General features: G+C 46.8%; 1 protein-coding gene, 2 long non-coding RNA genes and 1 pseudogene across 8 annotated transcripts; 2 read left to right on the top strand and 2 right to left on the bottom strand.

Annotated features, from left to right (window-relative positions):
• The first annotated feature begins 4,208 nt into the window (after nt 1-4,208).
• LOC113603557 (uncharacterized) lies at nt 4,209-8,796 on the top strand. The gene is made up of 3 exons (XR_003425153.2): nt 4,209-4,649; nt 4,749-4,917; nt 7,889-8,796. It is a non-coding gene; the product is annotated as an uncharacterized LOC113603557 (long non-coding RNA).
• A 33,170-nt stretch (nt 8,797-41,966) lies between these two features.
• Nucleotides 41,967-133,718, top strand: LARP4B (La ribonucleoprotein 4B). 3 transcript variants are annotated; one of them, XM_053225187.1, is made up of 18 exons: nt 41,967-42,150; nt 66,446-66,580; nt 67,226-67,285; nt 83,240-83,390; nt 83,632-83,772; nt 96,470-96,548; nt 98,146-98,282; nt 104,024-104,127; nt 107,877-107,987; nt 109,450-109,503; nt 109,586-109,795; nt 112,293-112,399; nt 112,927-113,178; nt 117,295-117,340; nt 124,959-125,123; nt 127,252-127,376; nt 127,469-127,577; nt 130,058-133,718. In XM_053225187.1, the coding sequence occupies exons 2-18, from the start codon at nt 66,500-66,502 to the stop codon at nt 130,328-130,330; spliced, it is 2,205 nt and encodes a 734-aa protein (XP_053081162.1). In that variant the 5' UTR covers nt 41,967-42,150; nt 66,446-66,499; the 3' UTR covers nt 130,331-133,718. The 3 variants fall into 3 exon arrangements, with proteins under 3 accessions (XP_053081162.1, XP_026929102.1, XP_014930751.2); XM_027073301.2 differs by lacking the exon at nt 41,967-42,150 and adding an exon at nt 42,743-43,021; XM_015075265.3 differs by lacking the exon at nt 41,967-42,150 and adding an exon at nt 77,739-79,410 and having other exon boundaries at nt 66,501-66,580.
• LOC106977725 (deoxyuridine 5'-triphosphate nucleotidohydrolase-like) lies at nt 128,712-130,061 on the bottom strand (annotated as a pseudogene).
• A 13,262-nt stretch (nt 133,719-146,980) lies between the features above and the next one.
• On the bottom strand, nt 146,981-150,845 carry LOC106977726 (uncharacterized). 4 transcript variants are annotated; one of them, XR_008299849.1, is made up of 3 exons: nt 150,692-150,845; nt 150,126-150,321; nt 146,981-149,750 (listed from the first exon to the last, which is right to left on the bottom strand). It is a non-coding gene; the product is annotated as an uncharacterized LOC106977726 (long non-coding RNA). The 4 variants fall into 4 exon arrangements; XR_008299850.1 differs by lacking the exon at nt 150,692-150,845 and having other exon boundaries at nt 146,981-148,151; nt 148,293-149,750; nt 150,126-150,650; XR_008299852.1 differs by lacking the exon at nt 150,692-150,845 and having other exon boundaries at nt 146,981-148,151; nt 148,639-149,750; nt 150,126-150,650.
• Nucleotides 150,846-238,723: the final 87,878 nt, after the last annotated feature.

Below are 238,723 nucleotides of genomic sequence, written 5' to 3'. Positions count from 1 at the left end.
CAGCCAACACGCAACTGCACACTCTCTTCCAGCACCTTCTCCGGAGTGTCAATTGGAGCGGCCCCCCGTGAAGCTCTCCTCCGTGGCTGCCTCGCTTCTGAGAGAAGCCGTCTCCGTCCCTTCGGTTTGTCGGCCACGCTCCTCGGATCCCAAGGAGTTTCAGCATTTCGGAAATCACCAAAAGCGGGTGGAGCTGTCAGACGCCGGGCTTTGAGGGGGCTCGTCCACTCCACCTTCCGTGACTTGTCTCTGTGTTTGTTGGATTGGAAGCAACTCGGTAAAACCTTCTCTCTGCGTCCACAGTTGAGATGCCCACGTGGGGCTAAACCCTATCAGTTTGGGGCTAATTGGGGGAAAGGCTGATGGAATTAGCGGGAAATCGAGTACCTTAACCAAAATTTGCTAATAGAGGGTTGCCAAGGAGAACAAAATTCTTTGGAAACTTTCTAAGAACTATTTTAATTAGCATACAAATTGTTCATTTGGAATCGCTATAATGTTTGGCCTCAATCTGCTCTCAAGTAACATGACTTGCTTTAGAAAGCCTTTTTATCAGCTTGAAGGTACACTACGGCTGGAGCCCGTATGATTACTACAAATTACCAGGTTCCACATTAATGAAGTGTTCATGCCTGAGGATTATAGGGTCTTGGAGACAGAGAAGATCTCCATGGATATTGAATCTAAATTTCTCCCCGTTGCTAAAAGCCTCTGCTTGAATATTTTTCCTGAGCGCTATGAGCATATATTACACGATATATGGAAGGAAGGGGGGAGAGAGAGGAAGAGGGAGAAATGTTTTTATTTTTGATTGAGTCCAAATCCTTCTCGGGTTGATTTCCACCTCCCTGCTTCAGCCCTGCACTGGGAAACACCGCACAAGAAGACGCAGCCTGCTCTTCTGAGGACTTTTCACCACAGGCTCGGCAGAGCCGGGTACCTGGGCCAGTGAGCGTAGCCACCGCCCTCTCGCTAACCACCGCGGCCTCTGTCCTTCCTGGGAGGCACCCCCCACCCCCAGTGCTCGGGGGCCAGGGTGCCCCTGTGGAGAGCAACGGACCAGTGTCTGCACATCCCCACGTGACTTCCATGGGGAGTACTGTGTGCAGCTCACCCCACGCAGGGCTCGGACCATGCAGGTGACCAGTAACTACCTCATTATCTCTGCCCCTTCCCTTCCCAATCAACACGGGGACGGGGTGCCTCCATAGAACACCCAGACATTCTTTCTCCCCGAGAAGGGGTGTCGCGGAGAAGCACAGGCTGCCGAGAGACGCCCATGGGCTAGGGGGGTTCTTCTCTGCCTCCCTGGCCCACAGGAAATCTCTGCCCTCAACCAGGTTCTTAATCTCGGCGGCACATAGAATCACTCAGGGGCTTTAAACACGGTGATGTCTAGGCCACGCCGGGACCAGTGAGGCTGATTCACCCAATTTGGCCCTGAAAAAGCACTTATCGTGCTACCTCTCGCTTCCTTTGTTTCAGGCATTATCCACTGACTTTCATTTTGTGTGCTGGGATTTTGGCTGTTCATTGCATGTGCACACGCATGCACACACACAGGCGCACACACATGAGCACACATGCACACACACACAGGCACCAGCACACATGTGCACCTAGGAGCACACACAGGCACACACGCACACACAAGTGCACACACGAGCACACACAGGCACGCACACAGGCACACACAGGCATGCACACAGGCACACACAGACACGCACATGTGCACACACAGGTGCATGCACAAGCACACACAGGTGCACACACATGCACACAAGCGCTCACACAGGTGCACACGAGCACACACACACACACACATGCACACACGAGCACACACGCATATGAGCACACATGCCCCAGCCATGAGTTCTCAACGTGCTCCCTCCTAAATATTTGGTTCTTTGCCTTCTCTCTGTGTAAACACTATCCACATGGAAAACTACGACTCCATTTCCTTTCTCGCACATTTTTTCTCCCCGAAGCGAGTAACTGTCTTGGTCTTTCAGTTGTTCAACCTTCCGCGCACTCGTCGTGAACTCACTGCACGCTCCACCGTGAGCACAGCCGTCTCCCTCACGCGCACAGACACACCTGGCCTTCGCTCTCTCACCTTCTCTGTGCTGAGGTCTCGCAGGCCTCGGTCCTCCTGCCCCTGTCTGCATGACTGTGCCCAGGGTCCACCCAGGAGTCGCGGCGTGGCTTCTTGTCAACTGCGTCACGTTCCTCGTTCCAGATCCCGGGTGCTGTGCTTCCTGTTTACTCCCATCCCTCCACTGGCTTCCCGAGGGAGTGCGTGCGAGGTCAGGGCGTGGAGACCCTCCACATCTGCAGATCTCGATAGTGACAGGTCTGGATGCAAAGTGCCCTCAGAGTGCTGGGGCCTCGTGCATGACCTCCTGACGCCCAGGGCTGTAGTGGGTGGCATCACGTCGCAGCAGGCACTCGGGCCCCAGCCGGAGTTCCCCAACGCCTGCAGGTGCCCCTCACCCCTCCAGATGGACCTGTTCCCCGTTTTGGCCGGGACTCCTTTTCCTGAGAAGTCTCGCCGGTCCCCACAGCACGAGTGTGTCTTGTTACCTCTCTCTTTCTCACCCCTTTCCTCTTCGGATTTTGAGAATTTAAAAAAATTCACCTTCCAACAATTCTGCTGCCGAGATCGGCATTTATGCTATTGGAGGTTCTTTGTTTTGTTTTGTTTTGTTTTGTTTTGTTTTACAAAAGCTTTCCCCCCTTTTCATGCCTTTCCGGGTGCTCCTTTTTAAGGCATTCTGTTCTTGTTTCATGAGTGCGATATCTACCCTCCTCTCTCTAAGGATGCGAATTCGAGCATTTTCATTTCTTCCCCCTGCATTGTGTCTATTTTCTCTGGATGTTTGTGTCTTTCTCCTCCTTGTTCTGGTGTCTGAATTCGATGTTGGGTGCTCTCCTCCAGAGTCTGATAGTTCTGGGCTGTCCACTCATAAGAGCAGGGCTGGTGGGCTGTTGGTAGCTCCGTGTGTGTGGTCACCATCGGATGGACCGCTGAGGAGGTGCCACAGGCCCTCACTTAGAAACTGTGGACATTTCTCACATCTTGTGAGGATGACACAGTCCTGAGGCCGCTCACTTAACCCACTCCGGGAGAGACCTTCTCTGTGACCCCAACCAGGCAGCAAGCCTTCTCCAGGCCTCAGCTGCCTTCCTGCGACAGGTGGAGGGAAGGGACTTCAAGTTTCCCAGGAGCCTTTTGCTTTGAGGCCGACCTGGTCCCTGCCGCCGTCCGCTTCTGTGCCATTCCGGTGCTGTGGTATGAGTGCTTGCCTGCTGGCCTCCCTCGCGGTGTCAGCTGTTCTGGGCCTGAGGAACCCGTCACCACTCCTCAGTCTGTTTCCCGGCCCCCACAGTCTCCTTGCTCTGGCTTCCTGTCCCCTTTCTCTGTAGGGACCTGCACCACATTCTTCTCTCCCCTTTTCCTCCCCCTCCACCTTCTCTCCCTCTCTGCCTCTTGTCATCTGAAGAGTCAGACAGGAGCACAGGAAAAACCTAGCCTTCACGTCAAGGAAGCCCCTGGGCTCCTTTCCACTCTTCAAACAACGCTATGCTCCAAGCTCGGGGTGAGTCACGAAGCGCGCAGATCCACCCCGAGGCCTGACAGTTGTTGCCCAGTGCACACCCCCTCCTCACCACCAGGGCCAAGAGCCTAGCAGCCCCCGCACAAGCACGTGCTGAACACCCGGCTGAATCAACAGCAGCCTCATCCGTGGTCTCCTCCCCGGCAGCTGCTTAGCGGAGAAATGGCCCCAAATGGCATAGTTTTAACTTGTTCTTCTTTAGTTTTCTTTTGCTTACACACGAGTGTCTGTAATTTGCTAATTCCCTCATATCTTCTGCTGCATTTTTGGTCTCTTGGATTAGATTATAAGCTGTTTGAGAATGTGAGCTGTCTTAGAATTACAGAATCGGGGTGCCTGGGTGGCTCAGTCAGTTAAACGTCTGACTTCGGCTCAGGTCATGATCTCATGGCTCATGAGTTCGAGCCCCGCATCGGTATCTGTGCTGACAGCTCCAAGCCTGGAGCCTGCTTCAGATACTGTGTCTCCCTCTCTCTCTGCCCCTCCCCTGCTCACACTCTGTGTGTGTCTCTGTCCATCCCCTGCTTGTGCTCCCCCCCCCGAAATAATAAATAAATTTTATTAAAAAAAAAACCTAATGAAATCCAGGCTTGTGGACAAGTTTATAAATATGGGCATCTACATTTTATTTTCTGTAGAGCTTCAATGAGACTTAGCACCATTGTCCCCCATGCTATCATTCTGCCCATCTTTTCTTCTTTGTTAGGTGAATTCGTGAACTCCTGGAGGATGGGGACGATGACACATTCATTTTTAAATTTCCTAAGTTTCTTTCCAGATGCCAGAGGAATTATGAAATTTTCATACATCCAAGAGTCACCTGGAGAGCCCATCACACGTGCAAACCCCAGAGCCCTTTGCAGGTGATTCTGATTCTGTGTGTCTGAGGCAGGGCCTAGTGATGTGCATTTTATCCAGCTCCCCAGGAATCCAGGACGGGTGGTCCTCAGAGCACACAGGCATGCTGAGAAATGCAAACCCGGGGAATAAAGGGCGTGTGGCGAAAATGAATGAAGAAGGAGAAGGGGGCAGGTGAGAGAGGCAGACTCACTTCTGATTCCAGATCTCTCAGAACTCAGCCGCCTTCCCATCCCTGCCCCACTCACAACGTTTGTGTTCATTTCCCTTCAGGAGATGAAAAGGACACCTAAAGCCCTCTGGAGGTGCAAAGCTCAGATCTGCCAGGTTGGAAGGGGAAGGCTTTTCCCAGGAGACTCGGAATTAAACTGACAAAAAACAGATTAGCAAAAGAAGAAAAGAGTTTCTTTAGGCCTGCAACGTGCACACCTGGGGAGGTTTGGTGAGGAGGAGCTCACGGAGGGGGGGTGCTTGTGTGCCCGACTTAGTAAGAAAGGGAGGAGAGGAAGGCCTCCAGTGGGAAGAGCAAACAGGTTTCTTTAGGAAAGACAAATCACTTTTAGGAAAACAAACAGGAGATAAGAAGTCTGAGATAATGTTCATCTATGCAGGTGTGAGTGGTCTTTCTGTCTTCTTCATGGCCATGCCACGAGACTCTCCCAGACAGGATTTTCCGTAGGTTTACCCCTGATCTCTCTGCTGGGATTAGTAGTCCACCCCCCGCCCCGGGGGGAAGTCATTTTCCCAGAAGTTGCTGCTTTTTGTCAGGTAAGGCAAGCTTTGAGGTGGCTTCTTTCTATATCCATTAGATCAAATGTCTTGAGTTTAAAATAATCTTCATACTGGGGGAGCCTGGGTGCTCAGGTCGTAATCTCACGGTTTGTGAGTTCAAGCCCCGCATGGGACTCTGTGCTGACAGCTCAGAGCCTGGAGCGTGCTTCAGATTCTGTCTCCCTCTCTCTGTCCCTCCCCTGCTCACACGCGGTCTTTCTGTATCTCAAAAATAAACATTAAAAAAAATTTTAAGTCATCTTCAGACTAATTCCGGGGTTCTGAGTGGTTCCCCAACAGTCTCAAGCTCCTTCCTGTTTTTTTTTTTTTAATGTTTATTTATTTTTGAGAGAGACACAGAGTGTGAGCTGAGAAGGAGCAGAGAGAGAGAGGGAGACACAGAATGAGAAGCAGGCTCCAGGCTCTGAGCTGTCAGCACAGAGCCCGACGTGGGGCTCGAACCCACGAACCGTGAGATCATGACCTGAGCCGAAGTCCGGCGCCCAACCGACCGAGCCACCCAGGCACCCCAAGCTCCTTCCTGGTTTAAAAAAATTTTTTTTTAACGCTTATTTATTTTTGAGACAGAGAGAGACGGAGCATGAACGGGGGAGGTTCAGAGAGAGAGGGAGACACAGAATCCGAAACAGCTCCAGGCTCTGAGCCGTCAGCCCAGAGCCCGATGCGGGGCTCGAACTCACGGACCGTGAGATCCTGACCTGAGCTGAAGTCGGCCGCTTAACCGACCGAGCCACCCAGGCGCCCCATCCTTCCTGGTTTTAAAAAGAAGGTAAAAAAGTGGATACCTGTCGAGAGTAGAATTGTCTTCCGACGGCAGCTCAGTGGCTAGCAGTAAATGTAGTCCAACCCATACTCCCCAGAAAAGATGTTCATTTGTTACCAGTCAGCTCTAAAGCTACCAGAGCACCGGGTTTCACTGCAGGGGTGATGGTTGGCAAAAGTGAACTGAGTTGTCCTGAAGAGTAAAGCTGTAATATAACAACGAAAGTGCGTGAGAAAATGAGCTCACCCAGGTGAGCAAGGACACTGCTTTCTTGGTGGGGAAATTGTTATGCCTTGTCAGAGGATAATTAGTTACTTAAAAGCCAGTTTTCTGCCTTAAAGAGAGGAAGTTTCTGTATGATTATCCCTGGGCAGGGTCGGTTTCCCACCTACCTTATCTTTAGTATCTTCCTTTTTTTTATTAAAATTTTTTTTACTGTTTATTTTTGAGACAGAGAGAGACAGAGACAGAGAGACAGAGTGACAGTGGGGGAGGGGCAGAGAGGGAGACACAGAATCCTAAGCAGCTCCAGGCTCCACGCTGTCAGCACAGAGCCCGACGTGGGGCTTGAATCCATGAACCGTGAGATCATGACCCGAACCAAAGTCGGACGCTTAACCACTGAGCCGCCCAGGCACCATCTTTTAATCCCTTCCTAAGTTCCCTCCGTGCAGAAATACAACACAAGGCTTTCAGACACGTAAGTATCAATTCAGCCTAGAGACACCCTGTTGGGCGGGTACAACTGATCTCCATTTGCAGAGGAGCCTGGAAAAACGGAGGCTAAACTTCCTTTTATTTTCAGTGAAGAAAAGGCCCTGATCCGGTGCAAGCTTTGACTCTATCTGTGGTTCTCGAAGTTCTGTTACTTTGGGGCCGCGTCCTTGGTCAGCATCGGCCAAGACTCTCACAGGACCGCTGCTGCCAGAGGGCCGGGCCTTTAAGGATGAAATGAGAGGCCTCGCCAAGGCCCAGGGTACCAGGAAAGGGCGGCAGCGAGAGCCGGACAGGAAGAGCTGAGGATGGTTCGTGCATCACACGTCCGTCCGGACAGACCCGAAGGAGCCCCTGGACGGTAGACGGGCTACAGAGGGAAAGCCAGCGCGTCAGGATGGGGGCACGCGCTCTGCGCTCTGTGAAGCCGGCCTTCGTCCCCTCGGGTCTCAGATCTCCCCTCAGGCTGCAGGGTTACATGTGGCCTCGAGGAGGATGGGGTCTCAGGGAGCCACTTGCCGGACAGGTATTTCCAGAGGCGCAGGGAACAAATCACCACACGCTCGCTCTCCGTTGTGGAACGGTAAGAAAAATCAGGGAAGGGAAGAATGAGAAGAAGTGCTGAGCGGACACATTCGGAAGTTGAGAAAATAAATGTTTTCAAAGAGGATAATTTAGGGGCCCCCCCGGGCGGTTGAACATCTGACTTCGGCTCAGGTCATAATCTCACAGTTCATGAGTTTGAGCCCCGCCTCGGGCTCTGTGCTGTCAGCGCGGAGTCTGCTTAGGATTCTCTTTCCTTCTCTCTCTGCCCCTCCCCCACTCACACTTGCTCTCTCTCACAAAATAAATAAACATTAAATAAATAAATAAATAAATAAGGATAATTTGGCTCGTGAAGAACATTATTATCCGTGCCCCACAAATAAAGAAATCAACTGCAGATGAGAAGCAAATGCTTTCCCAATCCTCCTAAGTATGCACGTTTTACCCCTTCAGAACTTGGTTTTCTAGGCTTTGATCTTATCATGGTTTTGATGCTTTGATTCCTTTCTCTCTTGTCTACTTATGATCAAACCTTTAAAAAGTTGTTCGACATAAACACTCCGCTTTTTCTGTTCTGTTTTTTTTTTTCACTTTGAAGCATAACATACATATGAATGTGAGCAATTATGAACATCCGCGTAACAGCCTCTTGGAACAAGAAGCACATTAGCAACAAGTCCTGGGTACCTCCTGTTGAATCGACACTGTGCTGGGGACGCAGGACCTCCGCCTGACACCACAGAGGGAGTGGCTGTTGACCCCGGTCCACGGGGCTGGTAGAGATCAGACTGCGATTCGGTGACTCACCAGCTGTGGAACTTCGGTCACTTTCCCTGCCTCGGAGCCTCGGTCTCCTCACACACGCCGTGTTGGAGGGACACCTATCTCATAAGCTTGTTTGCGGATTGAGCACGTGAGCCCTGCCTCTGTGCCGCCCCAGCGGGCCTGAAGTCACGGTGTTTCAGCACGCTCAGCTGCCACCCTGGGCAGGTGTCTCTTCTCCATCCCCTCACCCACCATCAAGACCGAAAGTACACTGTTACAGCCGATAGCCCAGTGACTTTCAGTGACGTTTGGTCAAAGGGAAAGGGGGATTTTGTGGTCACGATAGCTGGGAAGCAGTGCTGACTTCAATGGGAGGGACAGGGCCACGAAACACCGTGGAACGTGGAAAGCATGGCCTCCCCAAGAATGTCGTCAGCATCCCCTTTGAGAAACAAAGCCACGTCTGAGAGTCCAGAAGGAAATAAAAAAGGATTGAACAAGCCTTTGAACAGGTCTATCAATGCTTATATTCTATAACTACATAGTTGTCTCAGTGTCTAAATTCTATCATCTTTGTTACACTTTAAGACCATAATTTTCGGGGCGCCTGGGTGGCTCGGTTGAGCGTCCGACTTTGGCTCAGGTCATGATCTCGCAGTCTGTGAGTTTGAGCCCCACGTCCGGCTCTGTGTTGACAGCTCAGAGCCTGGAACCTGCTTCGGATTCTGTGTCTCCCTCTCTCTCTGCCCCTCCCCTGCTCACGCTCTGACTCTCTATCAAAAAATGAATAAATGTTAAAAAAATTTTTTAAAAAAAGACCATAGTTTTCTATCCTGTTTGGAGAAGGAGACAGAAGAGCTGATCGTCTGTTTTTGTGTTTGTGGAAAAATACAAATAGAAAATAAGTTTGCTTAATGAAAACTTAAAGTGGAAAAGGCCCAAATATGGAGAGTGGGCTTAAAAAATTGGGGCACTCATTCATAAGTAATGTATTCTACAGCCATATAAAATCATAGCAAAGAAGACTCTTTACTGACAGGAAAATATTAAAGTTATGTTGCTACATGAAAAAATAAGGCAGGAAAAAACCCAGACAAATAGACATTGCAATTAAAACACATGCAAAGGAAAATATGAACCAGACACCAAAAAAAGGGAAGAAGAAAGAAAAGGAAAGAAAGAAAAGGAAAAAGAAAGAAAAGAAGAGAAAACCAAGTGACAGAAATTGCCTGTGAGAGTGATGAGACCAGGCGCTAACCAAATCTCAAAGTGGCCATTATAAATGTGTTCACAGAGCTAAAGGAAACTATAATTTACAAAGTAAAGGAAGGTATGATGACAATGCCATGAAAGAGAAAATACCAATAAAGAGCTAGAAATAATTTAAAAAATGGAAATTTTGAGGGGTTCCTGGGTGGCTCAGTCAGTTAAGTGTCCGACTTCGATTCAGGTCATGATCTCACGATTCGTGAGTTCGAGCCCCATGTTGGGCTCTGTGCTGACAGCTAAGAGCCTAGAGCCTACTTCAGCTCCTGTGTCTCCCTCTCTCTCCCCCTCCCCTGCTCACTCTGTCTCTCCAGAATGAATAAATGCTAAAAAAATTAAAAATTATTTTCAATAAATAAATAAATAAATAATAGGAATTCTGAAGTTGACAACTGCAACAACTAAAATGAAACATTCACTAGAGGGTAAATTAGAACCGGCAGAAAAAGCACACTTCAAGGCAGACCAATACTGATTATGCAATCTAAAGAACAGGGAAATAATTATTAAGAAATAGGAATACAGCCTTGGAAAATGGGTAGGACAATATTCAGGGCACCAGCATACATGTAATGGAAATAGAAGGACAAAAGAGAAAGAAGCAGAAAGAATATTCAAAGAAGTAACGGCTGAAACCTCCCAAACGGGAATTCAATAAACTCTAAGTGGGATAAATACAGAGTCCCACAATAGACACATCATACTAAAAGTGCTGAAAGCTAAGGACAAGGAGGAAATCTTGAAAGCACAAAAAAACTCGTCACTTACAAGTGAACCCCAGTAAGATTGACAGCTGACATCTTCCAGAAGCAGAAGCAGTGGAAGTCAGAAGGAGTATACTTTACAAGTGGCTCAAAGAGAAAAATGCTAACAGGATTCCTTTATCTTTAGATGAAGGTGAAAGAAAGAATTTCCCAAATGAACAAAAGCTGAGAGAATGTGTTGCCAGTGTATCGCCTTATAAGAGACACTAAAGGAAGTCTTGAAAACAAGTAATGATAATTAAAATCTGCATACACACCAGAACAAAAAGCATAGTAAAGACAATCACATAATTATGATCATATGAATGCATATTTACTTTCTTTTCTTAACTAATTTAAAAAGCGAGTATATAAACATAGGTGTATGATGTATCGTTAACACGACAACATACAGAAATGTAATATAAATTTGCAACAACAGCACAAAAGGGAAGAGTCACAGCAAAGCCGTGTTGCGGTCAGGACACGTTTCCATAGAATAGAACATGTTTCATTCAGAATAGAATGAAGATAATCAGAGATGAAATAAAAAGCCTAATATAACAAAATGTATGATCACTCTTTCTCTCTTTTTTTAGGGAGAAAGAGTGAGCAGAGGGGAGGACAGAGGGACGACAGAGAGAATCTTAAGCAGACTTCATGCTCAACGTGAAGCCCGAGGCCGGGCTCATTCCCCAACCGTGGGATCATGACCTGAGCCAAAATTGAGTCAGATGCTCAACTGACTGAGCCACTCAGGCACGCTGATCACTCTCTCTTCTTACTTAGGCCTTAATATACACAACATTTTATAAGGCGATAATAATAACAACAAAATGTTGTTGGCTCTGTGAGGTTTACAGAAATAACACGTATTTAACTTATACCACAGGAAGATGGGATAGGGAATAGAGCTATACAGGAGGAACATTTCTTTATCTCACTGGAATTATTATAAATCTGAAGTCGGGGGTGCCTGGGTGGCTCAGTCGGGTGAGCGTCCGACTTCAGCTCGGGTCATGATCTTGCGGTCTGTGAGTTCAGGCCCCACGTCGGCTTTGTGCTGACAGCTCAGAGCCTGGAGCCTGCTTCGGATTCTGTGTCTCCCTCTCTTTCTGCCCCTCCCCCGCTCATGCTCTGTCTCTCTCTGTCTCAAAAATAAAATAAAAACAATAAATCCGAAGTCGATTCTGACTAGATGCATATGGTAAGCCCCAGAGCAACCATTAAGGAAATAACTCAAAACTGTACAATGAACATCAGTAAAGAAATTAACTGTTACATTAGAAACATTTACTCAACACAAAAGAAAACACTGAAGGAGTAATAGTGGAACAAAGAAGACGTGAGACATGTATGAAGCAAAAAGTAAGATGTTAGACATAAATCCAACCATGCCAATAACATTAAATGCGAATGGGTTAAACAATCCAGTAAATAAAGGCAATAAAGATCTTGTCAAGTTAGATGTTAAAAAGCAAGGTCCAATATTATGCTGTCACAAGAGACTCCCTTTAGCTTCAAAGATAGACATAGATTGAAAGTAAAATAATGGAAAAAGATGTATCTTGCATATAGTAACCACAGAAAGCTGGAGTGGCTATTGTAACATTAGACAAAATGGGCTTCATTTTTTTAAAGTTCTTATTTTAATTCTAGTTAGTTAACGAACAATGTTATCTTAGTTTCAGGTGTACAATGTAGTGATTCAACACTTCCCTACGTCACCCGGTGCATCATAACGACAGGGGCATCCTGAGTCCCCATCACCTAGTTCACCCATCCCCCACCCGCCTCCCCTCTGGTGACCAGCAGTTTGTTCTCTATAGTTAACTCTGTTTCTTGGTTTGCCTCTCTCTCTTTCCCTTTTTTTCCTCTTTGCTCATTTGTTTCTTAAATTCCACATATGAGTAAGATCCTATGGTATCTGTCTTTCTCTGGCTGACTTATTTCAATTAGCATAATACTCTCTAGCTCCATTCATGTCATTGCAAATGGCAAGATTTCATTCATTTTTATGCCTGAGTAATATTCCATCATATATATATATACCACATCTTGTTTACCCATTCATCAATCAATGGACACTTGGGCTGTTTCCATAATTTGGCTATTGTATATAATGTTGCTGAAACATTGGGGTGCTAGGCCATGATACTTCTAGGGTTAAAAAAACACATTGGGGTGTATGTATCCCTTTGAATTAGTAGTTTTATATTCTTTGAGTAAATTCCTGGTAGTGCAATTGCTGGATCAAAAAGTAGTTCTATTTTTTTTAATGTTTATTTTTGAGAGAGAGAAAGTGGGGTGGGGGCAGAGACAGAGTGGGACAGAGGATCTGAAGCAGGCTCTGTGCTGACGGCAGTGAACCATGAGATCATGACCTGAGCTGAAGTTGGACGCTTAGCCAACTGAGCCACTCAGGCACCCAGGATAGTTCTATTTTTTTTAAGTTTATTAACTTATTTTGAGAGAGAGAGAAAGAGAGAACATGTGGGAGGAGCAGAGAGAGAGAGGGAGAGAGAGAGAATCCCAAGCAGGCTCCATACTGTCAGCATGGACCCTGATGCGAGGCACGAATTCACAAACCTGATCATGGCCTGAGCCAAAGTCAGATGCTTAACCAACTGAGCCACCCAGATGCCCCCCAGGTAGTTCTATTTTTAACTTTTTGAGGAACCTCCACACTGTTCTCCAGAGCAGCTGCACCAGTTTGCATTCCCACCAACAGAGCACAAGTGTTCCCCTTTCTCCACATCCTTGCCAGCACCTGTTGTTTCTACATTGTTGATGTTAGCCATTCTGACTGATGTGAGGTGGAATCTCACTGTGGTTTGGATTTGCATTTTCCTGATGATGAATGATGTTGAGCATCTTTTCATGTGTCTGTTTGCCATCTGGATGGCTTCTTTGGAGAAGTGTCTATTCGTGTCTCCTGCCCATTTTTAAATGACATTATTCATTTTTGGGGTGTTGAGTTTTAGAAATTATTATTTTTTTAGAAGTGATGATTTCTTTTTTTTTATGGATAGACTTGGGGTTTTTTTAAGTTTATTTTTTCATTTTGAGAGAGGAGAGAGAGCAGAGGAAGGGCAGAATGACAGGGAGAGAATGAATCTTAAGCAGGGTTCACACCATCAGCGCAGAGCCCAACGCATGCCTCAAACCCATGAACCATGAGATCATGACCTGAGCTGAAATCAAGAGTTTGAGACATAACTGACTGAGCCACCCAGGTGCCCCTATAAATTCTTTGTATATTTTGGATACTAACCCTTCATCAGATATGTCATTTGCAAATATCTTCCCTCACTCTGTAGGTTGTCTTTTAGTTTTGTTCATTGTCTCCTTCACTGTGCAGAAGGGTTTTGTTTTGTTTTGTTTTGTTTTGTTTGATGTAGTTGCAATAGTTTCTTTTTCTTTTGTTTCTCTTGCCCCAGGAGACATATCTGGAAAGAAGTTGATATGAGCAAAGTCAAAGAAGTTACTGCCTGTTTTCTCTTCTAGCATTTTTATGGTTTCAGGTCTAACCTTTAGGTATTTCATCCATTTTGGATTTATTTATTTTTTTAATGTTTATTCATTTTTGACAGAGAGAGAGAGCATGAGACAGAGCATGATGCTTAACCAACTGAGCCACCCAGGAGCCCCCATTTTGGATTTATTTTTGTGTATGATGTAAGAAAGTGGCCCAGTTTCCTTCTTTCACATGTTGCTGTCCAGTTCTCCCAACACTATTGTTGAGAAGACTGTCTGTTTCCCATCGGATAGTCTCTCCTGTGTAGTCGAAGATTAATTGACCATATAGTCGTGGGTTCATTTCTGGGTTTCCTATTCTGTCCTATTGATCTATTTGCCTATTGTTGTGCCAGTATCATACTGTTTTGATCACAACAGCTTTGTAATATAACTGAAGTCCAGAATTATGATGCCTTCAGCTTTGCTTTTCTTTTTCAAGGTTGCTTTGGCTATTCAAGGTCTTCTGTGGTGTCACACAAATTTTAGGATTGTTTGTTCTAGCTCTGTGAAAAATACTCTTGGTATTTCCATAGGGATTGAATTAAATGGGTAGGCCACTTTGGGTAGTATAGATATTTTAACAATTTGTTCTTCCAATCCATGAACATGGAATGTCTGACAAAATAGATTCCAAAACAAAAATGTTACTAGAGACAGAGACATTTAAAATGACAAAAGAGCCAATCCATTAGGAAGAAACAATTATAAACATATATACATCTGATGACAGAACACCAAAATGTATGAAGAAAAAATTAACAGAAATGGAGAAATACACAATTTGACAGTACGTGGAGACTTCAATACCCATTTCCAACTATGAATAGAAAAACTAGGCAAAGAATAACAAGGAAATAGAAGACTTGAACAATAGGATATACCAGGGAGACCTAACAGACATCTTCTAAAACACCTGACCCCACACTAGTAGACCATACATTCTTCTCAAGTGCACAGAAAACATTCTCCAGGATAGACCATAGGTTAAACCATAAAACAAACATCAATATATTTGAAAGATGAAAACAATACAAAGTATGTTCTCCTGCCACAATGGGATGAAATTATAAATCAATAACAGAAAGAAACTTATAAAGTCATAAGTATGTGAAAATTAAACAACACACTCCTAAATAACCAATGAGCCAAAGAAGAAATTCAGAGGGAAATCTGAAAATACTTTGAGATAAATGAAAATGAAGATGAGACACACCAAAACTTGAAGGATGCAGCTAAATCAATATTTGGAGGGAAATTTATAGCTGTAAATGTTTGTATTAAAAAAAGAAGAAATATCTCAAGTATGTAAACTACCTCTCACCTTACACACCAGAAAAAGAGGAGCAAACTGAATCTAAAGGAGAAAGAAAGAAATGAAGATTAGAGTGAAAATGAATGAAATAGAAAAATAGAAAAAAAATCAAGAAAATCAATGGAAACAAAAGCTGTTTCTTTAAAAACATTTATAAACTTGACAAGTCTTTGTCTAGATTTACCAAGAAAAAAAGAACTAGTCCTATTACTACATCCATATGTGAAAGATGGAAATATTATGACTGACTTTACAGAAATAAAAAGGTTGTAAAGGAATACTATGAACGATTTTATGCCAGTAAATTAGAGAATTCAATTGAAATGGGAAAATTCCTGAAAGATACACACTACCAAAACAGACTCAAGAGGAAATAGACGATGTGACTATATCTGTAACAAGTAAGGAGGCTGAATCAGTATTCACAAACTATGCACAAAGCAAAGCCCAGGTCCAAATAGCGTTGCTGGTGAATTTTACTCAATATTTAAGGAAGAATCAATACCAGTTCTTCAAAAATTCTTCCGAAAGTAGAAGATGAAGGAATACTTCTCAACTCAATCTGTGAAGGCAATATTACTCTGATACCAAAACCAAAGACATCACCAGAAAACTATAGCTCAATATCTCTTATGAGTATAAAAATTCTCAACAAGGTAGTACTTTTTAGTAAGTGGAACACAAAACACATAAAAAGAATTCTACACTATGATCAAGTGGGATTTATTACAAAAACATAAGGCTGGTTTAACATTGGAATATCAATTAATGTAATAAACCATATCAATAGAATAAAAAAAAACCCCTCAAACCACAGAATCATCTCAAAAGATACAGAAAAATCATTTGAGAAGATTCAACAACTTTTCTTAATAAAAACAGTGAACAAACCATAAATAGAAAAGAAATTCTTCAACCCAGTAAAGAATACTAAAAATAAACAAAACCCACAATCAACATCATACTTACTGGTGAAAGACTAGATGTTTTCATGCCAAAATCAGACACAAAACAAGGATGTCACTGTCACCTATGTATTCAACTTTGCACCCGAGGTCCTAGACAGGGCAATTGGGAAAGAAAAAGAAGTAAGAGGAAGAAGTAAAACTATTCAGAGATGACATGATATCGTATAAAGAAAGTCATAAAGTATCCACTAAAAAACTACTAGAACTGATCAACGTATTCAGCAAGGCTGCAGAATATAAGGTCAAATACACAAAACTCAATTTTATTTCTATTCACTTGCATGAAACAGCAAAAACGTGAAGTTAAAATTCCATTCACAATAGCATCAAAAATACCTAGGAATAACATGAAGTTTAAAACTTTATACTCTGAGAATTGTAAAATGTTATTGACAGAAATTAAATAGATCTAAGTGGAAATACATCCCATGTTCATGAATTGGAAAACTTACTATTGTTAAAGTGGCAATACTCTCCAAATGGGTTTATAGACTCACGCAATCCTTATCAGAATCTCAGCTGGCTTCTTTGTAGAAATTGTGAAATTCATATGGAATTGCAAAGGACTCAGAATGACCCAAACAATCCTCACAAAGAACAAAGTAAGAGAATGCACATTTCCCAGTTTTAAAACTTACTAAAGCAACGGTAATCAAGATAGTGTGGTACTGGCATGAGGGTGGACATATAGGTCAATGGAATAAAAATGAGAGTCCAGAAATAAACCCACATAACTATGGTCAACTGATTTTACACTAGCGTGCCAGGATATCTGATGGGGAAAGGATGGTCTCTGTAACAAATGTGCTTGAACACCTGGACAGCCATATGCAAGAAAGTACAATCGCACCCTTCTCTGCCACCTCATACAAAAGTTAACTCAAAATGGACCCAAGATATACATATAAGAGCTAAAACTACAAAACTCTTAGAAGAAAACAGAGGACTAAGTCTTCGTGGCTTTGAATAAAAAAGACAGAGGAGGACAAGTGCTGGCAAGGATGTAGAGGAATCGAAACCCTCATGCACTGCTGATGAGAATGGAAAATGGTGCATTTGTTCTGGAAGACAGTGTGCAGCTCCTCAAATGATCAGACATAGAGTCACCCTATGGCCCAGCAATTCCATTCGTGGTACACAGCCAGAAGTGGAAATATACGTCCACATAAAATCTTCCACATGAAAAGTTCACGGAAGCAGTATTTGTAGTAGCAAGAAAGTCAAAGCAACTTAAATGTTCATCAACTAGCAAATGGGTAGACAAAATGTGGCATATTCATACAATGAGATTTTATTTCACCATAAAAAGGAATGAAGTACTGACACATCTCAAAATGGATGAACTTGAAAAACATGCTCAGTGAAAGAAGCCAGTTACAACAGACCTGATATTGTATGATTCCATTCATGTGGAATGTCCACAAATCTAGATGGAAAGTAGATTGGTGGTTGCTTGGGGCTGGGGGAGGAGGAGTTCAGGGTGATAGCTAAATGGTGAGGGTTTTCTTCTTGAGGTGGCGAAAATGTCCAGCTCACTGTGCAGACACTTGAGCGCATCTGTGAATGTGCTCAAAACCACTGAATTTTACATTTTAAATGGGTGAATTGTATTGATATATGAATTATATCTCGATAAAGCTATTGTTTTAAACAGTATAAACATGTGACACGATGCTGCTTAAAATCATAACTATGTGTAACTAGAAGTCTGGAAGGACGTATGACAAAATGTCTACAGGCCTCTTGTCCCTCTCTTGGCAGTGCAATTATAGATTACTTTCATTGATTACTTCTACAAGCGTTTTGTTTTTCAAATTTTATCGTTTTGCAATAAGAACAAAAATACTTTGAACATAAAAGCAAATAAACAGGGGCACCTGGGTGGCTCAGTAGGTGAAGCGTCCAACTTCGGCTCAGGTCATGATCTCACGGTTCATGAGTTCGAGCCCCACGTCGGGCTCTGTGCTGACAGCTCGGAGCCTGGAGCCTGCTTCTGATTCTGTGTCTCCCTCTCTCTCTGCCCCTCCCCCACTTGCATGCATGTTCTCTTTCTGTCTCTCAAAAATTAATTTAGAAATTTTTTTACAAAGCAAATAAATATATATATATATATCATAGAACAGCTTCTAAATCAGTTTTCTCCTATCAGGCTAAATAACCCCAAATTCTTCAACACATCACAAAAAGAATTTTCCCATCGTGAACTTTTTCTCCTCACTTATTTTATCTGCCATCAGGCCACAAGTCAATCAGCAGGCACATCGAGAACTTCCTGGTTGCCAAACGCAGAGGACATTTGCAGCCCCATCTTCCGTGTTGTCACACTGACCACAGCTGACCGTTCCCTCCCCACGAGCCTCACCAGGCAGTGTTGGACGCCTTGCGCATGCCCCAAAAGTACTTGTTGAATAACTGAAGTTTGAGCACCTGCTGGTTTGGGGATTTAAAACGAAGGCATAAAAAATAAATGAATAAACAAACAAACAAACAAACAAATGAAACGAAGGCATAAGGAAGAACCAGAGAACAAAGTACGTAATTTAGTGCCGTGTTTCCTGGTTTGGAGCACAAGTGCTCTTTCATACGTGGGAAAGATGAATGTGGAGAAAAGCCATCAGTATCATTTATGCCAAATGCCCTTCATAGATAAGAGATGCCGTGGAAGCAGGTTCAAGAGGAAGGAGGACCTTCTTGCCAGACACCTTTCAGTACTTCCTGGAAAGAGTCTGTGTCTAGCCCGAGTGGTCCAGCAGGATCATCGGTGTGGTTTCTGCTTCCCGTCACTCATGCCAACCCCTCCTCTTTAAGTCACCGCTGATGAATGAAATGCCTTTCTTTCTACATCCACCAGTCAAGACCCAATTCTTAGCATTGGCGGCCTTGTCTGACCTGTCCCATGACGTTGTTCTTGCTCTTCTCTGAGCAGGTGTCTTCCTTCCCTGAGGACCTTGGCTCTGACCCTGCCTCTGCCTTTCCTCTCCACCCTGCCCACCGATTGGCCCTTGTTGGCTCTGCTCTGCACCCCAGGTAGAGAAAGCACTGTTGGTGAAGGAACAGCATTTGTGTGAGTCTGAAGTTGAGCTATGGCGTGACCACGCGAGAAGTGGGAAGGGTCCGCTGCGAGCAGAGCAGGAAGTGGGAAGAGGTGAGTGTGAAGAGGGAAGAGGAGCCAGGTGAGGAAGGGCTCTGGGTGCCCTGGGAAGGAGCTTGGAAGCGAGGGTGGGGCCCACTCTGACAGCACAGGTGTCCTTACAGGAAGAGGAGGAGACGCCAGAGAGCTCTCTCTTCATGCACACACAGGAAGCACCGTGTGAGGACACAGAGAGAAGGTGCCTCTCCAGAAACCAACCCCGCGACCTTATCACGGACTTCCACCTTCCAGAACTGTGAGAAAACAAATTCCCATTGTTCAAGCTGTCCGTCCAAGGCATGCTGTTAAGGCAGCCCAGCAGACCTGCACAAATGCCAAGCTCATGAACCTCACCACCTCCCCGGGACCCTGCCAGATACCTCACACCTGACCCCAACCTCACACCTGACCCTAGATACTTCACACCTGACCCAAACAGTGCGCACTCTTGACTCCCACTTGAAGTCCATTTTCCACCCACTTCTCTGCCTTTCAATAAGTGCTGTGACCAGCCAATCAGTTCTTCCGGCCCAAATTCCAAGATTCACCCTCAATTCTTCTCTTTCCTCACTAGCTGTGGCCAGCTTATCAGCAAGTTCAGTGGCCTCTCTCTTCAGGACACATCCTGAACCTTCTCATTGCCCCAGATCTCACGGCACCACCCTAATCAATTTTCTTTAACCCATTACTGCAACCCCCTCCCAATGGTTCGCTCTTATTTTTTTTTAATTTTTTTTAATGTTTATGTTTTTGACAGATCAGAGAGAGAGAGATGGAGCATGAGTGGGGGAGGGGCACAGAGCAAGGGAGACAGAATCCAAAGAAGGCTCCAGGCCCTGAGTTGTCAGCACAGAGCCCGGCGTGAGGCTTGAACTCATGAAGCATGAGATCAGGACCTGAGCCAAAGTCAGATGCTCAACTGGCTGAGCCACCCAGACGCCCTGGTTTTTATTTTCAACATGCAGCAGTCTACCATGGTTTGTGAAGTGAGAGAAGGAAAATTTATGAAGCAAGCTGAACGGTCCAAGTAAGAGCTTTTTATCTTTTTTTTTTTTTTGAGAGAGAGAGAGCACAAGCAGGGGAGGGGCAGAGAGAGAGGGAGACAGAATCCAAAGCGGGCTCCAGGCTCTGAGCTGTCAGCACAGAGCCCCACGCGGGCCTCGAACTCACCGACTGCAAGATTATGACCTGAGCCGAAGTCAGATGCTCAACAGACCGAGCCCCCGAGGCACTCCTGGTTCGGTCTTATTTATTCTGTAGCCCCCTACAAGCCTCGTCTACACAGCGGCAAAGTGATCTTCATAGTGCACGGTACGTGACCTCACCTTGCTGTTCAAAACCTCTGATTGGTTCCATTCTCCATCCAAGCCCCCCAGGGCTCCTGTGCCCCTACCACCTCACGTTGGATGCTTCTTCCCTGCCCCCCAGGTTCCATCCTGTCCCTCCAGGCAGCAGGGTCTCGCTGCAGCCTCAGAGCATCTGTCATTTCTGTTCCCTATACCTAGCAAAACTCTGGAAGGCCTGCTCTTGTCAATGTGTGTGGCTCCTGGCGGGGGCCTCCGGTCACCACACTGCCTGACGGACACACGTGTGCCCAGGTCCCTTCAGCACACACCCCACAGCAGGCAGCATAATGCCCACAAAGGTATCTTCCGCCGGATTCCTGGAACCCTAGGTATGTCACTGTGGGCGGCAAGGCTTGATTTCAGCAGCAGGTGGATTAAGGCTGCTAATCAGCTGACCTTAAAATGGGGAGGCTCTTCAGGATTACCTGGGTGGGGCCCACGCAGCCTCAGGCTCCTTGGCGGTGGATGGCAGAGGCGGGATCGTCAGGGTCGGAGGGATGGGACGTCAGAAAGACTGCATCCACCACTCTTGGCCGTGAAGGAGGAGGAAGGGGCCACAAGCCAACCCACTTGTGTGCGCGGCCTACCTCACATGGGAGAGACAAGGACACGTCCTCCCTTAGGGCCTCCTAATGAACCCTCCTGATTTTAGCCCAGGGAGATCCATCATAGACTTCTGGCCTTCAGAACTGTAAGGTGATAAATTTTTAGTGTGATAATTTGTTACAGCAGAAAAGGAAGATAACACGCACCCCAGTTTGGTTACATCACAGACTTACCACCACCCAGAATGATCTCAAAGACTCACTTTTGCAGCGTCCCCTGCTCAGCAGTGTAACTCCACACAGACCAGGACCTCGACTGCCTTGCTCACGACAGTTGCCCTGGGCCCTGGCCAGCAGCGAACAGAAGTGCGTGCGAATGAGGATGTGTGCACAAGTAAAAGAAGAGGCTAACGGCAACTTGAGGGGCCAAGGCAGGTATTTCCGTGTGTTCGGCAGGCAAGTATAGCAGAGTAACAGTTAGGAGCAGGTTGGAAGTGAGCGAGAAACGCAGAACGAGAGCGGCCTGAACCACGTAGGGCATTTCCTCTCCTGGAGAAGCAGGGATGTGGGGAGTCCAGGCCTGATGGTGCCACCGCTCCAGGAAATCCTCAGGAGCCCAGGTACCCGGACGTCCCTCCATCCTTAAGGGGTGGCATCATTGTCCTGGTCCCAAGTGGACTTCTGAGGAAAGCTTCCAGAAACTACCACACATCCAGTCCCACTTATAAAGCAGTGGGTACGGGCTCCTGCGTGGCTCAATCGGTTGAGCATCTGCCTTCGGCTCAGGTCATGATCTCGTGGTTCATGGGTTCGAGCCCCGCATTGGGCTCTGTGCTGACAGCTCGGAGCCTGGAGCCTGCTTCGAATTCTGTGTCTCTCTCCCTCTCTGCCCCTCCCCCACTCACACTCTGTCTCAAAAACAAACATTAAAAAATTATAAAAAATAAATAAATAGAGCAGTAGGTATCACAGACCGTGGAAAGGCCACTTTGCAAGCATTAAACACCCAGGACAACAAACACGCCTGCAATTATATCAACAACTAAAGAATGTTTATTCCTTAGCGGTAGATATAGGAAGTTTTTATTTTTTGCTTTGGGCTTTTCTGTGTTTTCCACATGAATGGCGGTGAGGATGTGCTGCTTTGTAATCAGGAAAATCCATTAAAAAGCATCTCAGGGTAAGGAAGGAAGTGTCGCAGTGACGGGTCTGCTGTGCTGATTGACACAGGAGATCAGGTGCGCTGATTTGCGGTGGAGGAGGGGAGAGACAGAGAGAGAGAGAGGAACGGTAGGTAACGGGAGGAGGGCGATTTCCAGACTCACCAGGAAGACCAGCTTTCACTCTCCTGTTGTCAGGAATGTTTACAAACTGTCTGGAGGCTTGGGGGTTTAGGCTTGCTTGTGTTTTGATTTGCAGTTTATTCTCTTCACAAAATGACGGAGTCTAAAGGACAATGTGTGCATACAGCTCGGGGTACAGATGAGGCCAGAGATGTAAACTCTGGGATCGTGAAGACACCTGAGGCCCGCAGCCCGGCATCAACAGGGAAGCAGGTCCAGTTGGAACCTGCTTAGATCTTGTCATTTCAGGCTGAATGAAATTATAACTTAGAGATTCTTTTGCATTAGACCATGCCGCCTAGTGCCTCGGGCATGTAGACGGGAGCTCTGTAAGCACTCTGGTAACATAAGTACAGACTTTGTATTTTGTGGTGCAAACCAGGCTCCAAGCTGCCATTACACGGAGCAGCCGGGGTTGCTGTGTGTATAATTTGATTCAGTCCATCAGGGTTCATGGGGTCAGCAGTTTGGAAGCAGAACTGTGGTCTGAGTCAGCTCCCAGGGCAGTTGCACAAAGGAGGGCCTGGCATGGTGGGCAGGCCAGAAACCTGGCTCGGAGCCTCCTCCCCTGCAGAGCCGTGTGTGAGCCCCTCCCTGCAGGGCTGCCGGGTAGGCATGGCGAGGATGTGAAGTGGGAGAGGCATGCTGTGGGGCCTGAGTCGAGGGGTGGGGGGAGGTTTCTTGGCCAGCCAGGAACACTCTGCGCCAGGCAGGATTAAGAGAGAGAAATTAAGATCTGAGGTTGCAAACACCCTCACACATTTTTCCTTCTTGCCAGGATTTCAAAGGATTATATTTTTAAAAAATTATTAACAGTGCAGTTTCAAGTTATTTGAGTTGTTCCATAGTGTTTACTTTGCTTATTTCCTGCTCTGGCTTCAGGCAGGAGGATTAAGCTCCTCAGATTTTACAGCAAGTTGGGCAGGTTAGCAAAGCTCTTTTAAACCGAAGGAGTAAGAAACACATCCTGGGCAACAGGTAAAGAAACATGTTGCCTAGGCGGTGAAATATGCTACTAAGAAAGGCATGACCTGGGTCAAAGCTCTCATTTAATCACAAAGAGTGACAACAGCATCAGATGAGGAAAGCTTGAGAGGTTTATGAAGCGCCAGGCGGCTCAGCATTTAAGCGTCTGACTTCGGCTCAGGTCGTGATGTCAGGGTTTGCTGAATTTGAGCCCCGCATCGGGCTCTGCGCTGACAGCTCACAGCCTGCTTCAGATCCTCTGTCCCCCGCTTTCTCTCCCCCTCCCCTGCTTGTGCTCTCTCTCTCTCTGTCTCTCAAAAATAAATACGTAAACATTAAAAAAACTTTTAGAGGCTTATCAATTACTGGTATTGTTCAATCAGCATCAACACCAAAGAAAAGGAAGTAATTTCAGGAAAGACACAAGTGATAGAAAAACGTTTCTCATTTCATGAGGTCCTAGGGCCGGGGAGAAAGACTCTGGCAGTGCATTTAGGTGCCTAGCCGGTGCCTGTGGTGTGGGGCTCCCCCAAGTGCTACAGTCCCTGCAGGTTATGTGAGAGGGGTGCAGGTGATGACAGCAAGATGGCAGAATAGGAGGTCACAGCCCTCGTCCCCCACCCCAGAACAACGTAACAACTATCCTTGGATGATAACACCTCTGTGGGAGCTCTGGAGCACAGCTCCCTCTCTCTCTGACCCTCCTCCACTCTCTCTCTCTCTCTCTCTCAAAAATAAATAAACATTAAAAATATTTTTTAAAAAAAGAAGCTCAGTGAGCTTTAAGAGAACACAGACAACTCAAAAAAAAATTAGGGCAACAAGACACGAACAAAATGAGAAGTTCAGCACACAAAGAGAAAAATTATTTAAAAACAAACTGTGGAGCTGCAGAATACAATGGCAGAACTGAAGAATTCAACAGAGAGCTTCAACAGTTGACTTGAGCAAGCTAGAGAAAGAACCAGTGAACTCGAAGACAAGCCACTTGAAATTATCTGCTCGGAGTTGCAAAGACAAAATAGAATGAAGAAGAGTGAAGAAAGCTCAGGGGATTTATGGAACACTGTGAAAGTCACTAGTCCAGTAGCACCCCCCTTATCCAGCTTCCATTTCCTGTGGTCAACTGCAGCCTGGAAGCAGATGATCTTTCTTCTGAAGTATCACCAGGAGGGCAGTAGCAGCCTCATGCTATGTCAGAGCGCCGACATCATTCACCTCCCTTCATCTCATTGCGTAAGCATCTTCTCATCTCATGTCATCATGAGGAGAGGGGTGGGTACGGTACGATAAAATTTGGAGAGGGTACCTTCACACGACATTTTTATAGCATATTGTTATAATTGTTCTATTTAATTATTAGTTATTGTCATTAATATTTTACTGTCCCTAATCTATAAATCAAACTTTATCATAGGTATGTACATATAGGAAAAAACATAGCATTCATAGGATTTGGTACTATCTGTGATTTCCGGAATCCACTGAGAGTCTTGGAATGTGTCCCTTGTGGATAAGGGGAGACCACTGTATACACATTTTGAGAGTCTCATAAGGAGGAGAGAGAGAGAAAGGAGTAGAAAGTTTACTTAAAGAAATAATGCCCCATGTTCCCAAATCTGGGGAAGAAAATGGACAAATAGACACCCAGATTCATGAAGCCCAAAGGATCCCAAATAGATTGAAGATAAAGAGGTCTACACCAAGACACATTATTATTAAACTGTCAAAAGTTAAAGACAGAGGATTTTGGAATCAGCAAGAAAAAAATGACATGTTGCACTTAAAGAACACCCCAGGAGACTACAGGCAAATTTCTCAGCAGAAACCTCCCAGGCCAGGAAAGGTAGGATAATAGACATTAAAGTGTGGAAAGGAAAGCTTAGCAATGAAGGACGATGAAGGACGTTGATGAAGGACAGATCAATGAAGGACAGATCAAGTCTCTGCTAGAGAAGCAGAAAACCGAGGGATTTCATTACCATGAGATCTGCTTTACAGAAAACGCTCAAAGGAGTTACTCAAATTGAAATGGAAACACTCTAAACAGCATAACACGAAAGCACAGCAGAGCAAAACTCCCACCAGTAGAGGTAAGTATACGGACAGAACAATGGAACACCGCATCGTCATGTGTAAGTTATTTTCAACCCTAATATAAAAGTTAAAAGACAACATATTAAGAGTAACTGTAGCCACAGAAGTCTGATTTGCTCCTGGCTTACCGTGACGGCAGGCCTGGACCCCTCGCTCCGGGTCAAAGCCAGCCCCTTCTTCTCGGCCACCTCTTCCACAGTGGCAAGTACATGCAGAGCTGGGGCAAATTCCCATCCTTCCCCACATCTTGTTTAGTCTCCAGATGTTTTCCAGAAGATTTTAATTTGCTGCCTTTTCAGGTGTCTGGGGGAGGATCGATCAGAATCAGCCAGCCCAGCATCACCGGAAGCAGAAAACTTGTCTTTGTGTGTGTGTGTGTGTGTGTGTGTGTGTGTGTGTGTGTGTGTGTTTAATGTTTATTATTTGAGAGAGAGACAGAGACAGAGACAGAGAGCAAGCAGGGGAGGGGCAGAGAGAGAGGGAGACACAGAATCGGAAGCAGGCTCCAGGCTCTGAGCTGCCAGCACAGAGCCTGACGTGGGCTCAAACACACAGACCGAGAGATCATGACCTGAGCTGAAGTCGGCCACCCAACCGACTGAGCCACCCAGGCGCCCCTGTCTCTATGTTTTTAGTGTATGTTTTCTTGCTGGAGATTTACACAAACGCATCCTGGAGGTTTTACATTTGAGTCCATCCTGTTACTCAGTTGTTTCTTGGATGTTATAATTACGTCTCTCAAAAATTGTGTTTAAGTTCCTTGTAACTCTCGCTTGTACTGGCGTTCCCACTGGCAGTCTATTTTTGCTTTATAGATGCAATATTGTCCTGAGTGTTTCTGAAGGATCTATTAGGTTAACATTCTTTCAAGCTTTTGCCTAGTTCTGAATTAGCGCCATTCCACCCGCGGCTGACGATCTAGTCCTGGGGTCGGTGCTTGTGTGCATCTGAGATGCCTCGGAGGCAGCTGGAGGTCCATCCAGGTGTGTAGACAGACAGTGAGGTCTCTTTCTCTCTGGCTGACACGGGTTTCCGTGCAGCTGAGTGGTCTGCCGACTCTGCTGTCTTCTTTTGTCCTCCCTGCAGTCTACAGGGCAGTCCGAGCTTCGGTTCTGAGGATCACTCTCTATTGGTCCTGTGTATCAACTATGGGCAAAGATGAAACTCTGAACAGAAGACAAAAGCCCAACGACAAAATGAGAGTTCAGTGTATTAATGGGCAAAGTAGTTCAGGGGTGCCTGAGGGCTCAGTTGGTCAAGCGGCTGATGCTTGATTTCGGCTTAGGTCATGATCTCACGGTTCGTGAGACTGAGCCCCGAGTCAGGCTCTCTGCGCTGACAATGTTGGGCCTACTTGGGATTCCCTTTTTCTGTCTCTCTCTGCCCCCCTCGCACTTGTGCTCGCTTGCTCTCTCTCTCTCTCTCTCTCTCTCTCTTAAATAAGTAATAAATAAACTTAAAAAAAAAAAAACACACCAAGAGATGCCTGGGTGGCTCAGTTGGTTAAGTATCCAACTTCAGCTCAGGTCAGGATCTCATAGTTCGTGAGTTCAAGCCCCACGTCAACAGAGACCCTGTGTCAGCGGAGACCCCACTTCAGATCCTCTGTCCGCCCCCCCGCCCCACCCGTCCTCCACTTGCGTGGATATAAACTTTAAAATAAATAGATAGGATATATATATGTTTATTATATATAATATATCAATTAATAAAGATATAAAGATATAAACTTAAAGCAAAGCACACCAAATATCTAACAAATGGTAATGATGGATTTTGACTGCTGATACAACAGTGGCTTGTTTGGGTGCCTGGGCGGCTGGCTGAGGCAGATGTTAGGATCCCCATTTTGCAGATGAGCAAAGTCAGGTGCAGAAAGGGTAAGCGACTTGGTCGAGCTCACCGTCATGGCAGGCAGCTAGGGCAGGGCGGTGTGTCCCCCACTGGGCCCGTCACGCCTGGCCGCCAGGCTGCATGAGGTGGCCTGCAGCCGTTCCTGGCTGGCAGCTGGGTCCTCTCAGAGGAGGGGCCGTGGGAGAGAGGGTCCTTCATGTCCCTCACGCAGAGCGGGGTGCGGGACAGTGTTCTGACCCAACCCTTCCTGTGGCACATCACAGCCACGCTGCCACGCTTGTCCCCGCCTCCAAGTGCTCTGTTTCCCTGTCCTTCCCCAACACCTGCTGTCTCGACAGGGCTGGACTGAGCCGTCTTAGAAGTGTGGCCGCATGCGACCCGGGCATCCGTGAAGCCTTGCGGCCACTGGAGGTCCACCCAGCTGAGCTGCACAGGTGCCTGTGGTGGGGGACGTGTGGGACAGAGAGCTCTCCAGAGGTGTTCTGTGCGGGCTTTCATTTGGGCCTACAGATGTCCCACACCTGCCCGCCACCGCGGCCTGGCCTGAGGCACCAGGGTTGGCCCAAAGCCAGCCTGCCTTTGATTGACGGTGCTGCCTGTCAATCATCGGGACAGAAACTGGCCCCTGCCTGGTCCCTGAGCCTGGCCTGACAGGCCACCTCAGAAGAGACACAGGCTCCTTTCAAAGTCCAGTGAGGTGTTTTGCGCTTGAGACCCTGGTCCGCAGATCAGGTTGTATCACATTGTTCTGGAGGCTTCTAACTGCAGCAAATGTCCCCACGTCCTACCGATCCGGCCTCGGGCCTTCTCTGGCATGGCCAGGCCCTGGCTCCATTGGCAGCCCAAGTTCTTCACGGTGTCTGTGCCCGTTTCTTTGGACGCTGCCTACCTTTCCGTAGGTAAGCCTTGCTTGCTTTGTGGCTGGGAGACCCTGAACTTCTTAGTCAAAAGTAAATCCACGTCACAAACCCTTCAGTCGTTCTAAGATCATGCGACCACAGCTACTCCTTCTGTACTCATGCCGGCGAACCCTATCCACCAATTCAGGAAACCCACAAACACCTCTCATGAGTGGGATGCTATGGGTGATTTAAAGCACATAAGACACACTCTATGCCACCTGGAGGCTCGAGTCTGGCAAGGGAAATAAGATATTTTGGGGTAACCGCCACGGAGGAGACAGAGAGACAGCTGCGTTCGTGATGTTTACGGCCGCTGGGAGGAATTCCTGCCCTGTTCAAACCCCTGCCGGTTCAGTTCAAAGCACATGGGGCCACAGCCACGGGCCCTGCATAGCTGAGGACGAGGGGAAACCAGGGTCTGGGAGGAGGGTGCGACCCAGCGTCCAGTGAGCAGTGCTCAGATCTGACCTAGGCGGACACCCCCCGGGAAAGGGCCACAAGAATATGGGTCAGGGCAGCAAAAACAGACAGCATGTGGTCCTTGAAACTGCAGGGAGGCGCTGTCACAAGTTCCGGGAAAGGAGGGCGGGGGAGGGGAGGAAGACTGGCAGAGGGTGTCGCGGCAGGAGCCAAATAGGCCAGGTTTGTGGGCAAGACTGACTTCAGCAGGAAGTGGAGAGAGAGGCTGGGCCGAGGCCACGGCCACGCGGGGCTCAGATGAGCACGGGTCCCCGCACTCCACCCGCCTTGGCGCCAGGCCTGGGCCCGGCCCCAGAATTTCTCACACACGGACTTCCATTTGAGCTGCTTTAGTGGAAAAGGAATCACGCACATGAGGGGAAGTGAGTAGAAACCACTGAGAACGGTATAGAATAAACACAGTTGAACATGGGTGGTGGCACATGTGGCCGTGTACTTGAAGATGTTCATACAAAGTGGTGGGAGGGAATCCGTCCGGTAGCCCCCAGACCCCAGCTCACTTTCCACCCTCCATCCTGCCAGGGCCAGTCGTTGCTCAAACACAACGGATCCTTTCTCCCTGACATCACTTTGCGCTGGTTAGGAATCAGTTCTAAATATGAAGGGGTCCAGCTCAGGCTGCTGAGAGGGGCTGCGGAGGGGTGGCTGGGCGTGACCAGGGCCTGGCGAGTAGGCCACCTGGCCTGACCTTGGCCTGTGAAACTTCTGCGTTCAACACACGGCGCTGCGCAGCGAATGAACTCGTGAAGGATCAGATCCCCAAAGCCCAGCGCTAACCGTCAAAGCAGCACGTGCAACACGTTAACGATGGCGGTCAGAGGCAGGTAAGGTGTGAGCGCCACTTTGAAGGATGGGTGAGATTTGGGAAATCTGAAGAGGTAAAGTAGGGCTGAGCGTCCGCGTGCGGTGGGGGGCAAGGTGGAGTAATGCAGTACTTCCGGCGGGTGTGGGGTGGGGCGACGGGCGGGGGTGGGGGGGGGGTTAAGGTAGTACTTCCGGGCGGGTTTGGTGGGGGGCAAGGTGGTGTAAGGTGGTACTTCCGGGAGTGTGGTGGCGGGAGAGGTGGGGTAAGGTAGTACTTCCGGGTTTCTCTCGTTTCGCTGAGCGTAGCTGGACCTGCGGACATCCTGCTCATCTGCCTAACTCGTCATCTCAGGTCCCTGTCAAGGGCGGCAGACGTGGGGCGAGGGTGGGCTGTGTGTGGACAGAGTGAGTGCTCGCCTCCTGCCCGCCTCCAGCGACCCTCTCTGCTTAATAGACGAGGTGAGATGCCGCCTTGTTTACAGGGGGAGTTAACCGAAGGGGAAACGTCTTGGGGAGTAGATGAGGCCAGACCTTTTGTCACATACAAGTGAGATGTGAGCAAAATTTTAACGACCACGGGGCAAACCAGGGTCTCTAGGAGTGCTTCTGCTACTGGGCTTACACATCCGGCAGAATGCCCCTGTGTTATCGCTAAGAGCCTTGAGAAGTTGCTTCTTCTAGTGACAGCTCAGGGAGGTCACCCACCATGAAACAAAATGCCCTTCCTCCTTCCTGCCTTATTAAGTGAGCACGGATGAGTCATTCAACCTTTGAGCCCGTTTCTTGAACTGAAATACAGTTAACGGGTGAGGATAATCCCGCCCTGTTGATTTCACAACATTGATATGATGGGCAAAGGAAATATGTGTGCGCGAACACTACCTACCTACCTCACTGCAGGAACTTCAAAGAATAGTCAAAGCTTCAGCAAGTTAGTCCGTACCAATTTCAAGTGATGCGGTCCTGGAGTGTCCCTCACTGCCACGCCATCAAGCCTCATGGGGAAAGCAAGCACTTTGCAGCAAATAGTAGCGCCTCCAGCCCAGACATTTCCACTGCCACACCCTACCAAACATTTCAAGTTAACTCCAATTCTACATAATCTCTTCCAGGAGACAGAAAAGGAGGGGACATCTCTCAATTCATTTCGTGAAACAAGTATTTCATGGGCTAGTATCCTCCCGATATCAAAATCAGACAAAGACAGTACAAACAAAACAAAACACAGCAAAACCCCCAAAGCCCTCTAGACCTCGTACATATAAATGCCAAACTTCGTAACAAAATGCCATATAGAATTCAGCATTTGTAAAAAGAATTCTATACCGGGACCAGGTTTATTTCTAACCCTCCGTCTACCCCTATTATTGATGGCACTTATTTTTGGCACATTTTGTCTTCTGATTATTTACCATTTTGTTACACGTTGTCTGGTTCATAAATGTCTCCTCTTCCCCCAAACACTGCAATATCTTTGAGAACATAGCCTGTGTCATATGTAGTATTTCTTTTGCTTACCTACAAAAATAGAAGCATTTTGTTGTGCACCCTTTAACAAATAACATCATACTCAAGATCAAAATAGGGACTTGACAGGTGTTCGTCGAATGGTCCCGATTTTTGGGGAGGAAGGGGGAGCATATCAAGAAAAGCCACATCCACCTGCATTTAAGCAAATACACTAGGATATGGTGATCTTGAGACAAAGAATTCTAATTTTTTTTAATTAAAAAACCTTTAAGTTTATGTATTTAATTTGAAAGAGACAGAGACAGTGCAAGTGGTGCACTCTCTCATAGGGAGAGAGAATCACAAGCACAGGGCAAGCCTGACTCGGGACTCAAAGTCACAAACCATGAGATCATGACCTGAGCTGAAATCAAGACTCGGATGCTTAACTGGCTGAGCCACCCAGGTGCTCAACGGAATTCTGATTTCAAGCAGATCTAAAATAACCTGTATCTGGGAAGCCTGGGTGGCTCAGCAGGTGGAGCGTCTCTCTCTCTCAAGGTAAGTAAATAAACTTAAAATAAAATAACCTGTATCTTCATCAGGACAGGTTGTATAACCAGAGTTGTACTGACAGAACACATTAGCGTCCTTGGGGAGAAGTGAAGCTATTGTTCTCTGAGTGCAGGTATTACAGCCAAGTGAATTTTAGCAGAGAGCAATATGTCAAGCCCGCTTAAGTTTTGAAAATGTTTACTTATTTATTTTGAGAGCGAGAGAGAAAGGAGCATGTGTGCATACGCAGGGGAGGGGCAGAGAGAGGCAGAGAGAGGCAGAGAGAGAATCCCAAGCAGGCGCTGAGCTGTCAGTGCAAAGCCCAACACAGGGCTCGAACCCAGGAACCATGAGGTCATGACCTGAGCTGATGTCAAGAGTCAGACATTTCACCTACTGAGCCCCGCAGGTGCCTACGTCTGGTTGATTCTTTATGCAGAAAACTACGTGTCTTCCACTTTGCTATGCTAAGGAAGGTACAGCGAATAAGTTTCCACGGAGTGAAATATGAAATTTCCACGATGGGATTTGCACACCCTGGCGCTGTGGAAAATGCGCAGATGCTGGAATTCTAGTCTGCAGTCTACTCACTGGCATGGGAATGTTGGGGATATGATTTTGCATCTCTGGGGTTCACCTCTAATAGATGGGGTAACTTACACTCCAGTGTCATTGTGGGGATAGGAGATCCTGCGTGTGAGAAACACCTGACACATTCAAAGCGGCAAAGAAATGCTATTTATAATTATTAATATGATGGCATAAAAGCACTTTGGATGGCTGGACAGAAGTCTGTCATGTGGACAGAAATGACAGAGGACAGCCGTAGAGCAGGCTTGCCCAACGTGCACAGGGCTCCCCACTCTCTCATGGTGCTTGCTCAGTCCTCCCCATTGAGGAAACCTCTCTTTCTCCCTGCCCTCACTCCCTCATACTGCCATTTCTTTTCCCTTCGTGATGTCACAGCCAAACGTCTTGAAACAATGGTGTGTGGCAGAGACCTCCAGCTCAGGCCGTGGACACAGCAGTTGAGTGTTTGTCTCTACAGAGTAAATCCACCCGGTTCACACACTTACGGTAACTGTCTGCACTACAGATGAAACCAGTAACCGACAGAATCATATACTTATAAATTTCAAATCGAGGAAGGAAAGATTTGCAAATTAAGATATAATTTGCAGCTATGCAATTAAGTCATATTTTTCCAAATATGGTTCCAAACTCAGCCTTTACACATAGTGAATTATACATGCGTGTATGGGGAGTTATTAGTTTGTGTTATTCACTTTTTTAAATTATGCTGTTTCAGATGCTTTGGAAAAGCAAAGAGCCCCAGGAGCAGTGCGAAAGCCAAGGAACAAGCTTCCGTTCCCTCACCCTCACTCAGTTCACCTGTGCACCAGTCAATGGCAGTTGTGACCACGGTGAGTCATAAATTGATTTCAATATTGCAACTAGAATGAACAAAAGTAAAGCATGATAGAGGACATCAGAGAACACTGCACAAAGTAGGATAAATAGTACTTCGTGAAACTTTAAAAAATTGTGGCAAGATATATATAAAATGTGCCATCTTAACCATTTTGAAGTGACGTTAACCACATTGACAGTGTCGTGCTACCATCACCAATATTTCATGGACTTGCTGCGTGTGTGTGTGTGTGTGTGTGTGTGTAGTGGGCTGTGATATAAAATGTATTTCTTTTTTTTTTAGAGGCCTGAGCTTGGGTGGCTCAGTCGGTTAAGTGTCTGACTTCGACTCAGGTCATGATATCACAGCTCATGAGTTTGAGTCCCGCATCAGGCTCTGTGCTGACAGCTCGGGGCCTGGAGCCTGCTTCAGATTCTGTGTCTCCCTCTCTCTCTGCCCCTCCCACGCTCTTGCTCTGTTTCTCTTTCTAAAATAAATAAATATTAAAAAAATAAAATGTATTTCTTTTTTTTAAATAGACTTTATTTTTTTAAGTGTATTTATTTATGTTTAAGGAGGGAGAGGCAGAGAGAGAGGATCCCAAGGTGGCTCTGTGCTGTCAGTGTAGAGCCTGACTCGGGGCTCAGTCCTGCCAACCGAGACTGTGACCTGAGCTGAAATCAAGAATTGGATGGTCAACCGACTGAGCCACCCAGGCGCCTCTAAAATGTATTTCTTACTGTGCGTCATGGTGTTTGTAAAAAGCATGAAAACTCTGCATTAGCTCACTTTTCATGTATGTAAAATAATGGGAAGGGCATTAACTGTGAGACTTCAGTGGAACCCGAGTGGTAGAGAAACCCTCTACACCTAAAGATGAGAAGATTCTAAACAAAAGTGTAAATTCAGATATTTGACCTAATGAAAGATTTGAAATGCGTATTTGTGTCTGTGTGTGTGTGTCCCACATTTGTTCACCCGATGGGTACGTAGGGTGTTGTGCTCTGAGAGTAACACCCCCAGAGTTGGGCGGGGGGAAGGTCACAAAGTGTCATCCTTTGAAACCGAAGGTGAGAACGATGGACAGAAAGTGCCTGGTAGGTGGCAGCTCCAACTGCAGTGACTGTCCCTGTCACCAAGGAGACCCAAGTGTTTCACTGAGTGGATTAAGGAAACAGTGTTTCCTACATCTAATCAGAGTGACTAAAATATATCCAGAGGAAAACACCATTGTGATAATGCCAATGTATGGAAAAGTATAATTCACCCAACTCTGGCATGTGGTATCTAAGGTTATAAAGTTGTCAAAACAGACAAAGAAACAAAAATAGCTGTCACCATGGAATCCAGAAAAAAAAAAAAGGTACAAGTGATAAGAATTCCATGTCTGCTGCATTTGCTGTATGTAGTGAATGGTGTTAGAAATAAAGGCAGCTCTAGGGCGCCTGGGGGGCTCAGTCCGTTAAGTGCCCAACTTCAGCTCAGGTCATGATCTCCCGGTTCGTGGGTTCGATCCCCATATGGGGCTCTGTGCTGGCAGTGCGGAGACTGCCTGGGATTCTCTCTCTCTTTCCCTCTCTCTCTGCCCCTCCCCCCCTTTCTGTCTCTCTCTCTCTCTCTCTCTCTCAAAATAAATAAATGAACTTAAAAAATAAATAAAGGTAGCTCACTAAGAATTGACAGAAGCTTATAGGAGGCTGGTGAGTGAGTTAGCAAAGTTGGGATGATCTCTGTTCAGCAAGCATTCACTAATACCAGTCACTGTGACAAATGGTGAAGATGCAAATTCCAAGATCAAGCTCCTGCCTTTGCAAAGTTTATAATAAGCCAAAGATAAAGTGCACCCATAAGTGGGGTTTCTGTGCCTCACAGTGAGAGCTGTGTTACAGGTTCACCCCGCATGGGGCGGGAGCATGAATGATGACCTGATCAGCTGGCAGTGGGTTGGAGGCGGGTATTCCGGGAAGTCTTCCTGGAGGAGGTCAAAGCGTCCAAGTTACGTCTTGGAAAGAATGGATGAGTACTGGCCAGAGGAAGAAGGGAGAGACAGAAGGGGAAACACACAGAGGTGCGGGTGGCTTAGTGTGCTCAGGGAAACTCTGGCTGGTTCCACCACCGGGGAGGGGAAATTTCAAGCCCCATCAGGTGGTTGTGGTTACTGTTTAAAAATGGAGCCTGTTGTTACCTGGGGGCTCCCCTCTTCACAACAGGGGGGGCATCTTTGAGGACTGGGTGGGGGGTCTATTTCACAAAACAATGAGGCAGAGAGTCCTCATTAGAGAAATTTGCGAGGGGAGACGCCCACTTGTCTGCAGACTTGTGTGCGCAACCCCGGGCACCTGGCGCCACCTGTGCTCAGCCTTCGTGGAGGGGCGGGGCCCCCAGCTCCAGGCGGGATGAGGTTCACCGAGGCAGGGGAATGACCGCCTGGAACACAGGCAGCACTGTCTAGACAGTGGCTCTCTCTCCCCTTGGAGGGATGCCTCTCATTTCTTCAGAAGTTGAGTGTTCAGGAATATCGGGTTAAAAAGAACATCTACTTTGCCAGGTCTGCGAGATTAAAATATTCCCGTTAATAATAAAAAACAAATGCTTATTAAGTCTAGTTCTCTGCCTGAAACATCCAAGCTGGGAAGTGTCTTCAGAATGTCTGTGTCTCGTCAAGTCCTTCCTTGTATGAAGCCACAGGCAGACAGTCATGGTGAAGTGCAGTCTTTTCCCAGGCTTGGACTGATACTTGGGCCTTTCGGCACTGGGTGGGGCCGCTGTCCCAGAAGGGAATAGCGTGAGTCTAGGCTGTGGGTCCAGGCGGCACCCTCCGCCACCTGGGCTTACTTCCAAGGGATACCTAAATCCAACCGCAGAGGCCTTGAAGGGCCAGCCTAGGTCATCGTTGCATGTCTTCACGCGGGAGCCAGCCTGAGGATGTCACAGAGCACGCTGCCTAACCTTCTCGAGAGAGAGTCCCTCTTTCCAGAATTCTGTACTCAGGTAACCTGCACCTCCCTTGCGGCCCCTCAGGGGTATGATTCTCCCTTCCCCTCACTCCTTGCCCTGAGGCCTCCCCCACCTAGGCTGGCACCTGCTGGCATGCCCACCCACTCTCCCAGCCTTCCCAGCTTGGAGACCCAGGGGTCTCGCCCAGGACCCTCTTCTCTAGCCAGAAGGCTGTGGCATGCCCCGGGAGGCAGTCCTTGGCTTTCACTGCATTTGACCAGTACCTGTTCATGGAATATGCAAGATCTCTTCACCATGTTTTTATTATCATGGGGAATTTAAAACACATACAGAAGAGGGGGGGGGTTTCAAGAACCCTCATCGTTGGAGCAGCTGGGTGGCTCAGTCAGTTAAGTGGCCGACTTCGGCTCAGATCATGATCTTGTGGTCTGTGGGTTCAAGCTCCACGTCAGGCTCTTTGCTAGCAGCTCAGAGCCTGGAGCCTTCTTTGGATTCTGCGTCTCCCTCTCTCTCTGCCCCTCCCCTGCTTGCTCTTTGTCCCTCTCTCTCTCTCTCTCTCAAATAATAAACATTAAAAAAAAATTTTTTTTTTTTTAAAAAGAGCCCCAATCGTGAGACGTCCATTACGGAGCTTCAACAATTTTCAACTCACCAGCCTGTCCCATTATTTCTTATATACTCCTACTGACCACTTTAGATGGTTTTGAAGCAAATCCTGGACATAATATTATATCATTCACCAATGCATCTGTATCTCTAAAGGAAAAATCTCCATTTGAAGAGTTTCAAACTCACAGACAAGTTGTGACCGCTTACATATTCTACACCTAGATTTACCAGGTGTATTTCTGTGTATGTGTGTGTGTGCATCTCACTAAAGCATCTGAGAGAAACTTGCAGAGACCTTCACCTGTCACCCCTAAATACTTCAGTTTATATCTCCTATGACCAAAGAGATTCTCTTACACAGCCGTGAAACAAGTTAATAAATCATTCCAATTCAGGACACGTAACCTTGCTGATAAGACTGGGATAGAGGCCATACTGGAGTTCTGTGTCCATCATAGCAAATGTCACTGTGATCGAGCACCTGGCCTAGAGTTACACACTGCATTCACTTGCATATCTCCTCTGTTGCCTTTAGTTTGGAAAATCCCTCAACCTCTCGCTGTCATTCCTGAGCTTGATATTTTTGAAGATAATGGACATCTTAACTTTTGAGTTTGTAGGCCACCATTACTGGGAAAGCCAACTTTCAACTTGAGTCAGATGGGGTCCGCCTTATGTATCCAGCATAAGAACATCCTTTCCCCCTTTGAAATTACTTAAGTGTAAGCAATTAATAAGCTGTGAAATGGCAACATAACCTGTTCCTCAACAACCTTCCCCCAATGTTTTTAGCCTTTACCGATGATTCCTGCCAGAATATACCCCATGACAGCTCCAACATGGTCATGTTTCACTTTATTAGTCAGAATTCTACCATAAAGGAAAGCTTTCCCTTTACCCTCCTCATTGCTGGTATATTTTTTACTTACCCATTATTTGGTATTTCTTAGTACAAACTCATGCATTCTTTATTTCCCCCAATGTATTCTAATGTATTACCGGTATTTTTCATTGTGATAGTTCCACCTAATTTGACTAAGCTAGTTCCTTATTGTATTTTTATTTTGGTGGCTTTTGGGGGCCAGAGAGCCACCAAAGCTTAAAACCTTTTTTGAATCCTCTCTTACCTCAGAATAAAATCTCCACTCACTGTGAAATCCTAAGTGAACCACAAAGACCCCTGAGGTTCTTCCTTGTTTGCCCCTCCAGGCTCTTGTGCCTTCCACCCACCTTATCAACTAGGCTTTTTGCTTTGTCAGGTCAAATACTTCTGTTCTGATCTGGACTGGCCTTCCGCTCCCTGCTGGGATGCTTATCAGCAGCTTCTCTACTCTGGTCTCTTTGGCCTTGGCTTACTTACCACTTTCTCTGATTCCTCCTCCAAGCTGTCTCTGGCCCCTTCTGTGCTTGCTCTCTGGGTACATAGTAACCTTCTCCCTCTTTATCCTTTCATGTCTGTTCACCTGCTTCCTGTGCTGTGCTGCTCTGTGCTGTCTCCCCAGCACTTAGCACAGCCCCTGATGGGGAGCAGGTACCTGGTGAGTTCTTGTTTACTTAAGAATAAGTGAATAGTTCTAAATTATTTGGAATAAAGTTTGAGCAGTGTGCTTAAGCCACAAATGAGCTTGCTAACATATACGTAATTTTCAGTGATGATATACACAATGAAGAAAAAGTGTTTATTTTTCCACAGGAGATGTTGGGAGAATAAAAGAAAAAAATGTTCTCAGATACTCACTGAGATTCAGGCCTTTAATAAGAGAGAAGTATCTTGTTTTTTTTTTCTGTTGGTTAATTCAACAGACATTTATTAAGGAGGTACAATGCCACCCCACACACATGGGGCTAGGTATCACACATGGTTTCTGCCCTTGTGCAACTGACTGCTGTTGGGGTTGGCTGGCGTGTAAATGGCAAGTTCTAGCAGCTTTGATAGAGCTATGAGTAAGAGTGCTATGAGGACCCAGAAAGGAAGCCAACTGTCTCAGAGGAAAAGATTTAAATGGTTGACATTTGAGCTGTACCTTGAAAATGAAGCTAGATTTTACCAGAAGTGGAAGAGACAAGGGACACCCCAGGCAGAGGAAAATGCATACAGATGGAGGGCGCGGAAGAAGCCATGTGCCCAGAAGTGAAATGAGGCTCCAGGCTCAGCTCTGCAGGCAGCAGACGCCTGGGAGCCAGGCTCCTCCTCCTCCATTGTTTAACAGGATTGTCAGTAAAGTGTGTCCTACAGTGTATAAAGCCTGTGCTGTATTCAGGACTACAGCCGGTGACATCCCAGTGTCTTAAGAAATGCTTGTCATGTGGATGTGATGAAGGTCAGGTGTCTAACTCTGGGGCAGGAAGAGATGTATGGGGACCAATTTGTGAAGGCTAGTCCATAAAACACAACTTGGACTTCCCCTCAAGGGCCGACAATCAGGGGAGGAGGATGAGGAGGCTCTTTAAGGAGATGTGTGTCGGCACGATGGGTGGTAGGGTGAGTATATAGGAAAAAGATTGGCCACTGTGCTGTTGAAACAAGTCAGGAGAGAGGGAATAGCAAGCAAAACCTTCCTAAGGGGGAGGAATTATTTCTTAGGTAAGATAGGTAGAACTTGTAATGGTGTGACATGGGAAGTGAGAGGGTACACGGGCTGAGATATTCATGCTAACATGTTTTTTAAAAGTGATTTTTTCTAAGCAGAAATGCCATAGAAATGTGTTTTAGGTTATAACCTCACATTCCAGGGTGAAAATGGATGTTTCTTTTGAAACACAGGCCAAAAAAAATCATAGGGGAACAAAAAAACAGTTTTTCTTTTATTTCGTAAATTTCATTTTGTTTGTTTTTAATTCCAACACAGTTCACACAGTGTTATATCAGTTTCAGGTGTACAACATAATAATTCAACAGTTCTTCTTGATAAGTGTACTCTTAATCGTCATCACTTATTTCCCCCATCCCCCACCCACTCTCCTCTGGTGACCATCAGTGTGTCCTCCACAGTTAAGCGTCTGTTCCTTGGTTTGTCTATGCCTCTTTTTTTCCTTTGCTTATTTGGTTTCTTAAATTCCACACGTGAGTGAAATCCTGTGGTATCTTTCTCTTATTTCACTTACCATTATACTGTCTAGCTCCATCCACGTTGTTGCAAATGGCAAGATTTCATTCATTTTTATGCCTGAGTAATATTCCATTGTGTATATACACCGCATCTTCTTTATCCATTCATCATCAGTTGATGGACATTTGGGTTCTCTCCATAGTTTGGCTATTGTTGATAACACCGCTACAAACATCAGGGTGCACATCTCCCTTTGAATTAGTGTTCTCATATTCTTTGGGTAAATACCTAGGAGTGCGATTGCTGGATTGTAGGGTAAATTCTATTTTTAACTTTTGGAGGCAACTCCATACTGTTTTTCACAGCGGCTGCACGAGTTTGCATTCCCACCAACAACAGTGCATGAGGGTTCCCTTTTCTGCGTCCTCACCAGCACCTGTTGTTTCTTGTGTTGTTGATTTTAATCATTCTTTTTTTCAAGTTTATTTATTTATTTTGAGAGAGAGAGAGCGGGGGAGGGGCAGAGAGAGGGAGAGAGAGAATCCCAAGCAGGCTCCATGCTGTCGGGAACCATGAAATGATGGCCTGAGCTGAGATCAAGGGTCCTGTGCTGAACCAGCAGAGCCACACAGGCACCCCGATTTTAGCCATTCTGACAGGGGTGAGGTGGTATCTACAAAAAGCATTTTGATCGAGGAAGGATCACACAATGTGAGTACGAAATAAGAGATGTCATTTCAACATAAAGTATTCCCATATCAGTTAGGTTACTGGTTTTTTCTGTAATTTAGGAACTTATCTGTGTACCATAATGTCTGCCTGAATGTAGACATAAGCAAGATGGTGAAAGCTTAATTTACCATCTTTAGGGAATTCCTGATTGGTCCAAGGAGGTCCACGTCACTGGGCCTAGGGGTGAGTTCAGCAGCAGAGAGGAGGGGCCTGAGTCCAGAACATTACAGGAGTGGTTATGCACATAGAGCCCACCTGAGAAAGGCTCCCCGCCTGCCCCACCGGTGCTCTTGGGAAGTGTGTTTTTTGTTTTTTGTTTTTTAAGTTTATTCTGAGAGGGAGAGAGTGTGAGTGAGCAGGGCAGGGGCAGAGGGACAGAGAAAATCCCAAGCTGGTTGTCACACCCCACACAGAGCTCAAACCCCGGACCTGAGCTGAAATCAAGAGTTGGGTGCTGGAGACTGAGCCCCCCGGGCTTTAAACGCTACACTTAGTGCTTTCAGTGTTGGAGGGAATTTCAGTCCTCGGAGGTTTTTATTTTTAAAGTCTTGCTATGAAGGGGCATCTGGGTGGCTCAGTCGGTTAAGCGTCGGACTTTGGCTCAAGTCATGATCTCACAGCTTGTAAGTTCGAGCCCCGCATGGGGCTCTGTGCTGACAGCTCAGAGCCTGGAGCCTGCCTCGGATTCTGTGTCTCCCTCGCTCTCTGCCCTTCCTTTGCTACTTCTCTCTCTCTCTCTCTCTCTCTCTCAAAAATAAACATTAAAAAAAAAAAAAGTCTTGCCGTGAATATCACTATGTAGTGTGCAAGCTCCTTAGAGCCGGGAGGTGACATGGTCACACAGCAAAGTGCACCCAACACCGGGGCCTGAGGACGCGCCGGGCCCTGAGGACGCGGAAGTCCAAGCGCACACCTGCATGCACACGTCCCTCCGCAGCACGAATGGGAAGCACAGGTGCAGGGACAAGGCTGGGCAGTGACCAGAAAACACCTTCAGTACGTGTGAACTCCTGCAATGGGACTAATTCAAATGTCCACGTCCATACGTCCATACGATCAGTGCTCAGTAGGGAGCCGGCTTCAAGGAGGTGAACACACTTGTCTTCCGTCCCCGCACCACGGGTGTGGGTGGGTGACACAATGTGACTCGAGACCCGGGAGAGCCTGCAGCACGGAGCTGACGCCCGGCGCCCCGGGGCTCTCCGGGGCCCAACCTGCGCCTGGGCGGACCGGGCGGGAGCCGGGGGAGAAGTGGTGTGTGGGTGTGTCTGTTCAGGCACTGAGGAGCAGGGGTCTGCGGGCGGGGTCGCCATCCCAGAGTGAGGGGGAGACCGGGTCGCGGTCCTAGGGTGAAGGGGGGACGGGGTCGCGGTCTCGGGGTGAGGGGGGGACGGGGTCGCGGTCTCGGGTGAGGGGGTCGGGGGTCGTGGTCTTGGGAGGCGGGGTCCGGGGTGCCGGGAGACGGCCATCTGCTAGCAAGGCGGAGGTCGCAGGACTACGCTACGGCGCCGCCTCCTCAAGTCGCAGCGGGGGCGGCGGGGACCGAGGGGACGGCGGGGCGGGGCGGGGTTGCGTGCGCGCCCGCGCCAATCACAAGCGCAGCCGGGAGGGGCGCGCGCACGGAAAGGCCGGGAAGCAGAGGGGAGGGCCGGGCGCCGCACGCAGCCAATCGGGACGCCGCGCTGCCATGACGAGAGGCTCTCCCGTGCGTAGAGCGCCAGTCGGCGGGCCCGGCCGCTGAGTCCGAGGGCGCGCGGGTGCGCGGGCGCGCGAGGCGGGACTTCCGCCGAGCCCCGGAAGTGGGAGCTGTGTGTTCTCATGCGAACGGGAAGGAGCGTTGGGGCGCCGGAGTCGCGAGGTTGAGACATTTTCGGGCCCGAAACGGGAAGGAGCCGCCGCCGCCCGCCGCCAGCCCGCGCCGCGCCGCCCCCGCCGCTCGTCCGGGCCGGCCGCGCCCTCCCCGCCCCTCCCTCTCGGCCCCGTCCGCGTGTGGCGCGGTCGCCGGGCACCGGGGCTGCGGCGGTCGGCGGCCGGGCGGCGGCGGCGCTGCTGACAGGTGAGCGCGGCAGGCGGCGAGCGGGCCGCTCCGTCCTCTCCGCTTCCCGCTTGGAGCCGGGCCGCCGCCTCGGACCCGCGCCGCGCCCGCCTGTCACGGGCCGCCATCTTCCCGGAGGACGCGGCGGCGGGCGGCGGGCGGGCCGGACGGGGCCGGGCGGCGGGCAGGGCCGCGGTGGCGGGGCCCCGCCGGGCTGCGGGGCCCGGGTGCAAGGCCGGGGGTCGGGGCCGGGGCGCGGGGGTCGGGGGTGGGAGTCGGGGGCGTGGGGGTCGGGGCCGGGAGTCGGGGCCGGGGGCGTGGGGGTCGGGGCCGGGCCAGCGCCGCCGTCCGGCCCGCACTGCAGAGGCCTCGCCCTGCCCTCCGCCCCGGGCCCAGGCCCCGGCGGCCGGCCGAACGGGGAGGGGACGGGGTCATTCGGACCAGGAAGTGGGGATCCTGTTGCTCCGGGTGTGTCTGGGGAGCTCCCGTTCTCCTCTCGATGGGCTTGAGCAGAGGCGGGTTCTGCTCAAGGAATTAGAGAGAAATCAAATCCAAGGATGCCCTGCGTTCGAACTAGGACCACGGTACACTGTGGTGAAAAGGACAGGTCAGCAGTCTCTTACCACCTGCGTCTCAGTCGTGTCCAATCCGAACGTAAACTTAAGATTTCGGCGCAGTTTTGTGTTGCATGTTCGTTTCTTATTTTTATGTAAAACGGCCTTTAATTTTGGATGAGATGCAACTAGAAAATTATCCGTAGGGTAACTCCTAAGCGTTCGACACCGTCTTCCTGGCTGCACTGTAATTTGTCCTAATCTTAAACGGAAGTTTGAAGTTTTGGATAACTGAGGAAACCGAACGATTTCGCTGCACTGTGCAGGGAAATTACTTGGTAAGTGTGAGGGTTTTAAAAAAGGATAATGCCAACTCGAAGACGAATGTTGTAAGTATACAAATTACTTTCCCTTTCGAAAGTTTTTTTTTTCTTAATGCTATTTAGTTGGTCTCTTAAGTTGTGTTAAGAATTTAAAATGCACTCGAAATAAGTGCTAAGTTGTCCTTTGCAAAAGGGGGGGAGGGAGATGTTCCCTGGTGCACTGTGTGAGCAATGTGCAATTTCCATACTTCCCCACCTGCCCGGCTCCCTCTAATTTACAGTCAGGGTAATTTACAGAAGTTGAAATGGTTGTGGCTTTTTCGCTTTCCTCTGTATTTAGTAGAGGGACAGGCAGTTTGATGAAACAAGCTATGAGAGAGATCTCTTGACTGGAGTTTGCTTGGGTTGCTAAAGTGAAGCATCAGATTAGCAAATTTATTATTCAACCATAAAGTTGATTTGTGTATTTCCCTTTGAAGCTTGCCTGTGGTTGGAGATAAATTTCATCCTGTATTTTGAAACATTAATTTGACTTGACTTATTTACATGGAAGAATGGCATGGTGTCTTACTGGTTGGAAATGACTTACCCTCTTGGTGCTTCACTGGCCATCTCTAGAAGGGGTAATAATGTCAGCCTCTTAGGGTTGTTGTGACAAGTTGGGTGTTTTACTATTCATTAACCTATTAATAGAAATTAATAATAAGTTCTTATTAAAACTTGAAAATGTTTACCTTATTACTATTTTCAATATTCAGTGATTGTCAATTTTAATAAAAAATTAAAAAATGCTTTGGAGAGTTTTTGTTTTGGTGTGTTTTGGTTGTTTGTTTTTGCTTGATCACATGTATCTGGGCAGAGAAAGCAGATTCTGAGGATAAAATGTGTATTTTGAGAAAGCAGTTACACTATGTTTGAGTAGAAGCCAGAGAGAAAATAGATGATAATGCAAGTGCTAGCATTCATTTTAATGTGTTTTCGTGGAAGAGTGGATGAAATTAAATGGCAGCATATTCAGGGAGATAGTGATTTTATTTAGGGTTCCCAGGGATTGTGCTTTAAAGGAAGTTGAGAGTTGGAGAATTTATTGAACTTAATATGATTTCCACAAATAAGCATAAGTTTTGACAAATACATACTTAAAACCTCTGTGGACACATTTTAGTGACTTGTTTGTATGAAGCAGTCTTCATATATAAAACGTAAGTCTAAAATATGAAAAGTGCAAGTTGGGAGCACCAGGTTGTTAACAGTAATACAATAAACAGTACCTTCAGGTAGTTTAACTCCTGTTAAGTAGATTTGCAGCAGTATTTACAAGTTTTTGTAGTGCTAGACCTGTGGTCCCATTTACCAAGTGCCAGGTGCCTGACAGACTCCTTCCACTCTTATTTCAAAGTGTAGTGCTGGATTCATACTTTCCATAGTGATAAGTGGGATCATAATTTTGGTCTTCTAATTTTAGTAACATGTGGTCTCTTTATGATGGTCCCTGGAGATTGTTAAAAGCAGTATGGATCTATGTTACTTTAAGTTGTGTTTGTTATTGCCCTCCCCTTAAAGGCACAAGTTTTAAATATGCTTGCATAACCTCATGGTTGTGCTCTTAGAATTCTCTCGTACTGGGGCCCCTGGGTGGCTCAGTCAGTTAATGGCCGACTTCAGCTCAGGTCATGATCTCGCGGTCCGTGAGTTCAAGCCCTGCGTCGGGCTCTGTGCTGACAGCTCAGAGCCTGGAGCCTGTTTCAGATTCTGTATCTCCCTCTCTCTGACCCTCCCCCGTTCATGCTCTGTCTCTCTCTGTCTCAAAAATAAATAAACATTAAAAAAAATTAAAAAAAATTAAAAAAAAGAATTCTCTCGTACTTAAGTATTTTTTTCAGTTTGGTAAATGCCAGAAAATCTCCGTGTGTTCTTGTAATTCTTCCTAAAAGGCCATTGACTGAGCCTTTTCCTTATGGACAGAAGAAAACAAACACTGAAGTAGTTTTTATGGAAAATACATAGTTAGTTAAAAACTTGCTGAGCTTTGTTGCTTTTGCTCTTTTGTAAAACTTTATTCCTTTAAAGAGTTCTCTTTTTTTGTCAGAGCTAATTTTAGAGTACACAGTAAATGAGGCACTGCCTTCTGAGAGAGAGAAAACTCACCAGATCTGATTGTAGTTTAGTTCAGCTCAGACTGTTTGCTAATTGTTGTACTTGCTAATACCTTTGGAGCTACTCTACTTCTCCTGGAGTTACCTTGACTAGAAAATGAATTCCTTTATTAGAATATGGAATTGTAAAGTGAAAAACCATTAGGTTCTCTTATTAGAAGGAAGATAATTCCAATGTGGAAATTTTTTTTGTTGTTGTTTTTTTTGCTAACGATCTAACACTTTGTTTTTCCTGTATGTAAATAAATGTCTTTAACCTTAGGAACAGGTAAGAAAAGTATTAACTCCGCTCATGTCTCCTTCCCTTCTTACCTTCCTCCACCCCCAAAGGTCCTCTTGTCCCTTTAATGCTTTCATAAACTGACTTTTCACCATTTTCCTAGTAAGCTGCCTTCACTTAGTTAATAAGGGCTGCAGGTGAGTGATGCCACCACTTTTGCATCTCCTGTCGCAGTTTGATTTTGTCTTTAGTGTCCGTCCTACTTCCCTGGTAGTGAGACCTGGGTCACAGAGTGAATTGTATAACGTGAAGGACGTTTCATAATTTGACTCAAATTTAAAAGCATGCTACTTGATTTTTAGGGAGACTTTGATAATCCTTAAGATGAGACTTAGTCTTCACTGAAAATGTTCTTTATGAAGTCTAATATGCAAATTTTTTGGCTTAAAAACTTATAAATTAGGATAGTATTTGTGTGACAGAAATAACATGTCTCTTTTTTACAGCACACCGTTTTAGTCACACTATGGCTAGAGGCTGCTTTAAAAGCATATCCTGTTTGTTGGGCCCTTTTTAAAAACTCCTCTGTGACTGTCCCCTGCCTAAATAAGAAACGCCCAGGGGCCTGGCTCCAGGGGCCTTGGCATTTCTGCATCCTCCTTGCTGGCCAGGCCACCTTTGCTTGGCCTGAACTGACCACTGCCTCTACCTCAGGACCGTGATGTTGGAGATGGTGCTGCCTCTGCTCCCCATAGTTTCTTTGCTTGAAATTGAATGTCTTTTTTTAAATTTATTTTTTCTTAACTTTGCTCTTTAATCCATCCTTATAAGGGTATTTCAGGAGTCCTTCAAGAATCTTTGCCTTAATTTCTAAAGTCGTGCTTAGTGCCTCTCTGTTTCTGTATCACCTTAGGCACAGCCCCTAATTAAGTAGAGCTCCTTGTGGGTGAGATGCTTTTTTTGTAACCTCTTTGCCAAGCTCAGGTCCAGGCCCCCCATACAGATCTTTCTCAACTTAGGATGGGCTTATGTCCTGGTAGACCTCTTGTAAGTTGAAAATGTTGTTAAATCAAAAATGTATTTAATACACCTAACCTTGAACCTCACAGCTTAGCCTTATTTACTGTAAACATGTTCAGAACACTTACATTAGCCCGCGGTTGGGCAAAATGCTCTAACACAAAGCCTGTTTGATTATGAAGTGGTGACTGTCTCTTGTGTCATTCATCGAATACTGAAAGTGACGAACAGAATGGCGGTGTGGGTACAGTTGTTACTCTCACGATCATGGGGCTGTCTGGGAGCCTGCTGGCTGGGAACAAGGTGGAAATTCAAAATTTGAGGTACAGCTTCTACTGAATGTGTATCACTTCTGCACCATTGTGAAGTTGAAAACTTGTATGTTGAAACATAAATTGGGGGCCCTCTGTAGATGTTTAGTAAACTTTAACTGGATGGAAAAAGGCGTGTCTGAAGACACCTCTCACTTGGTTGTAGGGAAATGACTTGCGGATAGTAGTTGCATGCCTGTATAATAGACACGAGAATCTTCACTTGAAACGAATGCAGTGGAAAGTGCGTGGTTATATTTACAAAATGTTAGTGGTTTGATAGCTCTATCTAGTGCCTGCCGTGTTTTAGATGGACTCATTTAATTACGTGACCTAGATTGTACTCTTTCTCAGTCTTTAGAAATGTGCCCCCTTTTTAATAACAAATGTTTCTTCTTTATTTGGCTTTAAAATGAAAACAAATTGTATTAGCCCAAACAAAGCAATTTACAATAGTGAAAATGTATTTTTAAACTTAAGTGGATTTTTCCATTTTTCATTCCCCGTGGAGAGTCATTGCTGCAGGGTCGGGTAGGGATGTAAGACAAGGGCTCATGCCTTCTTTGAGGAGGTGTTTTGATCGGTGGGACGTGCGCGGTACAAAGGCAAATGATACCAGAGCTTTACAGCTTTTCTCTAGGGCTTGTGGTCTAGAAGGATCTAGAAGGGAAAGTGTGTTGTTTTATTTAGAGGAAAGCAGGCAGGCATTTGGATTCTTGAAGCTTCCATCCACAAAACTTGTTGATGGCTCTCAGCACACACTCCCTCGAGTAGTCTAGCTGTTACTGTTATATTACTACAGCAGGTCCTATGGCCGGCCCCCTGATCTCCGTTCCCTTATTTCTCTTTGTAGCTCTTATTATACTGTAATGTTCCAAGTAATTTCCATGTATTTTTTTTTTTTTTAATGTTTGTTTATTTTTGAGAGAGATAAGAGGGCAAGCAGGGGAAAGGCAGAGAGAGACAGACACAGGGAGAGACAGGATCCTTGAGCAGGCTCCACGCTGTCAGCACAGAGCCAGATGCAGGGCTCAAACTCATGAACCGTGAGATCATGATGTGAGCTGAAACCAGGAGTCGGACTGAGCCGACATTAACCGACTGAGCCACCTAGGCGCCCCTGTAACTTCCATATTTTATGTATGGTGCTTGAAAGTTAACTTTCTGAGGTTGAGGGTTTCTGTTTTCTTCAGTGACATGCACCTAGACCTTTGAACAGTACAGAGTATTCACTGAAGAATTTATGAATAAATCTTAGGGTTATAATGGTGAGCAGAAGGGATGGATTGCTCTCCTTTCTGGAGCTTACTGTCCACTGAGGGACGTAGATAACCAATGAGCACGTATGAGAGCCATACATTGTGTTGGCCTTGTAGGCCTTGAGGGGCCAGGAGGCTCCCTTAGGGAGAGTGCAGTAGGGCGGGGGGTGGGGGGGGTAGCTGGCCATGGAAACAAGATGGGTGCACAGCAATACTGAGCACAGCGTTTGGAGGAATAATTTGAATGAGGCTGAGTAAAGAAGGTCAGACGAGGTAGCAGCTGGATCACATGGGATCTGAGAGATCTCCTCCTAGGTGAGAATTTTGCTCTGTGTCCTAAGAACAATAGAAAGCAGTTGGAGGGTTTTCAGCAGGAGAATCCCGTGACTATTGCCTTTTTAAGCAATCTTATTCCGATTTATGGAGAGTGGCATGGGGAGAAAGGAAAGGGCACACACAGATGGGTGTTACTTGGCCCTGAGGTGGAGGGCCCTCGTGTTTATGTTGTGTTTATCACGGTGCAAAGGTCAAGCCCCGGCCTAAATGAAGAACAGCTTGTTTAGGAACTTTTTCATTTATATTAAACATAATGTTTAAAACGGTATTTTAAAAATTTGACTTAAGTTTGCTTGTGTTTATCAGTTGTAAAGTATATTTGTTATTTCAGCTTTTATTAAGACAGAATAATTAAGAGATTCCTTTTTTAGAAACTTCTGAAGAATGAGAACATTCTGTTTTCAGATTTCGAAAAGTTTTGTTTTATTGTCAAAGTTCAAAATACAAGGATAAAAACATAGTGACTGGTTTGATACAGATTTACAAGTTGCCTGAGTTTACAAGTTGATTATATCTCTCTGAACATGTTAAAAAACCCCTTTTCAAATATTTTATTCTGAAAATATCGTGTCCTTTAAAACCAGTTCTTTAAAGATTACTTTCTGAACGTTTTTCTTTGTTAATTACGTTATTTCTCTGTATTTCATTGTTAAGTTTTACCATCTGTGTAATTTCTGCCTTACCATATATAACGTATGTATTCTCAGAGAGCTTGTAGTACTGTATAGCTGCCAGGCTCTTTCCAACTCTGCAGAGTCACAGAATCACAGAATAGCAGGAACATTTATTTATTTATTTATTTATTTATTTATTTATTATTTTGAAAGAGAGACCGCACAAGTGGGGGAGGGGAGAGAGAGGAGCAGAGAGAGCGTGAGTGAGAGAGGGAGGGAGAATCCTAACAGGCTCTGCGCTGTCAGCACAGAGCCTGACACAGGGCTCGAGCCCACGAATCCTGACCTGAGCTTACACTGAGAGTCAGATGCTTAACTGACTAAGCCACCCAGGCGCCCCAGCAGGAATTTTTAAAAGTAGACTTGAGGGACTTTGGACTTCCGCTCCAGTCGCGATCGGTTCGTGAGTTCAAGCCCCACATTGGGCTCCCTGCTGTTGTTAGCACGTAATCCCGCTTTGGATCCTCTGTCCCCCTACCTCTCTCTGCCCCTACCCTGAGCGCGCCCTCCGTCCCCCCCCCCGCCCACAAATAAATAAACATTAAAAAAAAAAAAGTAGAAATGCCTGTGGAAAGTTACCTTTTAAAAATCTAGACATGTAGAACGTAAACCATTTTCTCTTGTGTTTTTAGGAGGTAAAAACATTCAAATGATAGTATGCTAGTTGTCTTTTGGTGCAGAAGTTTATTGTAATAACTTTTTTGGATGAAACTTTCCCTGGGATTGGAAGTTTTCATGTTCCTTTTTGATTAATATCTGAATCTTCAGTGATTCTTGTTTTCAGAATATAAAGTTGTTTCCGGTGTCTCTTCAGCAGGTCACTTGAGTACAGACCATTGTACAGAATGAGTAACTGATGAGTCAGCGGTATTTTCTTCTTGACACATTACACAGTAGGGGCGGGGGGCAGTCCGTGAGGACCAAAGGTCGAAATGAGTACAGTAGTTCACAGCAGTCTGTTTGTGCTTGCAGCTCTTCACACTTTTTTGTGTATGTTGATGTGTTTTCATTTCTTTTGCTGAAATGATTACCTTTCAGGCCACCTCTGTGGGAGAGTTAACCCTAAGGGTGAATGGACCAGGAGGAGAAAATAGAATCGCCACAAAAAACTGCAGATTTTAAGTCTTTTGTGACCCTGTGAACTTCCACTTACGAGTGAAGTGTGTCCCTGCACACAGTGCCTTGAGGTCATAAATGACCGTAAGTTTTAGTAGTTTCAGTCAAGACCAGGGACATTCTTGGCACTTTTCCTTTGAAGTTCAGGATATTGAGAGCGTGCTTGTCACTGTGGAGGTTTTTGATCTGTCAGCTCACTAAGTTTTGGGAAAATGCAAGGTGACAGTTCAAGAGAAAAAGCTGCAGGTCAGGTATTGTCCCAGGATCATTAATGGCCCCTAATTGTATTACTAGGTGATTTTGTGAGCAGGGCTGGATCACTAACTTCCAGTTTACAATTTGGTGTGTCGGGGCAGTTAGGGAAGTATATTGAAAATTTGTAAACCATATATTTACCAAGTGTTTAATAATATAGTACATCTGATCAGCCTAAATTCCGTTGCATGGAGAGTTTTGTTTTCAGCACCGTTGTTCACTGTGGAGGTGGATGATGGGGAGGGAAGCCTCTGACAGTGTTCGCATGGTGTCTGCGTGTGAGCGGTGTAACACTTGGAAATAGGACGTTCCCCGAGACTCTTCTGTTATTAACTGAGATTTGATAAGTAGTTTCTGATAAGCAGGTGTAGTCCTCGGGTTTTGGAGCTCCAAAGACTCAGCCTGAAGCCCACGGGAGTGCAAAGTGAGTGTGCAGGGCAGCCGGTCAGCAGGTGGCAGAGGGTGTGGTGCCTTTGCTGTCCTCCCTGAGCTCAGTCCTGCCTTGCGCTCCAGTTACAGAACTCCCGGAAGGTGGTCTCGAGGTACTCCCTTGATGGGGGGGTTTCACAAAAGAACTAAAGTTGGTGGGAGTGTTCGTTAACCTTTCGAATGCTACAGAACTTTAAGTTGGCGTTTTACGGGGTTTTTTTCTAAAGCAGAATCTTACAGCAGCTATTAAACTCTATTTTTTGAAACAAAAAAAAGCATTCATTTCAAGAAAATTAAGGGTATTGTTCATCATTTTAGAAAATTTAAACAACTTAGGAAGGCACTGACAGATCTTCCAATTTGTATCATATATTCAGACTGCAGTTAACATGTTGTCTTTGAGAAATTCATATAAATTCAGTGGTTTCCTTCCTGAACTGGCAGACAGTTGTAAACCTTGCTATCCAGGCTGCTGGTGCCGGGCTCCATATTCAGGCTTTGAAATTGTCACCACCTCTGTTCATCCTCATCACCTTTTTGTAAAGAGGGCTCAGACTTGAGAGGGGGTGACTTAGGTGAGCACTGCCACCTCTCTTGGCCTTTAGTTTACCATGCTCAACAACTGTTATTGCTTGCTTCCTGCTGTGTGCATAATGACTTCAGGTTGGAACCGCCTGCAGCGTTCCTACAGGATGTGGGAAATGAATGCACACTGCCACAGTTCCTCACCCTCAGCAACACGCATTTGGCTTGGGACTCGGAGTATCTAAAATCCTTGTTGTTTCTTTTTTTTTTTTTTAATTTGTTTTTCAGAACACCTGTTTCACTGTTTGGAAAACTGAGGCCTGGAGACAGTTTGTTTTATATCACACGATGAAGAGCAGAAAATGGGGCCAATCTAGTTTCTTGCTTCCAAGTCCATTGCAAACAGGACCCAACTCTTGGAAATGTTAGGTGTCCTATGTACGCGTTAGGTCCAAGTAACCTGATACATTTGCAGCCTATGCCACACAGCATAGTTAAGCTTCAGAAGTGCTGGTTTGAAACAGAAAGTTTTAATAGTGCTCTGTACAGTGAGTATTACTAGGGTGAGGGGTACCTCATACCCCAAGACTGAGAGAAGTTCATTTATTTCACTGGACAGTAATTCAGAATTACTGGAGCTGATGCTGACTGATAGTTCGCTTGGAACTTTTACGGTGTTACGGTTACGGTGTTCATGTGTTGAATTATAATCCTAACTGGCCTTGGAGTCGTGATCCAGTTATTTATAAAATGGAGATCGTATTGTGCTAGGATACATATCCTTTGGAATATCAAACTGAAAGATTATCTAGAGTAGTAGATATTTTTGAAGTCACAACTGTAGAACTTAAATTCTCTTTTAAGTGTGGTATCCCTTTTGCAGGGAACACTTTGTGTTAGGTGTTATTCACTGTATTTTAATATCATCTGATTAGCATTGTCATGTTGGGAAATGTGAAAGCGTGTTCAGTTGCCATACCTGGCATTTGAGCCCTGGTCTTAGACTCTGGCTGCTCCTTTGTGAGTCAGCGTGGCGCCCCTGGCTCCCCGGGTCCGGCCTCTGGCTCCCTAGTGATTAGTAATGACTGCGTTGGTTTAATCACACGCTGTGATGCACCTGCCCTAAACATGCTCACAGTAGGTAAGATGGGAGTGTCCAGCGTCACTACCTGGTCAGTGGGGACTTGGGGCGCTGGGCGGGCCTCGAGCCTCTGCTCTTGACTCCTCCTCAGATGCCCAACCTGTTGTTCATCGGTGGACTGGAGGTGGTGGTGGGGGGGAGGTTCCCTTAAACTTCTGTGTCTGTGTTTAACATTTCTGGTATGTGTCTGTTTTTGCAGTGAAAGGACTTGGCTTACAGATTTTCAAAAAGATCTTTGGCCTCCATATTCAATACAAAAAAATTTTAGCATATGTTTGCCACTTAGGAACTTCTTCCTAAGAATAAAATAACTTGTTATTTTAATAATTAAATGTAATTTTTTATTGTCAGCATCACTTTGTATTTGGCTCTTCTGGATGTTTAGATTGCACGTATACACATATGCACACATACATCCAGAATCTGGAGAGCATCTGAGATGAAATGAAACCGAACCCACGATAATTTTGCCCCGACCTAAAAATACTACTATTTCCCACGTTAACACATCATTTGTAGTCTGCAGCAACAGAGGCTTTTACTTGGAAACAAAACTTTTACTTGTTTTAAAGACCAAAAATTTCTTCCTGCGTGTTTATTGCATGAAAGGCACAGTGTGATTAAAACACGTATTTCCTGAGGTTTTACTCTGATAGGTACTGTGTCAGGAATATAGTGGCCGAGAAGATAGACACGTTCCTGCCCTCCCAGCACGGGAGAGACGGCGTGCTCTTGACACGCTGTGCCGCTGGGCATAATGGGTTTGCAACCCAGGCAGTGGGAAGACGGAGAATGCCAAGCGCAGGCCTTCGAGGTGTGAACTGCAGGGTAGTAGATAGTTTCCTGTTTCAGGAAGGTCATTTCTGTGAGGAATTGGTGGGGTTGGAGGTGCGTAAGAAGTCAGGTAGTGATTTGGTTCCGAGATGGTGGTTATCGGTAATAGAGATGGGAAGATACAGGCTAATTTGAGAAGAAGAGGTTGAAAATGCATTGGTAGGTTTCTGGTTTGGGCAGCTGGGTAGATGATATGCTGTGTTTCGTTGAGATGGAGGGGTTGTCAGATTTGCTTTATTTGTCTTCAGGAGAAGGGTGGTGGGAATGGATTTTTGTAGATGATGGATTTTGGGGAGCTGATCACTTGCACTGACCTTCAGCCTGCAGTACTCACAGAGGTGGAAGAACACCCCCGGGCGTGGGGTGCGGGAGGAGCCCCTGGAGTCATTTGTGGGCCTTGCGGGGCTGGCGTGGGCTGCCCACTTCCTCTCCCCACCAGCTGGGTGGTGTGCTTTCAGGAGTCAGCTCGGGGTGTTCCCACGCGGGCTTGGGGCACTCCGCTCCTTCCTGCAGTTGTAGGACGTAACTAGTATGGGCTGGTACAGTAGTGTGGAAACACAGGCGCACGACTTTGAAAACTTTGGAGTGTCTCAATAAAAACAAATCACAAGGAAAACTGTTAGGTACATGGGTAAGACACTATAAAAATTGGAGAATATTCTAGAAGGACTGTGCTTTTCACACTTTGTAACTAAGTTGTACTTTAAAGAAACAAAGGGAAAGTCTTGGTGATGCGTTATGGATGTGGTTTAGGTGAGAGAGAAAGAAAAGAGGGTCTGGTGGACTGAATCAGTCTAAGGAGAAAGCCCAAGCCATGGAGCATACACGAGTTAAAGTGGTGAAGGGTTCACGTGTTGGTGTTTAGAATCGCCTGCTTGAATTCACGGCTACTTCCGGTCACACAGGGCCAGAGCTTGTGTTGCACTTAGTGCAGAGGAAGAGCATCCGTGGGGGTAAGAAGGGAGGGGGAAAAAAGGCTGAGAGTGGCAAGTATGATCCAGCTGCCTGGGAGGCTGAGGAGGGAGAGTGCCCAGCACAGGCAGACCTCAGCAGCAAGCAGGTGATGGGCCATCTTCGCAGAGCTTGGAGAGCTTAGAGAGCTTCGCAAAGCTTGGACAGGCCCCCGGCCCCCTGTCTTTATCCTTCCCTGTCCCTGCTTCTCTGACCTTTCGGCTTTTCCTCCCTTGCGCGCGCTCTGTCTTTGGAGACCACCTAGGCCAGGCGTGTTTGAACAGTGCTGGAGGAAGAAGGGAGGATGCAGGAAGAGAGGAGGGTGTAGGGTCCCGAGCACAGATAAAGGACCAGCGCTCCCTTAGTTAGTATGTTTCTTCTCCAGATCTTCTTTGGGTGGAAACTGCTGACAAAAAGTCAGTTGTTCTCGTGAAGATTTTTTAAGTTGTGTTATGTTCAGGCTGTATTTGGGGTCCCTTGCTTTGACTTGTGAGGTCCGAATTCCTTTTTTTTTTTTTTTTTTTCAGTTTATTGATTGATTGATTGATTTAGCATATGCAAACAGGGGTGGGGCAGAGAGAGAGGGAGATCCAGAATCCCAAGCAGGCTCCGTGATGTCATCGCAGAGCCTGATGCAGGGCCGGATCCTGCTAACTGTGAGATCATGACCTGAGCTGGAATCAAGAGATGACCCTTAACCGACTGAGCCACTGAGGCACCCCTGATTTTCAAGAGCTTGTGTAGGATTATAATTGTTGCAGGATATTTCACTCTGTGTCACCAAAGTGCTAAGAAATCTAGATCTGTTAGGAATACTAAATTCGAGAAAGGAGGGATGCACATTAATATAGGTCTTGAAATAACGTGTATTTTATCACCACTTATAAAGCTGTTAAATGGCTTTTAATTTTTAAGGAAGCTGGCTTGCCTATTCACGTAACAAGATTTTAGAGAATGTCTATAGGGCTGTAGTGAGGACTTGGGGAAGGTAAGTTGCCATCTTTATCACTACCATCTGTTGGATCAAACAGCTCTTTACTAATTTCGAGTCCTACAGACCCTTTGGAATGTTTTCATGATGTGCTGAATTTCATTCTTCGTTTGTAGAAACACTACACATTCAGGATGTTCTTGCTTTGTTTTTATTTATTGGTTAGCTGATTGACACAGATCAGAAGTACCTTTTCCCAAGACGAAGCTTTTCTTTTAATTTAATGCCCTTGAAAGCTACGTGTCTGTTACAGAATGAAGATATTCTGTCCGTGTCGGGTGTACAGGTTTTTGTTGTGTTGGTTGTTTTGTTTTTAATGTTTATTTTTTTAACGTTTATTTATTTATTTTGAGATAGCACGCGTGCACAAGTGAGCAGAGGACAAATAGGGAGAGAGAGAATCCCAAGCAGGCTCTGTGCTAACATCCGGGATCTATCTCACAAACTGTGAAATCATGACGTGAGCTGAAATCAAGAGTCCGAAGCTTAACCAGCTGAGCCACCCAGGTGCCTCAGTTGTTTTTTTTTTTTTTTTAACTAATTAAATTATTTATTTATTACTTAATCGCTTTATATATATAAATAGTTCTGGACTTCGGACAATTTTATCACCTCTAGTTCTGATTCTTTGGCGCCCTCCTAGGAATAATAAGCATACTGCAGTCTGAGCAGCACAGGATTAAGTCAGCTCGGAGCCGCTTTCCAGCTCTGAATTCTGTTATTTGCTGAAATGCTGAGTTCTAAGGTTGCTCACCAACCCCCCCCCCCCATCTCACGTAACTAGCATCTGCTGTCGGTTGAAAAGCTGTAGTTATGGGACTATAAATTGGAAAGTAATAAAATGTGATCAGCAGTCTTTAAAGAAATGAAAGATTGATAAGGTTGAGGTGAAATAGAGACTTTTTCCTTTGAAAAGATTTGAAGCAATGTACTATCCAGAGTTCGTTTATGAAGAGGACTTCTGGGTCTCTTGAAAGACTTTTTTATGATACTGAGTCTGACTTTTCTTTGGTGCAGGTATACGCTGGTACTGCATTTGATCGTCGGCGCTTTTTATGTTCAGCTGTAAATGAGAGAAAGTGAAGATTTTTATGGAGAGTGTGGGTAATCCCAAGAAAAGGATCCTATGTTCAAAATGAAGTTAACAAAACTGTGTCCTAAAGAAAGGGAGAACCACATATATGCCGTTTCCTAGGGTAAAAATAAATTCTGAAAGATATTGAATGAAGCAGTTCTGCTGTTTGTCCATAAGGTGATCATAGAATGAACTGCCAGCAGTAAGCTGTTTTTTCCTCCTCTGGACTCCAGATACGTTTTACTTGCTACCAGGAGGTTCATGTGTGGCTAAGAAAAGAGATGGCGTTCGGAGAGGTGCACCCCACCCAGCAGGTGGGTGCACCCCACCCAGCAGGTGGGCATACCGATTCAAGGAGTGAGGGGCCCGAACGAGTCAGGAAGAGGGTGGACTGGCCGCCTGGCCAGCTACTGCGGCAGCCCTGGCTGGCCGCGGCTTGTGGTTTGCAACGTGGGAAACAGCTCCTACCTGAGAAAATGTTGATAACAGACAAGCGGAGGTCAGAATACATTCTAAACAGGCTGCACTCAGAACAACTTGCTTTTCAACTCTGGAATGGAGTATCTTTGTGAAAAATATTTCTTATATTTCGCTCCTTCCATTTTAGGTTACATGAAATAGGTTGCATCCTGTCTTGTGGAGGCAGCGGCTTTGGTGTGGAGGTTTCTGGTAGCGTTTAGGCAGGTGTGTGGATTAGTTGAGCTTGCGCCCTGGAGGGATATGCCCCATGTGGTGGGCACCCTTCCCATCTCATCTCAGATGGGGGGGGGGGCATGTAACTGCCTGAGGAGATGTTCCTCCACCGGAAGAGGAGTGACTCCTGGTCCGAGGAAGAGGTCACACTTTGAGGGCAGCTGGGCCCTGCCTCTAAGGGTATGACTGCCTGCCTGGGCTTTGCACCCTCCTTTGTAAAATGACCGTTCCAGTCACGAGCAGAGTGAGAAGGTGCGATCTTTAAATCTTCATACTGTTTCACTTGTTTCAAATAGTATTTAGGCTTCCTTGTCACCAAGTGTTGGACTGCTTGGAGTTTGCAGAGATTTAATGTTTTAACCAGAGGGTTAATGAGATGACCTAAACTCTCTCTTTGTTTTGTATTGTATTTTAATGAAAATTTTAGCTAAAACGATCTTTTCAAATAATTGCCCTCTCCAGGGCGAGAGAACATTCCATGAACCAATTTTAAGTCTTAAAGCTGGAAGGGACCTTTTTCATTGTGTGTGTGGAATTACTAAATAAGTTCTAAGTTAAAAGCAGTTAGTGGGAAAAAATTTAAATGTAACTTCTGGGGTATACTTCTTACGTAGATGCTTTTCCGATCCTGTCTGGGTAAGAAATAAGTGTGCCTTGTGTCTGATTTTCTGCCCCTTGAGCAGAATCAGATGGAAGTGTAAAAAAATGAGTCACCTTCCCCATTGCTGTCTCTCTCAGTAGAAGCGCAGGTGTGCACGTGCAAAAGGAAATTTAAAAAATTGATCTTGAAGCTTACTGGCAGCATCTGTTTAGGACTGTTTCCCTACTGGGTGCCAGTTTAAATGTGTAATTAAGCAACTACTCTACTAAAGCTAGATTCCTTTCTTTCATTTGTTCGTGTCTTTGAGTGCCACAGTTACTGTGGGAAAACTATCTTGTAGATACTGAATCTGGAAAAAACAAAGAGTAACTGCTCTCCTGGAAGCAGGGTTCTGCTGCTCTATAAATGTTCCCACCTTCAAGCCTAAGGTTCAGTCGAGTATATGATCTCTGGAGATCTATGCTGTGGTAGGTACGTAGACTAATGTGCTCTGAGCTGCTCACAAATTATTCTTCCCTGAGACAGGAACATATAGTTTAAATATTACGTACAGAGCGATGCTGACAGCTGTGAGATAAACACAGTAATGCAGCCTGCAGCACAAGCCGAGTGAATGAGGAACTGTAATTCCTATCATGGTATTTCATTTTCTTACACCTCTATTTAGAGGTGTGCATACTGAGTCCCTAAAATAAAGTTACTATTATTAACAAATGTCCTTCCAAATCCCAAAACACTGTGATGGTGCTTTAATGATTTGATTTAGCTTCTTTGACCATTTCTGTTTTTTTCCACTGAGTTTATTTAGTTTCAGAGGTCTGATAGGTAAACTGTCTTTCAACATAGTATGTCTAGACATTGAAAGTAACAAATTCTGGCTTTTCTAATTGATTCTCAAAGGGATCATATAGTACTTAATTAGGGCAGTCTCTAAGGTTGTCAACAGCCCATTTTCCATATTTGGATAAAACTGTGTTTACTTATCCAGTTGAATATTCAGTCACTGTTTTTTGAAAAATAATCCAAACAGTTACGCGGGAGTTCTCAGAACACGTCTGTGTCGTAGCGTCTTGTACTGTCCCTGGACTGCTTGCTCTCAGCCACAGACCAGAGGAGTTAGAAGAAAACTTAGCAAACTTGACTCCTCATTTTGTGGATGCAAATATAGAAATAGAGTGTTGACACAACACTGCAGCCAAACCATCTGTACTTGAGTGTTACTGACAATAGGAAGCTCTTGGAGGTAAATTGTAAGCCCTTGGGGGTAAAATTGGAACGTTATCACTGGTGGGATATATATGAAAAATGTGGATTCCTAAAAGAGACTCAGGATGGTAGGAGAGAACCACAGGTGTGGTGAATGCTGTAAAGAACATAAGGCTGTGGGCACATGAAGAAGGAATGAGAGAGGAAAGAGAAGGAGGCCTTCAATGAGGGAGGAGGATCCCAGGCGAGGAGAAGAGAAATGGTGCAAAGAAAGACAGGGAAGTATTGAATGGCTGGGTGAATATGGAGAATGGAGAGTGGTTTGTAGAACTGGAGACTTCCTTATTTCAGAACAATGTTTTTAGATTGAAAAAAGCTGTCTCCTCTGTGGCCCCCATATAGGAGAATCTCCTCTCCTATGAAATGTGTACATTTCAAGGCCAACTCATAAAGCAAAACAAAACAAAACAAAAAAAAAACCCAAAACTATATGCTTGAAAATTCCCCAGTAAGATGCAACATATCATCTCTCAACACGGCCAGTTTTGTTTTCTTTTGTTTTTTCTTGGTGTTGGATCACTGGTTTTATTGTATAAAAAGATGAAGTTAAATTTGGCTTATATTTGGGCACCATGTTGATTTATTAAAAAGTGCTTATTTTAAATATTAAAATCATTATGTGTGCGCTGGGCAATATGAAGGTCACCATAGAAGGGGGGGAGAAGGAATGAAGACCAATGAAGGAAGCTGCAGGTACTTTGAGGCCCTGTCACAGTGGGGGCGCCCATTGGCATGGATTGACAGGGCAAGCTGTCTGCACCGCAGAATTTCCGTACGAGCATGTAGATTTGAATAGCAGAAATTATGTGTGTGTGTATGGACTAGCTCACTGGACTCAACTAGCTTGGTGACCTTGACTGAGTCATGTCTGAGCGCATTTTCCCAGGCTGCTAAGTGGGCATGAGAGCTAAGAAAATTGAGGTTGATTGAGTGACTTTGTGAAGCATTTAGACTAACCGTTGCATGACACAGATCCAAATACTAATTCATTCCCTTTTTGGATTTCTGATCCACAGACAAATCATCTATGTTTACACACTACCCTTTTGTAACCAAGAAAAAAAATGTTCATGTTGTTCTGGAGTCAGGAAGTCTCCAGGTCTCTATCTTTATTTTGATTGTTGTAGAAATTATCAAATTCTCAAACTATGATTGTGTCATTGTTATTTGCAAATCCACTGAGGTATGCCAAGCACATGTATGAAAATAAAGTTCTTAACCTCTTCCAGTTTATTCCTTGGGTTATTTCCACTTTTTGGCTATTCCACTATTTGAATATTCACGTACAAGTTTTGGGGGTGATAAATGCTTTCAGTTCTCTTGGGGGTATACCTAGGTGTGGGAATGCTGGCTTATGTGATGTCCTTGTGTTCAACATCCAAATGTTTGCCAAAGTGGCTGTGCCATTTTACATTCCCGCCAGCATTGTATTAAGATTCCAGTTCTCCACATCCTTGCCAACACTTGTTACTTGTCTTCTTGATTATAGCCATTCCAATGAGTTTGAAGTGGTATTTTGTATTTTGATTTGCATTTCCTAATGACTAATGATGTCGAGCATCTTTTCATGTACTTATCGGCCATTTGTATGTCTTTGGGAAAATGTCAATTCATACTCTGCCCATTTTTTACTTATTTGTCTCTTATAATTGAGTTTTAGGAACACATTCTTCTCTTTCTTTTTCTGTGTATATACACATATCCCTTATGAGATATAATTTGCAAATATTTTCAACTATTCTGTGGGCTGTCTTTTCAATTTGGTAGTGGTGTGCTTTGAAGCACAAAAGTTTTTAATTTTGATGAAGACCAATTTATTTTTAATTCTTTTGCTTGTGCTTTGGTGTCCTATGTAAGCAGGCATTGCCTGATCCAGGCTTAAGATGATTTACTCCTGTGGTTTCTTCCGAGTTTTATAATTCTAGCTCTTACATTTAGTTTAGTTGAGTGTAGTTTTGTTTTTTATTTTAGAGAGTACGTGAGCAGGGAAGGGGCAAAGAGAGAGAGACTCTTTTTTTTTTCTTTTTTTCTTTTTTGAGACAAAAAAAAAGGGCAGAAGAGGGGCAGAGAAAGTGGGGAGGACAGAGGATCCAAAGCAGGCTCTGTGCTGAAAGCAGAAAGCCCAATGTGGGTCTCAAACTCATGAACCACGAGATCATGACCTGAGCCGAAGTTGGACACTTAACTGATTGAGCCACCTGGGCACCCCATAGAGCAAGAGTGCGGCTCTGAAGCAGGCTCCATATTCAGCACGGGGCCCGACAGAGGACTCGATCCCATGACTCTGTGATCATGACCTCAGCCAAAATCAAGAGTGAGATACTCATCCAACTAAGCCCCCCGGGTGCACCTAGGTTTTGTTTTTGTTTTAATTTATTTTTAAGGAATATCTATGCGTAATGTGGGGCTCAAGCTCATAACCCTGAGATCAACAGTGGCCTGCTCCTCCAACTGAGCCAGCCAGGTGCCCCATATTTAGGTGTTTGATTCATTTGGAATTAGTTTCTATAGAGAGAGTGAGATAAGGGCCCCACTCCATTCTTTTGCGTGTGAATATCCAGTTGTCCCAGCACCACGTGTTGAAAAGGATTTTCTTTCCCCCATTGAATGGTCTTGGCACCCTTGTGAAAATTCACTGGCCATAAATGTGAGAGTTTATTTCTGGACTCTTTAAGTTCTTTTGTTCTGTATGTCTCTCCTTATGTCAATACCACACCGTCTTAACTGCTGTAGTTTTGTGGTAAGTTTTGAAATCAGCTTGTTCTTTTCAAGATGATTTGGCTACTCTGGGTCCCTTGTATTTCCATAGGAATTTTAGGATCATCTCATCAATTTTTGCAAAAAAGGCAGGTGGGATTTTGATAGGGATTGCATGGATTCTGTAGATGTGCAGTGTTGCCATCCTAGGAATACCATGGCTTCTGGTCCGTGAACACAGGCTGTCTCCTGTCCATGGAAGCCAGGCATCTGTACATAGCGCTTCTTTTGCCTTATATCAGTGGTTCTCAAACATTTTGGTCTTGGGACCTTTTTACACTTCTAAATATTATTGAAGACCTTGAAGAACTTTTGTTTACGGGGCTTATCTGTATATTTGCATTAAAAATTACGACTCAGATTTAAAAAGTTTTTCTTTAACAATAATAGCAAAGCCATTACATGTAAAATAAATATCATTGCTTATGAAAAGGTAGCAATCTTTTCCAAAACAAAAAAATAATTTAATGAGGAGGATGGCATTGTTTTGTATTTTTATAAATCTCTTCAGTGTCTAATTTAATAGAATCTCAGGTTGCTTCTTCTGTGTTTCTGCATTTGATCTGTCAGTGATCTGTTATTTTGGTTGAAGGATGAGAAGGAAATCTGACCTCACACGGATGAATAGCTGGAACAGTGAGGAGTGTGTTAACAGTCCCTTCACATAACCTTGACTCTTCTCCTTTGTAACCATACCAGAACTCCACGGCAGTTTGCGAGCAGACAAAGGCAAACAGCCTTTGTGGTTGTTGTGACAATTGGTATGATCTGAGGGCCCCTGGGAAGGTCTCTGGGACCCCTGACAGGCACAGGCCACCCTCTGAGACCCCCTGTCTTAGAGAACAAGACTGAGTTGTGAATTTTCACAAAAAAATGGTGTGACAGCTGATTGGCATTTTTATTAATCTGTATTGACAACCCACTGGGAAGGGTCCTGGTTGCTTTTCCTGCCGATCAGTACTTCTGTTGTTAGAAAGGTACCGCACGGGGGACTCTGAACTGTTCGATGCTTGCTTGGTAAACACAGCACCAGCAAGCTGGATGAGTTTCATTAAGCATGTGTGGTTATAAAACAATAAGGTATTTGGAAAATTGAGACTACAGAAATGAAGCAACGTAAGACACTATCCTGGTGTTTTAACTCTTGGTCATACATTGTTAGTCATCTAGTGTATTACTTTTAAATATTCACAAAGTCAGCTGTGTGAATTTTTAAAATATACTTGTAATTATACTGTCCACAGTCTCCTATCCTGCTTATTTAACCTAAGGTAATCTCTGAATCTTAAATAGTTGAAATATATTGTGTTAGTTTCTGCTTTTCTGTATTTTTCTTTATTTTTTTATTTTTATTTTTTTTGCTAAAGCTAAACATTGTTCATGAGATAGTTTACATATTTTTGTATTAGTGCAGATTTTAAACAACAGTAAGTGTGTGAAGTTTCAGATGGATATTGGTAACTGTGTCCTAATTAGATTTTTCTTTTTACTTTTCATTACAGAATACTTTAACCATGGAAGTAGAGAGGGCAGGCGGTATAGCAGTCCTTAGTGCACCCGTCATCCAGTTCTAGCTGTTAGTCACTTGCTACATTCTTGCATTTTTGTTTTGTGTTGTCTCTTAAATTTACCAAAACAGTTTTTAGCATATTTTAAAGCAAATTCCGGATATATAATTGTACCCATAGTCTTTTAGTTTGTATATCTCACAGATAAGACTTTTCCACAGCCACACCACCTGGATTGCACTCAACAAAATTAATAATCATTCTATAATATCCTTTATTACCTAGGCAACATTCAATTTTTCCTGTCAAAAATGTCATTCTAGAGTTAATTTATTTCAGTCTCGTTACAGTTCTCACATAAGGTTATTTTGGTTAAAGCTTTTGTATTTTGTAGCAATAAAAATCTCTTCCATTTTTTCATGTCTTAGATTTCGTGCAGAAATGAGGTCATCTGTCTTCTAGAATGCCCCACATTTTAGATTTAGCTAATGGCTTTGTGTTGGTGTTATTTAACGTGTATTGCCCCAGAATTTCCTTTAAATTGGGAGTCAGATCTAGAGGTTTGATTAACTAAAGGTTCTTTTTTTGGCAAGAATACTTCATAAACGGTGCTCTTTGCTCACACCAAGAAGAGTGTAACAGCTGGTTGTTACACTTTCAGTCATGAGATTGAAAAGTGGCTTCAGTGTCCATCCGATCTAGCCATTATAAAGTTTTCTGTCAGCTCTCTGCCCGATTTCAGCAGACGTCGATGGTAATTGCCTTCGTTATTTCATTAGATGTTGCATTATTGTGATTTTCTACTTCAGTCATCCCTGCTTATTAGTGGTGCTTCCTGCGTAGAGAGCAGCTCGCCCCGCTCAGCTCTTTGGTTATGCCGCTGCCGTCCTCCAAGGAAGGCGGGCTGACGGTTGTTTGCCTTTAGGAATCTTCAGAAGAATGAGTTGGAATCCTGACAGTCTCCGCAGGTGACCAGCGTGGTGGTATTGTGAACTGTCGTGGATCCTAACGTGTTTGTTACTCGTTCATTCTTTCTGCTCCGCACGTTGTCCGTGTGTGGCCGTGAGAGCCCTTCACACTTGGAAAGTGAAGAGGAAAGATGAGGAGAGGCTGAGGAGTTGTCACAGTGTGGAGGAGATGAGAAGTCACACCTAAATGCGATATGGGGTCCTGGATGGGACCCTGGAGCCCTTAACAAATGTTTAATTATGAAACAGACATTTCTGGTATATGGGAAAAGGATTCTTTAGAAATAGATCTGAGAGGACCGTACCGTCCCAAGTGTTTAATAAGATTGATAAAATTTCCAGGTGTAGCCTTGACAGATGAAATGTAAAATGTCCGGCTGGCATAGAGACCACGAGATAGGAGGAAGGGCTCTTTGGTGTCGTCTTTCTGCTTTTCCACGGCGACGGGTGAAATCGAACCAAGGAAATCACTCCTTTTGTTTGGCTCTGGAAGGCCGTTGTGAAGGCTGCCTCTGGACACTGTCACCACTTCAGACCGCTAGGTCTGGGGCCAGCACAGGCTTTGCTTTGGTGGCACCTTCCCCCACCCTATCCCCAGCCTTCTAGTCCAGCCCCGAGACCTGCATTCTGGCCATTTCTGGAGGCAGTCGTTGAGGCCTCAGGACGGCTGTGGTCTCACAATGGGTGCCTGGGAGGCTTGTTCTCTGCTGGAGCTGTCATCAGTGCTGCCCTGCCAAACCGTCTTCTGGATTGAAACATTTGACCGAGTCTGGTTGTAATGCTGTGTGCCTTCTGTGCTGCCCACACAGGAACCCCTGTTTCCGGGTGTAGGGCCTGAGGAAAGCCGTGTGTGCTGGCTGGGTCGGTAATGAAGAGGTGGACTGGTGTGGCATCAGGATCACTGGTTCGTGGCTGGGGCGCCTGGGACAGACTGGGCCTGCCGTGCTGTCGACCCAGGACACTGCCACGACTTCCCTTCTTTCTTTTTGTGGTGGAGCGTTGCCAGCATGCATGGGCACACTGGACCGGGAGGCACATATTTCTGACTGGAAAAAAAAATGGAGGTAGTAGATATAATAAAGGATTCTTTGTAATTGAATTCCCCCCCCCCCCCGCCATTTATCTATCTTACCTTGTTTTTAACCAAACATTTTTTCTTTAAGAATCTTAGAAATCCAGCAGTTAATATGGTAAAGCATCTACAGTACTTTCTATGACTTGTCAGTCTGGTTACCGTTCTGTGTCTTTATTTTTTGGATTTGATGTTTCGTGAGAGTTGATGTAGTTTCTATTACAGTTTCACAAGTATTACAAACTATTACACTTCAACGTTTGTCATTCATCCTGTATTTTGGAAAATACTGACCTTTCTGAAATGGATTTGTCCCAAGCATTTCTTCTTCTCTTTGAGTAGTTGGTACTGCCAAACCTGCCTAATAGCACGGAAGTGATTTTGTGCTTCTGATGATAGAGTTGACCAGTGCATGAGATCGCCTTTGATCATCAGATTGTTTCATTATAACAAGCGTTTTGGGAAGTTCATAAGCTGGTTATTGAGAGAAGGGAGCGCCATCGCCATCATGGAAACCAAAAACCTGCATGGTCACCTCGTGAGACCGATGGCTAGCTTTTAAGTCTCTGTATCTGACATGTGGATGCTGTGTTTTCAGAAGTGCCTGAGAGATACGGGGATTAAATCCAGTCCTTGGGGTGCTGTGAGGCGGTGGAGGTCAGGCCTGGCTGTCTGGGAACCCTGGTTCTCAGACTGATCTGATGAAATCATGGGTATTGTGGTCCCGCCTCATGGACCAGAGTTACTGTGTACGCTGTTCGGGAACATCAAAGGAGATACGTTGTTTGAAGTTCAGGGTCTAGCTGTTGAGCTGAGCCGGAAAGGCTGCTAGCTTCACAACTCTGGTCCTGCTGTCTGGAGGTGCGTTTCCGTTGGTGTGGGATTCCTTTTCAACTACTTACTGTTCAGTTCTTGATAACTGTTGTCCTGGAAGAAAATGAAATTGATGGTGCTAGTCAAAAATGATACGTACATACAAATTTGGGATTCATCAGATCACAAATGGGAGTTCTGTTAGTTTTGTAATTTTCCGTTTTTAAAAAAATGGTTTTGTGGGCGTCAGTGGGTTTGTATGTGTTAGCACATGATTTCTAGTCTTGGTATATTCTTGGCTTAGTACAAAGGTGTAAATCGCCGGCAGATTTCTTTGAACTGCTGAGGCTCCAGAGGGATAAGCACATGAAAACCTGAGGGTTTGCAGACTTCCTAGTCACTTAATTGTAAGAGCCCCTGGTGTTCCGTACTTCCAGTTACTGATGTGCTGTCTTTGTCGTTCCACAGCATCCTTCGCTGGCCACTCAGCTTCTCCCAGTGCGGCCACCAAGTAAACAGCTCATGACTTCTGATCAGGACACTAAGGTCGTGGCTGAACCGCAGGGCCAGCGAGTCCAGGAAGGGAAAGACAGTGCTCATCTGGTGAGTGCGGGTCGAGGCCAGAATTGGCCTGATGCCTTCCTCTCCTCCTCTTCTGCTAACAGATGCTCCTTTGGATTTCAGAAGTAAATCAAAGTAGTAACTCTGGCATATCTTATAAGCTAAATATAGGAGTTATATTCTGAATCAGTTTATGGGTAGCTTAGTAGAGGAAGCTGTAAGTACTTAGGTGATAGAGAAAACAAATAGCTTTAGACGCTTAGAGCTTTTGGATTTTAAATTCCTAAGAAAAATGCAGTGATTTATAAATACTTCAATAACATTGTACGTGTTGTACTGGTGTGTATGTAAAGAATTAATTTAAATAATGTATTTAAAGAATTAATTATAAATTTTTTATTTTGATTGCTTTTGTTTATTTTAAGATTTTATCATGTCAAGCAAAAAACAGATTTTTCTTAGTTTTCCCCACTGAAGTTATAAGGAATTTTAATTACGGTGGTCAGGCAGAATTTTAAGATATTTTAAGTTTCAAGGCTCCTACCTCTTTCTGAATATCTCACTGAATTTCTTTGTCATGTAAAAATGTGTTTTCCTCAGTGGGTTTTGTTTTTGCTAAATCATTGTGGTTTGAAAATGCTGCTTTATATCGTAATGATGGTGTGTTTGCTGTTTTCAATTTTACAGATGAATGGTCCCATATCTCAAACCACTTCTCAGACCAGCTCCATCCCAGCTTTGAGTCAGGTAATTCAGTTCTGAGATCAGTCACTGTGGAGGCCCACAGATACTGCCTCACAACAAATATTTACTGTAACAGAATTAGAAAACATTGATGTTTCCCAAGAAAGGGGGATGAAGTGGGGGAGAGACCCACATGGGTTGGAATTGTTCAGTACCGTACATCCTCATCTGGCTTGTGTGTGTGTGTGTGTGCTGTGTGTATAGTTCTAGACGCAGTGTGCCCTGTGTTCATTGAGTGTCAGAGACTCATCACATTGTTTTTAGTGTTCACTGATAATCTGCTGAATGTATATGATTAGCTCTACATTTTGAAACCTGTGTTTTTTAAAGTACACAAGTTACAGTAAGCTTTTACTAAGAAAATTGGTTTCACATTTTAGTTGTGGTTAATGAAAGAATAAGGAAATGGAGATCCATTGGTTTTTAAATCTTGCTTTAACCTCCTGTGCCTGTGTCAGGTGTGTTTGGAGCCATGCTACACTTAGCTTGGCAGTCTTCCAAGTGATCTTATAAACCAGGCACAATTTAAAAAAGAAAAGGAAAACTTTTAAAGTAATGTTATAAACTTTATAGTAAACTTCATTTATTTCCCCAAACTGTAAGCAGTTCATGTAGAAATTGAAGGAGACTGGATTGCTGATCTACTTTTAATAAGGTAGAATTTTTAAAAATGAAAGGTACCCTCCAAAATATTATTTCATTGTTATGAAATAGAGTTTTTTCGTATATTGTATTGATGTTTTAAATGAATTCTATGATGTTTTAAGTAATTCTAAATTTAAGACCTTTAGTTGTCTAAGGGAAATTATACAGAAATCATTTAAAAAAAATTTTTTTTAGAACTAATCTCCCTCCTTCCCATGGTTGATTTACAGTCCAACATAATATTCAGATAGATACCTTTTTAAAACGTATTGCAGGGCTAAAAATTAGATTTTGGCTTCTGAGGTTTTTTTGCCTGTTTTTTCACTTGGTTGGTAAGTATTGAGACAAGACCTATCTAGAAGAGAATGGAAACACTTGAGCCAGAACTCAGCATTTCATTTCTGTGCAGAAATAATTTGCAACTAGTACTGCCTCACTTATGTTCTTTGTCATTTTTAAGAGTTAACGCCTTATAAAGACATGTGGCAAGTTCTTGGTCCAGCCCTGATTAGTATTCAGGACCCCTGGTGTCCCTTGGGCAGATCCCATCTCTGATCTGAGGCTTTGTAAAGTGGATATGTTGTTTACCAGTGTTAACAGGGTGTTGCACACTTAGGTTTTCACAGTGTTGCAGGATTTTTTACCACAATACCTGGGATTCATTGTCTCGCCACTTTGAAGAATGAAGAGGTGGACGCAAAATGAGCAGCAGGCCCAAGTTTATTAGAGTAGAAGATCAGAAAGGAAGAATAGTAGGAAAGCTCTCTTTACGGAGAGGGGGCTTTTCCAAATGCCTGTGACTCTAGGCAAGGGTCCTTGTTTTAGAAGGTTCTGGTCTCCCTTCCCTTCCCCCTTGTTCCTTCTCAGGTCCCATCCTTATTGGCTTGGCAGCTCTAGGTGGTGGGTTGTCCCTTCCGATGGTCTCGATGCAGTTGAGTGAGGAGTCAGACGGGTCATGCTTCCCCTATATAAGTTTTATGACCCATTTTTTTGAGTTAGGCATTTTGATTGTCAAATTCCTGAGGGGACCCTGAGGTGGTGGTGGTGGTGTCTGTTACACTCTGAAGAGGGACCTTTTGCCTGACAGGGTTGGCCCTAGTCAGACACTCCCAGCATTGTTCCAAGAAAGGTGTGTCCCCATCCAGGGACCTCAGGTCCTCATCTTTCCCTGTCTGCCTACTTATCCTATCTTTTTCGTGTCATAACAGAATCCTTAAATACTGGAGCCAGAAGGTGCCGTAAGGGACATCTGGGCTTACAGCATGTGTGTCCTTTAATAAAGCTTTATTTATAACAAGCTTGAGCGTCTTTACAGAAAATCAAAGAGTGCACACATTTTTATGTAGCTGTAATCAGCATACATCAATTTCACCCATTTTCCCACAGGGCATGATTTCATCTGTGTGTCTCCTTGTACCCGGTGTTGTATGTTTTCTTTACGTTACGGTGCCATTCTTCCTGTAGCCATTTGGTTTCTGCGGCATTTGCACGGTTACTTCTTTCCCGTTACTCTAGATGGCATTGCTCTGAAAGCTTTCTGGCTGCCATTCTTCACGGTGCACCTGAGTGTGTGCATGCGGTGGCGGGTTTAGTGGCTGCAGATGTTGATGCTCAGCAGTCTGCAGTCATTTCGATTGCTGAGTGAGCATGTGTCACAGTCTCTGGAAGGTTCAGTCTTTCCCCTGAGTTGGTGTGAGTAGGAGAATTGCCGTAGTGATGCCCAAATAAATGTCTGAACAATTCAGGGGCAGCTTTGCGTTTGGCCGGTGGTAATACTAATCGTATTTATTATACAGCTCCTTCCTCCTCCTCCCCCCCAAAATAAAACCTTACTGAGAAGTAACTGTTTACTACAGCCCTAGCTAATCAGCGAGCATCAGAAATTGATCTTTGACAAAAGGAAGCTGAGACCCAAAGAGGCTTAAGTCATTTCCTCAAGATTTCTCAACTGCAGTGTGGCAGAACCATGATTTGAACCCAGGCAACTGGCTTCAGAGTCCACATCCAAAGATACTTCCTCTTTGGCATCTGTTACCTCATTGAAAAAGAGAAACAAATGGAAAATAATACCCCAGACAAAATCCATCTCTTTGCCATGTGGCACAATTTGCATTGTTTCTGAGTGGATGAAATTACTTGGAATAAAAATGGAGGATTTTAGGTGGGGAATAGTGTGATTTACCTTTTAGGAAGATTATTTTGGCCTCATTACATTTTTATATATTATGGGTTGCAGTGAGTCAAGCATGGAAGCAAAGAAAGCAAATAAACTAGTAAGGAATGAAAGCTTATAAGTGATGGTGGTGGGTCAGACTAGGAACGAGTGGATTTCAAATTTATTTTGGAAGTGGGTTCAAGTTATGATTGGATGTAGAGGTTGGGGTGAGGAAAAGATAAACCAGGGGTCGTTGAGCAACTTGATGGATGGCATTTTCATTTTTTTTTGAGATGGAAAAAACTGGAGACGTAAAGGTTTGTGGAGAGCAAATCCTCTTGTTAGAAATTAAAGCAAGCAGTGAAGTGGGCAGGTGGGGCCAGGTGGACCTCAGCAGAGAGGTTAGAGCCTGAGATGTAATTTGAAGTAGACAAATAGATGTTTTATTTTATAAGTTTATTATATAGAAAAGACTGTTAAAACTATTGTAAATATGGGGAGGCTCAGGTGGCTCAGTTGGTTGAGTGTCCAACTCTTGATTTCAGCTCAGGTCATGATCTCATGGTTTATGAGATCGAGCCCCAAGTTGGACTGTGCACTGAGCATGGAGTCCGCTTCATGGGGATTCTCTCTCCCCCTCTCATGATCCTCCCCTATTCTCAAAAATAAATGAATAAACTTAAAAAGTAGTGTAAATATGGATTAAGGGTATATAGTTGAAAAGTAACCAAATTATTGTTTGTAATAGAGTCAAATCCAGTCCTCCCTCCCCCCCCCCCCCCATAATTTTTGCCTATCCTGATGGTTTTTATGTCCTACAAGGGCATTCTTGGCTATAACTTTTCTCTTCATTGATTCGTCCTTTTCTAATCATCTGTATTACTTATGTATTTGATTATATTTTAAGAAGTTATTCTTCATGTTATTAAAAAAATTTTTTTAATGTGTTTTCTCTTGGGAGTTTTAAGACACATAAGGACATGAACTGTGTGACGTACTTCATTGATACTTTGCAAGGCATACTTAAATTGAAAAGTTTCATTAGCATCAACATGGCATAATTGACAGTTTAGTCATTTATTCTACAAACTTACCTTTATATGTATCATCTGTATATCTTTCTGCTTACCATAGGGATTACATATAACATCAAAAGTTACAACTGTCTAGTTTAAATTGATTTCTCCTTAACCTCAATAGCACACAGAAACTACTTCTGTCAAGTTCTCTCCCTCCCTTATGTTACTGGTATCACACATTTCATCTTTGTCACTATGCCCAACAATATCGATTGATAGTTTTAATCCTGAAGAAAATAAAAAGTGAAGCTGTAAGGCAGAATGGCAGTGATCCTGGCTCTTGTGCCTGTTCTTGTTTCTCCTTCACCAGAGAGCTCTGCGTCTTCTAGAATCTCCAGTTCCTGTGTCCTGTGTTTTCACTGCAGCCTGAAGGACTCCTTTACCTTTTCCTCCAGGGCAGACCTGCTGTGAACAAATTACTTCAACTTTTGTTCATCTGGGAATGTCTTAATTTCTTCTTCGGTTTTGAGGAGTTTTGCTGGATAAGGACTTCTCAATGGACAGTGTTTTCTGTCTGCACTTGATCACCCACTGCCTTTCTTCCTGCAAGGTTTCTCGTGCTAAATTGGCTAACGTTCTTATTGAGGACCTCTTGTACTTGACAAGGAGTTTTTTCTTGCTGCTTTAAAGATTCTTTGTTTTTTGACAGTGTGATTGTAATGTGTCTTGGTACGGGTCTCTTTGGGTTTATTCTGCTTTATGTTTGTTGAGATTTGGGATTTGTAAATTCCTGTACTTCATCAAATTTGGGAAGTTTTGGCCACTGTTCCTTCAAATGCTCTCTTGCCCTTCCTCTCCTGCCCCCACCATGGGGCCCCCACAGTACGTGTGTTGGACCTCTGGTTGGTGTCTCATAAATCCTTTAGGCTCCACTCATTTCCTCTTTTTTCTTTTGCTCCTTTAGATAATTCCGTTTGTCCCTTGTTCACATTTGTTGATTCTTCTGCCAAGTCTGCTGTTGAACCCCTCTAGTGAATTTTTCAGTTCAGTGATTGTACCGTTCAGCTCCAGAATATTTCTGTTTGCTTTTTTTTTTTTTTTTTAATAAATCTCTCTCTGTTGATACTCCTGTTTTGTTCCTATATTGTTTTATTGATTAACTTTAGTTCCTTGTCCGTGTTTTTCCTCAGCTCTTTGAGCATATTTAAGGTGATTATGTTTTTATTTGCTTGCTTTAAATATTTAGAGAGTGGGAGAGCATGCTCGTGTGTGTGAGTGGGTGAGGTGCAGAGAGAGATGAAAGAAAGAATCTTCAGCAGGCTTCATGAGCAGTGTGGAGCCCAACATGGGGCTTGATCTTAGGACCCTGGGATCATGGCCTGAGCCGAAATCAAGAATCAGATGCTCAACTGACTGAGCCACCCAGGAGCCCTTAAGATGATTGTTGTTTTTTTTGAAAAAAAATGTTTTAATGTTTGTTATTTTTGAGAAAGAGAGAGAGGGAGGCACAGAATACAAAGCAGGCTCCAGGCTCTGAGCTGTCAGCCACAGCGCCCGACGTGGGGCTTGAACTCACTGACTGTGAGATCATGACCTGAGCTGAAGTCCAACACTTAACCAACTGAGCCACCCAGGCACCCCAAGATGATTGTTTTAAAGTCTTTGTGGAATAAATCCCATGTCTGAGCTTTCTCAGGGACAGTGAATTCTGTTCCTTTGAATGAGCCATGTTTTCCTGTTTCTTTGCATGCCTTGTGATTTTTTGTTGTTCTTGCTGAGAATTGGGTGTTTGATTTTATTTATTTATTTTTAAATGTTTATTTTTGAGAGACAGAGACAGCACAAGCAGGTGAGACACACACACACACACACACACACACACACACACACAGAGAGAGAGAGAGAGAGAGAGAGAGAGAGAGAGACAGACAGACAGACAGACAGACATAGATTCCAAAGCAGATTCTAGGCTCTGAGCGTCAGCACAGAGCCTGATGTGGGGCCCAGACCAACAAACTGGGAGATCATGACCTGAGCTGAAGCCGAACGCCTAACTGACTGAGCCACCCAGGCACTCCTGATTTTATTTATAACGTGTATGACGTCTCATTGTTTTGAGACTTTTCCAAGCTAATTTGGAGAGATTATTCCCTTTCGTATGTGTTCGCTGAAGTCTCTGTTGCTTTGACTTGTGTTCAGCTAATATTTTGACAGATTTCCTTTAATACCATGAACTGAAACAGACCAGACACCTTCTTCCCCCTCCAAAACAAGAGAGAGTACAGTTACCCTTCCCAGTCTTCATACTGCCTCTGTTCTGAGACAGTTCATCACTGAGTAGTTCAGCTTGGTTGGAGACTAGGGATCAACCTGAGGTGAAAACCTAAGGTCTTCTCAGGACTTTTTTTGAGCGTATGTCTTGACTGGATGTGGCTTTCAGAATTTCCCATATACATGGCTGCTTTTGATTGCCCTGATTTCCCAAAGAGTTGCACCCTATTCTTTTTGAGCTTCACGTGGTTTCTGGTTGTGTCTCCACCGGTAACCCCTTGCCCCAGGGGGGTGTGATTTTGAAGCTGCCTTACAGCTTTTATGAGCATTGCCTGCCACTTCCCATTTGTGTTCTGAGTTATGTGAGACAGGGAAAACTCCAGCTAGGATTGAACACATGTACACACTAATTTGCAGATAAGGTTTTACTCTGTTCCCTCTGCAGAGTTCCGGCGGGGTGGGGTCTGGGAGCCCCCTAGACCAAGACCACACCATGCCACAGAAATGCCTACCATGTGGAGGAGAGCATTCTCTCTCTCTCTCTCTCTCTCTCTCTTTTTTTCTCCTTCCTTCCTTTTTTCCTTCCTCCCTCCCTTCCTTCCTTCCTTTCCTTCTTTCCTTCTTTCCTTCCTTGTTCAGTGCAGGGCTTGAACTCATGACCCTGAGATCCGGAGTAGGACGTTTAACCAACTGAGCACCCAGACGCCCCATGGAGAGTTTTTTCTTGCTGTGTGTTTGCTTAGTTGCCATAAACCTGTGATTCTTTTTCAGAGCTCCCTATAGAGTTGGTTTAGAAGCTTCTGGTTGTTTTCTTGATATTTCTGTAGGGGAGTTTAGAAGCTTTGAGCTTCTTAGTTCACCATTTTGCGTGACTTTTTGTAACCTTTTAAATGAGAATTTTTTCTAGGTTGTTGTTAAATTGTTTTTCTAATAATATATAGAACTACTGATAAACTCTTAATGCATGTAATTTTTACCAAATATAAAACTTGATTGCCCAAACCAGTAAAATGCAAATTTATGATGTTCATTTAGTGTGGCAAGTGATGTTTTGCTGGAACTAAAGCTGCTTCACCAGGTACTTGTGGTCTGCTTACCCAGGGTTCCTTTGAATTTACCACAGCCTGAGCTGCTGAATGCCGTGTGAACGACTTTCCCATAGCTTTTGCCAATTTGTGTCTGAGGCATACTTGGAGATACTTGGCTCTTACCAGGCATGAATGAATTTGTAACATTTTAAATCCAACTCTCTTTCTGGTAGAGTAGGTCAATTTAAGTATTGTCACACAGTGCCACTGTGCTACTAACCTTATGTGCACACGTGAGCATATCTTTAAAATTTTGTGTTTGTAATATTAAAAAATAAGAAGAATGTATTAGGGGGCACCTGGCAGGCTCAGTTGGTAGAACATGCGACACTTAATCTCAGGGTTGTGAGTTCGAGCTCCACATTGAAGGTAGAGATTACTTTAAAAAAAAAAATAATAAAATTTTGTGGTTGCATCAGCCACCACAGATCCTGGTTTGAAGTAGCTGATGTTACAGGCACCAAGACTTCTGTTAGAATGCTTTCCTAGAGGCATAAAGAGCAGCCAGCGTGTGGGGATGGGAAGCGGTCATCTTGCGTAGTTGGGAGGGCTGGCCTTAGGAAGGATGGTGGGAGTGGGAGACATGATGGATGGTTCGAGGAAAGATGGGCCATGCTGGGGTTGGTTGGGTGAGTTCTCTGGAAGAGAGAGAGAAGGTAAGGAGGATGGCATCGTAGAGAAAGAGGAGATTGTAGAAGTGGGCTGGGCCAGAATTTGTTAGGGTTCCGTTCTGAGTATTTTACTTACTGTCTTCACGGCAGCTCTGTAAAATAGGTGTTGCTTTTGGTCCCATTTTACAAGTGGGAAAACAGGCCGAGATCAGATTACTTGCCAAAGCTTACATGTGTAGTGACACAAACAGCTTCACACCTGGGCAGATACCTCCATCAGGAGTGGGAACTTTTGAGGGACTTCCTGGTCCTGGTCCTGGCCTGGTGGGTGTTGGTTTTCTTTTTTTCCTCTTTTTCTCTTGCTCTTTCCTTTCTCCCTCTCTCTTTTTTAAATGTTTAGTCTTGAGAGAGAGCGAGCGTGTGTGAAGGGGACAGACAGAGGATCTGAAGCAGGCTCTGCGCTAGCAGCAGAGAGCCTGATGCGAGGCTCAAACTCGTGAATTGGGAGATCAAGACCTGAACCGGAGTCAGACGCTTAATCGAGCCACCCAGGTGCCTCGCTCTTTCCTTTCTCTTAAGGAGAATGTTTAGAGCTCTGTGCAAGTAAGAATAATTAAGTGAACCATGTGTGCCCATTGTGAACTTGAACAGTTTCCCCCTCTCATTTTGCTACCTCTTCCTTTCGTCCACACACACATGCACACGCACACACACGCACATGCTTTATAAAAATTGTAGGTATGTGTTTCTTTACTTGCTGGGGTGTTTTAAAGCAAATCCGAGACAATGTGTCTTTCACCGTGCATCCCTAAGGACACCGCTCCGGCTCCAACCTTGTGCCTCTCTTGTGCGAATCTCCTCCACGCCCACAGACCTCAGGCTCAGAGGCAGAGAATGAGGTGCAATTCTACTGCCTGTACACCCTAAAGAGCACTCTTTGGGGAGCATGCATGCCAGCCTCTGTGGCTGCCACATCCCCTGATACAGAATTCAGAGAATGTGGAAACACTGGAAAAGGCAGGAGTCTGAAGTGTCTTGTTCTGGCTCGTATAACAATTATAGCATTTTTCTAATTGAGTTTATGAGAATGGGAAAAATAATGTGAAAATTATTTGTCGCTTTTCTGAGTCTGAATCTTTGGAATCCATGTGTTGTTTGGGTTTTAGTGTGTGGAGGAGGCTGGCTGCTGGGCAGGGCCTGTGGCACTTAGGATTTTGGATTTGAGTGGCAGGGGCATGTGACTGTCGTGCAAGGGGCTATTTTGGGATCTGGGTGTTGGCCTCCGGCGGAAACCAGAGCAGGTTCCCCGAGACGTGCCTGTGGAGGCTGCGAGAAGGCCGGGCGTGTTATGCGAGCGTGCGAGCTTTCAGACATGGGTTGTTGCTTCAGCAGGGAACTCGGTGGCGACAATGACGGGGAAAAAGCCGGCCTGTTGCAGAAATCTGTGGAGGAGGCGGAGCCGGAGAGCCAGAGGAGCACAGCTCTGTCCTCATTATTTGATGCCCTTGAAGGGGAGAAGCCCCACGGGCCCGGTCTGCAGGGTCTGCGGGGTCTGCGGGGTCGCTCGGCGGGCTCTGCTTTCTCCCTGGGGTCCCCACCCCGCACTCGGTGCGGACGCTCACGCGGGAGTGACAAGAATTCGGAAACTGTTGCTGTCGAGCAGGGTCGGGACGGTGTCTCGGATGCCCGCCGTGCGGGCGCTGTCAGTGACCCGGGCTTCTCTGAAGGTGTTTGCTCCAAAGGGGATGAGTGTCCTTTTGGTGCCCTGCTGCCCTCCTACCGGAGCCGTCTGGGCCCTTCCCCGGCCACCCAGCCCGACCCGGTGCCAGAGGGGAGACGAGTGGTGGCCGTTGAAATCGGCAGTGGTGCCGCCCGTCCACGCTGGGCAGGTAGGGAGATGAAGGGCGAAGACCGTGTGCGTGTCGGTCACAAGGCACACAGGGATTGGAGAGGGAGCGAGTTTTACAGCATTTGTGTCGTAGATCCCGCCTGCCTGGACGCTGCCGCTGAGCCAGGGGCCCCCGCATGTGGAGCAGCTGCGGTAGAAGACGGTTGGTCAGCTGTCCCCGCAGAGGGGACTCGCGGGGGGTCCCGGCCTCCAGAGAAAGCTGTGCGGGGCCCAGGGCGGTTAGATGCACCGCGGGGAGAGCTGGCCCCATGGGGCCTGCCGGGTCCGGGGGGAATGAAGGAAGCCTTTAAGGGAAGTACTCGCCCTGGTCGTGAACTTCTGACCGTGTCTTTAAGGGCACATGCTTGCCCCGGGTTCCCTAACGATTACACCGAGAGCAGCGCCTCATGTCAAGTGGGCGTGCTCACTGAGTTTAGTAGTGACACACACACTGGCTCGCTAGGACGCGTGCACGCCATCCCCGAAGAGAGCGAGGAGTGGAGTCAGGAACTGGTGAGTCCGACGCGAGGTTCACATGCTGATTTGCTTGCAGGAAGTGGGGGATCTGGGGCTGTAGCAGCCCGTGGAGGTCGGGGTGTAAACTCTGAAAAGGAAAGAGAAAATAATTCTGTCAGACTGCTAAAAGGCAACGATTACTTCAGCTCCGATGCTGGCAGACCAGACAGTCTCTTCATACGTCTAGGTAGGGTTGACCTAAGTTCACACAGGTGTTTTCCTCCCCTGAGCTTCGGAAATGAGTGTCTTCCCGTTCATGCCAGTTTCCAGGAAGTAGCCCCTGAGAGACCTGGTGATCCTGGACCAGAACACTCCCCGGGTCCAGCGATGGTCGAGAGGCAGCGATGGGCTGGCTGCAGCCTGAAACGTGGGAGCATGCAGCTTGCAGATAAAGAATTGTCTTTGCAGATTGAGAATTGTTCATCTTCTCGGGATAAGGATAAAATGAGCATTTTTGCAGATGAGGGTCGTGGACAGAGGGCTTTTGAACGGAGATCTTCACATCCGGTAGACCCGCGTGTGGATCCCGGGCCTGGCAAGGCTGAAGCACGTATCTGTGATTTAACTGGTGCACCGCCCGACACAAACACGGAGCGAGTATTCCAAAGAATGGGTGCCCCGGCCCTCAGAAGCTCGCGGGAAGTGCCCCCGGATGGGAAGGCTCTTGATGGCTCCAGATGTCTTAAGAGTAACTCTGTCTCTTCCACGTTTGTTTTCGCCTGCACTGAAGAAGAAAGTGAAACTGGCCGGAATTTTAAAACAGAAGATGAAATGTGTGTGAAGAGTGCAGAGAGTGACCAGCAAAGATTAGCAGGTGCCGGCAGAGAGTCCCTGAAAGCCAGTCTCAGAGAGACCAGTGAGAACGTCGGAGGAAAGGCAAAGTCAGACTGGAAAGCCACCTTTAACTGGGACACCAGTACAGCAGCACGCAGGGCAGCAGCCAGTCAGGACACACGGGCTCATAGTAGGTCCGACAGAACAGAGCGCCCTGGTGCTAGAACCAGCCACGGAGAAGCAAGTGATGAAGCCTGTGGAGTGAAGGACCACAGACATGAAGTTCTTGATCCTGTGCCACGTCTACACCAGAGTTCAAGTTCAGGTGAGCAGAGGTCACAAGTACTTGAAGAGAAGGACTCTGCTAACAGCGGTGAAAATGCGGGACCAGGACCGGAGCAGCGTTTCTCAGAGTTGGCGGAGGAAGGTTCTGACACCTCGGGTGGCAGCACGTCGGGGACAAGCAGGCCAGCACTAGCAGGTAAGGGAGGGGAGATGGGCAGCCTCGACAGGCGTGGGACAAGCATGCGCGCTCCCTGTCTGCAGCTAAGAGGTGCCGAGCCCACGTTTGATGGCCTTGCATTTAGCAGCGGAGTGGCTTTTGTGGGAAGCCCTCAGGTGACTTTTGGAGAAATGGAGTTAGGTGAGACTCTTGAGGGATATTCCTGTGTGATCGGTGTTGATCCTGCCCACGTGGACAGATCCACAGACCCTCCTCGCCAGGCGCTACAGGTCGTTCCCGCCATCCCAGGTGGCGGTGCAGAAATGCTGGCACCACACTGTGGGGACCACGTTCTGTCACTCACAGAAGACGCCGTGACAATACCTGGAAGTCTCGCAAGAGGAGGGTTGCAGGGCTTCCCAGAGGGATGGTACTCCCAGTTTTCGAGTGGACTCACCTGTTACCCAGTGGGAGGGTTTGCGAGTCAGACATTTTCCGGAGGACTGGCTGACGGCTGCACCAGCTATCCAGAGGGCTGTCCGTGGGCTCGTGCAGTTGGGAAAGACGCTTTAGAAGAGGAACAGATGCCTGATGAGTGTCTGCACAGGAAGCCGCCAGACTTAGAGGTCGCTTTGTTCTGGATGGAGAAGCCCCCATATCAGCTACCAGTGGCAGAAGACGCTGCAATTTGGGGATGGCAGAATAGAGGCGGACATTTAGTAAGTATGTTTTAGCAGTTTTTATTATGGTGCTGGGAAATGCTAGCGTTTTGTTTTGATTGCTTTTAACTGTCACTGAGTTTGTTGTTTTTTTTTTAAGCAATGAGCAGTCATTTGAATGTTCCTATGAGGATATGAGTTACTGTAGCATCAGCTTAACCATTTTCAAACTGGAGAGCGTGACTCAGTTTACTGTTCAGTGTATTTAAGCCCGAGTTTGTGCGTCAGCTCTTGTCAGCACTGAACCCAGCACTGCTGGCCATCAGTCGCAGCTTGGTGCAGCCCCCCTTCTGTGTGTGGATGTTTTGTGTGTGCACCTGAGCCTGTGCGGCCTCTGTCCTTCCTCACACCGCCTGACTGGTGCAGGGTAGACATCTGCCCGTTGAATTTTAACGTCATTTCTGAAAGGCCGCACTTGGACAGTATAGAAGACTCAAAACCTATGCTTTCTCTTACTTTTGTGTGGGACCTGCACGAGGCAGGTCAAATTTGCTGCTTTACCTGGCTCTGAAATCTGTCTCCTGTCAGTTGGAAGCACCTGCAAGGGCTTTCCGACCACGGTGCCCAGGCAGGCCCTGCTCAATTGGAAGAAGCTTCATAGAAGCTGCTGTAATGGGCAGCTAATTTGAGTGTCTTTGCAGACAGTCTGTACTAAGTGCAAACATTGAACAAACATGAAGTTACTCTTGCCCTTAAGGCAGTCTTTTTGGACATGCATAATTGAGAGGCGTATTTCTAACAGCAAATCTCATTTATATTTATTTATAAATATATATATTATTATTTATAAAATACTTATAATTTATAATATTTGTAGAATTATTTATAAAATAAATAAGTATATATTACGTATATTTATTTATAGATTCAGCTTGTTTAAACTGAGACAAAAAACAGTTCACCCATTTTCCCAACCCCCATCCCCACCTCTGGCAGCCACCAATTTGTTCTGTGAGCTCGGTCTCTTTGTTTGTTCTTAGATTCCACATATGAGTGAGGTCATATGGTATTTATCTTTGTCTGACTTACATCACTTAGCATAATGCTCCCTGTGTGCATCCATGTTGTCACAGATGGCAGGGTGTTAGAGTCCCTTTACGCTGTGTATGTACACAACACACACACACACACACACACACACACACACACAACCTCTTCATCTGTTCATCTATCAGGAGACACTTAGGTTGCTTCCGTATCTTGGCCACTGTAAATAATACTGCAGTGAACACGGGTGCCTATATTTTCTTCAAATTAGTATTTCTGTTTTCCTCAGGGTAAATCTCCAGAAGTGGGATTGCTAGATCATTTGGTGTTTCTATTTTCAGTTGTTTGAGGAACCTCCAGACTGTTCTCCAGGGCGGCTGCACGGTTTACATTCCCTCCGACAGTGCACGAGGTTCCCCTTTCTCCACATCCTCGCCAACATTTGTTACTTGTCTTCTTGATACTAGTTTATTATTAGTGATTTTTGTTGCATTAGGCAAAAAAAATGATTGATGATAGTAAGGAGATAGATGTGGTTCAAATGTTAATGCCAATGATGTGAAAATAAGAATAAATTTAACCCTACTACTTAGGGAATTAACCATTAACCCTCTCTTTTTCCTTTCCATTCCCACATTTGGGAGTTTTGCCAGAAAGAGTTACATGCAACTTATTGCTCACTTCTTGAATTGTGGAGGCAAAACACTAGAAAATTCGGCCTTTGAGTGATACACACATGATTGTGTACGAAAGCGGGTGTGCTTGCCGGTCAGCTGCTGGGGTCCACGTGCCGGGGTCCAGTGTGGTGCCCACGCAGACCCTGGGGCCGCCTGCCCTTCCTGTGAGGTCTGTGTGTCCTGCTCCGAAGTGGCTCTTCAGCTGTGACGTGTGTCTGGGTGGGCTCCTAGTTCGAGTACATTTAACGTGGGGCTTTCTCTTCGGACCTTCTTGTCTCTGTGCCCAGGTGCACGTCTTTCTCATCCGGGTCCAGTTTGCAGGTGGAAGAACCAGAGGGGCAGACACTTCAGAAGCCAGTGGGCTGCTCCGAGTGATGGTTCGGCGGCCGATCGAAGAGCGGGCGGTGCTAATTTGAGATGAAGGGTTGGCCGCTTTCCTTCCCCACCGTGTCACCTACTTTATACTTTATCCCCAATCCTTTTCCCTTCTCTGATCCTAGTTACCCTCACTCCCTACTCCGGAGGCCATTGGTGGGGCCGTGCTTTCTCCTGTCCAGGACACACAGGTGTGTGAATCAGTAGGTTTGCTTTATGGAGCCTAGCGTTGGGGGGTTGAGTTTCTTTAGAGCGTCAGGATTTGTGGATGCTGTACTCGGAAAGAGTGGTGTTGGTCATTTATGTGAAGTCGCCTCAGGACGCAGCTGTTAAGGTCAGCTCACGTTTGGTTTTAATAACCACTGCTTGGCCCTGAATTTTCAGTGGAGAAGCAAGACAGGTAGCCAGGCAGGTGAAGCGTGAGTTGTCGACAGGCACTGAGAGTCCCACGTGACCGCAGGAGAAGCCCCACGCCTCACATACGATGGGGGCAAGCTGTTCTTCATGTGAATTACAAGACGGTAATGAACACTTGACAGTGTTCCGTTTTTGCCGGGGTTAGGACGGTCTTCTGCTTACTCTCTTTGTGAGCAGGTTGCTTCACCTCTGTTTGCCTTGGTCTCCTACTTGTGAGACTGTCAGGGTTGTCGCGATGAAGCCCAGGAAGGTGCATAGAGTGCACCTGGCATCTAGCAGACTCAGAGGTAGTCTTCCTGTCATCTGCTCCTGATCACACGTCTCCATTCTTTCGTCCCTTGTCACTCAAGAGGATCGCTTGAATACTGGTTAACTGCTTAAAGTTGTGTTAAGTTCCTAACACTTGATTTGGATTTGAGCATCTACTGCTTAAGGAGTAGTAAATTACATAAGGATAGGTTTCCCCTCAGTTGTGGCCTAAGACTTTGCACAATTCCTTGGATAGTGGAACATGCAAGTTTTGTGTTGCGTATGACACATTCGTTCCTCAGCGTATTTCTCGGGCACGTCTGTCCTGAGGTCAGGGCTGCCAGATATGAGCGATACAGTGGCCAGCCAAAGGGACATACAGGAGTTTATGTGGGCTCGTGGGCCAGACAGACGTGTTGTATGTAGCAAGAGGAGCACCGCAGTGGCTGCGAGTGTGTTGCCTCCGGGCGCCGCGCTCCTAGGACCACGTGGGTCTGTGTTGGGAATGCTCGGGGCAGTTAGCTGCATGGGTGCCACCGGCGGGGGAGACCCAGGTTAGTGGTAAGACCTTAGAGAGCATGCAGTGTGTACACGAGCTCAGGGGGCCAGTTTGGTGGCTTGAATACAGTAATGTGGGAAAGCTGGATGTGTGTGGTTGCACGGTGGAGAGTCTGCTCGGCACCCAGGCTGTACAGCGGCATTGGACTAGGAGAGAGACGGGCAGGGGTTAAGACAAAAGAAAAAACAGACCGAAAACATGTAAATGCCGAGGGACGGTAGTGAGGTCTGTGACGTATGAACTTTATCCATCTACATTCTGTTCGTCTCTGTAAATCTGTGAATTGTGTTGGGTTGTCTAGAACAGAGATGACAGTTGGATCCCCAGTTATTTATTGAATCTTCATGAAGTTGGGGACCTCGTCTTTCATTTGTAGTTTCTCGAGAGCCTGCACTTAGTAGGAAATGAGGAACCTGATGGTGAATGAGGCCCAGCTCAGTGCATCAACTTGGTTACTTTGCACGTGTAATTCTCTCATGTAGAGGCGTTTCAGGTCTAAATTAATGAGTAAAATTGTGTTTGTTTAGAATTGGGATACAAATGTATACGTTGTATTTTCCCCTAGGTACCGACAGCCAAGGTTTCAGAGCTAAACCCTAATGCTAAAGTGTGGGGGACCCCCGTGCTGCGTTTGGAAGCGGGCAGTGCGGCGGATGGCGGTGTGAGTGCAAACTGGGAGGAGCCGGCTGGGCCTTGCACAGCCTGCGGCCAGGAGGGTGAGTCTGGAGCCTGCTGGTGCTGAGGAGGGCCTTTGCCCTCAAGGCTTGGTCTTTAAGAAATTACCAATTAAGATTTGTGTCCTGGTTTGTTACTGTATTTAAGAGCCAAGAGATCTGTCACAATCAAGTTAAAAAAACTCAAGTAACTGCAACTGTTAAGCCTGTGTTTTGCTTGTTTTGTTTTAAGAGAAATTTATTCTTCTAATCCTGCCCTTTGGGGTAATATTCCTAATTCCAGGATTGGATGCCAATGGTGATGGTGACAAAGGTCATGAGAGTGTGGCGCTGTCGGATTTGCAGGAGCCGGACCGACCAGCTGTGAGCACGTCGGCTCTGGACCGCTCAGAGTATGAATCTCCGCCGGAAAACAGCGAGACTGGTAAAGCTCTTTCGTGAATTCATTTTTATATACACTGAGGACTGTTTTATGTTGCTTTTTAAAATTGAGCTTCTTAAATCTTCCTCTAAACGTTGTTGCCTTTCACTGCTTCCTTTGATTCTACTTTGAACTCCCTCTTTTCTGGATACAGAGATGAGTTCTGGTTGGCAAGGTGCCACAAGGCATTTAAGATCTGAGCAGTTCCTGAAAGGTGGGTCTGGTTTAATCAGGAGAAGCAGAAGATGAGCCATAGGTCCAGGTGTTGGTAGAAGTACAGAAAAGGAACGTGAGTATTGAAATAGAGAGTCAGCCCCAAAGGAAGTTGGTTTTCCGCGGAAGGGAGTATTGAAGGCTGTTTTCAGAAGAAGGAACAGAGCAGTTCTCTTTGGGGCCAGGATGTGGCCAGCGTAGAAGTACCCAGGGGTGATGGGGCATGGATGGCTCACCTCCAATTTTGATTCCACTGTCATCTAAGAGACGACTCACAGTTCAGAGCGCCAGCAGACTGTGGGGCAGGCCACTCTCTCCTCACTAACCATTGGATGGGGCCACCAGAGTGAGAGAAATAACTCCCCTAGATTATCTACTGGGAATCTGGTAGAGCGGAGCAGACGCACCGCACCATGAGTGCATCTGGTGTCCCGGGTGACTGTCTGGAGCTACACCTGAGCTAGAGAAGGGCCCCCTTCCCTCGGCGCCGCTGCCGCATTCTTACCGGGAGGCGATCTGTGAACACAACTCATTGCACGTCTTGCTTATCAGACTTCCGTAGTCCAGCAGCGTGTGTGCGTGCGTGTGTGTGTGTGTGTGTGTGTGTGTGTGTGTGTGTGTGTTTTTCCGGGGGAGGGTGAGCCCCGGGCACATCGCGCCTGCACTGTGGCTGCTGGCACTTGTTGCTGGTGGCCCCCGCTGTGATCTGGCTCCGCCTGCAGCACCCAGAGCGTCTCCTCGGTTACTTCCTTGCGTCAGCTCTCTACCTGCCACGTGCTGACCCCTGAGCAGGTGGGCGCAGGTGGCTGAACAAAATGGGTAGCACGTGGAATGCTCTCATCGTCAGTTCGGGGTCACAGACTCCCAGCTAGCCCTTGGCGTGGCCAAGGCTACGGTGCGGTTGAACCCCTGGATAGCTATTTTACACCTTCTGTTCTCCATGGACCCCAGCCCTTTCCTCCTCTTTGCTTTTGGGGGCGTAGGGCATTAATGAAGCATAATTGATGTACGATAAACATCACATGTTTAGAGTGCATCCCAGCTTGTCTGTAAGTTTTATTTTCCCTAGTTTGGAGCACGGTGTTGGGTGCACTGTCGAGTTGATTTGCTGACTCTTCCACTCCACACTGATTTCTCTACCAGATTCGGTAAGATGTGTATACACCTGTAAAACCATCAAGATCATGAACATATCCGTCACCACTGAAAGCTTCCTGTGTCCTCTCTTTGCCCCAGGCAACCACTGATCTGCTTTCTGTCACTCTTGGCACTTTCTAGAACTTTATGTAAATAGAGTTTTACGTCATGTGTTCTTTTTGTCAGGCTTCTTTTACTTGGCTTACTAATTTTGAGATTCAACCACGTTGTAACATTCATCGGTCATTTCCTTTTATTGCGGAGCAGTATTTATTCCGTTCCATTGTATGCCACCATTTGTTTTTCCATTCACCTGGTGGTGAATATTTGGGTTGTTTCCAGTTTTTGGCTATTACCAATAAAGCTCCTATGAACGTTTATAACACAAGACTTTGTATGGACAGATGTTTTCATTTCTCTTGGGTAGATACGTAAGAATGGAACAGATGGGTCATCTGGTAGGTTTATCTTCTGAAAAGGTGGTAGAGCTGTGGTTCATAGTGGACCTCTGTGTGCTTGTCCACAGTCGTGCTCACAGCAGATCAAAGCTGCTCCACATGCTCACCGATGCTGCGTGTGGTCAGTCTTGTTAATTTTAGTCATTCAGAAGGTAGGTAGTTGAATCTTATTTTAGTTTTAGTTTGTATTTCCTGATGACTAATGGTGTCAAACATCTTCTACATATGCCTGTTTTGGTGAAGGGTTTGTTCAAGTTGTCTGCTCATTATTCGGTTTTACTATTGCCTTTTGGGAGTTCTTTATACATTTTGGATACAAGTCCTTATCGGGTGTATAATTTGCAAATACATTCTCTCAGTCTGTGGCTTGTCTTTTGTTCTCCTAACAGTGTCTTTTGAAGAGCAGAAGTTTTAAATTTGGTCTATAGTGTAGTTTATCAGGTCTTTTTTCTTTTATGGTCTTGCTCTTGGTTTTGTATCTAAGAAATCTAAGCTGAATCCGAAGTCACAAAGGTGTCTCCCCAGGAGTTGTGTAGTTTTAAGTTTCACATTTTTGGGGTCTGTGGCTCATTTTAAGTCAGTTGTTGTATATGGTGTGAGGTAGACAGCAGAGTTGTTTCTTTCCCCCATGTGTGGGTGTGCAGCTATTAGAGCACTGTTTGCTGGAAAGACCCTCTTCTCCCCTGGGCTGTCTGTGGCTGTTGTCAGGATCATTTGTCCCTACGTGTGGGTTCATCTCTGGGCACTCTTCTGTTCCATCTGTTAAGTCTGTTTTCAAAATAGTGCCCCCTGTTTTGATTACTGTAAATAATTCTTACAAACAGGTGGTGTTAGCTTTCTTTTTCAGAATTATTTTAACTATTCTAGTTCCTTTTTATGTCCATACCGGTTAGGCTGAGCTGGTCAATGTCTTCAGAATGCTGAGATGCTCATTGGGATTGCACTGAATCCGTAGGTCACTTGCAGAAACTTGACGTCTCAGTGCAGTGCACATGAGCTGTTACACTTCCCCACTTGGTTAGGTCTTCTGTAATTTTTCTTGGCTACATTTTTACTTTTCAGTGTACTGGTCTTTCCTATCTTTCGTCCAGTTTATCCGTAAGTATTTCATTTTTTTGGGGGACGGGGGTGCTATCGTAAGAGATTTTTAAAAAAAATTTAATTTGGAATTTTTATACCAGTTAGAAATATAATTAATTTTTGTGAATTGATACACTCTGGAAATGTGTTAAGCTCACTTCCTAGTTGTAGGAACTTTTTGTGGATTCCATTGTATATTCTACATGGACAGTCGTGTTATTTGTTGAAAACATTCAGTTTTATTTCCTATCCAATCTGGTGCCTTATATTTCTTTATCTTGCCTGGTTGCCCTGGCTACAGCCTTCATTACAAAGGTGAACAGTGAACCGATCATGAGCGCAAACCTCTGACTGATCGTAGGGGTGAAACGTGCCATTTCACCAGTAAGTGTAATGTTAGTGTGGTTTTGCGTATATAACCTTTATCAGGTTCGTGAGGTGCCCTTCTGTTAGGATTTGCTGAGAGTTTTTATCGGGAGTGGTTTTTGGCATTTATCATGCCTTTTTTCTCCATCTGTGGCGATAATCATACTTTTTTTCTTTTAGTGTGTTCGATGAATTACATTGATTGTATATAATCCACCTTATATTGCTGGGATAAGCTTCACTGGGTCATGATGTAATACACTTTTGATTAGTTGTTGGATTAGATTGGCCAGAATTTTGTTTAAAGTATTCATATCTGTGTTCATGAGGGATGTTGGTCTATAGTTTTCAGTGTATTTCCTCTGTTAATTTTTTTTGAAGAGGCCATCGTTTCTTTTTTAGATGAAGAAATGAAGGAAGTGAAGCCCTTCAGGCCTAAGAGTTTTGTTTGAAGGAAAGTTTTCAGCTACCTTTTTTTTTTTTTTTTTTTTTGAGAGAGAGTGAGAGCATGAGCGGGGGAGGAGCGGAGAGAGGGAGAGGGAGAATCCCAAGCAGGCTCCATGCTGTCAGTATGGGGCCCAATGTGGGGCTCAAAACTTACAAACCACAAGATCATGACCTGAGCTGAAATCAAGAGTTGGTGCTTAACCAACTGAGCCGCCCTGGCGCCCTCCCCAGTTTGATTTTTAATGTAGGCCTACTCAGGTTGTCCATTTCTTCTTGAGATAGTTTTGGTTACATGTGTCTCACAAAGAGAGATTTGGTCCACTTCATTTGAAGTGTCAACTCTATCGTGTAGAATTGCTCATAAAACTCTGTTTATTCTTTTATCATCTGTAGGATCTGTAGCTATGCCGCATCATTCTTACTATTACTGGTAATTCATAGCTTTTTTCCCCCCTCTCATGAATCTGTGTAGAGGTTTGTCAATTTTGTTGATCTTCTGAAAGAAGTGGTAGTTGGTTTCATCGATTTTTCTGCATCATTTTTCTCCTTCCTGTTTCATTGTTTTTTTTCTGATATTTATAATCTACTTTCTCTTCATTACTTGGGTTTAATTTTTATTTCTAGCGTCTTATAATGGAAGCTGAGCTCATTGATGGGAGGCATTTCTTTTCTGAGGTGGCCATTTATTTCTATAAATCTCCTCCTAAATACTCGTTTATTAGCACAATCTCTGTGTATTCTGGTATATTGTGTGTGTGTGTGTGTGTGTGTGTGTGTGTGTGTGTAAATTCAGTTCAGGGGCGCCAGGGTGGCTCAGTTCGTTAAGCGTCCAACTTTGGCTCAGGTCACAATCTCGTGGTTTGTGGGTTCGAGCACCGTGTCGGGCTCAGTGCTGACAGCTTGCTCAGAGCCTGGTGCCTGCTCTGGATTCTGTCTCCCTTTCTCTCTGCCCCTGCCCTGCCCACACTGTGTCTCTCTCAAAAATAAAGAAACGTCAAAAAAAATTTTTTTTACAAAAAAATAAATAAATTCAGTTAAATGATTTCTGATTTCTTTCTTTCTTTTTTTTGTTTTAATTCATGGGTAATGTAGAAGTCTGATATTTAGTTTCTAAATATTTGGGGATTTCCCAGGGAACTTTATTTTATTGGCTTCTAATTTACTCTCCTTATAGTTGTGGGACATAAATGACTTGAATCCCTTTAAATTTATTAAGATTTGTACCATGGCCCATAATATGGGCCATCTTAGTACGCATTCCCTTTTCTCTTGAGAAGAATGTGTATTTTGCTGTTGTTAATGGGGCTGTTCTGTAGTTGCCACTTCTGGTGGTCTTCCTTCCTTTGTGTGAACCCAGGCTTCCTTTTGCTTATGCTCCTGCTTCCACCTCAAGGACTCCAGTGCTTCTCTCGTAGTGCAAATCTGGCTGTGATGGGTTGTTGCAGCTTTGGTGTCTCTGAAACCATCTCTGTTTTACATTTGTTTTTGCTTCGTGTAGAATTCTCTGTCAGATTTATTTGTCAGCGCTTCACACAGACTTCTCTTTCAAGCTGTTTTTCTCTCTCTTTTTTTTTTTAACGTTTATTCATTTTTTGAGAGAGTGAGAGAGCATGAGTGGGAGAGGGGCACAGAGAGGGGGAGACAGAATCCGAAGCAGACTCCAGGCTCTGAGCTGTCAGCACAGAGCCCAACATGGGCTCGAACCCATGAACTGTGAGATCATGATCTGAGCCGACATCAGATGCTTAACTGACTGAGCCACCCAGGCACCCCTCAAGCTGTTTTTCTCTATCAGTGGTTTTGGGGATTTAATTATGATGTATCTTAAAAGCAGCCTTTATGTTTCTTATGGTAGGTGTTCATTGAGTTTCTTGAATCTGTTTATAAATGTTTTCATCCAAGTTGGAAAAATTTTGGCCGTAATTTCTTCAAATGATGCTCCTCTATCTGTGACTCCCCCGCCCCCCGCCATCCCGGTCTTTTCTTTTACGATCTCTGGTTTTTCCTGTATAAGACTCTTGAAGTTGTCCCAGAACTCACCAGTCCTGGGTCCTTTTTAAAAACTCTTATTTCTCAGTTTCATTTTGGAAAGTTTCCATTATATCTAATATCAGACATTGTCGTTTTCACTTGTAGAAGTCTTAGGTGCGTCTTTTAAATATTTTCACATTTCTACCTAACTTTTTATGCACGTGGAGGCTAGCCATTATAATGTCTTTGTCAATTCATGTTAACATCTGTGTTAGTTCTGGACAGGTTGCTGTTAATAACGAGTCCTATTTTCCTGCTTCACATTTGTGGTAAGTTTTGGTTGGATTGAATTTGTCTTGGTTGGGCGCTTAATGGTTTTGTATTTCTTTAAGTATTTTGGTTATCGTTCCAACGTACATCTAAGTTACTTGGAAATGGTTTGATGCTTTTACAGCTTGCTCGAAGATTTGTTAGGCCTGAGGGGAGTGGAGCTTAGTCGGGCCGGTTCCTTCCCACCCCTGAGGCAGGACCCCATGCTCTGTGAGCGGGAGGCACCCTGGTCCAGCGGGGGCGGCAGGCACGTCTCCAGCCCCCTGGGGAGAGAGGTCTGCGTGCTGCTACTCGACCTTCCAGGGGGCTCGTCCCGGTCTCAGGGACTCCCATCACACTGCTGCCGTGACACGGCTGCCTACTTGAGCGGGCCCCTCCCTGTGCCCCCTGTCCTGGCGCCCTCTTCTGTGCCCCTTAACGCAGCATGCCCACTGAGTTCTGTCTGGCTTCTCACTTCCTGAGCCTGGGCCTCGGAAAGTCGTACGTCTCCTTTCTCTTAGGGGCCGATGTTCCTGCACGTGGAAAACTTGTTTACTGTTTTCGTTTTCCATTCGGAAAGTATTTATTCAGAACTTACCATGTGCCACATTTACTTGGGATCCATCAGTGATGTGACTAGTGAGAGCCCTGGCTTTACTTGAGCTTATATCTGTTTGACAGAGACAGACAACTAACCCACATAATAAGTAAGTTCGTGATAGGGCATGTGGGAGGATGGTAACCACAATAGAAAAGAGAAGTGTAAGGAAACAATGTAAGGAAATGGCGGGGTGAGGTTACGGTTTTTCTAGGTTTATTGAGGTTTAATTGACAAGTAAAAATTGAATATGTTTAAAATATACCACATTGGTCATTTGATATTACGTATTCACTGTGAAATGATTAGTACAGTCAAGCTAATTAATTAACATACCTATTACCTCACGTAGTTGTTTTGTTCTGGTGTGTTCACACTTAAGGTCTACCCTCTTAGCCAGTTTCAGGTGTACAGTACAGGATTGTCGACTGTAGTCACCGTGCTGTCCCTTAGATCCACAGAACTTGAATTCATCTGATAATGAAAGTCTGCATCCTGTGACCAGCATCTCCCCATTTCCCCCACTCTCCAGCCCGTGGTAACCGTGGGTCTACCCTCAGATAGATTCCACATACAAGTGACGTCATGTAGTTTTTTTCCTTTCTGTACCTGACTGTATCACTTAGCATAGCGCCTCAATGTTCATGTTGTCGCGGATAGCAGGATGCCTCCTTTTTTATGGCTGAGTAATATCCCAGTGTTTGTATACGTCCCATCTTTATTTATTCATTTGTCGACAGGCCCTTGGGTTGTTTCCTTGTCTTGGCCACTGTGAGTAACGTGGCACGAACATGAGAGTGTAGCTGTTTCTACCAGATACTGATTTCATTTCCTTTGGATATGCATCCAGCAGTGGCATTACTGGATCATATGGTACTTACTTCTATTTTTAATTTGGTGAGGAGCCTCCACACTGTCTTCCCCAGTGGCCGTGCCAGTTTACATTCCCACCAGCAGCGCACAGGAGTTCCTTTTCTCCACGTTTTTGCCAACACTTGTTATCTTGGTTTGTTGATACTAGCCATCCCGGTGGGTGTGAGATGTTGTCTCATGGTGGTTTTGATCCGCGTTTCCCTAATGGTTAGTGATGTTGAGCATCTTTTAATGGACTGTTGGCCATCTGTACGTCTTCTTTGGAAAAATGTCTATTTAGGTCCTTTGCCCACTGTTAATGAAATTTTTGTTTTGTTTTGCTATTGTGAATGAATTTCTTACATGTTGTGGATATTAACCCCTTATCAAAGAGGTCTAGATCCCATAAATATCTTCTCCCATTCTGTAGGCTGCCTTTTCATTGTGTGGATGGTGTCCTTTGCTGAGCAGAAGCTTTTAGTGTGATGTGGTCCCATTTGCATGGTTTTGCAAGACCAAAAAAATTATTGCCCAGCCTCATCTCAAGGGGCTTTTTCCTTACGTTTTTTTGTAGGAGTTCTATAGTTTTAGGTCTTGCATTTAAGTCTGCAGTCTGTGTTGAGTTGATTTTTGTACGTATTATAAGATCAAGGTTCGGTTTCATTCTTTTGCATGTGGCTGCCGCATTTTCCCAGCACTGTTCAGTGAAGACACACCTTTTCCCCACTAAGTATTCTTGTCAGTCTTGTTGAAAATCAGTTGAATTTTATATGTGTGGGTTTATTTCTAGACTCTATTCTGTTCACTGATCTGTGTGTCTTTTTATTTCAATACCAATCTGTTTTGATCACTTGGCTTTGTAATATAATTTGAAATCAGGGAGCATTTATGCCCCCTTTGTTCTTGCTTGAGATTGCTTTGGCTGTGCAGGGTCTCTTGGTTTCATATGAGTTTTAGGATTGTTTGTTCTAGCTCTGAAAAATGCTGTTGGAATTTTGGTCGGGGCTGCATGGAATCTGTAGATTGCTTTGGGTGGTGTGGACATTCTAACCATATTCTTGCAATCCACAGGCATGGAGTATCTTTCCATGTATTTGTGTCTTGCTCGGTTTCTTTATCAGTGTCTTAAAGTTTTCAGGGTACAGGTCTGTCACCCCTTGGTTGAGTTTATTCCTAGGTATTTTATTCTTTTCGATGCAGTTATGAATGGGTTTGTTTTCTTGTTTTTTTCAGACAGTTTATGCTAGTGCACAGAATCCCAGCAGATGGTGTCCCAGTACTCACATAGACTTCCTCACTGTTTTTCTTTTCTTTTTTTTTCTTTTTGCTCCTCTAACTGGCTAATGTCACATGACCCATCTCACATCTGCCGAGTCTCTCTGCATGTCTGACTCTGTTCTCAGGTCTGTCCATGTGTTCTTTAGCTCCAGCGTTTCTGTTTGGTTTTTGTTTTTGTTTATTTGTTTGTTTTATTTTAGACAGAGAACACCAGCAGGCGGGGGGGGGGGGGGGTTGGTGAATATGAATCTCAAACAGGCTCAGCACAGGGCTGAATGTGGGGCTTGATCCTGCAACCCTGGCATGATGACCTGAGCTGAAATCAAGAGTTGGACGCTCAACCAACTGAGCCACCCAGGCACCCCTGTTTAGTTCTTTTGTATGGTTTCTTCTTCCTTACTAAACTTACTTTGTTTTTGCGTCATTTTCCTGATTCTGTTGTCTTTGTTCTCTTGGATTTCACTGAATTTCTTTATTTTATTTTATTTGTTTATTTATTTTGAGAGTCAGGGAGAGCGTGCACATGGAGAGAGGGGAGAGGAGAGAGAGAGAGAGAGAGAGAGAGAGAGAGAGAGAGAGAGAGAGAAAATATATCTCAAGCATACTCCACACCATCAGTTGGAGCTGGACACAGGGCTCAAACTCACGAACTGTGAGATCATGACCTGAGCCGAAATCAAGGGTCGGCCACTTAGCTGACTGAGCCACCCAGGTGCCCCTCACTGAGTTTCTTTAAAAGATGATTATTTTGGACCCTTTGTCAGGCCATTTGTACGTCTCCTTTACATTGGAATCTGGCTATGGATCTTGTGTGGTCCCTGGGAGCTCTGGGGACAGGGACGGCTGTGTCTCCTGCTGAGTCTCTGGGCGGGCACAGCTGCTTGTGGGCTGCTGGGAGGGGCTGAAGCCAAGTCACAGGCTTGTTTCAGAACCTGCTGTCAGCCTGAGGTTGGGTCGGCTGGCCTGTCTCCAGAGGCACTGACTGTGGGTATTTTCCAGGGGGGCCCTTGGCCAGCAGGCCTGCTCACGGACTGTGGTGGAGAGTGGCAGGAGCCCACTTCTGGTGCCCTTGTGGTACTTACAGTCTGACTGTGTTGGGCTTGCTCTAGGGACTCCTGGGCTGCAGCCTGGGGGGCCGGAGCTGGGCCCACTTTGGGGCCCACAGCCAGGACCGAGGTGTTTGTGCTGATTACCCAGGACTCAGGTGGGCCAGGCTCCTCCTGGGGTCCTTAGCAATGATGCTGGTGACAGGCCCAAGCCAAACGGTGTGGTGGAATCCTCAAGGGGCAGAGCATTTCTGGGTCTGTAGCTGGGGCCTCCGGCAAGTCAGCTGCCTGGATGCAGAGCCTGCCTCCTCAAACGGCTCCGCTCAGCCTTGGACCGTACCCAGGTTTCACAGTCTTCTCCCTGGACGCCAGAGCTCCCATTGGGCACTGTTGTCCGAGGGTGGATGCCGAAGTGTTGCTGGTGGGGGGGGACCTCCGGTTCCACCATCTTGCCTAGAAGCAGATGACCTCACGTCTGTCTCAGTTGTGAAGACTGGAGCCATCAGAAGCACACTTTCCACCCTGACACCTGTACACCTCAGCCTCTGTCTGGGACCCTTTTCTGTGCTCTCAGGGTCTTCGTGAACCCTTTCTCTGCCATAGGAGGAGCCTTCCACATAGCGCTGTTCTCTCTCACGTTAGATGAGCCTGCCCTCTACACCCGGTCTTTCCCTAGCAGAACTCTCCAGAAGCATTGTCTGGGCCAGCTGCCTGTATGTGCTCGTGTCCCATGCCCTCTCAAGCCCCATCCAGGTAGACTGTTACCCCAGGCTCATCAACAGCACTGTGACTGCCTTTATCCAGGCCTCCAGTGATGAACTGTGGCTTCTTCTGTCCCTTGACCTTGCCGTGTCCTGTGTTTCTTGCTGACTTCATGTCCCCACCTTGGCCACACCCTCTCTGTTCTCCTTGGGAGATTGGCCTGCCCAGGGGTCGGTCCTAGACCACCGCTCTTCTGTGTTCTTGGCTGAAGTCCCACCCTTACCTGGAATTGTCCCAAATACTAGTTTATCCTTGATTATTGCACTGGCATCCTAACCAGGCTTTTTTCTTCCCTCCTGTGCCTCACTGTCCGTCTTCATTACAGACCGGAGACATCTCTCCAAGATGAAAATTGTTTTCCTATCACATTTAGGTTAGAATCCTCATCTCCTTGTAGTAGCCCACAAGGCCTGCAGGCTCTGACTGCCGCCTCCCGGCCTCTGTGCCCTCATCGTGTGCTCCCGTTGACTTGCCCAGACGTGCTGACCTCTCTGCAGGCGCCTAGTCCCATGCTCTGGCGGCACCCCTGCTGGAGAACACACTTCCCCTGATCCCCGCCAGGCCCACCGTCTCCTCCATTGGCCTCTGCTTTGTGCCACCGCTGTAGTGGCTGCCATGTCCGGAGCAGCCTGGGCAGTCTCTCCTCGTGCACGGTGGCGGTCTCCTTCATGTCTGACTCCACCTGATGTTCCGTTCCATGTTGACTCATTCAGCTGCAGATCGCCTTTCCCGCTGGGAGCAGAGAGTTTGTGCTTACTTGTTCAGTAAATGCCCCACTTTGTCTTTACTGTTGTCAGTCTTTGACTTTTAAACTGGTGTCTCTTGTGAGAAAACTCCATGTACGTGAGTATGTGTGCAGATTTATGTAGAAGTGTATGAAAACTGTTCTTAGTGTTTTGGTGCCTTTGATATCCTGGCCACCTAAAAATGGGGTCCTTGCCTGGAGTGCAGAGTCCTGGGGGAAGGGCAGGGGCATCACCCCCGACTCCAGTGTGAAAATCCTGCTCTTGTGGTGTGCAGGTGCAGGGGTGCCAGGACCTCACCTTGCATGCCAGCTCACTCCCTGGTCCGTGAGTGGTGCCTCGTGGGACACGCGCTCAGACATTGTCCACTGTGCCATCCACCATCTTAGAAGAAGTTGCCTCTAGAGGCTCGGGCCAGTCTGTCTCCTGTTGAGGGTCTGCTCACTTGGTATCCTCCAGTAGGATCTCTGGCCCAGAGGCTTCTTACTTGGAACTTTGCCTGCTTGGACGTTAAAAATTTTTTTTTTTTTTAATGTTTGTTTATTTCTGAGAGAGAGCGTGAGTGGGGGAGGTGCAGAGAGAGAGAGGGAGACACAGAATCTGAAGCAGGCTCCAGGCTCTGAGCTGTCAGCACAGAGCCCGACGCGGGGCCCGAACTTGTGAACTCATTAGATCATTACCTGAGCCGAAGTTGGATGCTCAACTGACTGAGCCACCCAGGTGCCCCATGCCTGCTTGGACATTTAACAGCAGGTTCATAAGGCTCTAGTGTAGAGACTGCATCATCCTTATGGCCCATGTGCTTGTAATCCCCAGCCTTTATCTTCCTGGCCTGTATTTGCCTTTTTCTTATTTTGATTCTTTTCTTTATATTTCATTTTGGTTTTAGTATCTGTGTTCTTGCAGTCTGCCTGAAAGGCCTTTTGAATTGAGACAAGGAATTAAATAATTTACACTTATTTTCAGGATGGTGGGGGAGAAGGACCTCTAAACTTTGCTAATAAATCTTACCGCTCATAATATTTTTTTTTATGTTGATTTATTTGGAAATGGGGAGGGGCAGAGAGAGAAGGAAAAAGAGAATCCCAAGCAGATGCCACGCTGCCAGCACAGAGCACAACGTGGGGCTTGAACTCAAGAACCACAAGATCATAATCTGAGCTGAAGTCAACAGTAGGATGCGTTATTAACCGACTGAGCCACCCAGGCATCCCTCAGATTATTTTTGAAACCGTTGTTTTTGTTTGGGGGAGAGGGGGTTTTAAATTTTTTGCCTCTGATTTCTTTTTTTTTAGTAGGTAAAATAGCAAGTTTCTTACTATCAAGGCACAGTGTAGGTAAATTAACATGTACATTGAAATCATGAGAATTGCTGTGCAGAATCATCTGCTTGGCAAATTTTAAGCCTGTTTTCCTAAGTTGATCATTGCTTTTATGTAGGAGGAAATGAGTCTCAACCAGAAACCCAGGAGGACCCCCGAGAAGTACTCAAAAAGACATTGGAGTTCTGCTTGTCTAGGTAAGGACACCAGTGGTTTTTCTCATCCCTGCTGTCTGGAGTGTTCTGTGCCGGTTTTTCTATACAGATGTGACACTGTGTACACACGAGGGGGTATGTCTGTTGGTATCTATGTCTGTGTATAGCTATTAATAGGAAGTAGAGAATGTGGAGTAGTCCTAGCCTTTGACACAGTGGAGAACCAAACATAATCATCTAGGCCGGTGTTCCACGCACGTCTGCATGGATCCATCGTGATGATCATTTCCTGGGTTGCTTTTTGAAATTAAGAGTCCTGGGCACGCCCCCCCCCCCCCCCCCCCCCCCAATCCCACAGAATCAGACTCTGAAGGCGGGGCCATAGGTCATCGCCTCACAGAGACATTCTTCAGCACAGTGAAGTTTGAGAACAAGTTGCTGTTAGTAGTCCTCGTAGTCTGCCAAACTCTGCAGTAACAAAGCGTTCTGTATGTGTGCCACTCGTAGTTTTAGTTGTTCTTTCTGAGAACAACTTCCTGAGTAATACCTTTTTTCTTGACAAATGAAGCAGAACCTTTAAAGTTCAAAGCGACAACCATACATACAAGAGGATGGGATTGGGTTAAGTGTAACTTTCTTTGAGCATGAAGATAACTGATGTGTCACATGTAAAGTTTCCCATCAGTGATAGTGATTTTTAAAGTGTTTTTCTGGGCCTGCTTTTGGACTTCAGAGCGTCTGATGGGGGCCCCGTAGACTATGGGGCTACACGGTGGGGAGAGGAGGGGTAGGGCCGGGTGGGGCCCCAGCTTTCCTTCCTTGCTCACCCCGCACCCTGCCTGAGGGCGTGCTCTGAGATGGAGAGCCAGGCCATGAGCCTGGGCTGTGAGGCTGTGTGCTGGAGGAGCTGGGTCTGCGCCTTGCTCAAGCCCTGCTCTCGCCCCCCTGGGCCACCTGAGAGGTGGGGGTGGAGCAGCGGGTCCCTCCACGGGTCTGTGGCTGTGTGGCTTCGTGGATCTTAGAGATTGGCCTCAGCCTCTGCTGCGGAACCAGTGTGTCTGTGCTGAGAGGTTTTGAGCACGCCGTCCTGGTTATGGAGACTTACCAGAAGCTTGCAGCATGGGCCAGACAGCAGCAAGTGGCTCACCTTCCCCTGAACTGCTGGTACCTGCAGCTTCCTTGGAGGGACCCCGTGGGTCATGTCATTGGTCACGTTTCCTTCTTTGTAACCTGGCTGCCACTGGGTCCGCAGCTCCTCTGGTACGTGTTCAGACTGAACAGCGAGCACTCTGGGGACCGGCCTTTCCTGGCCTTTTTGTAGTTTTCTTAGGATTTTCATACCTAAAAAAGTGGGTTTGTATCTTTAGTAAGCTACTCAAACACTTCTTAGAACAAAGATAAGCTATAAATATGTTTCCAAAGGCTTACCCTGTGATTGTAACAAGTGCAGTATACTTTTGTCCTCCCTGCCTCTCCAAATGTCTGTAAAAATTTTTACATAAGGTCAGAGAGATGGCAAATGATGGAAGGGGTTTGAACTCCCATCTGACTCTGAAGTACTCCCATGCCACACTCCTGCTTCTTCCGAAGCTTGCTTTTAAAGGAAGGTTAATTCAAAGCTGTTGTCTTCTCTCTGCAGGGAGAACCTTGCTAGTGACATGTACCTTATATCGCAGATGGACAGTGATCAGTACGTGCCAATCACCACGGTAGCTAACCTGGACCACGTCAAGAAGCTCAGTACTGACATGAACTTGATTGTTGAAGTGCTGAGGTGTAAGTAAACGGCGGTCTGGGCTGGCTCACAAATGGTCTTGACGGCTGTGTGAGCTTGTACATCAATAGCCATTGGGTGCAAGGTACTTGATGGCGACTGGGGTCTTCCTTCATGTTCCTAGCCTTGCTGAGTGGCTCGTGGGTGTGGCGAGGGCGTTGAGGGGCTCCATAACCCAACCCCCTGTGTAGTCCAGATCGTAGGTAGTGGGCGTGAGAGGGGCTAATGCGGAGGTTAATGACAGCTGTGATGTTAGTGAACCATAAAGTAGATAATGGTGTTCAGGGTAAAGTAGAATACGTTTTAATTAGCATTCTACCGACAAAGAGGGTTTCTTTAAATACTAACTTCCTGCTGAAGTTTTGGTGAAATACTACTGTTTTTCTCTAAAAGGATGTATGTGAAGTTGTTTTGTGGACATTTGGCGATATCAGAGGGAGGTTTAAACATTATATCCGAGGCCTGCAGGCCTTCAGGAAACGTGGATATTTCAGGTGTTGTCTGGCATGCCACAGGTGTGGTCACTGGTGTCTGGTTTGCTTTGCAGATGAAGGCTTCTACAACCTGACATTTTGTTTCGTGTTTTTATAAAAACCACGTGACTGAGGTGTTGCTGACATACAGTGCGCTGCATGTATTTAAGGGTACAGTTGGGGCAGTTTGGAAGCAGGGAGATACGCATCAGTGAGACCGTCACTGCCCACGGTTCTCTTACGGCCTTTGTAATGCTTCCATCCCACCCTCCCATCCTCCCACCCAGGACGGCTTCACTGGGGATGAGTTTTAAATTAAGTGTACAGTACACTGGATATCTTTTTGAAATGGGCTTGTTTTTAATTACAAAAAGTCACTTTCTGTAACACGACTGCAGGCACCAGATGAATTCTTTCCGTACTCTCCCTTCTCAGGGCTGCTGGTCCTCAGTCATGCCAGAACTAAAACCCCGTTTCCCCATGTCACCACTGTGACTTCCCATCACAGACACTTAGGCAGATGTGTTTACATACTCCCTGGCTTAGCTGGGTGGCTAACAGTCGGTGATGATTTTTTCTTGCGTGCATTTGACTTAATAGAAGAACAGAATGAGCATCTTACCTCCAAACTTAGTTGGAGGTAAAATTCTGTACTTTCTGCCCCTAGGAAAATGTCATAAGGTCATGAAATTATTGCAGCAGGGAGTGAAGAAACTAGCAAACATCATCTATGAAGCTTGAATTCTGAAAATTGTAACCACTGTTTCCCAAGATAGCTATATGCTTTCCAGTGTCTCTTTGTCTCACGTTCAGAACAGGATTCCGTGGGAGTGCGTTTTGGTCCGACCTACGTGCAGAGGCCGGCGGCTTTCCTGACTAAAAGCTCGTGACCCTGTTAACACTCTTTGCCTGTTATTTGGAATCCCAGATGTAGGTTTTTTTCTTTTTTTCCCCTGGGTATTCCTTGGAAGCCTGGCTGCCCCATGGATCATTTCTCAGCTGGCGCATGCTGGCTAGGAGTCGTTCGTGCAGACAGTGAGGATGTTTAATTGCCCCATGTTGTTACCTCATGGAGCCGTTTCTCTCCGGGGACAGACAGCCCTGTCACCCTCTCCACCCCCCGCCGCCTCCCCTTCCAGTACTGTATCGGCAGAGGGTCTTGAATTGTCACGTTACCGATGCACGTGCACATGTAATAACCTGACGAATAGAGTGTGCTTAGCATGTTAGTTGTTGTTCTGAAGAGGGTGATGTAAATAAGCCTCTGTGAGCAGAGATCTCGGTTTAAATCTTACCCTATCCCCAAAATGCCCAAGATAAAGTTAGATCCACTGTAGACATTTTGAATATTTCCTACTATGACACCAGAACTCTAGTGTTGATTGAATTGCATAAATTCTGTTTTTATATCATACTCTGCATGGTGTGTAGTGCATGGTACAGAAAGCTGGTTCAAATTTTTTTTTTATACTTCATGCAGTTGAAGTTGCTAATTTAAAAATAGACTCAGATATTTGTCACCAGAGCATGAAGAAATACATTGTGATAGAGCCACAACGTGGCCACTAGAACCAGTAAAGTGAACTGGTCCTGTGTTTTCAGTAAGAATCAGTGTTAAAGTTCTAATGCTGAATCTGAAAGCATATTTCAGATGTGGACAAGATGCTCCCGTGGATCCAAAGTTCAGGTGTGTGGAGAACAGAACTGTGTCTCCTCGGCTCAGAGGTGCAGGTGTGAGAGTGGACGTGCCTGAGAGGGACTGACCCCTGGGTAAAGGGGCTTTTAAGGGGGCACATGGACTGGGACAGGACGGGTATGAGAGGCATGGAGAGGTTCGCCAGTCCCTTCTGCTGGTTTGGTTTTTACGGCTTTATTGAAGTAGAGTTTACGGACCTTAGATATGCATGCTTTAAGTGTACATTAGGGAAGTTGCACATCTTCTCACACACACACACACACACACACACACACACACACACACACACACACACTCTCTCTCACTCAACTACCAGAATCAAGATGACGGGAGTTTCCTCCCCCCCACGGACAACCACTCATTTGCTGTCGCTACAGACTAGTTTGCATTTTCTAAAAACTTTATGTAAATGGAATCAGTCATCCAATGGCATCCCCCCCCCCCCCCCCCCCAGTCTGGCTTCTGACACTCAGCACGATTACTGCTGAGCCGTATTCCATGCAGTAGATAGAGCACATCTGGATTAGTCACCCCCCAGTCTGTGGGCTTGGTTATTCCTGGGTTGTGACTACAAGTAAATGCCTTGAGCACTGGTGTGAGAGTCTCCATGCGGACTGAGGCTTCCGTCCGTCTTGGTTAGCAGCTGGATGTGTTGCAGCTTGTGAACCTGTCAGCCCATTCCCAGGGTGGGAGGTGCAGGCCCTTGCTGCGCACAGGCACCTCTGTGCCCTGTGTTCTCGTGGCGCATGGCGCTCACCTCATCGTGGCTTTGGTTTCTGTCTCCCTGCTGCCTTGTGGCACCGGGCCATCTTTTTACCTGCTTGTTGGCCCTCCTTATGGCTTTGCTGAAGTCTCTGTTCACACGCCCCCTCCACCCACCACCTTCCTTATATCGGAGATTGGGTGGGGGTGGGGGGGTCGTTTGAGATGTGTATTATCTGTGTTCCAGATAGAAGCTCAGATACATTCTCCTAGTCTCTAGCTTCTCATTTTTATTCTTCTAATAATAATAGTGTCTCTTGAAAAACAGTTTTGAATTTTTTGTGTAGTCCCTTGATTAATTTTTTTCTTTTATGGATCTTGCTCTTGGTGTTGTACCTAAGAAATCTGTGCTTAGTCCAAAGTCACAAAGGTTTCTCCCAGAAGCTTTACAGTTGTAGGGTTAGCATTTTTAGGTCATTTTTAGGTGTTCCATTTGAAGCTAATTTTTGTATGTGGTTCGAGGTAGGGATCTAAATTCTCCGCCCCTGCACATGTGGGTGTGCACTGTCCCCATGCCGTTTGCTGGAAGGACTCCCTTCTCCCCTGAGCTGTGCTTTGTGCGCTTGTTGGGATCATCTGTCCCTACACGCGGGGCCCTGTGTCCTTGATCTGCTTATAGGTTTGAACACCGGCACCAGTGTCTTCATTGTTCTGGCTTTATAGGGAGTCTTAAAGTAGGTGCAAAATCTCCTTTATTTCGGCTCTTCGAAATGGTCTGCATTTCCATATGGCTTTTAGAATCCACATTTCAGTTTCAGAAAGGCCAGTTGGTATTTTTACTGGGATTGCACTGAATCCATACATCAATTTGGGGAGAATTGACATCATAACAGCAGTGAGTTTTACATTCCATGAACACAGAGTATCTCTCCATTTGTTTACAGTTTTAAATTTTTTCTCTTGGTAATATTTTGCAGTTTTCAGTGTAGAGACTTCCATATCTTACCAGATTTATAACCGTTCCTGTTTGGGACACAATTTTAAATAATGTTTTAATTTCAATTTCCAATTGGAGCTAGTATGTAGATACACAATTCTTTTTGTTTTTTTTTTTAACTTTATTTTGAGAGAGCGCATGTGGGAGGGGCAGAGACAGAGAATCTCAAGCAGACTGCGGGCTGTGAGCACAGAGCCTGACACAGGGCTTGAACTCCCAGACCATGAGATCATGACCTGAGCCCAAACCAAAAGTCAGATGCTCAACCGACTGAGCCACCCAGGCACCCCTGTAATTTATTTTTGTATATTGATCTTGCATACTACAAATTTGTTAAACGGTAATTCTAGTTGTTTTGGAGATTTTATCAGATTTTCTGCATAGAAATTAGCCTGTTGGCCTATGAATATATAGGCCTATGAATATAAAGAGCTTTCCCTCTTTATATCCATTCTGATATACTGATTCTTGCCTGACTGCCCTTGCTCGAACCTCTGGTATAGTGGTGACCAGGCATGGAGGGGACAGTGATTTTGCTTTGTCCTGTCTTCAGTAAGTGTGATGCTAGATGCTGATTTTTCTTGAGTGAGGTTTCCCTTCCATTCCTAGTTTGCTGAGTATTTTGGGGGGTAATGTTGGATTTTGCCAGATACTTTGTCTGTATATGTGAGGTAATTGTATGGCTTTTTATGTTTGTTTTTTACTCCATTAACGTGGTGAATTACATTGCTTAATTTTCGGTTGCTTAATACACCAACCTTTCGTTACAGAGATAAATCCTGCTTGTCATGATTTATTACCATTTTTTAAATATTGTGGGATTCAATTTGGCAAAATTTGGTAAGAATTTTTAATCTGTATTCACAGGGGTATTGGTGCATAGTTTTCTTGCTTTTGATGTCTTTGTTTAGTTTATTGGAGAGCAGAGAACTTCTGGTTTCATGGGTTGAATTGGAGTGTGTCACCTTTGGTGTTTTGAAAAAGGTTGTCCTGTGGGATTGGTTTATGTTTTTCTTAAATATTTGATAGGATTCTCCAAGGACACTGTCTGGGCCTTGAGTTCTCTTTTAGATCCAGGCCTGTTCTGGTGACTGTCTTTTTAGGGTGTGCTTTGGTGGTGTGTATTGTTACGGATGTTTCTAGTTCATGTAAGTAGTCTAACTTATTAGTGTGAGCTTTTCATATTTCCTTATGATCCTTTTAAATATGAATAGAAGCTGTAGTAAAGTCATTCTTCCATTCCTGATGTTGCTAACTTGAGCTCGTCGGGGTGGACAGCACTGAGCCCCGATTCTGATCGTACACAATACAGTTTCGTAGACATGACACCAAAAACAAAACATAACGAAAAGGAGTGCATGTAAGCACTGGTGAGGTCTGATTCAGGCCTGTCCCTGTGTGCACACCATTGCCCCAACACCAGCTTCCTTGTGTTGACGGTGGGTGTATCATCCCTGGAAAAAGCTGGGTGAGGCACATGTGGCACCTTCTTGTGAGTTTAAAATGGAAAGTCATAATAGGACAGAAAATTATTTTATGATAGGGACTCATGGAAATAGGAAGCCGGTTAACTCTGAGTTGTGATCTCCATTTAGTTGTTTTTCTTTAGAATCTGTGGTACAGGGTGTTAAATTTACTGTAGCTCTTAAAGGACTTTTTGAATTCCCATGTTCCTTTGTTTAGAGAACTGTAAATGCAGGACGGGTTTAAAAACTTCTGATAGTTTGTGTCACAGTGACCCACTGTATGCGGGTTTCTTCGGTGCATTTAGTAAATATAATGTAGCACACTGCACAGGAGTGTTTATAACAGCGTACAAATGGTTAGTCAGCTTTAGTATTTGTGTTTTACCATTCATCCTTCTTCTCTTTGTAGCTTTACCTTTAGTCCAAGTGGACGAGAAGGGAGAAAAAGTAAGGCCAAATCAGAACCGCTGCATCGTGATACTGCGCGAAATCTCCGAGTCCACCCCTGTGGAAGTAAGTCCTCTCTCCTCCAAAGCACGCTTGCACATTTTTTGTGTGGGTTTTTTGTTTATTTTTGTGTATTTCTGTGTTTTGGGGGGGTATATTTTTAAGAATATGCACAGTGATGCTTTCTTCGCAGGACCTACACACTGATAGTGTCCCAGAACTCCACCCTGTACTTCACGCTACACAGTGAGTTGGTAACTCACTATTTAGAAATTAAAAGTGAGAAAGGTTTAAATACTCGTTAAAAATAATAAACCCACAAGTTAAGACAAGGAACATGTTTTTATGTTAAATAAGTTTTCAGGACAAGCATCTCCACGACAACAGGGGAACTCGGAAGAGTTGAGAGAATGTGCTGTAACGAGTGCCTGGACTGGCCGGCTGGCCTGCCCACATCAGGGCTGATGCTGGCACAGGGGGAGGCAGGCACGTCCCTTCTGTGGAAACGGGGCCTGGAGATCAAAACTTGAGTAGTACCAACTTAGGCAGTAATTTTAGGAAACTACAGTATTTGATAGCGTAAGAGTCCTGAAGAGTGATCTGCTGTTACTGCTTTGCTGGAAAATGTGTTACTCGTGCAGATGCTCATGCTGGGGCGCGTTGTGTAAACCCTGCAGGCCAGTGGAACCCGCTGGCCACACCTGGGACGATGAAAAGCCGTGAGGTGGGGCTTTAACAGAGGCAGCTCTTGGCCTGGTTAGAGCGTGCCGGCTGGCTGCCGTGCGGACACTTCAAGACCCAGGAAGTTTGCTTTCTTAGTCCTGGGTCTTCCATGAGTTAGGCCTGGGTCAGTCATGCTGTGGACATTCTCTTCCTTCTCCGTAGGGAAGATAGATTAGCGTACGTGCAGGCTTAGGAAGGACAGTTCCTGGTGGAGTGTAACAAAGGTGAGAGTTCTAACAAATCTCTGATAGGATTAAAAAGTCACACCTTCTTGCGTATGGCACTGTTCTAGCAGGGTTTACTTTCTGTTCAACTGAGGCTCGTTTTTACTCATTCTGTATTATAGTATGTGAAGAAAAAGAAATTGGATTGAATTTTTGGTCCTCTTTAAGGTTCCAAATATGAAGGATCATCCTGTTTCTTCCTGCCAGTTTGGGTGCCTGTATTAACTCACAATATGTATTTAAGACATAGGTCCTGTAAGATACTTGTAAAGACTATAACCAAGAAGAATTTTCTACTTTTCACTGCGGACACTGATCGTGGTGTATTTATATTATTTCAAATAGCATATCCTACATGTGTTGTAAAACTTGAACCATGGAAATTTTAAGAGAGAAGGCTCAGAGGAAACTATGATAAATTAAACGTTGACCAAGTAAAGAAACGGGGACAGAGGTGGTCATGCGAAGCTGAGTGAGAGGACAGGAGGCCGCCCCGAGCACAGGTGGCAGAGCGCCCCTCTTGGGGGCCGGCGGCCAGCAGTCTTCGGAAAGCAGCCATGTGCTTGTTGGTGCTCAGAAAAGTTTTTAAATTACAGTTGATTTGGGCGATGAACTTTTATCAGATGGCCCTGTTTTCCCTGGCAGTATTTTGCTCTGGAATCGACTTTGGTGTTAACATAGCCGCTGCAGCTTTGTTGTGTTACCCTAGGCACAGTGCATCGTCTTTGTGTTAACGTAGCCGTCCGTGTCTTCGTGGTTAGCGGGCACTTCTTGGGACCCTCCCACAGTTGGGTCGCGCCTTCCTTACCCCGGAGATCTCTGCTTCTGAGTGCGGAGCTGGCGCCATTATCCTGGAAGTGACTGACTAACTGTGTGATTGGGTTGAAATCTAGCATCTTGCTGCTTGTTTTCTTTGTCTATACTGTTCTTGTTCTCTTGCCTCCCTTTGTTTTGGGCTAACGTGGTTTTTATCTCCCTTTTTGGCTTATTAGATATAACTCTTTGTTTTGTTTTAGTGGTAGCTTTTACGGTTTGTAGTCGACACCGAAGTGCATCAGCATCTGCCTTTCCTTAATATAGTACCACTTGTTCACCTTTCTGAGATGGTCCCCCACTTCTCACTCCTGTCTGTGCTCAGAAATTCTGTGTAGTCCTAAACCACATAGTGCTTTGTTGTTGTGCTTGCTTCAAACGAGTCAATTTTCTTTTAAAGAGATTAAAAATAAAGATGTGTTTCATATTTATCCACCATGTACCATTTACAGTGCTTTTCATTCCATGTCTAGATCTAGACTTCCTTTTAGCTTCCTTTCTGCCTGGGTATTCCTTTATTTCTTGGGGTGCAGGTCTACTGGTAGTGAGTTTTTTCAGCTTTTGTGTGTTTGAGAAAATGTCTATTTTACTGTCCTTTATAAAAGATACTTTCTCTGGGTGTAGAATCCAGGATTGACAAGATTGTTTATCCTTCCTGCGTTTTGAAGATGTTCTTCTGTGTTCTGGTGTGCGTTGTTTCTGAGGATGGGTCCTTCACTTTTGTCTCCATTCCTCTGTATGTAGTGACTGTTCTTTTTTCTTACTGCCTTGAAGATTTTAGGCAATTTGATTGTGATACACCTTGATGTAGCTGGTAAGTTTCTTGTACTTGAAGTGTCCCGAGCTATTATTTCTTCAAATAGTTTTTCTCTTCTCCCTTCTTTTTTTTTTTTTTTTTTTCTTTTTCAAAGTTCTAACTAACCATTAATCCTACTTAGTGCATTTTTCATTCCAGAAGTTCATTTTGGGTCTTTATTTCTTTCTTCTTCCATATCTCTATTTAACATGTTCAGTCTTTACTTTTGTGAATATAGAATATATGTCTAACAACTATTTTAATATTCTTGCCTTTTAATTCTGTCATCTGTATCAGTTCGGGGTCTAATTTGATGGACTTCCCTCCCTTAGGTCATATTTTCTCATTTCTTTGTGTATCTGGTGAATTTTGAATGGAGGCTAGGCATTTGGATTTTGTGTTATTGGGTCCTGAATGTCTTTGTATTCTTCCCCTGTAGTCATTTTTGATCTTTGTTTGAGGTTCAATTTGACCCTTTAGGCATATTGTTAGGCGGGAGCCAGGCTGCCTTCACTCCAGGCCAGTTCTTCGTTCTTCCGCACACTGCAGCCGGGCCCTTCTGTGTGCACTGCCTGAGGTCCTGTGAGTTGGGAGTTTTTCCCACTGTGTCTGGTGGGGAGGCACTCCCCCACCCTCGTCCCGGCAAGCTCTGCTGCTGTTCCCTCTGGTCATTTCAGGGGCTGTTGATGCACACCGAGCCCCACTGAGAGCCCTGGACTCGTGGGGATGGGTCAGCGCTCACCTCCTGGCACTGAGTTGTGGGGTCTCCATGGGGACTCCGGGCCCAAGCTGGGCACTCGCAGGCTCATCTGCCCTGTATGGCCTGAGCTCTGCTTTCTGAAACTGTCTTTTCCTACATTTTGTCTTTGGTTTTGGGGAGCATAAATCTGGCCCATCTTGGCCAAAACCAAAAGTTCAGCTAATGTTTAAATTTCTCAGATTACCACCCTCCTTCCCCAGGTGTGTAGTTACCAGCTCTCTAGTGCAGTGCAGCAATGTCAGCACGTTAATTTACCTTAAAGGGACCTTGGTCCTAAGAAAAGCACTTGGTACGTAGTGGATTTACTTCCTGTGGCAGTGGGGACCTGATTCTGGAAGCCACACTCAGCACCTCTGCTCTTCTGGAAGAGGTTTACTAGCCATCAGTATGTTGGACTCTGTTGTCTAAGAATCTGTCCTCCAGTGTCCATACCGTTTCTATTTGGTAAGGACAGATGCAGCGTAGCCGAGAATTAATTTCTGCCTCTCTGTCCCTGTAGGAAGTAGAAGCACTGTTCAAAGGAGACAATTTACCGAAATTCATAAACTGTGAATTTGCCTATAATGATAATTGGTTTATTACATTTGAAACAGAAGCTGACGCACAGCAGGTAAGTCCTTCCCACCGCTGTTGAAGCCCAGCGTTACCAGTACTTAATACTTAACTTAAGTTGTATGTAGGGGGCCTGACTGTGGGTGTTGAGATTACTGTTGCATTGTGGCACTAAGTTTGATTATATAAAGTGCAGGGGAAATCATGTTGTAGAAACTGAAATAGGTGTGTTTGTGCAAATAGTTTTTGTAGCAATATGTAAAACATATGACGTTATTTCTTAAGGACATGTAAGATGAGCAGCATGTGAAAATGAGTTCTTTTCTTTTATGTTTTCTTTTCTTGGGCGGAGAAAAGTTTTAATACTTAGCAAGTGTTTTGGGAAATTGGAACACCACCTTAACTTTCACCAGGTGTCACTGTGTGTCGTAAGACAGTTGAAACGGCCCTGCAGCCCTCTGGGAGGAGAGGCAGGGAGTTATGATGGTCTCTCTGCCCTTCGAGGAGGAGTCTTGCTGGGGGAAACGTTAACATGCTTAAAGGGATTGCCAGTACAGGTGGCTCTTGAACAGCGTGGAGGTTAGGGATGCCGACCCCGCATGGTGGGGAGTCCACGTGTAATGACTGATTCTCCGAAGTGTGAACTATTGCTAGTCTACTGTTGGGCTGCCTGAAGTCTTCCTGATAACATAAACAATTGACTAACTCCTACCTTGTCTCTTATATACTGTGTTCTTAGAATAAAATAAGCTGGAGAAAATACTGCTAAGAAAATCATAAGTAGGAGAAAATGCATTTATAGTACTGTCTTGTAGTTCTCCAAAGTCTGCATGTGGGTGGCCCTTTGTGGTTCAAACCCGTGTTTCAGGGTCAGCTGTGTATATTACGTGTTAAGTGACATGAATGCAATGAAGTTCAGAAGAGAGAAACCTGAAGGATGGGTGTTAATGGGCTGGAAGGGAAAGGACAGAGGAGGAGCTGGGCAGTGGGAGACAGGTAGGAGCTGTGAGTGCGGCAGGCGCGAGCTGTCCTCACCAGGAGGGCGCGTGCGATGGGCCCAGGTCAGATCAGGTGGCTCAGAGCCTTAAGGAGTGCCCTTGGGAGACGAATAAGGAGCCACGTAGGCAGGGACTTCGGAATATTGCAATCTCAATGTTTTCTTCTCCTGAACTGTGTAATTCCATTTTCAGATTGGAGTTATGACTGGGGACTTGGTATCCATTGTTACCTGCAGGTCAGGACTCTTGGCTGGTGGCCTGTGGGAGGCTCTACGGTGTCTGTTAGTCCTGCTCGAATCATGGTCACATGTTGAGCATGAGACTGTTTGCTGGAGGCTCCCTCACTCTTAGAGGTTCTTTTAAGGAACCATTGACCCAGAGTAGGTTAAGATTCCCCATTCTAGGTTCTGTTCGTCGTATTTTGATGACCCCATTCCTTAGCTGAGGCAGTGAGTTACCTGCCAGTTCCTTGTGTTTCTAAGATGAATAACACAGTGGTATTGTGGATGGTTTTGCCCTCAGGCTTACAGATATCTTCGAGAAGAAGTCAAGACTTTTCAAGGAAAACCAATTAAGGTAAGCAAGACCACTCGTTAGACTCTGTATTTGCAAATCACTTCTTCAGTATTCTCACAGACACTTCTGTGTCTTCACGCAGGCACGGATAAAAGCAAAGGCAATAGCTATAAACACATTTTTGCCAAAGAATGGATTTAGACCTCTGGACATGAGCCTTTACGCGCAGCAGCGCTACACAGCCTCCTTTTACTTACCTCCGGTCTACAGCCCTCAGCAGCAGTTCCCCCTGTACAGCCTGATTGCTCCCCAGACGTGGTCGGCCACACACAGCTATCTTGATCCGCCGCTGGTGAGTCCTGCGGTGCTTGGCGCTTATGCAGCCGGAGGTCCTGTGGTGGGCACTGCACCAGCTGCTCAGAAGGGTGGGGCCCCGGGCCTCTAGGGGACCCGGACGGGTCTACAGTCTGCCGTGGTGAAACGGACCCTCGGGTCCTGTAGCAGACCTCAATTTAATCGGAGATCAGTGTGCCGCTGTGTACACTGAAAAAGTGGAAGGCTCTAATCTTGATCCTTGGCGGGGTCCACCTGCCGTCCTGTGTAGCAGCACCTTCCTCAGCCGTGTAGTTCCCAGTAGAACACAAAACATGATACGAGCTCTGGGATGACGGGGTTACTTCTGAGCACAGGGGGTGCCAGGGGAGACACTTCTACGGACTCACAGACGTTTTAACAGGCTTCTAACAGTGGAGGACAAGGAGACCTATAGCTTTATTCTTCCCACCAGCCCCAGACTGACTGGCCTGTGTAGTGGGTCCAGGTGGTTTTCCCCAGCTGTGTCGCTGGAGAGCTTAGAGAGGTCAGGCGGGCCCCGGCTGGGCATGGGACAGAATCAGGACTGTGATCAGCCCCGGTCATTGGGCTCCCACCATGGACAGTGGGGATGGGCTGATGGACAGGCTTGCATGAGGCCGCAGGGCAGGTGTCGGTGGGGCCAGAGACAGGGAAGGGCACAACGTGTGGAAGGTTGTATTTGGGAAGCCGGAGTTGAGTAATGGTCTTGAGGGTGTGACTGTGGACCGAGCTGGGGAAAGCTGTGTGGGGCTGGGGTCACGTGGGGGATGTGGCAGAGGCCTGTGAGCCAGGCCCCACCATGTGGGGATGTCATGTGGGGCTCTTGTTAGAGATGGAGCAGCAACTCAGGTGGGGTTGGGGGTGTCCGTGCCTGTCGCACACGTGCAGATGAGCGTCCCTAAGAGCACGCAGCCTGGGAAAAACCATGGTGTCAGGCAGGCGGGCGGGAACTGGGAAAACGGGACCCGGACAGAATACCGTGAAGCTTACAGTGGGGGCTTACCTGGTGTGATGTCCTCTCTGCTGAGCTCATCAGGAGGTGGAAGGAAGGGGGCTGTAGGAGAGCCAGTGGGTGTGCAGGGGCACTGGGCGGCTGGCGTGCTGGGTGTCTCTGAGCTGAAACGGAGGCTGAGGCAGGGAGCTCAGAGGGGAAGCCAGGCTGTGTGGCATCTCCGGTGTGTCCTGAGGCCTTGCACTCTGTGCCTGTGGCTTGTGAGGCCACAGGAGTCGGGAGAGGTGTTCATGGGCACCGTCAGGGCCCGAGGTCTGGAGACACTGCAGACAAGGTTTCTCCCCCTCCCCGCCATGCTACGTTCTGTTGAAGGTACCAGTGGCCATGTGGCCGGCAGATCATGAGAGAACCGTAATGGGGAGTAGAGTCCTTGAGCTCTGGCATTGAAGAATTTCTCCAGGGGAGGCCAGCCGGCGCACTGTGCTGTCTGCTTCCTCTGGAGTTACGTTGCTTTTCGGACCGCTCTCATCGCGTCTGTGCCTGTCTGGCACTAGGGGTCGGTTGGCCATTCCAGGTGGTTCCTTTGACCCTGGTTCAGGAATGAGGCCTTTTGCTTGCTCAAAAGCACACTGTGTCATTTGGAGCAGATGTGAAGAGATAGTACCTGTTAATTCTCAGCAAGTAATGTCAAATGATTGGGTTAGGGACTTATTTATTTATTTCTAAAAAATGTTTATTTTTGAGAGTGAGTGAGCAAGCATGGGTGGGGGAGGGGCAGAGAGAGAAAGGGAGACACAGAATCCAAAGCAGGCTCCAGGCTCTGAACTGCTATTGCAAAGCCTGACACGAACTGTGAGATCATGACCTGAGCCAAAGTGAGACGCTTAACTGACTGAGCCACCTGAGTGCTCCCGAGGGTCTAATTTATTTTTAAACTCTTGAGCAGAATTACTCAAATACCAGAGTTCTCTATGTAAGAGTACATACAGGAAATGATTTGTCACAACTGGTCTTACCATGATTCACAGTCTTACATGATTTAAAATCTAGTTCCTGTGTGATTGATAGATTTTTAAATAGTCTCACTCTGGCAGCTATTCTCAGATGGCATGTTGAGGATTCTCACAAAGTTCTAAGTGTATCTTTTGCCCCCAGAGTTTCCCCTCTGTTGCTTTTTTTTTTTTTTTAAATCAGCAAACACTTTTATTTGGTCCTAAGCTGTGTCTAACATCTGCTTTCTGTCACAGCATATGCTTAGCTCCAGCCCCCACAGGTGTAGTTTGGCTTCCTTGGGGGGCTGTTGTGGGGAGGTCACCTTAGTCGGCCCAGAAGAAGGCCTCAGCCCCAGCCTGGTTCAGGAAATATTGGTCATTGGCAATAATCTAACACCATGTTCTTTTCATCCGGGAAATATTTCAAGCCTTAACTGGAGCAGAGCCTACTTGGCAAGTCGAGAAATAACTCCAACGACCATGAGGTGCACCATTAGCCAGCGTGAAGGCTGTTTATGGCTTGCTGACTTGTTTGTTTTTAATGAATCTAGGTAACTCCATTTCCAAATACTGGATTTATAAATGGGTTTACGTCTCCAACCTTCAAACCTGCAGCGTCTCCTCTGACTTCGCTCAGACAGTACCCTCCAAGAAGCAGGCAAGTTCCACGAGTGGTGGAGACGTGGTGGCTCCCCGGGGTTTGTGGTAAGAGGTCTGCCACGCTGTGCTGTGCTCTTGAGTGGAGCAGAATGAGCCGTGTTGAAGCGGCGAGTCCTTCCCACGTGCTCGAGTCACGTTTAGTACATGGAGAAGCTCTTTCTGACGAGCTCTTGTGACACATGTGACCAGTGGAGATGAAACCGCTGGAAGCCTAGAATCGCACTGAGGTCATACCCTGAGATGTGTGCCGGAGTGCCTGCATAAAGCACAGGTGCTCTGCGGCTTGTGGCCGTGGGGGCCTGCTTTGAATTTGGACCTGGGCTGCCCGGCGCAACACAGAACGTCGATACTTTGTAGATTCGCATTAGCGGACATAGCATGCGTTAACTATTTCTTAAGTAATGTTTGTACTGTTTTTTTCTAAATAGAAAGTACCTTTTAGTTGAGTCATTTCATGTTAGCAAGGTCATTTTATGATGCCACGATGGCTTTAACACTGAGTATGTGCAAACCTTCTGTTTCCAGGAATCCTAGCAAATCTCATCTACGCCATGCCATTCCCAGTGCAGAGAGAGGACCTGGACTGTTAGAAAGCCCTTCGATATTTAACTTCACTGCAGACCGTCTAATTAATGGCGTTCGGAGCCCACAGGCACGGCAGACAGGTCCTCCTAGAACACGGATACAGAACCCTCCCGCCTATGCCAAGAGGGAGGTTGGGTCTGGTCGCGTGGAGCAGAGCAGCGCGGAATCTCCCCCTGGTTTAGGGAGAGGGAGGTGAGTCCTTGCGAGCTGCTATCAGACAGCTGCGGCCTGTCCCAGTAGGCTGTGAACATTGTCCAGTGTCCTCTGCAGGCGTGGTTTAGCATTTCCTCTTCAGATACAGTACACAGCATCAGATCAAAGGTTTTATGTAATTACTCAGAGGGTCACTCGAGAGCAGAGACTTGACAGGCTTCCTCTTTTTTATATAACATTGTGGAAAGAGCTGTAGATGGACAGGAACCACATTAGGTCACAGTCGTTGGTGGACATTTGGAGCTTTGCACACACCAGTGTCCACGCTGCGGGTCTGAGGCCTCCCCCCACCTCCCCGTGTAGAGGCCCAGCATCTCAGCCTTGCTCCATTTCCATGGTAGTGAGTGGGTTGTGCGCCAGGCAGACCAGGCTGTGGCAGACCAGACCATTTGTACTAAATGTATTTAGAAAAATAAGCCGTACTGGTGAAGCGGTGCCCGCTGGCCACACTCTGTGGAGATGTGCCCGTGCTGTCCGTGGGACACACACTAACACCCTGGGTCCCTCGTTGTCTGGTTGTTCCCGTGCCTCTGATGTCGGGCTGTGCCCAGGACCTCTGTACTTTTGCTTGAGGCAGCGTGCGTGCTGCCCCGCCTCCTGCCCCTTCCTCCTCTGTTTGGGAGTAAGGTTAGAAGAGGCAGAGGTGAGTGCGTCCGTCCGGTTTGGTCTCTCGGTGGTCGGCTCTGCATGGGGCTGTGTGGAAGGAAATCCCTTCTGACAGGTAACCTGCACTGGTTCAGCCCACCTAAGCATTTCTTTCACCAACTTGGAAAACTTTAGATGCACATGTTCCCAGTGTTGCACATCAGCACAATGTCTGCACACAGAGGTTCCTGCAGCGTGGGCTCCTCTCTGTCCCTGGCGCTCTGGGGCATGTGAGGGGCCCAGAGGCACAGTGCACTGCATTGGTAGCACGTCAGTTTACACGGTCTGGCCTGGGTGGGGTCGGGGGACTGAGTGGCTGGCTGCAGCCTGCCGCCACACGTCACCAGGACATTTGCCGTAAAGTCAGCTCGATGGGTATTGGAGAGGTGAAGGTTACTGAGGCCACACAGAGGCTGCGGCCAGCCACGGGGCTGGGGGGGGGACAGCAGAGACCAGAGGCTTGCCGCAGGGCCTGCGGAGCTGAGGCCAGACCTGAAGGAGGCCGCGCCTGCCACCTGGGTGATGCCGCGGGCGCCGGTCTGTTCTCCTCAGAAGACAGCTCAGAGGAAGTACCAGCGGGAGGGCAAGTCCATAGGCCCACTCTCTGCCTCCCCATCTCCCTCTGGCGTCTTGGGAAAAGCTCCACAGGAAGCGTCCTGGCAGTGGAAGGACAGGGCCACCTGGCGTCGCGGAAACTGAGGGGCACCCGGCTGACCCGTGTGGGCCACCTCTGGCCACACAGTCACGTGTGATCTTGTTCTGCGGTAGGACTTTGCATGACAGCAGGAACCGCCTTGCACTTTTCCCAACAGAGGGCTACCCTCACCCTCCAGACTGCGGCTGCCCCTGTGGGACATCCTGGTGCTCACGCCTGCCATGTCAACAGACAGGGTGTTGGTGCCTAGGCGTCTTCAGCTGGAGGGCAAGCCAAAGTGGCTGTGTCCCCCGCCGGTGCCCCTGTACCAGCAACCTTCTTTCTCTTAGGTTTTGTTTTCTGTTTTAATTTTTTTTAATGTTTATTTATTTTTGAGAGAGAAAGAGACGGCATGAACAGGGGAGGGGCAGAGAGAGGGAGACACAGAATTCAAAGCAGGCTCCAGGCTCTGAGCTGTCAGCACAGAGCCCGACACGGGGCTCGAACCCACGAACCGTGAGGTTGTGACCTGAACCAGAGTTGGACACTTAACTGACTGAACCACCCAGGCGTCCCTCTTTCTCTTAGGTTTTGTTTCATTTTCCTTTAACTTTGTTGGGTGGTAAGGAGCAATATGAGGGGCCCCGGCAGCCCCCTGGGACCACTTGTGGTTCTCCCACCCTGTGTGGCAGTGACTGCCAGCTGGGTTCAGGTATGTCACATGCTGAGCGCGACTGCCAGGCTCAGAGTTGTGGGCCCAGGAAGGAAGCACGGTGCTGGTGAAAAGTCAGGTGTGATAGTGAAGAGTCCTCCCACCTATGCTCCACACTCCAGCCCTGTGCCACGCTCACCTTGGAGCCCGTGTTATGTCTCCTGAGGTAGGACTGTCCTCTGAGGACACTCTGGCCCTGGTCGGGTGGCCCGGGCACCATGTCCAGAGACATGCCTGTGGTGCCGACACAGTGGTGGAGGCCCAGCCAGGACAAAAAAAGGTCAGTGCTGTCAGCCAGCCGGGGCCCACCGGTAGGGACACACGGGCCAGGCGTGGTGGCAGGGCCCCAACGTGATCGCTGCGCCCCTGGGGCCCTGGCCCGAGATAGGTGCACCTCTTCTCTCCCGGCTGTCGGGGTCTTGTCTGAAGTGCTGTGTGTGTCGCAGGTGTGCGCACGCTGTCTCTTCCCCGGGCCTCTTCCCAAGGGCTCTTCGTCACCATACGTTGAGGGCGAGTCTCTGTGAGGCTTTTGTCCAGCCAGACCCTGAGCCTCCTGCTGCAGAGCTATTTCTGCCTCCAGACACAGGATGCAGCAAATGTTGCTTGAAGTTCTAGGTCTGGAAAGATTCCCCTGCACACTGGTCTTGGGGAGCACTTTTGATTGTGGTGTGGTGTGGTGTGGAGTGGAGTGGAGGCGTCCACATGCTGCACAGCTGTCCCTGGTGCTAGTCTGGAACTGACCACCCTGCCTCCCCACCCCCCCGTCACTGTTCTCAGGGACTCCTTGTGAGGAGGCCTCAGCAGTGGACCGAGAGCTGTTGCTGGTGTTTGTGCTTTTCCCTGGGGCTTAGTGCCCCATTTCTGATGGGCAGCTCGAGTCCATGGTCACTTGCTGTCCCATGGTCCGGCATGTAGTCTCCACTGGGAGCCAGTTGAAAGCAGGAGCCTTTCTGGAGTACTTTCTAAAGGAAAGGGTATGGCTTTGCTCCGAAGTCCTAGAAGTTTGCACTGTTGCTTCTCCTGGAGGGTCTAGCCAGAGGCCCCAGAGTGTCCTTTTTTGGCACAAAAGTGGAAGGCTCTCAGCCTGTCCTAATTAGCTAGGCCATCCTGGGCAAGGCTGCTTGTGGGTTTTGTGTAAAGGAAAAGAATTGGTCAAGATTATTTCTTTGAACTCCTTTCCAGCTTACACTGTACAAGTGTATTCAGCTGAAATGACAGAGGGATAAGTAAGTAAAGACAACTCTAAATGAGAGTTACTCTGAACTCTTAGGCCACATAAGCCCATCCACAGCATGAAAGTATGCTATGGACTCCTGGCGCTTGCCCGCAAACATCTAGAGCCTTGTGCACGTAGCCGGCTGCTGGGGATAGGCAATGCCTGGGGTTTGGAAACCCTGGAGTAGACCATTGGTAGTGCTGACACGGTGGGTCATGTTGGGGCTGAGAGGGAGAGCAGGCCAAGCTACTTCTGGGTCTTTCCATTTTAATGATTCATCTGATACATTTCATTACCGGTGTTTAACAGTTCACCTGGATGGCCCATTGTCAGGTTTTATATATCTTGTCATTTCATCTGAATGGACGTTCAGGTATTTCTATCATAACAAAAATTCTAAATGAGTATTAGGAAAATTTTATCAGTAAATGTTTTTTTTCTTTTTTCTTTTTGTTTTTCTTTAAGTTCTCTATCTAGACATCACTTGTAGTCTTTTACTATGAAATTATTATTTTGCTTATATTTCTTAAAGTTGGGGTTAAAAAAGCATTTTCTTAATGTTTATTTTTGAGAGAGACAGAGTGAGAGCGGAGGAGGGTCAGAGAGAGAGGAAGACACAGTATCCGAGGCAGGCTCCAGGCTCTGAGCTGTCAGCACAGAGCCTGACGCGGGGCTCGAACCCACGAACTGTGAGATCATGACCTGAGCTGAAGTTGGTCGCTTAACTGACTGAGCACCCAGGTGCCCCTAAAGTTGGGGTTTTATAATCAAAAGTCATCTGTAAAAGATTACAAAGGAATAAAGACTGAATAAGTGTGCACGTACCTGTGCTCAGTGAAAAATCTTCCCAGTGGGAAAAAATTAGTCCTTTGCTTTCCTCTTTTCTAGGAAGAATTCCTTTGGTTACCGGAAGAAACGGGAGGAGAAGCTGACAGTGAGTACATCTAGCCCGTGGCACTTCTGCAAGATTCTTAAGCTTAATTCATATTAAATGTGAGATTTAACTACATGAATGAAGGTTAAGAGGTTTTATCTTAATCTGATATGCATCAGGTGATAACTGACATTATTGTAGCCTAAAGAGGAGAAGTTGGAGGCGACTGTAAAATACTGGTCACTAAAGAGTCTGGAATGTCACCACACCGTGACAGTGTGTGTGCAGTAGGCACAGCCAAGACCACAGTGTGCACACGTGGTGGTCTACACACACATTGTGAGTTTTCTGTGTGTGGATAACTGGACAGTACTAGTTCAATGAGCTGAATTTAATAGTTGTGGCAAGCAGAATAAACTTTCCTGTGTAGGAGTTAGTGCATCAGTATTTTTCATTCAAAACCCTTAACTTCGTATCTCCTATGTGGAAAGCATTACTGCCTTGTGCTCTAATGGTCAGAACGACCCCACTAAGGGTGGGCCCGAGCGAACGCTGCGTGCTGGAGGCATGGCCACATTTGCTTGGGCTGATCATGTAGCTCCTCCTATAGATCATGCTTCTGGGCTCTGGTGTGGGGTTGGATCCATACCTTTCTATGTGAAGTATGCCAGCTTAGCTCATGGGGACCTGCGGGTGGTTGGAAGGATGTCCATCGTTGCACTTCACGGACTGGAAGGACCTCCAGTAGATTCTTGGTCCACCCCCTGAGCCAGTGAGTATGTGCTCTCCTGTCACACAAGGTACATTTTCTCTGTCTAGTTAGAAAGTACAGATAAGTAGTTAATAAAATGCTGCTGTGTTGGTTGATTTAGTGTAGGTTTTGGTGAACCCTTTGGTGAGGCAGTTTAAATTGGCTGATTACAGTTGGAATTAATGAATTCTTCTAACATTTGGACTGACAAGACTGGTATCGGAGTATGTCTTCAGATATTAGTTCCCTGAACTGAATCACTCTCAGTTGGTTACTAAATTGCCTTCAGAGGGGACATTTATTCCTGTTGCATTTTGCATACCTGACTCACGTGTTCATACCAGGGAGCCTCTTGGAAGGCCAGGCCCATGATGCAGGTGCATTTATTAAGGGGAGTGCACCTGTGGCTGCGTTGGGACGTTCTGGTGACTTCGGGAATTTAGAGACTATGATAGCACATGTGTACTTGGACCAACCAGGTTGTGGGAGCAGGGCCTCATTCACCTTGTCTCAAGCTGTTCAGATCCTAAAACACTGTTAAACACTGCATTCAAGACGGGACCTCACCTGAAGGCACTGCCATTTTGTAACTCCCGCATCTAGACAGTGCTGCCTACCTGAGTACTCCTGCAAAATCAAGATTCAGTAACATTTTTGTGAAATCTGAATCCCTGGAAATGGGGTCTTCTAAAAACCTGTGTTGATCTCAGAAAAATGCAGATGTTTACAATAAAACCTCTGAAACCTGCTTTGAGGTCACAGGCTGCTGCATAACTTAGGGCTTTGGGGAGTTACAGAGAGCACAGAGCAGCTGAGTGGCTGGTAAGCGTAAGCTGGGTTCTGAGGGTGAGTCACCAAAACGCACCTGAACCGTAGACCATGGGAAGGGCGAGAGGCAGGTAGGGATGCCCCAAAGAGATAGTGGGGATTGTTTTTTTTAACTTGTAATGCATTTTATTTGTGTATTTAAAGTTTTGTCGGGAGTTAAAGTGTTCCGTTAGTTTCAGGTGTACAGTCTAGTGATTCGACACTTCCTTATGTCGCCCGTGCTCGTCATGACAAGTGCCCTCATGTCCATCCCCCACTTCTTTCGTCCCCTCTGGTAACCAACTTTGTTCTTTATAGTGAAGAGTCTGTTTCTTGGTTTGCTTCTCTCTCTTACTTTTTTCCCTGTGCTTGTTTGTTTCTTAAATTCCACATATGAGTGAAATCCTATGGTATTTGTCTTTCTCTTACTATTTCACTTAGCATTGCACTCTCTTGCAAATGGCAAGATTTCATTTCTTTTTTTTATAGCTGAGTAAAATTCCATTGTATACACGTTGCCTCTTTATCCCTTCGTCTGTCACTGGACACTTGGGCTCTTTCCATAGCTTGGCTACTGTAGATAATAAACATCAGGGTGCATGTATCCCTTTGAATTAGTATTTTTGTATTCTTTGGATAAATACCCAGTAGTGCAATTGCTGGGTTGTAGGGTAGTTCTATTTTTAACTTTTTGAGGAACCTCCATACTGTTCTCCAGGGCGGCTGCACCAGTTTGCATTCCCCCCAGCAGTGCAAGAGGTTCCCCTTTCTCTGCATCCTCACCAACACCTGATGTTTCACGTGTTGTAAATTTTATCCATTCTGACAGGTGTGAGGTGGTATCTCCTTGTCGTTTTGATTTGTATTTCCCTGATGATGAGTGATGTGGAGCACCTTTTCATGTGTCTGTTGGCCGTCTGGATGGCTTCTTTGGAGAGATGTCTGTTCATGTCTTCTATTTATTCATTGGATTATTTATTTTTAGGGTGTTGAATTTTATAAGTTCTTTATGTATTTTAGATACTAAATCATTGGATATGTCATTTTCAGGTATCTTCTCCCATTCCAAAAGTCGTCTTTTAGGTTTGTAGTTTGTTTCTGTCACCATGCAGAGCTTTTTGTCTAGATGAAGTTGCAGTAGTTTATTTTTGCTTTTGTTTCCCTTGCCTCAGGAGATGTATCCAGTAAGGAGTTGCTATGGCCAGTATCAAAGAGGTTACTGCCTGTGTTCTCTTCTAGAATTTTTATGGTTTCAGATGTCACATTTAGGTCTTAAATCCATTTTTAATTTATTTTTGTGTATGGTGTGAGACAGTGGTCCAGTTTCATTCTTTTGCATGTTGCTGTCGAGTTTACCCAAGACTATTTGTTGAAGAGACTGGTTTTTTTCCCCCATTGGCTTTTCTTTCCTGCTTTGTCACAGATTAATTGACCACACAGTTGTGGGTTTATTTCTGGGTTTCCTATTTTGTTCTTGGTTTATTTCTGGGTTTCCTATTCCGTTCTTTTGATCTCTGTGTCTGTTTATGTGCCAAATACCATACTCTCTTGATTACTATAGCTTTGTAATATAACTTGAAGTCCAGAATTGTGATGCCTCTAGCTTAGCTTTTCTTTTTCAAGGTTGCTTTGGCTATTCGGGGTCTTTTGTGGTTCCATATAAATTTTAGGCTTGTTTGTTCTAGCTCTGTTATTTTGATAGTGGTTTAATCAAATGTGTAGATTGCTTTGGGTAGCTAGGACATTTTAACAGTATTCTTCTGGTCCATGAGCATGGGATGTCTTTCCATTTCTTTGTGTCCTTTTCAGTTTGTCTCACCAGTGTTTTATAATTTTCAGAGTGTAGGTCTTACACCTCTTTGGCTAGGTTTATTCCTAGGTATCTTACTGTTTTTGGTGCATTTGTGGTGTTTTCTTAATGTTTGGTTTTTTAAAAAATTGTTTTTAAATGGTTTTATTTTTGAGAGAGAGTATGAGTGGGTGAGGGGCAGAGAGAGAGGGAGACACAGAATCCGAAGAAGGCTCCAGGCTCTGCGCTGTCAGCACAGAGCCCGACACAGGGCTCAAAGTTGTGAACCACGAGATCATGATCTGAGCCGAAGTAGGATGCTTAACCAATGGAGCCAACCAGGTGCACCATTTTTAATGTTTATTTTGAGGGAAAGCGTGTAGGCAAGCAGGGGAGGGGCATACAGAGAGGGAGAGAGAGAATCCCAAGCGGGCTCTGCAGTCAGTGTGGAGCCCAGTGTGGGGCTTAATCTTACGAACTTGAGCTGAAACTCAGAGTTGGACACTTAACCGACTGATCCATTCAGGTACCACAAGTTTTCCTTTTCTTTTCTTCTCTCTCTTTCTTTCTCTTTCTTTCTTTCTTTCTTTCTTTCTTTCTTTCTTTCTTTCTTTCTCTCTCTCTCTCTCTCTCTCTCTCTCTCTCTTTTCCCTTCTCTCTTCTCTTCTCTTCTCTTCTCTTCTCTTCTCTTCTCTTCTCTTCTCTTCTCTTCTCTTCTCTTCTCTTCTCTTCTCTTTTCTCTTCTCTCTTTTTGAGAGAGACAGCATGTACCTGTGATCAGGGAAGGGGCAGAAAGGGAGATAGAAAATCTTAAGATGGAGCCCAATGCGGGGTTTGATCTCCTGACCGTGAGATCATGACCTGAGCCAAAATCAAAAGTCAGACATTCGACCAACTGAGCCATCCAGGAGCTGTGGCGTATAGTTTTTCATAACATCACTGTGATGTTGGTTGGTATTTCTCCTTTGTCATTTGTGAATTTATTTTTTGGGGTCCTTTCTCTTTTTTTTGATAACTCTGGGAGGGTTTATCCATTTTGTTAATTTTTTCAAAGAACCAGCTCCTTGTTTCATTGATCTGTTTTTTTTTTTAAGCTTCTATATCATTTATTTCTGTTCTAATCTTTATTATTTTCCTCCTTCTGCAGGCTTGAGGCTTTGTATGTTCTTTTTCTAGCTCTCTTAGGTGTCAGGTTAGATGTTTATTAGAGATTTTGCTTGCTTCTTGAGGTAGCCCTGTATTGCTACATACTTCACTGTTTTAAACCACTTTTGCTGCATCCCAAAGGTTTTGGACCGTTGTTTTCCTTTTCATTTATTTCTGTGTGTGTGTGTGTGTGTGTGTGTGTGTGTGTGTGTGTGTTTAATTTCTTTGATTTCCTGGTAAACCCATGCATTCTTTAGTAGCATGTTCTTTAACCTCCATGTATTTGAGAGCTTTCTAATTTTTTTCTTGTGGTTGACTTCTAGTTTCATAGTGTGGTCTGAAAATATGCATGGTATTTGTATTTGTTGTTTTTGTTTTTGTTGAGTCCTGATTTGTGACCCAGTATGTAATGTATTTTGGAGAATGTCCTGTGTGCACTTAAAAAGAATGTGTATTCTGCTGCTTTAGGATGGAATGTTGTCAATGTGTCTGTTAAGTCCATTTGGTGAGTATGTCATTTAAGGCTACTGTTTCCTGGTTGGTTTTCTGCTTAGATGATCTGTCCGTTGCTGTAGGTTGGGTGTTAAAGTCTCCTATTATTACTATATTATTATCGATTAGTCCCTTTTTGTTTGTTGTTAATTGATTTAGCTCTTCTTGTTGGAGAGACCCCTTTATTATGATACAGTGCCCTTCTTCATGTCTTGTTAGTCTTTGGTTTAAGATGTAGTTTGTCTGATACAAGCATGGCTACGCTGGCTTTCTTTTGACGTCCATTAGCATGATAGATGGTTCTCCATCTCCTCACCTTTTTTTTTTTTTTTTAATGTTTTTAACGTTTTTATTTATTTTTGAGAGACAGAGACAGAGCACGAGCAGGAGAGGGAGACACAGAACCCGAAACAGGCTCCAGGCTCCAAGCTGTCAGCACAGAGCCCAACACGGGGCTCAAACTCAACAAATTGCAAGATCATGACCTGAGCCAAAGTCAGACGCTCAACCTACTGAACCACCCAGGCGCCCCTCCATGCCCTCACTTTCAATCTGCCAGGTGTCATTTCAGTCTGAAATGAGTCTGCAGGCAGCATATAGATTTTTTTTTAATCCATTCTGATAATGTCTTTTGATTGGAGTGTTTATTCCGTTTATATTCAAAGTAATTATCGATAGATATGTATTTAGTGCTGTCTTATTACTTGTTTCAGTGTTTCTGGAGATTTTTCTGATCCTCTCTTGTCTTTGTCACTTTTGGTCTTTCCACTCAGAGTCCTCTTTAATATTTCTTGCAGAGCTGGTTTAGTGGTCACGAACTCCTTTTGATTTTGTTTGGGAAACTCTTGCTATCTCTCCTTTTATTCTGAATGATAGCCTTGCTGGGTAGAGAATTCTTGGCTGCCGATTGTTCTCATTCAGAATATATCCTTTCTGGCCTGCCAAGTTTCTGTTGAGAAATCTTCAACTAGCCTTTTGTGTTTTCCCTTGTAAGCTAGGGACATCTTTTGTCTTGCTGCCTTTAAGATTTTTTTCTTTATCTCTGTATCTTGCAAATTTAACTACAATATGTCTTGGTGTTGGCCTGCTTTTGTTGATTTTGAGGGGAGTTCTCTGTGCTTCCTGGATATGGACATCTGGTTCCTTTCCCAGATTAGGGAAGTTTTCAGCTGTTCCTTCCTCAAATAAATTTTCTGCCCCTTTTCTCTCTTCTTTGGGGACTCTTATAATGTGAATGTTTTTATGTTTGATGGAGTCACTGAATCCCCTAAATCTATTTTGTTCATCTTCATGATTTTCCATTATTTAGTCTTCTTTGTCACTAATTCGTTCCTTTGTTTATTCCAGCCTTGTGTTCATTGCATCAAGCCTGTTTCCTATCTCAGTTTTTACATTCTTTGTCTCCAATTGATTCTTTTTTTTAACTCTTTTATCTCTGTGGTAAGGGTCTCCCTGATACCTTTTTTTCTCAAGCCCAGTGAGTATCCTTATGATTGTTGCTTTGAATTCTCCATCAGGTAGGTATGTTACTTAGATCTGTTTTGCTTAGATCTCTGGCCGTGGCCTTACCTTGTTTTGTCGTTTGGGATGAATTCCTGTGAGAGAGGGTGGGATTTTTATCAGTGTGGGTCCCTTTTCACTCTTTAACTTGCTGTCTCTTGAGTTCTACCAGATTTTGTCTAGATTCTGTCTGTATAGGGAGTAGTCTTTCTGTTGCTGTAAGTTGCTGGGCATTGTTGACCCTTTCCAGCTATGTGAGCCCATGAAAGCATTGCTTCCAGTCAGAGTAGCCCATATTTACCCAAAGACGCTTACCTCCCACCTGAACTCCTATCCCCGTTCTCCTCCCTGTCTTCTTCAGCCAAGGGACTGGACACCCACAGAATGACTTCTAGCCTGTTAAAGCAAGTTGCTTTGATAATTTTTCAATAAAAATACATCATTGCCTTTCTCCCGGGATCTTAGGTTTATAAATTATATTATTCTGAGTTTATTTTCTTGAAGTCAAAGAATCTGATAAAAATCTGTCCTCAAATACCATGTTTTTCCGTAGTGATTATAAAATATAAAGTGAGTAAATCAAGTTTTCAGATAACTGAAGCCCCTTCTGCCTTGTTAAACCATTTTCAATGGAAATCTGTGTAAAATTCTTACATAAGTTTCAGAGAGTTCAAAGTGACATTTTTTGGTTTATTTCTTTCACTATCTTGTTTATAATTTAGAGGATAGGCTCTCCTGTAATAACCCACACCTTGTCTGGAAAGGACTAAGGTCAGGAGCTATACTCAGGCTATTGTGATATTCGACCGGTGGGGTCAAGTTGTTTCACACTGCTCTCTCTTGTCTGTCACCGTCTCCATGCTTTCCTCAGCTGTACGCTTGTGTCCACCTGGTCGGCTGACTGTGGGCCAGGAAGTGGACAGTCTGGGAATCTCAGAGAAGTGGCTGTACGGCCAATGACAGCCTCAGGAGGGTTGAGCTTCACAGCTGTGCTCCTGATGGTTGCTGCTGCCTAACAAATGATCTTTGACTAGGTGACGAAGTGTTGTGATGGTTGGATGACCTGTGTTGTTTTCAGGCAGAGGGGGAAATCAGAACGCTAGGGAACGGATTGTTTGCCTTACTTTGCTGCTGCGTGTCTTCGTATCTTACAGTCTGAGCTTCCGCAGCATGACAGTGTTGTTCTCTTTCAGAGGAGTCAAACTCAGTCTCCAACGCCACCAAAGCCCCCGTCCCCGAGCTTTGAATTAGGACTGTCCAACTTCCCTCCGCTGCCAGGAGCGGCAGGCCACCTGAAGACTGAGGACCTGTTTGAAAACAGGCTGTCTAGCTTCTTAATTGGATCATCAAAAGAAAGGGTAAGATCCGTATTGCTGATGTTTGCTTAGTGCTGAGTTTCAGTCCAGTGCTTCTCCAGGTTCTTCACACAGGCAGGTGTGTGCATGTGGAAGAGGTTCAGAGAGGGTAAGTGATTTGTGGAGGCCACATGGATTTGGAGTAGTCGGGTCAGAGTTGAACGTACAACTAGACCCTCTCAGTGCATTCCCTCGCTGCCTGCCAAGGTCAGAGGTGGAAACCTGTGTCGTGTGCCACACAGACTCTCTCTCGCTGCAGACTCAGATTGCACTTTTATTGTTGTTATTCAGGACCTGACTTTATTTTACAAGTCCACAAAATAAAACAAAAACCTGAATTATAACAGAAGTGATATAGTTTTTAGTAATCGACATCACTAAGGAGAAGCCGAGAATGATTTTACTGTAATTCCGGTGGCTTTGGCCAGCTCCACGGGCTACCACACCAGTTGCCCTCACTCTTCTGTACTGTTTGCAGGCCCAAGAATGAGGGGAGCTACCGAAGTCAGAGAGTGTTAGTCTGCAGTGCTCCTTCTGGGTTCTTCGATTGTTAATGAGGTTTGGAGGGTCTGTGCTGGGAGTGATGTGTGGTGCCTGGGTGAGTGCTTAGCTGGGTCGAGGCAGGAACAGCTGTCAAGTTGCCATGGTAGCATTTGTCCTCTGCGTGGCTCTCCACCAGTCTCGTTGTGTCTTTTTCCAATGGAAATCTCCCCACCTACTGCCTCAGATGGAAGGCCTCTGGATTGGGGCAGGCACCGCTTTGCAGCCACGTCCAGACTGTGGACACTTGCAGGGCCACCACAGAGTCCCTCAGTTACCAGGCCAGGGCTCAGGGCAGGATTTATAGAGCCCCATGTTCAGTCCTTGTCCTGTTGCTGCATGATAACTGCTCCTATTTTTTTCCCCCTGAATGTTTATAGTATTTATATATATGTATTTTAAATGTTTATTTTATTTTTGAGAAAGAGAGAGACCATGTGGGCAAGGGGCAGAGAGACAGAGATGGGATCCGATATGGGCTTTGCACTGACAGCAGCCAGCCCAATGAGGGGCTTGATCCCATGAACCGTGAGATCATGACCTAAGCTGAAATGAAGAGTTGGACGTGGAACTGATTGAGCCACCCAGGCACCCCTGTATCATTTATTTTTTGAAGAAAGAATGGCTAATTGTAAAAAGTCTTGGCCGGGTGCCACACCCAGGTGGAGCCCCTGCAGCGTCCCTCTCTGTGCCCTGGTGCCTATGTGTGAGAGCAGTGGGGACTCCGGCAGGGGCCGCAGCACTGCCCTGCTCACCTTGCCCCCCACCACATGCTCTCAGTTCAGTCCACTGCTGAACCTTTAATCTGCTATGAAAATAGAATCATAAGAAAACGTTGTATTTGCACTTAATCTCACTTCCAATTACGTACTAGTCACACAGTGGGAGGGAGACTGTGCATTTGTGAAGTGTCGCTGTGTGTGGTCACTGGCTGGAGTAAGAGCATCTAGCTTTATTCACGTCTTTGCCTCATGATTGTGCACAAATTAATGTAATTGTTCCAAACCTTGGTTTCCTCGCCTGTTCAATTGGGAATTCACACACGTCCTTCCGGGGGACGGTTTGTGCATTCAGGCGGGAAGTGTGCCCACAGCCACCTCTCACCACAAGGCCCTCAGACTTCTATCTGTACTGAAGTGTTGATTTTCTTGGTTTTAGTTACAAAAATGAGCCATGTGGGAATTAGGTGGGAACTCGAGTGTTCATCATGTGCCAGGCTGTGCTAGGCACCAGCGTGTCAGGAATAGGATGCCTCTGATATTTATTCCTTGGAGAAAAGGAGCTTGTGGAGAAGTAGAAGCCCAAGGGTGGCCCATGTCACAGGAGCGAAGAGGTGTTTGTGGGCAGAGCGGAGGCTCCCTGGAGGACAGGGCTTTGCTTCTTTGGCTGCTGGATGGCGGTGTCTTCCAGCTGCTCCCGTGTGGAGGCTGTATGTTCAGCTCAGGTGGAATGACCCTGGGTCCTGGGGAGTAAGGCAGCAAGCCTCCTTGTCATTCAGACCAGGAACTGTTACTGGTATTTTAAGGTCATTCTGAGAGATCTGTGAGGGCTTCTTCTCCACCCAATTTAAACTTCATCCCTTGGTTTTCAGGGCCTGAATGCGGACGCAAGCACGAACACGCTCCCCGCAGTGAGCCCCAGAGAGCCCTTAGCGCCAGCTGCCTGCACCCTGTCTGCAGCCTATGGGCGCTCCCCCTCCCCCTCCCACCTGCCTGAGTAAGTACCACCTGCCGCCAAGCCTCCATGCCGTCAGATGCCCTTGCCTGGCGTGTGTGGAAGATTTCACACCGTGGGTGGCGTTTTTGCAGGGATCCCAAGGTGGTGGAGAAGCAGAGGGAGACCTCGAATGTGGACAGACTTCCTTCTGCCCTCACTACAACAGCAAGTAAATCGGTGCAAGTGAATGGCGCTGCCACGGTATGTTGATGTGGGAAGAAGATGGTTCCTTTCCTGCATCTTGTCTGTCTTATCCAGCTTATCTGCCGTGAAGTCTGATTTGTGCTTTCTGTACCAAATACCTTGTGTATTGGCTACTAACTTTCAACCAAGTGTCCTGCTGCTTTCTCACTGCCACTGTCCCGGGACCTTTCTGTTTCTCTGTTGGTTGAGTGAGGTTGTCTGCAAGTCTCTGGACCGTTGCCCCGCCTTCTCTGTGGATTCTGCTCACTCAGACCGGTGCTGTCACAGCAGACACCAAGCAGAAGCACGGCCGCCGCTACCCCCACCCAGGGCAGCTCTGTCCTGGCCACGGGCCCCTGCAGCTCCTCTCCCTGCTGCTTTGCCCTTGGTGCGCTCGCCCTGTTTGTTCTGATCTGTGTTGTCCTCAGTGTGATCTTGGGTGAACTTCTGCCATTGACGTTTGGGAGTTAAATCCTTAGGTCTACAGGGTTGAATCTTTAAAGAAAAAATTTTTACAGATTGTAATTATTTTTAAGTTAGTAAATGGCTTATGGATGTGAAATAGTTTTAAGTTTCTTTTCTACTATTTAGCCTTCAAAAGCTGAAATATTAACTTTTTTAAAAAGTTTTTTTTTTTTTACTTTATTTATTTTGAGAGATAAGAGAGTGAGCTGGGGGAGGGGCAGAGAGGAGGAGAGCGAATCCCAGGCGGGCCCCACGTTCCTGATGCGGGGCTCAATCCCATGACCCTGGGCTCACGACCTGAGCCAAAAGAGCCAAAATCAGGAGTCTGACGCTCAACTGACTGAGCCACCCAGACTCCCCTTTCTAGAAAGGTTTTTTTTTTTTTTTTTTTGTAATTTACAAAGCAATTTAATAAGTTGAGAGGCAGCATTTAGTGAATTAAATAATATAGGGAGTTTTGGATCTGTAATTGATATACATTCTATTAAAAAAAGGAAACACTTTGTATTAGGTCACCACACTGATTTATACAACATTCAAATATATAAAAACACGAGGAAGTAAGTTCCTTTGTGACCCCAACTGAGGTATCTTTTCTTTAATCCTAAGACAACCAGTTTTAGAAGCTAACACCAGTAAGTTTACAGAAGTACAAAACACCAAAACAGCTTAAGCAGAGACACTTTATTTTTAAGAAAAGTATGTTTTCTCATTTTCTATTCTTGGCATAAATTTTAATTTTTCCCAATAGAACCCAAATCTCCTGAACCCCTTTCAGTGTCCTCCAAAACCTGAACTTCCTCTATTTCTGGATAAAAAAAAATCCGTTCACAAATGAGCTGTGCAATTCGATCACCCTTTCTTAAACTTTTCTTTGCCAAAATTAAAAAAAAAAAATTTTTTAACGTTTATTCATTTTTGAGAGACAGAGACAGAGCATGAGCAGGGAAGGGGCAGAGAGAGGGAGACGCAGAATCCAAAACAGGCTCCAGGCTCTGAGCTGTCAGCACAGAGCCTGATGCGGGGCTCAAACTCACAGACTGGGAGATCCTGACCTGAACCAAAGTCGGACACTCAACCGACCGAGCCACCCAGGCGCCCCTTCTTTGCCAAAAGTTAGTACAACACCCACATTTCCTCTATAATCTTCACCTATGATGCCAGCTCCTACATCTATGAGGTGTTTCGCAGCCAAGCCAGAACAAGGAGCTCCTCTTCCATAGCACCCAGAAGGAAGAGCTATCCGAATGTCCCAATTTCACAAGGGCTTTTTCCATAGGTGGTACTGTGTAATCATAGGCATTGTACAGGTCGTAGCCCACGGCCCACACGGACTGCTTGCTCGGGGTGGTGGCGGGCTCTGAGAGTCAGACAAAGCAGAGCCGCATGGCGTCCTCTGCAGGCCGAGCCCACTTGCTGGGTGAGATGGTGGGTGTCGCTTCAGAGCAGGGCATGGCAGAGCAGAACGAGAGAAAAGACAGCTGCCAAGGGAACAAGCGGACGCCTCTAGAAAGTTTTTAACTCTGTCTTCACCTTTCCTGAATCCAAATCCACACCACCAGCCTCTGGTAGTTTGAAATGGGCACAGACATTATTTGACGTTCCTTGGTGAGTGATGGGCTGCATCACTTACAGGTGTTCCAGGAAGCCCGTGCCATGCGCAGTGCCGTGCTTGGAAGGAAACGTGGGCAGAGAAAGCAGGTGCTGCTCCTGCCTGTTTCCAGGGGCACCGTTTCTCATACCCCCTTGGAGGCTTCCGTATGGCGAGAGAGTGTGCAGAGGCCAGTACTATGTGTCTGAGCACCTTTTCTAGTTTTACCCATTTTTACAGGATATTTCTAGAGTGTCTCGGAGGGAACCCTGTGTTGCGGGAAAATAGAAGTTGTTGACGTTTATGAACCTTTACCGGTGACGGTACTTTTGAATGTGGAATTTGGCTACTGCTGAAAGCTTTGTTCACTTTTACCTGAAGTAGACTTTATTTTCACATGTTTGGAGACGTCATTTTGTGCGTTGTTGTGCCTGTTTCCCAGGAATTGCGAAAACCCAGCTATGCGGAAATTTGTCAGAGGACGAGTAGAGAGCCTCCGTCTTCCCCGTTGCAGCCCCCGAAAGAACAAAAGCCAAATGCTGTTGGTTGTGGGAAGGAAGAAAAGAAGCTCGCCGAGAGAGAGCCCTGTGCCCCCAAGTCCAACCCGGGACCACCCAAAGACCAGAGGAGGCCGCCAGGCCGCCGGCCCTCGCCCCCAGCGGCCGGGAAGCGTCCACACAGAGAACAGAGCACCCCTCCCAAGTCCCCTCAGTGAGCCGCCGAGGTCTGGGAGGGCTGTGAGGAACTGAGGTCGCCACAACTCAGCACTGTCCCACTCGGGGCCGAGAGTGAGCCGCTGGTTAGGAGCTTGCAGCGTAGACGGGCCGCTGAGGTGCCTGCAAGTGGTGTTTCTTCCGTGAGTCGGATTTTCCCCCCTCTTGAAAAAAAATCTATTTTTCAGGATTTAATTAATATAAACCTTATTTTAGGTTGGTGCTTAACTGGAGGTGATGCATAAGTCTGATTTTTTTCAGGATAGTAAATGCATTTATCCTAACAAATTGATATTTTTATTAAGCCTCCATGTGGCTATGAATGCAAGCTCTATATATAGTGAGTTTTTCTAAATTAAGCGGAACTATGCTACTTCATTTTTTAAAATAACTGGTTAGCAAGTGCATATCTCTGAGAAGTCCAGACCGACGGGTGGGCTGCAGACGGCTGGGATCGAGGTTGGAGGCAACACAGTCAGTGTGGCCTGGAGAAGGGGTGGGGTCAGGTGGTGCCCTCGCTGGCATGGGAGTTGTACTTCATTCAGAATCTTAGCAAGTGACGCTAGCAGTTGTTTGGGTTTTGTTTTTTGTTTTTTTTTTTGTTTTGGCTTTTTTTTTTTTTTTTTTTTTTTTTTTTAAGTATAGCCTGTTTTTGACCTACTGGGCAAGATGCACCCAAGAGAGCCCTGAAACCGTGAGTTTTTGTGTGCTGCAAGCAAGTAACCAGCCTCTCAATCCAGACTCCGTGGCTGTTGTGTAAGATAGAGTCAAAGCACATTGTGAATAGAACCTACATGAAAACGTAAACCTGGTTGCCCACCGACGCGTCACCGCGAAATTGTACCCTGATGTTGTCTTGCTCCTGCGAGCTGGCCCGGAGGGCTCGGGAGCCACCGTGGCTCTTGCCGTGGCTCCCGCGGCTCCCCCGCATTAGCTCTGTGGGAGCCTCCCCGTACCTCCGTGTCGGCACACAGTGGAAGTGTTACTTAAGTCGTGAGAGAGGTGTGTGCGGTGCCCGTGGTGGTGAGGCCAACAGTTCCCTCCGAGACGAGGGTCTCACTGACTCCCTTCCGGAAGTGCTGCACTCTGAAGAACACGCATGCACTAGCGCTAGCAGTGGATAATAAAGTTCAATATAAATTATTTTGTTTTAAAATGCCTAAATTCTTTCTTTAAGTATTCTAAGCAGCAGACATTAAAATATTTCCTGCTAAATGTAACCATACAGTTTATTCCACAAAATGTTATTTAACAAGACTGAGGTGTTTTTTTTTTTTTTAAAATTATTTCCATCCAATATTTAAAGACTTGAATTTTATTTAAACTTGAAAATGACTTTGCCTTAACTTTTGTAGAAGACAGCTTAGAGTTGGCGGAGACCGGCCCCCTGGGTGGGCGCGAGTGGGCTCCAGAGCCGCTCTGTCACGTGGGGCCGCCGCCGCCGGGGTTTCTGAGTGAGCGCTCCGTAGTGTGGGAGCTGGGCTGGCAGCGGTGTCTGTGATGTACCCTGAAGATCTGCAACAGTTGACCTTTCTCAGATTGTTGAGAAATCCTGTAAATGCAAATAGTCGATACTGTATTAAATATGTGCACTTGGGAGTGTGTGCTTTGCTTGTACAGTTGTAAATAATCAGAACATATTAAAAAGGTACCCTAAAGAGAAAAATCTGATAAAAATTATTGATATATTATAAATGTTGCTATTGAGCTGGATGTAGATAAAACTAAATGTTGTGGTTTGAATATTATTTTAATTTGTTGAGGTGTTTTTCTTTTCCTCTTATGCTGGTGTGTTGGACTGATTCTCCTCTTTGCTGCTGCAGAAGGGAAACGGAAAGTCCTGTTAAAGCCTTCCGATGTCTTCATGCTCTTCTTAAAAGTCTGTAAATATGCACTAATCATAGCTAATGTGAAAGCAGAATGTAGGAAGCAGAAACTGGCAGGATCTTCAGGAGAACGTAAAAGATAATCTACTTAAAATCATAAGTAGCTGCGCGCGATTCGCCCTGCCAGAGGAAAACGCCCTGGTGAGCTTGACCGTGTCCTCCAGAGAAGCTGCCAGCACTCAGATTTTACTTAGAAAAAACAGTGCTAGTATGTTGCAGATGCCTGTAAAAGGAACATGGGGATTCGGTTTTTTGTAGTTGAGGGATTGTGGACTTGAAAAATCAGGAAGAATTGACCTCTGACACCCCAGCTAATGAGTACCGTGAGAAGAGTTGGAAAGGCGAGCCACCGGAGGTCCACACTGAGCGGTCTTTGCTGGAGGAGGGAGCGGATGCCGTCAGCCTTCATCATCCCCGAGCCGCAGACCTGTGGAGCTGAGACACTGGTTTTCAGGAGTGCCGTGTCCTTCCCCCGGCCGGGGGGTGTGTGTGCTAGAGCCAGCTGTAGCCATCTACTGCACACGGGACGGAGGTGGTCACGCGTGACAGCAACGGGGCACGGCTAGCCAGTGTGGCGGCCGTCCCACTGCACCCACGCCTGCACCGTACTGCAGCTCTTGTCCTCGTGGCCAGAGTCTGTCGCATCCAGATTTGCAACCTCGCTTTGGTGTTATTTTTATAGCACTCTTTTTAATTAAGCAAAGATGATATGCCAAATAGCTATATTATGTCCAAAAAAGCCCATCTTTCTGAGATCCTTGTGAGATCTTACACTCACAGAAAAGGAGGGGAGCCCACACAAGGGGAGGCTGGGACGCAGCACGGGGGGCGGCCGCTCTGGCGCAAGCAGCCAGCAGTCTGAGGCTTTTGTCCATTTCTAGAAACGTCACTCTTTCCTTTCCTCAGCAGTACCTCAGGGTGTAGAGTCAGATACGGCAATCACAAATGACGTTTTAACTTGTAAAATTGTGTGGGGATACTTCTAATTTGGAAATAGAGGGATGAGAATCTGGCCCCATTTCACCAGACATGAATTTCAAGTAGAGTAGTTGCTTTTTAAGAGTTGGTGTCCTGATGTTCCTGGTCTGGCCCTCCTGTCCCCGCATCACTGATTGTCACTAGCGGGTGGCAGGAAATGTTTCCTGTTGCTGGATTAGCCAGGAGCACAAGGTTTACATTTAAACACCGGCTCCGTTTGTTCCGAGGGCAGCGGGCGAGGAAGGTGCACGTCTGTGCCTGCCGCCTGCGAGCTGCAGTTGTGCTCTCGTGCACTTGGTGGCCTGTCACCCGGAGCGCAGCAGACAATCCAAGTCAGGAGCAGAGCGGGATGTAATACGGAAGCTTTCTTGAGGGCTTTGGTTTTTGTTCTACTTTTCATTAAGACTGGAATCAAGCTTACATGTAAACTATTGGTAATTTAAGTTTCCTTTTGTGTCATTCAGTGTAAAACTGTCTAATTTGAAAAATGTAGGTTATGAAAAATAAAGATTTAGGCACTGTTCAATTTTTCTTTTGATTTTTTTTAATTAAAAATTTCTTCAAGAATACATCTTTTTAAGAAATAATTTTTGTGTCTTCCCATTAGTGTATATATAGAGAATGAAACATGGTTGGTTGCCTCCAACTTGTGTTTGGGTCATCATGGTGCCTCGCACACTGAGCGTCTGCAGCGTGAGGGTACCCCCAGGTGCAGTGGTTTAAGGCACTTGGGGGAGTATTAAATCCCAGATTTGCCACAAAGGTAAATACCCTATGTCGGGATCTTTTGTTTCTTGTTAAATGGCCTGTCTCCCCTGAGGTGTTCCCATAGACTTGCTTGATGATGGGTCCTTGTGGTTCTCAAATCAGATGTGAGCCTCAGAAACAAAGTAATTGACTTATCCCTAAATACCGGTGATGCCAGCGCTGCTCAAGGCTGAATGGACGAACGTGTTAGTATATTACCGAGCTGATGCACACAGGTCTACTTAGATGTTAATGGACTGATTTTCCTCGTCTGTGAACTGCCTGTTCATATCCTTTTCCCATTTTTCTGCGGCGTTACCTTTTTCTTACTGACGTGGTGTTCTCGATCTGTTCTGGCTATTAATTCTTTGTCTGTTATGTATGTTACAAAATTTTCCCCTCAATCTCTACCAGTTGTCTTAACTTTTTTAGAGTATGTTTTATCTTACAGTTTTTAATTATCATGTAGTAAAATTTATCAATCTTCTCCTTTACAGTTCTAGCGTCTTGGTCTTGTTTATGAAGTATTTCCCTACTCTGCAGGCGTAAGGATAATCTGTGTGCGTGCGCGCGTGTGCGTGTGTGCGCGCCCAATCTGTTTGGAATTGCTGGCCTGTGTGTGTGTGTGTATGGTCTGGGGTAAGAACCTAATTCTGCTTTCGCCATACGGAGAGTATCTTTTCTCCGTGTCACTTGTTATCCTCCATGATGTGTGATGCCAGTCTTGTTATTTAGAGAAGCCCTGCAGGTGCATGCGTGTTGTCTAGGCGCTCTGTCCTTCACTGTCTAAAGTTCTGTTTCTTTGCTAACACCATAGGGTTTCGTTCAGCCATCATTCGGCATTGCTAGGAATTGCTTTCATGGAACTCCTTGCAGCAGTGATTGAATGTGCTCCACGAAGGCAGAAAGTGAGCCCATCCTGACCACCTCTGTACCCTCTGTTCTTAGTACACTGTCTACAACATAATAGATGCTCAATAAATGTCTGTTAAATTGACAAAATATTTATTGAGTATGTATTCTTTGTGCACAGCACTGGCCTAGAAAACTTGGAAGAAATAGGGCAATGAGTTGCTTTGCTGTTTCCATATAGCCCCCCAAAACCCAATGGTTTGAAATGACAATCACACATCAGGATTGGCTGATGTAGGTTCCTCCCAGCGTCTCTGCCGACCCTCGGCCATACTTGCTCACGGATGTGTGGGGGGTACACAGACCTCGTCACCACGTGCTGCTCACCTGGGCCAGCAGGCCAGCCAAGGCCTGTGCTTTCACGGCTGTGGGAGGGTGCAAGAGCTGGGCCCCAGCATTTAAGCCCTCCTTCCCCAAGAAGTTGAAGTTGTTGGATTGTGTTCCTTGGTACATCCACATCTCTTACTAACATTAAAGTCCTGTGTTGTCCTGAATCGTGGAGTAAAAGTGACGGTTGAAGAAGTGCCACCAGCAGATGGCCACAGGTTGTGGGGCCTGACGAGCTGTGAGCCCTGTTTTTGCCTAGTGGCCTGTCGTGGTCTTACACCGGGTTCTCTGGGGCCCCTCCCTCTTGACACACTGTTCTGGCCCACCATGCAGAGGCAGGGAGGAGGAAACGGAAAACAGAACAACCGGCCTCCCCCCTCAGGTTCTGCGTGTCTGCGGAACCGGAGGCTGTGGGGCGTGGCTAGCGCGTTGGGTGTTCGCCAGGTGGGCCTGGCCCCCGTGCCCCCACAGTCCTGCTCTGAGCTGAAGGGGGCCGGGGAGTCACAAGGAAAGGGCGGTCACTTGGGCCCTCAGGGTTCGGGTGGGGGTACCAGGAGAGGCCGCCTGCTAGCTGACCGAGGGAGGAAAGGCTTTCCGTAGCAGGGGCTGGCAATTGTGTGTCCAGGAGATGGGGAGATGCAGCCATCAGGGGGTGTCCCTGGCATGGCAAGGGCCCCCAATGCCTGGATTCCTCCTAAACCAGATTTTCTCTGAGCCACGGTGGCCACCTTGCCTAGCTGAAACTCATGACTCGTCATTGCAATGACCCCGTCAGTACAGAGGCTCCGCACGCAGTGTGCGAGGACCCTCCAGAACATTGAGAAGCAAAGCGGGTGCCCCCCGGGGGCGGCCATTTGTCTCGCAGAGCACTGGCTCTTCCGCCCCAGCCACAGGACGTAGGACGCGTGCCCAGTACGCACACAGCGCCAGCAGCATCGGGGCTTCTGAAGAGGCCCAGCTGTGTGGCCCAGATTGCTGGGTCTCAGGCTCCCAGACAATTGGGAGCCACCAAAAGAATAAAGAGCCTGTCCCGGGCAATGACGCAATGACGCTGCCTGCAGCAGCAATGACGCTGGAGAAGGGCCTCCCCCGTAGCCTGCCGTGCATCTGGCACAAAAAGACTGGAGTCGCCACGTCCAAGTGTAGGAATGGATGTGAGAGGCAGCACCAGGCAGGGCGTCAGCGCCAAACGTGGCCAAGGTTTCAGGGCAGCAGTGCTGTCCATGGTAACACAGCGCTAGAGTAGCACCTTTTGTTAGTGACTGCAGGTCTGCTCCCTGCAGCCACGACGAGGGCAGGAACGTGGGGGGTTAGGTCTGGCCCTCAGGGCTGGTGGCACCTGCCCACACTGTGGCTCTGAGGGACCCTGGGTGGCCTCCTGGCAAAGGCGGCATCCCAGCCCCTGGCCGCTAGACTGGAGACCAGGCTGCCGCAGGAGCGCCCCGCTGAAAACCACACCAGGAGTCACTTCATCCTGGGACAAGGTTCTGAGAGCTTGGGCCTAATTTGCAAAGTCAAATGAAGATTTCTTCCTACTGACTCTCCTTCCATGAACTTGGGGTTCAGGGCGGGGGGTGGTAAGGACGCAGAGGGTCGTTGTCGGGAATTCATGGTCAAAAGGTGCTTGTGGGTGATGGGCAGTCAGGTCACGAGGGAAAAGCAGGCAGACACGCAAGAAGCCCCAGGACCGGTGCCCAAGTCAGGTGGGCACGACTGTAGGTCAGTAACGCTGCACCTGTCCTTCCTCCTGCTTGGCTTTGATTTGCTCTTCTCTTCCCGCTTCCTTAGGATTTAAGGTGGTTGATTTATAGTCCCTTCTGAGGCAGGTGCTCCCTGCTGTCCCTGAGTCCCAGCTCTTTGTACTTTTACATTCTTTGACCAGGTGAGTATGTACAAGTGTGTCCTTTCGCTCCAGGTGGTGGGACAGTTTCCCGTTGTCTCTGTGTCACCGGCTCCTGGTCTGGTTCCATTGTGGTCAGAGAACGCCATACCACATGGGCGACCTGGCAGCGGTCTGCCGCGGGACCGTCCTCGGGGCCTGGGGGAGAGCGCAGGGAGGAGCCCTCGGATCCTCCCCAGCTGTAGGGGTGCACCTGTCTGCACACCTGCTCCCGGGGGCTCGCGCCTTCCAGCTCCGGTGGCACTCGGTCGGGGTACTTTGGGCACCTGTGTTTGGGCACTTCAGGATTGCTGTGTCTTCTCATGGGATCTGTCCTGTGACCATTCAGTAATCTCCCTCTTGGTTCCCAGGCTCTGACATTTTACTTTATTGGACGTTGGTGTACCGTTCCTGCTTTTCGTTTCCCATAATGCCGGTGAGGTGCACCTTCTGGACCCTTTATCTCGGCTCACAGCTGCCAGTCCCGGCTGTGACCTGGTGCACGCAGACCATTCACACACAAAGGAATCTGTGCGCTGGGGCTGTGTGTTTTCCGTGAGCTCCTCTGTTCCTTTTCTCCTTGCCTTCCAGGGCTTCTAACCTGCTGGATGCTTAAGGTCCAGGTCGCAGGCCGTTTCAAGGACATCAGTGTCTCCGTGGCCGCAGGTATGCTGGCCAGAGCGGTCTCTTCCGGAGTCTCTTCTCACAGGTAACCAGCAGGTTAATCGGTGCCCCTGGTCCGTTCAGCTGAGTGGATTTCCATGGTGCCCGCCTCATACCGTGACGACGAAGACGCGGTGAGCACTTGAAGTGGTACCACCAGCGCCTGAACCCCGGACCCAGCCAGCGGCGGTCAGGTTCCCTGGCACGTCATCCCTCCGCTGCCAGCAGGTGCGGGCGGCCTGATCCCACGTCCCAGGTCCCGGGATGTCCCTGTTGGCCGGAACCAAGCATGGCACGTGGAGCCGCGGCCACCGTGTTCAGTTCAGGGGGCCCGTGTGCTGGGTGCAGGTGAGTGAGGAGCCACGGCCTGGTGGATGGTTTTGGGAGAAGACGTGAGGCGGAGCCAGCTGCCCTTGGGAACTGTCGGGGGGACGGGTCCGAGATAGGGGCAGGGTCGGGAGAACACGAGACAGCCCAGAGATTGCATGGACCTGGTTTCGTGGACAGTCAACGAGTGACCATCCAGCTGATTGAGGGTGGACAGTGTGGACGATGACCATCAGCTGACAGAGGGAGGACAGTGCGGATGAGTAACCACAAGGGTGCCTGAGGGTGGACTGTGTGGACGAGTGACTGTCCAGGCGTCTGAGGGAGTGGATGGTGTGTACGAGTAACCATCCAAGTGTCTGAGGGTGGATGGTGTAGACAAGTGACCAGCTGGGTGTCTGAGGGTGGACGGTGTAGATGAGTGACCAGCTAGGTGTCTGGGGGTGGATGGTGTAGATGAGTGACCAGCTGGGTGTCTGAGGGTGGATGGTGTGTGCAGGGGGGACAGTGTAGACATGTGACTACCCAGGTGTCTAAGAGAGACTTGTGGGTGACCTGAAACCACCCAGATGTGAGGCGGCCGGTCTGTCCATAGGGTCCTGGCCACCAGGATCCTGTACCTGGAGAACCGCATCCCGGTGTCCCCACCTGTCCCGGGAGCCGGGTCTGGCTGTTCCGGGTGCCGTCCCGGCAGCCTCTGTGGGCAGCGTGTGCGGGTTCCACCCAAAGCTGCCCAGACCAAAGCGGGGGGCAGGGCGGGGGGCGTTTGGTGGCTTTTACAGAGCACAGGGGTCATGAGTGCGGGTGGAGGGGCCGCTGGGCAGATCGGGTCTCAGTGTTGGCCGGTCACGGTGACCTCTGCGCTTCGGGAGCCTCCACCGTCCCTTCCGAGGCTTCCCACCCGCCACCCCCCCCCCCCCCCCCTTCGGCAGGCTGACCCGACCGCACTGTCACTGTCGGGGCTCCACATCCTGGAGACACACATAGTCCCTGGGGCTGAGCGGGCGGTGCCGAGCTCAAGGTGTCCCCAGGGTGCCCCCAAGGGGTCTGCGCCCCCCATCAGGGCCCACCTCCTCATGCGAGGCAGAGCGCCGTGGGCACCCACGTTACGGCCGGGTGCTAGCGACAATGTCAGAGCCGCCCGGGGAGTTCTCACCTCGCCGGCCAGAGTTGGCGGCCGCCTCCGTTCTGGAGCAGCGACTGCCACACCAGCGGGCCTCCCCCCAGGCTCTGGAGAGCGCCTGCGGGGTGGCCCTGGACGCACGGGGACGCTCCTAGGGAGACGGCCGCTGGGACCCTGGGGACACGTGTCCGGACCCCTCACACCTCACGTTCCACACGCCCCATCCCCGTCCCCGAAGCCCCGGCCGGCCACCGCCGTGGCTGTGAACCCCACGCGGCGCCACCGGCCGACTCACGCCCTCGAGGTGCTTCCGCGGCTGCCCTGGCCCACGGTCCACTCCTCGGCCCGCGGCCGGCCCACGTCGGGGGAGGCTCATCGCCCCCAGGCGTCACCGGGGTCCCCTCTCCGCCCCGGGGCCCACCTCCCCCGGATTCACGCGCGAGGCCTACCTGCCGGCTTCTGCTCCGCGTCGCTGGGAGTCGCGTGTGGCTCCAGCCCGGGGTTGGCGTTGCTGCCCTTGAGGCCCCGGTCGCCGCCTGACAGGCCCGCCGTCGATGGCCTGGCCTCGAGGGCGCGGCGCCGGGGCGGGCTCGGGGCTCCCCGGGGTTCCCCTTTGCCTAACGCTGTCTGCCCGGCGCCGGGACCGTGCAGAGCGTGCTGGGCGGTACGTCCCGCAAACACGCTGAGCGAGGCAGTTCACGTTTTCAGGAGCCGCGCTTTGCCGCCTCGCGAGAAGTGGGGCGGGGCTGGCGGGGCAGAGGCTGGGAGAACCGCGGCTTGAGCGCCGGGGCTGCGGGCGGTGGGGGAGCCCAGCTCCCAGGGAGCGCGGAAGGTGCGGACGAGGGGGGGCGCCACAGGCCTGCGGCAGGTGAGCGAGCCGTCCTGGAGCCCCTGTGTGGCGACAGCCGGTCTAGGAGGGTCCAGGCCGCAGCGCTGGTGGGGTCTCAGGGTACAGGGTGGCCCCGCTTCCTCCAGGAGGCCGCCAGGCTGACAGCGCGACAAGCATCGCGAGGGCGAAGGGGTTGGTGGGCTGTGGTGGGCCGGCCCTTCCCCTGCCCCCTCCCTCTTGGATCCCTTCTCCACTGTCTGTGGGCGGCGGTCTTGGGTTCCCTGGCTGTCCGTCCTGCAGTCTGGCAGGGGGGACACACACCCGGCTACGAGCCCCGACAGGCTGGGCTGGAGGCCCGCGGCCACAGGGCTGTCCATCCTGATTCTCCCGACGGGACACACAAGCCGGGGCTGCAGCGGCGTCACAGGGGAGGCCTGTCCTCCGCCTCAGTGCCGGCCTGTGTGCGGCGGAGACCGAGGGGTCCGGGGCTTCTCTCCTCATCCTTGGCCCTTTTTCAGCAAGCCCACCAACGCCCCTGTGGGCCCAGCTGGGTGCTGTCCAGTGGAAATGCAGCGTGAGCCTGCGTGCCACTGTGAGCGTCCTGGTAGCCAGGTAAAAGCATGAAAGGAAACAGGTGCAACTAACTTGGATGCATTTTAGTTCAGGCCGCCCGCTCAGGTCCGCCTTCTTCCCTGCGAGGTGCCAGGGCTTCCTCTCAGAGCTCCAGGCCCACAGCTTGCGGGCACACCGAGGTAGGGGTCCTGGCATCGCTGTCCCCACCTCTGTATTTGGAGACGTCTAAGCTGACTCGCTCACTCTGGAACTGAACCAGAGAGAGCCCTTTATGCCAGCAGGAGGGTTTGCTTTGGCGCCCCTACTGGCTGGACCCCTGGGGTCCCTGTGGCCTTCATTTCCAAGGGTCCACACTCCTGCCTGTCCTTGTCCCCGTGTAGACTTGGCTTGTTCACAGGCAGATGGAGGCCAGCCAGCCTCCAGGACAGCAGCACGGCGATCAGTGCAGACCTGCATCCTCAGGGCCTCGAGGGTCCTCCCCCTCCCCCGCTGCCCCCCCCCCCCCCCCGTGCCTACCTACTGACTGCTTTTGATTCTCTCTACCTCTGCCCCTCCCCCACACAACTCTCTCTCTAAAACAAAAACAAAAGATTTAAAATATTCTAACACACAGTTTAAAGCCCAGAAACCCTGGGTTGCACGGCTCCCCCGCCTCAGGCTCATTCACTTTCAGGGAGAACCACAGACAGTGGGGCCACATGGGAGCACTGGAGGGAAATACACGTATCATGTCCACCCCGTGAGTCCTGAGACGTGGCGTGGGCTGTCATCATACAGCGGCCCCCATTCGCCCGCCAGAGCAACCTGGAGCCTGGACCCTGGGCAGCTCTCTGCAGCTATAAACACGGAAGTTTAAACTTTTGGGTTTTTATTCAATGTTTATTTATTTTTGATAGAACACAGTGGGGAGGAGAAGAGGGAAAGGGAGACACAGAATCTGAAGCAGGCTCCAGGGTTCCAGCTGTCAGCACAGAGCCCGATGCAGGGCTCGAACCCACAGACCATGAGATCGTGACCTGAGCTGAAGTCAGTCACCCACCCAGGCTCCCCGAAAGTTTAAACTTTTAAATTAATTGTTAAGTATCTAGAACACATTTCTGTTTTTTCTACATGTCAGGCAGTGGGTGGGCGTGCCCCAACCCGCCAGTCTGGGACCCCGCCTGCCCGAGGACCACACGTGTTCCCGCTTTCTGAATAGGGTCGCGCAGTGAGGGCGGCGTCCTGGGGTTCTGGCCGGGACCGTCCAATGTCAGCCTCACCGGAATCAGGAACTCGGGGAAACACAGCTGCAGGAAACGTGGAGGTTTAGGCACGTTGTTCAGCACGGTATCGTCCACAGGAGGTGTGACCCAGCAAACCTGCCTGCGCACACGTGCACGTACGCAGCGATGCACACGATCATCTAATTCTGAGTCTGAGCGCAGCAAGGTTGACAGGAATCAGCTGGGGTTACTCTGAAGCTGGGCTGCACGAGGGAGCCTCCTGAATCCGTCCAGGTGGGGCCTCCGGGACCTCCTCTCTGGCTGCTCTCCTGACCTGCTGAGCTCAGTCCTGGCCACACCCTTATCCCACCGTGAAACCCTCACGAGTCCGCGTCCAGTCCTTCTCAGAGCAGAGTCCCCAGGAACTTGTCGAAATGCAGGTTCTCAGGCTTTCCAAGGCCAGCTGGGTAGGGCCTGGGGGTGGGCCCAGTGACCTGTGCCTCCAACAATGACACTGAAGGTCAACAGGACAAACGCTCATCGCCGATGGATTCAAGGGCTAATCCCTCTTGGCAGTGATTCCGAGCCTCGCTGAGAAGTGCACATCTTCTGAGACCCCCAGGGATCCTGGCTCCCAGGGCCCACGAGAGCTGTGTCTGGTGCCAGATGATGCAGACGCCGTTGCCGGTGAGGAAGGAGCCGTCTTGGGGCAAATGTTACTTTCGAGGGCTTCTGACAATGCACCCTGCATGGGCACAGGATGGCTGTGGAGCACTCTCCATGGTGGGCTGGCCTCAGGGCAGCCCAGGCCCCCAAATCCTGTCTCCCCAGAAGGGAGGGGCCCAGTGAGTCAGCCTGGAGAAGAGAAAGTTGAGGAAAGTGAGGGGAGCTGGCATCGTATTTGAGATTGCCGTGTGAGCCACGGGGGCGAGCTCTGTGTTGCAGCGAGAGCCGGTGGTGCTCACGGTAAGAAGGAGCCTGCACCCTGGCTGCAGCCGCTGCCTACTAACTCACGTCCGCGATGCCGTTAGTTTCCTGGAGCCCTTGTATTTCTTAAAAAAAAAAATTTTTTAATGTTTATTTACTTTTGAGAGAGAGACAGAGTGCGAGTGGGGGAGAGGCAGAGAGAAAGGGAGACACAGAATCCGAAGCAGGCTCCAGGCTCTGAGCTGTCAGTACAGAGCCTGACGCGGGACTCAAACTCAAGAACTGTGAGATCATGCCTGAGCTGAAGTCGGTAGCTTAAACAACTGAGCCCCCCAGGCGCCCCGTCCTAACACTTCTTAAGGTGGAGCGAAATCATTCTGCGAAGTAACTGACCTAAAACGTTGTATCAGTTAGTGTACAACATAATGATTTGAAATATGTGAAATAACCACCGCTAAGTTTATTTACCATCCCTCACTGGGCACACGGTGACAATTTGTTTTTGTGATGACAACATTTAAGGTCTATTCTCTTAGCAGCTTTCAAATATACAATACGGTGTTATCACCTGCAGTCGCCATGGTGTCCTTAGGACTTATTTCCCTCATAACTGGAAGTTTTGTACCATCTGATGGTCTTCACCCATTTTGCCTACTCCCCGCCCCCGTCTCTTGTAACCACCAATCTGTTCTCAGTATCTATGAGTTTATTTTACTTTATTTTTTTTAGATTCCACAGATAAGTGACATCATGCAGTATTTGTCTTTGTCTGACTTATTTCGCTTAGCGTAACACCTTCAAGGTCCCCTCCATGTCGTTGCAAATGGCAAGATGTCATTCTTTTTAGGTTTGTATATGTATATACACACTGCATCTTCTTTATCCATTCTTCTGTCAGCGGGCACTTGGGCTGCTTCCGTATCTTGGCTACTGTAAATAATAGTGCAGTGAACACAGGAGTCAGGCATCTTTTTGAGTTACTGTTACTGTTTTCTTCAAATAAATACCCCGTAGTGCAATTGCTGGGTTGTAGGGTGGTTCTGTTTTTAATATTCTAAGGAACCTCCACGCTGTTTCCCAGAGTGGCTGCACCAGTTTGCATTCCCACCAGCAGGGCAAGAGGGTTCTCCTTTCTCCACATCCTCACCAACACCTGTTGTTTCTTGTGCTGTTGAGTTTAGTCATTCTGACAGGTGTGAAGTGGTACCTCCTTGTGGTTTTGATTTATATGTCCCTCATGATCAGTGATGTTGAGCATCTTTTCATGTGTTTGTTGGCATCTGGATGTCTTCTTTGGAAAATGTCTGTTTAGTTCCTCTGTCCCTGTTTTAATCGAATTTTTGTTTCCTCGCTATTAGGTTTTATAAGTTCTTTACACATTTTGGATGTGAGACCCTTATTGGACACATGATTTACAAGTATTTTTTTCCCCATTTTGTAGGTTGATGGTTGATGGTTTCCTCTGCTCGGCGGAAACTTTTTAGTTTGATGTGGTCCCCTTGTTTATTTTGTTGTCGTTTTTGCTGTTAGTGTCAAATCCAGAAAATCCAAGATAACAATGTCAAGGAGCTTACCACCTATGTTTTCTGTTAGGAGTTTTATGGTTTCAGGTCTTACTTTCAAGTCTTTGATTGATTTCAAGTGAATTTTTGTGTATGGGGGAAGATAGGGGTCTTAGGTTCATTCTTTTCCATGCAGTTGTCCAATTTCCCAGCACCATTTACTGAAGAGACTGACCTTTCCCCCATCGTGTGTTCTTGCCTCCTTTGTCGCGAATTGACTGTATATGTGTGAGTTTATTTCTGGGGTCTCTATTCTATTCCATTGATCTATGTGTCTACTTTTATGCCAGTACCATACTATTTTTATTACTGTAGCTTTGTAATACAGATTGAAATTGGGGAATGTGATGCCTCCAGCTTGCTTCTTCTTCCTCAAGATTACTTTGGCTATTTGGGGCCTTAAGTGGTTCCATACAAATTTTAGGATGGTCTGTTTTATTTCTGTGAAGAATGCCCTTTGAATTTTGATAGGGATTGCATCAAATCTGTAGACTGCTTTAGATAATATGGACATTTTAACAATATTAATTCTTTCAATGCATAAATGTGGTATAGCTTTCCATTTGTGTCTTCAATTTTTTTTTTTATCAATGTCTTATCGCTTTTCACGTACAGATATCTCACCTCCTTGGTTAAATTTATTCCTGAGTATCTTATTGTTTTTCATGCAGTTGTAAATGACAGTTAATTTTTCTTCCGATTGTTTATCATATCAGTATATGGAAACAACAGATTTGTGTGTATTGATTTTGTAACCTGCAACACCACTGAATTTGTTGATTAGGTCTAACGGTTTTGGGGTGGGCGTCTTCAGGGTATCCTATATAAGTATCATGTCATCTGCAAACAGTGACAGTTTTACTTCTTCCTTTCCAATTTTGATGCCTTGTGTGTTTCATATGGCCTGATTACTGTGGCTAGGACTTCCAGTAGTGCATTGAACAGCAGTGTTGAGACCAGATATCCCTGTCTTATTCCTGATCTTTGAGGAAGAGCTCTCAGCTTTTCACAGCTGAGTGTGACATTAGCTGTGGCCTTCTCATACATGGCCTTTATTATGCTGAGGTGTGTTCCCTCTATTCTCACTTAGTTGAAAATTTTTATCAGGCATGGATGTTGAGTTTCATCAAATGCTTTTTCTGCATCATGTATTGAGATGATGATGTGATTTTTAACCTTCATTTAGTTAATGTATCATGTTGATTTGCAGATGTTGAACTATCCGTGCATTCCAGGGATAATCCCACTTGATCATGGTGTGTGATCCTTTGAAAGTGTTGCTCAATTTTGTTTGCTAACGATTTGAGGATTTTTTAAAATCTACGTTCAGAAACCCTGGCCTGTGGGATTCTTTTCTTCTCGCGTCCTTGTCTGGCTTTGGTATGAGGGTAATGCTGGACTCAGAATGGATTTGTAAGTGTTCCCCCCACCCCTTCTTCTATTTTTTGGAAGATTTTGAGAAAGATTGGTGTTAATCCCTCCTTTGATGTTCAGTGGAATTCCCCGGTGAGGCCATCTGGTTCTGGACTTTTGTCTGCTGGAGGTTTTTGATCCCTGAGCCAATCTCCTTACTAGTAACTGGTATTCAGAGCCTCTATTTCCTCATGCCCCAGTCTTCTAAGTGATTTTCAAGTGTGCTGACAGGTTCTAAGCTTATCTGGATTCTCTGAAGCCAATGGCCTTGACTGCTCCATGGACTTCTGAGTCAGTCCCTCTGGCTGTTATATCGCTGAGGCTGGAAGGAGGTGCAGAGGTGGACGCAGTCTCTTCTGGGGGACCGAGCCGGCTGCTGAGGAATGGGGGGCAGGCAGCCATGTTTGAACGTCAGCAAAGGAAAGGGGATCATCCAATGGAGGGGAAGCCCCACCCAGTAGGGTCAGCCAGGGTCGCTGCCCCCACAGGGGCTCAGCTCCACTTGGCCCCCAGCACATGCACTCAGCAATTGCCCTGGCCCTGGTCCCGGCCTGAGTGACGGTGCCCCCTCCCCGCCCCTCCTCTCAGGACGTCAGTTCCTGCTGAGCCAGGTCGGTCTTCACTCCAAAACAGGAAAGGGGTTTGGCCTCAAGCGGGCGTCTGCACTCTGTCACCAGAGGGCGCCAGAGGGCGGTGGAAAGACTTGAAGGCTGCAGGTTGTAGCACCGCCTCCAACGTCCTGGGAACAGAATCAAGTCTCAGCTTTATCCTTGTGGGCCCCTGGGCCCCATCAGCCCCTCAGGGCCTTTGTGCCCGGGGCCATGGCCTGCTCAGGCCGCTCTGCTAGTTTGGAAATCAGCTTCCGGATAATGTGGATCCTGGCCGGGCAGCTATGGGCAGCAGCGGCCTGGGCACCGAGGAGGGCTGGCCAGCCTGTGCTCACCAAACACAGCCTGCCCAAAATGCTGGTGGCACGTTTTTGTTTTTCCAATATATGAAGTTTATTGTCAAATTGGTTTTCATACAACACCCAGTGCTCATCCCAAAAGGTGCCCTCCTCAATACCCATCAGCCACCCTTCCCTCCCTCCCACCCCCCATCAACCCTCAGTTTGTTCTCAGTTTCCAAGAGTCTCTTATGCTTTGGCTCTCTTCCACTCTAACCTTTTTTTTTTTTTCCTTCCCCTCTCTCATGGGTTGGTGGCACCTTTTTTTTCAATTTCTCCGGTCCTCTTTCCCTGTAACCAGTGAGGGCGGGCTCAGCCACAGATGGCCCCGCCCCCACAGGGCCTCCTTGGTGCCTTCCGGCACAGGGCCTCCTTGGTGCCTTCCGGCGCAGGCCCCGGGGCTCCATCTCTGGGGTCCCCAACCCTCGGCCCAGTGGGCCCCCAGAAGCCGTGGGTGCTGTTCTGGGCCTGCAGCTCAGGGAGGTAGATGGAGCCACATGTGGGAGTGTCCGTGGTCCAGGAAGAGTGGGGGTGACCACGCCAGAGGACCCACAGATCAGGGTTAGTCTCTGCTTGAAGGGTGATGCACGGTGGCAGTGGGGTACCCATCGACCGACCCGGAGAGTCTGGGGACCTGGTAGCCTCCCTTTGTATCACCTGCGTGTCCCTTTAGTGAACCCGCGGCTGCCAGCACAGCCCTGCCTGCCCCTGGCTCCGTGGACGCCCAGCCACCTGCTCAGTGTTCTCTCCAGGACACGGTTTCTCAAATGTTCCAAATCTCCAAGTCCTTCTCCCTCAACAATTCCTCCACTTTGTGTCTCCCCTCTCTCGTTCTACACAACATCCAGCTTCATCTCTGGCTTCCCTCCTCGATCCCCCCCCCCTGCCCCGCCCAGGCCACACCCTGGGTGGGGGGCTTCTCTCCAACTGTCACTTCCCCGGCCCCCCTAGAACACACGCAGAGGTGTGGTTTCCCTGAAGCTCCCAGCCCCACAGGTACCCGCATGGTGCTCGGGAGGGCAGCCAGCAGAGCCCATACACTTCTCAGGACCGGAGGTGGGACCTGAGGCGAGGGGCAGGGCCAGGTCCCGGAGGTGAGCGCTGTCACCTGGGACAGTGCCTTCTCCCCGCCTCCCCTGTGCCCGGTGGGGGGGGGGGGGGCTAGCTCTGTGTGTCTGTCTTCTCATGAGGACGCGGGTCCCCCCATTGGCTCCCTTAGCCCCAGTTACCTCCACAGACGCTCCTTGCCGCATCATCTCCAGATGTGGCCGTGGGGACCGTATTCACTCAACCGTGGTGGAAATAGGAAAGCACTGACTCGGTGGAGGGAGATGTAGGGAGGCAGGGTCGGCGGCGGAGGGAAGTGTGTCCAGGAGAAACGGGGAGCCCTGCCGGCTGGTGGGTCCTCTGCTGGGTCCTCTGAGGGGATCTGGACTTTGTCCCGGGGCTGAGTTTCCAGATGCAGCTGGATGTCACTGGCTTACACTTAGGAGGCCACTGCCACTTGGATGGACGGATGGTGAAAGAGGCTGGGAAAAGGGAGGAAGTCAGGAAGGCAGTGTGTGGGGGGCTGGATTTGGTGCAGAGAGGGCGTGGGGGCCACCAGGGGAGCTGTGAGCCGCGGGTGGAGAGTGCGGGTCTGTGAAGCATGGGGAAGGGCGGGAGCACACCCGCACTCGGGACAGGTCCGCTGGGTCCACAGGAGGACACGAGGTCCCAACAGAGCATGACAGAGCAGGGCCAACGGGAAGTGTCAGTACGGGTCTGTGCACACCCATCTCCACTGCAGATGGCAGGGCCCTTCGGAGCACACACGCGGGGTCAGCTTCCAGTGGGTCAGCATGGGGAACAACCCCCTCCTCCAGGTCCTGGGCCAGCCTCCAGGGAGTGGAGCCCTGTGTCCTTTCTTGGGGCGTGGGGGGCATGGGGAACCACCCCGTCCTCCTGATCTGGGGCCAGACCCCCCGGGGGATCGTAGCCCTGTGTCCCTGGCACAGGGGACCTGGGGAACCACACCCTGGCCCCCTCATCCTGGGCCAGGCTCCAGAGACACGGAAGCTGAGCCTGGACCAGCCCAGGCTGGGTGCAGGTGATGGGCCAGAGGGACGAGTGTGGTGTGAACAGATCCCGCACGGGACAAGAGTCACCGAGCTCACGGAAAAAAAGAAGGCCGGCCTCTTTCTTGCTGTCCAAACTTGTTCCTGACGGGACCAACACCCGCAGGACCAGGAGGACTTGGCAAAAGCTGAGTCTGTGGTTAGGATCAGGGATGGACCCTGACCTGCGTCTCACTGAGCACCGGGTGGTACTCTGGGGTCCTCGGTGCCGTGCACATTTCTTGCCTATAAAAATAAAATCAATTGCATTCTGCTTCACTTTTAAAAAGGAAGAATCTGGGAAATGTTATCCAGTCGCACAAACGGAGTCACTCCTCTGCTGGCTCTCACCCTCCTGCCCTCCTTTGTGTGTCCTTGCTGCCTCCAGCCAACCTCACTGACCGGATGTCACCAGGCCCAGAGCCCAGCTCTCCCCACCTGCCCACATCCCCAGCTCCTCCGCCGTCTCCATCACAAAGGAAGCTCAGGCATCGAATCTGGTCGAGGCCGAGGGGTCTCGCCCTGCTTCAGGGTCCTCGTCTGTGGGGCAATATGAGCGTCCGCCCCAAATACCGCCGCGGCTCCTTAACTACTGCAAGCTGCCGCCCGCGCCGTGCCTTCTAGCGTCAGAGCGTGCTCCTCCGTGGCCGAAGCCCCCAGTCCGGGCCCCGCACCTTTCTGCTTCAATTGTGACACGGCGTCTGCTCCCCCACCCCCTTGAAAGGAAGCAGGCACGCGCCTCACCGTGACCTTCGTCAGAAGGGCCATGTGTCACCCAAGGGCGAACACTGAAAAGCTGGTTCCTGATTCTCCGCGTTCTTTCTTCCCGACTGGACCTGCGGCCTGCCTGAGACCAGGCGCCAGGAATGAGGCCCGTGGGGGTCGGAGGCCACCGCAGGCGACTTGTGTGAGACTCCGGGTTTGGGCGTGTGTGTTACACAGCACAGCCAGTCCGTCCTGACAGCACGCAGAGGCGGTCTCCCCGACGTGTCTCTGACCTGGAGCCCTCCTGCCCCCTTCGAGGTGATGCTCCTGGCAGGAAGGAGGGAGGGGTGGGCCGGGAAGGACAGCACAGACGTCCATTGTTGTGGGGTGGGGGCGGGGGCAGGACTGCAAGGCTGGTGACGGCTTGGCTCCTGGGAGCCTTCAGGACACCGGGCTCCCGGTGTCCAGACTGGCCAGGTCTGACCGCGCAGGAATGCGGCCAGTGCGTTTGTAGCTCTGGGTTTGTGGCCCCGCAAGACCGCAGAAGCCGGCGGGTAGCAGGCTGCCCCGGGAGTGTGCACGGCCGCCTGCAGCTGCCCCTCGGCTCGGCTCCGTGCGCTCCCGCCGGCAGGTGCGGTTCTGGACGCCACGCCCCCCGAGCCACGGGCTTTCCCGCGCCCACAGCGCCTCGTCCCCACTTACCCGACTGTAGATGACGTTTGCCAGCTATCGCCGGGTGCTCAGTGGGGCTAGCAGCTGGGTAAATCCCACAGAATGAGGAGAAAAGGGATCAGCAACGAATTATAAAAACAACCTCTTCCGTGAGTTGCTCTTGTTCAACTGTGCGCATCAGCTCTGGGCGGGGAAAACCTCCGAGTTCCGTGAACCGAACCAGCCCCTGCAGTCCCGAAGTGGAAAGGAACACAGTTTGCCCCGTGCAGAGCTTGCGGGCAGAGCGAGGCCGCGCATGCGCGCTTCCTGCGGTCCTGCCGGAAACTCTGCGGGAGGCCGCTGCGGGCCGCGCGCCGGGAGGAAGGCGCGCGAGCGAGCCCACGCGCGGCCGGAGGGAGCGGCGCACGCGCGAGCGAGCCCACGCGCGGCCCGAGGCAGCGGCGCATGCGCCCGCGTGCAGGCGGCGCGGCGTCCACCGCGGCCCGAGAGTCCTGGCCCGGCAACGCGGGCCGCGGGTGATTCGGCCCCTCCGCCCCGCTCCGCCCCGCCCCGCTCCGCCCCTGGCCTGGGAGGCGCCGTGTCCCGGTGACGCGCACCCCTGCAGGCGGGGCTCTGCCGGCCGGGGTCAGAGGTGCGGCGGCAGGTGCTCCTCGCCCGCCAGCGTTCCTGCATAGACGCGCGTGGCTCCCGCATCTCTAAGCGCCTCTCGGCGTCGAGGACACATTCCGTGATTCTGGAGACCTGGATCTGCCCCGGGGCGGGGGGGGAGGGCGGGCGTGGCTGCTGCCCCTTGGGTGGGGGGAGTTATGCAAGGGAGGGGCGAGGGCGGGGAGAGCAGCCCCCCCCCCCCCCAACCGTTTCCTGCGGAAGCGTCCACACGGGCGTGGAGGCGAGTCCTCCGCCGGCAGCGCCCTCCTGCGGGAGGATCCCGGTCTGCGGAGGCAGCGCTGCCGCTGGAAACGGAATGCGAGGCGCACAAGTAATTTTAAATTTACTAGTAGTCACGTTATAAAAGTACACCAAAGAGGCAGGCTGAGTTAATTTTAATATAGCTTATTTACTCAACACATCCAAAATATTGCCATTTCAAGAGATGATGGATATCAAAGCTTACCGATGGATGCCCCATGTTGCTGCAGACGCACCGGAGGCGCAGGGGCGCAGAGGGGCGGCTGCCCGCCAGGACCGCCCGGCTCCCAGGGGCTCCCCGCGCACCCCTGAGTGGACCACCGGAGCCGAGTCCTTTCCGCCGACACAGGGACAGCGAAGCTCCAGGGTTGAGCACCAGCCCACCTCCTTAGGGAGAAGCCCGAGGGCAGTGGCCGGCTCTGGGGGCACGGGTGTGTTGTCCCGCTCCCGCCCGCCTGGGGATCCCCGGTGATGCAAGTTCCAGTTCTGCTTTGTCATTTAAAAGCGGTGTGACCTTAGGCATGTCACCTAACCTCTCTGAGCCTCTGTTAACTCATGATAAATGGAAGAAGTAAAACCTACCTGCTGGGTGTTTTGAAAGGAAATCATGCATGAAAATGCTAAGACCAGGACCTAGGAGGACCCTGTGTGCGGTGAGAGCAAGGCTCCCTTGCCTTGGTTCTGGGAGCTCAGAACCGCGAGGGGCTGACCTGGCCCCCCAGGAGCACCCAGCCGTGAGCCCAACCACCCTCTGTGCCCCATGTGCCATCGGGCTCAGCCAGTCCCCAAGGGTCTGTCATCCCCCAGATCCACACAGGGACCAATGCTGAGAGCCCACCAAACACACCCCTTCTTCTCTGAGAATTACCTGTCCTTCCCACCTCTCCAGCTGTGCCCCAGTGGCCACCTCTGGTTATGTGTCACCTGAGGCAGAGGGACAAAGAGAGGCAGGGAGACAGAAGAAACAGAGAGACCTGGGAAAGGCCGGGCAAGGGTCTGGCCCGGGTTCCGGATGGTCCGTCTTGGTCTAGCCCCTTGTGAGACCTGGCGGTACCCCTACCCTTGCGTTGATGAGATGCTCCTGCGAGCTTACAGATTCTGCCTAAGTGGCATGAGTGGTTTCCACGTCCCCCGAGAGCCCTGAGACTGGACCAGCACAGGTATGACAGGCCACAGCCCACGGAAGGGAAGTGAGCCCTCTCGAGACCCCAGCCAGGGACCCACCGCCGCCCCGTAGCCAGGGCCCGCAGTCTTGCTCCTGGTATGACAGGGAGCTGGGCCCCCTGCCCGACTCACAGGGACTCCTGTCCATACCACCCACCACGCCCGGTGTGAGCCACACCCTGGCTACACTGAGCCCGGTCAGCCCATCCTCCTGTCCAGGCTCTGCACACCCGTCTGCAGCAGAAGGTTTTGGCAAGCCCCGCTGCATCCCTGGCGACTCACCGGGCCTCCCTCCTCCTCTCCGGAATGGGGAAGTGAGGCCCCTGGACGTCCTGACAAGCGCGCACGGGGCCAGAGGCGAAGGGCGGGTCTGTCGGTGTAAGTCAGGCTGTGGCTGGCAGCCCCTGGGGGGATCCTGTGGCCTCCCACCTGGTGTGGGCTGGACCTGGCGGCTCTTCTTCCCGAGTAGGAAATAGATGCAGCAGAGAGCGGGGATATCATTTCCAAGATGAGGTCACCAAGGGCCCTCCACGCTGCCTGCGGGGAGGCCTCTGAGAGGCCAGCAGCCCCCGGGTCAGAGCTCCTGGCTGAGCCACGCCCAGACACAGACACCACAGAGGCTGTGCTGAGGAGCTGCTGAGTGAAGGGCTGTTACCCAGCAGGACGTGGCCACTGCGACCATCACCTGCGTTCTTCCCGGTCGAGGTGTGACTTCTGGGGGCACCTGAAGCCCATGCAACCGGATCCTGACCCCGGACTTTGTCCTTGGCAGTAGATGCTCTCTGCCTGCTCAGCCCCAGACACCTCCCACAGTGCAGCAGCTGGCCAGAAAGGGAGGCTGGCACCTGCCACTAGCTGGAGGGGGTGAGAAACAGGCCAGCGAGACACCGGGGATCTCAGGTGGAATGTTCCAGAATGGTCTACAGGACAGGGGTGCCCACCCAGCCCTGGCGCCCACGCCTACACCCACGCCCGTGATGGGGGCCTGGCAGTGGCAGGTGGGCTCTCCGAGTGGCTGAGGCTTCCTTCTGTCAGCTTCTCAGAGCAAACTGGGGCATCAGACAGGGTCATGTGGGGCCCAGACCTGGCGCCAGGCACGTCTGCGGGGTTCGCAGCGTGTACTGCAGTTAAACCCGATCGGGGTCACCCTCTGCGGGAAGAGACGCGGAGGCCATCTGCAGTCCCCTCGGCGCTGCGGCTTTTCCTGGGGAGGTGTGTGCTTCTAGGGCCACCTGAGGGAGCCCCAGCTTTTCTCCAGAGATGGTCCTTGGGTCAGCAGCCACCCACTCAGGATCCTCCGCCTGTTCGCGTGCCGTCCCATGCCTGTCCTGAGGGGGGTTCCCGCCTCGGAACCTGTCCACACTTCAGTAACATTTTGGGGGAATAGGGCCTCAGATGGGGGCAGAGCACGTCTCTAAGCCAGGGCGTCTCTGGGTCAGTGAAGAACTGCCGTGTGAGACGCAGACAAGCCACCCCCACCAGCTGGCTGCCCAGGATGCGGGCCCTGACCCCCAGGGGTGATCCGGCCTCAGGCTGGATTTTGTTGCTGGGAAGCAATGTGTTTCCTCACCTGGGGTACAGACACCGCTCAAAGCAGGCTCAGGCCTAGTTTAGATCTGGGTCCTGTAACGTGCAGAACCCCCATCACTGACCTGGGTCCTGCCCCCATGTAGACCCCCTAATAGTGACCTGGGTCCTGCCCCCATGTAGACCCCCTAATACTGACCTGGGTCCTATCCCTGTGCAGACCCCCCTAATACTGACCTGGGTCCTGTCCCCATGTAGACCCCCTAATACTGACCTGGGTCCTGTCCCCGTGCAGACCCCCCTAATACTGACCTGGGTCCTGCCCCCGTGTAGACCCCCTTTTACTGACCTGGGTCCTGTCCCCATGTAGACCCCCCATTACAGACCCAGGTCCTGTCTGGATGAGATGCTCCTTTGCTGACTGGGCTCCAGGTGTGGGGCAGGACCTGACCCTTTCTCAGAGGGGCCTCAGGCTGGCAGGGCCTGTGTGGGCGGCCTCGTCTGTGCATGTGGGCACCTTCCCTGCCTGCTCTGCCTGCTGGGAAATAGTGCTTCTGCAATTTCTATTTCCATAGTGGAACTTCTGATTCACTGGCACCGAGCCCTCAGTGAGGCTCCAAAAATGGCTTTTCAGAGCACTGAGTCAGTGGTTGGGAGGCATTTGGTAGGTTTGTCCCTCCCTGCCATGGAGGAAGGAATGACTCACCCTCCCACACGGAGCTGGAAAGGTCCTCTGGCCTAACTTGGGAGGCGGAGTCCAGGTCCGAGTTGGTCCTGAGGGGGGCGACCCTGAGACGGGGACATGTAGGACTGGTGTCCCTGCCTCCCAGGAGGGGCGGACTCAGGGTACCTGCCCCAGGTAAGAGGCAGGAGCACACCTCTCCCGTCAGTCAGCTGGCCTCCAGGGGCTGGCATGCCTGCCCACCCCTCCCTGCACAGCTGCCCCTTGATCTGTGTCACAGAGAGGGCACCACCTTTGACCAAAAGGTCAGGGACACGCTTGGGGTTTCTAGGGTGCCAGTCCCACTCAGCAAGGCCCCGGGGTCTTCCCCAGCCTCAGCCCATGTGCTGGTCGTGTGCCCAACCCGGCTGTAGGGCCCCGGTCCTGCTGCTGGCCTGCCTGCCAGCCAGCCCTGGGGGTGCCAGGGAGCCGAAATCTCTCTCAGGACTTGGGCTGGGGCCTCTCCCTAAGAAGAGCTAGGGTTGACATTTGAGTGTGAGTGGTTTATGTGTGAGATGGTTCTGGAAGAGCCAGTCGGGGAGCCAGGAAGGGGACAGCAGGCCCCAGGAGCCTTGTCCAGTCCTGGACAGTGGTAGGTATTACCCAGGTATTACCCATGACCCCACGTTGGAGCCCCTCCTTGAGTGAGCAGAGGGAGATGCCAGGTGGGAGACAGGACCCAGGTGGCCACGGTGTCCATCTGTGCCTTTCGGCCATCTCAGCAGCCCTCAGGTCGGACAGTCCTTCCTTCCCATTGGGCAACAAGAAGATGCTTGCTGACCTGAGTCCACACAGCAAGGTGTCTGAGCAGCGCCAGGGGCCGATCCCCGAGAATAAACTGGAGGAAGAGTGTACGAAACCGCCCACACCACAGGTCCGCATGCCGAGGCGGGGGCCGGCTCTGAAGGGCGTGTGGCTTACGTAGGCTGACCGCCGCCTTCCCCAATGAGACAGGTTCCGGGCGTCCCGCCTCCCCAGCGGCCCTGGGCGGTGGACGGAGGGGGGCCGAGTACCCCCCTGGCTGCTGGCCAGGCCTGCGCGAGCCTCTGCTGAGGCCCGGATGGTTGCATGCACCCTGACTTAAAAGTAAACCCAGAGGAGGGCCTCCCCTTGCAGGGAGCACTTGGCTGGCTGAGTGCTCTGGGTTCTCGAAGAGCGGGCGGACCTTTCTGCTCGGACCACTCAGATCTCCTGGCCCCAGACGGGAGGCTGCTGCCGTGGAGTGAAGTTGAAGGCGAAAAGCCGATTCCAGGTGAGGAGCTCTGGCCGAAGATCCGCTCGAATCCAGGGGAGAGCTCCCTGAGATGCACATTCCTGGGCTATTTCCGGAAGGCCTGGCTCGAGGGCTAAGCGGCCGCCGGGGCACCTGGAGCCGGGAGCGTGGGCCATCCTCTGAGAGGAGGGTACAAAAACACCCTCTGTAACACACACGCTGCTTTAGGAAGGAGCCAAAAATCAGAATCAGGGCTCAATCAGAGGCTCAAAGATGCCCCCCGGGCCCCGGGCCCTGCTCGTGGGGGTCCCCCATGGAGATGCCACCCTAGGCTCTTGAACTATGGGTAGGGGTAGCCCTCAAGCCCCCGGGCCAGCCAGGCAGTCTCCATTGTGGCCAGCTTCCCCTTTAAAGGCTGGACGGGGAGGCCAGGACACCAGAAGCGCCTCCCAAAAGCACATCTGGGCAGAGCAGGTCAGCACCATGTGCCCTGGGCCGGTCTGGCCGTGCTGGCCGCTGGCTCCCAGCCGTCCCGGCTCCACCCTGGCCGCCACCCTTTCCGGGGTCCGTGACTGGTCTGGCGTCTCTCCGGAGCTGCCCCTGAGCGAGGAAGACACCTTCCAGCGTCTTTTTCAGGCACTGTCTCGTTGAACCCTCACGAGGGTCCCGTGACGTGGGTGTGGTGCACGCGGCTGGGCGTAAGTGGACGCAGCTGGAGGGAAACCCAAGCCTCACGTGCTGCCTCTGAGCCCAGGGGGCTCTGTCTCAGACCTGCCAACACTCACACCAGATAAGGGGACTCCAGGCTGGGCGGCAGAAGGTTCCGGGGCGTGAGCCTTCCTTACATCCTGACACTGTCACCGCGTAAGACGATCCCCTCTGAAGGGACCCTGATGACACCGGCAGAGCCAGATTGAAATTGGACCTGGGAGGGAGCCCACCTGCTTGCGGTTCTGGAAGCCTCCAGCTTGCAGGTAGGCGCCCCCGGGGGGAGGGTAGCTGTCCCAGCACGGGGTCCTCTGGGGACGCTGCAGGACGGTGTCTGTTCAGTGGCAGGCGGGGCTGCTGCAGGGGTGCTTCCCAAGAAGAAGCACTTGGCCTCCATTTTTACGTGCACTTCTTTACGAGGAATCGCCGACACAGGCCCCGGGTGAGATGTACCGAGGGCCCTGCCGGGAGGGTGGCTGTGCGTCTCGGTTCCTTCTGTCTTGAGAGGCCCCACCAGCTGCTAAGATGTGACCCAGAGCGTTGGTGTGCTGTTACTCTGAGCCCCCAGCTCCTGCACCAGGAGGACCTTTCCAACCCGATGGCGTCTCCGATTGCAGGGTCTTTGCACCTGCTGTTTTCTCCCCTTATGTCCCTCTTTGCCGGTTTCAGATTCATCTCAAACATCCCTTCTTTCAGGAAGGCTTCCCTGATCTCTCTGACTAGGGGCACCTCCACTTTACGTGCCCAGAGGATCCTCTTCTGCTCTTCTGCATGATTAGTGAGATCACCTGTTACATTTGCCACGGACTAGTTTTTACTTATCTCTACCGCCAGACTTGCTGCCGTTACCTATTGTTACATAACATCCACCTGCAAAACCGAGCGGCATGAAACAGCCATTGTTTTAGCGCTTTTGTGGGCAAGGGTTCAGGTGGAGCAGAGCCCATCTTGGACGGGGCGCTGGGGTGTCCAGGGCTGGCTGGCGCGCCGCGAACGGGCGGGTTCCTCCACCTGCCACATGTCAGGTCACCTGTGCCGGGGCAGGAATGTGCGCGACCGCATCTCCCCGCACGCAGGGCGCAGGGTGGGGTTAGGGCCCCTAGACGCAATGCACAGCTGTTGCCTTCCCCGTGGTGGGACCCTTACAGCAGAACGGCCTCCGCCCATCTGGAACTTTCCATCTCACTCTGCCATCGCAGCCCCCCACCCCTCAAGTCCGGGGCGGGGGGACCGCATGAGGGTCCACGTGCCGCGCAGGTTCGCAGGGGGACAGCTCTGCAGACCACAGGAGCCACAGGACCGAAACCCAGGCCTGGAAGTGGAGGCGATGTCTGTTTCTGTGCAGCAGCGCCTACTGTGTAGATGGCACCCGACACCCGCGCGGAGTGTAAGCGTGAGGCTGAGGTTTGGGGGGCAGGGAACACAAACGCTTGCTGCCGGGGGCACTGCTGACGGTGCCCACTCTGCCCAGCTCCTAGAGTTCCCAGACACCCGACCCTCACATCCGGCTTGGACTTCCGCCCGACGCCTTCCTGGCGGGGTCTGGGGTGGCACCGGGGCCCGGTGGCCGTCGCGACACCAAGGAAGAGAGTTTAGAGGAGACGGTCCAGAAATTGGGAACTCGCCGCTCCCGTCCGCCATCTGATGGGAAGAGCTTGGTGGGGACCAGCCATGGAAAGGGGATCCGGGAATTGCACAGAAAGACCGATGCCACAGCCAAGCATCCCCTGATCACCTCTGTCTTCACAGAGTTTCCAGCTGAACCTACGGGGACTGAATGTTTCCTGAGATTTTAAAAAAATTTATTTATTTTGAGAGAGAGAGAGAGAGAGAGCCCAAGCAGGGGAGGGGCAGAGAGAGAGGGAGACACGGAATCCGAAGCAGGCTCCAGGCTCCGAGCTGTCAGCACAGAGCCCGACGTGGGGCTCGAACTCACAAGCCACGAGATCATGACCTGAGCGGAAGTCAGACGCCCAACGGACTGGACTGAGAAGCCCAGGCGCCCTTTCTCCTGAGATTTTTAAATGCAAGTTGATTGTAGATCAGGTTTGCCCAGATGTTTGAAAAACCATTTGGAAACCGATGCTTTTTTGTAGATGCCAGAATCGTGTGGAAGGTGGAGGTCCCGGTGCTCGGCTGAGCTGGAGCCGTGGCTGTCCTGAGGCGCGTCTCTGGTCTCTGATTCGAGAGCCTGATGCTGTGTTACTCCTGGGGGCAGCTCACGACTGGCCTTTAATGATTCCTGCCTACAGATCTGGGTCTGTGGCGGGGGAGCCCCGCGAGATGGGGAGATCACACCCTAAACGCCCTCAGCAATGCGGGGCACCTGGCCGGCCACAGACGTCACCCCTGGGAAAGGCCCGGGCCCCCAGTGTCCTGCTTGCGCACCAGCCTCCTGACCCGACGGGCCGGTGGTCACTCAGTCAATGAGCAGCAGATACTTTCCGTCACCGCCAAAGATCCCTAGTGACCCCCTCCCCATGGAGTGAGCACCCCCAGGCCTCCCCCGCTCGCATCTGTGCCGGCTGGGGTGCCTCGGCACAGAAGCTCACCTGTGTCTGAAGTAAGTGCCCCCGGTCTAGGGTCTCCAGCTCATCAGGATCCCGTCCGAGATTCGTCAGTGGAGCAGCCTGGCCTTGGCTCAGGTCCTGCCCTGACGGGCCCTGGGGTGTTCTCTGTCACTGGGCTCAGACACCGTTACCTGAGCACACCTGGCGCAGGCCCAGGCCGCCCGACATGCACTGCCGGCCCTTAATCACCAGCCAGCCTGCTGCCCAATGCCAACAGAATGTGGGCCCCGTGGGCCGCCTCAGGTTTCCTAGTAGACACATTGAGGACGCACAAAGAAGTTAAAATTAACCTGAAGTATTTGATTTGCACACCATATTCGTAATATTATCTCAACTTGGAATCAAGACGGAATTTTAAAAAATATTTTTAATGTTTATTTTTGAGAGAAGGGAGACAGCACGAGCAGAGCAGGGGAGGGGAGTAGAGAGAGAGGAGACACAGAATCCGAAGCAGGCTCCAGGCTCCGAGCAGTTAGCACAGAGCCCGACTCGGGCTTGAACCCGCGGACATTGAGATCACGACCTGAGCCGGAGTTGCACCTTCCCCCGACTGGGCCCCGGGCGCCCCTCAGGCCTGAACTATTAACGAGACGATTCATGTCCTTTGCTCTTTGCACGAAGTCGTGGAAACCGGGTGTGTCTTCCACCAGCGGCTCCTGTCACGTCAGACTGCTGCACTCGGGCGCTGGACCTCGCTGTGCCCGCCCCGCACACCTGCCGCCTAAGCCACGCCTCCCCGGCTCTGACCCCTCCCCCACCTGCCACCCCTGCCAGGCCCGAGGCTCTGCAGTCAGGGCTTCGACCCGCCGTCCACGCCAGGGCCGCCCTCTAGCGGGTCTGCTCTGGCCTTCCTGTGTGTGCACAGGGGGCAGGTGAGGACCGCCAGAGCCCCAGGGCAGGCACCTCGCACGCCTCACCTGCCCCCGAGAGGTGGGGGTCTGCCGAGTGACAGGGGGCTTTGTCAGCCCCCACTGCACAGCACGGCCAAGGGCGGTGAGTCCCCGGCACCTGGGCAGGGCGTGCCTGCCCGCTGAGGATGAGGCCCGGGGGATGCCGGGAGGCCTATGCCCTGGGTGCCCCGGGGCGCCGGGCGGGGCCAGGAGGCCAGCAGGGCCCTGGGGCAGCCCTGCGTCCATTCTCCACTTTCCCTCCTTCCCGTTCCCGCAGGAGCGGCCGGGTAACTGTTTAAAAAGCGCCGATGACACCTTCCACCCTGAGAAAAAGTTGGGTTTCCAAATCCACTCAAAGTGTCCTAAGAAACACCACCGGTGTGTGTTCCCACACCGAACGCTGTTCAAGGGCTCCAGTTTCTCTATCGGCTGCACCACATGTAGGTGACAATATTGTGTCGTTGTCACCTCCATCTGCTGAGAGGGTAGATCTTGTGTGTGTGCCCTTACCACGATCCATTTAAAACATTTTTTAGAGGGGAAATACCCACATTATGGCGAAAACAAAGGAAGTACAAAAATATTAGGTAAAATGCCAACTTTTAACTTTCCTGTTTTTTGGTTTTTTGGTTTTGTTTTGTTTTGGTTTGGTTTTTTTCTGAGAGAGAGAGAGCTGGGGAGGGGCAGAGAGAGAGGGAATCTCCAGCAGGCTCCCCGCTGCCGGAGCAGAGCCTGACTCCCGGCTGGATCTCACCATCTGAGCTGAAAATCAAGAGTTGGAAGCTTAACCCACTGAGCCAAAGAGGCGTCCCCCAACTTTTAATTTAAATGGTTGCAGAAGGGCCCCAAATTCTTCTGTCCCCTGCCTGTGCAGCTTCTCACCGTAGTGGCTTCCAGACTTGAAAGTGCTTCATTAGAAAGTCTCAGTAAGGAATCACGTGTGGTCACTTCAGGGAAAAACCGTGATGTACAGAGGTTATGTTTTCTAAAGCAAGTCTCACAATAAGATTTTGGGAGATTTCATTTGGAAGTGAATGTGTTTATTATGATGACTGTTAACTACTGAAAAAACATACTCTTGGGGCACCTGGGAGGCTCAGTCGGTTAAGCGTCTGCCTTCAGCTCAGGTCACGATGTCACAGTCTGTGGGTTCGAGCCCCACATCGGCTCTGACTTTCTGCATGGAGTCTGCTTTAGATCCCCTGTCCCCTGTCTCTGCTCCTCCCCTGCTTCAGATCCTCTTCCCAACCCGCCCCCCCGGCGTCTCCTCCATGCTTCAGAACCTCTGTCCCCCTCTCTCTGCCTCTCCCCTGCTTCAGGTCCTCTGTCCCCCCACCCCTCCCCTGCTTCAGATCCTCTGTTCCCCCCCATGCTTCAGAACCTCTGTCCCCCTCTCTCTGCCCCTCCCCTGCTTCAGATCCTCTGTCCCCCCCGCCTCTCCTGTGCTTCAGAATCTCTGTCCCCTCTGTCTCTCCCCTGCTTCAGATCCTTGCCCCCCTCTCTCTGCCTCTCCCCTGCTTCAGAACCTCTGTCCCCCTCTCTCTGCCCCTCCCCTGCTTCAGAACCTCTGTCCCCCCCCACCTCTCTTGTGCTTCAGAACCTCTGTCCCCCTCTCTCTGTCTCTCCCCTGCTTCAGATCCTCTGTCCCCCCTCCCCGCCTCTCCCCTGCTCCATATCCTCTGTCCCCCTCTGTCTCTCCCATGCTTCAGAACCTCTGTCCCCCCCCCTCTGCCTCTCCCCTGCTTCAGATCCTCTGTTCCCCTCTCCATCTGCCCCTCCCCTGCTCAAAAAAAAAAAAAAAAAAAAAAAGAAAGAAAGAAAAGAAAAAGAGAAAAAGAAAAGAAAAAGCCCACAGTCTTTTCCCCCAGCTCCATATCCTGCCACCAATGTCCCCAGCTGGCCCCGGGTGCCCCGCCATGACCACCGCCGTCCAGACACGGGATTCGCTGGTCGGCACCCCCTTCTCTACCTCTTCAGTCTCTGTTTCCATCCCATTCTGAAGTGAATATGCTTTTTAAACAAATTGTCAGCTCCTGTCTCCTAAATTCTGTAGCAGAACCAGGCAGGTGACTTTTGAACCGAGGTCTATGCGGCCAGGGGTCTGTCCACACCGCGTCTTCGGTGGGCGCCTCCTGCGGCCGTGCGAGGTGAGCCGGGAGGTCCGGCCGTGATCTGCTCCACGGGGCAGGTGCGGTGGTGAGGGGCAGGTAAGGGGCGGCAGAACAGTAAGATTTCTGTGTGTGCAGGCCGGGCCACCTGCCGCCTCCGGGGGGCCGCTAGAGGAGGTGTTGAGTCTTGCCGGGACGGTGGTGCTGGCGTCACCGGGTCCGTCTCCACATTTGCCCACCATCTGGTTGCACAAGCAGGCCGACCTGGCTGCAGCGTGACATTTACGGGGTATGAGCTGAGAGGGAACCCTGCAAGGTGACCGGGACATCTGGGCGCAGAGGTGGGGAAATGCCAGTGGTGGGACGATGAGCCTCCAGAGTCGGCCTTGCTCCTAGCCGCGCACTTGAAGGCTAACAGCACGACTGGGGAGGTCTTACCGGTGCCGGCAGTGCAGAGAAAGGAAGGCCCTTTTGCAAAAGTTTTAGAGAGCTTACTGTTTAACGTTTAGGTAAGAAGACGGTTCTGGAAGGTGCCAGATACCCAGGGCAGGCGGCTGCCTCAAACCCCTTGTCGGTTGGGGCGGAAGATAGAGCACAGAGCACAAGACGTACCTGGGACGCGCCACGGATGCAAGGGTAGCTTCTGCTCAGCACCTGGCTTCGGTTTAGCTCACAACACACTCGCTGTGCTCTCTCTGGTCCAACAGTCAGCAGAGGAGGGAGGTGTTCTGGACTTCTGGGCGGGGCCAGAAGCACAGATGGGGCGGGGGAACAGGCCTCAAGTGACATCCACCCAGGCTCTTCCAGCCCATGAGCCCCGCCTGACTGCTGGCCAAGTTCCAAAGGGGGCCTGGGGAGGCGTTAGCGAGCAGGTCAAGGGCATGACCTCTGCTGTTGGTGGCAGAGGCCACCAGGCAAGCAGGTCAGCTGCCGGTGGGAGCCCTGGGCAGCCGAAGGACACCTCGTCCACTAGCTGCAGCGTCACGGGCTTGAACCCCAGCTGCACGGCCTGGGCTGGGCATGTCTGTCTGCACATTCTCCACACTGCCGTACAACTTGTGTTTGCAAGTGAAGTCTCACAGGATAGCAGAGCAGGTGCTGGGGCTTGGAGACTCTGTCCTCCCTGCCTCCCGCCCCAGGCACCTGAGCTGGGCCACAAGGACCCCTGCCTGCCGTGGGCCCGGGGAAGTGGCCCCTGCTGCTCAGAACAAGGGATGCGCTCTTCTTGTCCGCCTTCCAACCTTCCACAGTCTGTCTCGTTTTGTCTCACTGCCATCGGGAGGCATCATCTGGGGTTGAGCCAGCAAACAGAATCGTGTCATTTCAGTGATTCTGCATGTAAGTTAAATGCTCTGGTCTTTGCATTTAAAACTACGTTGTACAATATAAAGATGAGTGGTAACACTCATGCTAATAATTGAAATTTTTAGATTTTCTAAGAACAATGATAAATAGCAAATAAAACTAACACCAGTCCAGAGAGGGTGTTGGCAGGAGAAAGCCCAGGCTTTAATGCAGGTTTCAGCACACTTCCTGCCTGTGTACGAGGGGCCTGCATCGGTCAAAGATGCCATAACATGGAGCTTGGGCCCCCGTGTCTGCCGACGGATACACGCCTACATCACACACTCACGCACACACGAAAGGGATGGAGACCACCTTGCCCGAGCCGCACATTCATACGTGCAGATTCAGAGACGAGGCTCTCCAAGGTGTCTTCCCGAACTTGTGCACCGATCCAAGAACTGAAAATATATCAGATTTCAGTGCTTGACCTGAACCACGGTCGGGGCTGCAGTCACTTCTGAGAGAAGCGAGCTTCACTTGGTGATGTTTTCAAAAGGAAAATAGGTTTTCAACCCAGGTGTCCGTTGACAGACGGATAAACCGAATGAGGTCCGTTCGTACAGTAGAACGTGATTCAGCCTCGAAGAGACTGCGACATGGGTGAACGTGGAGGGCACAAATTCCAGTGACATAAGCCAGAAGCGGAAGGACAAACACTGTGTGCTCCCACTGTCGAGAGATGTCTGGGGCGATCAGATTCACAGGGATAGAAGGCGGAATGGTGGGTTCCGGGGAGGGGGCGGGGGGGGCAGTTAGCGTTGAACGGGGACAGGGTTTACTAGGGAGGATGATGTGCGGAAGGGTGGTGGGGATGCATTATGGCAGTGAGTGTGCTTCACGGCACTGAGCTGTGCCCTACAAGCAGTTAAGATGGCAAATTTTTGGCATGTGTATTTCACCCTTGTAAATCCAGTGGCACGTCCGTACCACACGAGTGAAGAGCGGACATCGTAGCAGAGGCTGCAGATGGGAAGATGGGCAGGAAGGGCCCACCGGATGCTGGGTCTGGCTCACCAGGTCTCCTTGAACCTGCCAGGCCCTGGACCACACAGGACAAGGACCTGTCAGCTTTCCTTGGGCCGGGGTCCCCGGCTGGGTGGCGAGGGTTGCTGGCGAGCCGTCCTGCAGGGAGAGTCCTCCACAGCGGGGTGCCGAGTCACTGTTGAGGCGTACCTTACCCAATTCCCAGTGTTTAAAGACACAGGCATTGGCTTCCAACTGGGCTCGTCCTAGCTCCCAGAGGGCCTGCGGGCACCTGCCAGCTTTCCCAAAGGCCGTTCTCTCTGGAAGCACGGGGAGGACTTCAATTTTGCAGAGACGAGGGGGAGGGTGCCCCTAAGGTACTCCTCCCTGGCCCCACGGTTTACCTTCATAAGAAACTGCCAGGCTGATCTGCAGGGTAGCTGTGCCATTGCATTTCCCACAGTGGTAACCGGCTTCGGGTGCCCACGGTCCCATCAGCACTTGATATTGTGAGCATTCGAAACCTCAGCCACCTAGGAGGTGTTTAGTACATTCTCCTCACGGTTTTAATTTGCACTATGTTAGGCATATTTTCTGGTACTTACTGACCATTTGCATACTTTATTTTATGAACTGTCTGTCCAAATATTTTTTCCATTGGAAAAAAAACTGAGTTGTCTTATTACCGAATCGTAAGAGCTGTTCGTATATTCTAGGTGCAAGTTCATTGTCAGATAAATGTGTTAGGTATTTTCTCCTAGTCCAAGGTTTGCTCTCTCACTTCTTCATGGAGTCTTTTTATTTTTTTATTTTATTATTTTTTAAATTTTTTTAACGTTTATTTATTTTTGGGACAGAGAGAGACAGAGCATGAACAGGGGAGGGTCAGAGAGAGGGAGACACAGAATCTGAAACAAGCTCCAGGCTCTGAGCTGTCAGCACAGAGCCCGACGCGGGGCTCGAAGTCACGGACCGTGAGATCATGACCTGAGCCAAAGTCGGCCGCTTAACCGACTGAGCCACCCAGGCGCCCCCCATGGAGTCTTTTTAAAGTGCAGAAGTTCTCTCTCCCTCACCCCCCTTTTTCTTTGCCAGTTTGCTGTAGGTGTATCCATGTTTCAAAAGTGGGCTCTACATCCAACACGGGGCTCAAATTCATGACCCCGAGATCAAGAGTTGCACACTCCAGTGACTGAGCCCATCGGGCCCCCCAGAAGTGTTCATCTTAAGTCCAGTTTATGCTTTTTAAAAAAACTGCTGTGTCAATTTTCTTTGGTTGCTTTGAAGATTTTGTTTCTTATCTCTAGTTTTTTTTTAACTTTTTTTTTTTACATTTATTTATTTTTTGAGAGACAGAGAGAGACAGAGCACAAGTTGGGGAGGGGCGGAAAGAGAAGGAGACACAGATTCTGAAGCAGGCTCCAGGCTCTAAGCTGTCAGCACAGAGTCTGATGTGGGGCTCGAACTCACGAACCATGAGATCATGACCTGAGCCGAAGTCGGACGCTTAACTGACTGAGCCACCCAGGCACCCCTTTTATCTCTAGTTTTAAATGCTTTTATTATTTTGTTTTGTGGTTTTGTGTTTATACTTGTCGGGGTTTTGTTGAGTTTCTAGGATACAGGCTTATACACTTTACCAAATTTGGAAAATTACATCATTAATATTTTCTGCACCTCCGCCCACTTTCCAGCTGGGCTTCCGACCACGCACCTGTTCGACCACTGGATTTCCCCGTTGATGTGCTAGGCTTTGCTTACCATTTTTCTCTCTGTTTTATTTTGGTTGCCTTCTTTTGCTGTATGTTTGGTTCACTGAGCTATCCTTCATATCCCATCTGGTGTTAATAACATTTCATATAATTTTTGTTTTAGTTATTGAATTTTTCATCTCTAGAATTTCCATTTGGTTCTTCTTCTTCTTCTTTTTTTTTTTTTTTGCATCTTCCATGTCTTCCCTTTCTTCCCTCCTCAGGCACGTGTGCTCCGTCACATTCTCGAGCATAGTGAGCACATCTGTAACTTTTATGTTCGTGTGTGATAATCCCTTCATCTCTGTCATTTCTAGGTCTGTTTCTATTGCCTGGCTTTTCTTCTGATTGTCTCACATTTTCATGCTTCTGTGCATATGTAGGAATGCTTTCATTGGATACCAGCCATTGTGAGTTGAGATTCTCAATTCCTAGATTTTGTTGTATTTCCTTAAAGTGTTGAAGCTATTTTCACTCCTGCCAGATTCCCTCACGGCTTGTTTTGAAGCTATTTTAGGGCAGGCCTAGATTAGTCTTTCCTACAGGACTATGTTAGCCTCATACTCAGGCCATCTACTGGTTACCCATGTGTTCAGCAAGGTCTGTCTGCCCTGACCATAGGGAATATGAGCAATTGCCAGCCCCGAGTAAGCTCTTGAAATTGTTCTGCAGTAGAGTCTCAATACCCCTTCTTTCTCTGGGATTTGCTCTGCACGAAGGAGTTTTACCTTGATCGTGAACAAGTGGTTTCCAGCAGAAGACTCAGAAAACACATTTTTTTCTTTTTTAAATTTTTTTAGTGTTTATTTATTTTTGAGAGAGAGAGAGAGACAGAGCATGAGCAGAGGAGGAGCAGAGAGGGAGGGAGACCCAGAATCCCAAGCAGTCTCCAGGCTCTGAGCTGTCAGCACAGAAGCCGACGCGGGGCTCGAACTCACAAACTGTGAGATTGTGACCCGGGCCGAAGTCGGACGCTTAACTGACTGAGCCACCCGGGCACCCCATCTGGTGCACTTTCTAAGCTCTTGGCTGTCACCTTCTCTTCCTCCTCAGTGTTTTGCCTCACACGCTTCGGCTGCACCAGCCTCCCTGGGCCTCCAGTCTGTGCCTCCCCAACGCAGTGCAACCCCAGCCATGCTTTTCCTCCCGTGCCGAGACCACACCTTGCCTTCAGGGAGAAATCCAGTTGCTGAAGGCTCATGTTCCTTGCTTCCCTTGTTCTAGGAATGACAGTCCTGCATGGTCTGTTGTTCAGCATTCAGAACCAATTTTATGTACTGTGGCTGTTTGCAGATGGTTTGTTTAACACGTTACGTCTAATTTTTAGCTGTTACAAGAGGAAGACAAGTCTGGACGCTGTTACTCCCTTACAGTCAGAAGTGGAAAACTCAGTTTTATTTTTTAAAGTATTTTTTTATTAATTACAAAAATGACACATGTTCATTTTAGAAAATTTAGACATCATAACTGGATACACAAAAATAAAATAAAAATTACATATACTACAAAAATTAACACTAACGTTGTGGTATACACCTTTCTGATGGAGTTCGTATGCATATGCGTATATGCGTGTGACTGTATACATGTGTATATATACATGGGTGCATATATACATGTGTGTATAAAAAATATATATTTTTTGCATAAATAGGACATCATTGCTCATTCTATTTTATAATCTGATTTTTTTCCACTAATGTTCTATCATGAGTAAGTTTCTGTGTCATTAAAGTCTTGAGATCATCTGCCTCATGTCTTTTATACCCCTCCATCTACCTTCCCTCCTGGTGTCTGTTCTTCCTCCTGCCCTAATTCTTCCTTAAAACTTGTCCGGGGGGGGGGGGTGCGTGGGGGGCTCAGGTGAGCCTCTGACTCTTGATTTTCGCTCAGGTCATGGTCCCAGGGTTGTGGGTTCCAGCCCCGCGTTGGGCTCCACACACTCAGCATGGCACCTGCTTCAGATTCTCCCTCTCACTCCCTTCTCCCCTCTCCCCAGCTCCTGCTCTCGCTCTCTCTAAAAATAACCTCTCCGTAGTGTCTATCCAACCCTAATAGCACTTACACACTACAGTGCACATGAGGGGAGGCCATGTCTCTGCCCATCTGCAGAACACCAGCAGAGCAGTGTAGACAAGCTTCACAGAGAGAAGTCCTTCACAGAAACGGGAAAGATTGTTGAAGAAGGAGAGTCCCAGATTGAAAAGAAATTCACTCAGAGATCTCACAAAATTCCCCACTTTGGAGAGTTTTTGCCGTATTGGAGCGATGGAGCCAATCATCAGTGTGTGGGATTTTTAAAGCTTTGGACTTTGGAGAGTTTTTCTCTCTTCATAGGAAAGATGGTTTTGCCTCGCCCAGGCTCAAAATCTGCCATGATCCTGTTGCTTAAATTAGTAAAATATAAACAAACAAACAAACAAACAAATAAATAAATTCATAATCCTACTAATTTCTTCACTTAAAACAGTGCACTATAGTATCTTGATAACACATTCTTAGGACCCCTAAAAATGTGAATGTGAGACTTTTGCTTGTGGGATGTTAACCACGGCTAAATTAACGACAATAAAAACCAACCTCCCGATTACGTGGGAGGTAGAGTAAGGTGAAGGGCTAACATTCGGAAGGCTTCTCTTTCCTTGTGGTGTATTCTTTGATATACTAATTAAATTTCTGTATTTTTTAAAGCTTATTTATTTATTTTGAAATAGCATGAGCCGGGGCGCCTGGGTGGCTCAGTCGGTTAAGCGGCGGACTTCGGCTCAGGTCATGATCTCGCGGTCCGTGAGTTCGAGCCCCGCGTCGGGCTCTGTGACGACAGTGCAGAGCCTGGAGCCTGTTTCAGATTCTGTGTCTCCCTCTCTCTGACCATCCCCCATTCATGCTCTGTCTCTCTCTGTCTCAAAAATAAATAAACGTTAAAAAAAAAAAAAAAAGAAATAGCATGAGCATTGGTGGGGCAGAGAGAAAGGGAGACAGAGAATCCCAAACAGGCTCCATGCTGTCAGGGCAGAGCCCCAAACGGGGCTTGAACCCACGAACCACAATATCATGACCTGAGCCAAAATCAAGAGTTGGATGCTTAAGCAACTGAGCCACCCAGGGCCCCAAAATTTCTGTATTTTTTAATGGCTTTAATAATTTTTAAAATTTAATAATTTTCATCTTGCTCATCAATAGGTATTCATATTTTAAAATTACAAAAATTCAAATTCACAAATATGTACAGTTCTACTTCTGAGCTCTCTTTTCTAGTCCATCTGTCCATCTGTGAGCCAACACCACCACACGGGGCTACGTCCTTCAACTTGACAAGTCTTGATATTAGGCACATCTCTATCCGGCAGGTCTTCAGGAGTGTCCTAGCTGTTCTTGCCTCTTTGCCCTTCCATACAAATTTTAGAATAAACTCCTCAAATTACCCAAAATCCCTCTTGGAATTTTGATTACACTCATATTGGATCTATATAACAATTTGGGGGGAGGGGCGCCTGGGTGGCGCAGTCGGTTAAGCGTCCGACTTCAGCCAGGTCACGATCTCGCGGTCCGTGAGGTCGAGCCCCGCGTCAGGCTCTGGGCTGATGGCTCCGAGCCTGGAGCCTGTTTCCGATTCTGTGTTTCCCTCTCTCTCTGCCCCTCCCCTGTTCATGCTCTGTCTCTCTCTGTCCCAAAAATAAATAAAAAACGTTGAAAAAACAAAAAAAAAACAATTTGGGGGAAATAACATCTTTATGATCTTCAGTCTTCCTAGTTGTAACTGTATTTCTCTATTTTAAGTCATTCTGTAATGGTTTTCAAATAAGTTTCAAGATCTTCTCCATAGGTCTTGCAAATAATTTTATGGGCATATTTGGAGTGGCTAGAAACGCATCAAATACATTTTTTGCCAAATAACAAATAGCCCGCTGTCAAAGCAGATACTTGATCAAAGCCACGGCTAAAGCTGAACATCAGAGGGGCGCCTGGCTGGCTCATCTGGTGGAGCATGCAACTCTTGCCATCAGGGGCGTGAGTTCAAGCCCCACGTTGGGTGTGAAGCCTACTTTAAAAAATGGTAGTTAAAAACAAGGTAATACAAAAATAAAGCTGAACATCAGAAAACTGATATCTGAAACACACGGACAAATATAAAATTTTATCAGAAAACTGATTTCACTCAGCGTCGTGTCCTCAGGGATCATCCGTGCTGTAGCAGGTGGCAGAATTTCATTCCCTTTTAAGGCTGAATAATATTCCACTTGAGGTAAACACCATATTTTGTTTCTTTCCTCAGCCATTGATGCTTTGCCCCCCTCCTGGCTGCTGTAAGTCATGCTGCCGGAGCCCCTGTTTTCATGTCCTTCGGGTTTAGACTGAGAAACGGGATTGCTGGATCGTATGCTCATTTAAAATTTTTCATTGTTTTGAGGAATCGCCATATTGTTTTCCACAGCAGCTGCACCGTTTTACATTCCCATCGACAGTGGACAAGGATTCCAATTTCTCTGTATCCTGCCACCACGTGTCTGTTTCTATGACAGTAGCCATCCTGGTGGGTGTGGGCTGGTATCTTACTGTGGCTTTGATTCACATTCACCTAGTGAGTAGAAATGTTGAGAATATTTTCATGGTCATTTGTTATCTCATCTTCGGAGAAATGTCTACTCAAGTCTTTGCCTATTTTTTTGGTTGGGTTGTTTTTTTGTTGCGGGAGTTCTTTGTATATTCTGGGTATTCACTCCTTATCAGATATATGATTTCCAAGTATTTTCTTCCATTGCATGGGTTGCCTTTTCACTCTGCTGATTGTGGATTTTGCTGCACAGAAGTTTACATTTTAATCAGCCCTGTTTATCTACCTTTAAGTTTGTTGCTTATGCTTTTGGTGTCATATCCCAGGAATCATTGCCAAATCCAAAATCATGAACAGTTCCCTCTGTTTTCTTCTAAGAAAGTTTTACAGTTTTAACTCTTCATGTAGGTCTTTGGTTCATTTTGAGTTAATTTTTGTATATGGCATATGTCAGGGCCCAGCTTCATTCTTTTGTTTGTGGATATCCAGTTTTCCCAACACCATTTATTGAAAAGCCTGTTCTTTCCCCTATTTAATGGTCTTGGCACCCTGTTGACAATCGCTTGACTATGAATGCAAGGATTTATTTCTGGGCTCTCGACTGTTTTATCTGTGGGTTTGCCACTGTTTGGGAAACTGCAGCTTTGTAGTAAGTTTTGGGGTCAGCAAGTCTGAGCCCTCCAGTTTTTTTCTTTTTCACAGGGACCCTTGGCATTCCATATAAGTTTTAGGATGGATTTTTCTGTTTCTGCAAAAATTGTCATTGGGATTTTGACAAAGATTGCATTGAATCTGTAAGAGGATGTAAATCTTGGCGCAACTCGGGCCAGGGTCCTCTTGTGTTGGCATTTATAAGATTTAGAGGTCAAGGACCTCTTATGTTCCAGATCTTATGCTAGGGACTTGGCATATGTCACTGTTGTGGATCCTACGCTAGGGACATGGCTTGGTTGCTGTTCTGGATCTTATGGTAAGGACATGGAGTACTCGTATCTTAGAAGCTCCTTTTTGTGTCATCTAGAACTCACATACTTACTTTCAAATAATCTTCTGTGGAATATAACAATCTTGATGTTACATATACTAATTGCTTGTCCTGGGAAACTGCATTTTCTGCCACCTCACTTGTCTATAAGGAGTTTTGTAGCCTTTTAGTAACGAGAAACCTTCAAGACCACTGTCTGGATTTCTCAGTTCAAGCTTGACTGCAGCAAATTGGGAACTCTTCCTGATTTTAGCTCTTAAAAGTCCACGTGACAGATTTTTGTTTATACTCTCTGTCATGTGAGGGAAGCTCCCACCCATGCCCAGGTTGTTGAAAGACACTGTCATAAATGGGTGTTGAGTTTTATCAAATACTCTTTTTGGAATTTGCTGAGAGGGTGACATGAGATTTCTCTCATTTAACTTCTAAAGGTGGTAAATTGCATTAGTCCATTTTTTTTTTATTTATTTTGAGAGAGAGGGCATGAGAGAACATGTGCAAGAGCAGGGGAGGAACAGAGAGAGAATCCCAAGCAGGCTCCGCACTGCCGGCGAGGAGCCCCACCTGGGGCTCAAGCCCACGCACCTCAGGATCATGACCTGAGCTGAAATCAACAGTTGGACACTTAACTGACTGAGCCACCCAGGCGCCCCGCATCACTTGATTTTCTATGCAAAACTACTTTACAACCTCAGAATAAGTCTAACTGGTTCACCATTACCTTTCTTATATGGTGCTGAGTTCTGTTGCTAAAATTTGGTTTAGGGTTTGTCCTCTGTGTTCGTAAGTGATGACGTCCTCCTCGAAGACAAACCATGTCTTCCAGAACTCACGCCCCGTGTCGCTGGCCCCTTCCTGTCAAATCTGGAGTGGTGCTACAGCTCAGTTTAAACATTCCAGTGCAGGGGCACCTGGGTGGCTCAGTCGGTTGCGCGTCCGACTTCAGCTCAGGTCATGATCTCACGGTCCATGAGTTCGAGCCCCGCGTCCGGCTCTGTGCTGACAGCTCAGAGCCAGGAGCCTGCTTCAGATTCTGTGTCTCCCTCTCTCTCTGCCCCTCCCCTGCTCATGCTCTGTCTCTCTCTGTCTCAAAAATAAACAAAAACATTAAAAAAAATTTAAACATTCCAGTGCTGCAGAATTAACGCGTGCTGGTTCTGGGCGCAGGTCTTAGAAAGGATTTGTGGGTTCGGTGGTCTCGCCTTTGAGAACATCAGATGCAATGCACCACGCCTGGCTAACTTGCTGGAGAATCCACAGAGAGAGGCCACGTGGTAGAGTACAAGCTCTGAGACCATGTGGGGGAGGGGGTCCCGTCGTCCCCTCACACCAGCTGACCCGACCTTGCAGGCGCCACTCCCCAAGCCACACCTGTGTGATGGAGCCATCTTGGACATCACAGCCCCATTGGGCCCTGTGACCGCACAGTCCCAGGAACCTTACGTGGAGCAGGAGAGCCCATGTGAGTCCTGCCGACCATGGAACGATGAGAGATCATAAATGTTTGGTGTGTCAGCCACAAGGTTTTCAAGTAGTTTGCTAGGCACCAATATACCACCTAAACAGTGTTTTTGTTTGTTGTTTGGTTTTTTTTGTATTAAAAAATAAAATTAAGTCAGCTTCATGAAATTAGTTGGGGGTATTCTCTCTCTCTTTTTCTATTTCCTGGAAGAGTTTATGTAATGTTGGAATTAACTGTTCCTTCCCTGTAGGTTTAGAAGAACTTGATTATAAAACTTCCTGGCTTTGATATTTACTTTATGGTAAGACTTTTTAACCATTGGTTCTATTTGTTTATTGATTAAATCTGTGGTTCTCCAGCTGCGCACAAAGCCTTCCCAGAGTGCTGCGGGGTAAGTCATAGCATGGGATTTTGCAATTTTAGAGGGAAACATACTGTTATCTGACAGCTGTAGGACACTGCACATACTTTTTTTTTTAAATGTTTTTATTTATTTTTGAGACAGAGACAGACAGAGGATGAGCAGAGCATGAGCAGGGGAGGGGCAGAGAGAGAAGGAGATACAGAATCTGAAACAGGCTCCAGGCTCCGAGCTGTCAGCACAGAGCCCGACGTGGGGCTCAAACTCACGGACTGTGAGATCATGACCTGAGTTGAGGTCGGACGCCCAACCGACTGAGCCACCCAGGAGCCCCTACACACTTCTAACTTGAAGTAGTTTGTGGTCTCAACATCAGATTGCACTGTATTCCTACTGATGACATATCTTTATGAAGCTGGTTTTAGGATGTGGAAGACCCTGTGTTCCTCTCTGTTATCTTTGCCGACCTGCTAGAGGTTTATGAGTTTTACTGATCTTTTCAAAGAACCAGCTTTTGATTTTATTGACGTTCTGTGGCGACTTTCTATTTTCAATTTCTTTGATTTTCTGGCTCTTATGTTTTTATTTTCTTCCCTTGACTTCCCTTGAGTTTATTTTACTCCTTTTTTCTCATTTCTTATGGTGTAAACTTTGATTATTCATTTGAGAATTTGTCTTTCTCTAATATAACCATTTAATGCTTTCATTTTCCCTTGAAAGCACTGCTTCAGCTGTATCCTACAAATTTTGATCCCTTGTATTTTCATTTTCATTTAGTTCGAAATATTTTCTAATTTTGAGACTTGATTCCATTATTGTCAGAAAGCACATTTAAATGATTTTGCTCTTTTAAGTGTAAGATTGTTTTCCACAGCAGCACCAACATGTGTGAGGGTTCTAGTTTCTCCACATCCTCACCAACTCTTGTTATTTCCCATTTTTATTAGTCATCTTCGTCACTGTGAAGCTGTGTCTCATAGTGCTTTGGTCTTGACTTTCCTAATGACCAAGGCTGAGCATCTTCTCATGTGCTTATTGGCCATTTGTACATATTTTTTGGAGAAATGTTGATGTTAGTCCTTTGCCCACATTTCAGCTAAGTTCTTTGTCTTTTGGTGTTGAGTAATAGGGGTTATTTATATATTCTGGATATTAAATCCTCATCAGATATATGATTTGCAAACATTTTCTCCCATTCTATAGGTTGTCTTTTTATTTCTTGATGTGTTTTGATATACAAAAGTTTTTAATTTTGATGAAGTACAACGTATCTATTTGTTCTTTTGCTGATCATTCTTTTGTTGTCCTGAGAATCCATCCTCAAATTCAAGACCGTGATGCTTTACCTCACTGTGTTTCTATTAGGAGTTTTGTGGGTTCAGTTCCTGTATTCAGGTCACTGATCCATTTTGAGTTAATATTTATATCCGGTGTGAGGTAAGGGCCAAATTCATTCTGTTCTGTGTGGAAATCTAGCTGTCCCCCCTCCATCTGTTGAAGAGACTGCTCTTTCCCCATTGAGCAGACTTGACTCCTTTGTCCAAGGTCAGTTGGCTGTGGACACACACCTAGTTTTATACCTGGACTCAGTTCTGTTCCTTTAGGCCCCATGTATTCCTCCTGTCTTATGCAAATGCCACACTGGTTGGATGACTGTAGCTTTGTAATGAATTTGGAAATCAAGTAGGAGTCCTCTAACTTTGTTTTTTTCAAGGTTGTTTTGGCCTTTTAGGGTCTACTGAAATATGACACAAATTTGAGGATCACCTTCTTCATTTCTGCAAAAAAGACTGTTGGAATTTTTTTTTAACTTTTTAACATTTATTTATTTTTGAGATAGAGAGAAAGAGAGACAGAGCATGAGTGGGGGAGGGGCATAGAGAGAGGGAGACACAGAATCTGAAGCAGGCTCCCGGCTCTGAGCTGTCAGCACAGAGCCCGACATGGGGCTTGAACCTATGAGCTGCGAGATCATGACCTGAGCTCAAGTTGGACCTCAACCTACTCCCAGGTGCCCTTGTATGGAATCTGTTTAAGCATTTGTGTGTTTCTAGGAATTTGTCCATTTCATACTCCCAGGTGCCCTTGTACGGAATCTGTTTAGGCATTTGTGTGTTTCTAGGAATTTGTCCATTTCATTTAGGTGATGCGGTTTGTTAGCAAAGAATTGTTCATAATGTTTTCTCCTAATCCTTTTATTCCCATAAAGTCAGTAGGACTGTCCCACTTTCGTTTCTAATTTTAGTGATCTGTATCTTCTCTCCTTTGTGTCTATCTGTCTAGGGTTGTTAATTTTGTTGATCTTTTCAAAAGAACCTTTTTTTGTTTTGTTGATTTCATTGTTTCTCTATTCTCTGGTTTACTTACCTCATCTCTAATCCTTATTATTTGCTTTCTTCTGCTAGCTTTGGGTTTAGTCTCCTTCACCTGTTTTGTCCCTCCCAATACCACCTCCCTTCTGGCAACCACTAGTTTGTTCTCTGGGTTTATGAGTCTGTTTTGTTTGTTCACTTGTTTTGTTTTGTTTTGTATTCCCACATATAAGTGGAATCATACAGTATTTGTCTTTCTCTGACTGACTTATCTCAGCATAATATCCTTTAGGTCCATCCACGTTGTCACAGATGGCAAGATTTCATTCTTTTTATAGTTAAGTTTCCAGTGTGTATACACACCACATCTTTTTTATCCATTCATTCATTGATGGACATTTAGGTTGTTTCATACCTTGGCTATTGTAGATAATACTGCAGTAAATACAGGGGTGCATATATATTTTAAAATTAGTGTTTTTATTTCCTTCAGTGAAATACTCAGAAGTAGAATTACTGGATCATATGGTAATCCTATTTTTAACCTTTTGAGGAACCTCCATACTGTTTTCCACAGTGGCTGAACCAGTTTGCATTCCCACCAACAGTGCACAAGAGATTCCTTTTTCCCACATTGTCGCCAACACTTGTTATTTCTGGTCTTTTTGATGTTAGCTGTGTAAGGTATATCTCATTATGGGTACTTTTAAAGTTTTTACTTATATTCCAGCTAGTTAACAGTGTTCTATTAGTTTCAGTTACACTGCAGTGAGTCAACACTTTCATATATCACCCGTGCTCATCACAAGTGGATCCTTCGTCCCCATCACCTATTTAGTTCACCCCCAGCCATCTCCTCTCTGATAACCATCAGTCTGTTCTCTTTAAGAGTTTGTTCTTGGTTTGCCCCTCTTTCTTTTTCCCTTTGCTTCTCTGTTTTGTTTCTTAAATTCCACAGATGAGTGAAATCATATGATACTTGTCTTTCTCTGGCTGACTTAATTTCACTTAGCATAATACTCTCTAGTTCCATCCATGTCATTGCAAATGGCAAAATATCATTCCTTTTTATGGCTGAGTAATATTCGATTGTGTGTGTGTGTGTATGTGTATGTGTATATATATATATATATATACACTACATCTATCTATATCTATATCTATATCTATATCTATATCTATATCTATATCTATATCTATCTATCTACACATACATACCACATCTTTATCCATTCATCAGTCGATGGACATTTGGTCTATTTCCAGAGTTTGGCTATTGTTGATAGTGCTGCTATAAACATAGTGGTGCATGTATCCCTTTGAATTAGGATCTTTGTATCCTTTGGGTAAATATCTAGTAATGCAATTACTGGATCACAGGGTGGTTCTATTTTTAACTTTGTGAGAAACCTCCATACTGTTTTCCAGAGTGGCTGCACCAGTTTGCGTTCCCACCAGCAATGCAGGAGGGTTCCCCTTTCTCCTCATTCTCACCAATACCTGTTGTTTCTTGTGTTGTTAATTTTAGCCATCATGACTGGTGTGAGGTGGTATCTCAGTGTGGCTTTGATTTGTGTTTCCCTGATGATGAGTGATGTTGAGCATCTTTTTATGTGCCTGTTGGCCGTCTGGATGTCTTCTTTGGAAAAGTGTCTATTCATGCCTTCTGCCCATTCATTAACTGGATTATCCACTTTCTGGGTATTGAGTTGTATCAGTTCTTTATATATTTTGGCTCCTAACCCGTTATTAGTGGTTTTGATTTGTATTTCCCTGAAGTCTTTTTTTTTAATTCAGGCATTTACAACTATACATTTCACTCTGTGCGCTACCTTTGCTGCGTCCTGTAAGTTTTGGTGCATTGTGTTGTGTTTTCACTCATCTCTAAGTATTTCTTCATTTCCTTTTTGATGATTTCTTTGGCCCATTGATTGTATAAGACTGTATTAACCACATGTTAGCGGATTTTTCCAGTTTTCTTTTCTAGCTTCATTTCTTTGTGATCAGAAAAGATACGTTGCATGCCTTCAGTTATTCTATTTATTGGGACTTCTTTTGTGGCCTAATGCATGCTTTATTGTGGACCTTGTGTTCTGTGTGCTGTCAAGAAACATGCACTCTGTCATTGGGTGGAATGTTCTGTAGGTGTCTGTTGCAAACAGAGTGTTGTTCAAGTCTTTCCTCCCTTTAAGTCTGCATTGTCTATGCTTTGTTGCATTTTACTGTGTAGTCCTTTATGTCTCCTTTCAACTCCATCAGTGCCTGCTCTGTATATTTTGGACCTCTGTTGTTTGATGCACATATTAATATAGAATGTCTTTCTCTGTCTCTTTTAACAGGTTTGAGATTTTAAATATTTCTGCCATGTAAACATTTTTATTGTTTTCATTTTTAAGTTTATTTATTTTGAGAGAGAGAGCAAGAGAGCACGTGTGTGTGTGTGTGTGTGTGTGTGTGTGTGAGAGAGAGAGAGAGAGAGAGTGGGGGAGGGGCAGAGACAGAGGAGAGAGAGAATCCAAAACAAGCTCCACACTCTCAGTGTAGAGCCGGACGAAGGGCTTGATCCCACGAACTGTGAGATCATGACTTGAGCTGAAGTCAAGAGTCGAACACCCAACCAACCCAGGTGCCCCCATTTTTATTTTTTTTAACTTTTATTTATTAAATAATCTCTTCATCCAATGTGGGGCTCCACTCATGACCTTGAGATCAAGAGTCACGTGGTCCACCAACTGAGCCAGCCAACAGTCCAACGTTTTTTTAATTTGAAGTCTGTTTTGTCAGATGATAGTATACCCATCCAGCTCTCTTATGGTTGCTATTTCTATGGAATATCTTTCCAATATTTACTTTCAATCTATTTGTGTCTTTGGATCCCAGGTGAGTCTCTTGTAAACATCATATAGTTGGATCATGGTTTTTGTTGTTGTTGTTTTTAATCCATTCTACCTATCTCTGCCTTTTGATTGGAGAGTTTAAAGTAACTACTGATAAGAAAGAATTCTGCCATTTTGCTATTTCTTTGTGTCTTACATCTTTTTGTGTCCCTCATTTTCTCCTTATTGCCTTCTGTTGTGTTTAGTTGATCTTTTTCTTAAAAATAGTGAACCATTTGCTTCTCTTTCCATTTCCTTTTGTGTATATATTTTTAAAAAGATATTTTCTTTTGGTTACCATAGAGATTATGTTTATCAACCTAAATTTAAAATTTTTTTTAGTTGTTAGCAATCCATACTCAAAAGCACATACAACTGCTCCTGTACAATTCTGCCCTCTCCTGTTTATGTTGTCACAAATTATATCTTTATACATTCATAAATTTAAAAAAATCCTATGGGAAGTAAAAAGTAGAAATACAAACCAAACCAAACACAATATACTCACTTTTTTTTTTAGTGTAGAAATACATTTGTTTAGCAACTTAGAAGCATGTTCATATCCTGTAATATAAAAATAGCATGCTAAATAGATGTCTCTGATAATAACTCACTGTGTATGCCTTATTGGAGATAGAGATCATTTTATTTTATAAATTTGCATTTCTATAGCATTTTTAAAATTACATTTTAGTATTTATATTTTTATTTATTTTTTCATTTCCATGGAATTATTTTAGTTCTTCTATTATTTTTAAAAATTTTATTTATTTAAATTCAAGTTAGTTAACATACAGTGTAGTAATGGTTTCAGGAGTAGAATCCAGTGATTCATCACTTACATATGACACCCAGTGCTCATCCCGACAAGTGTCCTCCTTAGTGCCCATCACCCACTTAGAGCACCCACCGCCACCCACCTCCCCTCCAGCAACCCTCAGTTCTCTGTACTTAAGAGTCTGTTATGTTTGTCTTCCTCACTGTTTTTATCTTATTTTTCCTTCCCTGCCCCTACCGTTCATCTGTTGTGTTTCTTGAATTCCACATATGAGTGAAATCATATGATATCTGTCTTTCTCTGGCTTATTTAGCTTCACATAATACACTCTAGTTCCATCCATGTTGTTGCAAACATACGATGTCACTTTTGTGTTTGTATGTGCTCTTACCTCCACTGGAAGTCTTCACTTCTGTATACGGCTGTGAGCGGTTGTCTTCTGTTCTTTCATTTCTACCCGCGTGGCAAGTCTAGTGGTAGTGGATTCCCTCAGACTTCAGTTTTCTGGGACGGTCTTATTTCTCCCTCCTTTTTAATAGACAGTTTTGCCAGATATAGGATTCTCCGTTGACATTTTCTTTCAGCTCTTTAAATATGCCAACCCACTGTCTTTTGGCTGCTGAAGTTTCTGGTGAGAAATGGCCACTAATCTTGTGAGGATTCCTGGTACATGATGAGTCACTCTGCTCTTGCTGCTGTCAACATTCTCTTTCTGTCTGTCTTTCTACAGTTTAATTACAGTGACTCTCATGGATGTCTCTTTGAGTTTAACCTACTTGGAGCTTATTGAACATCCTGGATTTGTAGGGTTATGGGTTGTTTTTTTTAAATCAAATTTGTACATTTTTGATCATTATTCCTTTAAATACTCTTCCAGGCTGCTCCTCTCTGTATTTCTTTCTGGGATTTCTGTATGTGTGTATTGGTTCATATACATATAGAATACGCATATATACATATGTTGGCTGTTCCACCAAGTCCCTTCAGCTTTGCTCTTTACTTTTACTTTATTTTATTATTTTATTTATTTTTAAGTAGGCTTCACACCCAGTGTGGAGCCAACACAGAGCTTGAACTCACAATCCTGAGGCTAGGACCTGAGCTAAGATCAAGATTCAGATGCTTAACTGACTGAGCCACCCAGGCACCTCTGTTCTTTTTTTCTTTTCTTCTTCTTCTTCTTCAGACTCAATTACTTTCATTTTCCTCTTGTACATTTGTTGATTCATCCACCTGCTTAAACTTGCTGTTGAACCTATCTAGTGAATTTTTTATTTTGTTTGCTGTATTCTGCTCCAGAATTTCTCTTTGGTTCCTTTTTATGGCTTCTACCTCTTTGTTGATATTCTCTTTTTGTTTGTACATCATTTTCCTGATTTGCGTTGGCTCTTTGTATTCTCCTTCAGAATTCCTTGAGAATAGTTAAAACAGTTATTTTAAAGTTTTTGTCTAATAAGTCTGAAGTCTGGACTTCCACAAGATGATTTCTGTTGATTATTTTGTTCCTTTCAATGGGCCATGCTTTCCTGTTTCTTTGTATGCCTTTTGTTGCTGCTGCTGCTAAGAATGATACTTGATTATAATAAAGTGGTAACTCTCAAAATCAGAGTCTTTGCTTGCTTTTTTTTAGGTTGTTGAAGATTAGGTTACTTGATTTGAGACTTTCTCACACGGCTGTTTCAAAGACATTGTATTCCTTGTTGATGTGCTCCCTGAAGTCTCTGATCCTCAGCTTGTGTGCAGCCAGTGTCTTGATGAGATTTTCTAGAATTGTGGGAATTAAGAAACAAACAAAAACAGAGAGAGAGAGAGTGACAGAGACAAAGGGACAAAGGGAGAGATAGAGATAGAGGAGACAGAGATAGAGAGAGGGAGACAGACACACAGAGATACAGAGAGGGCGAGCATGACCTCTCTCAGTCTTTGCAAATTGGTGCTGTGCCAAGACCCTCCTTCAACTGTTAGCCAGGCTTGCGCTGAATAAGCCCCAGGTGAGAGTTTCGGGTCCTCTCAGGTTTTTCTGAGCACGTATAGTGCCGGGCCATGTGTGCTGCTTTCTAAATTTGCCAGTATTCATGGCCCCTTTTGCATGTCCTGGTTTCCCTAGGAAACCCTCCCAGCTTATGCCTTAGGCAGGTTATTGTATATTTTACACTGCAAAAGTTTTATCCAGGTAGCTGAGGGCTTTTGGTTTGGCTTGTGGTATTCTCATGCATTTCGTATCATTTTTCTAGCCTGACTTCCAAGTTGGGTGACCCGACTTAACTGCCTTGTGTTGGTCCTTCAGGTAGACCCCAGACAGGTGACACAGACATACACAGTAACTGCTACTCAGGTCTGCTCTGCTCCTGCCAGGCCCCGGGAAAGGGTTCCCCAATGGGAACATGGGTACTGCTTTAAAACTGCTGCCACGCGAAGATGGTTACTGACCCAAGACCACTGCCGCGCCAGCGAGGGAGCGGGGCCAGGACAAGGAAAATCACCAGTACCATTCGAAGTGCTGTTTTCCTGATATAGCGTTTGCACAGCTGCTATAAACTTTTACTGTTTTCCAGAGTTCTCAGAAAATTGGTTCTTACAGTTTCTGCTGGTTGTTCAATGTTTCTTTAGAGAGAGGAGAACCTGGAGCTGCCTACTCCACCACTTTCCGATATCACTTTCAAACTTTACTTCCATTAGAATTTTCATAGAATATTTTTTCCATCCATTTACTCTTCAACTGTCTATATCACTATATCTGAAGTTAATTTCTGGTCAGCAGCACATATTTAGTCATTTCCCCCCTATATTCTGAAAGTCTCTGTCTTTAATTTGTATTTTTAAATGACTTACATTTAATGTAATTATTGATATGCTTAGACTGAGGTCCATGATTTTATTAGTTGTTTTCTTATTCCCTCTGTTTTTTACTCCTCTGTTTCTCCTTTTCTCCTTGCTGTTTTTGTTATTTGAATACATATTTTTTAATTTTGAGAGAGAGAGTGAGTGCACAAGCAGGGGAGAGGAGCAGAGAGAGAGAGAGAGAGAGAGAGAGAATCTTAAGCAGGCTCCATGCTCAACATGGGGCCCAACATGGGGCTCAGTCCCATGACCCTGGGATCATGACCCAAGCCGGACTCAAGAGTTGGACGCTCAACCAACTGAGCCACCGAGACACTCCTGTTACTTGAATATCTTAAATATTTAATTTATCTGTTGCGGTTTTTATTCTATCTCTCTGTGTAGTTTTTTAAAAATATTTTATTTTTAAGTAATCTGTATATCCACGGTGAAGCTCAAACTCAACCCCAAGATCAAGAATTACTCACTCCACTGACTGAGCCAGCCAGGCACCCCTCTCTGTATAGTTTCTTTTTTTATTATTAAAAAAAATTTTTTTAATGTTTTTATTTATTTATGAGAGAGAGACACACAGACAGACAAACAGAGTGTAAATGGGGGAAGGGCAGAGGGAGAGGGAGACACAGAATCCGAAATAGACTCCAGGCTTTGAGGTGTCAGCACATGGGATCATACCTGAGCCCAAGTCGGACACTCAACTCAAAGGAACATTATAGGACTAGAATATACATAACTTTTCACAGTCAAGTTATAACTTGACTGCTTCAAATGGAACACAGAAGCCTTATCACTACATGGGCCCTCTCACCCTCCCCCCTTTATTTTGCACTTGTCATATGTATTACATCCACCTATGCTAGAAAACCAATCAGTATTGTAATTTTTGCTTTCCACTGCCAAACACATTTTCAGGAACTGAAGAAAAATAGTCTATTATATTTACCCAGATGTTCTAAGGTTCTTTTTGGTATCATTTCCTTCTGTCTGAGGGATCCCCTTTAGCATTTCTTTCATAGCAGGCCTGTTGGCAAGGGATTCTCTTTGTTTTGTCATAGTCTTTATGGCATCTTAATTCTTGAAGGATATTTTTTCACTGGCTATATGGTTCTGAGGTGACAGCCTTTTCCTTCCAGCACTTAAAAAATGTGTCTCTTCCTTCTGGCCTCTGCGGTTTCTGATGTGAAATCTACAGTCATTTGAATCCTTGTTCCCATATAAGTAACGTGTCATTTTACTATGGTTGCTTTCAAAGCTTTTTCTTTGTCATTAGTTTTCATCTGTGTAATTATGATGTGTTTGAATGTGCATTTCTTTAGGTTTATCATATTTGGGGTTTACTGAGTTTCTTAAAACTCAAAAAGACACCGAGGCTTCTGTCTTTTGTCAAATGTGGAAATTTCTCAGCTATTAACACTTCAAGTGCTTTTTTCTGACCGCGTTCTTTCTTCTCTCCTGGGACTCAGGTGGCACGAATGTTGGACATTTTGATGTTGGCCTACAGATCTCTGAAATGATCTTTTTTTTAAAAAAAAAAAATCCTTTTCTGTCTGTTTTTCGGGTTGGAAAATTTGTATTAATTCTCCTTCAAGTTCACTGTCTCTTTCCTCTGTCATCTCCATTCTGCTACTGAGACTAACCACTGAATTTTAAGTTTTTCTGTGATTGTATTTTTCATTTATAAATTATCCATTTAGTTTTTATTTATATCTTCTATTTCTTTGTTGTGACTTTCTATCTTTCCATTCATTTCAAGAGACTTAACCCTTACTTCTTGGAGCATTTTTGTAATAGTTGACTTAAAATCTCAGAAAGTCTTTTCCCATGCAACTTGAGATTTTACTGGTTCTTCTTATGTCAAGCGGTTTTGGATTGTATCTTGCACAATTTGAATATTATGTTATGGGACTCTAGGTCTTGTTTAAATCCTATGGAAATTGTATACATGTTTAAGGTCATCTGCATGCATATTTCAGAGGTGAACCCAGATGTCCACAAACAACTTTATGGATTCATTTTCCTGAGATTCTCCTCCACAATTTCCTTGGCACTTTTAAAATTTCCCAGAGCTCTCCATTTCAATCTTCCAACCAGAAAATGGGAGCTTTACTTAACAATCCTCTGCTCTATGCTTCATGTCACTGTTCATGTGTCCAGAACCAATAATCCAGAGAAGAACAAGAAAAAGCAATAGCATTTGCTTTTGTCTATCACACCATCTCCAAATGGAGAGAAGTGTCCTCTCCCTCAGTTAAGATCCTGCAGTGGGCCCTTATTGTTGCTGTTGCCACTGCTACAGAATTGCTTAGAGATTGGGATGTGTGTAAATAGATAAAATAAAAAGTAGGAGATTTCTCAGCATTGGGACACTCTGGTTTTATTACTCATGCCAGAGTTAGACACCTTCTTCCAGAGCCCTCTCTAACCGCACTCTCTCTTCTAGATTGTAGGCTAGCCAGAGTCCAGGCTGGACAACACTGAAAGAAAACAAGAGTAAACTCACTGTTTATTGGTGGTAATTCAGATTCCACTCTTCTTCTCCATCTGCCTGCTACTGGCTGTTTTCAGGGACTTCAATTAGCTGCTCCATGCATTATGTTGTTGTTGTTGTTGTTGTTTAATAGTTGCATTTAGTGGAAAAGACAAGGTAGAGCATGACTATTCCATTAGAACAGGAACCTGTATATTATGTCCTTAACTCTTCACATTGTAATTTCAGTCACAGTTTTAATATGTCACATAAAATGCAGAAATCTTGTAATTATATAGGTCTGTGTTTCTTGACCCCACATCCTTTATCTTATAGCTGTTAGATATATTTTATCCACATGTGTTATGAACTCCAAAGGTACTGTTACAGTATTTGCTTTAAATCGGTGTTTGTGGTATATAGAAATTAAAGACAAAGAAAGCAAAGAAATACTTGTATTTAGCCAGATATTTACTCTTTCTTATGCTCTTTACTCATTTCTGACAATCCAAGTTTCCATCTGATACCAGCTCCTTTCATTGTGGAGAACTGGCTTTCTCATTTCTTGCAGTGTTAGTTTTCTGGTGGCAAATTCACCTTTTTTATTCTTCCTTTTTAAAAAAGGTTTTATTTATTTTTGAGAGAGAGGAGGGGACGGAAGGAGGGAGGGAGGGATGGAGGGAGGGATGGAGGGAGGGAGGGAGGGAGGGAGAGAGAGAGAGAGAGAGAGAGAGAGAGAGAGAGAGAGAGAGAGAGAGAATGAGCGGGGGAGGGGCAGAGAGAGAGGGAGCCATAGACTCTGAAGCAGGCTCCAGGCTCTGAGCTGTCAGAGCAGAAGCCAACATGGGACTTGAACTCAGGAACTGTGAGATCATGACCCCAGCCAAAGTCAGACACTTAACTGACTGAACCACCCAAGCGCCCTGGCAAATTCATTTATATTATATGAGCAGATATTTTGCCTTCTTTTTTTTTGACATTATTTTTTATTAAAGTAGTTTTAGGTTTACAGTCAAGTTGAGAGGAAGGCACAGAGAGTCCCCATACATTCCCTGTCCCCCCCGCCCCCCCACACACACAGACTCCACCACTACCAATGTCACTTCCAGAATGGTACATTTTTTCACCAGGGACAGACCTACAGTGACACATCATAATCATCCTGAGTCCACAGTTTGCCTAAGTAAGGGCTCACACTTGGTGCTGTAAATCTAATGGGTTTGGACAGGTGTATAATGACATAAAACTGTTATTATGTCATACAGAGTAGTGTCACTGCCTTAAAAATCCTCCGTACTTTAGCTAATCATCCCTCTCCACTTCCACCCTTGGCGACCAGTGATCTTTTTATTGTCCTCATGTTTTGCCTTTTCCAGAATGTCATTAATTCACATCATACAGAATGTAGCCTTCTCAGATATGTTTCTTTCACTGAGTCACGTGCATTCAAGACTCCTCCATGCCTTTTCATGGCTTGAGAGCTCACTCGCTCTCGCTCTTGTTGGCTCTCTCGCTCTCTCTCCTTTTTTTCCTTAGTGCTGAATGATATTATATGTCAATGTCTGCATACACCACAGTCTATTTATGCATTCACCTATTAAAGGACATCCTGTCATTGCTTCTTGGCCTTTTGGCCAAGATCAAGTGAAGGACAACCTGGTTGCTTCCAAGTTTGGGCAATTATAAGTAAAATTGCAGTTAACATCTGGGTACAGGTTTCTGTGTCAACATGTTTTCATATCCTTTAGGTAAATACAAAGGAGCATGATTGCTTGGTCCTGCAGTAAGGGTATGTGTCTATTTTTATAAGAAACTGTCAAACTGTCTTCCAAAGTGGCTGTGCCATTTTGCATTCCCATCACCAATGTCTGAGAGTTTCTATTGCCCCACATCCTTCCTAGCATTTAGTGTTGTCAGTGTTCCAGATTTTGGTCATTCTAATAGGTATATGGTGGTATCTCATTGCTGTTTTAATTTCCATTTCCCCGATGATATAAGATGTGGAGCATATTTTCATATACTTATTTTCCATCTGTTATATCTTCTTAGGTAAGGTTTTGGTCAGGTATTTGACCCATTTTTAACTGGGTGATTTTTTTCCCTTACTATTGAGTTTTAAAATTTATCTTTGTATATATTTTTGATAATAGTCCTTTATTAAATGCATCTTTTGCAAATATTTTCTCCCAGTTGTGGATTGTCTTCTAATTCTCTTGATATTGCCTTTTGCAGAGCAGAAGTTTTAAATTTAATGAAGTCCAGTTTGTCAATTATTTCTTTGATGGATCATGTCTTTGGTCTTGTGTCTAAAAAGGAGAAACCAAACCGAAGGTCATCCAGGTTTTCTGCTACATTATCTTCTAAGAATTGTAAAGTTTGTGTTCTACATTGAGGGTGATCCAGGTCACTAATTGTAGTGAAGAGTGTAAGATCTGTGTCTACATTCATTTTCTGGTTGTGGATGTCCAATTGTCCAAACATCATTTGTTGAAAAGATTATCTTTGTTCCATTGTGTTGTCATTGCTTCATCGCAGAAGTCAGTTGACTATATTTATGTGGCCTATTCCTGGTTCTCTGTTTTGTTCAATGATCTATTTGTGTATTCTTTCTTCAGTACCACACTGTCATGGTTACTGTAGCTTTTTACTAAGTCTTGAAGTCAGGTTACATTAGAAGAACTTTGTTCTCCTTCAGTATTGTATTGGGTATTCTGGATCTTTTGTCTCTTCCTATGAACTTCAGAATTAGTTTGTAGATATCCACAAAATAACTTGCAGGTGTTTTTCATGGGTGTTGCATTAAATCTGTACATCAAGTTGGGAAAAATTGACATCTTGGCAATATTGGATTTTCCCATCCATGAACGTGGAATATGTCTCCATTTAATTAGTTCTTTAATTTCATTTATCAGAGTTTTGTAGTTTTCCTCATACAGATCTTGCATATGTTTTGTTTGATATATACCTAAGTGTTTCATTTTGGGGAGTGCCAATGTAAATGGTGTTATGTTTTTATTTTCAGTTTCCACTTGTTCATACAGGAAGACAATTGACTGTTGTATATTAATCATGTAACCTGAAACCTTGCTATAATCCCTTATTAGTTCCAGGGTTGTTTTTGTTATTGATTCTTTCAGATTTTCTACATAGATGATTATGTCATCTGCAAACAAAGACAATTTTATGACTTTCTTCCCGATCTATATACATTTTATTTCCTTTTCCTGCCTTATTGCATTAGTTAGGACCTCTAGCATGTTGTTGAAAAAGAATCATGAAGGAAACTTCTTGCCTTGTTTCTGGTCTTAGTGGAAAATTTTTAATTTGATCACCATAAAGCATAATGTTTATTGTAAGTTTTTTTGTAGATAGACTTTATCAAGTAGAGAGAGCCCCCTGTGTTCTTAGTTTACCGAGAATTGTTACCACGAATACATATTAGATTTTATAAGTTCTTTTCCTGCATCTAGTGATATGCTCATGTGATTTTTCTTTTTTTGCCTGTTAATGTGATAGATTATGTCATTTGAATTTTGGATGTTGAGCCAGCCTTGCACACCTGGGATAAATCCCACTTGGTCATGATATGTATTTCTTTTTATATATTTTAAAATTCAATTCTCTAACATTGTGTTGAACATTTTTATGTCCATGTCATAATATTAATGTCCATATCATAATATATATTAATAAGCCCATCAAAGGTAGTCTTCGTGTCTATTACAGGGCTTTTTATCCCCAGCATTTCTTTTCTGGTTCTCAGGATTTCCATCTCTCTGTTTACATTGCCCATCTGTTCTTGCCTGCTGTCTACTGTATCCATTAGAACACTTAGCATATTAATCATAGTTGTTTTAAATTCCTTTCCTGATAATTTCAACATCCCTGCCATGAATGGTTCTAATGCTTGCTCTGTCTCTGTGTTTTTTTGTCTTTTGATATGCCTTGAATTTTTTTTTTCTTGAAATCTGGACATGATGTACTGCTCTAAATAGGCCTGTAGTGGTGCGGTGGTGAGGTGTGTGGGAGGGAAAGTGCTCCATGGTCCTGATTGGAGCTCAGTCTTTTAGTGACCTTGTGCCCCTGGACTGTGACCTTCACAAATGCTTCTCAGGGTTTTTTTTCTCAGGATGGCTAGAGTGGCTGGACTTGGCCATTTTCCTTCCTTAGGTCATTTAGGCTCTGATGAAACTCTAGCAGGTTAGGATCTGGTTAGCTAGTTTCCTGACACAAACCTTGTTCAGAACAGAGTATTCTGGTTCCTTTCCTCCCCTCCTGCGGAACTGTGAGGGGGTGTTTCTCTGATATTTACTGTGAGAACCTGGTTGAGCTCCTGGAAGTGAAACTCACGCTGTTGTGCCCCACCCCCCACACACCTAGGACTGGATCCCTCAGGAGTTTTAACTCTCAGAGTTGTGCACACCGAATGGCTTGCACTTAATCACAGGTCAGGTCACAGGTCAGGTTTCATACCCTGGTGCAGGTTCCTCAGGGGGTTTCTGCTTGGGAGTCTCTTCTTGGCGGGTTGTCATTCTCCGTGTTCCATGCCTGTCTCTCCAATTTGGGGGCTGTGGTTTGTCCTGTTCCCCACACTCCCCCACAACCATGGATCCAAGAAGAGTGTTAATTTTTCAGTCTGCTCAGCTTTTTACTTGCTGTTAGGACCGAGTGGTGAATTGGAAGGGGAACTGGAAACTGGAATTTCCCAGATGCCTTTTTGCAAAAATAGACCCAATTTTGCCTTGAAAGATATTTTCACTAGAGAGAACTCTGGGTTGACAGCTTTTTTTTTTCCCCCCTTTCAGCACTCTTCCTGGCCCCATTCATAGCCACGAAACGTCAGCCACTAATTGGAGCGTGGCTCCCCATATCTAATGTTGCATTTCTCTTGTTATTTCAAGATTGAGTCTTCATATTTAGCTGTAGCTGTTTGTGCCCCAGCACAGCCTTCTTTGTATTTATCCAGCTTCATGTTTACTGAGCTTCTTGAATCTGTCAATTTATGTCTTTTATACGATGGGAAATCTCAGTCATTATTTCTTCAAATACTTGTTCTGTCCCGTTGTGCAGTTTTGCATAAGATCATTTGATGTCACCTTCTAGGTCCTTTGAGTTTTCATCTTTGTTTTTTTTTAATCAATTCTTACGCTTTTTCTCACTATGCCATTTGTGTTTATTGATCTTCAGGGTTACTTATCCTTTCCTCTGTCAGCTCCATTTGGCTATGAAGTCCACCTGTGAAATTTTTATTTCAGACAGGTTTTTTCAGTTCTAGAAAGTCTTTCTTTCTTTCTTTCTTTCTTTCTTTCTTTCTTTCTTTCTTTCTTTCCTTCCTTCCTTCCTTCCTTCCTTCCTTCCTTCCTTCCTTCCTTCCTTCCTTCTTTCTTTCTTTCTTTCTTTCTTTCTTTCTTTCTTTCTTTCTGTCATTTCTATTGTTCTGTGTTGTACTTCGCTGAGGATAGTTATAGTAGCCATTCCAAAACCTTGGCCTGTTAGTTCCAACACCTGCTCATCTCAGGTTTTATATCAGTCTGTTTTATTTTCTCTGGAGGATGGGTTCCATTCACCTGGGTGTGTGTGTTTGTTTACAAGGCATTTTTGGAAATCCTGGAAATTCAAGATGTGAGCCTCTGCCGCCTGTTCATTCTCTCTGGGGAGTGCTGCTTCTTGGTCTCAGAAGGCAGTCATCTTGTTGGACTGCAAACCAGTCTTGGTTCAGACTTTCTGTCTTGAGCGGATATTCTTAGCTTCTGCCCACACGTGTGCAGTTTAGAGACAGACAGGGTTTGAGGCTCCCCTCTGTGGATTTCCCTTCTGGATTCTCTCTCTCTCTCTCGTGGTTTCCCTGGACTGTTGTGTGGTGCTCCAAGCCATAAAGTGTGGGGTTTCCCGCCGGCACCCTTGGGGGCTGTGTTCCTGCTTTTCACGGCAGCCCCGTGTGGAGGCTGCAGAAACAGGTGTCCTCTGGTGTGGGCTGCCCCGCCCTCTATGTGCTTGTCATCGCTGGGCCTGCAGGCCGCCACTTCTGTGTGCTCTCCGAATGTTGTGGTTTTCCTGTGAGTGTGTCGGTCCAGTTGGATCTTATTAGCCACTATTAGAAAGAGAAGGACTTCCCGATCTCATCAAGATGCTCGGCAGTTTTTGTCAGCCAAGGTATTCACCTTTTTCTTTAAAATTTGCAAAGATGTTTTATATTTTTAGGTCCTGTCAAGAATGGCAGCACACTCATGCATGCGCGCTCTCTCTTTTCCCTCTTTCCACATTTTCTAATTAGTCATTCTTGCTAGTGTCTAGGCATGCTATTGAACTTCTTTTTGCGAGAGAGCACAAGCGAGGTAGAGGACAGAGAGAGAAAATCTTAAGCAGGCTCCATGCTCAGCACAGAGCCCAACACGGGGTTCAGTCCTGCAACTCCGGGGTCATGACCTGAGCTGAGACCAAGAGTCAGACACAACCAACTGAGCCCCCTGGGGGGGCCCCTAATTTTAAAAGTTGATTTACACGCAGCCATTTCCCCCCCAGATTTTATTTTAATTATTTTAGTTTGGTGTTTTCCATTTCTAGAGGGAAAATTGTAACCTCTGAAAGTAGTGATTGCATCTTCTATTATTGTTATCGCCCTTCTTATTGGAATATCCTATCTTTTTGCTTTTTACCCTTCTCTGACGTCTGGGCACTGCCTCCACTCCTGGCCACATACCTCTCTCTGAGGCCATGCCCGACCTCCTGAAAGAAGGATGAGAGTTTGGAAGAGGCCATCCAGGACAGAGAGGAATTGAGACCCATTTTTCTTCTCCAACTTGACTCATTAGTTCAGCCAAAAGGGCCAAAAAGAACATGCCCAAATACAAAGCCTTGGAAGATTTTAGGTAAAATCAGTAAGAAAGGCTTTGTTAGACACAGCTACTGAAATCAGAAGAGGTGGAATTAATTTCTAGTATTAGGTTTTGGTTTTTTGCTAAGGGGAAAATGGAGCGATGTTTTATTTTTAAATTATTTGGTCTAAGTACAATGAAAATGATCTAGCTTTTGTTGGATGAAGCTGCAAATTAAGCAGAGAACTAAAGAAATTGCAGAGGTAATTCATATCAAAATTTGTCTTTGGAATATCCAGATAATTGAGTGCATGATGCAGATTTTATTTGCTTGAATTACCTGAAAAATTGTCTTATCTTTCATTTTGCCTTTATAAATAAAACAGTGGTCTGGGGAGGAAAATTGGGTCCTTGCTTTCCTGGAAAAAAAATTAAACATCATAAAAAACAATAGAGAAATAGGAAAAGTATATGAAAAGGCAATTCACAGAAGAAATATAAATAGCCAGTTTGCACATAGAAAAAATATATCTCACTAGTAGTGTGGGAAATAGAAATTAAAGTGATGATCAGTATGATTTTCTTTGCCTGCTAGATTAGCAAACATTTTAAAAGCTGATAATATCCAATGTTGATGAGCCTGTGGTAGAATACACGTTCATTCTTATTTGATATTGGGGGACCATAAATGTGCTCACACTATCTGAAGAGTCCAGTTCCACATCCCTCCCTAAATCAGCACCCCTTCTCTCCCAATTTTGTGGTATATCTGAGTCTAGGCTCAGTGTGTGACTTATGGCAGCCCACGGGGTGTTGGCAAAACACAAGCAGGAACTCAACGGGTGGGCGTTGGAGTTGCCCTCTCTCTGCACCCCTCCCTGGACGTGGAGAACATGCCAGGGCCAAACTGTTGGAGGGCGATATACAGGCAGGTGGAGTGGAGTGGCCCAGACCACCCAACCGGGGCCACCCAAGGTCACTGGCCCAGGCTATCTGCAGACACACAGGCAAGCCAGCCAGCCACACACATGCACAAGAGACGCTCAGTATCAGATGCGCTGTTTGTGGTACTTTGTTACACGGCATTACTGGGGGAGAAGGTAACTGAATCAGAAGGCAATATGATACTCCAGCAAAATTTTTATTTTTATTAGAAACATTTTTTTAATGTTTATTTACTTTGGGGAGAGACAGCGAGCCGGGGAGGAGCAGAGAGAGGAAGATAAGAGAATCCAAAGCAGGCTGCAGGTTCTGAGCCGTCAGCACAGAGCCCAACGCGGGGCTTGAACACACAGACTGTGAGATCGTGCCCTGAGCCGAAATCAGATGCTTAACCGACTGAGCCACCCACGTGCCCCCAGAGAGATTTTTAAAATACATAACCCTGGCAATCATATTTCAAGGAAGAGGTAGAAAAGCAGATAGACTTTCAGGCTTGCAAGATGCCCAGGGAGCATTATTTGTTATAGAAAAATTGTTAAAATGTCTTAAATTTATATCACTAGAGAAGGGTTAAATAAATTAGGATATATCTGAACAAGAGAATATTATATAGCTATTCAAAAGAATAAAGTAGATTTATATAAACTGATATGGAAAATGTTTATAATGTCTTTAAAAATGTTATCAAGCAGTAAGCATAATAAAAGAGCATTTTGTTTTTAATAATTACTTATGTAAAAGCATAGAAAAAGATCTGGACAGCAGAAAAAAGCACCATTTCTAACTTCTAAGAAATTGCATTTAAGGGAGTGACTTTATCTGTGTATACATTTAACATTTTTATAATGACCACGAATTACTATTGTGATTCAAAACAAATGAGACAAATAACTATCACATTTTTTTCAGTTGGTTTTTATTTATTTTATTCTTTTTTCCAGTCTTATTGAGATAGTCGAAATGCAGCCCTGTATTAGTTAAGGTGTATGGCGTAATGACTTGACCTAAACATGTTGGGAAATGATCGTCACAATACATTTAGTTAACGTCCATCCTGTATGGTTACAGAGAGGTGTTCTTTTGATGGGAACTTTGAGAACCTTCTCTTGGATCAACTTTCACATCCACCCACAGCAGTGTTAGCCACAGTCACTGTGTTGTACATTGGATCCCAGTGCCCTATAACTGGAAGCTGATGTCTCTTTACCACCTCCTCCAATTCCCTCACCCCCACCCTCCACCTCTGGTAACCACAAATCTGATCCCTGTTTCTGAGTTTGATTTTGTTTTTTATTTCACATACAAATGAGACCATATAGTATTTGTCTTTTTCTTTTTTTAAAAAAAAATTTTTTTTTAACATTTATTTATTTTTGAGACAGGGAGAGACAGCATGAACGGGGGAGGGTCAGAGAGAGAGGGAGACACAGAATCTGAAACAGGCTCCAGGCTCTGAGCTGTCAGCACAGAGCCTGACGCGGGGCTCGAACTCACGGACCACGAGATCATGACCTGAGCCGAAGTCGGATGCTTAACCGACTGAGCCACCCAGGCGCCCCGTATTTGTCTTTTTCTATCTGACTTCCTTTGTTCATCATAATGCCCTCAAGGTCCATCTCAAAATGGACAGATTTCCTTCTTTTTATGGCTTTTTTAATGGCTGAATGGTATTCCCATATGTATATATAAAATATAGCTATATATATCCCATTTTCTCTATCCATTCACCCATCGATGGTCACTCAGGTTGACTCCATGTCTTGGCTACTGTGAATAACACTGCAGTGAACATGGTGGGACAGATATCTCTTTGAGTTACTAATTTCATTTCCTTTGGATGGATGAGCAATGGTAGGATTGCTGGATCATATGGTGTTTACATTTTTAATTTTTTGAGGCACCTCCACACTGTTTTCCAGAGCGGCTGCACCAGTTTGCATTCCCACCAACAGTGCGTGAGGGTACCGTTTTCTCCACGTCCTACCCAGCACTTACTATTTCTTATCTTTTTGGTAGTAGCAATTTTATTTATTTATTTATTTATTTATTTATTTATTTATTTATTTTTATAATTTATTGTCAAATTGGTTTCCATACAACACTCAGTGCTCATCCCAACAGGTGCCCTCATCAGTGCCCATCACCCACTTTGCCCTCTCCCTCACCCCTCATCAATCCTCGGTTTGTTCTCAGTATTTAAGAGTCTCTTATGGTTTGCCTCCTTCCCTCTCTGTAACTATTTTTCCCCCCTCAACTCCCCCCTGGTCTTCTGTTAAGTTTCTCAGGATCCACATATGAGTGAAAACATATGGTATCTATCTATGACTTATTTCACTTAGAATAATAAGCTCCAGTTCCATCCACATTGCTACAAATGGCCATATTTCATTCTTTCTCATTGCCAAGTAGTATTCCATTGTATATATAAACCGTATCTTCTTTATTCATTTGTCAGCTGATGGACATTTAGGCTCTTTCCATAATTTGGCTATTGTTGAAAGTGCTGCTATAAACATTGGGGTGCAAGTGCCCCCATGCATCAGCACTGCTGTATCCCTTGGGTAAATTCCTAGCAGTGCTATTGCTGGGTCATAGGGTAGTTCTATTTTTAATGTTTTGAGGAACCTCCACACTGTTTTCCAGAGTGGCTGCACCAGTTTGCATTCTCACCAACAGTGCAAGAGGGTTCCTGTTTCTCCACATCCTCTCCAGCATCTCTAGTCTCCTGATTTGTTCATTTTAGCCACTCTGACCGGCATGAGGTGGTATCTCAGTGTGGTTTTTGATTTGTATTTCCCTGATGAGGAGTGACGTTGAGCATCTTTTCATGTGCCTGTTGGCCATCTGGATGTCTTCTTTAGAAAAGTGTCTATTCATGTCTTCTGCCCATTTCTTCACTGGATTATTTGTTTTTCAGGTGTGGAGTTTGGTGAGTTCTTTAATCAGACAACAAAACGAAATCAAAGATACTAGCAATTTTAACAGGTATGAGGTGATATCTTATTGTGGTTTCGATTTACATTTCCCTGATGATTAGTGATAACAAGCATCTTTTCATGTACCTGTTTACCATTTGGATATCTTCTGTGGAAAAATGTCTTTTCAGGTTGTTTTCCCATTTTTAGTTGGACTGTTGATTTTTTTTGCTATTGAGTTATATGAGTTCCTCATACATTTTGGACTTTAACATCTTATCAAACATGGTCTGTAAATATTTTCTCCTGTTTGTAGGTTGCCTTTCACTTTGTTCAAAGTTTCTGTTTTCTGAGCAGAAGCTTTTAGTGTGCTGTAGTCCCACCTGTTTGTTTTTTTATCTTGTTGCTTGTGTTTTAGGTGTCATATCTAAAAAAATCACTACCAGGACCCATGTCAAGGAGCTTTTTTCCCAATGATTTCTTCTAGGACTTTTATGGTTTCAGGCCTTATGTTTTAAATCTTTAATCCGTTTCAAGTTATTTTTTTGTGAGTGGTGTGAAAATAGGGGTCTAGTTTCATCCCTTGTGAATACCCCATTTCCCCAGCATCATTTATTAAAGAGACTGTTTTCTCCATAGAGTAGTCTTGACTTTCCTGTCCAAAATAGTAGTTGACTGTATATGCTTGGGTTTATTTCTGGGCTCATGAGTGTATTCCATTGACCTATATGTCTGTTGTTATGCTGATACCATACTGTTTTCATGACTTAGTTTTGTAGTATAGTTTGTAAGCAGGAAATATGATGCCTTCTGCTTTGATCTTCTTTCTCAGGCTTGCTATCACTATTCAAGGTCTTATGTGGTTCCATATGAATTTTAGGATTTATTTTCTTCTTTAAAAAATGCCATTGGAATTTTTATAGGGGTTGCATTAAATCTATAGATTTTGGATACTATAAACATGTTAGCCATATTCATTCTTCCAATCCATGATCATGGTATGTGTTTCCACTTATTTGTGTCTTCTTCAGCTTCTTTCATCACTGTCTTACAGTTTTCAGTATATGGATCTTTCACCTCCTTAGTTAAATGTATTCCTAAATATTTTATTGTTTTTGATGCTACTGCAAATGGAATCACTTTCTTTCTTTCTTTTTCAGATATTTCAATGTATAGGGATGCAACTAATTTTTGTATCCTGCAACTTTACTAAATTCATGGATTGGATTTAACTTTCGTTTTTTTTGGTGAAGACTTTAGGATTTACTATACATAAAATCATGTCATCTTCAAATTGAGACAGTTCTTTTTAAATGTTTATTTATTTTTGAGAGAGGGAGAGAGAGAGAGAGGGAGAAACAGAATCTGAAGCAGGCTCCAGGCTCTGAGCTGTCAGCACAAAGCTCAATGCGGGGATCAAACTCATGAACCGTGAAATCATGACCTGAGCTTAAGTCAGGCGCTTAACCGACTGAGCCACCCAAGTGCCCCAATTGAGACAGTTTTACTTTTTCCTTTCCAATGCCTTTGTTTCTTTTTCTTGCCTGATTATTCTGTCTAGGACTTCCAGAAGTCCTTCCAGAAGTCCTTCCAGAAGTGGTGTGAGCAGGAACCCTGTCTTCTTCCTGATCTCAGAGGAAGGGCTTGTCATATATGGCCTTTATTATGTTGAGGTACATTTCTACTATAGCTAATTTGTTGATAGTTTTTAAATCATGAACAGATGTTAAATTTTGTCAAATGCTTTTTTGCATCTATTGAGATGCGCATATGATTTTTATCCTTTGTTGTGTTAATGTGGTGTATCGCTATTGATTTGCATATATTGAACCATCCTTGCATCTCAGGGAACAAATCCTACTTGATCATGGTGTATGATTTTTTTAAATAATATTGAACTATTTAAGATTTTATTTTTTTGTGTAATTTCTACACCCAATATGGGGGGGGGTTGAACTTATAACTCTGAGATCAAGAATTTCATGCTGTATTGACTGAGCCAGCTAAGCACCCCTTGGTGTATGATTTTTATAATGTACTGTTGATTTTGGTTTACTGATATTTTCTTGAGAATTTTTGCATCTATAATCAGGGATACTGGCCTGTTGTTTTATTTTCTTAAAGTGTCCTTGTCTGACTTTGGTATAGAGTAATGCTGGCCTTGTAAAGTGAGTTTGGGAGTCTTTCCTCCTATGCTAATTTTTGGAAAAGCGTGAGAAGGATTGACATTAATTTTTCTTTAAACGTGTGATAGAATTCACCAGTGAAGCCATTGGTTTTGGACTTTTGTTTCTTGGAATGTTTTTGATTACTAATTCAATGTCCTTACTAGTAATTTGCTCAAACTTTCTACTTCTTCTGATTCAGTTATGGTAGGTTATATGTTTCTAGAATTTATCCATTTTTTCTAGGTTGTCCAATTACTTGACATATAATTGTTCTTGGTAGTCTCTTTTGATCCTTTGTATTTCTGGGTATCAGATGTAATGTCTCCTCTTTCAGTCATAATTTTATTGATTTATGTCCTCTCTTTTTTTAATGATTAGTTAAATATCAATTTTGTTTGTCCTTTCAAAGAACCAACTGTTAGTTTTATCTTTTCTATTGTTTCCTTTTCTCTATTTTATTTATCTCTTCTCTGATCTTTATTTCCTTCCTTCTGCTAACTTTGGGCTTGGTTTGTTCTTCTGTTTCTAGTTACTTGATGTGTAGACTTTTAAAATTATAATAAATTTAATAATTTAAAAGTAATAGATACCATATACACAAGTGAATTGGCTATTACTTTAAAAACCAAAATATGATTTTTGTTTTATAAAAATGAAGTTTCATTATCTATTATTCTGCCAGTTTGTTTTTGCAATATACACCATAGATATTTCTGTCTCAGACTAGGTGTCATTTAAAAGTATTTCTTTAAAAAGTCTCTTACGGGGTTTCCAAAATGCCACCAAATCATGAACACCCTCTAAGAGCCTAGCACAGTGCCTGGCATAAAACAGGTAGCATGGGAAGCTGACTGAGTAAACACAATATTGATGATCGAAGTGCCTCAAAATGCCTCTTGTTAATTATTATTTACAAATCACACAATCCAAACTGTAATGCTAAATGTAGCCTTAGTGGCAAAATTAAAACCCTGGTGTATTTCAAGTACTTGTTACAAAGCTTTTCCGGGGAGCCTGGGTGGCTCAATTGGTCGGGTGTCTGAATCTTGATTTCGGCTCAGGTCCTGATCCCAGGGTCATGGGAGGGAGCCCTGTGTCCAGCTCTGTGTTGAGCATGGAGTCTGCTTGAGATTCTCTCACTCGCTTGCTCGCTCGCTCTCAGATAGGGGGAGGATGAAAAAGAAAAGTTTCTCTAAAGAGCTTAATGTAGAAGTATTCACTTAAAATGCATGGTTCACCTCCACCACAGTTAGATTCTGGAATTCAGATCTGATTTGGAAGGATTCATTGTGCTCTCTTTCCCTTAGGTGCCCCTGAGGGCTCCCTTTGTTGATCTGTGGCTAGCAAGAGAGACAGTGACACTTGTGACCTAAAATTCTGTCCCAGGTCTGCACAGCGATGAGGTTTTTACCTTTGGGGAAATGGCCGCGTTTCCCTTTTTCTCCTCTTTCTCCATGTGAGAGCGGATGATGAACTCCTTCTGAAGGGCTGAGATCCCGGGGTGGACGTCAAGGCTGCCTCTGCGGTGGGGAGCACCCCCTCACACCTCTGCAGACCAAGGAGCCCTGGCGCTGGGGTGTCCTGGGGCGTTGCCTTCTGCTCCCTCCTGCCCCTACTGGCGTCCTCCTCTCTTCCTCTGTCTCCCTCCCTCCGTGTCACTGTCATTCTCCCTCCATCTCCCTTTCCAGACAGCTGACAGCCACAGTGCCCCCAGGAGGGTCCCCAGGAGCCTTCCTCAGGTGTCCTCAGGTGTTCAGGTTTGTCACAGGTAACGTCGTGCTGCACAGCAGTATTCTTCCTCCTTTTCAGAATCAACATCCACCTGCCTGGGCTGGCCGTCCTGCACCCAGAATTCACCCCTCTGGGCAGCACCCAGGGCCGACCGGCCCCTTTGCCCTCGGCTTCTGGCTTGGGCTCAGGCTTTGGGGGAAACGGCAGGAGATCGGACAGTCCAGGAACATGCGGGAGGCCTTCATTCTCTCCCTCTCCCTCCCTCCCTCTCTCTGTCTCTCTCTCCCCCCCTTCCTCTTGCCTCTGCAGGACCATGATGGCTCCGCTTCCCTGAAGTTGCTGCCCTGCCTACCACTGGGTTTCACTCTTCTTTAACCGCACTCGCACCTTTGTGATGGCCCCATCCGCTCACCTGACCCCCTGGCAGCCGCCACGTGCACGGGGGGGAGCAGACCCTGAGATTTGCTTGGGGGGTTTGCTGGAGCGTGTTTTCGGGGACAGTTCCTCTCGGGGCGAGGGGCCCCTGGGCAGGCTGCTGGAGGCTCGCTGAGCGCCACATGGGCTACGCCTTGGCCATGCAGCGGCGTGGACGGTGTGGGCGGTGGAGGCCCCTAACCTGTGTCTTTATGATGTGGTTGCGGCGAGCGGACCTGAGCCCCTGACAACTTCCGAGGGGCCTTTGGGGCACGCCCACCCGCACATTGGTGGTGGATTCTACATCAGTCCCTGCCCACGGCTGGCCTGCGTGAAGGAAAGTGCCCCCCGCACTGGCTGCCTCTCAGCTCCTACGATTCAGGCTCTGGGCTCCGTTCTGAGGTAACAGTCGGACAAAAGCCTCAAAACTGTTTCCAGCTTCCTACTGAGAAGCAGCTCCACCCGCCTGGGTTAAATCTATGAACCCGGCGTCCAGCCCTTGGCACCGCAGGGCGTTTATCGTGTTCTTATTTCCGTCATTAAACGCCAACAGCTCTGAGCGGTGCACGGCCTCGCACTGGATACTGCCCAGCAAAGTTAGAATCCAATATAAATTATTTACTTATTACTCATTCTCTCTGCCCCAGGACAAACGTCTGCTCTTTCTTTTAAAAGTGATTAAGTTCTTCCCATGTGGGTTTAAAGTCTGGTGTTCCATAATTGACTCGATCTATCAGATTCCTGGAAACTCTGCCGTATGGGCGCAGTTCCTCGCCGAGGAGCAGAGACATTCATCCTCCCTTGGTGTCTGTCGCCTGGGGCCCAGGAGCAGCGGACACAGAGGCCAGTGATTCAGAGAGGGCTATGTACCGCTAAGCTGGTGCCTGGACAGTTCAGGGGGCGTCCGGACAGGGTTTCTGGTGGAAATAACACGCGTGTCCTTCACAAGAGAATGCTGTGTGCTTTCTGTCCTGGGTGCTCCCCAAAGATGTGGAACAGGAAAGCAGTGTGGACTGAATCTCCTGGGTCAGCTCGGTGACCATGACCTTGTTGCCACTTTATCCAGTGCGTCAGGCGCTGGGGGCCGTATGTCCTTTGCTCCGACCATCGGGGGGTGTGGTAACCTTGCCCGTCTGACATGACCAGTCTGACCTTCCCGATGGTTTAACCACCTTTGCTTTGGGCCCCTTGCCTTTCCATCTGGATGCCTTGGGAGCAACGAGCCGTCCCTTCACTGGGGTCTCAGTGGGGTCTTTCCGCGGCCTCCCCTTCCTCCTCCCCCTGCAGTCTCCACCGTGTGCGCCTCTGCCTGCCGCACACACGCCCTTCACGCCAGAAGCTTCTCCCCAAACCCCTGAACAGAAGGAGCAGGACAGTGCTGTCATGTCACCACCTTTACCTCCATGGCCTCGTGAGCACGTGCCCCACGCGTCACCAGAGGATGAGAGCAAACCACCCGTGTCTTGAGCTCCAGGAGTGTGAGCATGTAGACATTCCAGCTGCAGAGAGAGAGGCTGCAGGTGCAGGGGGCAGTGGGCGCTCTGTGCGGGGTGCACGGGTGCAGAGAAGTGTCGGGCAATGGTGGCCGAGGGGCCTGGCGGAGAACCTGTCCCTGTGAAGCGTGAAGGCCAGTGTCGTGGGGCTGAGGGTGCCTAGACAGAGAAAGGTCACTTCTGCGTGACTCGGTGGGCTGAGGAAAGATCACCAGCGGCAGGAATCAGACAGTCCCTTGAGGGCTGAGGTAGAACCAAAAGGCGGACGAAGGGAGAAACGCTCTTTCTGTTGAGCTGGGCGCCCATCTTCCAGCCCTCAGGCATGCAGCCCTGTTCAGCCTCGGACCATGGGCGCCCCTGCAGACCTCAGTCCATGGGACTTCCCAGCCGCCAGAATCACATGAGCCAGTTCCCATAATGAACGTCCCCTTGCCTGTGTCCATATATGCCCCGTTGCTCTCTTGCTCTGGAGAACCCCGGCTAACACGAGGGTCTTCCTTATTGTCCCGACACCTGCTGAATGCACTGTGAGGCAGAGGTGCCGTAGGAATGTTCTCTGACCGTCAGGTGAGGAGACGCTCTTTAGAGAAGGGAGCTATCCGTGACAGCCAGGTCGCACCACACACAGTGACACTCAAGGCGGTGGCGAGGACAGTTCACCTCCAGATGTAAGCTAAGGGACAGAGAGGACCCCAGAAGGAGAGCCTGTAGAGTCAGGCCAGGCCTGTTCCCACGGCCGTACCCGGAGTGTGAAGTAGGCGGGTCTGGGGGCTCCGCGTCAGCTGGCCCCTGTCCAGGTCTCCATGCCGAGCCCCTAGAAAATGCCCCCGGACAGGGCAGGTGGCTTCGCCTGGGACACGCCACACCACGCGGCAGCCGTCAGGGTCCCCCGTTCCCTCCGGGAGCAGAGAGCCCACGGCCACGTGGCCATGCAGCCGGGCAGGGCTGGCAGCTGGCGAGGCTGAGAACCGTGTGCGCATCACGGAAAACGTGGATGTTCATTCTTGAAGTGGAATGACACCTCAGAGCACCCGCAAGGGCAGCGGAAGGCAGACCCCTGACCTCTTCGCACTCTCTAGTCCAGGAATCCGCCCATTTTTCGGTAAAGGCCCAGAGATAATCATTTTGGCTTTTGTGGCCACGTGGTCTCCATCGCACCTCAGCTCTGTCGCCCGGCAGGAGTGGCATAGATGGAACAGAAACTAATGAGGTGGCCCCATGCCAGCGAAGCTTTATGTACAGAAGCAGGTGTGGCCCCGCTGGCCCGAGCCGGGCTCGCTGGCGCCTGGTCTCCTCTGCAGGAAGGCTGCTGCCAGGACACGCCTTCATCGGGTCCTTCCAGAACATTTGACTTACTTTGGAGACGGTGCAACCCGTCAGCAAATGATGCCCCCGTGGAAACTGCCGCTTTACCAGGCGTGCCCAGCTCGCCCGACCGCACCTCTGCATCTGTCCCAACCACGTGGTCCATGTGGCCCTTCCTGGGCCTCAAGGACTCGCAGGCCACGGCTGCCCGCACAACCTTGGTCTGACCTCCCACCGGCCCCGCCCCTCAGAGCCCAGGTCAAGGGCGTGTGGCTCAAGATGCTCAGCTCGGTCCTGCCTCTGGCCGGCTTCCCAGCAGAGACAGCTGTGGCCATGACGAAGGACCAGGTGTGGATTCACGTTTGGACTTTGCAGCTCACACTGGTTCGGGTTCGGAGGACGCACGCAGGCTGGGCTCGGTGTGCCAGGGAGTGACGGTCACTGAAGAGTCTGAGGCTGTAAGTCGATGGGAAAGACGCTACAGGTGGATAGGTGCTGGGTCTGGGCACTGAAACACGCTGCTGGGCGGACAGATGGGCTGGACCCCACCAACCAGTGTGCACCACCCCCTTCCCCAGGTGGGTCCCCTGGAGGGAAAGGTGGGGTATGCTCAAACCGGGTGATTGGAGGTCAGCTTAATAAGTATGGGCTTTTCACCAGGGATGGTGCGGGAGTCCGAGGTACAAGACAGACCAGCAGAGAGAGCCACGTGATGTGACAAGAGCCGTCACCCCTGGGGGATACCTGGCAGGACTCCCGTGAGGCCCACACCACCAGCTGGCTGGTCGAATCCACATGGCTAGTGTCCTGGGGCACAGAGCAGGAAGCTGGAGAGTAGACAGAGCATTTGGGGTTGGGGACAGGGAGAAAGTGTCCCACATGAAGGAGGTCGTGGCCACCGAGTTTGGGGAGGCGATGAGACCCAATGGGTGACTGAACAGGGGCATCTGTGACCTCTGTCAGAGCTCAGAGTGGGAAGTGTAGACGTGAATCCACAATGTTGCCGATGCCAGTGTAGACAGCGAGGAGTCAAGAACCCTGGAACCACATACGCTGATGGGTCAGGCCAATGGGAGTCTGGGAGAGAAGCCGAGGCCGTGGGTCCAATCAGAAAACGTGGAGGAAACTTGAAGAAGCCGGTGTGGTCAGTGACACCAGACAGCGCAGAAGTCCAGAAAGCCAGTGCCCAGTGCACCCCCCGGTGTGCGACCATCCCCCCCATACGGTGTGTGACCATCACGCCCCCCTGCTGTGAGGCCGTCCCCTCTGCTGTGAGGCCGCTCCCCCTGCTGTGCAGCTGTTTCCCCCCTCCCCCCTAACTCTAGCCACCCCCCTCCCCGCTGCTGTGAGGCTGTCCCTCCCCCCCCCCCCCGCCATGTGAGGCCCTCCCAAACCCCCTCCGGCTGTGAAATCGTTCCCCACTCCCCTGCTTTGTGGCCTCCCCCACCATCCCCACACCTGTCTGGAGCCCTTTCTCTGGCAGAGCCGCACCTCTGTGGCCTGAGCTCTGGGTCTCCATTCCCTGTTGGCTCTGCCTGTGCAGATGGGACACCTCCAGTTGCATTGTGTGAGGGCCCGTGGCCACGTCTTCTGGTGACAGTGCTCCCGCTGCACCACCTGAAGGCCATCCCCGTGGTGGCGTGAGCCAGGACGTCCTTCCTCTGAAATCTGAGTATCCGCCATTGGATACACACTGGGGTCACCCACGCCTCCGTGGGTGGAAACCATCGCCTCTGTCTGTGGACACGCGCCATCTGATGGTGGACGCCCGCCGTCTGTCCGTGGACACCCACCGTCTGTCCGTGGACACTCGTGCCTCTGTCTGTGGACACCAGCACCTCTGTCTGTGGACACCCGCTGTCTGTCGGTGGACACTCGCACCTCTGTCCGTAGACACCCACGCCTCTGTGGACACCCGCCGTCTGTCCATGGATACCTGTGCCTCTGTCCGTGGACACCCACTGTCTGTCCGTGGACACTCGCACCTCTGTCCATGGACACCCGCCGTCTGTCGGTGGACACCTGCCGTCTGTCCATGGACACCCGTGCCTCTGTCCATGGACACCCACCGTCTGTCCGTGGACACTCACACCTCTGTCCGTGGACACCCGTGCCTCTGTCCGTGGACACCCGTGCCTCTGTCTGTGGACACCCACCGTCTGTCTGTGGACACTCGCACCTCTGTCCATAGACACCAGCACCTCTGTCCATGGACACCCGCCGTCTGTCGGTGGACACCTGCCATCTGTCCATGGACACTCGTGCCTCTGTCCGTGGACACCCACCGTCTGTCCGTGGACACTCACACCTCTGTCCGTGGACACCCGTGCCTCTGTCCGTGGACACCCACCGTCTGTCCATGGACACCCACACCTCTGTCTATAGACACCGCGCCTCTGTGGACACCCGCCGTCTGTCCGTGGACACCCGCGCCTCTGTCCATAGACACCAGCACCTCTGTCCGTGGACACCCGCCATCTGTCCGTGGACACCTGCGCCTCTGTCCGTGGACACCCGCTGTCTGTCCATGGACACTCGCACCTCTGTCCATAGACACCAGCACCTCTGTCCGTGGACACCCGCCGTCTGTCCGTGAACACTCACGCCTCTGTCTGTGGACACCCACTGTCTGTCGGTGGACACTCGCACCTCTGTCCATGGACACCCGCCGTCTGTCGGTGGACACCTGCCGTCTGTCCATGGACACCCGTGCCTCTGTCCGTGGACACCCACCGTCTGTCCGTGGACACTCACACCTCTGTCCGTGGACACCCGTGCCTCTGTCCGTGGACACCCGTGCCTCTGTCTGTGGACACCCACCGTCTGTCTGTGGACACTCGCACCTCTGTCCATAGACACCAGCACCTCTGTCCATGGACACCCGCCGTCTGTCGGTGGACACCTGCCATCTGTCCATGGACACTCGTGCCTCTGTCCGTGGACACCCACCGTCTGTCCGTGGACACTCACACCTCTGTCCGTGGACACCCGTGCCTCTGTCCGTGGACACCCACCGTCTGTCCATGGACACCCACACCTCTGTCTATAGACACCGCGCCTCTGTGGACACCCGCCGTCTGTCCGTGGACACCCGCGCCTCTGTCCATAGACACCAGCACCTCTGTCCGTGGACACCCGCCATCTGTCCGTGGACACCTGCGCCTCTGTCCGTGGACACCCGCTGTCTGTCCATGGACACTCGCACCTCTGTCCATAGACACCAGCACCTCTGTCCGTGGACACCCGCCGTCTGTCCGTGAACACTCACGCCTCTGTCTGTGGACACCCACTGTCTGTCGGTGGACACTCACACCTCTGTCCATAGACACCAGCACCTCTGTCTGTGGACACCCACCGTCTGTCCGTGGACACTCGCACCTCTGTCCATAGACACCAGCACCTCTGTCCGTGGACACCCGCTGTCTCTGTCACCCATGCCTCTGTCCATGGACACCCACCATCTGCCTGTGGACACTTGCACTTCTGTCCATGGACACCTGTGCATCTACACCTTGGGGCTTTTACTTTGCAGGGCTGGTTCTGGAGTGATTTTCACCGGTGCTGCCACAAATATCAGTTGAACTCAGTAATGAGGGACAGTGTCCTTTAGTAATTGTGGCCTCCCTGCTTTGCATTTCCAAGGAAACTTTTTTTTTAAGTTTTTATGTGAATAAATCATAAGTCAATAAAAGTGTTGGTTGAAACACTTCCAAACAAAATGTTTCTGTTTTGGGGATTTTTTAAAAAGGAATTTGTTTTTAGAGCAGTTTAAGGTTCACAGCAACATTGGAAGAAGGTACCGAGACTCCCACACATGTCCCTGCCCCCCACCTCCCCCACCATCAACACCCCCACCAGATGGTGCATTTGTTACAACTGACAGATCATCAACGTTCAAAACTAATCACCAAAACCAAACATACTCTCACCATATGATCCGGTAATTGTGCTCCTATTTTTGGTATTTAACAACAAAAAATTAGAAGCCTGTGATCACCCAGGTAGAAACCAAGATGTCCCTCAGTAGGTGATAGATAAGTCACCTGTGGTCCAGCCAGACGACGGGACATGATCCAGTGCTGGAAGGAGATGAGCGCTTGAGCCGTGAAGGGGCACGGAGGAGCCGTAAATGAGTATGACCAAGTGGAAGACGCCAGTCTGAAAAGGCCTCGTGCTGCATGAGTCTACCTCTATGACATTCTAGAAAAAGCAGAACCGTGAGACAGTGAAAATATCAGGGGTTGCCAGGTGTTGGCAGGAAGGGATGACCAGGTGGGGCGCAGAGGATATTTGGGGGGCAGTGAAACTACTCCGTGTGATACCATGACAGACACGTGTCCTTGTATGTTTGTTGAAACCCATAGAACACACAACGTCAGGAGTGACCCTAGTGTGAACTATGGATTCTGGTTATTTTTAGTTTTTAGGAATGTCCTTTAAAGAAGTTAACTGGTTGTGTTGACTAGTGTAATGGAGGAAATACTTGGAAAATCAAGAGAGGCCACAGCGCAGCTGAGACGAGTGCAGGATTCCCGGAGGCCCCCTGGCTTGGGCTCGGCTGTATAGTGTGAATTCCCATTGTCCCTACTGCCACCAGGCCCCCGTGCCACGCGGAGGTGGGGTTCTGGAGGCTGCAAAGCACGGCAGGGACTCAGGAGCTCCCCGAGGGGACGGGGGCAGCTGTTCGTGGTCGGCAGAGGCAGCCGGGCACCGTGTCGAATTCAAGGGACACCACCGGAGGCAGACGTCATGTGACCATGCAGTGATGAGTCAGCGCCCAGATTAGAAGGACGCCCTGCGGGCGGAGGAAGCACTTTGTCTAAATCGGTCAGCCAGTGTTTGCAAGTTCAAACACACACAGCAAGTCAGCGCGGGGCTAGCCTGACGGAGCCCTGCCTGGGACACCTACCCCGTGAGCCGGGAAGTAAAATCAGCCCGCCAAACAGAAAGGAAGTGGGCCAACTCTCACCCACAGGTGTGAACGTCGGTGGCCGGCACAGAGGGGGCCACGGGCACAGCCTCGGATCCTGCCCTTGCTCCTCGACGCCGAGGAGCAGCCTGGGAATCCCCGCTAGCGCCCAACAGCGGCGGGCGAGCAGACTGTCCGCCGGGTGGACCATCCGGCAGAGTGAGGCCGGTCCTCGGGAGCAGGAGGAGTAGGAGCGCCAGGGGCCCTTTCCAGTGCTTGCCAGCCCCGGAGGAGCCCTGAGGCCTGCTGGCTTCCAGAACTTTCCGCCAGGTTGGAGACATGTCCTGACTGAGCAGGGCGGGGGGAAACGTGGCTGGAGGAGCAGCTGTCACAGAGCCGGTTACCTGGATGTGGGAAGAGAACGCGGGCCCCGGGCCCCCCGGACGTGCCTCGGAGCCCGGGGTGCTTTTCCCACCGACCCCTCTTGCCCCACACAAGCCCACACGTGCCCCCGGCTGGACCGCGGCAGCTCCCGTGCTCCGAAGGAGGGGACAGCGGCCTCAGCCGAGGTTGGGAGGGTGCGAGAGCTCCCTCACGGGTGCGAGGGCAAGCACAGCGCTGCCAGAGTGCGCGGCGAGCGAGGTGGAGACGGGAGTGCATCCGGGAGACTGGGGAAGGAGGGAGCACGGTGGGCCAAAGACCAGCAGCCCAGGCGAAGAAGCAAACTCTCTGCAGGTGCTTCTTGCTTCCTAGGGAAATACATAACTGCACGGACTCGATAAAGCAGAAGTTCCCACGAGGCGGTAAGACGACATGACGCAGAGCCGAGAGCCATAGCGCCAACCAAGCGAAACTTTGCAGGCGAGTATCTTTTATTCGCAAAAAGGGAACAGACAGACGCGACTGAAGAGCCAAACTGAGAAGGAGAAGGCTGAGATCGCCAGAGCGACACAGGGAGAGGTCCAAGTGGTTCAAGAGCTGGCGATGACGTTACAGAGAGATGTACACGATCCTACACGAGGGTAGCTTCCATCCTGACACAGCGATCCCGTAAATGGAACGGAACGTCCATTTAGTGACTTCAGAGGAAACGTTCTTTTCTAGATTTCTAAAATAATGTTTACCAAATGTCAATTCTGTTTATTTCTCAACGGAGGGATTTAGGATGACATTTTTTTTTTAATGTGTATTTATTTTTGAGAGACAGAGAAAGACAGAGCATGGGCAGGGGAGGGGCAGAGAGAGAGGGAGACACAGAATCCGAAGCAGGCTCCAGGCTCCAAGCTGTCAGCACAGAGCCCGAACTGGGGCTCGAACCCATGAACCACAAAATCATGACTTGAGCTGAAGTCAGATGTTTAACTAACTGAGCCACCCAGCCATGCTAACATTTTTTAAAAGTTTTGTTTTGTTTTTTAATATCACCTTTTGGTAATTTCTGTAAGTCGTGAATGTGCATAAATCACTTTTTTAAAAACAAAAGTTTCATTACTTAAAAACATGTGCAGGATATGGAGATAAAAAATAGACTTTGGATTATGAGAAAAGGTTTTTGCTTTTTTTACTTATCCCAGGAGATTGAGCACAGCACATACTGAAATTTCTATCTCCATTAGTGCTGCTTGAAGCACATAAGAAAGTCCGCAAGGAATGATCACGTTTCATGGAACCCAAGATGCCTTCAACCACAAGGCACACCACTATTGTGTGAGTCACAAAGAAAGGAAAAATTCTGCCAGCCAAACTTACGACAAGCTATCATTTTAAGATGCAGTGTATCACACAGAAGTTAAAATGTGAAAAAAAGCACTTAGATACGGTATCCAACTTGCGGGGCAGAGTAAAATCCGAGTTGCTCATCTGCCTCCCTTCTGCACATCACAGTGCCTCCTACGAACGTTTCCAACATGTTCACCTACATCAGAGAGTTGAGGGACTCATGGAAAACAAGCAGTTGGTAGGTACGTTACGGGCGGTGGCTAATGATTTTGACAAATGAAAGAACAACTTATGTGAGCAAGAATTTCCACAAATATTTTTACTAATTCCTAGTATATAGGGAATATCTACTTATGAAGCATCTGCAATGTGGACACTGGAGGAAAATAAGAAAATCTGGACAGTGATTCACAAGGGGCCAAAAGAGATGTTCCTCACTTGTACGTACCTCTGGCAGCGATAACGATTCAACATCCATCCACGGACAACAGTGCCTTTGTGGGAGCCAGGGGGCCAGCATGGGAACCTTGGGAAACAGGCTCACAGACCTTGGTCCTAGCGGTGGACCAGCTCCAGCCCCTTTTGGCCACGGTCCTGGGGCCCCTGGAGAACACTGTCTTAGACCATCACCTGTAGATGACAGAGCCTAGTGGGCATCCGGGCGTTCCGTGGAGAAGCTCCGGATACCAAAGGAGCAGAAAACTCTGAGACTGGTGCCCTGGGGAGGGGATAGGAACAGTTTATAGCATCGCCACCACTCAGCAGCACAGCTCAGGCCAACGTTGCCTTTCTCAGCCCGCGCTTTCTCCTCGGGGGAAGCGAGAGGCTTGAGTGAGCAGCCAGCTCCCCTCCGTGCAGGAGCTGCCAACGAGCCGATCTCCTTCCCGCTCCACCCGGACGGCTGAGCCGGGAGCTACATGACTTGGGGTGGGGGGTGGCTCGGAAAACCACAGCCAGGGCACAGATGGCACTGAGACACATAGATCCTTCTAATCTTGTCAGGTTTTCATCAGGAGGCCTGCGGGGACACCCCATCCATGGACCCCCCTCCTGGCCCCTGGTGCCACCAGCACTCGGTATGCCTCACCCGCAGACCTCCCTTCTCCATGGCCAGCCCCCTGTGCACACTCCTAGTGGGGAGGCTGACCCTTGCAGATAGCTAGTGAGCATGCACAGAAAGCCGTCCTGAATCTGCGGGCCTGGGAGAGACCACAAAGCTGAGAATTAGCACCACCTCTGGGCAAGTGAGAGAGACTGTGAACACCTGGCCTGGCGCACTGCAGGGGGGAGAGGAAGCACACAAGCCTGAGGGTTTTGCTGTAAGAGTGATGGACAAGTATGGAGCAGGTGTACGCGTAGGGGGTCTGAGAAAGCATCGGAATCCCTAGCGGGGCTGACAGAAGGCATTTCTCTCCCGAAAGCAGCTAGTAAAGGCCAGAATCGATACATCAGGTGTGAAGACAGCAATGCGGGAACGTGGACAAACAAGGAAACAGAAACCCCCGGAAGATCACAGTGATTTCCAGTAACCGCAAGACGCCACAGACGTGCAGCTCTGGGATTTACCGATAAAAAATTCAAAGTAGCCATTTCAAGGAAACTCAGCGGCCATAAGAAAAGAACAAAGACAATTCAACAAAAGCAGGAGAACAATACATGAACAAAATTGGAAGTTTAGAAAAGATAAAAATCATAAAAAAAAAAAAAAAAGCCCCCGACCAGAAATTCTGGAGCAGAAGAATTCACTGAGTGCCTGAAAAGTGCAGCAGATTTGATGGCTCAGGGGAAAGACTCTGTGAAGTTGGAGGTGGGAACTTTGAAACTCTTCAGTCAGAGGAGAACGAAGAAGACCATGTGAACCGTGAGATAATCAAGAAAAGCTATCTGTAGGTTATTGGAGCCCTGGAGGAGAAGGGGACAGAAGCTTGTGTAAAGAAATAATGGCTGAGAACAGCCCAAATCTGGGGAGAGATTGGGACGTTTGAGTTCATGAAAAAAATTCAACCTAAAAATATCTTTCCTAGGGCGCATTACAATAAAATTAAAGTCAAAGAGAGAATCTTTTTTTTTTTTACATGAATGCATCTTTTTTTAAAAAGTTTTGTCCTTAACTTATTTTGAGAGAGAGAGCATGAGCAGGGGAGGGGCAGAGAGAGAGAGAGAGAGAGAGAGAGGATCCCAAGCAGACTCCTTGCAGTTGGCACAGAGCCAGACATGGGGCTCGATCCCATGACTGTGAGATCATGACCTGAGCCAAAGTTAGGAGTTGGATGTTTAACCGGCTGAGCCCCCAGGAACCCCTCAATGAGGGAATCTTCACAGCAGCCAGAGAAGAGAACCTGGCCTCCTGCAGGGGAGCCCAGAAGATCATCTGTGCATTTCTCTGCAGAAACCGTGAGGCTGGAGGCAGCGGGCGCGTGCAGGAGAGGAGCCGGCCGCACGAACACTGCTCCTGGCAAATCCGCCCCTCGGGAATGAAGGGCAGAGAGACGCTCGCAGACAAGCAGAAGCAGAAGGAGGCCAGCAGCAGGCCTGCCCCAGGGGAAGTGCTGCGAGAGGGCCTCCAGGCTAGTTGGCAGCATGTGAGTGTTGAATGTCTGAGAACCAGCCGCCTGGCAAACACCCACAGCCGCCTAGTCACGTGATCTGCTCGTGCTCAGCCAACTCCAGGAGAGAGAAGGTGAGCGCCTTAAAAATACAGCTACGATCATGGACACACGCCATAAACAGATGTGAGTGGTGACCTCAACAACATAAGAGGGGAGGGAATCCAAGGGCAGAGTGTTGGAAGATATCAAAGTGAAGTTGTTACCAGAGCAGAATTCACTGTTCCAGGATATTTTTTTTTTTCTGTAAGCCTCATATTAATCACAAAGCCAAAACCTATAGTGGATGAATAGGACAGAAAGAAGAAAATCAAAGCATAGCACTATGGAAAATCATCCATTCACAAGGGAGGGCACCAAGAGATAAAGAAAGGGACAGGAAGCTGTAAAGCACAAGAAACCAATGAATGAGACAGCATGAGTAAGTCCTTACCTATGATTAATCACTTGAAGTGTAAAAGGATCGAATTTTTGATCAAAAGGCGTGGAGTGCCTGAATGGATTTGGAAGCATGAGACCAAACCATAGTCTGCCTACGACTCGTTTCAGCTTCGAGGACATAGAGAGGCTCAAATGGATGGAATGAGATGGTCCGTGCAAAGTGCAAAGCAGAGGAGGGTGAGGGTAGCCGTACCTCTATCAGACCAAATAGACTCTAACTGTAGTAAGACAGAGAAGATTATTATACAATGATAAAGGGATCGGTGCATCAGGAGGATAAAATAATTGTAAATATCTATGCATCCAGCATTGGAGCACTTAACTATATTAAACAAATACCACCAGGTTGGAAGGCAGAAATAGCACAGTAACAGTAGGGCACTTCGGTACCTGACTATCATCAATGGACAGACAGAAAATCAACAACGAAACACTGGGATTGAACCACACTTTAGAACAAATGGACCTAACAGACACGTACAGAACATTCTATCCAGCAGAATGCACATTCTTGTCGAGTGCTCACTGAAAACTCTCCAGGATAGATCATGTATTAGGCCACAAAAAACGGTCTCAGCAAATTTAAGACTAAAGTCATACCAAGTATCTTTTCTGACCACAATAATTAGAAATCATTAAGAGGGGGAAAGTTGGATTTTTACAGATGAGTTGGAATTAACACACCCTGGAGTTAAAGAAGAAATCAAAACAGAAATAAAAATATTGTAAAGCAAAAACAGAAACACAACATATGAAAACACATGAAATGCAACCAATACAGTTCTAGGAGCAAAGTTTATAGTGTTACATGCTTACGTGAAGAAAAATGAAAGATCTCAAATAAACAACCTAACTTGGGACCTCAGTGAACTACAAAAAGAACAAACTAAGCCCAAAGTTAGCAGGAGGAAGGAAATAACAAAGATCAGAGCAGAAATAAATGAAATAGAGATCAGGAAAATGATAGAAAAGATCAACAAAATTAAGAACTGTTTTTTTAAAAAGATAAACAAAATTGACAAACCTTTATTTAGACCAAGAAAAAAAGACTCAGATCAGAAATGAAAGAGGAGACCTCACAACTAATACCACAGAAATACAAAGGATCATAAGAATCTACCAAAAGCAATCATATGCCCAAAATTGAACCACCTAGAAAAAAAGGATAATATTCTATAAAGATACAACCTACCAATATTGACTCATGAAAAACTAGAAAATCTGAACAGACCGAAATAAGTAAGGAGACTGAATCAGTAGGCAAAAATCTCCCAACAAAGAAAAGCCTAGCCCGGGCCGTTTCCCTGGAGAATTTCTTCCCTGGAGAAACATTTAAAGATTTCATTCTAATTCTCAAACTCAAAAAATTAAAGAGGGAACACTTCCAAACTCATGATATAGGGCCAGCATTACAGTGATAGCAAAGCCAGATAAGGACAGTACAAGATAAGAAAACACTTTAAGATAAGACCAATATCCCTGAAAAACATAGGTGCAAATAATCTCAACAAAATATTAGCAAACCAAATTCAGCGGCACATCTAGAGGATCATACGCTAGGATCAAGTGGGATCATCCCTGGGATGCAAGGATGATTCAATATACACAAATCAATGAATGTGACACACAGTGTTAACAAAATGAAGGATAAAAATCCTATGGTCATCTAATAGAACCAGAAAAAGCATTTGACAACATTCAGCATCTTTTCATGATAAAAACTTTCAACAAATTGGGTGTAGAAGGAACATACCGTGACATAATAAATGGCACGTGTGACCAGCCTACAGTTTCCATCATACTCAACAGCAAAAGGGTGAACGCTTTTCCTCTAAGATCAGGAACAAGAGAAAGATGCCCACACTCACCACTTCCATTATCATAGCACTGGGAGTTCGTCTCAGTGCTTAGGTGGGAAGAAGAAATAGACAACCAAACTGGAAAGAAAGAAGTAAAATTGTCTCTGTTTGCAGATGAGATGAACTTATATTTAGAAAATTCTAAAGACTCCACCAAAAAAGCCTGTTAGATCTAATCAACAGGTTCAGTACAGTTACAGGATACAAAATCAACATAGAGAAATCAGTTGTGTTTCTATACACTGAAATGAAATACCTAAATGAGAAAATTGTTATTCCATTTATAATAGCATCAAAAGGAACAAAATACCCGGGAATAAATTTAACCAGGAGAGGAAATATCTGTACACTGAAAACTGTAAGACTTTGAAGAAAGAAATAAAAGAAAAAACAAAAGGAAAAATATCCTGTCTTCATGGAAGAGTTAATATTGTTTATTTTTTTAAGTTTATGTATTTCTTTTGGGAGAGAAAGAGACAGCACGAATGGAGGAAGGGCAGAGAGAGGGAGATAGAGAATCCCAAGCAGGGTCTGCACTGTCCGCACGGAGCCCGATGTGGGGCTCGAACCCACGAAGCTGGGAGATCATGATCTGATGAAACCAAGAGTTGGATGCCTAACTGACTGAGCCACACAGGTGCTGCGAGAGTTAATATTGTTTCAAACGTTCATATTACCCAAAGCTCTCTGTAGATTCAATGCAATCCCTATCAAAATTCCAATGGCATTTTTCACAGCAATCTTAAAATTCACTTGTAGCCACAATAAGTGAGAAAGAAAAAACCGGAGACGTCACACTTTCTGATTTCAAACTATCACAAAGTTAAGTCGTCAAAACCGTGTGATACTGGCATAAAACCAGGCACGTAGACCCATGTGAACAGAACAGAGAGCCTAGAGATGACCCCACACATATATGGTCGACTAATTTTCATTGTGGGACGATAGTCCATTCAATAAATGTTGTTGGAAAAACCAGATAATCACAGAATGAGATTGGACACCTGTCTTATACCGCTCACAAAAACTATCTGGAAATGGATTAAAGACTAAAACACGGGACCTGAAACAATACATCTCCTTGAAGAAAATGGGAAAATCTCCCCGACATTGATCTTGGCAACATTTTTTGAATATGACAATGAAGGCACAAGCAACAAAAGCAAGAATCATCAAATAGGACTTTTTCAAACTAAAAGCTTCTGCACACAAAGCAAATAATCAACAAAATGAAAAGCAACCTACGAAATGGGGAAAATATTCGCAAACCATGTATCTGGTGAATAGTTAATGTACAACTCAAAAAAAAAAAAACAAATAGTCCAATTAAAATATGAGCAGAGGACCTGAATAGACGTTTTTTTCAAAGAGGACATCCAGATGGCCAACAGGTGGTACTCAACATCACTAAACATTGGAGAAATACAAACCAAAACCACAATGGGCTATCACTTCACACCTGTGAAGTTACCAAAACGATTAGAGATAACAAGTGTTGGTGAGGATGTGAAGTAAAGAGAACCTCATGCACTGTTGGTGGGAATGTAAATTGGTGCAGCCATAGTGGAAAACAGTATGGAGGTCCATCAAAAAAAATTAAAAATAGGAGTACCTGGCTGGCTCAGTCGGTAAACCATGTGACTCTTGATTTTGGGATTGTGAGTTTAAGCCCCACACTGGGCTTCACAAATTAAAGTGAGCCCCACACTTTAAAAATTAAAAATAGAGGTGCCTGCATGGCTCAGTCAGTTAAGTGTCTGTTTCTTGATCTCGGCTCAGGTCATGATCTCACGGTCATCGAGCCCTGCATCGGGCTCTGTGCTGACAGTGTGGAGCCTGCTTCGGATTCTCTGTCTCCCTCTCTTTCTGCTCCTCCCACCTCAGATAAAAATAAAATAAATTAAAAATAAAACTACCATATTATCTAGCAATCCTAAATCTGGGTGTGTATCTGAAGGAAACAAGATCATGATATTGAAGAGATGTCTACCCGTGTTCATTGCGCCATTATTCACGATAGCCAAGATATAGAAACAACTTGAGTGTCTGTCTATGGATGAATTGATAAAGAATCCAGTGTGTGTGTGTGTGTGTGTGTGTGTGTCTGTGTGTGTGTGTGTTTAATGGAATATTATTCAGCTATGAGAGAAAGGAAATCCTGCCATTTGTGACAACATTGATGAAACTTCAAGGCATTTTGACATGTGAAAGAAGTCAGAGAAAGACAAACAATATGATCTCACATGCGGAATCTAAAAAAGCTGAACTTAAAGAAAATTAAAAAGGTGAATGTGTAGAAGCAGAGTGTATGGTGGTGATTGCCATGGGCTGGGGGTGGGGGCAATGGGGGGATGTGGGTCAAACGATACAAACTCCAAGTTGTAAGATGGATAAGTTCTGGGGATGTAATGTATAGTCACAGCATGGTGACTACAGTTAACAGTACAGTATTATATACTTGAAACTTGCTAAGAGCGTAGATCTTAAATGTTCTCTTCACACACACACACACACACACACACACACACACACACACGATAATTATGTGAGATAATAAGGGTGTTAACCATTTAACACTACAAATGTGTATGAAATCATCCCATTTTACACCTTACACAATGCTACATATATATCAAATATATCTCAATAAAGCTGAAAAAGGGAAATCCTCCACAATATCTTTCCAATTTTTATTTCTTCCAATTTTTAATATGACTATGTGTAAGATTACATAGATTAGCTTATACATGGAATTTTATATATTTTGAGCACTTCCCATGTTAACAAAAATTTGGATGCTATCTCATCATCACTTTGTGTGAATACATCGTAAGTCATTTAACAATTACTCTACTATTGAGGATGTATGTAGTCTCCAATTTTTTCTCTCAAAATGGGCACATTCTAGACACATAAGTAATTTCCCTTGAGGGAAGCTCAGAGGACACAGATCTAGAACTTGTGTAGAATTTCACACGCCAGAATGTCATTCTGGAACCTTACTTTTAATAGATGACTAGTTTATAAAATATATACTATGGAGCAATGAAATTTAGTGTCCTCACAAGATAGCAAAATACTTGTCTATATGAATTTTGACAGTTCCTTAAAAAATAGAGTGTAGAGCATTGCATAACATATAAAGAAGTTGAACCACTATGTTGGACACCTGAAACCGATGTAACATTGTGTGTCAGCTATACTCAAATTTAAAAGTTAAACAAAGAGGGGTGCCTGAGTGGCTCAGTCGGTTAGGTGTCCGACTTCAGCTCAGGTCATGATCTCACAGCTTGTAAGTTCGAGCCCCGCATGGGGCTCTGTGCTGACAGCTCAGAGCCTGGAGCCTGCTTCAGATTCTGTGTCTTCCCCTCTCTCTGCCCCTCCCCTGCTCATGCTCTTTGTCTCAAAAATAAATAAAAACATTAAAAAAAATTTTTAAGTTAAATAAAGAGAATAATAGTTTGAATAGATACTTTTTCTTTAAAAAAATTTTTTTAATCTTTATTTTTGAGAGAGAGAGTACGAGCGGGGGAGGAACAGAGAGAGAGAGAGAGACACAGAATCCGAAGCAGGCTCCAGGCTCTGAGCTGTCAGCACAGAGCCCGACGTGAGGCTCAAACTCACAAACCGTGAGATCATGACCTGAGCTGAAGTCAGCCACTTAACCAACTGAGCCACCCAGGAGCCCCAAATAGATACTTTTTCTTAAGTTGGAGGTCAACTCCTTCCTATTTCTATGGGTCAATCATGCACATAACCTGTTTCATGGTGAGAGGAAGCAATGGATTTAATCATTATTGCAGTTGTGCAGGAAAGGTAGAGACCAGTTGTGGTATAACATCTCCCCATTTTCATGGCCACGAGGGCAAGGGTATGGATGGCAGTTGGAATGAAACGTGCCTCCTACCATGTGACATGTGACCCTTTTTTATTCTTCTAACGTTCAAGAAAGGTCAAGGGGTGTGAATTAGAAGAACGTGGTCAGGGTGTGAAGGTTTACATACAAGGTGCTTATCTGAGGTTTTTGGGTGTCTGCAAAAAAAAACACAGGTACTGTGGTAGGAAATCAGTTGATATACTTTAAATTTTTATCAATGGACAAGTGAAAAAGAGCTGATAATTTATTACCCAAACATTCAACATTAAATCCCAGATGAATTTCATTTACATTCATAAGACCAGTATTAATGGGAAGAACAAGGAGAAGGAGGTAAAGGTGTCCCAAATTGACTTCTTTGAAGCACTAACCGTATTGGTATTTGACCCTTCCCAACGTGGTCATGGCCCTCCCCTCCCGAGGACGTATCTGAGGTCCTGTCCATGCTGGAGCCACGGAATGAACTGCTGTGTCTGAAATGGAAAGACGTTTCCTCCGATGACATTGTCCCTACGTGTCTGGATACATTTTAGAGATTCTGCTTTTTATGTGCCCCCTCAGAGTTTCATTTCATAGTAGCATATACAAATGCGAGAAATTCTCTAATTGTAAGAAAATCATTTAAGTTGTTCGAGCCTATTCACACTTGGTTGACCCGAGAACCATCTTCAGTTCTCCTGTTGGCATTGCTGGGAACCCTGCTTGGGAAGAGCTTTGCCCCGCTGCTCCCACCGCGGTGTGTTTGTCCACGGTACCGTGGTTGCTTGGCAGCCATGGCAAATCACACCATGGGGCATTTCCACGACGGACACTCACCGTCCCACGTCCTGGAGGCTGGATCCAGGCGTGGGCAGAGCTGGTGTCTCCCAAGACCTCTCTCCTAGACGCGCAGATATTATCTCGTCCCGTGTCCTCACGTGGTTGGCCCTCTGTGCACGTGTATGTGTGTGTCCTGATCTCCTTTTCTTACAAGGACACCAGTCACGTTGGATGAGGACCCACCGCAGTGATCTCACTTTACCTTATTCACCTCTTCCGAGACTCCGTCTCCAGATACGGTCGTATTCTGAGGTCCTCATGTGAATTTCGGGGGCACACAAGTCAGCCCGTAACAGGTATGAAGAGCTTCGGAGTAAGACCCAGACGTTTGCTAGCTGTATTCACCTCCTTTGGTCTTGGTTTTCTTCTTTGAAAAGTGGGAATAGCATTATCTCCTTCATAGATTGTGTGAGGATATCCACAGCGTGTATCCACAGTGTCAAGTTCGGTGCTTGACACGGAGGGGGTGAGTACTCAGTAAATCTTGGTCCCTTGACCTACGTTCCTTTTTTCTTACCTCTTTCTCCCAACGTCCACCTACCGCCTTCCCACATCCTGAGATGTTAGTGTCAGGAGATCAGCCACAGCACCGTCATCTACGTGCATGCCTCCCTTGGGCCTGTGTCCAACTCTGCATGCGTTCTTTTATGTGCGCATTCAGAGGGTGAGGGTTTTTTCTGTTTTTTCAATTTTTTAATGTTTACTTATTTTTGAGAGAGAGACAGAGTGCAAGCGGGGGAAGGGCAGAGAGAGGGAGACACAGAATCCGAAGCCGGCTCCAGGCTCTGAGCTGTCAGCACAGAGCCCGATGCGGGGCTCGAACCCACGAACTGGGAGATCATGACCTGAGCCGAAGTCGGATGCTTAACCAACTGAGCCACCCAGGTGCCCCCAGATGATTGTTTTAAAGTTTTTTGTGGAATAAATCTCATGTGTAAGCTTTCTCAGGGATAGTGAATTCTGTTCCTTTGAATGAGCCGTGTTTTCCTGTTTCATTCTATACCTTGTGAGTTTTTGTCCTTGTTGCTGAGAATTGGGTGTTTGATTGTATTTATTTATTTATTTATTTAAAAATGTTTATTTATTTTTGAGAGACAGAGCGAGCACAAGCAGGGGAGGGGCAGAGAGAGAGAGAGAGAGACAGAGAGGGAGACACAGAATCTGAAGCAGGCTCCAGGCTCCGAGCTGTCAGTACAGAGCCTGACTCGGGGCTCCAACTCATGAACTGTGAGATCATGACCGGAGCCAAAGTCAGACGCTTAACCGACTGAGCCCCCCGGGCGCCCAAGCATCCAACTCTTGATTTCACCTCAGGTCATGATCCCAGAGTCGTGGGATCGAGCCTGTGTCAGGTGCTGTGCTGAGAGTGGGGAGCCTGTTTGGGATTCTCTTTCTCTCCCTCTGCCCCTCTCCCCTGCTCACACACTCTCTCTCAAATAAAACAAAATTTTTAAAAAAGAAAACAAAACATCTCTTCTAAATTGATACTCAAAAAATACTGCAAGGGCAGGAAGGGGCCAGAGGATTTCACATATCCCAGGAAGAAATATGGTTGTCTAAAACAACCAGTAAGTCTCTTCATTTTTCCAATGGAAAACTATTTTAAGAACCAGGCATGATAACCCTTGTAAATTGTCTCAGTTAACTGCTTGTGGTCGAGTTTGTGAAGCGTCCCACCAGCAGCAATTTTAGTCCTAAGAGCACGTGAACACAGATCTTTGACAGACCTGAACCGAGCCCGTTGCTTGCCTGGTGCAGCGGGCAGGAGAGAGGGGAAAAGAGCCTGGTTATGGGTGCCGCTCCCGGTTTCTGCTTCATGAGAAGAGAAATCATATTTTATCCAACAGCTTTATTCGTCTCGGCTTCAGAAGAGAAGATTCAAGGTCGGCTCTGAGTTTACTTGGTTCACCTGCTGAAGAGCGGCCTGGTCGGCTGGTGCTCCCGGCTCGTGTGGCTGTGACCACAGGGAGGTGGTCGGGGGGGGCGGGTCCCCGTAAATAGGGGCAGAGAGAGCTCGAGCCGTGGCGTGGATAACACGCTCCTCTCAGGGAGAAGCCACTTCTCAGGTTCTGTCCACGTGGGCACGAGGAGCTTTGGAAGGAATGTGAGTCAGTTACTTATTCAGGGTGTGAACTGTCACCATCTCCTGGCAAGGCCCCCGCTGCGGTTTGACAGGTGTCCCGTGTCCTTTCCTGCTGAGACACACAGGAAGCTTCTTGCCACGTGAACCTCCTGTCCGCCACAGTGCGGGCATGCTGTTGGGCGTATGGTGGGCGTCAGGAATGTTCCTTGCCTGCTATCGTTTGGCTGGTGTTCACAGCAGCCAGGATTGATCAGAAGTGGCTTGTACCTGGTTCAGAAGGTTCTTACTCCGTGTTTTTCGAGCTGTGTTCTGCAGAGACTTACGGGATCTTTGCTGAGTTGCTGGGGTGGGGAGGAGAATGACGCTGCCGAAGAAGGTGCTCAGAGCAGAAGGGAGTCCTGCACAAACGGTCGTGAGGCAACGACCTCACAGTCCCACAGGGGACGTTCGCCTTACAGACACCGCAGGCCAGGGAACACTTCATGACAGGTTCCCAGAAAACCTCAGTGACGGGTCTCGTTGTAATCCAGGCAGTTCATCGCAACCGTTCTCTGCACAATGCAGGCGGTGTCTTCGGGGAAAGGCCCCGTCCGTGGAGCCACCCTCCCTGCCGTGTCCGTGCCCTGGCGGAGCCCCCTCCTTTCCACGCTGGGACAGCAGCCAGCTTGCTCACTCTCTCTGTCTTGGGGCTTCTGGGGTCCAGCTCTTGTGGGGAGAAGTCCAGGCTGGTCTTCCGGAGACACACGGCCCCTCCGACAGCCAGAGCCAGCTTCGAGCGTCGGAATCCACGCAGCCACGGTGCGGCTGGGTGTCCAGCCACGTGAGCAGAGAAGGCCCTCAGCGTTTGGCCGCGGCGCCCGGTTGCGGGGCGGCAACAGGCTCCCGCCGTCTTTCTGACTTGCACGTCGGTGCTGACGGGGCTAGAAATGGACATCTAATCAGAGCTCTTCAGACAGCGCTGCGCAGCCCGAGTTCTGCTTGGAAAAGCCGCTCTGGTCAGTCGTGCGTACGAGACATTTCTAGCGTAAGTGATCAGCTGTTTGGAGAAGTTGAGAACTGATAATATTCAAATACGGTAAAAGGTGTAATACGGGCATCACACCGAAGGGGTCTCTGGTTCTGCGGGATGCGGCACTTTGATTTATTCATTTGGTAACCGTCACTTAATCTTCCTCAACTTCCGCTTTTCGTTGGTGTGTTTGTTTGACCATTTAGCTCACTGATGGCTTTTTGTTCTTTTGCTTCTAACTGAATACATTTTCCCCACATCTGCTAGGATACCCCCCCCCACCCCCGCCCCCCTGACGGTCGAAGGTTTTAACTCCACCTGTGTTTGTCCCCTCGCTAGCTCGAGGGGCCCCTTGGAAGGTTCAAATGTGTTTCAGAAACTCCTGCTCTGAGTCCTGCCCGAGCTCTGCCGTGTCAGGAGCATGTGTCCTCTGCTGAGCTTGTGGCTCCTCTTTGGTTCTGTGTCTGCGGGGGGCTCGCTGCTGTCACACATGGCCCCTCAGGAGCCGTGCGGGGAGCTACAGCGTCTGGGACGCCTCGTGGGGCCTCGCCGGTTGGAGCGACTCCAAGGCTCACCCAAAGGTCTAGTCTCTTCCAGGTGCCTTCCCAAGGCATGGTGTTGGCAGAGCTGTTCCGTGCTTGTCCTGGGAACGCCAGGGTTACATGTGCACCCTTACAGCCGTGTTACCAGACACACCCTTCCCATATGTGACGTTGCCTTTTTCTTTCAAGGTGAGTTGAAACATGTTAAAATATGTTGAAATATGTTAAAAAAGATACGCCCTTTTGACAAGAAGGTCACATAGAGTCAGTTTCCATTGCAGTGGCAGGAGGAGACATAAGGGTGACGGGCACACAGCAAAGGCAGTGTGTAAGACAGGGATCCAGGAGGGGCCAGCGAGGGTGCAGGGCAGTGCCCATGGGCAGGGATGAAGTCCAGGGGCCACGGGCCCTCATGCTCGAATCTCTTGCATTTTTCCTCTGGTGTAAATGGCTATCAAGAATGTTGTGTTAACATGCAAACGTTCCCAGAAGGAGAAGGATGCTTTCCCAGGGATCTGACTGCAGAACATTCAGGTCCCCGAGTGGCAGCTGCTTGACAGGGGGCTCGGGACCCAGATCCTGAGGGGCTCGGAGGGCCTGAGCGCTTGGGCAGGTTTGCGGGATGGGGCTTCTGGGGCCAAGCCCAGGACGGGGACCAAGAGGGAAAGGGCTACAGATGGTGAGGACTCTACAGGTGGCCCGGGCTGACCCGGCCGTGGACAGTGGACAGGGGTGAGCATCAGGAAGGCCTTGGGATCCTGACATGCATCCAGTTAAGGCTCCTCTGTGGTTCCGTCCACAATGCGTCCACTATAATATGCCCCCTTTCACGCACAAACGGGTCCTATCCTCTTGGAATCTCCAAACGAGAACCGAGGCGACTTCTCTCCCTCCCTCAGGCACTGTACATTTCAGCATATAGGGACAGCGTGCCAGCATGTTTCCCTCTAAGCTTCTGGAACCTGGATTTAAAAAACAAATCCGTAAAAGGGTAACACTTTTCTTTACTTAACCGAAGGATTTACAGGGAAAGCTTTCATTAAGATAGAATCTCATCTACAAAACTTTGATTAGCCTAGAAATTTAAAATAACATAAACACACAAACACCTGTATTGGACCAAATCCCCAGTTTGACGAGAGCTGGCTGTTCTAAGAATGGCCCTTGATGGGGCTGAGCGTGGCCTGCCAGTTTGGGTGTTGTGCACAGGGTCCGGGACTGGGCTTGGTTGGGCTGAGTTGCTGAGGTCACAGCACAGCTGGTTTTACAGCAAAGCCTTTGCCACGGTGGCTCTGGAGAAGAGTCTGAGCTCACGGGGCCTCGTAGGGTGGGGAGGTCTGCAGACGGCAGGGGCTCTGTCATTTCCACGTCCACATTCCCAGGGCTGAGCACGATGGCTTTAATAATAAATGTTGCACAAGCTCACACCATTCCGAGGCTTTTCTGATTGGTGAAGCAATGCTTTCTCATTTCCAGAACTCTATTTTCAGAAAACAATCAGAAATACACATAAAGTATCACATATAAGGATTTCATTGTGGATTTATTTATAAGAGCAAAGAATCTGAAGGAAGGAAAAATGAAATGCTATGCGACTGACAAAATCGTGTGTAGCAACATTGCTCATCATCAGGGAAACGCAAGTCAAACTTGCAGTGAGATATTACCTCCCACCTGCCAGAGTGATAGTATCAAGGAGAAAGAAATAACAAGTGTTGCTGAGGATGTGGAGAAAGGGGACCCTCCTGCCCTGCTGGTGCGAGTGGAGTCGGAATGTCCACTGCAGAAAACGAGGTTCGTCACAAAATTAGCAATAGAACCACCACCCAGTAGAGCCACTCCACTTCTGGGCACATGTCCAAAGGAAATGAAAACAGGATCTCAAAGAGATGTCTATATTCCCATGTGCTTTGAAACATTATTCACAATAGCCAAGAAATAGAGGCAATTTAAACGTCCATCAATGGGTGAATAAGGAGGATGTGGTATATGCATACACTTACTCAGCAATAAGAAATAAGGCCATCCTGCCATTTGCAACAACATGATGGACTTGAGGGCGTTACACTAGGTGAGATAAGTGAGACAGAGAAAGACTGACTGCACGGTGAAATTATGGAAACAGTAGCGGCACCTGGGGGGCTCAGCCGGTTGAGCATCCGACTTCAGCTCAGGTCATGATCTCGAGGTTTGTGAGTTCGAGCCCCGCGTCGGGCTCTGTGCTGACGGCTCGCAGCCTGGAGCCTGCTTCGGGTTCTGTGTCTCCCTCTCTCTCTGCCCCTCCCCTGCTCACGCTCTCTCTTTCCCTCAAAAATAAACATTTAATAAATAAATAAATAAAAAGCATCCACCAAATGGTGTAATGCTTTCTGTAGCTGTCCCCTGGTGACATAACCTCCAATAAAGGAACGCGTGTGTGAGTGACGTATCCTCTCAGAGAACACGTGCCCCCGTCTGCTCTGCACCAGCCCTAAATAGGAGTGGGGCTGCGATTTATAAAACCCACTGCACGTTATTTCCAGAACTCCCTTCCTGACTCTTTCTTTTATTTTAAATAACAATGACTTTGGACTCAGACTGAAGAAAGTCCATGTTCTTTTGTCTTGGAAAAAGCAATAATACCTTAGTGTTGCTAAATTTACACAGGTCTCTCACAGCAAAGTGGAACAAAGATTCAGACACATCATCATATTGTTTTTCTTTATTCAAGGAACATTGAAAATTGTGAATATTATAGACACTAAACCCCAGGAACGAAAACAGAAAAAATTTACGGGCATTTTGATGAAAGCCAGGCATAGCTGAACATTTTCTTTCTCCTTGCAAGCACATGAGCAAATATGCAGTCATAGACTTTGCTGGTACTTCTGACTCTGGTTCTATTACTCTGAGATGTGCATCTTGAAGACATTTATTACAGGACTTTCTCAGATCAGACAACTGAAACTAAGCTTTCCATTTTTATTCATTTAAGGAAGGACACGAAGACATTTGCTAACTCACAAAATGTTTAAATATGAGCTTTTCTCCCCGCTCAGCCTTTGCCCATTTGATTGGAATTTGTGATTGGGTGTGAAGACAGACCTGCCTCCAAGCCTCTGCTGATGTTGCACAGAGAAGAAAAAAGAGTCACCGTCCCACCTCCTGTCATGACACCAGGGTACAGACGTACCTCTGACATGAAAAATGGGGAAGCATAGTTGATGCTTCTGGTGTCTGGCTCACCCTTCCTGCTGAAGGGAAAGGAAATGAAAAGGACCACGTTTAGGGACAGAAAATACCATGGAAGCGCTAAAGATCTGAAGCAGTGGGAACTCCGAGGTCAGTTTTGGACGCAAACAGAAAGCTACGGGAAAGCCAGAGTAGCACAGCCATTTCTGTCCCAAGGCGCTGCCCTCTGCACCCCCACCTGGGGCAGCAAGTCCTGTCGGGGGTGTGTGCACGTCAAGACGGGCTGTGGTTCCTGCTGAAACCCTGGCGCTCCTGAGAGAGATGCCTCAGTGCTGAGCCCCCAGCAGAGAGACAGGCTGCCCTGAGAGCCACCCGGCCAGCATTTGCTCCACTGAGCAGCCTTGACCTTGGTGAGCTCTCGGAAGCCTTTCGGGAATGCCAACACTGACCTTGCACACATGGTTTCAGGGAACAGAAAGAGAAGAAACACCCCCAACCTGCTGCACAAGCCTGGCACAACCTTGGTATAGAAACCAGAGGAGGGCTTTCCCAGAAAGGAGAAGTACAAGCCAGTTTGTCTCCGGAGCTCGGATGCAGGCAATCTGGACAAAATATTGAGGAACTGAGATCAGTAAAACAAGCAGGAAAGACACCTCATCACCAAGAGGAATGTATCCCAGGAAGAGATTAGCATTAGAAAATCAATCAAAATAGTTCATCACATTGACACATTAAATTAGAAACATAAGATGGTCACCTCAGTAGACTTACAAAAAGCATCAGTAAAGTTGAACATGCATTCATAATAAAAAAAAAACAACTCTTAGCAAACTAAGAGTAATCAGGAACTTATTTAGTCTGATAAAAGATAGCAAGAGGGCCTCCAGCAAGTACCATACTCAATGGTGCAATGTAGCAAGTGGGCCTGAGAGCTGAAAACCGGATAAGAGTGTCAGCTCACACCGCCTCAGAGGCCTCGGCCAATGCAATCAGGACTAAAAGACATGAAGGTTATAAAACTGTAAAGCAATAAATAAAAGTGATTTATGGTCATGGGATGTGTGGCAGATCAGTGGGGTTTTTCCATAAACACTATTGGGAAAATTGACTGGCCAAACAGGGAGGGAGGAAGAAGAGATCCTTACTAATACCATATACAAAAGTTAATAGAAAGACCAAAGACTGAAGTATTAAATTTCAACATCTAGAAGCAAACTTGGAATCCAACTCAACTGATTTTCTTTTCTCTTGAAAATGTGTCCTCTTTCCTTGGTTCTTCAGGGTCGGGTAGTTTTGGACTGTATTTGGGTCTTTATGAAAATTAAACTGTGGGCTTCAGAACTCTGTTACTTTGGCATGGGTACTGCTTTCTCTCCCTGGTGGGTAGTTTTCTTGGCGGAAATGGGGCATAGACAGCTTCAAATCTGTTTGGATGTTTTGTCTTCAGTGGGGGGACTTGGAGTCTGCTGTGTGCATGCGTGGTTCGGGGTCAGTGGCCATATTGGAAGCAGGATATGGGGACTCGGTCTGGCCTTCTCATCTATGGGGCTCCTCCATAGTCTTCAGCATTCATGCTGTAGTCCTGGCTACACGTCTCTGGTTCCCCATGCCAAAGAGACTATGTTTGCTGTGTAGACCACACTCAGTCCCAGATCGAAAGACCTGGAAACATAGCTCCCCATCTCCCACCTCCAAAGAGCATGAACCTCCATCAGTCTGTGTGGGGTCCCCCCAACAGTATTTGCTTCTTGCTTTTGGTAATGCTTCCAGGTTTTATGATTGTTTTCTCCAGGGGAGGGGAGGCCATCCCATGGGTCTTAGTCCATGATTACCAGAAGTAGAAAACATAGCAGCCCAGATGGGGAAGTAAAAGCTTCTAGAAAGGGATTCCAGAGAATATCTTCGTGGCCTTGGGATAGGAAGGATTCCTTTTTTCTTTTTAATTTTATTTTTTAAATTTACATCCAAATTAGTTAGCATATAGTGCAACAATGATTTCAGGAGTAAATTCCTTAATGCTCCTTACTCATTTAGCCCATCCCCCCTCCCACAACCCCTCCACTAACCCTCTGTTTGTTCTCCACATTTAAGAGTCTCTTATGTTTTGTCCCCCTCCCTGTTTTTATATAATTTTTGCTTCCCTTCCCTTATGTTCATCTGTTCTGTGTCTTAAATTCCTCATACGAGTGAAGTCATATGATGTTTGTCTCTGACTAATTTCGCTTAGCGTAATACCCTCCCATAATACCCATCCACAAAGGTGAAAATGGCAAAATTTCATTCTTTTTGGTTGCCAAATAATACTCCATTGTATACATATACCACATCTTCTTTATCCATTCATATGTCAGTGTATATTTGGGCTCTTTCCATACTTTGGCTATTGTTGATAGTGCTGCTATAAACATGGGGGTGCATGTGCCCCTTAGAAACAGCACACCTGTATCCCTTGTATAGATACCTAAGTGAAATTGCTTAGTCATAGGGTAGTTCTATTTTTAATTTTTTGAGGAACCTCCATACTGTTTTCCAGAGGGGCTGCACCAGCTTGCATTCCCACCAACAATGCAAAAGAGATCCTCTTTCTCCGCATCCTCACCAACATCTGTTGTTGCCTGAGTTGTTAATGTTAGGTGTGAGGTGGTATCTCATTGTGGTTTGATTTGTATTTCCTTGATGATGAGTGATGTTGAGCATTTTTTCATGTGTCGGTTGGCCATCTGGATGTCTTCTTCGGGGAATTGTCTATTCATGTCTCCTGCCCATTTCTTCACTGGATTATTTGGTTTTTGGGTGTTGAGTTTGATGAGTTCTTTATAGATTTTGGATACTAACCCTTTATCTGATATGTCGTTTGCAAATATCTTCTCCCATTCTGTCGGTTGCCTTTTAGTTTTGCTGATTGTTTCCTTCGCTGTGCAGAAGCTTTTTATTTTGATGAGGTCCCAGTAGTTCATTTTTGCTTCTGTTTCCCTTGCTTCTGGAGACGTTCTGAGTAAGAAGTTGCTGCAGCCAAGATCAAAGAGGTTTTTGCCTGCTTTCTCCTCAAGGATTTCGATGCCTTCCTGTCTTACATTCAGGTCTTTCATCCATTTTGAGTTTATTTTTGTGTCTGGTGTAAGAAAGTGGCCCAGGTTCATTCTTCTGCATGTCGCCGTCCAGTTTTCCCAGCACCACTTGCCGAAAAGACTGTCTTTATTCCATTAGATATTCTTTCCTGCTTTGTCAAAGTTCAGTTGGCCATACATTTGTGGGTCCATTTCTGGGTTCTTTATTCTGTTCCATTGATCTGAGTGTCTGTTTTTGTGCCATAGGAAGGATTTCTTAAACAAAATGCAGTAAGCTCTAATGACACACACACACAAGAAGATTACTAAATTTAACACATTAAAATTAAGAACTCTGTTCATCAAAACATGCCATAAAAAATAATGGAAATATAAGCTGGCCTGTGGGAAAAGATATTCGACAAAGGACTAGTATCTAGAATATACAAAGAACTTCTGCAAGTTAGCTAGAAAAGCCAGAACGACCAAAAAGTCTTTAATGAACATATCACAGAAAGGTGATCCAAAGACCAATGAACATATGACCATGTGCTGAATCTCATCAGCCATCGGGGAAATAAAAAATAAAACCTTAAACACAACACAGATATACTATTGTTTTGCTATCTTACCGTAACACTTAAAGTTTGGCCCCATCAAATGTTGGCAAGGACATGACATGTCAGGATCTGTCGTTTGGGGCTGAGGGGAGGCTGAGTGGGTGCAATCGCTTGGGAACAGTTTAGTATTATCTAGTAGAGCTGAAGATAATCATACACTATTACTAAATAACCCACCCCCAGATGTGCCTCCAAGATATGAGTGCTTATGTGTGTAAAGATACATGTGTAAAGATGTGTGTACAAGCACATTCCAAGTGGCATTATTCAGAATAACCCTGAATGGAAAGAACTCACATGCCTGCCAACAGCTGAATGGATATGTAAGTTGAAGGTTATTTATCCAATAGGATTCTAAGCCACAATGAAATTCAACAAACACCAGACACAGATAACAACAGGATGACCCATATAAGCAACATTGGGGAAAAAACAAGTCCCAAAAGAATATGTACAGTGTCGGGGTGCCTGGGTGTCTCAGTCGGTTGAGCATCCGGCTTCAGCTCAGGTCATGATCTCATAGCTCGTGAGTTCGAGCCCTGCGTTGGCCTCTGTGCTGACAGCTCGGGGCCTGGAGCCTGCTTCAGATTCTGTGTCTCCCTCTCTCTCTGCCCCTGCCCTGCTCACACTCTGTCTCTCTCTCTCTCTCTCTCAAAAATAAATCAAGATGAAAAAAATTAAAAAAAAAAAGAATATGTGCGGTGTGATTAATTTATATAAAATCCCAAAACAGACAAAACTAAACTATAGATTCTGGTAATAAGTTAGACCTTTTAAGACACTGCATCACCTCCTGCCATCTGAGATCAGAGCAAGCTGAAGCAGTGGCCCAGGCTCCTCAGTCGTTGGCTGCCATTGTCATTCCTCTTCCAACCATTAAGTGTTGGTGGTCTCTAGATTCATTCTGGGGTCACCGATCATGTTTCACATGACCCAGTGAGGCTTCCCAAGGTTTCGGTTACCAGGGGTGTAATCTAATCACTCTTGAGTCTTTTCTCTCATTCCAAGTATTCTTCTGAGTTCTGGACTTGCAGATTCGACGGCTTCCTCAAACTTTCAGTTTCACAAACTCTGTGTGCTTCCGCTATGACTCAGCTTCTTCCCTCACAAGCCACTTCTCTTCTCTCAGGGTCCTGGTGATTGGCACTATCAGTTGTCACAGGAGGGGCCACAGGGGTGTAAATCGGTTGGCACCAGGACTTTCATTTTAGATCAAAAACCAACCAAGGGGCTAGGACCGCAAAATCAGAGGGTGATTGCTGTGAGGGCTGGTGCAGGAAGAGCCTTCCTACTGATTCTGATGAGTGGGGGCAGGGCAGAAATGGGAGATGAATTCACATCAGGTCAGTGAGGAGGCAGTGACCATGACAGGACCAAGTCAGAGGGCATCCACGCTCAAGAGCCTCCAGCTGTCCCTGTGGGCTCCCGGCTGCAGGATGGAACCTCACCACGTGGCCTTCCTGACTGTGCTCTGCCCCACACCTCTTGCTTTTGCATTTGCTGCTGACTCTTCTTGGGTCCACATTTTCATCTTTGTCTGGATTTTTGTTCTCATTTTCCAAGACTTGGCCGAAGACAGTCTCCTTCTCTACACTGTGTCTGTCTCATTCATAGCTCCTTCTCTGCAGTCCACACATTCTTTATGTCTGTTTATGTGTCTCTTTTTCATAAAAATACTTTGAAGTTCAAGAGTGGCTTCTGGTTTCCAGAAACACCAGTCTGGATTAGTCAAATTAATCCTCCAGCTAAAAACAATGAAAAATATTATATGACCCAGTTTTCCATGTTTTTCAAAAATTACTTTAAATGTCTCAAAAATCTGAAGACAGTAGTAAATTATTTTATGAAAGTCTGTAATGAGAGCTATAAGCACGAGTATACACTGTTTATACATGAGAGCAAACATGACCATCAAAAGTACTCATGCCCTGAGGACATTTGTTATACTTACATGTGAGTTTTACTTTGGTGAGTTTTTTGTTCCTACAAGGCAGAAGGAACAGAAGAAGTCAGGCCTGATATCCAAGGCTTTAAAGGAGACGTCCAGACCTTAACCTGGGGCCCCCAAAAGGGCAATCACACTTAGAGTAAGAATAAACCATATCTAAACCCACTCTGTACCCTAGCCATGGGTGATTTTAAGGAAGCTGCCTTAGAAGGAAACAGAGCAGAGAAGAAAAAGGCAAGAAAAAAATTCTGGGGAATTTGGGGCCACAGATCAGCTCTTTGTACTTGAATACACATGATCTGGATGGAACACAGAAGCCAAGAAAAATGGGGTTATAGAATTGGTTTGAGATGGTTGCAACTGTTAGTGTCCCCAGCAATCTTAGGAACAAAGATGAGCTCTGAGAGAAGACAAATCCATTCTAGATCTTGGGTGACCAACAAACAAAGGTACTTTTCAAGGACAATGACAAACAGGATGTCAGAGATAGCAAGACACCAGAGTGAGTGTTCTTGAGTCATTCTTGGTAGAATCGCCCCCAAATTGTCCACCTCATCTACATCTTCATTTTTTGGGTCAATCCTCAATTTGTGAAGGAGGAATAAAGTCAGTAATGAAGATAAGAGCAGTAATTAAGTAAAATAAATCCAAAAATTAAATAGCCAAAAGTTTGGTCTTTAGTAGCGCTAATAAAACTGGCAAAACCACTTGTGAAACTGATAAAAAATAGAAGTTGCAAATAACCAACTACAAAACACTGATGAAAAATTTTAAGATGACACAAACAAATGGGAAGACATTCCATGCTCACGGATTGGAGGAATTAGTGTTGTTAAAATGTCTATATTAACCAGCAATCTATTGATTCAATGCAGTCTCTATCAAAATACCAACAGCATTTTTCACAGAACTGGAACAAAAGATACTAAAATTTGTGTAGAACCACAAAAGACCCTGAAGAGCCAAAGCAATCATCAGAAAGAAGAACAAAGCTGGAGGTATCACAATCTCAGATTTGAAGTTACACCAAAAATTTATAGTATTCAAAACAGTATGGCACTGGTACAAAAATAGACACAGATCTATGGAACAGAACAGGGTGCCCAGAAGTAAACCCACACTTTCATGGTCAATTAATCTACAACAAAGGAAGGAATGGAGGAAAGATGGTCTCTTCAACAAATGGTGCTGGGAAAACTGGGCAGCAACACCCCAAAGAATGAAACTGCACCACTTTCTTACATCATACACAGAAATAAATTCAAGATGGATTAAGTGTAAGACCTGAAACCAAAAAAATCCTGGAAGAAAACATAGGCACTAATCTCTTTGACATTGGCCTTAGCAATATTTTTCTAGATATGTTTTCTCAGACAAGGGAAACAAAAGCAAAAATAAACTATTGGGACTACACCAAAATAAAAGGCTTTCGTACAGCAAAGGAGACCATCAACAAAACAAAAAGGCAACCTATGGAATGGGAGAAGATATTTGCAAATGATATATCTGATGAGGGGGTTAATATCCAAACTATATAAAGATCTCCTACAACTCAACACACACAAATCTGATTAAAAGATGGGCAGAATGTCAGATGGCCAACAGACATGTGAAAATGTACTCAACATCACTCCTCATCAGGGAAATGCAAATCAAAACCACATTGAGATATCACTTCACGCCTGTCAGAATGGCTAAAATCAACAACACGAGAAACAACAGGTGTTGAAAAGGTTGTGGAGAAAAAGGAACACTCATGCCCTGTAGGTGGGAACGCAAACTAGTACAGCCACTCTGGAAAACCGTATGGAGGTTCCTCAAAAAATTAAAAATAGAAGTACCCTGTGATCCAGGAATTGCACTGCTCGGTATTTGCCCAAAGAAAATAAAAATATTAATTTGAAAAGACATGCATCCTGATGTTTTTTGCAGCATTATTTACAGTAGCCAAGATATGAAAGCAACCCAAGTGTCCATCAGTAGATGAGTAGGTAAAGATGAGTAGGTATATGTGTGTGTGTGTGTGTGTGTGTGTGTGTGTGTGTATGTGTGTATCCCAGCCATAATAAAGAAAGAAATCTTGCCATTTGCAACAATATAGATGGACCTTGAGGGTATTATGCTAAGTGAAGTCAGAGAGAAAAATGCCATATGATCTCACTTATATGTGGAATTTAAAAAACAAAACACACAATAAAATAGAAAGAGAGTCATAAATACAGAGAACAAATTGGTGGTTGACAGAGGGGGAGGGGTTCAGAGGTGAGCAAAATAGGATTAAAAGGTACAAATGTCCAGTTATAAAATAAATAAGTCATGGGAATGAAAAGTACGGCATAGGGAACATAGTAGATAATATTGTAATAACTTCTTATGGTGACAGATTGTGACACCACTTGCCCTGGCGAGCAACAAGTCATGTATAGAATTGTTAAATCACTGTGCTGTGCACATGAAACTAATATAACATTGTACATCAACTATACTTCAATTGAAAAAAGATAATATCACCACGGATGCCTCACACACATCCACTTTAGAAAGAAGGTATTATTAACAACTTTATGCCAATAAATTTGAAAATGAGAGGAAGTGGACAAATTTGGGAGGAAGTATATCAACACTGACTCAAGAAGAAACAGAACTGCAACAATGTAAAACCCGTAAAGAATTAAATCGGCACCACGTGTGTTCCCTTAAAAGAAAGCTCCAGGCCAGCTGGTTTCACTAGATAGTTATTTGATATGCTCAAGGAAGAAAGGATTCCATCCCTGCCCTCCTCCAGACAGCAGAAGAAGCGCTTTGCAACTTATTTAATGATCCGGTAAAACTTGATCCCAAGGACAGATGCATAAGGAATATTTCTAGGCTAATTTCACTCATGGACACAAATGTAAAAATTTTAAGAACAGGCTAAAGCCCCACCACAACGTGGTAATGAGATCCCAATAAATCCTTCGTATAAACACACGTCCCTTGATTTCTTCCAGGCTTCTGGGGAGGGCTATGGAATTGCAAATATGCCTCAGCCCCTGCTGTTGTTTTATGTGTGGGGTATTTTTCATCTTTTATGCTTTCCTGTCTTTTCTCCCCCCCTCCCCTTTTCCTTTCTGTTTTTGTTTGTCAACTTTTGGCTTAAATATCACTGGGGAAAACTCTCATAGCTGTGGCACCTGGCCTTTCAAAGGTGCCCCAGATTAGGATTCAGGGATCTCTCCCCTACTTCTCCACCTCTTAGGAAACAATGCAGTACTGACAGCTGCCCTAACCCTGTCCACAACCCCTGAAGAGGTTAAAAACTTTAATCAGCCTCTGAGAAAGGAAAGGGGAAAAAAATGGCCATGTATTACTTTTAATTTCAGTTTATTTTGGGGGGAGTTGTTGATGAGTTTTACTGTAATATTAAGTCAAATTCAGCAATTATGTTAAAAGGATAATAGACTTCGACTAAATCAGATTTGTCCTAGGAATACAAGGTTGGTTTAACATTTAAAACAATCAGTTAATTGTTTTCCATATTAGCAGGTCAATACAGGAAAAACTACATAATCCTCCCAATAATGCAAGAAAAGCATTTGCTAAATTTCAGTATCAGCTTAAAAACTGAGTAAACTAGGGCTTTCTTAATCAGATGAAGAGAAGCTACAAAAATCTACAATCAACACTGTATTTAACAAGTGTTTGAAAACCTCCCCTTTGCAAGGTGGGCAAGAAAAGGACGTCTCCTATCCCTGGGATCACCACTGCCATGCAGCACTAAGCAGGATGTCCTGGCTGTTACAGTAAGAGAAGAAAAAAATCAGGACTGGTAACTTAAAAAAAAATTTTTTTTTTCAAATTTTACGGAGAAGAGAGAGAGTGAGAGAGCGTGTGCACAAGCAGGGGAGGGGCAGAGGCAGAGAGAGAGAGAGAGAGAGAGAGAGAGAGAGAATCTTAGGTTCCATGCCCAGCACAGAGCCCAATGTGGGGCTGGATCCCACAACCCTGGGATCATGACCCAAGCCAAATCAAGAGTCGGATGCTCAATCGACTGAGACATCCAGGTGCCCCAGGACTGGTAACTTTGGAAAGGAAGACAGCAAATTATCATTGTTTTCAGATGAAATGATTGCATATATATTAAACAAAAATTTCTTGCAAATAAAATATTAGAATTAATAATATTTAACAAAATATAAATTATAAAAATTATAAATAAAGTAATTTAGTAAAAATAAAATTGTTCAATTGTTTTTCTATATAAGAGCAACAAATAGAAAATGTAATTTTAGGGATGCCTGGCGGGGGGCCTCAGTCGGTGAAGTGTCCGACTCTTGATTTCAGCTCAGGTCATGATCTCACAATTTGTGGGATCAAGTCCCGCATTGAGTTCAGTGCCGACAGTGTGGATCCTGCTTGGGATTTTCTCTCTCCCTTTCTCTGTCCCTCACCTGTGCTCTCTCTCTCTCAAAATAAACTTAAAAAAAAAAGAAGGAAATGTGAAATGTAATTTTAAAATATGCCATTTACAAATAGCATACAAAAATGGCAAACAAAAGAAGTATAAAAGGATGACGTGAAAGATCTTTATGAGGAATATTCTATAACTTTACTGAAAGACATTATTGAAAAACAGAGAGATACGCTGTGTTTGTGGAATGGAAGTGTCAAAATGCAGACAGGCCATTTATCTGTATGTTGACTTCCAGGTTGGGTGCAGCCCCACTCAGAATCCCAGGAGTATTTTGCAGGAGTGACACAAGAGAGAGAGTTGGAAATAGAAACAAAAATGCAGGGAGAAGTACAGCCAAGGCTTGAAGAAGGAGGAGAGCAGAGGAGGGGAAGGAAGAGGTGAAGCTCAGTGTGTCAGATGTTTAGGTGTCGTATCAGTACTGTGCTCTATCAGTGCAGGGACAGACCAATAGATGAGTGGAACAGAAAAGAGCCTATGTGTGCAGGATAACATACGGCATAGGGAGCAATTCAGAGCAGGGGGGAAAGTTGCACTATATTCACCAGCATATCATATCTGAAATAACATAATATTTAATCATAAATAAGTATAACTATTAAACAGCATTAATTATTAATATGTAATAATCATCAAACAACATTTATTAAATATAAATATTAAATAAAATGTTTAAAAATAATAGGGTCTATTATATTGCTATATTTTTCTCGTAATAGCCCAAATCTGGGAGCAGCCCAAGTGCCCACCAATGAGTGGAATGATAAAATGGATCAATAAACTCTTGATACGTTCATTCAAAGAATATTTGCTTAGAGGAAAAGAAAAAGTAGACTACATGGGACAACATGGATAAATCTATAAACCTACAGTTGAATGAATAAAAACAAAACATATAAATTATAATTATGGTATAATTCTATCATATAAAGTTCAAAAGGAAAAGCAAAATTAGACTGTATTTTATAGGGATGCATCCAATGCTGGTTAAGAAAAGCAGAGAAATAATTACAAGTCAGAAGAATGTCTTGGTGAGAACCAGGGCATTGTAGTTAGGAGGGACTTCTGGGAAGTACATAATGTTTAATTTCTTGAGTTGGTTCACAGTTACTTGGCTTTCTAAGTATTTGAATGTTACCAATAACATTTATGCACATTTCTGTATGTTACATTTTGCAATAGAAATGTTTAAAAAATGATCTAGTTAGACTTGCAATGAAAATCAATTTTCTAACATAGTTGAGAATTAGTTGGCTTTCTACTTTCTTTGTTAAGTGCCAAAGCATATATGCACATTTCTGTAGACGTTACTTTTCGCAGTGAAAGTATGTGATTGTACCAGGAGACTTCTGATAAAAACAGGCGTCCCCAGAGCCTTCCCATCTTCCTTCCTGAAGGAAGCACAGTCATATTTATGGTGATGCTTTTGGTGTTTCCCTCTATATTTCTAAATAATAAGCTTATAGTGCTATGTCTGTATTTTTCACCTTTCCATAAAACTACTTACTGACGGGGCGCCTGGGTGGCTCAGTTGATTAAGCGTCTGACTTTGGCTCAGGTCATGATCTCACACTTTGCGGGTTCAAGCCCCGCAGCACGCTCTCCATCGTCAGCACGGAGCCTGCTTTGGATCCTCTGTCCCCCTCTCCCTCTGCCCCAAACCTGCTGGTTCTCTCTCTCTCTCTCTCAAAATAAACTTGGGGTGCCTGGGTGGCTCAGTCAGTTGAGCGTCCGACTTCAGCTCAGGTCATAATCTCATGGTTTGTGGGTTCGAGCCCCATGTTGGGCTCTGTGCTGACAGCTGGGAGCCTGGAGCCTGCTTTGGATCCGGTGTCTCCCTCTCTCTCTTCCCCTCCCCTGCTTGTGCTCTGTCTCTCTCTCTGTCTCTCAAAAATAAATTAAAAATGTCAAAAAATTAACATTAAAAATTTAAAAAAACAAACTACTTATTGATATTGACTGTCTACATCCACAAGATGAGGACCTAGCTTTCTTATCTACCTCTTTTTCTCTAAGCTTACACACATTAAAGTCCTGTTCTCTTCCTCCCCAACTATATTGCTTTTTATGCCATTTTTCAGAATTTACATTATTACAACTATGTAAATCAAAATAAATCACCAAAATAAATCAATCTCAAACTGTTATCAATGTGTTCATTCTATTAATTTCTTTCTTTTCCCCCTGGAACCATCCCTTTAGAATTCCCCATTCTTTGTCTCCAGTTTGGACTGGTGTGTACATTATTATGCTTATGAAATATTTTTCAGAGACTCCTACTACCAGCCATGACACAGCACCTGATGCCAGACTTTCTCTCCACTGACAACTACACAATACAGCCCAGACACTGACTTCCGTTCCTCTTGGGGGTAAGCCGTGTGCCGAGAACACACGCGGGTACCGCCCACGTGCACTGTCCACCTCTGGTAGACCCTACTTTCAGGAGGAGGCCCGTCCCACCATGCTGCCTCTTGCAGTAGCAAGTTTCTGTGGCCAGTGCCAGGAAGTCCACTTACCTGCAGATAAAATACGTTCACTATAATACAGTGATATTATAATAAAAGTTAATGGTTTGGTGTCCTAAAAATTGCAGAACCGGAGGCCTTCTTCAAGCAGGTATCCATCTGCTAATGTGACTTAAAATGTGGTGACATTAATGTGAAACTCTTAGGTGACAAAGAACAGTAGCTTTATCAGTTGGTCAACTGATGATAACCACCGAGTGCTATTAGGAAGAAAGCTACACATCTTCCTTGACTTACAATGTCTCTCAATAGACCTATTGTAACTTGAACACACTGTCAACTCAAAAATGCATTTAGTACACCTAACCTCAAACATCACAGCGTAGACTAGCTTACGTTGATGTGCTCAGAACATTTCATCCACCGACAGTTGGGCAAAATCACCTAACACAAAGCCTCTTGCATAAAAAAAGTGGTGAATATCTCATGTAATCTACTGAATATTGAAAGTAACAAACAGAATGGCGGTGTGGGTGCAGGACGACTGTCAGTGCATCGGTTGTTACTCTCATGATCGCGGGGCTGACTAGAAGCTGCTCACAAGGGAGAATCATCCCACACGCCGCCAGCCTGGGACCAGATCCAAATCCAAAGTTCGAGGTCTGGTTTGTACTGAATGCGTATGGCTTTTGTGCCCTCATAAAGTGTAAAAGCTGAAAAATGGTAAGTGGAGCCTCTATAAGTTGGGGACTGTTACAATCCCTTTTTA

The sequence above is a fragment of the Acinonyx jubatus genome, chromosome B4 (assembly GCF_027475565.1).
Source record: "Acinonyx jubatus isolate Ajub_Pintada_27869175 chromosome B4, VMU_Ajub_asm_v1.0, whole genome shotgun sequence".
NCBI classification, from domain to species: Eukaryota; Metazoa; Chordata; class Mammalia; order Carnivora; family Felidae; genus Acinonyx; species Acinonyx jubatus.
Note: the sequence above shows the minus strand (reverse complement) of the source record. Positions and strands in the feature narration are given on the sequence as shown.

Coding starts and splice junctions, on each gene's coding strand:
- LARP4B (XM_015075265.3), top strand. CDS start 77,803: ATGGTCGAGAGGCAGCGATGGGCTGGCTGCAGCCTGAAACGTGGGAGC. Junction 125,124..127,251: donor TTGGATCATCAAAAGAAAGG/GTAAGATCCGTA, acceptor CTTGGTTTTCAG/GGCCTGAATGCGGACGCAAG. Junction 127,377..127,468: donor TCCCCCTCCCACCTGCCTGA/GTAAGTACCACC, acceptor GCGTTTTTGCAG/GGATCCCAAGGTGGTGGAGA.